The 259,623-nt window shown below is 44.1% G+C and overlaps 9 protein-coding genes and 1 long non-coding RNA gene across 22 annotated transcripts; 5 read left to right on the top strand and 5 right to left on the bottom strand.

Annotated features, from left to right (window-relative positions):
* Positions 1-40,389: 40,389 nt before the first annotated feature.
* Positions 40,390-42,373, top strand: id2b (inhibitor of DNA binding 2b). The gene is made up of 3 exons (XM_035420576.1): positions 40,390-40,863; positions 41,145-41,208; positions 41,809-42,373. Exons 1-2 carry the CDS (start codon positions 40,510-40,512, stop codon positions 41,202-41,204), a joined length of 414 nt encoding a protein of 137 aa, XP_035276467.1. The 5' UTR covers positions 40,390-40,509; the 3' UTR covers positions 41,205-41,208; positions 41,809-42,373.
* Positions 42,374-44,523: 2,150 nt separating this feature from the next.
* Positions 44,524-85,193, bottom strand: kidins220b (kinase D-interacting substrate 220b). Of its 11 annotated transcripts, none has more exons than XM_035421982.1 (30): positions 82,969-83,125; positions 80,783-80,939; positions 80,157-80,255; positions 79,801-79,899; positions 79,536-79,634; positions 79,256-79,354; positions 79,039-79,137; positions 78,019-78,216; positions 77,278-77,376; positions 76,692-76,790; positions 75,775-75,873; positions 75,185-75,362; positions 74,199-74,363; positions 73,009-73,188; positions 72,205-72,370; positions 71,504-71,655; positions 70,702-70,991; positions 70,034-70,174; positions 68,114-68,363; positions 67,524-67,612; positions 66,946-67,090; positions 66,395-66,557; positions 59,120-59,298; positions 58,150-58,376; positions 55,097-55,213; positions 52,886-52,918; positions 50,035-50,172; positions 49,172-49,270; positions 47,473-47,694; positions 44,524-46,779 (listed from the first exon to the last, which is right to left on the bottom strand). In XM_035421982.1, exons 2-30 carry the CDS (start codon positions 80,912-80,914, stop codon positions 45,544-45,546), a joined length of 5,292 nt encoding a protein of 1,763 aa, XP_035277873.1. In that variant the 5' UTR covers positions 80,915-80,939; positions 82,969-83,125; the 3' UTR covers positions 44,524-45,543. The 11 variants fall into 11 exon arrangements, with proteins under 11 accessions (XP_035277873.1, XP_035277872.1, XP_035277868.1 ...); XM_035421981.1 differs by having other exon boundaries at positions 52,886-52,915; positions 79,256-79,357; XM_035421977.1 differs by having other exon boundaries at positions 79,256-79,357.
* Positions 85,194-89,745: 4,552 nt separating this feature from the next.
* On the bottom strand, positions 89,746-148,450 carry mboat2b (membrane bound O-acyltransferase domain containing 2b). Its single transcript, XM_035423469.1, has 13 exons — positions 148,166-148,450; positions 116,785-116,930; positions 113,643-113,720; positions 107,540-107,635; positions 105,136-105,191; positions 100,072-100,126; positions 98,205-98,388; positions 96,422-96,614; positions 93,478-93,581; positions 92,916-92,980; positions 92,352-92,484; positions 90,402-90,553; positions 89,746-89,948 (listed from the first exon to the last, which is right to left on the bottom strand). Exons 1-13 carry the CDS (start codon positions 148,247-148,249, stop codon positions 89,777-89,779), a joined length of 1,518 nt encoding a protein of 505 aa, XP_035279360.1. The 5' UTR covers positions 148,250-148,450; the 3' UTR covers positions 89,746-89,776.
* Positions 148,451-151,525: 3,075 nt separating this feature from the next.
* si:ch211-195d17.2 (uncharacterized protein LOC560495 homolog) lies at positions 151,526-156,993 on the top strand. Its single transcript, XM_035420707.1, has 8 exons — positions 151,526-151,943; positions 152,486-152,556; positions 152,679-152,731; positions 153,404-153,626; positions 154,170-154,325; positions 154,802-154,916; positions 155,273-155,420; positions 155,980-156,993. The coding sequence occupies exons 1-8, from the start codon at positions 151,617-151,619 to the stop codon at positions 156,015-156,017; spliced, it is 1,131 nt and encodes a 376-aa protein (XP_035276598.1). The 5' UTR covers positions 151,526-151,616; the 3' UTR covers positions 156,018-156,993.
* A 2,888-nt stretch (positions 156,994-159,881) lies between these two features.
* Positions 159,882-188,668, top strand: asap2b (ArfGAP with SH3 domain, ankyrin repeat and PH domain 2b). Of its 2 annotated transcripts, none has more exons than XM_035421132.1 (28): positions 159,882-160,441; positions 168,873-168,945; positions 173,865-174,010; positions 174,780-174,854; positions 176,423-176,472; positions 177,653-177,782; positions 177,948-178,033; positions 178,335-178,410; positions 178,602-178,688; positions 179,144-179,247; positions 179,713-179,782; positions 180,348-180,435; positions 180,942-180,990; positions 181,256-181,422; positions 181,812-181,945; positions 182,415-182,509; positions 183,082-183,271; positions 183,591-183,676; positions 183,821-183,936; positions 184,903-184,970; positions 185,124-185,231; positions 185,487-185,724; positions 186,163-186,303; positions 186,404-186,638; positions 186,863-186,921; positions 187,198-187,277; positions 187,408-187,527; positions 188,176-188,668. In XM_035421132.1, the coding sequence occupies exons 1-28, from the start codon at positions 160,316-160,318 to the stop codon at positions 188,248-188,250; spliced, it is 3,072 nt and encodes a 1,023-aa protein (XP_035277023.1). In that variant the 5' UTR covers positions 159,882-160,315; the 3' UTR covers positions 188,251-188,668. The 2 variants fall into 2 exon arrangements, with proteins under 2 accessions (XP_035277023.1, XP_035277024.1); XM_035421133.1 differs by lacking the exon at positions 159,882-160,441 and adding an exon at positions 167,457-167,804.
* A 1,427-nt stretch (positions 188,669-190,095) lies between these two features.
* Positions 190,096-194,123, bottom strand: itgb1bp1 (integrin beta 1 binding protein 1). Its single transcript, XM_035421135.1, has 7 exons — positions 193,999-194,123; positions 192,666-192,785; positions 192,304-192,382; positions 191,918-192,048; positions 191,012-191,104; positions 190,397-190,546; positions 190,096-190,264 (listed from the first exon to the last, which is right to left on the bottom strand). The coding sequence occupies exons 2-7, from the start codon at positions 192,735-192,737 to the stop codon at positions 190,190-190,192; spliced, it is 600 nt and encodes a 199-aa protein (XP_035277026.1). The 5' UTR covers positions 192,738-192,785; positions 193,999-194,123; the 3' UTR covers positions 190,096-190,189.
* A 518-nt stretch (positions 194,124-194,641) lies between these two features.
* cpsf3 (cleavage and polyadenylation specific factor 3) lies at positions 194,642-204,811 on the top strand. The gene is made up of 18 exons (XM_035421134.1): positions 194,642-194,821; positions 195,249-195,312; positions 195,404-195,501; positions 195,619-195,747; positions 196,165-196,342; positions 196,801-196,890; positions 197,330-197,480; positions 197,872-198,047; positions 198,427-198,585; positions 199,141-199,287; positions 199,517-199,669; positions 200,200-200,308; positions 200,419-200,517; positions 201,984-202,078; positions 202,436-202,523; positions 203,020-203,086; positions 203,519-203,615; positions 204,275-204,811. Exons 1-18 carry the CDS (start codon positions 194,751-194,753, stop codon positions 204,374-204,376), a joined length of 2,073 nt encoding a protein of 690 aa, XP_035277025.1. The 5' UTR covers positions 194,642-194,750; the 3' UTR covers positions 204,377-204,811.
* Positions 204,812-208,930: 4,119 nt separating this feature from the next.
* adam17b (ADAM metallopeptidase domain 17b) lies at positions 208,931-220,893 on the bottom strand. Its single transcript, XM_035424272.1, has 19 exons — positions 220,429-220,893; positions 219,294-219,426; positions 218,432-218,565; positions 218,108-218,196; positions 217,731-217,905; positions 216,533-216,663; positions 215,287-215,373; positions 213,755-213,865; positions 213,111-213,255; positions 212,879-212,970; positions 212,580-212,732; positions 211,868-212,067; positions 211,530-211,633; positions 211,263-211,394; positions 210,952-211,079; positions 210,632-210,710; positions 210,369-210,457; positions 209,873-209,929; positions 208,931-209,352 (listed from the first exon to the last, which is right to left on the bottom strand). Exons 1-19 carry the CDS (start codon positions 220,535-220,537, stop codon positions 208,987-208,989), a joined length of 2,514 nt encoding a protein of 837 aa, XP_035280163.1. The 5' UTR covers positions 220,538-220,893; the 3' UTR covers positions 208,931-208,986.
* Positions 220,894-222,701: 1,808 nt separating this feature from the next.
* ywhaqa (tyrosine 3-monooxygenase/tryptophan 5-monooxygenase activation protein, theta polypeptide a) lies at positions 222,702-236,405 on the bottom strand. Of its 2 annotated transcripts, none has more exons than XM_035422677.1 (6): positions 236,264-236,405; positions 234,328-234,790; positions 228,244-228,364; positions 225,176-225,339; positions 224,495-224,590; positions 222,702-223,890 (listed from the first exon to the last, which is right to left on the bottom strand). In XM_035422677.1, the coding sequence occupies exons 2-6, from the start codon at positions 234,622-234,624 to the stop codon at positions 223,831-223,833; spliced, it is 738 nt and encodes a 245-aa protein (XP_035278568.1). In that variant the 5' UTR covers positions 234,625-234,790; positions 236,264-236,405; the 3' UTR covers positions 222,702-223,830. The 2 variants fall into 2 exon arrangements, with proteins under 2 accessions (XP_035278568.1, XP_035278569.1); XM_035422678.1 differs by lacking the exon at positions 236,264-236,405 and adding an exon at positions 235,801-235,821.
* Positions 236,406-236,514: 109 nt separating this feature from the next.
* On the top strand, positions 236,515-237,627 carry LOC118230013. Its single transcript, XR_004765777.1, has 2 exons — positions 236,515-236,683; positions 237,023-237,627. It is a non-coding gene; the product is annotated as an uncharacterized LOC118230013 (long non-coding RNA).
* Positions 237,628-259,623: the final 21,996 nt, after the last annotated feature.

Below are 259,623 nucleotides of genomic sequence, written 5' to 3' on the forward strand. Positions count from 1 at the left end.
TTAAACGCGATGTTATGGGAAGCTTCAAATATCTTTTTTTATGGTTGTCGCATACGGTATCTTTCCGTTTTTAATTAACTGAGCATAGTTTTTCAGCTTTGGCAACTGGTCATTTCAAGTTGAGTTTCCTGTAAAGATGGAGGAACAGGGATGGTTTGAATCAGTTTGTGAATGGTATGAAAGGAACTTTTGAAACTGTATCTTGTTTTGCATCTGGCAAGAGGAAAAGGTTGGAAAAAAAACTGTGAATGTGTCTCTTTAGCCAAAATCCTTAGTCAGCTGCATCTGATTCCAAATCCTAGGATATTAGAAGACCCCACAGTGGACACTACTAATACAAACCTGCTGCCCTGTTGCGGTTCTGTGGCTGTTTGTCATAGCTATAAAACTACAGCGTGATATAAAACTACAGCGTGATAAAACCCAGCATGCACCCGCAGAACTGACACTCAGCTGCAATGAATTATCTCAGCACAAGAGGACGATACAAAGGGGAGTCACATGCTACACCTCCGTTAATCAGGAAAATGTATCAGGGCAGGGAAAATTTGAAGAGCGTACACATTTGTAAATGGAAAGTTTGAGGCAGTTTGTTAATCTGTGAAGAGGAAGGCCTGAAATGCCTTGTGTTTTTTTTAAGGTAATCCAGACAGAGGTTGCAGTATAGTTGTAGCTGAACCACTAGGGACAATTGACCACAGAGTAATTACTTTGGGCGTATTTCGGCAAATAAAGAACACCTCTTCCAGCTCAAGAGTTTCTTTTTTTTTCATTTTAGATGAGCTAAATTTAAGAAGAGCATGCAGTTTGTGGTGAATAAATAAATCTTTATGGGACTTTTTACCACAGAAAACATAACAAATCCAAATGCAACACTCTGCAGGTGGAAAATAACAATTTATGATGGGATTGCTTAATAAAAAATGAAAATGTTAAGTTGGGAATGTAATTGTTGATCTGAGTTTATCAGGATATAGAAATTGTATTTAAGTAGCAAAAAGTTAAAAAAAAGTCAAACCTGCAACTACATACAGTATAGAGTATTGTATCTATATCTGAGCACAAGACTTAAAGAAGTATGTCAGAAGCTCTTGAGGAGGACAACTAATTTGGGTCCAGGTACAAAATTTTACAGTTAAGAAAGATATGTCACAGCTAAGAATGATATGTCACTTTAATTCTTCAGCCTTATAAAAAAAGAGATTCAGTGAGGATTTGACTGAATTGTGTGAAAGGGCATAGGAACTTTGTTGAAGGTACATTTAGCGATGATATCAGGAAGCGTTGTGAAAACATAGAATAGCTTGCCGATATAGCCATGTCTGGAAAAAAAAACATTGCCACGAACGTGGAACGGAATATAGAGGCACCAACAATTCTGCTCCAGGGCAGACCGTGTCTTGACTTGTGATCATGCTCGGCTCAGAATTGGGCATCTTACAAAAGCAGCCCTTGGGCATTTCTTTATTCTTCGCCTCGTATCGCATTCTGGGCGTATTTTTTCGAGCCCACTCGACCACCTGAAGTCCTCTGCCCAGCGGTGGCCTGTCTGTGACTCACTTCTGCTCAGCGCTTGCTTCTCTGTGACTCACTCCAGCCAGCCATTTTGAGTCTGTGACTCACGCAGCCACAGCAGGGCTGGGAAACAAGGTCCTGGAAATCTGGATTATTTTCAGCCACAGCTGAAAGAAGCAAAAAAGAAAAATGGTGTGTAAAACAATTAAGGGGAAAAAAATCCTTAAATTCCATCCTTTTTCAAATTTGTCAATCAAAATTATGGCCCAGCCGCTAAGTACAATTGAAATTTGTGTATGAGCGATCATGCAATCATGCAATTTATACCCCCTGGGCCTCTGTTCAAAAATGCATTTCGCTGATATACGGGGAGGAAAAATATTGTGATTCCAGCTGAGACCCACAATCAATGAAAGCTAAGGCACTAAAAATAATTTAAGCTCGGGAGGTTATAATTACTCCCAATTATAGTGCACCGATACTGCGTGTTTGAATGAATGCACTGAGAAAAGCAGTGCTTGGAGGCTTAAATGTGAGAGAAAACAAGAGGACAGCGTGAAGACTGTAACAGTAGACTTCTAAACCATAACCTATTCCTGATTCTTGGATACATCACTACAGTTAATGTACAACATTTTTAAAATACTGTTGTAGCAAATTTTTATATATCAAGTGCTTTTGTACAAAATTGAATGAAACAAAGGCATGAAAATCCATGTTAACAATTGTCACTGAATGGGTCTTGCCATAGAAAATAAGAAAACGCTATATCTAGCCTGTGATGTGGATAGTGAACAGCAGTGCTTTGTTAAACCACTTTATCTTTACATACCTTGTATGTACCAAGTACCAAGTGTAACTTCCACAACCTTGAGAAATTTCTGCTGCTAGCACTTATACATACAGTATATCTGCAGTGGCCACAGCAATTACCTGTGAATGAAGCCAAAGGAAATAATCATTATAAGCTGCCGAATGTCAAATAACAAACAATGCACGCTCCCCTTGGCCAACATACGGAGACTTTGATAAAGATGAACAACACCGAAAATTAGCTGTTTTGTATGCTTCCAACACGACCCCATAATATCATGTGCCAATCAAAGTTCAGCGCAGAAAGCTGAAGCTTCAGATGAATAGTGATTATTTTGAAAAGGGTGCCATAAATATAGTCTTTCAAAGTCTGCCCTCATCCTTGATGTTACGGGGGTTGTTCTGCAGCTACTGCAACTGCTTGCGCCTACAGTCTAGGTTAGAAGACGGATACTGCTGTTCTGACCACTTGGGGAAGTTCATCCCACCACTGTGGGACAAGTACAGGAAGGTTTTTTTGACAAGGACAGGAAACCACGCAGGGAGGGGATAGACTTCTGCTTTAAGGCTGCCAAATGAACAGAGCTGGCCAGGGTTCTGTGTTTGAAGACTGGAAATGGGTGTGAATAATTACAACATATATCTTTCTGAAAAAACGTCTTTTTCTCTGAGCATTTGTATCAGTGTAAAAGAATATAATTTTCCCATTTTTGAATATACAATATAGCTCATTGCCTGTATTGTTTATTTTATACCAGAGCTGCCCCTGTTCCTGGAGATCTACTGTCCAGTACATTTTCACTCCAACCCTAACAAAGCGCACCTCATTCAACAGCTAGAGATCTTTATCAAGAGGAATTATCGATGTGGCAAGGAAACAAGTGTAATGACTTGGTAAAAACCATATAATGTAATAAACTTGCAGTGCTGGAGTGTTCATTCCCTGCTTTGGCAGAGCCTTCACCCACAGACTTTGCCCACAGTCCACAAGATCTCAGCCAGAGCTGATTTTACTCCTCCTTCTGATATGCATCTGCGATGTCTGCAAACTGATGGCAAAAATCCCCACCATGGAACAATTCTCAAAGGCCACCACAGACCATGGCTGCAATTCAATCAACATTTGTCCTTACCATTGACTAGCAATTAAAAGCAAGATTATCTTTTGTTATCACATTCATAGTTTGGAGAGTTCAGCAATCGCAAACAAATTCACCAAATTGAGTTTGTGAAGAAAGTGTAATATTTGTGTTCACTAAAAGAAGAATCTTGATTGAATAGAAGCACTTTCCTCCTGACTGCCTACACTGAAAAAGTGTCCACTCATTATCAGCATCTTATGCCTCGTAGCTGAGCAAAAACAGGGCGACTCCCCCCATTTCAGGTCACATTCCTGTTATGAATTGATATCTGTATCACCAACATAAAGCAAAATAAACCTACAGATTTATTGTTTGTGGAACTTGTGGCTACATCACACAATCTTTGTTGCACAAATATTACTCACCATATAATGTGCAGTATAACAGCGGACAAGAAAAGTGCTTAGGATGATTACATTTTTAGCTGTTCAAGGTAATGTTGTCTCTGTGACTTTTATTTTCATACATTTCTAAATATATGAGGATGGTGGAAACTGCAACCACCTCAACAAACAGCTTGTATATATTCCAGTGTCACCTGGCATGTGGTGGGGAAATAATAACCTTGTACTATAATTTTCCAAATGGGAAATATGGAGCGCAGCTGTAGAAGCAACCAAATATTTTCCACATTCTTCCAGGTACTTCACTCCTACTGAGATACCTACGGGGTAGTGCAGGAAGACAGCTGCACTGTATAATGAAGCGGGATGTATTTTAAGAACCTGACAGTAAATACGCGGGTGATTTAGCTGGTGGGTGGTAGAAAATAATTTCATAACCCCCTCCGAGCAGCCAGGGCCTCCGAGTCAGCTCCAGGACTGAAAATGTGCAGGTGGTCACGCTGTGGGCACACCGTGGGCCTCTCGCTGTACCCACAATGCACCTCCCTGCGGCGCAGCTGACAGCATGCGATCCACGGAGCGGTCCGAGGCAACATGAACACGGCACGCTGTCTCTTTCTCCGCACAATGCCACACACGACGGCTAGCCGTCCGCACATTTTCCTCTCCGAAGTACGCTCTTGGTCACATGGTCACATGGTCATTTCACTATGCTATGTTCAGCTTGTGCCATTGCAGAAAGCACAGAATGGTTATTGTGCTTGCCTTTTGCTAGGCTGCTTTTTCAAACACGCATAATTCGCACGTCACACAACAGAAAGATTGCTCGACGGCATTTGAAGTTGACGATTCCGCCCTAGCGCATGAGGAGGAGCCGCTGAGTTTCCCAGTCCCCGAGCTCTGCGTTAAGTCAACGTTATGAGGGCTACCCGTAGGGCGGGGTCGTTTGTCAGATCGTCAGCGGATTCGGTAATTAATGGCCCGTGTCCCTTTCCCCCGACGCCCGGCTCCGCGGGCCTCGGCGTTTTAAGGGGACGCGTCTCCCCCGCTCGCCGAAGGGCCGCTCCGAGTTTTAATTCCTCATCGTTAGGAAGCCTTCAGCCACAGCAGGGCATTTGTTTGCTCGCAATGACAAACTGCCAGCCCGCTGACCCCAGACGTCCATTCCCATGTCCTGAACGCCATTTAAATGCTCCGTCTCAGAGAGAGAGAGAGGGGGGGCTTCTATAGGAAGGTGGGGGGGGGGGAAGTACCATTACCCACAAATAAGCTTTCAGTGCAATATTTCAGCACTCCCACCATGCATAAGGGGCACTGGAGTACAAATCCATAAAATTCACATTAGTCTTGTGCGCCTGTTTGTTCGTTCCAGAATTTTTTTTAAAAAGGACATATTTCCTAAGAGAAAAGAAAAAAAGATCAATTGTACTGTACGTCCAAAAACAACTCTTCATAAAGAATAACATTCCCATGCCATGTCTACGTCAGCACGTGATAGAAGATAGATAAGCTGCAGAGAGATAAGGCCATATATGTCATTTGAACAGCTGGACAGACATCGCTAAAGGAACAATTTCAGAGAGAAAGACACAGCTGGTGCTTACTGTACATTAACTGGGCAGCCTACTTTCCAGCACCATAGATATCCACAGCAGGGCTACTGGTTAAGTCCTGTGCTTCATTTGAACCAGGAAGTCCCTGACTACATAAGAAAGCATACACTGAATGAAAATGATGGTTTCTAATATGACTAATACAAACACTTTCTGCTTTCAGAATTGTGTCTGTGTTCATAGTACCTTTTTAATTATAATAGTTAAAAACCAGATTTATATTTACAGGAATATTTATAGCTATCCAGTATGTTCTCTTCATTTCCTGCTAAAATAAATCTCCTGTTTCAGCCATAAATAGTGAAGAAATCAGGCACCTGATTTAATCTGACAGGAAATGTCAGTCAGAGTTATTTGTTGCATGGAGGGACATGCTTAAAATGACAGAAGCTGAAATTTAAACAATCAATCTCGATTAATCTTGATTGACAGTCACTGACAGATGTTTAAATAAAACCACTATACAAAGAAAGGCAGAATGAACACAAATAATGAACACAACAGTAAAATGGTTCTGACAATGCATTTATTAGTATGGTTTCCCATACAAAAGGAGTGGAACAATTAAAATATTAAAACAATAATATTCATGCAATTATATCTGAATGGCAATACACTGCATTCTTTATTTTTAAATTACATGGTTCGTTTTGATGGCTGGCATTAATTTTCAGCGCTCATTACAAACCCTAGCAAAGGTAGCTTCAAAGATCTAATTCTCAGGAATATCATCTATAAAGATCTTTGAGAATAAGGTCAGGGTGAGGCCCAATTGCTTTTGTGTATATGCTTTAGAATTCATAAGTGGTTTATTCATCTTACAAACACCACAGATCAGCCATTCAGTGACACAATGTGTATGATTTCACCCACAATGTGGGAGATATCCACTGGGAGATATCAGAGATATGTTTTGTTTTGGTTTTTTTTTATCATTGCACATGCAGTGTGAAGCTATCATTCATTAAGTGAGATGGGGCAAGAAAGAAAGAAAGAAAGAAAGAAAGAAAGAAAGAATGAATAATGGACTTGTAGCCATTCTAGACAGACCCAAAAACAGAAAAAAACTGAGTGTAGTTTAGCACAGAAAAAAACAAAACAAAACAAACCTGAACAGGGAAACAATTTAAAAGATTCCACACAAAGGCAACTAAAGCCTATCCTTTCCTTATAGGCCCATTACCTCAGGGGCTTTGACTATTATTTCTAGAGCAATCCATCTCCTCTCTCTCTCAAAGCAGGGAATTCTGGGAGTAATTTTCTACCCAGAAACCCCTGGTGGTTGCAGATGGGCGGCTGTGATAAATGTCTTTTGTGTTTATGTGTAGATGATGTCTCCCGGCCCTGAGCCGTTACGTCTGTAGGATGAGTCTGAGGGTGAGGAAGAGGGGGTCTGTGAGAGATGGTGCTGAGCGCTGCACGAGACTGATCCCCAAAGATACCGGGTACGGAGTAAGCGGCTGGCTGTGTGACCATGATGGGACCTGCCATTCCTCTACCCCGCCGAAATTATTAATGAAGCACATTTAGGGTAGTCACTGGAGAGGGAGGGAGAGAGAGAGAGAGAGACAGAGCGGGGGGGGGAGAGAGAGAGAGAGAGAGAGAGAAGGACCACAGGTAAACCGATTTCATTTTTAAAACGTCTTTAGTAATGTCCTTTCGAATTCATTACTGTCCCTTCATATATTCCTGTGATTTATAATTCAATTAATTTGAAAGTGCAGAGGCATTTTGCACCGTACGATTCCTCAGAACACAGCACACTCACTGTAGGAATTTATCTATAGGAATATTAAGCAGTGTCCACAGTCCACACTCAAATCAGCAGTGTGAGATATGAAGCAGTTTGAGGCTGCTGAAATATTGAGGCCGTTTATATTAGAATGTGGGACAGTCCCGTTCAGAAATATAGGGGCTGAGTTAGCCCTTTCACAGGATTTAGTACAGTACTATCTGTGGCCCTTTTAGATCCAGTCCCCTAATTAAAATGTCTAGACGCTGTTCGGTGAGGTAAAGTAGGTGGCAATTAGAGGCAGCGGGCCTGGGAGAGCATGGTCATTAGGCCACTGCTGAGCTCCCCAAGTGTGCCATGAGATGGATATCGCACTTACCTGAGTGAAGGAGAAAGGGATCTTAAATGGACGTCACTCACCCTTGCACTGTAAAATGGGTATATTGTCCTTAGGACATCCTGTACAGGTTAAAATAAAAGGAAGCACAAACAGACAACCATCTAGAATAGGGAATTTTCAAGAATAAACTCACAGACTCTCACACATAAAGCCGAGTAGTCATCCACAGACCTTTAAGAAGGAGGTGCGACATGACTTGACTTTGCTTTTCTTTAAATTCTGACAATTATCAGACATGGTAGCAGACATTAGCCAGCCTTGGCAAAGGACAAATTCTGTTGTTTCTGCACAGCTAATGTTTTATTGTAAAGATCACTGAAGCCCTTGAACAATCCTCCATGAATGATATAAGAGCCCAGGATAAAAAGGAATTTCCCCTAAGCATGCAAATAATGCAATTGCAGGAAGGGACATTTCAGTAACCATACGCTGACCTGGCTGAATATGCATAAATAATAAATAATCAGAAATCACAATATTGCTAATTATATTATACATAATGATAATAAATATGTGTGCATGAATACCATTCCTGTTGGATATTAAAATACCAAAACATTTTTTTTAAGAAAAAATGGCTGAAATTCCTTTCTTTGTTTTATTTTATTGTTTTCCATGCTGAGAAACAGAATAACAGCAGAGGTTGAGAGACTTGACACAGAACAAAGATGGCTTGATTACACTTATATGGTAGGGAGTGGGCTGACTGAAAAAAGGATCTTAGCATAGCCCATCCATCCTCTTCTATCCTGGAATAATATGCAACCATCAACAGCAGGAACATAAATGTTCTTAAATGCTTGAAGCTATGCTAAGCTGTAACATGATTCAAACACCACAGGGTTGATATGTGTCGTGCAATCTGTCTGTAGACCTACTGACTGCAATTCTAAAGCAGGGCTCAAATCGAGAGGAAGGGTCTAACCCAGCTGATTCGAGTGTTGATGCACAGGACTAGCCCTGCTAGCGAAGGCTAGCGCGTACCCACACTCAGTGCTGCTCAGTAATTCTCGGTGTTTCCAATTGCACTTGCTCTCAAACCTCTGTTTGGTAGCCCGCTCGCGTCTTCAACGTAAAGTGCTTTCCGTGGACGCGGCTGAGGACAAGGGCTGTCGGGGCCACTGCCGATGGACGCGAAGGCGCTCTTTGATTTATAACTCGGTGTCCCACTCATAAATCAAGCCCGCGGCCCACCACTTTAAAGCCCTGCTCCCTGACAGCGTTTACCTTTTATAAATGATTGGAGTTTACCTCCCATCGCGATGCAACCCGCTGCAATTCCTTTTTCTTTCACCCCCTCCCCCTTTCTCTCTCTCTTTCTCTCTCTCTCTTTCTTTTTCTCATGAATACCTATCCCCCCTCCCCCACACCTGTCTCAGGCTGCCTCTCATGCAAGACCTTAGGGACGGGGACTATCTTCCCTGAGGTACTTCTCAGCAGGTCACGTGACTGCTGAACACCCCACAACATAACCACAGCCAGAAGCTGCCTACAACCACTTTGGGTGGAAAATGGACCTGTCAGTCTTATCTGCTGAAGTATATTTACCATTATGATGCATTGTACCAAATTCAATGCAGCGGGTTAGACGTACACATGAACATAAAGGATATACACACGCATACACACACACATACACACACGCACACACACACACAAACACACACACACACACACGCTCTTCTAGCATAACAACAAGGTTATCTAATATTATATCTATAATATTATATATTGCATTACAGTGGAACTGAATAGTGAATATATGAGACTACCTGACACATTAACTGATTGTAGAATTATAATACAATGGATGATTAATTGATATGACTTAATATGAAAAATTGATTATTGGGGCTCAAACCTATTCAATTTATTTGAATGTACAAACATTTTTCATAGGTTTTTTGGGACGTGAAATTTTCATGGACATGGAGAACAGCTATGTCCTTGAAAATTACACATGTCAAAAAATCTGTCTTAAAAATATGTGCTGGATGAAAACATGAAACTGAATGCTCATAAATTAATTAATATTTCTTTACTGCCCTTTGGCTGATGCTCTTTGCCACAGTGTCTTACATTGCAAACACAAGCCCAGTGATCAAAGTGCAATAATTCCCTGGAGAGGAAAAGTATAGACCAAGACTGCCAGCAAATGCAAGAAGTGCAGACTCAATCCATGTGTTGAACATGGTTCCCAGTGACAGGCATGTGCACAAGCACGTATGCGCACAGACATACATGTGCACATGCATGCATGATTCTGTCCGGTTTGGTTAATCTTTTCCAGTCGTTTATTTCCCTTTATAAAGAAAGCCTTTTTTACATTTGGCTTTCCCCCATACATCAGAACATACTATCTGTCAGTACCTAATGGATGGCCGGATGATGGGGACAGAAGCTAACATTAGCATGCACCCTGGCTTGGTATCATTCGTCAACTATCTGAGCTTTAACTTAAAACCAACAATGGATTAAGGATTTAGCCTTTTCACCCCCCCCGAAATGACTTTACAAATGAATGGAGCACTTGGTGCGGTATGACACTTGTTAAATGAAGTTGAAATAGCTCACAGCGCCCTAGGTTAATTGATTCTGCCGCTGCCAAGGGCGATATTTGTCTGGTGAGGCATTTCGTATCCCCCAACCGCTCACCGCGATAGCGTTATTCAGGTGGCCTTAATTACAGAGCGCGGCTACGAAGTAAGCATTTTACAAATTGATTGAAGGCCTCCCGCCGACGGAAATATGTCCTTTATAGCTGCCTGACTGCTACCCTCTTGTGCCATAACGTACTGGGTTAGGAGAGTGGCATCTGTTGAGAGGAATTTCGGTCAAAGGGACCGAAATTCTTGGACTTTTTAGTGCAATAAGTTGAAACTGAAGGATGACGTATACAATACTGTACCTATGTGGTACACGGCCAAAGAACATAACCATCCACAAGTCTAATGCCATTTTATTCACATGAAAACCTTACAGAACTGTATTGAACAACTGCCAAAAATGGCCAAAAAAGGTTCTGTAGTGAAGCACTAGTAATACTGTACTATAATAAATAGTTCAGTCGTTCCTGAATTTGCATTTAATAATGATGACAGATTAATTTATATAGCTCCTTTCAAAGTTTTACAGTGAAGGGGGAAGCACACCTCATCCAGTACCTGAATGTAGCACCAATCTGGGTGATGCCTGGCAGCCATTTTGTGTCAGAGCACTAATAACACATTAGCTAAGATGGACTGGGAGGGAATAAAGCAGCCAGATTTCAGAGATATCAGTCACTGAGTTTAAGGTTGTTTCACAACCTTGGCCCTTTATACACAGCCGGTAAACAGGTCTGTTTTTCAACTGAGTGCCCAGTTAAGGTTAATTGAATGCTGAGATGGATTTGAAGTCTGCCTATGACACCTGCTTTTGGCTGGTTATTACAGCTATGGGTTGTTGCAAGTGTGTTCTAATTAAGATGCAAGAAGAATGGTTTTGGTTGAAGAATTGCATTAGAGAGAGCCTATGCTTAAAACTTGCTGCTGTCTTTCCAAATGCATGCAAATTGTGGATAGTGTGGGCCTCTTTGTAAATTGACAGGCCGCTTTAAGATTGAGATTCCTTGTTGTTTTATCTCCCCGTAATACGATCATATTGTATAATAATAATTGCATTTACATTCCTCACATCGAATGCTATACCTTCTAAGAAGCACTTTGAATTTGCCATTGCATTTTGATTTCTATAAACAGTGGCACTTGGTCTTCACCTATGATCCGTGTGAATGTTAAAGCTAGAGTAACTTTGGATCACTTTTATGAGTTGATAGCAGCTTTATTGGAGCCATAAAGTGAGGCATAAAGGTTTACTGTACTGTGGTATAACTCTGGAATTTATTTATGTCAGAAGAGGAATATGGGATTATTAAACTATTAAACATATATATGTTCTAAAATACATGTCACGAAGTAATGAATACATCGCTGTATAACATGATGAAGTAAGTCACATGGGAAAAAATTGTATTAAGCCAAAGAAAGTGAGAAGCATCATATTTGTCATGAGAGGGTCATATTTGTTGCAGGACAGCTAAATTCAGGAATGACGACATTCACTACTATGCATACGCAGGGTCTGTGCCTGTGTATTTATCTGTGAAGTACCACTCATAAATGCAGACAGGAAATATAAAACATTTTTCATTTTGTACCATTCCAGGGAGGAAAAACTTCATCATCCATCTTTAAACTGCTTCTGACCTGAAATAAATCCGTAATACTTGATGTATATGAATTCTCACGGTTCTTGCAGTCCAATCTGTAAGTTAAGAGTCAGATTTAATTAACCGTTATTATTTGTACCTTTGGACAGTGAGAAGCAATCAGATCAATTGCAATGCTCATCTCCACTTCGATACATGGCGCTCCAGGCTAACTTAGGACTTACGACTTCATTCTTCTCTCTCAAGTTGGTACAGTATAGCTGATCCAGCATTCATCCCCGATCAAGGAAGCAGTTCCTTGCAGCTACTGCAAAGGCCAAAGACATCAGCAACTGCCTCATCAAGAATGGAATTCACACAACCTGATAGGAATTTGTCCTGGTTAATGCAGGTGAAGGCAGGCCTGAAAGAAGCCTGGCACTTTGCCTGAGGAGACTCAACCCTCTGCACTAGCTTTGAACTCCGCGAAAAGAGATTACTGAGGCTATCGACTCTCGGGCCCAGGCAACCTCCACCCACAATCCTTTGTCCTTTTGGGAAAACCCATCCTGTCTACGTGACAACGCTGTCCGCTCGCTAAAACGCCCTCGAATTATCACCAGAGGTGGCAGAGAGCCAAACTGTCTGGCCTTGTTCTAAAAGCCGACCGGCCTCCTCCCCATCAAATTCAAATTCACGGAGGGACATTTTCACCTACTCTTGAAACTCCATCAATGACTTGTCATTCCCAGAACAACAGGCTGTGGACTTTCAGGGAGCAGTTGAAGAATGGCAAAAGTGCAGGTGCTTAATGTATCTGGGGTTTATGATACTGAATTACACTGAAGCCCCTTAGCCTGAAACTGCCTCACAAAATCCACAACGAATTCCTTCTTACAAGAGGGCAAAAAAAATTCTCCATTTTGGTGACATAATCTTTTTGGCCTCTTTACATTGATCGCTCAAGGGTCTGGTCACAGAAATAGCTGCTTAATTTGAAGCTGGTTATAATTCATATCTAGGATAGAGTCCCACACTGTGCTCTCATACAACAGGACAGGGCCAAGAGAGTTTTGTTTAGCTGTTCAGGCAATGTGGGTCAAAATTGTCTTGTAATCTAAGCCAGAAGTCATTGGCAGATTATTAAAACCATGTGTTGGGGAGGGGAGAATGAATTATCTCATTCATGTCAAGCACTGAAATGCTGCTAATTGTCCAAATAATGTTGAGCATGAAAGATATAGTTAAACTGTGAGCTTTAGCTGTGGAGAACAAAGCACGGGTCAGGTGACTTTAATGTCTTTCTCCTCAGCAGAGGATGTTGAATAAAATCACTAACCATTACGAAGAAAACCACCATGCTATACTTCCACGTACCATAACTCTGAAAAGCTTAATGAGCACATGTTGTCGATAGTCACTTTAGAGCTATTATAGCCGTGGGAAACTTTAAGAGCTATATCACGTAAACGAAAACAATATCTTATCTCCACTGCAATTTATTGCAAAAGTTTACAAGTTTAGTGTTTCATCCAGGGAGCAGAAAATTGTATATGGCTTTTTGTTTACTATAGAGAGTCAACAGGTCATACAGCAGTTGTATCCAGCCCAGAAAATGTGCCATACATCAAACAAGCAATAAAAATATGCCAACATCAAATCACATGAAAAAGGAAATTGCATTTTAGAGTAAAGCTTTTAAACACACAAAAGCCCTGGCAGACCAACACCAACAAAAAAATGACAAGATATGATATACTTTTGTTTGTTTTGAGTATCTTTATGTACCAACTTTCTTAAAGTTCAGGTAGCAGTTGAAAACCCTGGCCAGTCTCTTTAAAGACAAATTGAGAACACAGGGAGAAAATCTTCCAGGAAAAGTTAAGCAACCATATTGTATGCTGTGTATATTAAAGACATATGTCTGCATCTGGGTGCACCTAATAGAAAATGATATTCTGCTTGACGCAAACATACAACTTTCCTCGCTTGATGACAGTGAAACCTCAATGCCAAATCCCCCCTCAGAGTTGGGCCCAGCAGCAGAAAAAGGGCTAATTGTCATAGTGCACTATCTGCATTCTGCTCAGTCCTTAAATAACACTCTCACATAGGGTATATAATTACACCCAGGGCAAGCTGAACAAAAAACACTGGCCTCTAACAGGGGAGCCGCTATCCCGCCCCAAACATGCTGGATAGGCCTTAATGGCCGAGCATTCCTCCGTTTTGGGTCTCTTTTATAGTTGTTTTTTTTTCATGGTTTACTGCTGCTGTCAGTTGCAGCCCAATTTCTCCTGGTAGATTAATAAAATGCTACGATATTATGGAGCAATGTGAAGCTCCATTAGAGAAATTCTGTCTCCTGTCATAAACGTGCTGCCATATAAAAGGGGCAGCCAAAGGCCACAAACAAGCGTTTATGTGATCAAGCCTTTACACCAACACAACAATGACTTCTGCGCTACTACATCTCATTCATAAGCCTGAATGAGACTTCTTGGTCAGCTGCCTATGTATGGTCAATATGTCAACAAAGGCAAGCAGCTGAAGGGAAAATAATGAGCAACACATTTTGAGAAGATTTTGAGGGCCCCTTAAAACTTTTCCACCACTGCTGTTTCAAACAACTGCCATGCTCTGCAGATTCAACAGGCCTCGGGCCTACTGGATTCAGGCCTCTGGTTGGTAACCCTGCCTTTTAGAGAGCATGCAGGGGAAACACCAACGTATCAAAGCATAGCCAGACCTAAAGTCTAGAGGGGTTTCTGGATTCTAATGAACTGATGCCGACAGGCTTTCCCACTCTCTCCTGGAGACAGTCAGCCACCTGCTGTCATTGTGGACCAGAAGCTTTGGCTGCAGGTACAGGTGTGGAGGTAACGTGTCTCAACATGTTTACTTGGAAAGTACTCCACAGCCCAGCTGTCCATAATTACAGTGTCCATAAAAAACACAATGTTCAGTCCTCACATTCAGCTGAGAAATGAATCCACTTTATCAAACTAACCTCAGGTGTCAAATGTTCCAGTTTCTGCCTCCAGGTGTCGAGTTAGACCTAGTTAGGCAGTGCAATGCTGGGTCAAACGTCACTCAAATTAACCATGGGAAAACAGCAGCTGTCCTACAACCTGTCATTGAAAATGTACATTGCTTGGAAATACTGTCATACGGTTTGTTGATTGTTTGTTTTTTGTTGCATCTTTTCTTTCTTTTTCATTATTGGCAATGTGAATTCAGCTTGTGTTTGTCATTTACAGCAAGATTACCTAATTTTGGAGTTAATGTAGCTGATATTACCTACTCAGGTGGCTATCCTCCTGTCCTCTTGTATAATTTCAAAGATCACGTATTATGACACCTTGAATTTAGGCTCTGATCTTCTGATTCTTTATCATAGGGAACCGTGTGTCTTGGCTTTTAGCCCATTTGCAGGAAAATGGAATGACGCTGGCCAATGGTAAGTATGAGGGGAAAGTCAAGACATAATTTAACTGGCTGAACAATTTAGCATGTTTATGACAATCATCAGAGACACCACTTGCTTGCAATTGTTATTCTGGCAGTAATACAGTAATACACATTTATAGTCACTACCCTGGGGTATACCAGTGTACTATCCAATGCTGGACAATGGATTAGAGGGCAACCACTGATATTTCTCAAATGAGTCTTTTCTTCTTTCTTATTTTGTTCTTTCTTTCATCTTCAGACTAGATGGTTGCAATAAATTGCAGTTTTTATCTCAACAATGTTCTTTTCAACAAAGTTCAGACTTTAAAATATTTCTGAGGCTTTCACGAAGGCCTGAGATTGAAAGCAATAGCAATCCACTTTACTTCGAAACCACTCACAGCAGAAGTAACCACATAATAATGCCCGAATCAATTTAACCCCACAGGCCATGTCTCTCTAGCTTTTCAGACTGTCTTGCAAAAAATGATCTCTGTACGTTCTGAGATACAGAGCTATTGCTTGAGCTTCAACAGACAAAGAGAGGGGTGCTCGTGTACACGCAGAAACACACACGCAAGCACGTGAATGCACTCGAGTGAAAGCGCACACATACACGTCCACGCGCAGATCACAAGGAACCCTGCTGTGATTCTCCACTTGCAAACCACGCAGTCACTCAGTACACAGCTGATAACACTCATGACCAAGACCTCCCTATGCTCACACTGCTCGGTTAGCGCCATGAAAAAAAGCCATCCAGATATGCACCACATCATACTGACAAAATTTGCCCACCCCACCCGGAAACAAGGAACCATGATAATGCTGTGCGTTAGCTGGCTATGTGCACACTCGAAGCTTGTTAAGTGTGGCAAATCTTATTTTGTCTTTCAATTATGAATATGGCAGCAGAAAGACTGGCTGGATTATTGCTTTTTTGAGGCATAGATAGAGCTGAGCCAGTGGCTGTAAAATATAGTTTTTTATTACTAGCAGCTGCCAAGATTATTACTGAATGTCAGAAAGATGCAGCGTATATTGTAGAAACAGGGCCAGTAATGGCTTCTCTCATCGTGTTCATCTTTGTTTCCTAAGCACGCTGCTGCAGAAAGCCCCTCGTGTTTCCAGCACTGCATCATTCATTCATTTTCCTTCTCTAATAACTCTCCCTCAAACAGTACCTCGGTAAACGCTTGCATGCTTTTTCTCATTTCGTGTCTAGCCATTAATGTGATGGCGTCTCAGTGAGTCTCAGACTTCCTGGTGAAGTGCACCCCGTGCTTCACAAGTCAGCCTCAGTATTGGGGAGCTGAATGGCATCGCTGTGCAGACTGGTCTGGGCGGCAGCGTAGCATAATGGGTAAGGAGCTGGTCTTGTAACCGGACGGTCACAAGTTCCATTCCTGGGTAGGACACTGGTGTTGTACCCTTGAGCAAGGTACTTAACCTGCATTGCTTCAGTATATATCCAGCTGTATAAATGGATGTAAATTGCTATGTAAAAAGTTGTGTATGTCGCTGTGGATAAGAGCGTTTGCTAAATGCCTATAATGTAATGGTCTCTGGTGGGAGGCTATATGGTGAACAGGAGTGTGCGGAGGTTTGCGGGGACCAGAGAGAAAGCAGGTACCACTTTATCCAGCCCATCCTGGGAACATTCTTTTGAAAGAGGGAAACAACTCAAAAAGCAGGTTCAATAATTCAAGGTTAAAGCACGCCTGCACTCTTCCCTCTACTGTAACCGCCAAAATAGAGAACAAAGGGATGTTGTGTCTGCCATGAAAGGCGTAGCACCTGCTAACTGAAAGACCAGATTTTTTTTTTTTTAAAAGAGTGGTGACATCGTATTGGTAAGGGCAAAGTGGGCAGGGTTTAGGGTAAGCTACATTCCTGTCAAGGGAAATTCACTGCCTGACCTTTCTGTCCATATATTACCATGACACATGCAAGGTCAACACCATAGTGATTTCTTAACCTTTTAACTGGCTGATGGTGATGCTGTAAATTCTGGTGTTTTGTTCTGATGATATATCATATCATATCATATAACTGACGTATAAATGAAATATACAAGAGATAAATAAGAATCTGGCAAGTCATCTTAAAGGTGTATGAAAGCAGTTATAATTATGCCTTATCAATAGCAAGTTTGTTTATCACTGATGCAAAAACGCAAACATTGAAGTGAAATGAGGGCCACTTTTGATTCACAATAAATACTATCAAAGAAAGGGGCATGTCCTATCGTACTACTGACACACAGGATGTGAAAATCAACAAGGATGAATAGAAAGTGAATCAGAGCAAAATCAAGGAACATACAAAGAGGCCAAAGGTCAATAAGTAGAAGACTTACCATTCATGATGCTGACATTTATTAGAAATATTGAGCGCTCTAATCCTGATTACTGCAGGTTTCATTGCTGACTAATTTAATGTCCATGGACACAAAATACGGGTAACCTACTTTCAAAGTTACAAACACAATCATATCTCAGAGGATCTACTGTACTGTAATGTAAATATAAAAACATGTAAATATTATGATGTGCCTGATATAACCTTGGAAAGAGGAGTCGTATGCCTGTCATTGATATAATACAGGAGATGTCCTGGTGCTAATACATAGGATGGTATGGTATGCTTATACATGGAGCTTTCACACACAGTATGGTTCCGGAGGGGAGTGATAATTATCTTAATTAGTCCTGTCTTTGCTTCTCAAGCAAAGACATGACTAATAGCAATAACAACAGCACACAATAGCAATGAGTATAATTAGTTACTATGGTTGTCAAGCCAAAAGATGTCCATTTTATCATAGCCTAAGCTTTTATAACTTTCCTTCTCACTTCACATTTTTGCTTCTGTATATAGTTCATATTACATTCATATTATTTGACTTCTGCTACATAAAATAGCTCCATAAAAAGACAGGGGAAGTGCTAGAACATCTTGGGCTCTTTGTGTTCTTCCAGCCAAAGCAGAAACTGAGAGTTCTGGAAAACGGATATGGCATGCAGAATGTGCTGATTGACAGGTATTGCGCTGCCTGCCAAAATGACCGCTTCTATCTCCCAGCATCCTCAAAACAGAACTCAATAATTCAGTGAGTTCACATTGACCTCATAGCCTCTCCACCCTGCTCCCCACCCTCCTTTCCATGAGAGGTACTGTACATGATGCCCCATTAGAATTACAGCAGACAAAATTAAATTTAGTAATTTTTCTAACTCGGAACACAAGTTCCTGTGACTCATGCTCTTGTCCCCATTCACAACGTCAACAGTCGATGCTATTTTACATTTCTGGGCCAAGGGTGTGGGAGTTTCGGTCAGAGGGATTTTTATGTCCTCGCTGAGCGGGAGCAACTCCTCAGGCCAATAGGGTGCTTGCAGTTTGCCTGCATTAACCGCACGTGAAATGATCTCCAAAGCAATGATGACCGTTAGACTGCTGAGCAAAACGAAACAGGGGTTGGCCACACACTCTTTGGAAGTTGAGTGTGTGCCTTTCCCAAATCAACCGAGGACTTTCACGGTGAGGCTTAAGGCCTGCAAATAGCATTTATTGTTCCAAGTCAGATAAATAAATAAATAAATAAATAAATAAATAAAACCCAATTTCATTTGGAGGCACTGAATGACAGCGTGTGAAAGAGGGGCATGTGTTGCAGGGAGAATTAGCAGCGAGGCACAAAAAGAAAGACGCTCTCGCTCCTCCCGGCAGCTCTCGCTCCTGTCCGGAAATAATCGCCACACTTCCTTTGAGCGGCAGTGCCGTGTGAAGCACACGGTACATTAAAAAGAACGAGGATCTTGCAGCCATTTCTGTGGAAACCTGGATAGCAGCGGCAGCGCTCACAAGGCCAACACTCTGACCATCACGAGCCACAAGGGGCAGAGCCGTGGGCCGCCAGAGAAACTTTCCTTTTTAAACGTACGTATTTCCTGCCGTCAGCGGGCGGCTGGCATGCGCCTCGCGTGTAAAGTTATTACAACCTGGGGAAGATAAAAAGCCGCAGACTGCGTGATTCACCGGCGATCGAATGATCGACGAGGTGACATCAAAATCTGGCCACGAAATCGTTGTGCCGGCAACACAGCTGGCGTGGCCCCCACGGCAACGTGGCCAAAGCTCTGCTTGCTTCGTTACTCTTTAAATGAACGTCCCGTTTCGACTGCGGTCAGAAGAGTGGACACCAGTGTCTGCTTTCATCATAGATATGGAATATGGAAAGATTTAGCAGAGATTTCAACATAAAATTCCTCACCCAACTTGGTGCTATGAGCAGGCGTGGACTCCAGTTAACCCAGTGTTTTTGTTGTTTTTATTTATTTATTGTTCTTTAAAGCCCTGATTAAACTGAAGCAGCTTAAATTACAGATTTACTTGCAGGCTCATTATAATATGGCTGCCCATCTTGCACACATTCTACTGTTGCCATCAATGGGGGACGTCCGGTCTAGTAATTCTGTATCCGCGATATTTATTACCTTGATGCCACCAGCTGCTAGTGCATAAACACTCATCTCGGCGTCGCTCGAATTGGAGAATTAAAGCCGTTATTCACCAAGTGTCTATTTGGCAGCAGTTTAAGCCGCTGATTTGACAACCAGTAGACATCTGGTGGGAAATCGGCTCTTTCTGGAAAAATATAAAAAAGAAAGTGTCTGTGCCAATCGGCAAGCCTCCAAGTCATTCTATTGTCCCTTAAAAGGGGACCCACCCCCAACCCCAAACAAACGAAACATAATTTGTTTAGACACCCATCTATGGTCTTGTATGTTTCTGAATGTTGACACTTTTACTTCACTATAGAGGTCATTACCATGATATTGTAACTATCCATAACGGATTATGGCAAATACACAGACATAGATTGAAAACAACGCTGGCTCTAACAGAAATTTTTACCCCCATTTGTAAAAAAACAATATTGCATCACTGCAAGTCAATGCTGAATGTAGATATTTGACATGGTTGCCTGAAAATTCTCTGTGAGGAGAGTAGGATAAATTAAAGGTTGGTTGCAGACATGCTCTGCTTTACCTTGCAGCTCAATTAATATGCTCTTACTGTATATTTGTTTTATAATACCAATGGGTTTTCTAAATATAGTGTTTTCATTGACTTCTGTGTGAGAAAAATAAAGATTTGAAAGGTTCTTGGGGATGCTGAACAAGCGTATAATCCAGGCTAAACAGTGGTGTGTCAGTGGACTGAGTTCACTTGAAAGCTGGCACTTGTGAAGTGTCAATATCGGGGAGATGTAGGAAACCAATGTGTGCACACACAAACACACACACACCTGCACGCATGCACACACGCACACACACGCACACACATATACACATGGTCACACACATACACTTCTGGGAGAAAAGTGATTCTCCAAATTGCTTTTTATGTTTTATTGAATTTTCTATTAAGAATTGAACATTCAAACAGTGGTGAGTAATTTCACCACACAAAATATCAATATAATGTTTTAGAATAAGCTAGCAATGTCTATGGAACACAGTGTCTGCAACACACTTACAGCATTGGGCTGCTATCTGCTACTGACTGCAACTCAGTGTTAGCATCTTTTTTAATTCTCCTATGACATAGACTGAGGTTCGAAAGACTTGGTCATCAAATGTAAAAATCCAGGTTCATCTAACTAGTGAGTCACTACTGTCACCCACACATTTGCAATATCCATACTTTTAATTTGAATTTGTGGGTGTGTTAGGTGTGTAGGCCTATTGTGTGTCACTTCAATATGGTGGTGGACAGTATTATTGACTCATATCACGGTTGGGAGCATATTTCTCTGACTGGCTTTCTTTATGACGATGTCATGATCCCACCGATGGTCAATGTGTACGTAGGCCTAAGGGTGACTGTGCCAGTACACAGGTGTGAGCTGCAGCTGGAGACTCATGAGGCCTTCATGTGAACTGTTCCTTCATCACCTCAGATTCCCTCTCACACATGCATGCGGGAAAGCTTCACCTCAGCCAAACATCCAGGTCCAAGTTCACAGGACTCCTGTACATTTTCTGTTTGCTTCCACTGGCTTTGATGTCTTCCCACTGTCCTGAGGTCCGGTGAGGAGCACCTGTCCCCTGACATCATGCCTGAAGCATCTTACACTCTATCTATGAAGGGAAAAAAAACACTCTACCAGCCAAATCAGTCCAGAGGCCCTCACCTCATACAACTGTTGTCTACCAGCAAAAGGTGCTGTGTTGCAACTGACACCAATTCCGAACCACTGTGTAGATATGGAAAACCATTAACAAATCCCAAAGTTAACAGACCCAATCCTACAGAAACAGAACCTGTCTTTGGGGAGGATTTTTTTGTGCATGCTCGTCATTGTTGAGCGGGCAACGACTAAAACATGACACATGGCATGAAGACCTCACAAAACATATAAATTACTTATATTATTATGCACTGGCAGGGGAGAAGAATATTGTAACCTATCATAGCTGCTCACAGTTCATGAGGTAAACTAAAAAATATTGGTATTGGTCCTTCTGCTGGTTAGACGCCAAAGCAAGACACAGTCTCTGGAATTTTTTCTTTCGTTATTTCATTTCTCGGAACCTAGAATGCGTAATGAGCTCTTAATCCATGCAACCTGTTAAACAGTGCACCACATGGTAGCAAATGATGTAGCATTTCTGTCCATTCCTTTTTCTATGTCATGTTTGTGCGTGGTGGTGGTGGTTACCCAAAAAAAGTCGACAGAAATATCTCATTTTGCCATCAATTCTAGTGTTTTCCATAGCCCTCAGAACATGTCCTAACTTTTCTGCCTGTCAGTCCCGAACTTACCCATTACCACACCTCTCATATGGCTCTGTGGGTGCACTGATGCACTTGTGTTTTCTGACCTAAAGCTCTCTGGTCCCAGAATCAAAGGAACAATGACACTATTTTCTGACACAAAGGCCATCAAGCAACCCAATCAATTTCCTGGATTTTGTCTTGATTACAGCTAAAATAATTTCCCTTCTGCTGTCTCACAGCCTGAAAATTGCGTTTGAATTTGCACATAGATTGTGATAACACCATCTGCAATTCAGCCTGACTTACAATTATTTCAACCATTCTGGTTATTTTAAATCACATGCCGTGAAAGGCCTCCCAAGGCCAGAACACTCCTGTGCAGTTTCAGAATTTGATGGTCCGTAACTAAATACGACCCAGCAGCTACAGTGATGATTAAAGATTTACCAATGAATCACAGACCTGATAAGTCACAGATTTTTCCTGAAGTTATTCAGTAAAAATTCTAATGAGGTTTTTCACAATCCAGGCATATGCTTTTGTTTTTTTCAGATCTCTTCAGATTCAACTGCATAAAAGCATAAAAGATGGACATAGCTTGTGCAAACTGTGGTGTGGGAAAAACTTATTGTTTATTTAAATCCCACCAGTGTTGATTTTTTGCTACAGTAATTTAGCTAGGACATCTCGGACATTTTTCCTGGGTGGTATCAAAGCTATGCACCTGGGACAATTAACCCAATCAGCTTTGGGCTGTTGCCCCAAAGGGAAGTTGTTATTAGCCCAGAGAACTGAAGCTGTTGATTACTGATTTGTTTTCACTTTTAATAACTGTGTCCAGCTACTACAAATGCCAGTCCAACTCATCAAAATGAAAATAATCTGAAACGAAAAAACAAGCTAAACAAAACCGTATCAAGAACAGTTGGAGAGATTTAATCAATCATTGTTTTTCAGCAAGCTCACAGCTCATCACATTCCACTTTGTTGTATCTTTTGTGTTGACAAAAACTGTTTATTCTCTCATTCAATACCTCTTTTATCTTCATCTTTGCTTTTGCCAAATTGGCCCCCAGCAGCCATGACCATGGCTCACAGTATTTTTCAGATAATTTCAGGAAATTGGTGACAAAACAAGTCATTTATCACAATCAAAATGTGTCTGGAACAACGTCAGACAATCACCCACACTGTCCAATTATGTTGCAGCGGGGAAATTGGGTTGACAAACAGTGGACTTAATAGCCACCTCTTCTGATGTGGTAACATGACAGACAGCCATGTGTGTGTTGAGTCTTTTAAATCTTTATCTTCACTTAAATGCTTGAGATGGTCTCTGCAATCAGTCTTTAGGAGGAGGACTCGCAGTGTACAAGTCCCAATACTGAAAGGATTCTAGGTGATGTCATTTTTGGTGTTTTTCCTTTTTCACTGGAATTTGTTTTATTAAATTGTAAATGAATAAACAATTACCTCAAGGCCTTCGCACAATGCCAAAATCCAGATTAAACATGCTCATAAAGAAAAATTGGTGAACAAATTTTGGGGGATTTTTCAATCAAAACAGACAGCAACAAGTTTAATTGTTTAAGCTTATCGGGATTAGAGTAGCAGATAAGGTCCCAGAGATGTCGTCCCACAGAATGGAAAGATTTGTGTAACTGGAGTCAACTGAGTCCATTTAATGAAGGCTGTGTCTCGTGGCTTCGCGATGCATGATACAAAATAAGGCTGCGGCCAAGTGGATTATGAAAGGCCACTGCATGTGTTGTCTCACCTGTGAATCAAAGGCCATTTTTATTTTCTGTTCCTAAAGATTAACTAGATAGCATGTGCACGCCCTTCACGTTCCAGGAAAAGCTCAGCAGCTGTGTTTTCAATATGCACATCTTCAGATGCAGTTGGTGTTCGGCTCTGGTCTTTTGTTTGTTCATCATAATTCATACAGTATAAATCAGTAGAATCATAACCCAGCGCTGAGTTCCAAGACATGACTGTGGCCAAAAAATAAATGCTTTACATACCATTTTGAGACAGCCAGAAAAAGTACACACACAGTAACTCCTGGGTCTTTCCACACTGGATCATTTGAAGATCCAGTATTATTCTTTTTGGAAAAAAGATGTAAAAATAGTGTTTATTGTCCTCAGTAAAAAAAAATTAAAAAACACAGGATAAATGTACGTGCAGATGAAGAAACAACTGTTTATTACAAAATTGAAAAACCTGAAAAAAAAACTCTGAAACAAAAACTCCCAACCTCACCCTTCTAAACTGACCCAGGAATAGAAACTCTGGTCCCACAATTTTCCTGCCTACATGACCATGCTCCAAAATACATGCTATGCCCACAGTTCATCAGCGCCAAACGCTGGACTGAAAATTACCTTTGTCTGAAAGGGGGTGTGTACTCTACTGACATGGTGTTCCCCCAAAAGCTCTTCTTCCTTGGAGACAAAGTATGTCTCTTCCCCTGCAGATGGTATGCCCCGTCTCCCCCCAGCCCCCTGGACTCTCCCTCTGTTCACCCCGGGCCTCCTGCTACCATTCACCAGCAAGCTCACTCACTCCCCTGCTGCATTCTACAAGGTCAGCACCCTGCCAATAGCTCAACACAGCTTCTGCTGTTTCCATGGGCCTTTCTGTCACAGACACCAGCCTATGAGGGTAAGACAGCAAATCGCTAGCCGCAGATGAGTACATGCATGACAGGGGTGTCGATGCACCTGAACAACCCCCAACCTCCCCCTCACTCCTCGATCACTACCTCACCAACCCCCTCACGATCTGCAATCTCGCAAGGGCAGCACAAATGTTTGAACCGTTCCTTGTTATTTCATTAGTCAGTAAAGAATGAAGGTGCTCAAGCAAATAGTAGCCTGTGATACTTCACATAGGAGGCATGTGTTGGAGCAAAGGTCACTATCACCTGAATACAGGTTAATTTGGACGTATTTTTAAAAATATCTAAATTGTGCTAGGGCTGTATGTCTTATGCCACAGCAGAAGATATCAGGCTGAGCTGTAAAAATAAAAATAAAAAATATAAGGTGAACTTTAAAAGCTTGGAAAATCTTCTTTTTTTTAGGGCAAATCATTTAACTTTTTTCTTTTGAGCTTGTTTTACTGGTTTTAACACACTAAACCACGTGAAGGTGAGCGCTGTGATTTTTTGTTATAAAATCAAAATTATAAATACATATAGATAATGAATAATGTTGGACCTAAAAAAGAGCCTTCATGAACACACAAACTATACAGTATTATCATTAATAAAAATACCTGGGGTTTTATTTAAAAAACAAACCGTATTTAAATATTCAAGCATTTTCTAATTGCTCCTCCTTACTCTAGTATCATTGTATAACCCTGCAATTCTATCCCTGAGGTCACTAGCAAGTAAAATATTAATTTGATAATGAATCAAAATATTGATTTATACATAAATTCAGTCCTGGAATTTTAAGGCAGTCAGGGTTAATGGTGAACCAAGGTTAATGGTTGTGAATTATCCCAGGGTAATTTGAATCAAAAAATCTAATGGGGCATAAGGGGTATTATCTTGCAAGAACACATTAATCAACAATGTGGAAAAGACCATAGGGACGGGGAGGATTCTCTTGACTAGTACAGAATAATAACTTTTGAAAGGTAGATAACAGAATGACAGGCCACCCCATTGATCCCATATGCCCCTTGTATTCACTTGCATAGTACATTGCGGTGCTCTGAATGATTTAGGGAGAAATTAATAATGCAGGTTTCTCCTCAGCTAATTCGATAAGCATGCTTGCTCGCTGGCTGTTAAACTGTTCTGAGACCTGTGCCTTATGAAGGATTTACTGGTGGCTATGCTGTAATAGATAAGTATATGCTCAGTTGTTCAGTGCTCTCTAAAGCACAGGCAGCCAAAACTTCATTTCAAATCAAAGATTCATTTTGCCCTGAATGAACACAGAGCTTTTCCCTCCAGCCAATTCATTTTAACTGGTTTCAATACAGTAATACTGTACTTTGTAAGAGTTCTGTGTCAATGTTTAATGAGATATATTAAGCTGCTTTTTTGTTGACAAAAGTCATGTTTCACAGATGGTCAGTGGGGAGACAAAAATGTCATGCACAGTTTGTTCATCTGTGAAATAATCTTTAAAACTTTCATTCAGCTGAGCATCTCATCTGGTGTATAGGGGGTCACTTCATATCCTTGCTGACAATCACTCTAAAATAATCGCCGTTAAAAAAAAATAGGAATGAGCGCAGATGGATCTGTGCTACAAACACAGTGAACATTCCGGAACTTGGAGACGCTAATCTCAGAAATTCTGAAATCCGTTGTCACGTGTTTCGGGAGTGTGAGCTCGCAGTGTCGCCAGGATGAGGGCCGACGTTGTGCAGATGTTGCTCAAACGCTTCCATTACCATAATCTTCTTCGGGGGGAAGACCCTTCTGTCGCTAAGCCCTTTCGCAGAGCCATTCGGGATTTACACATCAGCCTGATTTAACACTGCAGGACACACATGTAAGGCAGGCTGTGCTCAAGCTAATGGGCTTTGTGGCGTACCATGTGGGGCTCTGCTGTTGAGTCTATCAGAGATAACGTCGCCCCTGCCTGTGTCACCACCACCCCCCCCCACCCCCCCCCCCCCCCCCCCCCCCCCCCCTTCGGTCCACTGTAACTAAACGCTACCCTGTGACAGGACAGGATTCATTAATTACTAATGTGTCATGAAAAGCACATCCTGCTAAAATCTCACTTGATTGGCAAATTATTTACTGTCACTAAAAATTACGTGTTTGTCGTGAAAATTCAAAAAAAAAATCCAGGGGAGCACAGTTGAAAATAGCTTTCAGGCCCGTCCACCAGATGGAGTCCTCAGTTCCCTGAAAGTCTTTCTGCTAATTGATTCCTCCCAATTGAAACCATATGACCCGTTTAGAATTAACCCGACCAGAGGAAGACACCCCCCTATCAGATGAACAACATGGCAAAAACCCCATTACAAAGACGAGGGAAACATTTGCATACATGCAGAACACTTGAAGCCCGTCCGAAAAAAAAAAGATTTACCCTCTGAAATGCACTTGCCATCCCAAAGATTTGACCCAGGGGAAATTCACCATCAGGAAAACCATACAGGACATTTTGAATACAGTCAGCAGCTACTCAAGATGACCATGTGAAGACTTGCTTAGCTTAGTTGAAATGCGCACAAATCAAAATACACGCCCTTGAAAAATCTCTGAATATTTCTCTGTTCATCTTCTTCCACGCACAGGTGCACAGTTGTGGTGCCACACCGAAAACTAACAGCGTGTACATTTGCAGACCTCCAACTGCACATGAGATGTCCACTGAAATTTATGTGCTGTTGTCAGTGCTCTGACTGTTTAAATTGAGTGTTGGTGAAACTGAAAGCTGAGTTTCTGATTGGTCAGTCATTGAAGGCAACCCTGTGGACGAACCTGAAGGGATAGATTGTTTTTTAGTGAGGCCCATAGGGTGTCAGTATAAAACAACTATGCATTTAAACAGCTAATAATGGAACAATGTATTTTTCATAGATAGATATTGCAATTGTATGTACTCTACACTATCCATCATAGAACATATAATTAACAAGATTAATTTTCTCTGGTATGTGAAATGCCTGACTTGTTTGTTTGATGACAATTTCTAGTCTATCTTATGTGTTATGTATTAAATAAAGTTTGATCATTCAAATGGCAGAATACTGTTATTTTTCCATTTTCAGGCCCAGTAGCTTTTTTCAAACAGTGGAGTCACCAATCATGTGACATTGCAGGGAAAACGCTATCAAGTGTCCTACATGTCTTTTACACTGACGTTCATGTGTGACCGTTTCTTCTTGCTAATGGCAATTGTCACACAACAAATTCATCATGAATCTATAGCAGAATTAGGCAGGGCAAGAGATTTTTATGTGGGTTTTTCTGATTGGTCAACCAGGGTACTGATTAAATGTACTGGGTATGCTGGGTTGCTGCTCCAGTAAAAATTAAGGGAAACATATTGTACTATAGTCTTTTTTTTACTATAGCCTTGTGTTTTATAGCAAATAAATAATACTATGAATACTTATTTTTTTAAGTGCTTTGTGATGTGCGCTGCATATGTACATGTATATTTAAATATAGTTCAAAATAAAGGGGCTTTCCAGCATAGAATGACCTCTACCATACCCCAGATGGAATAATGATCTGGAGGGAGCAAGCATCACATGTCACAAGAGGTGTGAACACTCTTGCAAACTTCCCTAAAACAAAAATAGAGAGCAGCCAGTCAAGAGAGGCGTTTGAAAACTTCTCAGTTTTTGTTGAGGCCTTCTGAAGCCACAGTATTCTGTCTTCCTTTACGTTGTGTGCTTACTTTTATTTAAAATTAATTCCACAGTTGTTTAATGTTGTACCATTTTTATGTTGAATGTTTGCACATTTTCTTATTTCCTGTTTTACTTTTGTTCTCCATATTTGTAAGCGACCAATCAAATGTTCAGGAGACTCCCATCAGAAGATCATCCACTGAGAATTCTTTGCACTGTGAGATTCTTTCCACCCAGAGATTAGCACAGTGACAACACTTGAGGACTGTGCAACTGATGTCACTGGCACAGGCCCAGTAGACCAGAGAACTCACTATTGAATGATGACACCAGGAAAACCATGCCAACCAAAACACTCCTCCCATGGGTAGCCTTGGAGCCAAGTTAGAGTCTTCTCCAGGACTCATGGCTACAACTGGCATTGACAGAGAGAAGATCTGATTCTCACTGTGGAGCACATCACCGCATGAACAGCTTTATATCCATCGTGTAAATAGACTGCATCAAAAGTAAAGATGGTCCTTTTCTTGTTTAATAATTAAATGAAATATTTTGCTTCAGTAAGATTTTTGCAAAAAAATAAATATGACTATATCATGCAGTAGATAATATGCATGTGGGCTGTGTTTGTTATCTAAAATATAGATATACAGCTATGTTTTTCCAATTTCCTGTAGAGCAATCCCTGGTACACCAGTGTTGCCTTTAATGAGTGCCAAATCAGTGATTACTTTCATTACTCTGAGTGTGCATGCTAAATCGCAGCGGCCGCCACTCCCACCTCCATTTTCTGATTAAGGTATAGTGCTCCATATGGTTTTGAGGTCAAGCTCTGTCCCTGGGGTGGAAAGCCAGCTTAATGGCTAAGCTTGTTATTTTCATGAATAATATTGAAAGGCAGGAGGAGACATCTCTCTCATATGCAAGACCTGTCAATGTGCAGTAAATTATGAAATATATAGCGGAATATTTTTACACACACACACACGCGCATACACACACACACACGCAATCTGTATGTATGTGTATATATATATATATATATATATATATATATATATACATATGTATATTTATAAATGTAAATACATACTTAAAATGTATTATTTAATATATATTCCTTTCCTTTTGAAGGTAGTACTCCCCTCATTTAACCCAGCTGTAATTTACTAAATAGATCTCCCTCCATACACCAAGGCCTGCTGACGTTCATGAGTCTCCATGGGCTCCCACTGCTGCTGACAGAGCGGCTGCACCTGCGGTCCCCATGGCGATAAAACCTCGACTCCGCCCCTGGGAAGTCCAGCCTCTGTCCCCCGGAGCCCGGAGCCCCTCGTCTTCCCCTCTCCATATGCTGACCTTCGCGCCAGTTGGCTGAGGCGATCGGCTCTGAAATCCAGGATGATCACCTGTAGGAGCGGAGAGGCTGACCTCGTTCACCGGATGGTATTTTTTTTTTTATATCCGTCCCCGGGACTGGCTGTTCTGGCCGTCGGTCGGCACGCGGCCGAACCTGGTCCACGTGCGGAAGGTCGTCTGAAGAGAGGCACCCCCCCCCTGAGCGCTAGGAGTGCCGCCGCCTGGCGAACGTGCAGACGAGCGCCCAGGTGGCACTGCAGGGCTTACCGGCAGCCCGTGCTCTGGGGGGTGCCACGCCTTGGAGAGCCCGGAGGGGAACAGAAGGGCCTCATACGTGGGGGGGGTGGGGGGGGTGGAACCACTGCACCAGCTCCTCCCTGGCAACATGCCATCAGTGATCTCAAGTCACAAAACTTTATCACCATGTAAACCGAAGTTGCCAGGAATATGCTTTAGTGCTTGCTCAAACTTAACAAAAGATAAGGTATAAACACTTAAGCAAAATAATAAGCACTTAATATCTTAGCATTACATACACATTCACTTCATGAGTTCTGCAAAGCGATACTGTACGGTTTGTATAAAATGGAGGCGTTCGCCACTGGAAGCCGTCTCCTGCCACAATAGCAATTGCATCATCCTTCCATGTTGAAACAGACAAAGCCTTACAACCTCCATCTGCTCGACGCAGATCCCCCCGTAGAGTTAGACTGTTTATCAGCGATGCTTTTGGGGGAACTTTCACCGCCACATTTACAGGGCTTAGGCCTAATCTCAGTCGGGGTTGCGTCGCCACAGTCAGATGGATGCCAGCTAAGCCTTCACTCTTAGCGGCATTAAGGAGCTCGCTAACATCTGCTAATTCCCCTCTCCAGGGCGAAGAGAGACAGCCGGGACACTTCTTAAATACTCGCACATACTCGGCAAAGTCAGATAGCAAGGCCGTTTGTCTGAAGGGGGCATGTTCATAACCAGAGCCGTAAATATGTAAATAATGAAAACAGACAAAGGAGTTTACTCCTACAAAGCCATGCAAATCTAGACACACACACACACACACACAGAATACACACTGGTAGAATAAACAGAAATTTTCAAATACATTATTATTTATTTAAAACATATTATTCAATAAGGTATTAATCAGAACCAATGTAGTACACTCTCGTATAATGAAAGTGGGAAATCTTCAGTGGGACATATATCTTCCATTGGATCTCTCATATCAATTAGTCATCATCACACTTCCTCTGAGTGACCCCAGCAAGCCACACTGAAAGCATGAGGCTAAAGCTCTAGTGACATGGGAAGTAATGGAACTGGAGGCTTTGCAGGGGACTAGCTATGGTGTAAAAGCTGAGTGACAGCTGTTAGGATAGATACTGAAAGTCCAGAACTGAAACCATCTACATGGGGCTCACAAAGTGTTCGCTTGAACTGTCAATAATATAACACAACACACAATCATCTCCCAACAGGCCAATCCAGAAGCCTGAAGTCACATCAGATATGTTTTCTTGCATACATACGTTCATGAACATTTCGTCTATTGCACAAGACTGGGTCAGCATTATTGAGTCATGCCACAAAACACATATCACTGCCTCTAGGTAACCTCCATCATCATGAATCATACTGAGGAAGCCCAGACTAATGTACCATTCAGAAAATTCATTGCTGATGAACCACCTGTGTCATTGAGCAGTTGACATCAGCAAACCTGTGCATTGATGTTGTCAATGGGAAATTCCACTATCTGATTGTCTATACCGGATGTCAGCCTTGCTACGGTGGGACCAGAATGCGTCTTTGTAGTAATGTTGGTGTTGGTGTGACCTCTGCTACAGGATTCAAGCCCTCAAAAATGCTGTTGCAGACTCTGATGGGCAAATGTTTCTGCCTTTGTTGATATGATTCAGTCACTTAGTGGACATCTTTAGCTCAATGCTAAGGCCATACCTTGTGCATTGTGTTATCTGTGTACTTAGCAAGAGGTTGAAAGTTCCTTGATCAGGCACTTGAGTATGTGAGCGCATTGCAAAGTGATACTCAGGATAAACTTCAGGTTCAATGCTGAAAACCCAGAGCTGTTGCCATTATACCAGTTAGCTCTCACAGTCTGCAGATCCCACAGTTGGCAGTATATTGAGAAAGTGTTATGTTTGTGCTAAGCATCTCTGGCTTCGCATATCTTTTTCCCCAACAGCAATACTGCAGAAGCTGAAAGCACAGAGCTGCAAGTTCACATCAACAAGCCAATGGACAGGTTTTAATGTCTGGATGCAGTGAGAGAAATGTCCTCATACATCAAAACATGTATGAAACAAACTCGCTGAGGACACAGCCAAGTTCACTTCATGGAAGGCGGTGACAGAGAGTGCTGATAAGTGGTTTTACTAACTCAAACTGCTGAAGTCTGTCGAAGAGATCAACCACACAGGAAGCACCCAACACAACGTGGAAATCCCTCGACGTAAATAGGTTAGTCCTTGCGGTTTGGTCGCCATCTCAATCAGCAACGTGCACAGTAAAACAATGGAGCTAGAAAATCGCCAGACTTTCAAGACGGCAGGTTCAAAGGAATCGCTGTTTTGCTGCGGGTGTACGCTGGAAATATGTACTGTCGCACTCCATATGTGAACAGATGGTCTTGACTGTCGTTCACCAGTTATCAGCGCCCATAAGCCTACCTGCATCTGGCAAATCCCATCATACCTGTTTAATTTCATTTGAGAATGCACTATCACCCCCTATCTTCCCCAAAAAAACATCTTTTGATGATTTTGCTGTTTTAATCCCAATCATTAGGAAATGTACAATGGAATGAAGTGTGGCTGGTCTCCACAGAAAACAAAATGTATTCTAACCAGCTGACTGCTCATGCATAATTGCAGCACACATCTTTTCTGAAGATAGAGCAATGGCCTTTCTGTAACACTACTGTTGTTCAGACTTCATATCAAACCACACGACCACTCTAATTCTCGCTCTGAAGACTAAATTTAGCTCACTCTTTTACACAGTCTGGGCCTAGTGAATTTTCAGTCACTTTTTAAAGAGAAATAAATATATCCAACCGAATCCCAACTAAGGAGCAGTAAGTGGACCTAGGCTGGGTACCTCATGAGGCCTACATTCCAGTCTCTATGAGAGAAAGTTTGAGCTGGGAAAAATAACAAAAATTCACCAGACAATTACACCAGTTCAGCAGCCCAATAGAAAATTCACCTCTGAAGTTGTGGGTGTTCACAAACTAACCCAGTCATCCTAAGGGCTTTGTATTCCTTGACTTCCTAGCTTCTCTTTGGGCTTCAAACAAGTTCAGAAGACCCTTCCAGATAGTCTGTTACCAAATCTCTTTAAACTCTGTTTAAATATTTTAAAATAATGGCACCTACTAATCTAGTTGGCTGAACTCATAATGCAGCAGATACTCAAATTAAATAGTCTTTTTAAGGTGACTTATGTGAGCATTTTTTTAAAGTTGTAGATAAGGCAGTCTCTAAAATCACTTCACGAGTCCGCCCGCCAAAGGCTTGTAATCTACTGCGACAACCAGGTGGGGATCATTTCATTAGCCGTTCTATGACCTTGGCAGGTGATTATCTGAGCAGATGCTTCAGCCAGGTCACCTGTGGAGAGGGGCTTTTGTTTAAGCTCTGCTTCAAAAAGCTGTCACAGGTGTTGGTAGTGCCTGAGAGTTACCTGACCAGGAGCATCGTGTCTTCGGTATGACACGACTCAGTGGTGAAGTCATCTAGCAGTGTTGTATTACTTGCTGACCATCATATCAAAATATGTTGATGGTCCTTCAACACAGCTGGCTGGAATACAGTGCTCAGTAGTATAACAGCAGTACACGGTTTGGGGTTCAGATCTATACTTCTGAATTCCAGAGTCCAGTATTCTAACCTGAGCACAACAAGGTCAACAGGGAATACTAATGAAGACCCATTAGGAGGCAGATGACATGCACAAAACTCAACGTTGCTGCATTCTCAGCACAAAAGCATAGTTCACAAGTAGCGCTTCTCCAACTTTAGCCGTCAGTGCAGGAAAAAATATGAGTTTTCTGCTCAAACCCCTTGACAAGGACAAGATTTGAGAGGTATTCAGCCCACCTGGGTGAATGACTTCATTTGAAATATTTTCATCCTTTAGACATCGAAAACATTCCTGTAGGTTACAATCATTTTAAAAGAAAAAATTGATTTTCTCCAATACTGAGAACAATTTTTTTTTCATATGATTGTACCTTTTGGATAACGACACCTTCGATTGAACACCTTTCCCCTTTATCTCATTCATCCACATGTCATTGGCATCTAAAGAGTTAAAGTATTTCAAAAATGCATTTGACCCTGGTCTGGTATTCAGATGAAGTGTAACTGCCAGAGACATTTCTGTTCTCTCTCAATGTTCTCTCATCTGTGCGTGGGTACGCATGTGGGCGAACGTGCATTCCCATGCGTGTGCTTATGTGCCTCAGAGTCAGAGCACAGACGCACCGTTATCCACAAAACGCTATTTGAAAAAAAAAAATAACCTAAGAAAATAAATATGAAATATAAATTGTGCTGTTATTTTTTTAAATCGATGAACATAAATGAAGTATAAAAGAAGCATCTGAAAGTAGAGGTACTGCAAAAAAAAAATAAAAAGATATTCAACACAGTGGTAGAGAGCAGAGAGATGATGTAGGCCAGCAAGGAAGAGCAGAGTGGAGGTAGAGATAGACAGAAGAAGCAGGGCAAAAAAGGAGGGTAACAACAGAGGAGGAAGTAAGAAAGAAAGCCAGCAAGGCACATATCTTCTGTAAAAACACTTCATGTGGTGACCTAGCCCAGCCATAACCTTGTGAAGGTTCCTAAGATAACCAGCGGAGTGATAAATATAAACGCACCTGTGCTACAGGCTAATATAGGCGTGAACAGCTGTGAGGATGTGACGGAGAGAGGTGCGATGCAGCTGCACTTCGCATCGCATGACAGACGTCTCGAAGTGCTTTTCCTGTCTCTGCGCGCTGCGTACGCAAGGCAGCGCGTTTTCTGGAAATAAACTGTGAAACTGTGTAAAGCGGACAGATGGTCTAATCTGGCGGCCACGGCTAGAAATGTCAATCGCAGCCTTAGCATCGGTGACATGAGTTTGGCGCATTCGGACTGCCTGAGAGTTGAGGAGCACGTTCTCCTTTTCCTATGAAAAACCGACGAAAAATGTGCGGAGCAGTGCGCGTTCGTTTTTTTTGAGGCACCACAAATGTCTTAGAAGTGCAACCTCAGATCGCGCGTGAACAGGAATGAACCGCGTCAAGGACGATACCTGTGACAGTTTTAGACGACTCAATGCTCTGAGCGCCTCGGCGTGTCCGGCCTGCGTACAGATGGAGATAACGCGAAGGCGGCTCAGGGACACAAAGCCGTGCGTCTATCTGTCGAGGCTCTGACAACGAGAGGCGGGAGGGAGGGGGGGCGCGCTATACAGCTGGCGCTCCGATTCCGCACAGCCTGCGCATAGCCATCCAGAGCTCCTTAACAGCTTTCGCAGGCCCCGGAAAGGTGCTGTACAGCTTCCACATGGCACAGACGGCAAACCTGATTAGCAGCTCTGCCGCTCGCGCCCGGCCAGCTGCTGGGTGGGACCTACGCAAAGCGTGAGGCAGGTCCTCCTACCAGCCAGTTTCAGAACAGAGATTCTGAGGTTTTAATTTTCTCAGGTTTGTTGTGGTTCTGTGAACATGCTCGTGCTGATAAAAACGCCATTTTCTTCTGTCATGTTTTTTGCACCAGCTCACTCTCCAGAAATGTGCAGTCACGTTCCATTTAGGAAGGTATTAAAGTGCGAAAGGGGTTGGCCTGGTTGCATTGAGACATGCTTTTTTGAAAATCAGACACAAGCAATGCGACTGGGTGTGAATTCTTTCTAGCCGGTTTTCAATTCAGACAAGTATTAAACAACGGTCATTTGGGTTGCCAGGGTGGAGTCCTTAAACCCCTACCTTGTGGAGGTAAAACTGCTCTGGATAGATACTGACTCTCAGTATTCATTTTATTCTCAGCAATAATATGTTTTTGTTCGTTTGTGCACGTGCTGGCTATTTTTAAAAATGCATCTCAATTTCCAGTAAGGAAGGCTGAGGACAAGCTTCAGGCCGCAATGCAGCTGAACAGCCCAAGGACAGTGAAGGACCATTGAGTGCGAGGGTAAAAAACATTGTCTGCACTTACTATAGCAAGGTGAGAGATACTCAGAGCAGCATTTATCCTGCAGTCTTCTGCAACAAGTGAATCATATCGTAATTTTAAATACAGGAGTGTCTTCCTATCTTTCAAGGCTATTACTCATTTTATCCAAACTACTCATTTTCGCTCTACGCGCCTGTTTTTTTACTCGACCATTTAGCCTGTTAGCATCCACGTAAATGATTTCACATGTGTCGTGCATTTTTGACCATGGGTAAAGGGGTACAATACTAATGGAGACAACGGGGATGTTCCTGAAACATCTCTGACAAAATCTCTCCCATGGGCTACAAGGCCAAATAGAGAAGCTTAGACATGGTACACCTGGAAAACAGGAGGGAAGAAAGCAAAATACAAGGTCCCCTCTCTCCCAAACAAGAGCCACAGAGTGATAAAGAGAGAGCCCTGTGTAAATAAGTGAACCTCTAGCCTCACAGTAGATGCAGATGATACTAGAGAAATGCCGCAATGGTACAACCCTGTCTTCCACATTTCTTATTACTATTACAGTGGAGAGTTGGGCCTTTATTTCAGTCTAGTGGAGGTGCCAGGAGGAAGTTGCAGGCATAAGGGCGCACCAGGAAACAGGATATCAGCGCTTCACCAGGGGGCCTTCTCCCACACAAATCCTCCATGCAGTCAGCACACTTAAATTGTCCTGAGGCAGCACCCTCTACACATATGGGCCAAATCATATCAAGCCAAAACCTGCAGATGTGTCCATTCCCTATCAATTCTTAATAGTCTTCCTCTCCTCATAACAATTTCATGAATTATTCACCCAAGTTGCCTTGGGATGGTAATAATCATACCCCTCTGGAGCTAAATGCATACACATAAAACCTAACCTCATTGTAGGTATGCACAAACACACACTCACTGGCGTGCACACACACATGCACATGCGCACCCACTTCACCCAGCATGATGGTTGCACTTCTAAAACAAATTCACGTTTATACCAGGTGTTATTGGATCTACTAAGTTCAGTATGCAGACCCTTCAACAGTACTCAAAGTGTACACTCAATACTTCTACTGAAAACAGACTGACTGTAAGCATCAACTTTCATGAAATGCATTATATACATATTGCTTAATGAATTAAGATATGCTCCTTTGTTGCTTGTTATGCTTTATGTCAGCCAATTACAGACAACATTGGATAGAGGCTTATTTATTTACTTTATGGGTCTTTGGTGTAGCTTACTCCTCTGTGCGTTACTAAAATAAATAGGTAACTTCTCCATGATTTGCTCTGTGCCATTTAAAATACACATTCATAGTTCTTCATTTGTTTTCCTCGATAAACCTGTTTCACTGACGCTGCATCTTGATTCGACCTCAGTGCAGTTGCATTCAACTTCAGGCTTCTTCGTTGTGTGCATTCTAAACAGCAGTAGTAAACGCCTGTAGAGTGATTGCTGCTTACAAGTGTCGCAGCTAGGGCACTGTTCTTATGTGTGAACTGTGGCACACGACCGGCGCGTGGCAATCTCTCAAAGTTACTTATGCTACGAAGTTAAACTCTCCTGAAACATGACATGGACAGCCCGATTTTACTCATGAAATGAATTGGTACCCCCATTGTATTGTATGCAATCATAGCAATCAGGGTGAAACCGCAATGCGCACCTGCAGTTTGGGAAGCTATCTGCTTTTCTTTTGCCATGGAAATTTTTTCTGCATGGCAAAAGAAAAGTCGTAAGTCGTACAAATTCGCCTAAAATATGCACTTTTGACGCGTTTGGATATGGATTTTGAATTTAGCATACGAATAATCCGAATAATTCGTCCTTACAACGGTTTAGGCTTGAATGTTTATAGTTGTTTATATTTTAATAATAGGCTACAACTTGATTGGCAACCTAGTTTTTTCCTAAATTCAACTTTGTTTTTTTTTTTTTTACAAATAAATTTCCTTATTTGTCCTTCATCCTCGATTAAGTTTAAAAAAAAAAAAAAAAAGAACTTCGTAATTCTGGGTGCATGTAACTGCTTTGCACAAGTTGAATATTCACTTCAGAAAGAATCTGACAAAATTATTTCAGCGCGCCCTCATTTGGCACGGTAACTGCACAGATGTTGAACTGTTTCGGACTCTATCTTCCTCAGAAAAGCTCTTGCCTTTTTGTCAAAAAGCAGCTGGATTTCATCACGTTCAATTTTGTTTCTGACACGACTGCAAAAAAGGGAATTGTCCTTCTTTCCCAATAAAATGTAGGCCTAATGTTGCCAACTTAAGAAATACAAATCGATCCAGGTGTGCGGCTCCCGAACGGAGAAGGACAGAGGTGACGCTGGCCCAGCGGAGTCAGCTGAGAATTCTAGTTGACTGGCAGCCCCCGTCGTCATAGCAGCCGCCTGAGCGGCGCCATGCGGACTGGCTCTGAGGGCTACTGTGAATGGGTGACGTCACGATGCTGGCGCCGAAGAGTCGGCAGGATCAGGAGCTCGCGGCGCTGTTCAGTACCGCTGCTAGCTTGGTGCCAATTCATCACCCGTCAGGGATCACTCAGAGTGTCATGCGAAATGTACACAGCTGCTAGAACAAAAAGGAGGGGAAAGAAAATGGAAAAATCCAATTGCACCAGATGTGTACAGGATTGCATGGATCCCAGATCTCATTCCATTACATATAAATGCAGGGGTTTGTTGTAGGCAGGATAGTTTTGGCACTTACAAACCTTTTTATGACCGGAAAAATGTTACGGCATAAGCCCAGGCAAGTATTTACACATATAGCGCAACAATTCGGCAACGTATTACATAAAAGCCATTGATATGATTTTGAAGTACATGGCCCCATGACAAAGAAACTATCCCCGAAAAAAACTGTTTGGGTGGAAGAGTGCTGACCCCACGCTTCTGGGTGATACATAAAAATGTACCCTAAAACATGACGATTTAACTTCTGTCTGTAGGTTATATCAGTTCATATCGGTTTAGTGCACATGTAGATCTATTGGTTAACTTCGTCATTAGTAAAAACGTGCAGGCCTTGTACGTTATGAGGTATCAGGGTACAGTAATCGGCTAATTCAGCATATTGACTGGCCTTCCTATGGTATTCATTGCGGTAGGCTATCATCCAGCTGTTTATCCATGCGCGCGGTGTCATTCTCCTGGAAAGAAGCGCTTATGTGTGGGGTCTGGGGTCGGATCTAATTTATTGCTCGTTCCGTGTGCTGGTATGCTATAAAATACGCATAGACTGCATCACCAAATTAAAGGAGGACTGAACAGCAAGTTTGACATCCCAGTGCAGCGAGTGAGAGCCGTGGGACCCTTTGTGCCTTTGCGCGCATCAAATCTGGTGCAACACCAACTAAGAAAAGAATTGAAAATCACATTTATGCACATTTTTCACCACCAAAACACTCATTCATGCAGTCCATTACATTTAGCAAGTATTGGTTTAGTAAATGTTCTTCTCGTCATGCAAGCAAATCGCCCCTCCTTTAGGGTCTTGCTCAATGTCGACACCACTGCCACACACGAAAGCATTTCCCCTCACTGTATGCGCCTTTCACTTATGTATTTAAAAATATATATTTTTTCATTTATGCTATCGATAACTATCGAACATACATGCGTTTGTTCATTTGCAGGTCTTGTAATATATGTTTATATGGTACTGATTTAAAAATGATATAGACTATGTGCTATAGTAAAATGTGCAGTGATAAATCAGTCTTTACAGGGTACATGGTCCCAACATGTTTTCTGGTACTCTGAGTTTAATTCACGTTGGACATTTCACAGTGTAGGATTGTTGGACGGAGAGACGGCTGCCACTAAAACGGGAACATGTTTTCTCTTAGCACGACAAAAGCGTTTATTTGCATCATATCCAAACTGTCCGTTGCAGAGAACCAAACAGCTGTATAAACCTTTATTAGCCTATATAAACACAAGCCGGGTCCGTTAAGATTGCACATTAGCGCCTCATAAAAAAGGCCAACCTCTAAATAAATTGACCGGGATTTATCCACTACCAACCCATGTTTTCAGGGTAAAATCAATTATAATCAATTTAATAATATCACAGAAGCTTTCTATATTGATTTAATCACCCAGGTTACGCCAACCTGCATATAGTGCTCCTTTCGTGATCGAGGGAAATAGAGGGCGCATAAATGATAGGTGCGGAAATTCAAAATAGGCTACTTTAGTTGGGCTACAGACTTCAGTTGGTAGGCTACTCTCTCGACAGTTGCATCCACATTATCCAAGCCCTTTGTCAGAAACATGATAAACTGTATTTTCTCCAGAAATGCTGTGCCCATTTTGTACTTCATCCGGAGCTTCACTGGTTTGGTACATGACGTGGGAGGGATTTGCTACACTGCGACGGGCTAACCTATGTGGTGGCTTCAGAGCATTGATCGACGTGGCATTGTCAACCAATCTACATCAACTACAACCCCCAGATCAGCAGCTATATAGAAAGACACTGACAGCATGCAAATTCAGTTCCCTTTGGCTTCTTAGCAACTGTCTGTAAAACGCGGCGAGGACAAACACTACATTTCACTTTACAAGCAAGCACTGAGCGGCTCCTCCGTGGTGTCAAAATGAAAGCAATAAGTCCGGTGAGGTCTTTGAGGAAGAACAGCGCGAGCTTGTCGGAACATAGTCTCGGAATTTCTAGGAGCAAGACTCCCGTGGATGACCCGTTAAGTCTGCTCTACAACATGAACGACTGCTATTCCAAGCTCAAGGAACTCGTGCCCAGCCTCCCACAGAATAAGAACGTTAGCAAGATGGAAATTCTGCAGCATGTCATCGATTATATTCTGGACCTTCAAATTGCACTTGACTCTAATTCCGCTATTGTTGGCCTCCCACACCATCAGCGACCAGGGCAGGCTACATCCAGGACTCCCTTGACAACCCTCAACACAGACATAAGCATCCTCTCTTTACAGGTGACGGTAGCTATCTCCTGATCTTGCCAGTGTGCCTGGATTGCGTAGGAACTGTTGTTAGTTATTCACTAATCTGAGAAAAAATATATGGTAACAGATACCAAATTTTAGTTAAAATGAAATGCATGCGTTTCACACGGCTCTTTTAAAGGTATTTAATAGTAGTTTCGCCGTGATTATTTATTTGTCAGACACACGGTCTTGCTGACTAATTAGCTAATGATACTGCGTGTTGAGTGTGGATGATGAAATGAATAATGAGCTGGTTTGTTTACTTACAGTCTGCTGAGTTTCCAACAACAGCAGTAAACACAGATGACAGCAAGAGGCTATTTCGCTGAACTGGTAAGCATTTTACTCTAACCTATTGCAGCTCAGTTCCATACAATTAAATAAACCTTAGTCTAAGCGCCATTCTAATGAAATTTTAACATCTACTCCGAGGTTCACGTGAAATTAAATATGACTGGGAGTGGATGTTGATGGAAATATTTGGAAAGCGGACTGCCATGTATGAAATCAGTTAAATGGTGGTTAGTGTAGGCTACTGCATCAGAAATGGTTCTCTCGTGTAGCTGACTTAATGCGCAATGAAATGGTACATTTATTATCTTCATACTTATTTAAGGAATAGCCTAGTGGTTGTTTGGATAATGCATGCTATTGATCTAAAGACAGGCGCCCGACACAAAAATCGAACGCATACACCCATACCCACACATGTTCAGTTGTCAGAAATGTTTGGGATGTACTCCTTGGCTGCGTGAATGCGCGTACATCTGGCGCGAGTGCACGCAGACTACATCTGGAGGCCAGGGTTTGCCCAGTATTTGAGTGTTTGGTTAAATGTTAGAAACTGCGGCTTCCTCCCTGGCGCCAGTCTGTCCGGATCTCTGCCCTGGTCGCCCTTTTCTAAACACTCCTCTCTTTCTCAATCTTTTACAGGTGTTTGGTTTGGACAGAAACACGGGACCTGACATTTTTTCAGTTTTTGTTCTGGATCTGGATTTCATCTTTAATTGAAGTAAGAGACAATATTTTCCCCAAGAAATAAAATAAAAATAAAAATAGGAAGGCAGAAAGAAGAAGGACTGCGTCTATGTTATATTATTTCGGACAGTTATTTATCAAGCCAGACTGTTCTTTCTTCAGATGGAAGACTTATAATATTCCCGACAACGGGAGCAAAATAAAAATAAAAAAGTCGCATGGAATCCCCACACCTCATGAAAAGTCTTTGCCTTCTTGCAAAGGTGGAGCGTGAATCGAAGAGAACTTGGATGTTGTTCATATTTTAATTCTGTTGTTTTGTCGAACAAGGAACTGGACATACCTATAGTAAAAATGAATGCGTGAAACCTTGTGACCTCTCTTGTATAGTTGCAGATTCCATGTTTCTGCAGAAAATATGATTCTGTACTTGATGCTGAATTGTTTTATAAAATAATATTGTAAATTGTATCTTTTTTTCTACAAAAATAAATAAATCACATGGTTTATTTAAATATTCCAAGGATCACCCTAGTAAGTTAATAATTCTAGTTTGGACGCATATATACATTTTTCGAGTCCAGTTTACGGAATGTTAATCCATGTTGATTTCTATGCCTGCTGATGAAGGCTGATTGATCTGTCTGTACTCTGGTAGTTTACGTGTTTTCACTCTAATGCCAAAACAGAATCCAAAGGCGTTTTTTTTGTTTTTATTTTTTTGCGATATGTGAAGGCATTTCGTTCAGTAAATTCCACAAAACACTGTAAGAATCGTTTGAAGTTCCCCTTGTTTGGGTGTTCATGTATCGTAATGCTTTGTTGCGTTATTTTAGAGCAGCTAGTTGCTGTATGATTTGTTTAAATAATGCTAATTTTGGGGTTTTATTCAAGAGCATGAATCAAAAACATCGGCTATTTATGTCCAGTACTGGTGTCTGAGAGAGTCCTCTGAAGATTGCATCGTGGAGAGCATCGGCGTCTCACCTGTGCGCTGCATTGTCAAACTGGGTCACACAGGTGCTACGTTGGCGCCAGGCAGTCTGGAAGAACTGCCCAAAATGCCTCACGCAGACATACTCATCTTACCATGTAGCCGTTCGCCTGGTAATAATTAACAACACTGTGACTCAATTTAACTGAACACGGGGTTCCTAGCGGGTAGAGTGGTATCACAGAAGTTTAAGTTATTTAATGGAACATAGACAAGTGTCCCGGTGATTGTCTGCAGAGAAATTGCAATACTGTTGGGACCCACGACAAAACACCCCATATAATGATAACTATGGAGGGTAGCCAAAACATTTTCAGGATGAGTGAGATTTTGCTCATTTTAAATGTATTACACTGGAAGAACCATTTTAAAGTAATAGACCGAAGCTTTTAGTAATATCCTTTGCGCCGTTTATATTGGCCATTGTCAGGGCGGCTGTGTTGAATTATATTCCACAAACAAGAAATGTACGGTACTTAACTTAATAGAGATTTGAGTTACTACTAGTGCACAATTTATATGTAATGTAATCAGTGGAATTTTAAAGGCTAAACAATTTCCAGGGCTTTAATATCTCAAGCATTCGCTATGTCTAAGACTGTAGAAGACTATGGTCATTAAATGTGACACCACTGCCTCTTTCCCTCATTTCCCCATAAGTACAACATCACTGCACTCCAATTGTACAAAATAATATAAAGTCGTAGAAGGTGCGCCTCCTGCTGGTTGCAAGACATGAGGGTAAGGAAAAAATGGCCTTTGGAACAGACACGTGTACGAATATCAGGTGCTCATAACAAACTGAGGGTATGAAATTATTTATTTTACAAATGTTTATTATTGCACCACTCGTTAAATAATGGTTCGGGGGGCGGGGAGGGTCTCCGGGTGGGGCCTGTATTGCCCGAAGTGCCCCTTTTATTTGATAAAATAAATGTTTGTACTATTATTGTTGCTGTCATTAATTTCCATTCAATTTGGTAAAATATATCCTGCAGAATAACTGGGTGTCGTAAAAGTATTTCCCCACCCACTTCGAACACCTTCTCTCACGGTGTCTCTGCACGGCCCTGCATATTGGTATTATGATTACCCAGAATTAACTCATTTGACAAATTCCTTCCCTAAAATAGATCGTGTTAACTATGCATCAAACCTGCTATTTTGAACTTTAATAGACGTTATTTGATATGTACTAAAGGTAAGCTAAGTCTTGAAGAACCGTATTATTAACATCGTACACGTGACAGCTATGCGCCTTTTCCTGCAGCCAGAAACCGGACAACGATTTAATGTGAAATATTAAGCGGCGTTCTTACTGAATGAACTCGCCTGTGACGGTTCAAGGTTCTCTTGGCACCTATGTGTAAGGTCGCACGTCGTGGCCAGGATTTCAGGTAAATTACTGGCCACTAGGTGGTTAACGACACGCAGAGGGAATTATTACAAGACGGCATTTTTTTTTAGTAGTAGCCTAAAGTTATTTCGCTACTCCATGGTCAGGAAAACAATATGGCTTTGTGGGTTTGGATTATGGCACACAGAACCGTTTGTCATTGTAGCAAACTATCTCAGTCATTGACAGATCACCGTCTTTCCTCTGCAAGACATGACAGACGGACAACATCCTTAAAACGACTAAGGCTACTGTAAAGTGGTAAAAAGACGAGACACACTTATTATAGACGGACATTTATTTTTTCAATTATTTATTTTTTTGTCTTAACCACGACAACATCACAATGTCCTTCATAAATTCAAAAAAAAGTACATTCGTGTTAGAGGTATGCTCAACATAAAGGTACACCACAGGTAGCATGTTGCATTGGGGGAAAGAAAAAAAGGTCAGTTTACGCAATGCCACGATTCACACAGATTTTTATTACTACTTAAAATGCACAGCAACAGGCAGACCAAGTTACGCCTGGGGGTTTGGGTCTGGGGTCACAAACATATTATTAATAAATTAACGTTTAACCAACAATAAGTTCACAGCTAAGCTACACCTCACACTTTTGGCATGGGTGCCAAAGAGCTTGGGTTTTAAGAACCAGGGAGGTTTGACGGCATTTCATAGCGTCAAATCAAGCAAACTTTAAATACCGCTAAAACACTATATTTATTACAATTAATCTACACTCAATTCTAAATCCGTAAACATTGCAAAAACTATTTGAGTCACACTGGACATGCCATTTCAAGTATGTACTTACTCTAACACCACACTAAGCCATTTAACATTAGAAACGCCACAATCTTCTCTAACTACCACTTCGCAAGCTCAGTACAGAACTCGGCAGACGTAAGCAAACACGTCTCAGTGACATTAGCAACCATAAATAAATCAACGTGCTAAGTGCTTTTCAAAATATGCTTCTTTCATGCACAAGTTAATCAGCTTAGTTTAAGCATGAACATGCTTGGCATAGCCGTTGTTTTTTCAGCTACTTTTAGTTTTACAATCTACAAACATGCACTACGTCCTACTAAACAAAAAAAAAACGTTTTTAAACCTGCACTTACGAATTAACACTGCACCGTACTGCACTTTGACATACTACCTTACAAGTACAGACCATGAAACATGCAAGGTTTGTTTTTTTTAATGTCCAACTACCTATATTACTCTATATTACTACGCATGCACCATGGACGATGTCGATCATCTGGACCTACTCCAGGGGAGACCTGGGCCTTCACAGGATGCTCTCCCGCTCGTCCCCGAAGGTGACGGCGTCGGAGGTGGAGACGATGTGGATCTCGGGCGCCTCCCCCGGGTTCATGCTCCTCTTCAGGTGCACCACCCTCACGTTGTCGACGGCGGGCATGGCGGTGGTGGTGGTGGTGTTGGCGGTGGTGCCGGCGGAGGGGGCCACGATGACCTCGGGGGCGGAGGTGGGGCCCTGGCCGGGCGGCCCGCGCTGGGCGTTGGAGTTGTTGTTGAGCGTGGTGTTGCTGGGCGTCCGGTTGAGGTTGAAGGTCTTGGAGGACGGCCAGCTCTCCTCGGGGCTGCTGGCCAGCAGGCTGCACTGGTCCTCGGAGCAGATGGACATGCGGGCCACGGCCGGGTCCTGCAGGCCGCTCAGGCTGTGCGGGAGGCCCAGGCCCCGCTTGCGCCCCAGGCCCTCCTCGTCCAGCTCGATCAGGTTGGCCCGCTCCAGCTGGGACAGGTCGGCCTCCTCGTCCTGCAGCGAGTGGTTGGGCGAGCTCTCGCTGGACCTCACGCCGGAGTCCGACGAGTCCTTCTTGTCCAGCATGGCATCCGACAGGTACTCCTTGCCCTTGGCCGGGGGGCGGGCGCCGCCGCCGTCGCCGCCGTCGGGGCCCGGCTTCTTGCCGTCGCCGAGGAGCGGGGCGTTGTCCGACTCCTCCGACTCGTCGTCGTCGCTGGTCAGCTTCTGGTAGCGCAGGCCGGTGCCCTTCAGCTTCAGCTCCGCCCCCTGGAAGAGCCCCGCCCTCTCCGCCGAGGTCCGGCGGCCCGGCGCGGCCTTGTTGGAGGAGGCGTGGTCGGGCTTCTCGTCCTCCTCGGTGATGGGGTCCAGGGGCGCCGCGTCGGCTGCCGAGGCGGCAGGAGCGACGGCGGAGGAGAAGGAGGAGGTGGAGGAGGAGGAGGCGGAGGTGGAGGAGGCGTAGTCGGCCGGGTCGGGGGCCTTGACGCCCCCTCTCTTGCCGTAGGGCTTGCGCCCGTCCGGCTCCGCCCCCTCCTTGCCCTTGTCGTCGGAGGACGAGGAGGAGTGCATGAACTGGCCCGGGTGCGGCTGCACCGGCTTCTCCCCCACGTTGCCCGACCCCTCCAGCCCGGCCATCTGGGCGATGTACTCCTGGTAGGCGTTGCGGTACTCGGCCTGCTGCTTGTCCGTCAGCTTGCAGATGTCGTTGGACGACTCTTGGGAGTTCAGGCTGGACATGCTGGGCGTCCTGTGTGTAGTCACCTGAGCGAGGGGTACAAGACAAAAGACTGCACTTAGTCTCCAATGACAAACAACCCAAAGTCACTGATCCTCGGTCCTGGTTCTGGCGATCCAAGGGTCTGCGGGATTCTGTTTAACCTTAAAACAGCCATCAATTCAGACCCAGGGATTCAGATGAGCTGACTTAAGCCATCATAAATAAATCAGCTGCCTTAAATTAAGTTCTGATAAATACATTTAGAATATCCTGGGGTACTGCTGTTGCAGCCTTGCTTAGCCCAAATTGCTCCTGTAAATATCCAGCTAAATGAACTTAACACACAATACAAAATGTTACCTGTGGTGGACTGTTTAAGCAAATAAATAATGTAATGATTGATTGGTTCTAGATTTGTAGGTGTGCTTTGAGAAGCAGGAGAAAGTCATCACGTTCTGCTTCTCACCTCACTGGCCAGTTCCCTCGGCAACATATAAATTCACATACGCTTCCCGATTAACAAAGTACTGAATCAGTCAAACCGTAATGAATAATAATTTAACTTGGCACCGCCACGTCATTCAGTTGCTTAAGAAACTTAGCCTGTATAACTCAGAAGCTTTATCTACACTAGTCCATAAAGTAAATCAAGCCTGTGCCGACAGAAAACTCTGTCCCCGGGGAAACTGAGGCTGTAAAAGCGATGGTTCCGATTGCGCGGGCGGGCGAGCACGCACCGTCCACGGCGGGATGCTGTGCCTCGGCGGCTCCTCCAGGCCCACGTTGCTCAGCTCCTCGAAGCTGAGGTTGAAGTGGTACATGGGCGAGGCGTCTGCGTTCTCGTGGTGCGGGGGGCCCGCCCGGCGGGCCGGGTCCGCGTGCCCGGCCACGCTGCTGCCCTGCTCGCTGCCCGCCACCTCGTGCATCGCCTGGCTCTCCACGTGGCGCAGCTCCATCACCTGCGCGGGGCGAGAGAGAGAGCGAAGTGGGGGGGGGGGGGGTGAGGGACCGCAGTGGAACCCCACCGAAACCAACAACACGCTGGTGTCTAAGCTCTAAACCCAACCGCCATCATATTACTGCAGTCATATTGAATTACTTAAAAAGCACTCCGCTTCAAATGCTATTATTTTCAGTATGTCCCATTGTTTGACAATAGGAAAATATTATGAACTGGTATGCGTGCTTCATTTATTGTGAATACTGAGGTTAACCCGCATACTGTATGTCCGCAAAAGCTGTCGTGGCTGGCAAAACAGATGCAGCATTGCAGATGAAGTAATGCTAACAGTCACGTAGATCGGTGGTTCTCAAGTTCGGTCCTGGGGGAACACTGTGTACGCTGGTTTTCATTCCGACCGCAGTCGCAGCCCCAGAATTCCAACAAGCTGTTCATTTTTTCTTAATTACGCCGCTTCTTAATAGCCACGCATCCCACAAAGAATAAAAGTCCCATATTCACGTTGTGCAATATCGTAACCGATTACATAAAGAGAGGTAAAAAAAAAAATGTAGAAAGTGAAAATGTGGACACCTGGCCACTAAAACTAACCATTTGGAAGATAATGACGGATTCAAAGACAAAGCAAATGATTACGAGCCAAACCTGTATCGCGGTAAGAAGTTATGAAAGAGCTAAAACACCTGTGTTCGACAAACTTAACCGAGCGAGAGAAGACTGGTTGGAACAGAACCCAGAATGCACAGTGGTCCCCCAGGACCGAATTTGAGAACCACTAACGTAGATGATGCCCGCCAACTGCCGTGGCGGACTTTGAAAAAGCAGACGCACGGCTCAGACACATCTGCCTGGAGTCCAGATTGGCCGAAATGCACTGCTGCATTCCACACAAGAGTGGAAGCAACTACATCCATCTTATGGATGCTCATTGGCCAAGTGTATGGAGCGCTCTGGAATTCTGTCATGCCTAGTGCCATTTCATCTTGTTGTGGCATTTTGCTTCACCATATGCAGACTGATCTGGACCTTTTTAATTAAATAAATACTAAAAATAAATATACAAAATAAAAAGGAAAACGGTATTAGAAAAAAACGAAAGAAAAACTGAATCAGACAAGGGAAAATTAACGCAGCCAATGTTCCAAGCAGAATAAAAGTGAAAATATCAGACATGAGACAGCAGCTCTCCTCTGCTTCTCCTGTCAGAGTTAAGCCCCCTCAGACAGTGGAGTCTCACAGAAAAATCTCTTCAGCTTATTACTGATATTTTGGTATGGCTAGCTTGCTTTTCTTAGCAGCACAACATTCACTGAAGCAAAAATGAAATCCAGCCAATGGAGCTACCGTGTTGATCATTTTGACTTATCGTACAGTGGTTGGCTTTTTAAAGCTCTACTTCTGACAGTTCCATACCATTGGGGAACAACGAACTGTGGAGAGTGAAAGGCGTTGTGCGCGAGTCGTCCAGTCCTTACCGCTCCGCGGAACAGCTGCCAGTCTCCGAAATTCATGCTCATCTCCTTCTTGAGCTCATCCAGGTTGCACTGGGACAGGACTCTGCCATTCACGTTAGCCTGGGAGAGATGACAAGAGCGAGAGGTGGGATAATGGGGGGTGGGCTGAGCAGGCCTATCACAGGTACAGTCTGCTGAATATGTGCCACAAATCACTCATTGCTTTGAACCAGTCAGTGTTGTGCTGTGAGGAGAAACTCGTGTGAGCCAATCAGAAGAGTTAAGTCGGTGGCAGCGCGGTGCTGTCTTCCATAAAACGGGCTCGCAAATTTGTGTGATAATACTGTGGCAAACATTCAACTGCAGGGCTGACTCTCTCACTGAATCACTCCAAAGCGTTTGTCTTGAATTAGCATCCTGTTATGCAACAAACAGGCTGACCGTGTGACAGTATGGGCTGTAAGTATCTGCTACTTTTATGTAGCAGATGCTAAGAGCCCATGGATTTCAGCCCAAGACCACATTCTGAGCTAAGTGGGTTTGGCGTTCAGCAGTGCTGAAATTTAAGAAACCTTCACAGTTTATTAAAGTGCTTCACAAGGCAAATAAACATTTCATAACTGCACAAAAAGGGTAAAATCACACACATTCCGGAAAGTATCTGACCAACATCCAAATTTCACCAGCAGAGCAAACTTGCTTAGAGATGAAGTTGAAGTGATAAGACACGTATGTGCAAGCACGCACACACACGCACACACACATAAGCATGCACGCACACTCGCACACACACGCGAACCACCACGCAACACACACACATACATACACACACACACACACACAGGGTCTACAGTGAGACACAGGTGAGCAGAGTCGTCCCTCACCTTCTTGATGGTGGCGGTGTACTGGGCCAGCATGCTCTGGTCGATGCCCTCGATCTGCTTGACCCGCTCGCACACGGCGTCGGTGTTCATGGAGCTCAGCAGGGTCACGGTGGCGCCGGACGCTACGGAGGCGGAGCCCTGTCCAGCGCAGGGGACACAACCAAGAGCGAGACCAGACCGTCAGGAACGCGAGGGAACCCTCAGCCTCTCACACGCACGCAGACACACACACACACACACACCTTCACACACTGCATGGTGTTCTGAAGAGGTAAGATCTCCCCCTTCATTGAAACGACAGTCTCTGGTCACCGGTTTGCTGTTTATAACATCACTAAATGTAACATTATAAAAATGCATTTGCTTCAGTATGACTACCACTGACCACAGCAACATCTTCAAATGTGTTGTGGTAAAATGCATATGAACCTGAAAATAGATTCTCAGACCGCAGAACCAGTCATCTGCTTCTCAACACAAACTTCTCCATCCACAGCCCTTGTGCACTAAATCACACATACCTGTACTCTTTACTGGAAGCAAAGGCACAAGACATAAACCTGCGGTTGCTAAAATCAGACCAGAACCAGAGTGTGAGGCCTTTAATAATGCAGTGACTTCTTATCACTAAAGATCAAATGTACATGCTTTGTTGTAAAATCAGAACTGTTAACACAAAGATGGAACATCTTTGTCAAAAAGATTTCACTACTTGGGATTTAAGCTTGTAAAAAATGGAATAAACAAAGATGCCAGAGGACAGAGTACCTCCATCATTAAGCACATTCACTTCCTGTGGAAACAGGAAGTGAGGCGGTCCAACAGATGCAGAAGCAACGCGCTTTGAAAAATATTCAGCATCAAATATGAATTATCATACCTTTTCATTACTACATGGGAAAATCTTGAGGGAGGGCATAACATGAAGGTTTAGGGCAACATGCAAACCGCCTACAGTATGTATTCTTTCTTTATTGTAACCCCTTGTAATCATGTATTTTCCCCCCCGCAGACTCCATTGTAACTAGAGGGTTTTAGAACATGACAGTGAAGGGGAGGGGCGGGGAGTGGTTTAGGGGTGACGGAATCGACTCGGCTAACGCAGCACATGATGTCACGTTGCTACAAGCGCAGAGCTACGCCAGGCGTGAGCAGTGAGAGCAGGCAGTGCTGAGGGGCTCTACCACAACAGTGCTTCCCTGAGACAGAGGCGCTTTGTAATCAGGCCCCAGTGGCTCCAAGTCAAACTTACAGCACAGCTATAGTTTCTCTTTCTCTAAAAAGATGCTTAGAAAGGAGGATTAGGGAACAGAGAATAACATATACTAAGGAAAATATATGGAAAATGCCTTGTGCATGTAAACAATTGTAAAGGATGCATTTACATTAAAAGGAAGGAGTTTTATTATTTATAAGACTGAAGGACACTGCTTTGCCAGACTGCTCTTGCCTGAGGTAAATCACGAGGTATGCGTTGGCTGGTTAGCCTATTGTGCGCAGGGCTGGGCATTTGTACTTTCACAAACTTCAGAGGAACCTGGTGCGTATCCCATAATCCCGAGGGTATTAGTCTTTAGGGTGTCACATGGTGCACTAAGTTCAAACTGGCAGTGACTGAGGTGGGTTTAAGGGAGGAGAGATTACTGAACGTGCCTTGTGTTCTCCACACAAAAACAGCATTTCCCAACGTCTCTGGGACTACCATACTTATCAGGATCACTGTACACTGATGAAGAACATTCTAGTAGTCAAAGCAGGCAAAACATCTCATCAGTCCATAAGTTCCAGGCATTCAAAAATCCATATTCTAATGAACTTTAATGACAATGTTCAACCTGTGTTAATGGGTGCATGGAATTGTGGGATACGCTTCCATTCCTCTGCTACCAAATGATAAATCCTAGGATGGAATCAGAAAGGAAGGGAAACCAGGCATTAACATCATTGCTGGTCTCCCACCAGCATACACTGCAGCATGTTTTAGTGTTATAGGTACATGACACATCTATACACTATAAAGGTAATAAGTAATCAGTAACCAGTGGAAAAATATAGCAGGTGAGGTTTAAAATCCAGCTTCACAGTGAAGTGATCTTCTCATATCCTGCACAATTTGTAGTTGAGAGAGGTCGGGTGAGGTTATGGTAATGCCCCCATAAAGACCTCTCCTTTATGTCTACGAATGGTGCCAAAGCTCAGAACACTGCAAAAAGGTCTGTCTTAACAAGTGTTTTAGTCTTGTAATAAGACTTAAAATCTTATTTCTTTCTCTCAAGTAGAAAATATTAGCTTGTTTTTAGTTACTTTTTGCTTGACAAGTGAAATTGTCTAACTCCATTGGAAAGTATTAAAATGAATCAAAATGTTTCACCTCATTGGCAATTTTTTTATCTTATTTTAAAAAAGTTAGGAATAAATATAAGACTTGTTAAGATTTGACTTATTTTTTGGTTTTTGCAGTGAAATACCAGGCGATGAAGACCGGAAAACCTTTTCGGTAGGAGAGGAGAGAGTGTACAAGGGTAGAAAGAGCGACAAGGGTGTTAGCAAGAAGGCCTGGAGCAAGTCAAACGTTTGAGCCTTCCACTCCTACCCAAAACATGCTAGCGCTCTGCAGACACAAAGCTGGGGGCAGCTCTGATGGATCAAAGGTTTGACTTGGCGCCAGGCTGTAGCACAACTACAACTACGTGTCTTTGACCCAATTCCCCCCCAACGAGCTAAGTTTCCCGCGGAGCATGCTGGGAAGGTGTAAGACCACACCAGGAAGCATTAGTCTCAAACTAGGGAGGGCTAGCGAAAATGAGGTAGTAAGCCAGAGGTAGTTAGCGAGGTCCAAACATTTCTGTACCTGTTTCGGTTTGAGAGACTGTAACTTAAACTGCTTCAGGGGAAAAAAAAGAGAGGGAAGAGACAGAAGGAGGAGAAAACATTAGACAACATGCACACGTCTTCACAATGATGGGGTAGAAAAACCAACCGACCAAATAAGAAGTACATTCAACATTATTGTTGATAACAAGTGTACGTGTAACCTTTTTTCTCATTTAAATGACAAATTTCACATATACCCACAGAAAGAAACAATCAGTCTGTAAGAGTAGCATAGTATTACACACAACCCGCAACAGGTTCTACAAAGATTCTTCTGATGAACTGTTCATGAAATTATTCAATAACTCATCTTCAAGGCTGTGGTTCTAGCTGAATACAGCCATGCAGACGTCATATATATATATATATATATACACATACAACAGGCCAAGGTATCTGTCATAGTTCTGAGCCGATTCAGTCATGAGGGGACAGATTACAGAAGCCTGCACGACTGCCTGTCATTGGGAATGAGAAAAGCGACCGATTCCAAAAATGATCGACTGGAAACCACCTCGGCTTGTAAAACTCAACCCTTATGAGCGAAGCTTTTCTCGGTGAGATCGGAGCCAATCAAGCCGGCTCGCACACACACGCTCTCTCTCCCTCTCTCTCTCACACACACACACACACACACAAGTTTCTATAATTACATCCGCAAAACGGTGCGCAGAGAGAAGCCGCGCTCATCGTCCGCGCTTTCCGCGGAGCGCGCATCGAGCGCGGCTCGGCCTCTCCCTTCTCTGCAGGCCCCTCTCGTGACGGAGGTCAGAGCTCTGCGGGACTCTGTGGGCGGGTCCCATTTTCCTCCATTTTCTGGGGAATGAAAGAATCCGGCGGTCGGCACGCGGCGGCCGCGGCGCCGTGGTAGCTCTGCTGGGAGAGTTAAGGCCGCCGGGGCCTGAGCGCTGTGCGTGTCCCGACCGCGAGAGGAGCCGACGCCGGGGTGCCAGCGCTCCACATGAACACGCGGAGCTGTCATTATCTTTCGCTGCCATGGTTACCGGGAGGGGGGGGGGGGGATTTGCAGGGAAGAGGAGGCCCCTGATTGGCCATCTCCTTGACAATGGCAGGAGGAGTAAAAAAAAAACGCTGTGGCGAAGAAAAAAAAAAAAAGGCAAAATAATTTCCACTGGCTGAGAGCGATCCTAATGAGCAACCAAAGTATAAAGCAAAACAAAATAAAAATGAAACAAAACACCCGGCCAAAAGCCAGGGCTCCCAGGAAGTGACACGCGCACGTACACACACGCGCGCACGCACACGCATGACCTGACAGTGACAAAACCCGAGGCCAGTTCAAAAATGAAGTACCATAGAGTTGCTGCGTTTCAACTCAAGGCCACTTAACTCTGCAGAAGATCTCGTGGCATTCAAGAAGATCGAATTTTAAACATGCTGGACCCCTGTAATTGTTTTTCCCCTAATAAGAAAAGAACTACCAGGGTTTAAAGGCTGGGTTGAACCGTGTTTGCTTAGGAACAAATTACGCAAGTGATACATACTTTCATAATTGGTCGATGAAAATATGGTTTCATAGGCAAGGCACGGACCAGGAAATAACTAATCTTCCTAAAGAAATTGACGATAAAATTGTATGACCGAAGTACACAAAATGATCAACAGTCCTACATCAGTCCAGGGTAAAACTGTCTAGCATGGAGCTCAATTCTTTATCTGGTAAATGGTAAATGGACTGCATTTATATAGGGCTTTTATCCAAAGCGCTTTACAATTGATGCCTCTCATTCGCCAGAGCAGTTAGGGGTTAGGGGTTAGGTGTCTTGCTCAAGGACACTTCGACATGCCCAGGGCAAGGTTTGAACCGGCAACCCTCCGACTGCCAGACAATCGGTCTTACCTCCTGAGCTATGTCGCCCCATTATCTGTCCATTGAGAGAAACTGCCAATGAACACAGAATGTGGAAAAAATACAAACATACAAATTACTATCTTTTATAAGATGAAATTTTAAAAAATGGAAATGCCACTACAAATAATACTCTGGATAAAGCTTTCACAATATCGTCATAATGTCACTATGACCTCACTATAACGTCAATGCAACGTTATGAAAACTTTATGAAAACACTACCTATTATGCAACCATGACAACCATACATACAACCATGACTACCATGCTTAATCTAGTCAGACTACGTTTTAGCATTGAGAGTTCTGTACTTACGAGTCCATTGCTCGGATCCCTGGGAAACGCAGTTTTAATGGGTGGGCGTAGCAGGATATGATGGGTGTTGCCAAAGTACTGCCTTGGCAGCTGATAAACATGATGGGGGAAATATGGCTATGGAAGGGAATTCAGGAAAAAAGGAAACACATTTAAGAAATAAAAGTAACATGCACAAACTCGGGTCAAAAATTTAAAATATACGTAATGGCATGGCTAACATGACAGGGGCTGCACACACAAGTGAACACACACACACATAGGGGTGGGCGACATGACATCATCACTGGTACAATTTCAGCCAAGATGCACCTTTTCGTGCAAATCAAACTTCTCCGTAAAGATACTTGAGTATGAATGCTAACCAGCTAACCTGCTAGCCAGTGTTATTTTGTAAAGACTTCAAGCAATGGTGATGGATTTCATCACCATGTTGAAGTAGAACTGCATTAAATCTTTATTTACGGGAGTATAACTGTCCTGAAAAGTTCTGTGGTAACCAAAGTTCCTTCTTCCTTGGTAACAATAAGTAACAAATTCAGTGCTATAAATGAATAATATTTAAAAAATCACACTGAAATCACATGAAGAAGCAGATTCATAGTCGCTATTCAAGCAAAGAACTTAATTTATATAGACACTGAAGAACTGAGGTAAAAAAAAAAATTTTTAATCGTATATCAACCATCTGAAGTAGAACAGTGATTTAGTTTTTTTCTTTTTTTGCCATATTGCCCACCCCTACACAAACCATATCTGTGATCAAAGCTTGGGAAGCACTTGGTCAAAAAGTGAGAAAATATCATGGAAAAAGAAGCAGGAATACAAATTCATGAAAAGAACAGTCGTGGGGTGAACCTATGCCAGTGATGGCCAATCCTCTCTGTACCCTGAGCAAATCTCCCTGGTCTTCCAAAGAAAGGCAGTGAGGTCACAACCGTTTGGTCACTGGTTATGGATGCAACCATTATTTATTGAACCTAGCCTAACGAACAAGTAAAAGCTCATCCTGAGGAATCTTTTTCCTCTGATGAGTTTCAAAATATGAAATGCATAAAATCTGTTATTGACATGAACGCTAACTAGCGTGTTATTGACGTGAATGACACCGTAAACGGAAAGCCTTAGCTAAATTAATTCTGCACCCTACAGTGAAGACAGCACAGTAAGTTGCATCTTACTGTGGTATTGGCAAATAAGAGTAAATAAATCAACAGGAAATGGCAAAGCCAGGCTACCATCCTAGATGGCATGGAAGAGAAATACATACTCACCATATTATACAGGGACATACAGAAAGACTCACAATAGTACGGAAGAAGTGCAGAGGCACATACAGTAGAGAAACTCACCATGCTGTAGAAGAGGTGTAAAGGGCCATAGAGAGGCTCATGGTGTAGAAGAGGTACAGAGGGGCATTGAGACATGCTCATCATGGTATATAAGACGTATAATGTGGGTGTGTGGTTTAAGAGGTACATAAGAGTGAAACCATGTTGAATAGGTATAGAAGGACGTGGAGAGTAAGACAGAGAGTATAGCATTGTCCCTGTTGAGGTAGGGCAACAGAAGGTTGAAGCCAGAGACAAACCCTGTTGAGGTAGGGATACAGAGGGGTGAAGCGAGAAGGAAAAAAACAGAAAGAAACAGTCACCATTTTGAAGTAGGGAGAGACATGTGTAGACAGAGAGAGAAAGAGAAAGAGAAAGGAAGACTCCCCCTGTTGAGGTAGGGATACAGATGAGTGTAGATAGAGGAAGAGAAAGAGAAAGCAAGACTCCCCCTGTTCAGGTTGGGATACAGACAAGTGTAGATAGAGGGATAGAAAGAGAAAAAGAAAGGAAGACTCCCTCTGTTGAGGAAGGGATACAGAGGGGTGTAGAGAGAAGAACAGAAAGAGAAAGTTAGACTCCCCTCTGTTGAGGTAGGAATACAGACGAGTGTAGACAGAAGGAGAGAAAGAGAAAGGAAGACTCCCCCTGTTGAGGTAGGAATACAGACGAGTGTAGACAGAAGGAGAGAAAGAGAAAGGAAGACTCCCCCTGTTGAGGTAGGAATACAGACGAGTGTAGACAGAAGGAGAGAAAGAGAAAGGAAGACCCCCCCGTTGAGGTAGGAATACAGACGAGTGTAGACAGAGAAAGAGAAAGGAAGACTCCCTTGGTTGAGGGAGGCATACAGACAGGTGTAGATAGAGGGAGAGAAAGAGAAAGGAAGACTCCCCCTGTTGAGGTAGGGATACAGACAGGTGTAGACAGAGGGAAAGAAAGAGAAATGAAAACTCCCCCTATTGAGGTAGGGATACAGACAGGTGTGCATAGAGGGAGAGAAAGAGAAAAAGAAAGGAAGACTCCCCATGTTGAGGTAGGGACCAAGACGGGTGTGGACACAGACTTCCCCTGTTGAGGTAGGAATACAGATGGTGGAGATAGAGAAAAAGAAAGGAAGACTCCCCTGTTGAGGTAGGGATACAGAGGGGTGAAGCGAGAAGGAAAAAAACAGAAAGAAACAGTCACCATTTTGAGGTAGGGAGAGACACGTGTAAACAGAGGGAGAAAGAGAAAGAGAAAGAGAAAGGAAGACTCCCCCTGTTGAGGTAGGGATACAGATGGGTGTAGATAGAGAAAGAGAAAGGAAGACTCCCCTGTTGAGGTAGGAATACAGACGGGTGTAGATAGAGAAAGAGAAAGGAAGACTCCCCTGTTGAGGTAGGGACCCAGATGGGTGTGGACGCAGACTCCCCCTGTTGAGGTAGGAATACAGATGGGTGTAGATAGAGAAAGAGAAAGGAAGACTCCCCTGTTGAGGTAGGGACCCAGATGGGTGTGGACGCAGACTCCCCCTGTTGAGGTAGGAATACAGATGGGTGTAGATAGAGAAAGAGAAAGGAAGACCCCCCCTGTTGAGGTAGGGACCCAGGCGGGTGTAGATAGAGAAAGAGAAAGGAAGACTCCCCTGTTGAGGTAGGGCCCCAGGCGGGTGTAGATAGAGAAAGAGAAAGGAAGACTCCCCTGTTGAGGTAGGGCCCCAGGCGGGTGTGGAAGCAGACTCACCCTGTTGTAGAAGGGGTGCTGGGGGCCGGTCATGCCGCTGTAGTAGCTGCTGTGAGGCTGGGGGGACACCACGCCGGGGGGGTTGAAGGGGCCGTTGAACGAGGCGGTGGGGGAGCAGGCCGACGAGTGCTGGCTGAAGACCGAGGGGGCGCGGGGCGGGGCATCCTGCAGGGGCAGCGTGGGATAGGGTCCTCCGATGGTCACCTGTTCTCGAGCCGCACGCACGTCTGAGGACAATACCAGAAAGCAAACCCTCATTAACCTCATCCAGACTTGTTCACGACCATAGTCTTCATTCAAAAGACAAAGGCAATATAATAAAATCTAATAAAATGGCACTTATCTTGCTTCAACACAAATAGTTTCTGATGATTTCCATAGTTCGTAATAAGGACTTATTGTATGCATTTTGGTATGAAAAGGCAGCCCCAAAATCAGTTCTCATTAAATTCCAGTTGCAACACTGTCGCCATTTTGGAAACAATCAAAGTTCTCCTTTTAGTGAAACATCACAGCGGTTTGTGCAGTGCATTTTCCAGAGAATACATAAATTACATTTACAGTAGCAAAGAAGCAAAGTTCTGACTCGCAAAACTCCCCTAATGCTCCAAATAAAAAATAAACAATGGTATTTATTTCACCATGTGAACGGTCTTCATCGGCGCGGTCGAAACGTCAACCGTTCACATGGAAACGTCAACCGTTCACCAGTGTGGTCGAAACATAAACTGTTCACATGCTAAAGTAAACACCATTATTTGTTTTGTTTTTTTTTGGAGTATCGAGGGGGTGTGTGAATCTTTTCTTTTCTCGTCTTAATTTGTTCCTGTGGCCCAGCACCACGCGCAAGTTTTTTTGGAGTGTTTGTTTTCTCAGATACAAAGAAGAGAAGCTGCAATGAATTACAAGACTTCACCAGCGAGACTGAGAACCGCAGGACCGGCGACTGGGGAGGGGGGGGGGGACTCACCCGAGATGATCTCCCGAAGTTTGGGGTCCAGGTTGACGGTGCAGGGCAGGAAGGTCTTGATGTCGCGCGCGCCGAGGACGGGGGTGCGGGACGAGAGGAAGACCTCGAAGCTGCGCACGTCCCCGTCGATCTCCAGCAGGGGCTCCACGTCTTTGGTGGTGGGGATGTTCTTCGAGATCCTAACAGAGGGGTCGCGTGCAGACGGGGTTTCGGTTACGCGCGACGAACAGGCTAGCTAGAGTGCGTCGTCTCGTTTTCGACTTTTCGTTCAAATCAAGCGCTTTCCCTTTGAATCTCAAAATGCTACCAACAGCTGCGTAAATATTTTGATCGACAGACAAAGCAAACGTCAGATGCCAAAAGACTATTGGCTCTAAGAAACATGAGCAATTTTTTTTGTTGTGGTTAAAGTCTAGGTCGTTGCCCATTGAAATCTTTAAAAAAAAATTTTTTAAAAAGACCTGGGAATATCTGCGTTTATATGTATAAAAGTATTTTTCCCTGCATTTGACCATTTTTTGTGTGTAAAAAATGCACGACCACTGCCAAATACAATACTTAACACGCTAAACCTGAGCTGCGTCAGCTGCTATTTAGTTATTTAAATGTGTAAGAGATGGTGAAGAAGGGAAAGAATTTCTCACACGCAGTCCTTATTTATTGGTTTATAACACCGGCCAGCCAACAATGTCCATGTGCACACTGGTCCTATGCAGTTTGACTATGTGCTTATGCTGTATGCTTTCAATAGTCAGAGATTCCACAACTGAACCACTGACCCAGATACAGTGATTCAATGGACTATAATGAACTTCATCTTTTCAATAACAAGGGAATTAAGCATTACTTTTTTCACATGATGAACATGGGGGGCGGGGGGGGGGGGGGGGGGGGGGGGGGGGCTGCTGAAATGTTGTGTAAGACGCATTGTGCAAGAAACAAAGCTTCACTTTCCCACATTTAATACTCTTATGATATGAACAGAGCGTACTGGATCCGGGCCTGGAAAGCCAACCAAGTCAAAAACAATAACAAGACACGTCCAAATGTTTCTGCTGCCAGTGCACTGTCAGTGAACTGGTATGTACTGTTAATTCACAGTACCACACCGGAGCAAAGAGAGGCTAAATCAGGACTCAAATCACATCACCTCTTGCAAAACTGATTAAAAAAAACCCTTTTAAGGTGGACCGCGGAAATGCTGGCTTTATCCTGAAGTTATAATGAATTAAATAGTTACTCAAAAAAAATAATTACCGTTGTTACAGAAAAAAAGGCTTAAGCCGACTTGCGCCGATATTAAATCACTGAATTGTGCCGATATTAAATCATTTAAAAACTGTTCCAACTATCCAGTGCTAACGTGTTACATTGTTGTCTTTATTTTAAGCTCAGCTGCTGATCTTCAGAAATGCTAAAGATGTTAAGTTCAGACTCTTCGTACTCAGCCAGATTGTACTGCTCTAATGTCAACATAGCATCCATTATGCCATTTAAAATGGCCACAGATGGAAAAGAATAGAATTCTCCCACTATCGTTCCCATCAAAGCAACTGAATGCCTGTGCTTCAGTTTGTAATCTGATGCCTCCTCTGACCACCTTGTGTACAGTGACACTGTAGATGATTGGGAGTGCTGTGCCCATATACATTTCTACGGGAGCCGCGAGAGGACAAAATAACAGGGCGAAACTGATTTAATCAAGTGAAAGAAATTTTTCCTTCTTAATAAGAAAAAGCAAAGCGGGCCGAGCCAGACGTGAGGCTGGAAAGCCTTCCACTAAGACGAGTTGGCTCACGATGTTCCAACATCGACTCTGGGGGCTTCCAAATCGCAGCGTTACCAAAACCAAATAAACGTTTTCGGTTTAAAGCCATGTCCTCTTATCTACTTTACATCTTCAGATTTTAGAAACACATCTTACTGTAGTGATTCCTTAATACTAAATCGCATGCCATTTTTGGGCCTTCTCGATGGAGACAAACTCCTGAATTCAGGGCATTATGGCCAAAGCATAAAACCCATAATTGTCAGTCAGTTCAAGGAAGCCAGCTTTCCCCCGTTATTCTCCCAAGTAAACAGGGAAAATAAGCACAGAATAATCTAGAACAGACCACGGCTGATACAATCTGGGAGCCATAAAACGGTCCCTGATGAACGGATTCTGATTTGGGGGGGGGATTCAGACTTTCCCCGTTCGACCAAACTCATGCGTTTGAGCGAAACCACGACCCTCCAGCAGCCAAGATCCCGAACTGAACTCTCTGAACAAACTAGCGGCTATGGTATTCACGGAGTGAAATGCTATCTATGCTATCAATCTGATGTTATCTAAATGGGCCCAGTAGTACGAGGCCCTATTTGACTTTTTTTCCCACCATTGGATACAAAACTGACCACTAATACACACATTCTAACAATATCAACGTAGCATTGCAATGCATGGGAGAACATTTTGCATGGGGTTACGTTTCAGTTAGATTCTTTTTTCTTTTTTACATCATCCCTTCCTTGATATTACTTCTCCTCTCCTTGCCTACCGGTGTGTAAGGCAGAGATGTGATTGTCCCATTCTGAATGCTGGCTCCAGCTATGAGTCATTTCTCTCAGTTCTCCTTCCTATAAAAGAGGTTTCGGGTTGTCTGCGTTCGCACTTTCCTTTCTGATCGCTGTCTGAAACGCTACGGTCGATCCAGCAACATATTCCGTCGGTAAGAACGATGTCCATAGCTGCTCGTGTAGCTCGTTTGAGGAGCTTGCCGTCTGAAATAGTCAGTGGGCAGACAATTCACCTAATAGACGAGGCAAATTTTCTGTGGAAATATGATAGTTTCCTTAAGTTCGCTGCTGCCGTGTGCCAGGATTCAGAGCCAAACATGGGGGAAAACACGCAGATACATAGAGCTCCATCAATACATAGCGCTATGCTGTTCCCATTGACTTACAGTATAGCACAACTCCCTCATGCTGCCAGCGATTCGTCATGTGCAGACATCGCCCGTAGGAACTCTTTATATTTCTGTATCACCCCCTGCTGTCCGCCATCTGCCAGCTTTCCCAGCTCATTAAATGCATATAAATGAATTATTTAAAACCTTTTATATAACCAGCAAAAAAAAAAACAGAATAAGGAAACCTGGTACTGCAGGCTCTCCCTTCAGGAGAAGTTGTCCCTCCCTCACACAAGAGGCTCCTTGCACAAGTCCTTTTAATCTCTCATCTGGACTCCTGTAAAGCCTTGCCGGTTGGTTCAAATCAATTACACTGGCGAATAAGGCTGCGAATGGCACTGCCCCCTTTGTTTCTTCAGACAATGAGCCTAAGTCACAAAACTTCTTAAATTATTCTTACTGTTCTTAAAAATGTGCCGATGAAAAACCAATATGGGATTTATGACACGTGTGCAGACCTTTGTTTTTGAGCATACCCCAGGTGTAAGAGATGATTGCTGACTGTTTGTAAATTTCATCCTGTTCCTGTGATTAGCATAAGGACACAGCTATGAACAAATACAGATAAGGAAAAAATCATGGATGCCAAAAACTTCACGGAAACATTCTCACACAGTTTACGATCAAACACGATCGTACGCATGTTTCGTGAATGAGGCCCAACGATTACACCACGCAAGCCAATCAGATCTCTCCGTTCGGCACCTTCTCGCCAGCCGGCTGTGCCAGCTCCTCGCGCACCGGGGAGCCGCTCCTCGCGGCCCCCGCCTCGTCTCTGCCCCCCATCCCCCCCACGGCGGAGCGACCTTCCGCAATCGGGCAGGAAGTCTCGCCCGCTGGCTGCCTCCCACAAACGTCAAAGATCGTCTCAGACCTTTTCAGACTGCACCTCAATGTTTTTCGTTCATTTTGAGCGACTGAACCCTTCTCTCCCTTTACCTTGTTGATCTTGAGACGGCGCGTACGGCTTTGACGGTGGCACGTGACACAGAAGACGCTCTAAATAAGAATACGTGTGGTCAGCGTAAAAAGAAATAAATCAAACGTGTCAGTCGCACTCCGGAGTTCTGCTGGAGGAACACGGAGGCATTTCAGAGAAACAAAGAGACTCTTTCCCGCATTAGGCAACCACCCGTGAGCGCGCTAAAAATAGCAACGGGGAAAGATCAGTCAAGGAACCAGTGCAAAGGCTGGAAGGTTGAAGGGTCCTGAGAGGTTGCTTCAGAACGTTCTAGAAGAGAATCAAAACAGCATAAAGTGAGTGAGTCTGTAACCACTCCAGAAATACCAATACAAATGCGGACAAATTGATATCAGTCATTTGTGGTGTTAAATAGGCACTTTTACTGTAAGTGCCGGCACAGAGCACTGAAAACAGAAACCCGTAGGACTGCTCTTATGAGATAACAGTCAATTCGTCAATTCGTTTTCAATGCCAAGGCTCCATTGAGTTTGCAATTAAGAGTGCGGGACACATTTACAGCAAAGCTTAAGAGCCAGCATGTGCTTATGAAACACGGCACTTCAAACAAATCTTGAAATTCGGAAATGCGCCATCCCGCAAGCGGGCCTTCTGTCTCGTAGCTAGACTAGAACTGCTTTTTATAAAACAATCTGCAAAAATTTGCAGCTGGTTCCAGCCGGACCCTTGAGTTTCAAAACAAAAAATGAAACGATAATTCAAAAGACTGGTCTGGGGGGTAAAAATGCCTAAATACCAGGAAGGCGCCGTACAGGAGCGCTCGACGTTCGGGCTTCGCTACAAAGCGACGGGAGGCTCCGATCTGGCGACGCGCCGTTAAACGCCGTGGGCTTCGAGCCGGTCCTTCGTTCGGAACCCAGAACGGAGAAGCACACCGTTGACTAATCGCTCTGACGCGCGGCAGTTACAGTCAGCCATCGGGACGCCGGGGCTCGCAGCGGACGGGGGCGTCGAAGCCAACGCTTACTGTAAGCGGCGGAAAAACACGCCTGAGACCAGCCAAACAGCTGGAGCTCCTTCACCTCCTAAATGAGTTGTGCAACAGGTTCTCCCCCAGGTACGCAGAGCTGGTTTCTGGAAGTCAGAACGAAAACGAAAATGACACGACCAGCAATCTGTTTCTAAATTTATCGAGGAGGCAGTCAGGATATGCTGCTGGAGAGGATTTGTTAGTGTTGTCGTCTTAGCCTAGCTGTAGTTTGGCTAAAGACTGGCCATTGCAAACTGGGGTGGGAACTGTACATGCTCAACCCCATGTTGGATGCCAAATTTATTATCTAAATAAATAAATGTTAAAAAAAAAAAGGCAGAGGATTCCAAAGAATCTTCTAGAACTGAAACTAAGTTCAGGTCCGCATTTTTTTCTGCAAGCACTACAGAAACGGACTGGCTCAAGTTCACCACGGTAGCCACCAAACCAAACATAGGTCCAAGTGATCTAATATCTATGTCAGACTGAAGAAGTGTACACTGTAACAACTGCAGCATAGTAGTAAAATAACAAGCTAATTTTAATGATGACGCTGTCCCTCTGTACAGGTTAGAAGGTGATGCGTTTCATTTCGACAGCCAAAATCATCAGCCATAAAGAGCCCAGCAGAGTGGCAGTCTGCCCTGCAGTGTGTCTGTAATTACCAGCCCTGGAATACGACCGTTGTAGTCAGAGCTGGAGCACATTTGTAATAATCAGCCTTGGAGTGTGTCTATCGTGGTCAGGGCAGGAGTGGGTCTGTAATTATCTTCCCCTTGGCTGTTATGGTCAGTGCTGGAGTGCTGGCCGTCATGGTAACACTACCGAGCATGACCATTAATGTCAGACTTTGAGTGTGATGTTATTCTCAGCTCTGGGGAGTAGCTTCAGGTATTTGGGCCTAGCATTTTTTCCTCTGTGTGCACATTGATGGACATTCTTCCTTTAAGACAAATAAAACCTCCCTCTCTGGTCTACGGTGCCAGTAGCACACAACTCAGGAGACCAAACTGGGATTCAGGGTTCTGGCTACCTCAGAAAAAAACTGGGTTCCCCTGGGTTCTTAGTGAGCTTATCGACAAAAAGATCTTCAGGCTGCTGGGTAAGCACAGGTCACACAATTCTAGCACAGGCATGACTTTCCAAACACTTAATTCTTTCATTAAGTTGTAGTCTTGCTTCTGTTCAGGACAAACTGCATCCAAGTGAACAAATAGAATTTCCTTTCTTAGATGTACTATATGTTTATGTACTACCTCATGTTCAGAATACTGTACCTCATTTAGCTGCCTGTACGAACCAAGCAAAAGCTAGTCATTGAAGGAGGGGGGGGGGGGGGGGGGGGGGGGGGGGCGAAAGCTCAACAAAAGTATTTTGGCGAAAAGAGCAATCCCTTTCATGAAAGCAGTCTTTAGCAGCTTATTCGGATTTCACGTTTTAAAAAACCCCCACCGACAAGGCTTAAATCAAAAGCTTTCATCTCAACGTATAATTATGGCTAAATGACAATAATTGTACAAATTAAACTAATCCAAAATGAACAGTGTCATCTTAACGCTTCAGTGCTTCAGAGGAAAAGTCTCTCTCTTAATTTTCCGAAAATTGCTTTCACGTACCGATTTCAGATGTCATTAGTCAGAAAGTCTGAAGGCCGAGCGGCTGCTTTAAAAAGCCACTTTTGGAATAAACACCGAGAACCAATTGTTCCCGAATGTACAAAGCAGTTACCCAGATATGTACCAAAATTATTATTTTGTTTTTTTTTAAGAGGAGCAGACGGCGAGGCTGCACGTGTCTAGACGGCTGGAGTGGAAAGAAAATAAAAACCTGAGCTTGTCTGAATTTGTTTCTATTGTTTGGTTTTACCACGGCGTTCTGCTGGGAGGCCATGCATTCACCCACACAGTAAGGTGCTGCACGCCCACACACCATACACTCAGGGTGCAGCAGTGCGGCTTTTCTGCATGTGCACGCTTGGGTAAATTGACGCTTACTCCCTGCACCTCAATTTCCCCCTACCACTGAGTATTAAATTACTGAGGCACAGTAAGAAATATTATTACCATTGAACAGTAGGCTTTCTGGAATGTTCTTTCAGTGTTCTAGAACTCATTTGCTTTCCATTACGAGTAGTGATTGTTACATCAGCATTAGAATGTCCAGTGAAGAACATTCTGATAACGTATTTGCGATCGTGCACCATAAAGCCTTAATACTTGATGCAGCTTACTCAGTTAACTAAACTGGGTATTAATGCTGTAGTCAAAATGGGTGATGTAATATTGCTCGCTCCTGATTGGCTGCCGGTAATGCGCAGTGGAGATGGTGTATCTGCGCAGCCCTTGCGTGTCTTCGTTCGGGGGCGGACCCACCTCTCGTATATGCACTTGAGCGTGGCCTGGTCGGGGATCCCGTCGGTCTCCTCCAGGTACAGGATGAGCCAGGACGTCCTGTAGGGCCACTGCTCCGTCAGGTTGATCCAGGAGGCCAGGCGGTCCCAGTTAAAGGTGATCTGATTGGCTCTCAGAAGCCGGCCTGACAGGGAGGGCGGGACCAGTCTCAGGCTAACTAGAACAGCAGCTAAAATGGCCACCGCGTCCCTCTCAGCCAATTGTTTCTTATCTCGGTCCATCTGTGACCCCACCATGCTCAACAGCTCTGTCTCATCAATCCGCCTTCTAAGTTAATTACATCACTGCTACTAGTGATGCAATTAAGAGACATTCAGTGACATTAACCAATGAAGTCACATACAGCTACAAGTGACAGTGCACCAGTGTTAAACACCGATGGAAAACCACCACACATAAGATGGCTTTCTTAATGCTTATTTGCAGGCTTATTATGAACTCCTATTGGACCGATCGGCCGCGTGAGAACCAGAGGCCACGCCTCCGCAACCATGCATCCCCCAGGAGGTCACCTGTGACGGACACGATGTTGAGCAGCCTCCTCATGGTCTGGGGGCTGATGTCGCTGAACCAGTCTTCGGTGACCAGCAGCTTGGTCAGGTCGAAGGACATCTGGCGCGTGACCGTCCGCTGCATCTGCCTGCGGCGGTAGGTGTCCTGAGGGGGGGCGGGGAGGGGGGGGTGGGGGAACAGACGGCGCAGGTGCGGTCAATCAATCAGCGATCGTTCACGTTTAACTGCATAGCGCCCGTAGCGAGAGGGGCTCTAATGATGACTCTAATGATAATGCAGTTTACATGCTATCGGCTCTGACTGTGCTGGGCTTGCATGTGCTCTCCGTGTCTGCAGGGGCTTCCTGGGGGTAATCCCGTAGCCTCTCAGTTCAAAGACAAAGCTTCACTAATTTACCTGCCACGCAAATATGCTTTCTGTGATCGAGTGTGCGTGTGTGTTCATGCATGCGTGTGCGTGCGTGCGTGTGTGCGCGCGTGTGTACGTGCATGCGTGTGTGTGATGCACGCGTAGACTTGTTCTTGCGCCATTTTCTCCAACTCAGCATCAAGGAAAACAAGAGCAGAGAAGGCCTCACCCTTCGGTTGAGCGTGGTTTTGCTGCCGACCTTGGTCAGCTCGCCCAGGCTGTGCTGGGACAGCTTCCTGTCCAGGTCCTCATGCCACCCTGGAGAGGAGAGAAAGGGGGAACGTACCAAATAAAGAAAAGGAATCAAAAAGAGAGAGGAGAAGGAGAGAGAGAGAGAGAGACAGGCTACAAACAATAGAGTACTTCTGTCCAAAATGATGGGGGTGAAACATGTATTGTTCTGTTATGGTCAGTTCTGAGAGCAGACAAGATAAGTCTGAGCTTCCATTAAAAAATAAAAAATAAAAACTTTATAATGACTGTGTTAAAGACTAGGCAGCTCACACCAGAATTGCATGAAAATAAATAAAAAACAAAACGAGGGTCAGAAGTGATGAACAATTACAGCGAGAGAAGAATACAGAGTAAAGAGTGAGAAAGAGTGGAGAGAGGGAAAGAGGGAGAGGGAGAGAGGAGTAGAGAAAGAGGAAGAAGGGGCAGGAGGGGAGGAAGATAAAGAAGAAATAAAGGGAGAAGATGAGAGAGAGAGAAACCGGGAGTAAGAGAGTACGGTGATGAAAAAATCTGAGGGGGCGGTACCGTCCGCGTTGGCGACGTCGCCGTTGGCGGGCGCCTGCGCGGGGGCGGCGGCGCACATCTTCCGGGCGCTGCTCAGGCCCCGGCTGTTGAGGAAGACGGGCAGGTGGACGATGTTGCGCATGTAGTCGTGCCCGTTGATGTTGGAGTCGCGCAGCACGCTGTTCAGGTTCTGGTTGATGGCCTTGATGATGATGTGCGGGTCGCTGGCGAAGATGGAGATGAAGGGCCCCTTGGAGAACAGCACCCTCACCTGGCCGGAGGTCAGAGTGCGCGTGCGGACGTTAGACGCGAGCTAACGGCGCAAAGCCAGGTTTACCCAGGGTGCACTGGACACTTGCATCATAACACCTAATACTTAAACCTAATACTGTGCTTAGATGACCAAAGAGCCAATCAGAAAGGAATAAAAGGAGTACATTAACTGGCAATAATATGCTCGCATGAATTTTAAGGACAGAGCAAAAACTGGTTTGTAAATGATGCACGAATCACAGCGTGATATTTTATTCCTCTACCCATCTGAGCTCCTTTGAATGTTTTAGGAATCCGACTTCTGCTACTGTTTACTAACCCTAAGAGCTTCTTCAGGCACTTGCCAGAACATAATATTTTGTTTATTTTCCCAGTGTAATTCCTTTAGTTTCATTCCTCTGTCTTGGCACCGCGTCTCAAGGCGAGCCCCCCTTAGCATCGTGTGAAGGCTTCGCCCTTCGAAGCCGGAGGAATCTTCTAGAGAACTTGAATTCCGCGATCCCTTTCAACCGTCTAGACAAAAACGGCTTTAAACGCGAAGGAGTCGCTGGCAATTAAAAAACTGACAAAGGGCTCCATTCACTGGGTTTCAATAGACTCCCTCAGAAAGAACACTGCATTAGAGCCAGGAAGTTAGGACACCGATTCAAAGGGGGTCATTTTCCTCCGAGACGAACAGCTGGCTGGAGGAAATTCTATTAATCCCACTGGAAAAAATTCATTTAGAGTCGGAGAAGTAAACAAAAAGCGGTTTATGTACGATGCGAGTTTCGTAATTAAACCGAAAAACGCAAAGTTTGGCCAGCTTGCCGCGACCTACGAGCTTGTTTGCGCGCGGCTTCTATTCTTGCATTCTGAGAAGTTGCCCTTTTTTTGTTTTTCTTGTTGATGAGCAGCAGGTGGTACGGGGCCTGGACTCTGCGTGAACCCCGGTTCCGTTAAACCTCTGAATAAGAACACTCGGGAACACAGCCCAGGCTGAATTTCCACAGCCCTCAGTCTGCCTCAGAGTAGCTCCTCGCTGTTCTGCCCTCTCATGCTCCGTCTACAGCGTCGGTCTGTTTGAGCTGATGTCATCGCTTATTACCAATCATGTCACTTCATTATTTTTGTGTATTTGTTCATGTCAATGATCTCACCATACTCTAAAAACAATACTAACACCAGAACCTGCCTGGGTGTTAAATTTGGTATTATATTACCAAATATAAAACTTTTATTAACTATTAGACTTTCATTTAAATCAATTAATTTAAACATTAACATGTCTTACTAACATAGTGACTGCTTGACTAGTATGTTCTTTGAATTACTGAACAGAATTATTAGTCAAGTAATCACTTTATATTTCATTATATTTCATACAAATTGAAGACTTACAGAACTGCAAAATGTACACACTTTCGTAAAAAAATCAGTTATCTGAATGCTCTTTATCGTGTCTTTGCTACTCAGCACGTCAAATTACATTTAAATTATGTTTTAAATAAACAAATACAATGTAAAACAAAGGTAAAACAAACAATACAATGATATAGGCCTTATAAAACCTCTACCTGCTCTCTGCTGATGGGACCCAGTGCAGTGTAGCTCTTGAACAGTTAAAGGTGCAGCACTGCATCGTAATGACTGAGTGTGACAGATGGGACAGGGGCAGGAGGAGCTCACCGTGTCCAGCATCTGCAGGACCTTGTCCTGCTCGCAGGAGTCCAGCCCGTCGATGATGACGGCCAGCCGCGTCTGGTTCTGGGTGAAGCCGTCGATGGTCTTTGCCATCTTGGCCATCAGCTCCACCTCGCACTTGAGCACCTGGAGGAGGAAAGACAAAGCGTAGCGTCACTTTCATCAGATTTAATTAAGCATAAGCGCTTCTTATTAACAAATCGATTTCAAATGAGAATTAGCCCCAAAGAGGAGGTATGGCAACATTCACTGTGTATGTCATGAACAATGTATGTGCTTTGATGTGTGTGTGTCTGTGTGTTAAGGTGCGATTAAGTGTGTGTGTATGAGTTGAGGTGCGATGATGTGTTTGTGTTGAGAAGCAATTAAGTGTGCATGTTACTACGTGCATTATTGCGCGTGTGTATGTATGTGCGTACGCGTGCTGAGGTACGATTAATAAGTGTGCGTGTATGTGTGTGTGTGTGAGTGTTGAGGTGTCATTAAGTATGTGTGTTATAATGCGCCTGCGTTAGTTTGTGTGTGTTAGTGCGTGCGTGCCATGCATGCGTGCTGAGGTGTGATTAAGAGTGTGCGTGCTAGCGTGTATGAGCGTGTGCACGTGCGTACGGAGACACGCTAAGGCGCGTAATCGCACAGCCCCGCGCGCTGACCTTCATGAAGCCCTCGCTCTTGAGCTTGTGCATCTTGTTGGCGGCGCTGTGCAGCCTCTTCCTCTGGGAGTTGAGCACCGAGTCCAGCACCTGCCACCAGGTGCGGCAGTTGAGCACCAGCGCCAGGCCCACCACGCACGCCACGGCGATGAGCACCGCGTTCACCGTCCGGTTCCGCCCGTCCACCTTGAACACCGCCAGCAGCGTCATGCCCGTCACCAGGCAGCCCAGGATGAAGGCGAAGATGACGAAGGACGGGACGCAGCACGTCTTCTTCCACTTCTTCTTCCCTGGACGCAGCAGAGGGCGGGAGAACGAACGTCTGAGCTCAGCCGAGGTTATTGACAACTTACAAAAAGGAGAGGGGCTTGGTTCCGTTGGCCAACAACAGCCGTAATATCAAACTACGAACAAGATCATTTTGAATGGTCCCAGAAGGCTTGCACTGCCACACACGCACACACACACAGTCTCTATATCACTTCAGAATGATGCACAGCAACCCACGCACACACACACACACACACACACACACAATCTCTCACTATCTGTGGTCTCTGGGCTAAAGTAAGAATTAGGTAAAGTCCCACTCCCTTTCAAGGCTCAATGCTAACATTTTCTATAAAGAGCTCACATGCTCCTAAGTTTTAAAATTTAGGAGCAAAATAACGCATCCCAATCAGTAGACGTGCTCCTAAATTATTTTTTCCAGTTAGCACACCTCAATTTTCAGGAGCAAATCCGCCTAAAATGGGCGCACTGTAGAGCCCCGCCTCTCTGCACCCCGTGTCCTCTGCGCTACCTTGAGTGTCCTCCGTCTTGAAGACGCGGAAAAGCCGGGTTGCCATGAAGCCGAACTCGCGCTCGCAGGCGTCCGACAGCGTGGCGATCATCTCGGCCATGGAGGTCTCCCCCCCCACGCTGGAGAGCCGGTTATAATCCGTGAACAGGAACCTGGGGGAAGACCGGCGCAAAGGCGACGTTCACCAAGGAGAACGTGCGGGGCGTTCACTCTCTCATTTAATCACGCGTTAAGGACAGACCGCTCCCACTTTTTTATAAAACCCACACAAGGCCTGAGGGGAAACAAGCCCGAATCGGGATAGGCATGGGTTGCCAGGTTTTGGGGGACTGTGGTGGATTGAATGTGTGGTCAGGGTTTAGGATTCTCAGGCTGCCTGTTTTTGATTCTGAATTGACGTTTCCCCAAAGGTGACAGTGTAAGTGCAAGAAGTCAGCTTTTGCAGGGGTGGAATGTAGGTGAGAGACAATTGCTTGACAGACAGGGTCTGGTTCTATGGTGGGGGCAAGATGTGGGCGGGGCAGGATTACCTGACAGATAGGGTCTGGCTCTATGGTGGGGGCGGGATATGGGCGGGGCATGTTTGCCTGACAGACATGGTCTGGTTCTATGGTGGGTGCGAGATGTGGGCGGGGCATGGTTGACTGACAGACATGGTCTGGTTCTATGCTGGGAGCAGGATGTGGGCGGGGTGTAGTTACCTGACAGGCAGGGCGCGGGTGGTCTGCTCCGGGAGCTCCGGCGGGTTCACAAACATCAGCTTGAGCAGCAGCTCCAGGTAGCCAATGTGACGAGCCAGGCGGGTGCTGAGGACCCACGCCCAGTTCCAGCTCTCCCCCTCCCGACGCCCGCCAAAGTACACCACCACTGCAGAGGAACGCAGCACAAACACACACATCTGAGCCCGTTTTAAATCGTCTCATTCTGTCCCAGGATACGCCAGTTCCTTCTTAGGGAAAAGCTAGTTAATAATTCAGCGACACATAACATTTTAAATTCTTTAAACCTTTGAAGAGTAGGTTCTTTGGAATGTTTTTTTCTAAATTTTAAGTCAGTGTTCCAGAATTCCAGCAGTGATTGTTACATCGGCATTCAGTTAAGAACATTCTAATTACAAATTTGTGATTTTACGTATTAAAGATTTAAATCACAGTGAAATCAACAATAACTTAAATCAGTGCTTACATAACTTAAATCAAGACACAAGTTTTAACCAACTGTGACATTATTATTGCTTTCCATGCACATTTTTGTCTCACTGACAGTGCAACACTGCCCTCTAGTGTACAAAATGAATAACTTTCTTTCTACATTTGAGAGCTGCTATGAGAATAGCTTAGTCACAGGCAAATTGGCTTTTATAATAGAGAATTCCAGCTACACTGTATTGGGAATAGGTGAACTCAGAGGATATTCCCAGTCTGTGCTCGGACCCGCGGCAGCTATGGCAGCTCCGGTACGGTCCTGGGGCCCGGGGTTGGGGGCCGGGGGGCCGGGGGCCTTACCGAAGAAGACGTAGAGCAGGGCCAGCAGGCTGAGGGACACGGCGATGGCCAGGTTGGGGTCGACGGTGAAGCCCAGCACCAGGGCCAGCGAGCCGCACAGCAATAGGGACAGGAGCACCACCAGCCAGGAGAACTGGAAGAGCGGCTCCACCTGCTGCCCCGCAAACGTCTTCATTTCGTCTGCAAGTAAAGGGGAAGCGGGTCAAAGCGAGCTAGCATGTGCTAGCAGCTACACAGCGGACACGGTATAGATGTAGAAGTGATACAGTGACTACAGTACAGAGGGGAGAAGATAGAGGAGAGAAGCAGTGGACACAGTCAAGATGTAGAAGTGATACAGTGACTACAGTACAGAGGGGAGAGGTGTAGCAGCCCCAGTAAAGATGGAGGAGAGATGCAGTGGACACAGTAAAGATGTAGAAGTGATATAGTGACTACAGTACAGAGGGGAGAAGTGTAGCAGCCCCAGAAAAGATGGAGGAGAGAAGCAGAGGACACAGTACAGAGAGGGGAGAGGTGTAGCAGCCCCAGTAGAGATGGAGGAGCAGTGCAGTGGACACAGTAAAGATGTAGAAGTCATGCACTGTCTACAGTACAGCAGGGGGGAGGTGTAGCAGCCCCAGTAAAGATGGAGCAGAGATGCAGGGGACACAGTACACAGGGGAGTGGTGTAGCAGCCCCAGTAAAGATGGAGGAGAGATGCAGATGACACAGTACAGAGGGGAGAGGTGTAGCAGCCCCAGTGAAGATGGAGGAGAGAAGCAGAGGACACAGTAAAGATGTAGAACTGATACAGTGACTACAGTACAGAGGGGAGAGGTGTAGAAGCCCCAGTGAAGATGGAGGAGAGATGAAGATGACACAGTACAGAGAGGGGAGAGGTGTAGCAGCCCCAGTAGAGATGGAGGAGCAGTGCAGTAGACACAGTAAAGATGTAGAAGTCATGCACTGTCTACAGTACAGCAGGGGGGAGGTGTAGCAGCCCCAGTAAAGATGGAGGAGAGAAGCAGAGGACACAGTACAGAGAGGGGAGAGGTGTAGCAGCCCCAGTAAAGATGGAGGAGAGATGAAGATGACACAGTACAGAGGGGAGAGGTGTAGCAGCCCCAGTAAAGATGGAGGAGAGAAGCAGAGGACACAGTAAAGGTGTAGCAGAGGCGCAGGAGCAGAAGGAGCGTTCGGGCACTCACCCTCCAGCTTCTTGAGCAGGAAGGACTTGCCGCTGCCCCACTGGGCGTACAGGCCCACGCAGATGGGCGGCTGCATGGTGGGCTCGCTCAGGATGTCCGCCAGCGCGCTGCTGTACAGGTCGTACCCCAGCATGTCCCCGTCCGACTCCGTGGGGGACAGGTGTCCTGGGACAGACACGCGACGTGCACAGGGTGAGGTCACACGTACTCAATCGCACCCAGGAACTGATCCTATGTGAAGCTCTATGTCCAGGCACGCAACTGCACAGTGTTAACATACATACCTCCCAACTCATCACTGAAGTAAGATTTATGCCGTTAACGTGAAAGCGTTCACTTGCAGGGAATTGCTCAATTGCGTTGTTTGTCGCCATAGCAACGCAAACTCTACAAAACTCAAACCATAAACATAACTGGTTCTGCGGCCCTCAGAAACCGTAGTCACAAAACTAAAGTTTTCTGAAAAAAATATTTTAAGCTCTGAATTTTTATATTTGAACGGTACTTACACTATCCTTCAGCCAAAAGTTGTTTCCCCCACCCCCTCTCAACCCCCCATTGGTCAATGTCTTTAACAAAACCGAGCTTGTAACAGGCTGATTTCAGCTGAGATTACTAGGATGGGACTCTGCCAATGACCCCCTTAAGCTGTAGCAATTACTGAAGCAATTTACGCTACTTCCTGAAAACAGCTTCAGTAAACATCCAGCTGCATAAACGGACAAAGACACATGGAACCGGAGAACAGTGTCCCTGGATAAGGGCCTGAGCCAAGCATCTAATTAAAGAACTAAAAGAACAGGAGGGAAAAAGTTACAGCCCAGAATGTGGTCTGGGGGGGGGGGGGGGGCAGCAAGAGAGAGAGAGAGAGATTGAGAGAGAGAGAGAGAGAGAGAGAGAGAGAAAGAGACTGAGAGAGAGAGAGAGAGAGAAAGAGACTGAGAGAGAGAGACTGAGAGAAAGAGAGATAGGGGGAGAAGGCTCACTAGCTCCGAAGATCTGGGTGAGGATGCTCTTCTGGTGGCTGCAGTCGATGTTGTAGGGCGTCTCCCCGGCCTTGTTGGGGCGGTACAGCAGCCGCCCGTCCTTGGGGTTCCGCAGGAGGAGCTCGGCCAGCTTGCGGCTCCGCCCCCGGATGGCGATGTGGAGGGGCGTGTCCCCTTTCTGCCCAAAGAGCGAGAAATCAGACCACGGACAGACGTGCCGCCATTCTCATAGTCACACTCTTTCTTTATAACCAAACAACATGATTCTAAATGAAAGTGAGATCACTGGGATTATTACATACATTTAAGATTCACAAACCGTTATAAACCTATTAGAAGTTAAAAGTACCTTCCGTTACACTGGCAGGATGCTATGGTAAAGCTTCCGGAAGCAATGGATTCGTTTATTTAATAATGGATTCATTCAATTCAGTAAATAATGGATTCAGTTCCATCTGTACTGAGCTTAAACCTGTCTTCTCGGCAAAGTAAGAAAGGAGTTGAGGTTTAATGAATGCTGTCAAGTAAATGAAGTCAGTGCTCATTATCACACCTGATACAGACAGTAAGGAGCCGTAAGGAGACGGTACCTTGTCTACGGCAGACACCTTGGCCCCTTTGTCCAGGAGCAGCTCCACTATGTCGATGTTCCTCATCTTGGTTGCCTTGATGAGGGGAGACTCGCTGTCCTGGAAGAGGAGGAGGCAGACAAAAACAGAGACCAGACGGGGGTTACCCGGGGTCAGGCAGGGGTCAGACAGGGGTCAGACAGAGGTCAGACAGGGGTCAGACAGGGGTCAGACGAGGGTCAGGCAGGGGTCGGCTAGAGCCCGCACACTCTGTGTTCAATAACAGCTGCAGTGCTGGCGGTTGCCAGACTCGGGGGAATGCACCATGAGAAGTCAGCCGATACACAAGTATTGCATATCATCATTTTATTCTGTTGGATGTTTTGCGAGTGCAATTGGGTATATACTGTATGAACCTCGGGACTTGGAATCCCAGCCCCTGAACTGCTATACTACACTGTTTCAGCGTGCTTACCTCCTTCTTCATAGCCAGTAGAGCATGTCATTAAATCAGCTGTCAGGTAGCTACATCCAATACACTGTAGCGACCTTCACTGTTTGGCTGATCATAGATCAGGTAAATTCCATGAGGTAAATGGATGAAACCTGTACTGTGCTGTATGTAAGGCAAGACCTTATGTATCTCAGCTTGGTGCAGGTGCCTGTATAGTCAGGTACCACATTATGTGCATGAGCAAAGATCAAGGTTTGGTGCCTGTCTCACCGTGCTGGTCTGGTTCCAGTGTGTGTGTGTGTGTGTGTAAGTGTCCCACCTTGGTTCAGGTCATTGTGTCAGTTCTGTGAATGTGTGAATAGGTGTGTGTGCGCACATTTATCAAGTCTCTCTCTCTTGCCTTGGTGTTTTGGTTTCAGGTTTGTGGGGTGTTTGTGTGTGTGTGTGCGCGCGCGTGTGTGTGTATATCAAAAACATCTCTCACCTTGGTGCAGGTCTCCGTGTCTGGGTTACACTGCAGAATGTCCCTCACCATGGTGGCATTGCCCTTCTCCACAGCCCAGTACAGCGCAGTCTTATTGTCCTACAGAACACAGCGTGCTTTAGCTAAAAGGAACAGCGCAACACGAAATAAAACCACATCACCTTTACCACTGCTTTTTGGCTACAACTCATTTCTGACTGCTTGTATACACACACAATTAAAATCTGATAAAGACTGAAAATTCCGGCAAACCGAATTTCCAGACTAAATCCAGCGCTGTTGTGAAAACAGTGTATGAAATACGATCCACCGCTAAGCCTGCTGTGGGCGTCACTGCTGAACACCACTGAGGGCCAGTAATGAAGAGAAGGTTTGAACAGTGCATGCGTAACTATAACAACCAATACAAAAGCAATGAAGTCTCCCTGCAGATCAGCCCAGGTGATGTAACCCGAGATGTGATTGGGCGTCTGGGCCCGTGGTTCTCCTGGCAGGGCCTAGGCTGCTGACAGCAGGCTGGGTCACACACCGGTGCCCCTCTGGAGGAGGGCAGATGGGGCACGGGTTCGGGGGCACGGGGTCCTACCTGGCCTCTGATGTCGATGTCGGCGTACTTATGAAGCAGGGCCCGCACGATCTCCACGTGTCCCCCTCGCACCGCCCCGATGAGCACCGTGTCCCCGCTCTGGCACCCGCACACGCCAAACACACGCATACACACACATACACACACACACACATATACACAGAGACACACACACACGCCAGACACAAACACACATACACACACATACACACACACACACACACACACACACATAAACGCAGAAGATCAGATTAGAGACCTTGATCAAATTAACCTTAAAACACTACAAGCATCATGGTGAAAATCTAACGAAGCAATTATTACTTTTTCATTACTCTGCGACAATCATCTGCACCACCTCACATTCATTATATCAGGCAGCAGCCAACATTTACACTTTCAAGAATTCTGATGTCTGTAGCTAAAATAATGAAAAATCTAATCAAAACAGTATCACAAATGCAGGTCTACACATATATTACAACTGCAGTGGCATTAACTTTGGCAGATTCCGGTTGTGTTTTAAATTAAGCCAGAGTAGCACACACACAATGTCACAACTATAAAGGTGCTAGGCCAATGAAAAGCCTGCACACTAATTTAGCTCCCCATGCCCTATATTTATCAGAGGGACCAAGCAATAACCTGCATGGGTATTGGTCAGGTCACTCTCCCCGTATTAAATATTTGAACATTAAACGCGAAGGCCCTCCTCCTCGGGCGCGGCCTGGCGCTACCCACCCGGTCGGGGATGTTGACGTAGGTGCCGGCGTCCAGCAGGTCCTGCACGATCTCGGTGTGGCCCTCCTTGGCGGCGATCATGAGGGCCGTGTTGCCGTCCTTGTCGGTCATGTTGACGTTGGGGTTCCGCTTGAGCAGCTCCTTCACCACCTCGGTGAAGCCGCCCTTCACCGCCACGATCAGCGCCGTCATGGAGTTCTGCGGGAAACGGCAGCGTGCAAAACTCACCAAGCGTTCACTACAGTATGGGGGCGACCATTTCAATGGGCTAAAGGCTAACTAAAAGCTAACTGCTAAATTATACATCATAGATTCCTAGTGTTCATGGTCCACACTCAGTATACTGTATGAGCAATGTTTCAAAATGACCAAAGCAGAAATGTTGCCAATACCAGTCTTGCTTTCATTCTAAAATAGCCATGCTAGGAATGGATAACTAAAGTATGCTTAGTGAAGTTAGCAGCCTATGGTAACCCAGGGAAGGGACAAGTTAAGATTCTCTATTGCAGACAGACTGACAAGCTACACTGCCCTTCATTGAGACAGAAGGCAGGATCATCCCCTTAAAATGTGAAAATGACAGCAGTTTTTGCCTCAGTATTATCTTAGTGTCACTTTAGTTTATCTTCTTTCTAGACTCTACCAAAAGGTAAGGCTAATTTTCTCAGCTTTGTTTGCCATTGGGGGTCCAAGAGGGAAATTTTCACTTTTTCCCCCCTCAGGAATAAAATATACTTTGGGAAGTCAATCAGGGACATGTTGAGGACCATGGACTAGGAGTCAGGGAAGAATTCCAAAGTGTGTTTGTGAATGGAGACGAAACTGGAACAATGGTGTGCTGGCTACTGTTTGTTGATAGAGATGTCATTTTACATATTCCTACTCTTGATTGGTCACCCAGTTGATGGCAGGAAACAATAGGTGATCCTACTGTATCACTCGCGATTGGACAGCAATGTTTAACGGGGAGAAATCGGGATAAGTGTCGACGCGCATCCTAGCTCGACGAGCGCCACGTACCGCCCCCTCCTGGTCGACGTCTGCGCCGTTCTCCAGCAGGTGCATCACGCAGTCGAAGTGGCCCTTCCTGGCCGCCCAGATCAAGGGGGTGGTGCCATACTGAGAGACAGCAAGAAGAGTCGCACGGTCACCAAGCCAAATTTACCTTCAAACGCTCACGTAAATATAACCCCCAGCTGTATGAAGCGTTCGCTGATACTGTGCTGGGAAGTCTCACCTTGTCAGAGCAGTTGACTTTGGCCCCGTGCTCAAGCAAGAGGTGAACGATCTCCGCGTGGCCCCGCCCAGCTGCCCAAATGATGGGGTACACGCTATACTGCTGGAGGAGGAGGGGGAAGGGGGGAATTCACAAAAGCTGTTATCCCAAAAGCGAGGGTTGACTACCAGTCATGCACGCTCCTGACCCACCTCATGCTTTTTCACCCATCCACCCAGCATTACAGTATGTCCAAATAAGCCCCGCCTCCTAGAAAGGTCTCCTCCCCCGAGCAGCTCACCTGTCCAGTGGTGTTGGGATTGGCCCCGTTCTTTAGGAGAACTGTGGCCACCTCCACACGGCCCTTGTACGCTGCCCACATGAGGGCTGTCCAGCCGCCCTGGAACACACACACACACACACACACACACCAGTGTTTAATCTGATTCCCTACAGAAATTAATAAATGGCCAAAGATATAATTAGGTGATTCCTGGTCAGTATAGCAGCCCTATTCTCATTTATCCACCTCGTGCTTTAAAAGGACGTGTGAATCCATCTCTCACCATGTCTCTGTGCTCTATGTAGGCACTGCTTTCCAGCAGTTCCTTCACAACCTCCACATGGCCCTCTTTGGCAGCCGAGATAAGAGCCGTCCAGCAATCCTGAGCACGGAATAGAAAACAGCAGGCCCGGGTTACCATGGAGACTCCAACGGAAAGAACACCGTTACCATGGAAACTCCAACCATTTCCTGGCCTTATCACGGCCCATACATTGTGAAGAGTGGCAATATCCTTCCTGGTCTTGGTATACATTTCAACATACTGCAGTACACTCCATGTTCTGTGTACTAGGTAACTTCATGTGCAATTCATATTCGGGACGTTGTATTCCAGTTGCAGCGGAAGAGCATGCTCACCACATCGTCCAGATTAACGTTAGCACCCCTCCGGATGAGCTCCTGTACAATCTCCAGACTGCCCTGCTCTGAGGCCAGCATCAGGGGCGTCTGTCCGTTCTGAGGAAGAGGAAGAGGAAGAGGAAGAGGAGTTAACTTTACACACGTGCGTGCACCTGTTATAAATGGTCATGCAGTTATTATAACACCAGTGGCTTTTAATTCAATATGAATCAGCTGGCTTAAGAAATCCTTCATGTTTTCCCTCAAGATCCACATTTTTTTTCTTGAACGCCTCATTATTTGTATGACGTTCAAACATGTAGCCAGACGTTCAAAGACTACATCAGAAGGTACTCCACTGCAGCTCTACCCAACTCCTGGTCCTGAGGGCTGCAGCATGTGCAGGTACTTGCTCCAACCTTGCACTACACCACCTGATTTCACTAGATATTTTACCTGGTTTAGTGTCCCCTGGTTTAGGAAGTAAGCTCGTTAGTGAAATCTGGTGGTGTAGCGTATGGTTGGAGCAAAAACCTGACCTGGAGTTGACCAGCCTTGCTCTACTGGAACAAACAAGCCACCTCAGATTGACTGAGAGGACCCCATACATACTGGTCCTCACAGGCCTTACGGAAGCCACTCACATCGCTCCTCCCATCCACCTCCTTGAACTTCTCCAAATGGGCTTTGACCGCGGCCAGGTTTTCCTCTTCCACGTAGCTGAAGAGGTTCTGGATGGCCAGAGTGGTCATCTTTATGGACGTAGTGGTGTCCATGGCTGCCTCTTACACACCACTGCTCCTGGGGGGAGGGGCACAGAACCACAAAAAAGAAACATATGCATGATATTCATCTCTTGCACACCGATACCCAAGCAAAGCAGGTACCTTACACAAATAAAAATTAATCACTGTTGACTGTCAGAATACTTTTTGTATTTATTTCCGACAAAAACGAACAAATGCAATATGACTGCATTCAAAGATAGGATGACTTGAATGTCACTGTTCAGAAATCTGCAAATGGCAATACACACAGCAGGCATGATGTCACTAGGAACCAGTGCTAAATGCAACCCTGATAACGAGCAAAACTTGAATGACTTGAATCTCTCTAAGCCGCTGAAAAACCAGCAGGCCGAGATGAAAAGGGCTCCTGTGAAGCGGGCAGGGTGGGCGACGGCCGCAATCCCGCCGCTCAGTCGTCTTCCCGCGGCTTATCTGCTCCTAAAATGCCAGGAGCCTCACTGGTGAAGGCAGATACAGCCGCCGTCTCCACAGACATACCATTCCGAGGGCGACTTCCTCCGAACCACAGATCGGAGAGCTTCACAAACATTCTGTTCTTCACAGATTCCCTTTTTTTTTTTTTTTTTTAAACGCCACAAGATAAAGGTGTGCAATATATGTGGCAAAACATTAAGCTGGGTGGGTAAAGGGGGGGGGGGGCCTTAAACATAGCAGGTCTTGGAATTACTCTAGGAGGAATGATGGTTCTCCTCTGGAAGACTTCTGATTGTACTTTCATGATTAACGCCCAGCACAATTTCACCATATTTGCCTTTCAAACCCACACCAGTGAGCTCAGATATGGGATATGCATGAGATACAGTGAAGGGCTCTGAACTTTTGAGCTAGAGGGCATTTGTCTGAATAGGGTACAATCTGTAAAAGGTGTAAAAACTACAGGAAAATCATGCAAAAATTATTAGTTTTAATTACTTGCAGATTGAATCACTACAGGCCCAGGATATAGATGTATTAATATTCTGTGATGAAAGTTCCCCCCTCTTTGATACAGTAAAGTACTTGAACAATATTTAGCCTACAGTGAGCTGGTTTTAGACCCAATGTCAGAAAAACACCATCAAGACAAGGCAAATGGACTGTTATATGCTAAATAATCCAACAACCCAGCCCCCATCAATGCCAAAAAGAGGTAGCCTAACTGAAGAAATTGGCCATAAGCCACATTTCCCTGCTCTACATAAAACAAAAAGATCTCTAACATTCTGTCAAATAAATTTTCTCAATCCTCGCTGAATCAACGATGAACTGATATTTTTCATCAGTCCATTTTGTAACTAGACAATAACAACAGCCCCAAAACGGATGCTGGGAATGTGGATGTGTCAAAATTCCGCAAGAGACACGGTCGTCGCAGCAATATCTCACATCTAAACGCAGGCTGTTAAACATAACTTAAACCGATGATTTCACGGAGAGTAGCATCTCTTTTGGGTAAAATTCTGTTTATGGTCTAAAATAAAAGCAAGAACTGGAGCGACCAGATATTCCACTGGTGTAGGGAACACAATGCAATGACAACAGCGGGCAATGTTTCAAAAAGGCCTGGCATGAATCTGAACCCTTGTGACTCACTCACACATCGAAACCTCTAACCATACGATTTTCCTGTGAATACGAATATACAGAAATTCAAAACAAAATTACGATTAGCCAATATATTTCATTGATTAATGCAGCAACATGCATTTCCGAGTCTTGGGTCAGAGTGAAACAATGGGCTGTATGAATTCCTTTACCTCCGACAAACCCTTTGTTGAGACAGACTACAAATCTGTACACAGACCACGGAATTTGGAAAGAAAAGATGCGGTAAGAGGCGAAAAAACCGTGAACCTTTTCTTCTGTGAACTGTGATCATGCGGAAGGGGTCTTTTGAAAAGACAGCATCGCAAGAAAAGAAAAACGGCTATCAACGATAAACAACAGCAGCTAGACTGACCACAAAGCTACAGCTTCCTCTCGCAAAAATTACATTTAAATCGTACGTCCTAAACACTGAACATCGGAGTCCTGTGCCTTACCTCTTTATGCGACTCTGTATATAAATCGTCGTTCCGATGCTTGTATTTTGGGTACTGTACGACGTCGCCTGATCTAAATATCAACACGCTAGCTTTTACTGCACATCTCCTGGCCACTATGAATTATGCATAAGGAGACGCCCACAGCAGCCCCATACGCACGCACGCACACAAGCAATTCAAAATCTGAAACACATTAGGAGCACCAGCTCTAATGCAGACTGCCTGACAGGGATTCGGATAACAGCACGACGATATTTTAAAGTACTTTATATAATTCAGAGAACGCCGAATATAATTTAAATCATATTTTTCATGCCATATAACTAGACTAGCTGCCATACTTTCATAATCACATGAAAGGTTCAACTACAGCGGATGTGTTAAAAACAACAATTAACCTGTCATTTTTTAACACCTCCACGTCTAGTTAAGGACAACACATTTTGTTACTTTCAGCACAGTACGTGTTATAAAAAAGTATTCATTTGTGACACATAAATTGTACAAAGTAGTAACTTTGACATAAAATATGTTGAATGTAACACAAAAGTAGTAACACAAAAAGTATGGATATTAACACATCCTTTTTCAGACTGCAGCATTTTTCTTTGTTTACTTGACCGTTCATCCGTTCCACTAAAAGCTCAATGCTTATAAAATATCTAGTATTATTCTAGTATTGTGCTACAAAAACATTTTGTTGAAATTCTGCACTGGCCTGCAATACTTTTAAAATAAACAGCAGGTAGACCTAAGTTAAATATGAAACATTTGGAATAAGCTAGCGTTGCATACAATTAGGGAGGTTTTAATACAGACCCATGAAAACAATAGAGCAGTATGACTGATTTGACTGTGTGATACATAAACCAGATGTAGTAATGGTAATCTATCCCGTTAAACCAAATTGCTATTTTCAATGTGGAGATTTGTGTCCTACAAACCTGAACTTGGTTCACTATGGAAAGCCAGCAGCTAACCTTCTGAGATGTTGTACCAACATTCATTCAAGACCAATGTAACTTTTGATCTTCTGAACAAGATAAACACATTCTTGATATCATATTTCCTGGATGTTGTGGCTTGTGCTGGCGTTTGTGTGTATAGGCTACAGCAGCACTGCTGCTAGCTGAAAGTAAAGAAATGTGAATATGATTTTGCATATAACAAATGTCCAATCTTAAAAATGGGTCAGCCGATTAGCTAGCAAGATAACGAACGACTCGTGTGACAGTCACGAACAAGGTTATGAAATATAAACTTGAAGTAGACAGGGGCATTGCTTCAGTCATATAATTGACAGAAAAATCCAGCTATCATACATTATAATAATTGTATGAAATGTTACACAAATAGTCTAATAACGTTTCGTACGTTGATTGGCTAGGTCTAGTCTAGATATCACCACACAAAATATCCCGAGAATGCTCATAACGTTAAACGGCTGCAATGATACTAGTCTAACATTAGATATCGTTATATTATCGTCTTTGTCAGTTTATCACTTGTGATCTTCCAATATTTTCATGAAGCATCGATTACCAACTATCTAGCTATCGTTAAAGTACGATAACTGACGTTACATGCAGTAGCTCCTTTATTTAGGTCTAGTGGTTATACGATAACGTTCGGTAGTTAACATTGAGTAACCAAGCCTATTCTTTTAAGTTAATTTGATATCGTATTAGTTAGCTTGCCAGCTAGACTAATGATGTCTAGATGACATAATATCCACCGTCAGCAAGCCGTATGATTTTTCCAATAGCGATATACAAAATATACAAAACCAACAGACAGCAAAGTGACCATCAAGAAGAAACAGTCTACAGTCAGATAGCTCTCGTATGATAGGCTTTGCTTGACTGAAGTTAGCCAGCTAACGTTATCATATTAGATCAATTGGCTAGCGATCTTGCTAGCATAGCTAGCTGTCACGACACCGGCAAGATGAGTCGGGGACTCGACTCAAACGACACTGCTCGTGGATCCCAGTTCAGCCCACAAAGAAACGTTAGTGAGCACCTTACCTTGTATTTATATGAGAAACAATACCACTGCGTCGCTTTACCGGCGTCCTACCGGGGTGAATTCTTCTCCGTTCTTACTTGGTTAATTTTACAACTGTAATCTGAACGACAGCCATTTTACAGTGGCAACAGATAACAATGGCCTACAGGACAACACTGTCCTCTCCGCCTACCAAAGTATGACGTAGTCGTCAGAGCATCCACGAACGATGCGGGAGGTAGCCTACTGACGCACCCTCATGGGTGATTGTTTTATTGTAGGCTAGCATATTTCGGAAAATTAACTTATAATTGTACACAGTAGGCCTACATTTTTTTCACACAATGTAATATTTGGAAGTTAAACGCGTTGCATTAACATATGTTGCTGCTGCCAGAAGCACATAGCCTACTTTCCAAATGGTCATAAGAATATAGGTGCAATAATGTGACTTCATTTGAAAGTAGTCCGCTTTTCAGACTGAGCGAATTGCTTAGAACTCATTCCAAAGTAATTTCGCAATTTCGAACAGGCTAACTGCTATAAACTCCCGTTGTTTTTGTACATTGATGCTAGCAGTTTGTGGGTTTTTTGTTGGATTTATTTATTTATGTATTTATTAATACTGATACATCGCAAATGCCATCATATATAGGGTGCAGGTGAACTGACATTTAATCATTATATGAAACCGGTTTAATGAATAAGGAGCCGTAAATACGTTTTCGCGATTCATGCACATAGCTTGCATGACGGTCCAAAGAACAGCATACAGTGTAAAGGGCAAACTTGTTGAGGCATTGCTATGGACTGATGGCATGCTGAAAGCACACGTGCTGCTAATAAATGAAATTCCAGAGTCTAGAGCACGTGCAGCAACAAACGTGAAGCAGCGAGTCAGATTAGAGGTTGGTGAGCCCCCAGCATAACCGAGTGCCAGAAATAACCTTGTGTTTTAAAAGGGCACTTTATCCGGCGCTTGAGCCCATAAACAACTTGGACGGTATCCAGCACAAAAATAGTAGACATAGCCTATATGTGTTTTGCATTTTCGAAAAGTCAAATCTGTAGGTACTTTCCAAAAATATGTTTTAAGATACTTGTGTATTAATGTAATAAACAGTATATGTCAAAGCTGAAGCTGGAACTGTTAAATGTGGATTGCAACTTGCTGAGCCACTGCAAATATTAAATTGACACCGCATTGCTGACAGACAGACCGACAGACAGACAGACAGACACACACACAAAACCTTTCTTTTCCTCAAAAGGTCACTCCACTGAACATAAAAAAATATTTGTCTAGAATGGAGAACCCATGCGAGAACAGGGTTCATATGGTATGTTTTCTTCTATTACACAACACTGACATTTATGGATTAAACAGCCAAGCAATCAAGAGACCAGAGTTCACAGACTATGATAAGAGAGGGAACTTAAAAAAAGAAAAAGAAACACAGGTTTATACCAGATGGGAGCACATTGACAAAGAATTAGTCTTAAGATTGTTGTAGGTCACAAATCACTTCATAGAAAAGCACAAACAAAGTGAGTCACCACATCAATAGCCCATGGAAACAAGACCAGGTTAAAACCTAGAATATGGCTGGACCTAACACACGTGACCAATGGTGTAATCATTGTGTTCATCACTCAGTCAGTCATTCGCGTTTGTAGGGCTGGCCCCGCTGTTGCAGTCCAGCCAAAAAAATACTGATGAACTTGAGTCTGTAGGCTGCAAAACAGCACATTGAATACATCCTTATTTCTCTATGCTTGTGATTCCTGTCCAGAATGCACACCACAGCCCATCGATCGACCACGGCACATTTTATTAATTGTATTACATTGTCCTTTTCAAGGCTGTGACGTACCCGATCATTTTGAATGCAGACAAAAATGCATGTGAATCTCATTCATATTGTATGGCCTTTAAGTTTGAGACCAATTATTAGCCCTGGCATTCTGTAAAATGCTTCATGAAATTCACAGTTCATGAAGATCACAAAGAAACATATTTTCTTCCTAGTTTATTTTTATTTATTTTTTTTACCAGTATCATGGATAGCCAAGCAGTTAGAATTCTATTGTAGTCCCATTATATTCATCTTCAGCAGATTAAAGAAACCTAAATGATGAAGGTTAAGCAGAATTGTTGGTGAATTATCATTCCCTGTGTGGTTCAAGATTTCAGAAAGCTCTTGCTACCAGTGTAAAGAAAATAGTTCAGTTATTCAAATCTCTTGTCAAATCTCTTCTTAAAAGAACTTTTATTATGTGTTTGAATAAATAATTCAACAATTTCCAAGGACAAATTTACATTACATCCCACAAGGCCCCGACACAGTAATCCTCTCCGTTCCACCAGGGGGGGCCGATAAACTCCATCCCATAGATTAGCACTCCGTGCTGTGAAGTTGTTTGCATTGATCTGTTGATTTATTTTGCTGTAACATCGTCCAGTCATGTTTAAAAAAAGCCTCACAGCAACACTGCACTCTTTGAACTGTCAGACAACAGCCACACTTTTGTTCACATGTAACCTTGTACACATACATACGTACATCAGTAAACCACAATAATGGCCAGAGGTTCGATGAAAATATGCAAGCTTCAGTCTTTCTCTTCTGTTAAGCAAAAGTGCTTTTCATCTCCTGCTAGAAATGTTTACCTCAGCAGTTTCTATTTGCATTTAATTGATGAGATTATATGCCGTGTGCTTACTGGCTAGGAATATCTCGCAATTGATCAGAAGTGTTGGAAATAAAATCATGTAGGTCATGTACAAGCATTTCCGATGATTTTACCCAACCGGGAATAATTGAGAACCACTAAACATTAAAACTCAACACCATAATTTCCAATACATGCTTTGAAGCCTTCAGGTGCTAATGCCAGTAACCTTTCTCTCCATCCCACCATACATATTATGCAAATATACCATATTCTCCTTGTAAAATTTCAGCCCGTTAAAATTTTCCATACCCTGCTGTGTTCTGTATTTTAGCTGATGGTGATGAATCGACACAAAATGGCTGCCACACATCTCGAGCAAAGGCAACACTGATGCTGCACAAAGCGAGTGAGCCGCTTTCAGAGTGAGGAGCACCGAGATCCAGGGAGGAAGATTGCTTTTGATAACGTGTGCGCGTCATATCCTGGAAGCACACGGCAGCACTGTCCCTTTCTCTTGTGATTCAATCCCCACGTGAGGGGCAGGGTGAGTGCGATAAACCAGATCTCCAGGGCCCCCAGTTCAAATTCATCCATCTTTTTAATCACATATTTCACAAAAGGAAGAAAAAAAATGCAAACACAAAAAAAAAGTGACATACAAGAGATTTTCCAGTCATCGTGGCATAATATCTTTCACTGTAAAAACCTGACAAAATGCCCTTCCCTTAATCCTGTTACAATCTTTACCCCAGCACCCAGCTCTATCGCACTCCTCCAGTCCAATGTCACTTGGAACAGAAAGGAAAATACATTTTAAAAGAAATCCCGTCTCGTCTTCAATCGACTCTTGATTTGGACTGGCCTCCAATACGTTCTAATTCACACTCAACAACTGGAATAACATAAATACAAATTATTGGAAAATACCTTTCTCAAAATCAGTGACTATTGTTTACCTTCACAGTGGACAGTGTTGGCGAATGAAGATGATTACGGGTGAATGATGAGACCTGACAGACTGGATTACTGACGGATCTGGCAATTCTGACACACTGACATTACTTCTAGAAATGTGAATGAGGCAATTCTCCTTTCCTGGAAAACATGTTAAAATGTGAGACATGAAAAAAAAATAAAAGCAAGAAAAGGTCCTCCAACACATTCCTTCAAACTTGTCAACTGTGAATTCTCATGATTTGCCGAATGCCAGTTTTGAGGTTAATGACATTGAACACTGACACTGATTAATAAGGAACAGCACGGCTATTGGCTGAGGAGGCCTGCGGGGTGTGACTTGTAGAGAGAGAGCTGGAGGGACCACAGACTTAAACGATGGCAACAAAGACACTTAAAATTCAAACCATATCACAGAGATCAACACGCATCCCTTCAGCAACTGCCTCAGGCCCTGGACAGATGTACTTTGCCTGAGGAAAGCATCATACAACAGGTCCACAAGGTCAGCGAGTAAGAGAACAATTCCTCAGAGGACTCAGAAGCTCCTCTGAAGAGGTTGGCATCCAACATACATGTGGTGTTACAACTTTGTTTTTCTTTAACATGTTGTTTTTCTTCAAGATTTATTTTTCCAAAAGGAGGGGGGATACGTTTTCACATAGACTAAAACCCTCTAAATACCACAACCAGCCATAAGAAGAAGCACCCCCTACTGGCCGACACTGGTGCCTGAAGACCACTGCTGACGTGTGCAAGTGTGACACCCTGGGGGTCAGTCCTCTAGGCCTTCAAACCAACACTCACCAAAGTCTGCGAACCTGCTGAGTAAATAGAGGGTTTTTAAAAGCCTTTCTGCATAATTCCATTTTCAATTTGACCACGTCAGCTGATCCTCCGATTGGCCTTCGTCGTTAAGAGTCCTCATTAAAACTGGAAAACTCGTCCTGCAGCAGCAGTCCGTTCTGCCTCCAGCTGAAACACAAATTCCCTCTCCGTAATGTGGCCAAGAGGACTTATGTGTGTTCGTCCGTCTCTGCGTAAAACACGATCTGTGCAGTGGTCTCAGTGCTGGGCAGTTCTCGTTAGCCCGTCTCTGCACGTGCTTCCCCCCTGACCCCGCCCTCCCCCCCTGCCCCGCCCCTGCTCCGCCCCACCACGCCGTCCCTCATGTGGCCTTCCCCCTCTGGTTGCTGTTGCTGTCTGTGACGGACAGGCCGTCCTGGGGGAGGCTTTGTGGCAGGCTGTACTGGTGCTCCTTGGCCCGCAGGTGTCTGGTCTTCACCGGCAGGGCCGCCACCAGCAGCACGCAGCCGACGTGGATGCAGAAATACCATGACCTGGAGGAAGAGGAGGGAGAGGAAGAGGGGGCGACAGCGTGGTCATTACTGGACATTTAGACTTGAGCCACACTGGCAAAGACAGGAATAAAGAGTCAAAGAGACCAAAATGCCAAAGAGCAAACAGTAAGGTAAAGTATGTAACAAATGAATATAAATAGCAAATAAATATTCTACTTAGATCCTGGTAATATATTTGTATCGTTTATGTAGTCAAAAAGAGCCATGACCAGCACTGACATGCATTGGTATTTAGTGCTGAAAGATCCATCTCTCTCAATCATAGCCTCATTAGTTCTATTACAGTTTTCTGGCATGAAGCTGTCATGTCGATGACTCTTGATAAACAGGAGTATGTGTATGAGCATAGGGAATATAATGTGTACAGTTATAAAGTGTGTGTATGCATCTACACACCAGTGTGTGAGCGTGTATATACTGTGCATCAGTTACCTGTAGAACTTCATAGATGGACCCACTGACAGTAGCACAAAGGGTACCACTGTGTAGCATATGGCAATCTGAGTCCCCGCCCACGTGATGATGTCATAGAACTGCTTGTGTGTTGCTGAACCCAGGAAATATGGCCTCACATTGTGTCTTATCTGAAATGGAGACAGGCAAAAATTCAATTGTGTTGCAGACCATTCCCCACACAGCATTATCAACAACAGTGATTTGACTGGTAGATGTCCATACAAAGAAACAATAATATAATATAAAAACACAACATACAGTACTGTGTAACTCAGAGACCACAATTGTTCAATTTCCAGTCACTGAAAAATGAATAACTTGCACTTAATGGGAATTTTCCCTTGAAAGTAAATAGAAGAAAGGATGGGCTCTGACTTTTGCACAGTACTGTAAAGTACAATAGGATTTGTAAAGGGTCCTAGTTTATATTAAAATCCATGATGCACACACATAAAGACAATGTGTAAAATGTGCCCCACGTTCAGTGGTTTTACTTTCATACAACCAATCAGGAGTTAGAATTTGCTTTCCGTCACTGGATGACCAAAACATTTATGTCAAGGTAGTGAAAGAAAACAATGAATGTGATAAAATGTGAGGATGAAATCCCCCATCTCCTTGTAATCATGGCAAAACCTCCAAGAGACGGGCCACACTACACTAAGGAACTGTAAAGCAGGCCAAAGATAAGGTGTGGGAGATGCTGCTAAGTAGAGATGCTTAGAGGTTCACAATTTTAAAAATCAGGCTCTCTCACTAACCCACTTTGTGTCAGGCATAAAGCACAGCCAAAAAAAAACAACAACAACAAAAAAAAACACGTCATTACATCCTTCTTTTAAATGTATCCACAAGAGGGCAGTTTTAGCTTGAAGAACTTGCACTGAGATAACAGGATAATTAATTATCTATCCCCTTTTCAATTTGATGAACAAGGTGCACTGTCACCAAGCATTGCTTTTGAAGAAAACTGGCAATAAATCCACAAATTCCACAAATCTACACAGTGGACAAGACAGCCACATTTCCCCATTGCTCAAATAACACCTCTTCTGTCTGTCTCTCTCTCTCTGTCTCACAACATGTGCACCAGCATTGGAGTTTAAACCAAGACAATGTAGCACTTCATTACCCAGAATCCCTCATGCTCCTGGGTGACATGACTGGGCATGCTCACCGCCCCTCTGAGTTTATAAATAACTTCTACTTCACACAGGCCTTCAGTCCTCTCTCAAGTCCCTTTCATCAGTTCAAAGGATTAACTGCGGTTGATCTCATGCTAGGTACACACAAATAAAACCGCTTCAGGACCCTGGTGGTGTAGGGTTTTATAGATATACATATAAACAGTCAGTACGCTGAAGGCTCGAAAAGACATAGCAGCTCACTGAATGGTGATGGATGAGTTGTCACTGGAATACATTCCCTCCCACTCAGCACAGTTTTCTCAGGGTTCAGATCTGTCACTCTGACAGAGTGCGCCTTTCGCACAAACACCAAATAAATGGCAGCGACCAGGGTTATGGAATACATGCAGATTTATTATGCGCTCTAGCCATTTCAGGGAATCTCAGGGAGCAGACTAGAGGTCTTTTTAGAGACAGTTGAAGTTCATTCCATCTACCATCTGTTAAATAGTGTGAAAAGTGTCAGTACAACACTGCGCGGTTTATACACTGTACCCGAGAAAGCAGAGACAGAGACGGAGGGAGAGAATGAGGGAAAGAGAGAGAGAGAGAGAGAGAGAGAATGAGGGAAAGAGAGAGAGAGAGAGAAGGAGAGAGAGAGAATGATGGAGAGTGAGAGAGAGAGAGAGAGAGAGAGAGAGAGAGAACGAGGGAAAGAGAGAGACAGAGAGAGAGAGAGAGAAGCAGAGGGCTCAGGCTTTGAGACCGCTAGAGAGAGACGGGGAGGTGTGTCGCTCACCGCTCGCGCCGCTAACGTCATCAGGATGCCGGTGAAGAAGGTGAGGTAGTACCCGGGGTAAGCACCGTGCCACATGGCCGACAGCAGGAAGGTGGCAGCCGTGGGGTTGTAGGGACAGCGCTCATAGCACACTCTGCACAGAGCCAAACAGCACAACCAAGTCTGCACACAGCGCAGCGTAACCATACTATACACAGTCTATCTGGGCACAGCGATGTGTAGTTACAGTACACACAGTTTGGTCTACCTGCACAGCCCTGTAAATACATAATACTTTGGACACTATACAAAAGCTATTGCAGAACAGAAGCGTTATGACTTTATATGCAGTGCAGTGTAGTTGCTCCTTCAACTGGTTTGAATCCAAAATGGAGTTGTATTGTATGATATTTCCCCATAACAATTGACTGTGTTATATTATTGTCTAAAGTTCTTCTAAATCTAGATTTAAACAAAGAAATGTTATCAATGTTATCAAATTCACGGATGTTATTTTAAAAAATGTTTGTTTTTGCATTCTTCAAAATCATTTGATGCATGCAGCAATCAGATATCATTCCTTACCTTTTGAGCCAAAGTGCTGTTTGAATATTCCAATTATCAAGGAACATCTTAAAGCTGGTAGCAAACTGAAAGAGAACATAAAAATGCAGGTTTTTAAAATTTGTTCGTCCTAATTTGGAAATGCAAAGTGCAGCTCTCTCAATGCTGTGCCACCCCCACTTCACAAAAGGAGCACTGCGGCTAAAGCACACACGCTCCTCCAACATGCTTACCCCTTGAGCCAGTGACAATTTTCCACCTCCACAAGGTACTACAGGAGAGCTAACACATGTATATCGCTCACTGATGACCAGTAAATAGTGGGCGCTCATCATTAGCAGTCACTGACTTACACCCACCCTACCCCCAGCTGAATGAGGGCAACTGTCCCCCTGATGCTGCAAACTCCTGCTCATTTTCAGCTAATGACATAACCTTGACTGGAGCCCCTCTATAGGCTATAGGGCCCAGCCTGCGCTCGTGGCGAGCGCCTTTCCTGACTGAGCTAGCGCGTACGCTACCAGCCTTGTGTTATCAAAGTGAAATGAAGAAGTGTGAAGGATAAGGCAGTTCTGTGTCCAACCTCTATATCCAGTATCCTCAGGTTTGATATCAGGTCCCACCGGGGCAAGCCGTCCGCGCCGTAGCCGTTGAAGCCGAATCCCGCTGCGTTGTTGATGGCGTCGGCTGGCAGGGATACAGACGTCAGAGAGGCAGCTCTGGCTACACTGAACTTTATTAATCTTCGCTACATGCAATCTCATCCAGGCTGACTTCCAAAACACTAAATTTAATCATTTACACAGCATTTCAACTTGTCACATAATTACACCCTTTTTAGAAAAATACACAGAAGAATAGTGCCTAGCAGGGGGAGGAAGAAGTAGTTCTACCAAAACCAACATCCCTCAGGTATAGTATTTTAAGTGCTCTCCTACTCCACAGTCAGAAATGCTTAAATTATTGTCTCTCTTCGTTGGTAATCAAGCACGTTTCCTCTGGCAGAATGTTAATACGGAAGATGAGGGTGCTCAAAAAATCTCCCAGCAAAGAGGAAAAACTCAAAGGAGCTCACCAAGTAAGAAAAAAGACGACTTATTAGAGCACTCAGCAATTCAGCGCTTTTGAGCAGGTTAAGGATTAGCGGAATGAGTTCTCGGGAAGAGCTTATCACCGAGTCCACAGTCGCAGTCAATAATTACTCGGTTTTCAAACTAATAACATTTCTGCAGCTACACATTCGCCCTTACATTTCTTCAGATAAACTATTGCATCAATCACCACGCCACTGCAGGCACCTTAAACTAATATGTTGTTCTTGTTGTTCACATCTAGAGAAGTTCACTTTTCTTTTAGTGCCAAATACCAACATAGTCTGATAGCTATGGAGTGAAAGAAGACCGATCATCGGTCAATTTAGGCTGATGATTCCCACCCATGTTATATGGCCGCATTCCAAAATTGTATATAAAAACATTGCAAACAAAAACAAAATCAATGCTTCAATAAATTATTATCATTCGACTGAACCTTGTTTAAACCCACAAGCTCTCTCAATTCTTATGCACGATCATCGATGTTGACTCGGAGATAACATTTTCAGGCGAAATTCCCCGTTCCGCCTGACGGGGGCAGCATCGAGCAGACGACGACCTTCCCCGCCAGCTGCACCTTTACCTGAGCGAGCGCGTCACGAGCACAAAGCCCCAGAGACGCACTGCTGCAGGAGCGCGGCTGGTTCGGTAATGCCGCAGCTGCTGTACCGCGCCGGGCGACGGCGGACCGTAAAACGACCGCCGGTTGCGAGGTCGGGCCTCCGAGTCTCAGGGCACTTAACACGGCGGAGAGCCGCGCGGGGAGAGCCAAGCGGGGCTCCTAACTCCGTCTAAGTGCTTATTAATAATGCCCGTGCGTTCGACTGAATGAATTCGATTTCTGCATGGGAGATTAAGAGGAGGGCCCGGTCTCAGGACTCACTCTGCTCCCATGGCGCTGCTCGCACAGTAACGGGAGCAGGAACCCGGCGCCCCAGCCAAAATTCTCCCACCCGCCCGCCCCATCTCTCTCTCTCACTGCCATCCTGCCCACTTAATCGTCCCCTGAAGTTCATGAGCTGTGTAATTCCCTCCCCTTCTCCCTTCCCCTTAGCCATCACTGTAAATGAGAAACTCTGGCTCGCCAACATTTCTGGTTAAAATACGGTCCTTCATGTGTTTGTGGTTTTATAGCATTAGGCGGCTCAAAGCTGCCCGACCAAAAATGGACCATTAAAGCATTGCCACAGACCTTGAAGTTTACAGCGAGTGTTCATTTTCATGAAAGGAACACAGCATCTCTGTGTCCAAACAAGAGACGCTCGCACTGAAATCACAAACACATCAGGGCATCTCTCCTTATATAGCTAAAATGTACCTGTCCTGTGCACTGAACCCATTAAACCTACTCTCTTCTCTCAAATGTACTTCCATTTTCTTATTTGAAAAGCTGAAAATACTGTTCAGAACAAATGTCCAGTACAAGTTTTATAAAAGGGGGTAACCTAGAGTGTATATGTGTCTGCAAATGAAAGGTAGGTATACAATTTCTGAAAGCTACTTTCCTGAGAAACACATCCAACTTCCTCTTAAAATGGCTGCTGGTAGAGGGAACCATAACCTGCATCAATTTAGCCCAATAACTGAACAAACAACACAGGCTAATTGCTTGCAATGAACAAACAAACAGATTCATATCCAGGGATCCAGGACCAGGAACAACAGGCTCTGCCCTGGACATTAATTCTGCAGGTCATTTAAGTTCCCATGCATGTCAACAGCACTTTTAAATGGAACATGCCATGGCTGTATCAGCGGAAGCCACTTCAAAGCCATTACCCGTGTTCTATTTCCGTTCCATTCCAGTGAGCTTCAGTTAGAGACTAGAATCGACTACAATTCTCAAGTTGACTACCAATGTAGAATCTGTGTGTGACCATGAATATGATTGGCACACTCTGACTGACCTGCTTTGCGCACTGCATTGCAGTGTACTGTGCCGAGTGTCACAGCCTTCTGCTTGTTTATCCATGGCTGTCTTTTAATTGTTTCTTACCCTGTATTCTTACAATTACAATTTGTTATTTAGCAGACACTCTTATCTAGACTTACATAGTAGTACTGTATCAGGAGTGAACATTCAACGCTGGCAGGGTCAATGATTAACCTCTAAGTGCCATGAATATCACGAAATACATTGAAAATAAGGCGTAGACTACAGAACATGCATGTACACTTAGTACAGAGCAAAAGGTGAAGTATACATCCGACCTGATACAAATCAAGCAAGAAGAGAGCATCAAGTAGGGTCCAACTAAGTGCACAGTGTGCAAGGATGTTCTCCAGAAGAAAAAAAGATATTCTGAATGCCACTGAGAGAAAGAGCAGGTGCCTTTTTCCTTCGTGGCCTGAAACCACAGCCATGCCTGTCACTAAGAATAAAGCCAGGTGTAGGCCTAACCAGAAAATCCAGCGAGCGAACACAAAACTCACCGAGGGTCCACACAAAGTAGTACTTGGGCCGCGTGGTGAGCATGGACAGGTACAGGTACACCACCTGGCCGTAGAACGGCGTGGTGGCTATGAAGTCGTCGTCAATGTTGCGCTCCACGGGGAACACTTTGCAGACGGACAGGAAGACGAGGAGCGACACGGCACAGGTGAACAGCTTGTGGATGACGTCCACCTGAGGAGGGAGAGAGTCAAGGGAGACAGCCCGGTTTGTCAGCGCGCTACAACGCACGATATTTAGCAGGCACGGCATGCAGTACTGAAAAACGTCCATGTTCACAGACCAAACGAGTTCGCTGACTTACTAGCTGACGGAACTTTAAAAAAAATAAAAAAATCCATTCAACTGACCTCAGCAGACCCTATTGAGCCATGATTCATTCTCCTGCATAAAGAACGGAGCCAAGATTTGCTTGGCTGTGCTCCTTTTTGTTTTTTCTCGAGGAAAAATGCGCACGGTTCCCGACACATCTGACAATGGGGTTCATTTGAATTGCGCCCAGCGCCGCAGCTCGACTTTATTCGGCTGCCACGGGCGGATCAGTCGATCGGGGTTCTGTGAAGGGAACCTCTCTGTATGCTGCGGGCCGCCCCGGCGCAGAGCCCTGCGCCTGTTGTTCGACAGCCAAAGGAGCGAACGCGCTCAAGCAGATTTGTCCTGAGCAACACAACGGATTCCCGGCACTTTGTCCTGAAGTAGCCCCTGCGCATAAAATTGCCACGCTGCAGCTGGGTTTTCGGAGTCGCTCGCCAGAAAACGCACTTTCGCCGCAAACGCTTAAATGGAGCAAAGACGAAAAAACAGCTAGCGGTTCCCCAGGTAAGGGTTTTGGTTAGCTGACCGTGAGATTGACTGCAAATGAAAACCTGGCAGACATTGGGACACAGATAGCTACTCCCTGCTTCGAAACCCCTGCAATACAGGAGGAGAAATGCGCAGGAGAGGAAAGGTAATTCTTCATAAGACGACAATATGATTAATGGGGAAAAAAACAGAGAGTTCTCCGGCGCGGGTTGGCTAGCTGAAGATTAGGATATGAGGACAGGGAGGAAAAGCATTAGCTGACACCAGAGAAACCCAGGTGCCTGGCCTGCTTAAAATCCTCCATCATGAAACGGAGAGAGCTTTGGCAACGACTCCTACCAGGACCGGCCTCTGTATTTAACCATCTACAGCTTGTGGCTGAAACACATTTTAGTACAAAAATACATATGACAAATATCTGTCACATATTTGCAACTGACAGTGCAAGTGTTAAGCCAAACATCAACTTGCTTCAACCCCGTGCTATGAGAAGTGAAGTCCAAAGTTTTCGTAAATGCACCACACAACTTTTAACTAAGGTGTCAAGGGCTACATTTCCCATCAATACCGCTCCAATATTTAGCCCTTTGAATGCATTCCAGGCACAGCCGATGACAGGTAATAGCATCCCACCTACAGTAACTATCACACGTAGAATGTGTGCCAAGTGGACATTTTGTTAAACATGGCAGTTGCATCTCCCATCAGCTTCTCTGTGAAACACAGTAAAATCTTGCCTCCAAGGCATTCATATCTATCAATTGTCCTTTGAAGCGCCACAAACCTGGGCACGAAAACCCCTCCCCTGACTGCACGCAGTTTCCTGTCATTGGTTTTCTATGCCTGTCAATCACCCGACTGTTACTGGATATAAGGGATCTCAGCAGAACAGGAAATAAATGGAGAGCTGTGCATTTACACGGGGGGTCTATTTTCAGTCTGCGATGCGGAGGGGCTTACCCTGGGCGAGGGATCGCTCTGCTTGAGCTTCCCGTTGACCTTCCCGTTGGGCTCCAGGTGCTTCTGGCAGTAGGCTGTGCCTTCGATGAAGGTGATATAGTCCTTGTACGAGCATGTGGGCCCTGCCAGGATTCCCATGAAGTTACAGTTGTAGCTCAGATACTCCAGCAAACTAGGCATCCTCCTAAAGCAAAGCCAGACAAAGAGGGGCCACCATTACACACAAGGTCAACAGCACCCGGACAATTGCATAGATGTGGAATACAAAAGTTCCTTGTGAACCTTCACAATTCCACATTTTTCCACTTTCCTTCCAGTATAAAAAATATGTATAGAACTAAACTGCAATGTGAAAAATATGTCTGAGTAGATAGCCAAGATAGGTTGGTTCAGGCTCATAACTTTCAGTATTCTTAATTTAAAATGCATTACCACGTAGAAGAGAGGACAGCGTTGCGTGTGCCAACAAAAGAATTTCACTGGCTCGGTTGCATCAATCGCACCTGAAGTAGCAATAACCCGTTTATTGGCATTGGGGGAGAAATTCCGCTGTCAGTCTCGGTTCATCATATTGTGATGCAGCAAAACCTTTGGCAGTCACCTGCCATTTTTATAAGAACCGGGTCCTCTGGGGTGAAAGGTATTGCTGCCTGCTGGCATTTCAGAGCGAGTGGGTTCTTCATTAATTATTTTTTACAATTTACCATGAAAATTAAACGGTCACAGTGCATTTCAACGATAAACCATAAACAATAAAATCCAGTGAAAGTTAACAGCAATAAAATGGAGCGTCCTGAACAGCTGAAACAGTCTGCAGCCTTTGTGAATTCCATTATTTTTACTTTATTAAATACAGTTTTCATGAGTATTTACAACAGATAAATATGCATGTCCTTTAACAAGACTGCCATCGTTTGTGTCAAAATTCATGCCACAGTTAGGTCCACTTTCACTGACATCCCTCTCATTGCAACTGATCTTTCAACTAATCTCTTGTAAATATCTGCCCTCCCTTGAAAAACTTCCTTCACAAAAGTCACACGACACCGGGTGAACGTGCGGTTGCTTTGGCAACCAGATAGCGCGCTTTGATGATGAGAATTCTATTGTGGCTCTTTTTGATCAAACTCCCTGAACAGTCACTGTGGGAAAATCTCATTCTCCTGTCAGCATGCGGACCCTGTTCTGGTTTTTGAGTCAAATATTACAGTAGAATTCAACGGCACCTCCCTCAAATAAGAAGCATACAAGCAATTTTTAAACCAAGCCCTGGGGGTAAGATCATACTGAAAAGACATCACAGCAGGTCTTTAAAAGTGCTGTACAGCAGGAGCTGCCTGCTCTTTTCCTGGGCAGCCACAGGATTTGTTGCCTTTGTTTGTGAGGTTAAAAATCAGCGGGTCAAAAACCATTTTAGGACTCAGGAAACCAGGCGAGGCGAGTTAACCGTGCAATCAACTGCTTGAACTGATCGGTTAAGCGCCGAGTAACCAATGAAAAACCAGCAGACCCTGCGGTTCTCTGGGACCAGGGCTGTGGACCCGTGCTACTGTAACATTCATGAATTTAGAAGAAACGTATGGCAAAGGGACTCCGAGCCATGAGGTACTGGTCCTGTTCGAGGTCACGGCATTCATGTCATCACAGACAGAAAATGCAAGCAGAGCATGGGGGAGTTAGGTGTTGACACCTCGGAAGGGATTTCCATAGGATGAATCTGCCACATACACACGCACGTACGCACGCACATCCATAAACCGCATAAACCAATGTACGCATGTACATACAAACACACACGTGAGGCTAACGTAGCCATGGCTAGCTCTCCATCCACACTAGCATAATAAAGCATACCTTTAAAACATACCTTACAGCTAGATATCTCTGACTGGCAGTCAGCTGCTCATCCTTACGAGCCATTCCTGGGGGGAGGGAGGGAGGGAGGGAGGGAGGGAGAGAGAGAGGGAAAGAAGAGTTATAAAATAGGGGGATGGGAAACAGACAAAGCAGGGAGTGGTAGAGAGAGGGAGGTAGACTGACTTTTGACATTCTCTACTTGCGCATTATAATCAGTTTTATTTTAACATTCAATCACAGACTGAAAAGATAAAACCATGAAATGAGATACAGAGAGAATGATAAAGAGTGGTCAGATCATGATCATGACAATCTGCATTGCAGCAGTGCTTCTCATAAATTCACTCAAATGGACTGTCCATATTAAAAATATGCAGCATATTATTTTTCATAATCCTAATGGGAATACTTAAGAGTTGACAGATCCCCATTAAACACTGATCCTGGGTCAAGTTTTCACAATGGATTCAGGGTGGAGTCAGAAAAACCTAGACTGGTTTCTGGGATGAGAGAGCAAGGTCATCGAGACAAGTAAGATTGCTATCAACTGACCAAATGTAAACTCTGAATTCCCACATGAATCTCACTGAAAAAGAATCTCACATCTCACTGAAAAAGTAATGTATGAAAGCCCAAGAGCTATACACTATTTTGTTGACAGGACTGTATTTTAAAGCTTTTGTGCCCTACTTCAATAAGATTATTTTATCTGTTTTCATTCACCATTCAATCTTATTAACAGCAGGGATATATAGTACAGACTTAAGATGGGAGCACATTTTTATGGCACACGTAAAATAAAGCTCAAAACCTTATATAATCTCCAATTTATTCAAAAGGAGTGTCAACATTTAATAGAATCTCAGGCTCTGGAATATATAAACATACATTTTGCATTTTACAATAATCCAACACAGAGGAAACAACCCTTGTTTACGATCCAAAGAAATGTTCAAATGCCATTGATCAAACTGTACATCGCTCCGGTTCCCCTGGATCTTATACAGCATCTTCTCTCACAGCTCAACTACATCCAAACACAAATGCAGTCTCCCCTTGGATACTTTGCTTATATTCGCCCTGCTAGGTGGCTGGTTCAATCATTTTTATACTGCGTCTTAGGCGATATTTTAATCTGGATGTAATGTGTTCGTCTTGAAGTGTTGAGCTGAATTTCCTCCTCAATGGATAATAAATGTACATGGTTTTGTATTGGGCATTTGCAGGTGCACTTCAGTTTCGGAGTCAGGAGCCAGCTAAGGGTGCTAAGGCTCCACAGCCATTTTCTTCCCTGTAGATCAGCGGGTCGGTGAAAAGTCCACACCCGCTACAATTCAACCGCACGAGGGGGGGGGGGGGCGGGGGCAAATGCCCCTGCACAAGCTGACATATGAAGACGTGCACTTCACTTAACCCCGGCCAAATCTCTTTTGGCAAGGACCCTTGCCTTTCTGGAATGGGGATATATTTTAACACCCTGACAGCATTCTGGCACGCCGCATGTTCCTATATGGTTTTTCCCCTTCCCCACCAGCGGCAAAGTGGACCGTGAACTGGGAGAGGTTTGAAGGGGGGAGGAAGGTTCCACTTTAATGGAACGTGAAAGGGTCACTGCAGGAAGAGCGGGTCTTATTAGATCAGTTGGCGGTGAACTGATGCGCTTCACTTTATGGGTTTCGGATAATCAGCGTTTCAGAGCGCAGTGGAACCTGCATCACACTTACATCGCGCTGCCTTTGTGAAACTGAACAGAGTATCCCAGTCACATCTTATTGTAGTAAAGCCCTGGCCAGATCTGGATGAACTGTAGCATGTGCTTAAGGAAAACCTACGGAAGGGTCACTACCCATTATTCTCACTTAAGGCCAGGTGCCACATAAAGTACCCTCAACTTGGCTGGGTTGCTAGTGCTAGATTATCAATACTCACACAAGATCATAAAGTTATAATGGCAATATGTAGCTCTCCTTGAATTAAATAAACTCAAGAAGCACTCGCCCTCAATCTTCAAGGTTTTGCGCAATCCAATAAACCCACCTCTCAACAAGGCCAACAGATATATCATTCTTACAGTAGGTGAGAAACAATAAACAGAATTTGAATACTTTCTGCAATGTATGTTTTTAGTCACACCTACTGTACAAACACAAAAAAAACAAAACAAACGTACCATTGTATCTTTATTGAGGGGGTTAGTGTTCGGGCCCAACACGCAGGAGCCACAGCGGTAACCTCACCCACTGCAGTGCCTCCCCATGGGGAGTCTCGGGAGTAGGAATGGGGATTGTTTTGATTTTGTTGACACTAGTGTTAAGACAATACTTTTAAAACGGCGCCGGTGCCTAAGGGGTGCCTGACCCAATACCTTCTTTAAAATAAAGCTCAAATGACGACATTCAAGAACGTCTTTTCATTGCAGAGACAAAGACACTGAAAGATTTAATTGTTTAAAGTATATTATATCTACTTCGCATTTTGACTGAGTTTAACATTAGCTAGCTTGCCAACAGTACGTACTGTCACTGACTGAATCAATAGAGCATGTGTAACATTAGCTAATGAAGGCGTGGCACCAAAATGAGGCACTGAAATCAGCACTACGAATCAGGCTGGCAGGTACCGGTCGTATAGGAACCAGTTCCATAGTGGTACCGGGTTACAGTACCCTACCCTACTCAGGAAATGCAGATGGTTTGGGAAGAGCTCCTGGGCTTTTGATTAATGAATCAAGACAAAAGGCTCTCCGAGGGTCCATGCTGATGAATTGGGGTGATTAAGTGGAAGTAACTGGATTTCCACAAGTCCGTGCCCGGTCAACCGACGGGTCACTTCCTGCGGCCGTGGATCGTCCGGCGCGCAACCGGGCGAGGCGGGGTTAGCGGAGGAACTGGTGCGTATAACTCCTCGTTGTTTACTGCGGCCATTATTCTGATAACGGGATTAGCCTCACAATCGGCTCGCATTACGGTTAATGCCCGATGGTAAATGGTGCTCAGTGAAGTGCTCTCCCGCCACGAAGCTTCGTCAGGCCCACCGAAGGCCTCTCCCCGGCCACAGTGGCTGGAATAGGCGGGGTTTACTAGCATTAGACACCGAAGCAGTACAGCTTCAAGAGCATCCTCCATAACACAGAGACACTTATTCTCCTTGTGGCCATCACAAGGCAACTCCTGAATTTAATATTTCCATTGTGGGAAAGACACGTTACTGCAGACCCATTTTTTAAATAATATTCCTTATGCATATACTCAGTTATTTATTATTTTTGTTCCTGGAATTGAGAATGGACGGTTACATTTGTATTCTTTGTCGTATGCAACCACTGCCCATGATATCTCCACAAAGCAGCCGTTTGGCCATGACAGAACTTGTGCCTCACCGGTTTCAAGATAACAGATTAATCACGATAATTGCCTCCTTTGATAAATCTGTTACGGCGTATTCATTTACATAAACCCTTCTTGGATTTTTGCTGTACCACATAGCAATGCCCAGACTGCGATAGCACAGGTCTAAAATGATTAGTAGCTAGTCAGTAATCAGCCTAAACACCCCAATTATCTACAGCAATAACAGTAATAAATAAGCTGCCCCCAAATCATAAATCAGAATTTATAAGTCAGAACATTCTATTTAATTTTTTCTTTTCCTTAGTATGGTCTGTGCTCAACAACTAAATCTATACTGCACAACTACACAAGATAATACACACAATAACTGTCCTATAGGTAATGCTGGTATGGTATTAGAGGTTTTATACCCGATATTTGCAATACATAATTACCTTATTTTCTTTTTTGTATTTGTATTTTAGCTACAAAGGAGAAATCTGGTGTTACCAACCAAGACATAACATATATAATAGTGTAGGCAGTGTCCTACCTGTGAATGGAAAGGTCAGAGGTTCAATTCCCACTACTACTGTTGTACCCTTGAGCAAGGTACTTAACCTGCTTCAGTATATATCAAGCTGTATAAATGGATGCAATGTAAATGCTATGTAAAAAAAATAGCTGTGTAAGTCAGTCTGGATAAGAGCATCTGCTAATGTAATGTAATGTAAAAATTACATATATAGCCACAGCAATGAAAAACTATCCATATGAATTTATTTAAATGCTGAAAACATATTAATAGTAAATTGTATACTATAATTTTGGAAGTTGAATGGGTGCAAGCACACAGATCTTAAATCAAACTGTAGATGAGTGGAAGGGCAGTTCAGATAACTGAGTGTGGTCCAGTAATTCCCCCTTCAGAAAATCTCTGCACACTGCACTTTCTTTATTACACTGCATGCAAGAGGACGTGTGCTTTACAAACAGAAGTGAAACAGTAGCCTGCAAGCTGTTGAATCTGTCCACACTCAGGGAAATATAAATGTAAATCGAAAGTTTGTGGTATAGACTTCCATATCTTGTTTGTCCGAGTCAAATAGAACCTGAAACATAAATAACTGCCACAGCAGAAGGAAAGGTGTAGCAGTCCTACTTGTTAGTACTCTTGTTAGTACATCCCGTTGTTAGAATTAAAGCAGAAGGCCAACTGTGGAACTGGAAGAGTGTTATTGTCTGATCTGGATTATGAAAGGATGGAGAACTGGGATTCTCACCTCTGTGCATGGGCAGAATGAGCTGATCAACACTCCTGCTAATCCCAATTGAGATGGGACACTAAAAACTGCAGAGCCACACAAACACTTCAAAACACTAAAGCTCAAGTTTTTAAAAGAATTTTCACAGATAATTTGCTCATTTACCCAAGTGGCAAAAGCCATTCCTTTTGGGATCAACACCATGAGTGTGTCAAGGAAAGTGTTTCTGCCGGAAAAGGATTAATTTATCACAAGCAGCACCTATATGACGCACCTTCACAATAATGGCAATGACACAGTCTTAATATACAGTGAAAAAATATTTGGCCCCTTCCTGATATCTATTTATGATTTCTGAGAACATCTAGCTTGTTTGCTAATCCAAGACAAATAAGGCGCTGTCTGGCAGGGACTTCTCTGCTTCAAAAACAAGCTTTAACTGTTCCAATAAGCTTTAACTGTTAACTGAGTCCTGCTTACCGTCATGGATTTCAAATGCTAGGCTGGTGATCTTCTGAGTGATTACCATCATGGGCCTGCAAGAGAACACATGACATATCAGTGACCAATCAAGGGCTAGGTGTTTTCGACACCCAGTGCCACAGCCCAAGCCTCAGTGCCCAGTGTAGGTTCAGTTTTCCCCAAAGGAACATTCCAGCACAGGCACTACCTATGTTCTGCAGGGATGATGTGGCCCCATTTAGTGCAGGCTACTTAAGTTAATGATTACAGCCTCAACTAAACTGCTGACAATTACTCTACAAGTTGGTCAACAAGTACTTTTCCATAACACTCACACTTTGTGTGACACTCCCTGAAGCAGTTCGGGCAAGCAATGTTCAGTAAATAAAGAATCTGTCTCTACACAATTACACAGTCGTATCAATTTACAGCAAACTAGTGTGAACTGAGCTAGTCTCTATGAACAATTTGTCCCTAAGGATGAGGCTGAATTCAGTAATGTATACGTCATGATACAGTAATAAAAGCAATGTTTTAGGGCCTACTGATAAAATGATTCATGGTACATCCACCTTCAGGCTCTTTTATATTAACCCTTTAGCCTTTGTTGAACTAATTCATTCTCCAGACATTTCCTACAAAGTAAGACGGTTTATTACATTATATCAGACGTAATCTCTAATTCTGTGAACTACTTATAAGACTCTTTTATAAACCTCTTTAGAACACACAGGAATTAACCATTGCCTTCTCACATTCTCATCTCACTCACCTTTCAGTCAGTTCAAAGCTGCAACTAACTTTCAAATGTCTTAAGAGCCACAGTTATGGCTCTAATTGATTTATATATATTTATTTTTACAAATCTGAATAGTTCTGCTAATTAGTTTCACATTAATACAGAAATACAACCATATTTTATCAGTGGCAAACAGACTTTCAGGTGTGCATCCAGTGATAAAGAAACAGTGGCTACAGGAAACATCTAGCGGATTTAACTCTGGGTGATTCCTGACACTGGACAAACTGTCGACCAAACCTCTTCTAACCCTGCTTTATATTTACGTCCAGCATGAATCAGATCGTTACCTTCAGAGCACCACCAGGTCAGCTGAAAACAAGAAGCAAATTTGAGAAAGTGTTCCCATGAGAAAAATTACTTCTGAATTGCTTCATCCTCTTCTGTACTGAAGTCTAGCAAGGAACACATTCTAAACGATCAATCAATAAACAAACAACCAATATCAGCAACAACAATAACAATGTTCTGTAGCCAGAAATGAGCTTTTAATTAATGAGTGGACAACTAAAACAGAGGCTAACCTTGGGAGACCTTCTGACCCCTAGTACAGGTATCTCTCCAACTCCACCACCATGTCCTCATCCCTCCTCCCAACAGAACTGCGATGCCACTGTCACCTACAAAACTTCCAGCTTGCATTATTCATTTACCCACGCTGTACCACTAAAGTGTACGCTAATGCAATTGCAGACTTACTGGAGTGCAAATCCTCGTACAAACAAGACTAGAATCACCTCACTGGGCAGCCTTAGAGCTGGGAGTTAATGTATCTCAAGATGATCTGTGTTTTACAGTAAGTTCTGTTTCTTTGATGTTTTTCCTTCAGGAAACAACTACACCACATGAAGACACCTGGATGGATCCAATTTCCTTCAAAAGGTATGCAAACCACTGTGCCAGATATGTTGGACTATGAAAACTATCAAATTTGGTAATTGGTGAGTTGGTAGAAAAACAAGTAGCAAACAAAGATTCAGAATGAGTTTTTTTAAACAGAAAGCAAAGAGTGTGTCAATTAAACTGTACTCTTAGACAACATCAGACATCCTAGACTGAGAACCAGGAATGTCAACCGATCGATGTAAAGCTATCGCTGTTAATTTTTCTGCAATTTCATAAGCATCTTGTTTCTGTCTCATAAGCTTTCCTGTCTCACAAGTCTCCTGGTATGTGGTCACACCTCTCACTTCATAAACCACGACACTCAGTCAAGCTGTGTGTCAGACCGAGCATCTCAGACACCACAGTAGCCCCCCAGGGGAGAACAGAGCTTTCAGGCATGTGCACCACATCTACGCATCCACGTATTGCACTACAGCCTCACTCTGTCCATACGAGCGCTCGTATAGAAACAGCAGCAGGGCTGGGTCCAATGGGTCACTAACGGTGAAACACAACGGGAAAATGTGTTGCTGCTGGAGGTGGTGGCGTAGGGCCAGCGTGGGGGTGCTCTTCTCCCCTCGGTCAAATAAATCCAATGTCCCGGCCCTGTAATGAGGGCTCGCAGATTGTGAAGATTGTGCTGACTTCAGATTACGCGTTGGCGTTGGCTCTGCTACAAGTCGTAGCAGAGGTGCGCAGGTCACTGGAAATGAAAAATTGAGGAAATCCCAGCCTCACCCGGTGAAGTCTGCGGAGTACATCCCGTAGTCGAAGACGTACACCCGGGTGATCTGGCAAAAGCTGAGGTACCCCAGAGCCACCACAAAACAGTACCTGGAGGGACGACAAAGACAAAAAGTAAGGTCACATGGTTTCATTTTGCCACAAGCAATCAGAGATACGTTTCTCCTCCCCCATTTTCCTTGTTGAAAGAGGCTTTCCGGAAACTTTCGCCAAATGATTGAGATTTTCCATTACTCGACTGAATGCTAGTGCTACTTTAGCAGAATTTGTGGTGTGCGGTGGGGAAAATAGCCACCGACAGCCTAAATTACTGGCTGGTAACTGGCTTAATTAATTCAAACACCGAAGACAAGTGGACCTGAGCAGCACATACTCAAAACTTTGATCTTTTCTTTGAGTGCATCTCACTCCATCCAAGTACAAGACTTGAACTTTGTGCATACAATTCAAGGGAAGAAATTCAACCCACTAAGAATAAATGAACGAAATTTTGAATCATACGATATGAGTCAGGCTCCTTCACGCTGTGCCATGGTCTGATGTCCCATTGTGCCAGTGAATTCAAAGACGAGGAATAGTCATTTTAAAGTGTATTTTAGATTAGGAGTTAGCACAGAAGCATAACATACAGCAATTTTTTTTAAATATAGGTATTTTCATGTTGTACACAATGGTGAGTGATGCGAAACTCATTGCCATGTTTATTAATGACTGACTTCACTTGCAATCTCAATGTAAAATATGATTAATAAAACAGCAGAAGAACATGGTCAAAATAATTTGAGGTGAGACTGCAATAATAAATCACTGTAGTGTGGAAAGGGAGGACGAAGACAGAGAGAAAAACTGCTGTCAAAGAGACAAACAATTAGCAAGCAGATAGTATTTCTGTCACAGACAACAGAGTATCTGCACAAAGCTGCAAATAACCAATTACAGGCTTTTCCCTTTTATTTGTCTCATAAATAACTGCTTTATGGGAAGATCGTTGGATGAGTCTGCTCTATACTACGCAGAGCGACTGAAATATTAAATATGGTACAAACAGCATCTGTACACAAGGGTAACACTAGTGACCCCTGATACTATGTCACTAAAAACATCAGTACTTACACAACAGCGCACCCGCAAGGGAATGCAGTTCTACAGAATGTAAAAGAAGATTCAGTACTGCATGCTGTATCAGAACTCAGACTCAAAGAGAAAAGCAAAGTTTTGTTTCACCAAATGCTTCCAAATTAACTTCAGCATAACTGCCTAATTAAACCATTCAAGTTCTGGAAATAGCAATGTTTTTATTACACATTTTTGACAGGCAAGGATTCAAAGGAAAGGAGCTGTGTGAGTGAGAGAGTGTTTGTGTGTGTGTGTGTGTGTACATGCACACACACACACACACACACACACACACAGCAGCTACAGCTGGAGACGCAGTCAGTTTTACGCAGGCGTTTCATTAATCTGAAGGCTGTTGACTGGCGGGACAGGCGCGTCCTCGCTCTTCATTTACAGCGTAGCGTCCCGGGCAGTCCCAGAACGCCCAAAACCTCCCCCCTCAGAAACGGCCACCTCTACCAAGCACTGGCCACCATTAGCCAGAGCCCACCCCGGTGTGAGCACACAAGCCGCAATAACACAGGCGAGAATCTCCCCCAGCAGACGAAAGCGGGACGACGCGAGCCTCGCAGAGCAGGATTTCGCCTCTCCCGCCGTGATCCCCGATCCCCGCCGGCGATGACGCACGCGCGAACCGCGCCGCAAGGCACGCTGGGTACGCAGCAGTCGGGAAACGGGAGACAAAGCGGCTGAAGGAGTTTTCAAGGTGCCAGCTTCCCCCCGTGGCTGTGAATCTCCACTGACAGGTGATCTTCATTTACAGCACATTTTGCGGCAGGCTTTCCTCCCGTCCTTTTCAATTACCCGGCCGTCGCACGGTTTGCCAAAGCGCAGGAGTGTAGCTGTAAATTATTTTGATAATGAAGATGATTTTCAAAAAAGACACGGCTATTTCAGGCTCCGGAGCCTTTGGATTGAACAGAAATTAATTTGTCTAAGTACCGTCCCTGTTAAGTTAGCCCCTTACAAATTTTGCTAAAAACGGTGGGGGGGAAAAAATTGAAGTTCGGTCCATTCCTTTCGGAGTTGGCGGTTACACCCGCTCGAGCGGAAAAATGATTGAGGACATAAAAAATGTCTTAATACAAGGAACGCAGAGCACTGCGGAAGAGCACAAACATCAATTTTGCTCAAGTACAGGCAAAAGGGACAAAGGGCAATTTAGTCATAATTGGAACATTAGACTACCACAGTAATCAAGAGAAGGGAGACGAACGGCCACCAGGCTGGCCGCGGAACTGATTGATCCTCTCCGCGCCGTCGTTGCTAAGGGTCGAGTTTCTGTCCGTCGCCGCCACGTCGCTGGAGTGGCTCTCCTGGGCCGAGCGCACCTCATCATTTCATTTGCGAAACGAGCTCGCGGCGAAATCGCTCCGCTTAGTATTCAGGAGGCCGCGGGAAAGGAAACCATGACAAATAACGATGGCGACAAGCTGCCCTTAGCGTCAGACCGAGCCCTTGAAAAGTGAAGAGTGGATTCGGGATTCATTTTTATTTTCCCCACCTCTTTCGCGGCTTCTATTATTTTATTACAACAGGAGAAGACCGGAGGCAAGTTGTACTAATGGTCCAATTGCATAAATATGAAAAGGAATTAACTGAAAACACACGTTCGATGGTCGCTTTGCCGTGTGAGAGCGGAGTAGTTGTGGGCAGGATCGTATTGAATGTTTGCTCAAAACAGCACACAATCTTATATGCGCACCACAGAAACGCTCCTTATCACAACATCCTGCACATTACAAATTTGCTGTGTAATCCACCATGTAAACCAATACGACGCAAGAACCTGACTGCACTGTTGAAGATGAACCCAAGTATTTGCGTAGACCGATGTATAAATGTTACATGAATCCGTTGTGCTCGGTTTCATTTCTGTGGAGATTCACAGTTTATCTTCGCCTGGGGCCTTTAAATGTCCGTAGCATTAGCCTCTGGGGTCCATTAGCCACACGCAACGGTGGACAGGAGCTTCCATTAAAGTCCTATGTTTAGCAGGCCGGACAAAGTTAGGCAAATAAACAGAGAGTGGAGGCGGGGGGGGGGGGGGGGGGGGGGGGCTGCAAGGGGAGAAGGGAGGGAAAGGGCAGTAAAGGGCAGCGGTGAAATACGAAGAGGACGCGAGACACCGAAAGAAAGCCACGGCGATCGCTTCCTCGATCGGCCGCTTCTGGGCGCGATGGCCGCTCCCCCGAGAGCCTGACGCAGGGCTATCGGGTCCCCTCGCCACACCGAAGCGGGCACTCGAAGCGTGCCTGTGATCTTCGGCCGCTCAAAAGGACACCGCCTCTCTCGCTGCCTGGAGCAGCGCGGCGATCTCCCAGTGACGGGACTCACTACCGCGTTGGGTCACTGGATACCGTGCTCCGTTCGTCACGTGTGTGCTGTGACAGTGCCTTCAAGCTTACCCAACTACGACCCAAGATGTTAATCATTTACAGTTTAATGGTCATAAATTCAAAATGTTTCAAAAATCGTTTAGACTTTACCAACGAAATTAGACAATATTACTAACCGTGACTACACAAACATTCACCTTTAAGAAGCAATGTAGCAGGGATAAAACCTTTCATAACTCTTCATAATTTCATAAATGTACCAAATATTTTTGGCATTTTTGATCTATTGTAAAGTATGAGGTTGTAATGTGCTGGCATTTCTCAGAATTTAAAGTGTGTGTGTGTGGGTGTGTTTTAATCAGTCTATTAAATTGGGCCAAATTATTTCTTGAATTAACTGCATGCATTTCTGAGGGCTTTACTGTATAACAGGCTGTAGCATCACACAGCGAGTGTTTTCATCAAGCTCGTTCAGTCTGCCAGCATGGAGTGCATACCTCTGACATCACTAGTGTAATTGCGGGCCATTTTGCAGTAGGACGGACAGTAATGTAGGAACCAGGGCAGGCCCAATCCAGAACCGGCAGGCCCCCGCAGCAAGAGGTCACAGCTCAGCGGAGGCCCACGTTCGCCCCGCGGGGGGGGGGCGGCTTCTCCTCAAGTGCGCGTGTGATCTTTTTGCGGCCGCATACCGGGGCGAGAGAAACGGGCGTTTTCTCTGGACTGCGTGGAGGCTCTGCGGCAGACATTTTGAAGTCATGTGTACGCAATCTTGGAAATTACTACCCACTGATGCAAAACCCCGGGAAGGGCTTTTATGTAAATGACTGCCGTGGAAGTGGAAACGCCACAGCAGATAGATCAAAGAAGGCAATTACAGCCGGGAGTGTCACCGAAACGGTCTTGTGAGTTCGGAAATTCAGAGACCCGGGGAGGCGCAAGCTCCGTCGCGCTCAAATGGCCGCCATCACGGCAGCTGGGAGGAAGCGTACCGAGCAACGCTGACAGACAGACCATAATATGAATGGAAGGGATTTTTTCCTTTAATTAAAGGCAGAATGCACGCAAGTCACAATGTGCACTTAGATGGAACAGAAAAGTAAAAATATCCTTATATATATTTTTTTTTCCCCCAAAATGTGCCGCCCAATGTAACATAAGGTAAGATTAGATTGTACTTTATCATTCGTTAATACGGGAATTTGTTTTATCTCCACTTCCTAAAAACAAAAAACTTACAACCACAGAATTAAAAAGAAAAATGAAGAAAAAACAATGGGTGCAATGTGGTGCTGAATATGTACAATTCCCACCCTAATTTGGAATGTCCGATTAACTATGTCGCTGCGTTCATGTGCAATCGCCTCTGCTAATTCGGGAGAGTGAAGATATCGCGGTTCTCCCCCCGAAACATGAGGTGTCACCAGCCTGCTTCTTTTCACACCACAGCCCCCAGCCAAGCTCACACAGACGCGAGTCAGAGGAAAACATTTCATACGCAGCTTTGGCAAGCAGTCCAATGGCGCCCAATCAACCAGTGGAGGTTTCCAGAAGGTGCAGGATCGCGAACCCCTAACAGACTGAACCCTACCATACCCTGGGTGGCGTAATCGGCAAATGCACATCGTTCTGTGGTGATACCAGCCACAGACGGCACAGTCGACAGTCCGGATTTGGCCCGGTCCGGATTCGACCCGAGGCCGTGGGGATCGTCCATGCACCACAGCGTGGCGCCTTAACCAAATGAGCCAACAGCCAAAGGCATGTTTTCTATTACATAAGGGGCACTAAGAGAAGTTAAAGAGAACTGCTCCTTCTCTCCCAAACCCTACCCCCACGCGGAGTTCGATTCCTCTCTTCAGCACTGCTCTGCAGTTTGTGACCCTCAGCAGGGTTGCCAGAGCTGCGGGGGCTCTTCGGGACAGCGGCAATCCCTTCCACGTCCGCATTAGCATTGGCTGTAGGCCATGGCAACGGAAATGCTGCCAAACCCTGCCACGCCCCTCAGAGGTTTCCCTATGTGCCGCTGGTAGAGTTTACTTAATTGTTGCCGCTCGCTGTTAACCCTTTCATTACAAAACAGAGCAAAAAAATAACTTTTTTCTTAATTCTGAGGACATGTGAAAGGATGCTGAAAATGTGTTGGCTCCCTGAAAAGCCATACATGCAGATTAAAACTCTTAATGTACGATATGCACTCGATGGACGGAAGGCTGTGGAGGTCTGGGTGATGCTAGTGCCAGTTGTGCTTTGCCCTGTTCATTTACATGCACGCTGTCTCCTCTTAAAACCGGCTGTTTTATGCAAATCTTCTTTCATCTCCTTATACAAAACGCATTGGTGATTGGGAGATTTGCGGTGAGGGGCGTTTAAATGGGATGCCTGTGGGTAGTGCCATAAACGTAATTATTACTGATAAATACGCCTCATTTGTGACAATGTGGCAGCCATAAAGGCACTCTTCCATAAATCAACCCCCATTTTTCCAGCCAGACATGAATATGTCACCAACGCCTTTTCTTTGAGCAGTCAGCAGATACATGTTGACCAACTACTCCTAAACTCCACCCCCATCTGTAAAAGCCCCACCAACAGTATCCTTGCCACAGCCGAGTGAAGGAAACCCCTGAAGCTGGACTCACTTGTGCATGTGCTCCACTCCCGCCAGAATCATGATGCTGTAGGTGATCCCACTCTGAACCAGGAAGTGTAAGGCATACCTGCAACAAAGGCACAGAGACACGGGTCAGTATCACAAACAGATGGGGGGGGTTCACCGCTCAAAGACAACAACACTGGCTGGTGAGTCACAACGAACACCTCATTTATAGTACCCATCACAGCGGGCCATCTGTTTCAAGGAACATCACAGTGGGGTCACCTCACACAAAATAAGACTGGGAGTGTAATCCCTCAGCAAATATCAAGGGGGTTCTCTCACAGGGGATACCATAAGGTAAGAGTCAACTAACAGTTATATCTTAACTGTTAATATCTCTAGAATTATAATACTAAATATTACTCAGAAGGTAATAGGTAATTGCCTTCTTCTGTCATAACGAGTAAAGATAATAACAGTGACTAAGATAACTGATCCTACTAATTTCCTGAAAAACATCAGGTCCTGTAACCCTGAGAGAGAAGTCGACATGTAGCGTACACCACAGAAAATGGGCCAGTCATCTGGACTTGTGACAAAACCCACTCGGCCCGAATGCAATGTGCATTCCTTCACCGCAGAGTAGGGCTCGTATCGCCGCAGTGCCAGGCCTCCCGTACCGGTGACCGGAGTCGCGGAGGGGAGGCGGTCAGGCGCCGCTCTCCACAAACAGCCCACAGACCGTGACCTTTGAGTCAAGTCAGATTACCCAGCGTGCATCAGGAGCAAAAATGCCACCTCATGTTTCCAGTACAAACAGAAATAGCAGGAAGTGAGCAGGGGGGGTGGTGTGCCGGGGCTCTGGGTAGAGTACGATTCCCTATTCCAACCCCCCCCCCCCCCCCAAGGCTAAGACCTGTCAGATCTCATTCAGATTACTGGACAACTCGTACTTTACAGCACCGCATCCTGTCCAGGAAATGCAAGTAACCAATGAGAGAGCTGAGCTGAGCGTCTGCACTACAGTACAGAGCGTGCACTCCGAAATACTTAAAGCTGGTTATTAAACACCAGAGGAGCGAGGGATCAAAGAAACTCTCTGAGGAACGGAAGTTTCTCCTGATCACACACTGACTGAGCCAGCAGACAAAACAAGATCAGAAAGGTCCTGGATGATCAAAAACCCATTCAAGTTCTGGAAATGGCAATGTATTCCACAGAAGTTTTTGATAGGGAAGAGAGGATTCAAAAGGAAAGGAGCTGTGTGTGCATCTGTGTTTGTGCATGTGCTTCAGTTTACATCTCACCCATAAGAGAGAGAGTGTGCATCGTGTATGTTCATGTGTATGTGTCTGTCTGTGTGTGTGTGTCTGTGTATATACGCCTCAGTGTGTCCACATGAGTGATAGTGCATCATTTCTGTGTGGGCGTGTCTTGTATCTGTGTGCGTCTGTCTAGAGGGGCTTGTGGAAATTCTGTTCAGCAGGCTATTTATACCTCCATGGACAGGCGTGATTACATTCACCTATGGTTCAGAAAATTCCAGTCATTTTCTGAAACATGTGAGCATGCAGCACTGCAGTTCAGAAGTGTGCACTCCTCCACCGCAGTTGCCCACGACCCAGAGGCCATTTTCTTCCATAAGCCACAGCACACTGAGTGAGTGCTCACTGGAGGGGAGGTGTATCTGTCGTTGATAGCGTGCACCTGCAGGTTACCAGCTGCCGAGTGGCCAGAGGGCATGTACATACGAGTAACCTGAGAAACCGACTAACTTAAGCCCGTGGCATGACAAAAATCAATTGTTTAATACTACTGTTGACTCCAGGTCTTCAAATTTTACGGCACACAAAAGTTTTACTCTTCGCATGAAGGCTCGCAGTTGGCCAGTTCCCTTGTCCCACAGCCACTTAACGGAAAAAAAAGCACCGTTTAGCATGTGTATGATACACGACTAGGTCCTGGGCCGACTGAGCACTGTAGACAAACAGCACAGAGCATGCCAGTAATTAAAGGGTGCTCACATGCAGCTCAAACAGGTGTGCAAGTATGGTTCAGTAGAGCAGGACGCACATAAACATGTTTATGCAAATCTCGGGTCTCATCCATTTCAATAGAATGAAATAAGTACATGAGCAGTTTATTTTTAAAGCAGTATAATTCTTCTTTTGTTCGGCTTATTGAAACAACAGCAGTTAATATGCAAATATTTTTTGTTGAAGTAATTTAATATTGAGTTGCAGCATATTGATAAAGCCCAAAATAAAGGACTGAGCTCTGAGACTTCTGAACATAAATATTGCAATAACCTGTCAGCACACACATAAATCCAGAAACATTTCCAGCAATTCAATGAATCAAAAATGTACTGTAGTATTCAGTCACTTCTCTGATGTCACTAAATAAACAGCTACAGATGATACATTTGACACATGATACATATTATAACAGATGCTGATGGAACATGATACGGATCTCAGCAGACACATATGCAAATGGCTCTCACAATAAAAAATAGAAATTAAAAAATGGAATATAACCCATGTTGGCCTTCTGCTATATGATTGCATCAAAACAATGAAAAGAGATAGCTCTGGAAGAGAAAACGCAGGACTGTGTCCCTTCTGATCAGGTCCAAAATGAGAATTACTGTCCAGCTAAAAGGTCTCTCACTGTACTGCATTTCAACATAATTTCATCATAGTCTTTTCAGAATCTGGTAGTACAGAATTCACATAATTTTTCATATTGATAAGGCACATAAATTATGGCCCGGGGGGGATTTAGATTCAGTGAATTCAGCTGGGGGGGAGGACCTGTAATGATATCCCTTTCTCTATAATAAAGAGGGTCAACAGTAAACAACACACCTCGCAGCATCGAATAAAGTTACAGACCAAGCCTCGGTCCTGCGCGCTCTCTCTCTCACCCATTCATATGCAGGGTTGCAAACGCACACAAAAGTGTCTCAATTACACTGAGGCGAACCGATCTGACAATCACAGCAGCGTGTTTAAGGACAACACCACGGCTCGCCGACAGGATATCGGTTACCCCGCCGGATCGACCCGCTTGCCCCTCGGAACGGGGGCGGGGCCGCGGGGGGGGGGGGGGGGGGGGGGGGGGGGGGGGGGGGGCGGGGGGGGGGCCAGGGAGGGGGAACCCGAGACGCCGCGGGCACTCACCAGCCGAAACAGAACAGCGCAAAGTGGAACCCCAGCAGCGTGGCCACCATGTGCCGGACGAAGGGGCTGGTTTTACTGGGGTGGAGGTACAGGCGGAACCAGAACGCCGTGAGCAGAGCGAACAGCTGGCAGACCACGAAGTTCACCTGGGGGGGCAGACGGACAGACAGACAGACAGACAAACAGACAGAGACAGACAGACGGACACACAAAGACAGAGGGACACTTCAGTGCACAGTCAAAATGTACGCCAAGTCTTTGAGCACTGCTAAGCGTGGTTGGAAGGTCACATTAGAAACACAGACTGAGTATTGTAATTACTGCTTCTCAGTAGTAGTATACTGCAGTACTGACATAATATTAACCAGTTCTTGGAGGTAGTGACCATCAACAAACTAGCCATAAAAACATTTTTTAAAACAGCTGTCCTTTACATTTCCCACAGTTCCAAAGTATGCCCTTTCTCAGGTTAACAAAAATCCACCGTCCTCGTCCTTTCCTAGTGTGTGACTGGACCCCATGCTATGGTATGAAATCCAAACTGAGCCAGTGCTGACAATGGCCATCAGCAAACCGTAAAGTGCTGTAGCATTGGCCAGGGAGGGAGGCTGGGATTCATTTAGATGACTGTCTGTGCATCAGCGACCCCCTGTGGTCAGTCAGGCACCTGCAGTCCGCCTGTACAAGCTGCACATTAAGTGTTCCCCTCAGACGCAATGACTGTACGAGCCCAACTGGTGGACTGTGGGACAAAATGAAACGGTGAGCAACAGAAGCACGTGCTCCAGAAACAGGATATGATGTGATACGGGATAGGGAAGGTTGTAAATTAGAATAAGTATAAGATTGAATATAAACTGAAGAAAAGCGAAAGCACTTTTTATAAATCTACATAGAAAACATTAGAATGAGAGAGAGAGAGAAAGAGAGAGAGAGAGAGAAAGAGAGAGAGAGAGAAAGAAAGAAAGAGGCTTAAGTCCCACCCTGATGTTAAACATTGAATATTCTATCCCTAGCATTGCAAAGTACCAGCAGGTGCTCTTTAACATTCATAAACTCCTAAACAACTTCAATATAGACTCACTAGACTAAGCCAAATCAGGAGGGGCAGCAGTGCCCTCTAGATAAATCACAGAGCACCTCGCACACAATGAATAAGCTGCCACCATTGACGTGTAATATACAGCTTTAAATCTTCGCTGGGGGCTATTGTCACAGGCAGCGCGGAGTGACAGGTCCGTCCTGAAGCTCCCGGACTCTGCGGGCTGAATGACAATGGCACCGAGGTGACGGGACGCCCGTCTTTGATCGCGCCGATCGTTATCCTCTCAGATCACATGCTCACGCGATCGCCGAATGCGCTGTGCTGAAGCACATTCTGAGATGAAATCTCAGGTCCGCCGTCGTCTACCTTCCGCCCCCTCTTCAGTGCTTATAGAAACAAAGCATTCTGGGAGACCGACAATGGCCGTTGGCATCCCCCGTTGCCAGTGGTGTAGCCCTAGCGCAGGCCTTGCCAGTGGTGTAGCCCTAGCGCAGGCCTTGCCAGTGGTGTAGCCCTAGCGCAGGCCTTGCCAGTGGTGTAGCCCTAGCGCAGGCCTTGCCAGTGGTGTAGCCCTAGCGCAGGCCGTTTGAGGGGAAAATTCAAGGCAAGAGGACCATAAGGGAGAGTCGACCAGGACAATCCAATTACAGAGGAGAAATATAGCAGAGAAATTCAGTTAGGGCACACCGCACCCTCCAGCAATGCTAAGCGTTCCTTTCTAGGAAGTTGACAACACTCACTGCTCACAACTTCCTGTACAACACAGTACAGGCTTCAGAATCTCTCTCACAGCATAGATAAAGGAGGTTTTAGCCTCCATTTCCCTGTTCCTCAGCCCTGACATAGTGCAGGACACGAGAACCTATCATTCTTCTGCGTATAATTCATTCAAGCGTGAGCGGAGGGTGTCAGTTTTCAATGACACCTTGCAGGGTGAGCGGACCGTGCTCTCAGACAACCGAGCGCATCCGAAACCCAGCCGGTTTCCCTTTTTTTGTGTGATGAAACCTGCGATTAGCGACGGAGGGCTGACCGGTCGGAGCTCGGCGTGCAGCCGTCTCTCAGCGCTGTTAAAACGCGTCAGCCGGTGTTCTGTTCGGAGAGATAAGTCAACATCCAGCACTGTGGATCAGCGAGCCAGAGCCCAGACAAAATCTGCCTGCCACGCACGCGGCACCCCGCGCGCATCCCAAAACATCTTCCCACCTGCCAACAACCACCTTAACAAGGTTCCTCCCAGGAGCCCAAACATTATAAGAGCAGGGGCGTGTCGTCCCACACCTAGGGCACAAGGCCAGGAGGAACGGCTTCATACGAAAAATGCATTCAGTTTGGATTGGGACAGAGTCCCTAAAATGTGACTTTTAATTTCCGAATGAGATCCATAGGCTATTAACAGATACTGACAACAGCTAAAGTCACTTGCAAGGCTGCATTCCAAAGCAGCAACGTGTTCAGCATTCCAAAGGTGCCTTTTGTTACATCACCCTTTTGGTTACATCACCCGCAATGACACACACTGTACTCCAGCTGACCTTGAACTGCATCCTTTTTTTTTTTTTTCCTCGGCACAAGATGGAGTAACATCCAGACTGGCTAAAGCCTAAAATTAGCCATTTTAAAAGCAGCAGGTTAGCTCTGAAAGCCTAGCACGCCAACCAGCCAGTTCAGATGGAGGATCATATTTCGTCACCACTACTTAATGTGGCTATTCAAATCGATTCAAAATACTGGATTGGTACCCACTGCCCTTTATATCTGGGGTGGAATAGTCCTCACAAGCATGCAGCAAAGAAGCAAACATCACACAACGCATCAGAAGACAAAAAGATGAACACACTCTCTGGAGAGTCTCTCCAGCCCCTCCTGAAACCACATTTTGAAACCTGTCACTCACTGGGTGACACTGATACAGAATTATTGATTGCTAGTCTGAGAACACATCCACACAGAGAGAGCCTACTGCTAATGGGTCAAATGCTGGAATGGTGGAGCATTCACTTTCTATTGTTATGTACTTACAACCCTAATGGCTGTTAACCCAACTTACTCAGAAATATATTATTGCGTTGGATTGAGGTCAAAGGGGTAGCCACACACAGATTCTGCATCCCTCAAAAATGGACAGAGCTCAAGCACTTTCTATGGAACTCCTACACTGACAGAAGACGGAGAGAGCAAAGGGCAAACCATAATTGCGTCCACACATTTACGTACACTTTGCGCATGCCACAAGATGAAAGGAGCTGGACTTTTTGACGGACTGTAGTATATGCAATCATCCATTAACGGTTTGACAGCTAATGGTGACTTCCTCATTCCGTTCCTCTCCCAATATCAAACCTGCCTGTTTCCAGAAGCGCCACCCTTCCACTCGGCATTCTGGACAGATAAAAAGCGGACAGTGATAACACATGAGATTTGGATGCAGTTAATTTGTCTCTGTGGGTAAGCCCTAAAGATACTAAAAGGTAACAATGATAGGCAGGATTAATGGCTACAAACAAGAGAGCAAGAGAAAGAGACAGACAAGACAAGAGAGAAAAAAAAGAGAGAAAGGGGGAGGGCACGGAAAGGAAGAGAAAGACAGTGAGACAGAGACCAACTGAAAGCCTGGTCTGGCTCGAAGCATTTAGTAGCCGTGGTGCATCCCTTCCCTGTGGTTCTTAAACGAGGTTCAGAAGGGGGACGACAGCCAATCAGGCGCCTGCTCGCACAACCGCCCCGGCGCATTCATAATGGAGCCGATGCAGCCCCTAATGCAATTCCTACACGAGACGGCCGCACGTGCCACAGTGTCTGCTCAGCTGCCCGCGTCTTGACAGATGTTCCGCCCCAGCGAAAGTCACCTTGAATGAACGCACAGGCCAGACGACCTGCTAATCAAGAGGAGGAGGAAGCAGGGCGGCGTTAAAGCTTGAGCCGAGCAGACTGCGGCTTTCTTTGGACCAGCCTTCTGAAGAGCACAATGCCATTTGCTTTCTTGCCAGTGTTTTGACTATCTATAAAAGCGCTACATAAATACAATACATTATCGTTACTTTTATTATTTTTTATCATTGGGATAATAAAAAGCATATTTATTATTACTTTCTTCTGCCCTCTTTTTAACACAAGCCTGAAAATGACATACCCAAAATAAAATGACTACTGAACCCTTTCCACTACAGGCATAATACTGATCTCTTCTGAAAGGTGAACGTTGGGAGTTTGTTTTCCAAGAAGCATTGTAGCATGTTGTCTTTGTTTCTCCAAGTTAGCACGTTTTTGGGACTAAAAACTTTTAGTGAGTTTTGTTCGCTGGATCCTTGGCATGATAAGGACCCTGTCTTTACCTTGATTCGTGTCATCTGTGGATTTCCAAAACACATGGAAGGTGAGGACCCGCAAGCAAGGTTTTGTGTCCACATGTAACAACTTAAGGAACCACTGACATTATAACATTGGTCAAACAGTTTATAGAGATAGAACTGGGAGTTTAACATCTTCAAATGGTATGTTGTGCGACATGGCATACTAAATGATATATGGTGATAAAAAATTTCACCATAAAAAAAAAAACAATGAATACAAATAAACCCAATCCAGCCAGAATACGGGCTGGTGGCAGTGAAGGGGTTAAGCTCTCCCAAAAATAGCACTCATGCAAAACAGGATTCCTGTTTCTTTTGATGATGCAAAACTAAGTTAAAAGATTCCCTGTGTATTCCTGGTTTAGCATGTACCCTGAGACTCAAACTTAACCGTCCAATCAGGCTCATGCATCACTGAGCTTCAGTGGCGCTGCACATGTGGTAATTGCACCCTATTAAACAGAGGCAGCGCACAGAGGAGATCTTTGCAGAGAGGATGAGTTCTGATGACAGTAAGAAAAGCCTGGTGAAAACCGGGAAGCGAAGGGCCTATATTATTAAAGTGAGTCAGAGCAGGAGCACTGATCTGGGATCAGGTTTCCCCTGTCCGTATCTTAACCTATCCACTATGAGCCTACAGGCAAAGCTGACCCTAGTTCACTCTACTCTGGAGATACTTTGAGAAAACTGCTTTGTGAATACTGGAAATTTTTGTGCCAGTAATACATTTTGTACATGTTGTCAGTTCTGTAAAATGTGTATCTGCAACTTTAATATATTCCAGCCTCAGAGCTTGTGCTGTTCCACACAAGGTTCTGATCTCCCTTTCACCCATGGCTCTACACACTGATCCTATAATCCTTTTCTGACACCCAACAGAGCATTTCACACAGACCCCAATACCATCAGGCTCCATCCACGATTTCACACATAACCCAAACACCCACACACACCATTCATAATTTCACAAACCCCATGTTCACCATGCTCCAAATGCAATTAATTCAGTGTTTGACACTGAGGAGAAAGGTTCCACTTCACATGCTATGCTACCAGGGAAAGCCAAAGTGAGAAAAAAAAAACCTTTTCCCAGTCCAAATAGGGCATCTGAGTGGAAACCAGGACACTGCATGTTAAACATACATTTTTGTATGCAACCTGAATTGCTTCAACAAATATCATGGAGACACTCTTATCCAGAGGGACTCTGTGATATTTATTGAAGCAATTCAGGTTAAGTACTTCGCCCAAGGGTACAATGGGAGCAGCCTGGCTAGGAACTGAACCCACAATGCCTTGCATTACAAGCCCACTTCCCACACCACTATACTACATGTCCAAATGAAATAGGGCTTGCCTGTCAGGTGGTTCACTTTTTTTTTGAACCAAAACGGATTAAACGGATCACCACCTTACAAGATTTCGATTGCTTCGCTGACATGATTCATTAAGTGGCTTGTAACATGATACAGACCTACATGGAAAAACCATGTCACTAAAGTGATCTTCAATAGTAAGTGATCAGTTACAGTCAGCATTTTGCAGTAGATGTTTGCCAAGCCTGATTTTATGAATATTTTATTCCCAGATTTGATAGTGGTTCTGGTTCTGAATTGATTTGTAATGTGTGAATCATGTAATAAACAAGTGTTGTAATTATACAATTCAGCAAAGGCATTAGCATGTTGGGGCCCAGTATTTTCCCAGCACCTTTAAAACCAAAAACAAAAAAAGCCTAAAGTGGACCCGAGCCCTTTGGCAGAGGGAACGCAAGCCAGTTCCTGAGAGAGAGAATCAATTTGAGATAAAAGAGGAGTTTGTGATTTCAGGAAGCAACCGAGCCAAAATCCCAGGTTGGCAGAGGGAGCCCAATTAATTTCTTTAATTGGTCATGCACTCCCAAAACAATAGACATTGATTTTCAATGTTATACTTCACTGAGGTCAGCAATGCTACATTCATGACCGTACCAAGTCTTTGTCTTCATATTTCCAATTCAAGATAATCTTTATTTTCCCAGGTAAGGGGGGTACAGTCAGTTTCAGAACTACTGGTCCCCTTGGTAAGTATGACCATAAAGGCTGTATAAAAACTGGATACAGCCTGGACAGGAAAGCCAAGGAGAAGCAACCCACAAGTGCAGCACATCTGTGTGAACCATGCTGGTATGAACTTTCAGAACCATATGACTGCCCTTGTAGAAAAAAATCCATGAATATGCTCAGTAGTTATTACTGCAAATGGGTTCTATTCTGATGTATCTAAGACTTAGATATTGTTTTTGCTGTAAAATAAAATGTTCACTTCTTTATCTCTGATTGCTTGAAAATTGCACGTGTACTAAAACTTTCTGACCAGTAGTGCATTTTCTTCATGTTTCACTTCTTTTATTGATGAGGATGGAGGTGGCGAAGGAGCTCTACTTAGGATTAGGTGCCACTGGGGCAGTGGGTAGGGTGTCATCAGTGCCTTGTCACCCTCCACTGTTTGAGCACCACAGGTAACGGAGAGCCAAGCAGAGTCCACAACACCCGCATAACCCAAAACCTCCCTCAGCCGGAAAAGAGCTAATACTCTAAGGTGTTCTTCGAATTCTGAAGAGAACGCCTAGGCGAGGCGATTTTTGCACTGCGCAACTGTCACTCTGGTCAAATGCTCTCGCAGCATTCCAGCGCCCCGTTACGTCACAACGGGCAGAGGGCTGCAGCTGCTGCTGACTGCAGGAGACTGGGGGGGGGTGGGGTGGGGAGAACTTTCCAGAGCTTCCAGGCCGTTAGACTAACACAAACACAAACAGGGCATATAATGAGAGCACTGTGTGCAGAACATGTTATGTACTGAAGCCACCCGACGCCCGAGGTGTTTTACGCGGCCGCCCATCTGCCACTTTAGAACTGCCTCGAACAACACGATAATGACGGCGATTACACCGCAACCTTGAAAAAACAGACTGGGGCAAACAGCATTGTATTGCTTTCCACTGTAATCTCAGGCGCGGAAACCCAAAACAAGAGCCGGCGTTCGCACTGCACGTGCTGAGGGTCCATAAATTATTCTGTCAACTGTACGGTCCGCTCTTCACCAGCTTCACAAGAGAAATAATTACACGAGAAGAGGGGAGCAGAGGGGGAACCGCAGGTATTTTGAGTTCACACAAATGTTTTTTTAAAGCCGTACCACAGGGCAAAGCCGGTGAATTCAGATTTGAATGTGCATCATTAATGCGCCATTCGATCGGCATGGTAACCCCTCCGTAACCAGGTAAACAATGCCTGCAGAGTCATTAGACTCCTCTTTTCCTTGGGGGCTGGGTATGCAGGGTCTGAAACTGACTTTTTGCTGAACCAGCCACTGTCTCTGGTGGATGAAAGAATTTACCAGACACTATTTTTTACCCCCGAAACTATACGAAAATGAAAATCGCAGAACCGCATGATCATGCTTTGTGAAACATTTCTTTACAGTGCTGTGAAAAAGTATCCTCCTGTTCCTGATTTCCTCTATTATTGCATATTTGTCATATTGAATGGTTTCAGATCTTTAGACAAAATGTAATATTACACAAAGTTAACCTGAGCAAGCACAAAACACACTTTTTAAATTATTATATCATTTATTTAATGAAAAAAGTCAAACATCCATATCACCCATGTGAAAATTTGGAATGGGGAAAGTGCTTTCCTGGCCCTGTGAATTTTTAAAATATATTTCACAATGTGACTGAATGAACAAACAATAGTAATTACAATATTTAGTCTTTTTCTTTAACAAAGGCAAGGCTACCAAAGTTAGAGCTACATCTCTAATAAAACGATGTACGTCACTCAGGAGTGTTATATTGACTTTTCTTTATCAAAGTAGCCCATGGAAAAACAGGGATTTGTGGGAGTTGAAGTCTCGCATTCTGAAGCTAATGCTTGTGACTGCTGTAAACGCACGAAATTCCATGCATGTTTCAGGAACTTTCAGCAACTTTTGATTTCTACACGACAGTACGCCTGGTAAATTGGTCCCGTTTAATAGACACTGACATGGGGAGCTAGTTTCTGACCCTGGGTATAATAAAATGGAAGAGAAAGCCAGCAAGGCCTAACCGCCCCCCCCCCCCCCCCCCCCCCCCCCCCCGCCCCCCCAGTGGAAAAAGGGGGGTTCGGGAATTCATTTATTGAACTGCCATCATTGCTCACCAGCAGAGAGAAATTGGCGCTAGAAAATAATGGAAACCCATTCCGTTGGAAGAAGGGTTGCTCACGCAGAACATCATGCATAAGTGAGAATTGAAAGGTGACATTGTCGTGCAAAAAACTTGGACCGAGCCCCCCAATCCGATGTGCTCCAAACACTGATAGACAAAACTGTAGCATATCAACAGAATTGGAAATTATCCAGGAGTGCAGGCAATTAAACAAAGAAATGTGAACAACATCAAAAAAAATGCAGCACAGGATCAAACACTGGCTTTAGAGATCAGAGGACAGAGGAGACACAAGAGCCACACTAAATTGTTTTCATCAAAAATGCTACTCCATTTTGCCATTTTGGACAAAGAAAAATGGCTACCAACATCACCCTGCCATTTTCACTCTCAGACACGGGTTCCTGCAAGAGGGCAGGGTGTCAGCTGGTTTTGTTCTTGGCACATCTTGCTCAACGGGTGTTGGTGTGAGGGTCGGCATGTTCCCAAAGTTCTGCCTACAGCAGATCTGCTCAACCCAAATCACTCAACACTCACAGTGCCCGAACACTGAACAACCCTTAAACTACAAATACCAGAAGTAAAATGGGGTTGGTGAAATGAGAAATCAGAAAATTAGGATTCTGAGTTTTTTTTTTTAAACTGCACTTAAGTGTGCCTATTGTCAAATCAGTACAGTATTCACACACGATAGACTGCAATTTCGTTGAACATAAACATTAACATTTCAGCCTAGTTTACAGGAAGTTCCACGACAAAACCTAAGGACAAAAAGTTCACTTCTGATTTCAAATCCGATTCCAAATTTGCTTTTAATGCTTTTTAAAGCCAGGTAGCTAAATTATCCAAATTAGGCTGATAAAGATTGCTGTGAGCACTTTAACATTATAATGCTCAAGGAAAAATCCCACAGACAGCAACATTACCATGTGAACAGTGGCACAGTTTTCTAATGTCAGATCTCCACGGTAACCAGCTTTATTCAGTCATTCTGTCACAATGTCATATGCCCTGTAAAACTGCTAGCTCCCCTTACACGCTACTGATTGCCACGTTTGTGCCTGGTTGCTGTCAGTGCAAATATGTTCACAACATCATGGCAAATGTACAAATATTTACGTTATAAGGTCGGGTGAGAGATGAGAGAGCTTAAAACAAATACATAATTTAACATTTAAACCAATGAAAAATAAGCAATGGCAACTTTCTTTGCGCAGTTCCATAACCCTTACTCTTAACAGTAACGAAGGATATATTATATCTCTTGATACTTTATTGTAACTAGGAGAGGTCAAAGTTCAAAGTTCAAAAATTCAAAGTAGTAAGGAGAGGATGTGGAGAGAAAAATATTAAAAACAGCAGTTTCTGGCACCTATGTGGATACTGCGTCATTATTCCTCACATTAGGCTACGGTTCTTCATTTGTTCTGGAGGTTTCCAGAGGCTGTGACAGCGAGGGAGGCTGAGAACATGGGGCGCAATGTTCTCTGGTCCCCTTCCAAAATGGAGCCCCTTCCTCCGCTGAGCCCGTCCCGCTCGGCTCGGTGTAACGAACTGTGCCCGCCACCTCGTTTTGCGACGGGGGGAAGAAGAGCTCATAAATTAAGGATGAGTTTACTCTGGAATCTGCTCACACTCTGCCGCCAGATAGCATCGCTCCTCACATTACGGAGCCATAAACGGCTAGCGCGCGCGGGTTTTTACATTCCGTTTATTCTGTTCTTACATTTCCCTTGCATTATTTATACCAGGGTACACAATCCTCCCTGACTGTCTGTTATGTTATAAGAAACACCATCACAAATGTAGATGTTTTTTTTGTGGCCTGAATGGGATATATGAAAGTTATATTCAGACTGTACATCATCAGCTCTTACTTTTGATATTGCAATGACAGATATGTTTTTTTACGTCAAAGTAATTTCGTCAACTGCTGCATTTTTTTTTTTTTTTTTTGCAATGTGAATCACTTGAAAGAAGAGTCTAAACAAATAAAAGCCAGTGACACAGACGATCTAAAGAGATGAGTAACGAGCATCTGTATGAAGTCAGAATGTCAAATCGTAAGCTGTGATGAAACTTGCAGAAGTTCCCGTAATATGCACAGCCAACACCCAAAGAAAAACTTTGAATTCCCACTGCAAATACATAGCCAGTAAAAATTTAACTGAGAGCTGATTGGGGGCTACAGTTATCGTAGCTGATAGAGCATTTTCATTCAAGGGAGCACTCCACCCACAAAGAACAAAAGACAGTCACACATCACATTCGGGCACATTAACGCTGCAAGCAAGCTGAGATGATGTCGTGGCCAATAAATCATTCTTACACAAGCAAATAAAGCAGCACAGAAATACGTGCATTAGCTATACAGCTGTTAAGCAGCATTCCTTACCAAGGAAACAATATATACAAGTGTGGAAGGGCAAGAATGAGAAAGAGGGAGCGAGAAAGAGAGATACATAATTGCTTACAACAGATATGCAAAGCAACAGAGCACTGAACAAACAAGAGAACAGTAAAATGTAGTGTTAATTCAAGTCTAACAGAATACAAATCAAACAAGGACTCCATGGACTCTGCAAGGGTTGATGTTACACTGGGCATGTGTCTGCGCATGTTACTGTAGCTGCACAATCTGCCTATTACTTTTATGGGCTAGAGACCAGCGTTGCGCAGAACGAACCACTAGTTTTTAACTGCATAAACAGCTGACGCAAACAGATTTTTACTGTCTAGTCACAGAGCGCAACTTCCCCTGAAAACACGCGCCCACAACCAAGATGTACATCTGCAGACTATGTCAACGGTGTATTTTGAATTTTAATTACGCGCACTTGCGCGCATTCCGGTGAGGTCGCTTTCGCTTTCACCGTTTGCTACTCGGCTTTTCAGATGAGAACCTTTCACGGTACTGTTCGACGGGCTATCGATCAGGCCATGTCTGACACCTCGGGCTCCGACACACGCACGTGCGCAGCACACACTTACGTCCCGAACGCACACTGTCTGTTCTTTAATTCATGCCCGCTGACGTTTCTAGTTACCGTCTAGACTGCCTGGCCACCCGGTATCACGTGAAGTGAACTTTCATCTTTTGAAAGCCATACCTCGAGGGAGGTTTGGATGTTCTTGGGAAGGTCAAATTAAGGCCAGAAACAAACGCGCTACATCTTGGAAAGCGTCACAAGTGGCAAGGATAAACTGGCTTGTATACCCTCGGGCAAAGAATCAGGGCATCTTCTAAAGACATAGGCTACTGAACTAAAAATGCCTGATAAATGTTCACAAGGCCTTAAAACGGTCCGCACAAAGCCACTCAAAAGAAACATAAGTGTATGCTAAACCTGGAAAACATTATTCATGAAAATAGATTAGACTTTTAAAAAACATTCATTTCACTTAAATATGTTTAAGTGAAATGAATGTCATTCACAAATCAATTGCACTGATATTAATAGCTGCAGGCGATTGTGAAGGTGATGGAAGGAGGAAGCTATATCAAAGCCTTGAGGACCAACAGTGAGCTTATGCTACATAATGCAGACAGAACAACCTTGATGTTCCTAATACTGGGGTCAGCTATGAGGTAGGCCTTACAGGATAAGGTCCTCCTGAACGCTGATCATTTTAATAAGTTCACACAAAGAATGTGCTGATGGTGGAAAATCCCCCTTATTATTTGAAACGAAGAAAAATATACTTGCCGGCTGCAATAATTAATAAGAAGGTGAACATAAATAATGCAATCATAAAACCTACTCTGTTCTGGACATATTCCAATACAATTAAAATGATATACAAAGTACATCAAACCTCTGTTTATCCTAATGCAATGGTCTTCAGCATTAAGTAGACTTGAACAGGCAGGATTGCAGTCAACTTGTTCAGTTTAACTGCCTAAATCACAGAACCGTGCTACTGCAACAACAACAAGTCTTTATACTAAGAGAGGAGTTTAAGCATATAAAGAAAGCATGATGAAAAGGTCAGTCTGTAAAATTGAACATGTTTTATGGGGAGAAATAGAAAGGGATGGGTTGGCTAAAATAATAATAATAATAACAATAATTAGTGCTCCAATTATATGTCATTCAGCCAGAATGGGATTTGTTCTGGCACTTCACAAAGAATAAAATTTTCGCTCTAAAACTGAGCTGGCATCCTAAAGAAAAGGCTTGAAACATTCTAACTGCCATGGAAAAGGATTATAATCATGCATAATGGATTTTTTCTTTTTGGACCTGAACATTTGCAGCAAACGTTGCCCTCATTATTCCTGTCACATTTGTCCATTGCCCAAGTAAGCTGTAAATGGGTAGTTTTAGACCTTTAATCAGGATTCCCACTGGCTGTCTGCTTTCATAAAGACCAAGCCAGTGCTCGTCTGTGGCTTCCTGTGAGAACTAGCAGTTCCTCAGTAAACCTCCAAAACTAAAAAAAGGTTTATTAACAAAGGGGCCCAGTCTCACACATTTGCCCAGATTCAGTCAATTTTCCTTACCTTTGACTAACAATTAAATGTGATAACTAGTTTTCTCTTTAAAAATGCAGCGTAGCAATAACTGTTTTCTCCAAGGAGTAAAGGCATTTACAAAATATTTACACTAAAACTTAATATCTAAATCGTGTTATATGTCTAACACGTTTTATAAATTAAAGTTTCGCATTCTTATCACTGATAAATTCATTGGATATGCAATGCACACCAATTTTCAGATGGAGACAATGTATTCTATATACTTAATATATATCTATATTACTCTTACAGATGCACCTATAAAGCAACAATACTACCAACAGCGTAAAGCAAGCTTGCTGCACTGACAATGTTGCCCATTTGACCACAAGGGAAATCAGTCAATGTATGTACAGTCCACGCATAACCCACGATATTCTTGAGAAGCATCACCCTTTGAAAAAAAGAAAAAGATTAAAGCAAAGCACACATCAGCCAGCCAGCCAGCGACTAAAAACAGAGAATACAGTCATGTAGAATACAGATATGTAGGTCAGAAAAAAATCTGAAGTGAACCGTTTATGACCGAGACTATTCTAGTGATAAAACCTTCAAGGAAAAAATAACTCTGCATACAAAAGTGTTTTTATAATAAAAGCGTAGCCTTATGTGAAAAATATCTTAATTGAATATCATTAAACACTTCAGATACGATTGAGAATATTCTGTGGTGTGCATAGTTAAATGCATTAGTACTGCGAGCAGCGATTCACCTCGTGGCCGAACATCTATCTATCTATCTATCTATCCATCAACATGATTGAAGCCGTTCTGCCCCTCCTCTTCACACACAAGCAACTGCTGTTATCAAGTGCCACCAGCGTGACCGCGGTGGCTGCAGAGCCAGTGCAGTTCTCCAGCACAATGACTATGCAGCTGAACCGGCAGATTAGAGAGGAAAGGAATGAACGGCCGTAAGCTGCAGGCACTTCAGAAGACAGGCATGCTATTCCGCGCCCTCCCAAATTGATGGCGCGCGTGGCAGGAAAACGCAAAAAAAAAAAACCATCTGCATATATTAAAATAATGCTTTGATTGCTAGCAGCTGCGCTATTTATGCGCAGCTGTGATACATGGAACCCTTTGATTTTCCGTCTCAAAGTGGTCAGAAATTTAAAAAAAGGATGTCGAACGGGGAAATGCGCTCTCTCTACAAAGCAGCCAGCTGATGGGTCTAATCCGCCTCCGTGCCACAAGGCATCCTGAAGAAGCTTGTTGCTAGGAGACCTCAGCCTACAGCAAACTAAGGGTTGAGGTACAGAAGAGTAGCAGACCAGTTTTCATTACGGCCCTCTCTACTGTGCACACAAACACAGACACAGACAGAGACAGAGGGCTGTAGGGGCCGCCTTTGAATCACAGACACTGAGTACCTGAAACACACTTCAGTGCTAACAGAATGTATGAGGAACAAATGTCTTGAATGGATGATAGGAACCATTATGGGTTATGTGTGTGTGCATTAGGGAGAGAGACAGTGAGATACAAACATAATATTTTACATGCAATGTGCCGTAGCATCCCAAGACCTCGTTCTGAAGAGAGGTTCATATAAGGTGCCAGGGTTTGTGGCGATATAGAAATTCTGAATCAGATGCATGGTTTTTATAGGGCTGGGAATAGGGATTGAATGCTGTTCAATCACAGTTCACAGCATTGCTACCACAACAGTTACAGGCCATCTTTCTGTTATCTACTCCTGCCGACATCAGTCCACGCAATTTCTACAGTGACTGTGCCAAAATGAATATATAAATCTTGAGCCAAACAAACACCGCGAACAAAGCTGTAAACATTTTACCAAATATTAAGCCGTCTGAATAGTCAGCATTTCTTATATAGTTCCTCTAATGCATTTTCATTATGGGTCGTTCAAGGGCCCCATCAATTTCATTTAAATGCATTTCCCCGGATTCATACTTGAAATTTACTTTTCATGTGCATTGTTCAGATCAGCATTTTAGTGCACACCTCTGAAATATCTTATAATTACACTTCAGCAGCAAGGCAAGCAAGAGCTCTTGTAATCCACAGATTCTGGCACAGCTTGCCAGTGTATTTTATAGATACAGGGTGCAGCCAAATAAGCTTTATTAGGGCTTTTATGTAGTCAAAACTGGAACCATTTGGCTGGTCATGGATTGTAGAACTAGGTGACCTGAAATTGCATACATAAAAATAAATATAATAATAATTGAATATAATGCACCCTGAAACCAAGACAGATCAATGGTGAATAGTTCACAGAGTTTGAAAATAAAGAGAATTGTAAAAGAATAAACATCCACATTTCTACTTTCTGTGCTGGCAGACTGTTCACCGTTCTCTTAAAGAAATTTGATAGCTCTTAATCCCACTCTAATAGGCCAGAAGTGGGGGGAGAACAGCCAGGAGAGGGCTTGTGAAAGGCTAAAGCGACTGAAACAAGAACAGTAGCTGTTCCTTTCTTTCTGGCAAGCTCGTGGCACTTGCTCCCGGGTTTCTAAAAGCGGAAAAGCCCCCACCGTGCAAAAAACAGCACAGCAACCTACTTAGTAGCAACAATTAATCTGAATGCTGGGAGAGGAAAAGAAAACCTAGCCACGCAACGCACCTCCATTTCAGTCAGCTAATCTATGAATGGCCCCATTTAGATGTATTATCACATTGGTCATGCAGCTCAGGATAGCTGTTCAGACTTTATTATAAGGACTTCTTCCCTGAAAAGTACATTGGAACATCATCAGAGAGATAAAGCCATATAAATTTTAGTTGTGCCACAAGTGTGGACGCAAGGTGAACCAATCACCTCCGAGAATAGCACAGCTTGCACATCAGCCTGGATAGAATGATCACTTACATCAGCTTTTGTTTTGAATCAACCTGCGTCAATGCTGACGAGCAGATTATCTTCATGGCACACCCAAACCCCCAAATATCTCAATCCATCACACTCATTAGCATTTATACATTGCCCTTTCCTTTAACCAGGAAGGTCATCTGAGAATGAATCCGTCATTAACAGGGGCAACCTGGGGAAACAATACGGCCATAGAAAATGCAATGGACTGTGTAGCCAATAAACTGCAGGTGAGATAATTAGGTGGCCAGATGGAGAGAGATAGTTTGGGAATCTGACCAGGACATCGGGGTTAACATCCCAGCTCTTTCAATAGGTGCCGTTGGACATTTAACGAGTACTCAGGGGTTTTTGCCTGCGTAGAGAATTCAAATATGGCCGCCGTGATCATGTTTCCATGCCGCCTTGACAAAAATGTGACCAGTGTCGCCGGTAATAAATCAAATTTCAAACGCGCTGCGCACAGTGGATTGCTAGCATTTGAACATGGAACAGCAGCGCTGCTCCAGGAGCGGCATTGTAGAGTAAGCAACAGTAACACCCCACAGGGACAAGGCAATGACAACAAAGATGGCTACGGCGCTGCTGTAGAGTTCTGTGAAGCTAAATCAGCCACGCTAAGACTTTCAGTTTTAGGCTGCCGGTTTGTATTTGCAGTCTCAGCCTAAGCAGCATTTCTTTGAGTGCAGTGGCAAATCGCTGGGCTGCACCCCTTCCCCAGGGAAGGGGTACTAATTAATGGCCCGCCGACACCATTTCCAACAGCAGCCTGGTTTTCTCAGGTCTCCCGTCCAAATATTGACCGTGCCAAGCCCCGCGTGGTTTAAGCCATGTGGCCGCAGAGCTAGGCTACCACACAGCCTGGCCGTCGGTCAATGAACACGTAGCTACTGAATGGCAGGCTAATTAATACATTTATATTATTATTATTCAATTTCTCAAGTGCTGTTCTCAAAAAGTCCATGTTCCACATTCCCTCAAAAGAGATGTCCTCTGCATGAGGAACGTTAATGAATGTATGGATGTTTAACAACAGCTGCCTGTGGCAACACGGTCATTAACAACAAGGGTTCAATCATCACATTAACACTTTAATGCAATCAGGGAATGAAATGGTTGGTATTTTGTGTGGAATGGCTACTCTCAGATGACTAAACACTTCCTGATTACATGGCCTTCTCTTTAAACACTAGCTATGTTAGACGCTGTTAGGCACCTCTAGAACTTGCATGTCCATCACAAGCCAAGTCAATGGCATAGAAAACAACCATTACACATTTAATACAGAGTAATGGCTAAATATCACTTGCTTACCAAAGTACTTACTTCAATGATTTATTAACGGTAAACACAACCATCATTCTTGGATACTTATTACTGGTAAACACCACCATAATTCTTTAATGATTAAAACAGATTTTACATTAGCATGTGCAACACTGTAAAGCTAAGTATAATCAGTAAATAAATAAGCTGAGAGAGATAACAACCTACAGCATATTGACAAAGGATGTGTATATATCACACTAAATCCTGGACTCGCAGAAAGGACACAGGTGCAGTGCAGTTTATAATGGTCCATCAAACATTAACAATTAAGTAAACTGACAACAATATAAATACCATCTTTAAACTGAGAAAATTTGATCTAAATTTTTTTACGTATCTCTCTTCATTCATCCCTTGTTCATCTGAAATCAAAGAACCAATTTCAAATGGAGATCAGCCACCAAGCAGCTTCAGCTTCCCAGGCTTGATCACTGCCAGAAACATTGAGCAAACCAGTCACGGGTGGCAAACCAGTCACAGGCACCCTCTGCATGCCAAAGATAAACTGGCATCAGAAAGCCAGATAGCCCCGGAGCAGGAAATAATAATAATTAATTTTATTTATATAGCGCTTTTCATGGAACTCAAAGACACTTCACAAAAATATGAAGATAAAATATAATACGCGCAGACAAAATAAGCAGATATTAAAAGCCATTTTAAAAAGGTTACATTTTTAAAAGAAAGCAATGGGTCCACAAATCGAAGGTTACAACAAAAATCTAAGGTTTTCAGCCCCTACTAATCTGGCAACAGCAGTCTTTCACTGTAAGTCCCTTAAAGGATGGCGACGCCCGATAATGCTTCATTTCAGCGACTCGCAACGGCCCAGTGCTTCTCTGAAGATCCCATCCCTAACCCTTGACCCCATCTCCATGGCCACTCATGCAGTGAATGATGATCCTATTCCCACTGGACACAGCATCGCATGCCATGAATACAAATCGAAGGCATACTGAATGCAAGACACACAAGGGAAAAAAGCTGTTAGCCTTCCAACTGGACCAGCTCTTTTTTCTGTGAATGCTTGGCATTTTTAATAGATCTTCAGATGTGCCTAATTTGCACTGACCTAGAATTAAACCACCCTATCAAACTCAATAGAAAACTGTTATTTAGGGGGTGATTCAATAGGCTGCATCCTGGATGCAGATTTGCAGGTTGCATTTTAACGCAAGGAGACCCAGCACTTAAGATATAATGCAATAGCAGCCATGATTTAATAAAAACTTCCTTTCCTGCAGTTGAGCAAGACTTGCAAGGATATGAGGAAGGGATATGAGAAGGGCTGTGTGAGAGAGAGCGTGCACGTGTGAGCGCAGGCGTGCATGCAAGTGACAGATGCAATTTTGAACAAACAGGACATGAACATGTTCTTGGTGACAAAGCAGGAGTTGCTGAGATACTCAGTAATGGCTTTATTGGATGACAGACTACGGTGGCTAGGTTTACAGTGCTATGGATTTTTACACTGAGCCGTATTTTAAGAAGACAAACTTCTATTTGACGCAATATTTAAAGGGCAGGAAAACTATTTTGAATATTAATTTGAATTACTGAGACAGCAGCAGTGAAATGACATGAGTTATGAAATTTTGATTATGTAAAAGAGCGCATACTTAGTGCAACACCACAACATGCAAAGGGCAGAGATGTCCTGTCTGGCAGGTGCCATGAAAACATGAAGCCACAGGGACAGAAGAGCTCTGAGACCATTTCGCCGATGCTTGATGGAGAAGGTCGAGTAACGGGGTCAGCGAGGTCAGCGAGAGTCTCTGGAATATATTCTGCATTAGAGGTATTCCAAATCCTGACAGACCTTTCAAATTACTCTGCTGCTCTGTTGTTTAAAAAAAAGCTTTTTCTTTCCCTGAAAACAAAGCTTAGTTTAAATGTCAGTTCCATATACAGTGAGCTCCATAACGTTTGGTACGAAGACATTTTTTTCTTGATTCAGCTCTGCACTCCACAATTTTATATTTGTAATCGAACAATTCACATGTGGTGAAGGTGCAGTTTCTCGGCTTCTATTAAAGAGTATTTTTAGTTTCACTATGTAGAACTTACAGCACATAATTGATCACAAAATAGTCTTAAAAGGTCACCAAGTCTTCTTAAATGAAATCAACACATTATTATTATGCACTTGGTCAGAACCCCCAGACCAATAGATGGACAGAAATTAGTTTAGTGTGTGGACTTCCAAAACCAAAGCCAAGTGATAGTAACTGTGATACGGGGGGGGGGGGGGGGGGGGGTTGTTGTGGTGACGAAAGACACAGAGAACAACACTGGGACATTTGGGGGGACCTTCTGTAAAAGACATAGTCTTGTCTCCACTTTGTGTATTACAATCTGTCCTTATGGGTCACTTCACCCCAGCATCAACTGTATGCTTTCAATAAATCCATTACTGTGTGGTTGCTCACTTGCTCTGAACAAACACGGCTGGCTACTTCACAATCCCTGAAGATCACAGAGGAAAACCAAGCTCTGAAGTGAGAGAAAAGCCCCACAGTAAATATTGAGCCAACAATGTTAAAAGGTCAACAATGGTGCACAGCAGGAGTCTGCTGTATACTTTCAAATTTCAATAACCATGCTTAAGCCTGGACTTCTGAGAAAGTGCGATGAGAACCAAAACAAAGGAGTCTACAAAATTAGCAGGCGGAATTAAAGGGGCAGTTCACCCAAAAATAAGCAAAAGCTATATTTCTACTTACCCAGAGTGCTAGTATCTATCCATCCAGGCTTTGCTGAGATTTGACTAGTTTTCTGGATGTCCACTGAAGCTCATGCCGACACAGCAGACTTCAACGGGGCTCAATTTACAAAAAAATAAATAAATAAAAATCAACAGCAAAGCCACCTTCCAAACATAATGACACGGTTTAATCGAAAACTACTCTCTGCCAAAGTATGCCAACTGTGTATATCCACGCAAAGTCTCAACTGAAGCACGCCAGTCTTTTGGGATGCATTGTCAGCACTGTTGAAACAGGGTTAAAACAATGCTTCAAAACGGCATTGACTCTGCTGGTGTGCTTTGGTTGATATTTGCACAGATATACGCAGTTGACGTAATTCAGAAGAGAAAGTAGTTCTCGATGAAACAATGAAAAATTAACCTTAGTGGATTTTCATGAGTAACTGTGGCATTATATTTGGAAAGAGATGTTGCTGTTGACTTCTTAAAATGTCAAGTTTTTTGCACTTTGAGCACCACAAAAGTCGACTCCGTTGAGGTCCACTGTATCAGAGCTGCAGCGGACACCTAGAAAACTCGTCAAATCTCAGCAAAACTCTGGATGGATAGACAGCACTAAAGGGAAGTGGAAATATACAGTAGCTTTATTTTATTTTTGGGTGAACTGCTCCTTTAAGCTTACTTTGATTGCATGCATCTCTGTACTCTTATATTCTGACTGCAATAATTCTCCCAGCCATATTCCAACTTTGCCTCTACAGCAGGGCAGGCAAATGGGACAGTCACATAATACAGAGATGAAGGCTATGAGTTTGGCCTGGCTTTCTCGGACCACGATGTTTGTATCTGGAGGATAGAATCCATTTAGTCCTTTCTAGCCAATGAATGGACTAGCTTAAAAAACAAACATGAATTCTCCTCAAGAGCAATGCTTCCCAATCATGGCTCAGGAAACCCAGTATGTACGTAGGTTTGGTTGTAGCTGAGTTCTGAAGTAAATGGGGTTAATTGAGCTGTTAACTGACTACTTGAATATCCGGATTTTCTATTATTTAAGTACATCAGTTGCCCATTCTTTTGGCAAGTAATGGATGTTAGAGATACAGACAACAGTTTGGCTGTTAGCAAGTATAATTACATGAGCCTTTTAACCACATTAGTTAATAAAGGTATGGATTTCACTTCAGCTATTCAGGCTACCTAGCTATTCAATGGTGCCTTGAACAGTTCATCGAACAATGAATGAAGCTTAATTGAAGCCATTCCAAATTCATTCAAGGGAAGACGAACAAAAATATGTCGAGTCAACATCTTGAGTTGAAGATTAGCGCAGAAACCTCCAACAGCTCTCAAAAGAACGCACAGCAAATTAAATGTTGAGATATTTAACTATTCAATTAACAAGTCAATCAAACCCGATTAAGTGTTCTTGGCTGGACAACGGCCACTGGCAAGGTTTCCATTACAAGCTCTTCGCTCGACTCTCAGGCAGTGTGGAAAAACAGGGCAACAACCTCAAGGGAAAAACGGGTGTGATTTGCATTCAGAGAGCCTCAGCTTGCAGAGATTATTCAGAGAGTTGTTGTGCTGAATGTGTATGCATTTGAATACCTTCATATTCAGTCAGTGTAATGGAAACAGACACAGAGCTCATGGTGGGGGGGGAGACAGTCAAATTATAATTCAAATATGCTTTATTGGCATGATCGCACTTCTGACGATGTATTGCTAAGGCAATTGTGACCATCAAATTTAAATAAAAGCAATAACAGTATTGACACTAAAACTGCCACCAAGGAAAACACCAACAGCGCACTCCTTCCCAGGCTGTACTGTGAAGCACACTGAACAGATCATCATAGACAAAGGTAGGACTAAAATTGTGCATTTTTCAAGAAAAGAATGAACTTTATACCTTTACCTGCTTTCTAAATTATTAAAGGTGTCATTAGTGCAGAAATATCTGAACACATTTCCCCCATGCTAGTCAAATCCATGTATTTTAACAAGAGGACTAGTGCAGTCATGTTCTAGCTGGATAACAGTTCAGATAACCTACATAAGCGGACCTGGATAAGGCTGTTCGTATCCAGTAATACTTCATAATTAATGTCCTCTCAGTAAGAGAAATATGCCCCATCCTCCAGCCTCTTCAGTTAACAACATTAAGGTTACAAACTGCTGACACATGCGTGTGCTAATCACACTGGCGTGGTAAATAAAAATGGCAAGAAAACGGTCACATGTTCAAGGTCACCTTGGAACAAGTGGCTCGTGCGGCTCCAGCCATAAAGCAGTAGATTCCTCCTCCTCCTCACTGAGCAGCTGTTGTGTTTGCACAGAGAGCTAACCTGGCCCTTACCACATTGAGACGACTGCTTTGAGAGTATTAATTGCCACAATTAGCCTCTACCTAACGACTGATTCAATCTAGCGCTGTCGAAGGTCAACTGGCCCTCAATCCATGTTCATAAGCTAACTGTACGGCTAAACACTGAAGGCCAATGTACATTTAACATTAGCAATGTCTGTGTGGAAGCCAGTTTATAATCTAGGAAAGAAAAGGAAACTGAAGTATCATTTTGTGTGCTCTTCCGAAAGGGGTTTCATAGACATTGATATGCCCAGGGACTGCAGTTGAAAGCTAGCCAACTGGATAATACTGGCACATTTACAATGATGTTGTAATGTGCATTGAGCCTGTAAAATAAGTTTGTAAAATAAAAATAAAAACAATAATTACAGCTGCCAGATTGAGATTTTAATTCATTCTTCCAAAGCAGCTAAACTGGATGGAATTAGTATGGAGTTCAAAAACACATTTATTTTTAAAGGTGTTTAAAAATGTGTAAATCCACTAATTTGACCAAATAAAGTGCTTTTATTACTGGTATACATCAACACTTTAATAAATGAACAGTAGGCTGACACTGGCCTTGCTCAGCATTAAACCACAGCTGTATTTCTAGCTCAGTTCTGTAATGGAAGCGTGTGCAATGACATCCAGGTGAAAATGGTCCTCCAGTCAATTATGTCACAAAGAGGGGAACAAAAAAAAAAAGCTCGGCTCAGTTTTGGTAATAACACACCAAATAAGTGAGCGAAGAGACACGGACATATAACCAAAAAAAGTTATAAATCTGGCTTAGTGTCTTCTCGCAGTACTGAGCAGTACTGGTTGACATCTCCAAATTCTACAGCGAGTCTGGCTCACATTTTTGAACAGTGGCAGGTATTCCAGGTGTTTGTGTTGAAAGCCTTCACTTCAAGTCTACACTGGTATAAGAGCCCAATGATTTCACAGAGGCTTGTGAATGAAACAAAGACAAACAGTGCACAAGCCATTGAGGCCCAGAAAGAAAAGCCTATACATCAGTCCTTTCTGTATGAAGTCGTCTCAGGTGAACAGTAGCCTACTGAATTTAGGCCAGTTAGCCTGTACCCCTTTCTGAGCGACAGAACTTAAAGTCCCTAATGTCCTTTTGCACAATGAAAAACAAAAAAGGATTCCCCAAGAAACAGACCCTAACCTATAAATAACAAAACCTGGAACAATATTATCAAGATTTTGTCCTCTAAATAAAAGCATACAGTCCTCTGTTTCTGGCTGAACAAATGCCAGCTCTTTCTGGGTTGTTTTACATTGAAATGGGCCTCAAGTAAAACTGCAGCTGCCTGAGAGAAAACCACCTGATGCAAATTCCGAGTTTTATGGGCGTGGTTACAGGGAAGGGGGAGGAGCTAAGCAAAACCCCACTCCAATCCACTTTATTTTTATTAAATAAATCTCAGCAGTGCTGATCAATAGTGACATCACTGTGACAAGCTCTTACACTAGCTCTTTTACACTGGGGTGCATAAGAGACAGACACACCCATAAAAGTTTCACGTTCCTAGAGATGGCCAATCAGTGCAATTCACACGCAGACCTTGGCCCAGGCAATCAATTTACACAACATACAGTATATGCCAGAGAACAGAATTTTTGGCAGATTTTTGGGATGCTGACCTTATGAAGAATTTGACTTATCGGCTTCAGAAACAAATTTGCAATGCCCTGCGATTTCTTAGAAACATAACGAACAAACAAGATAGAGAGTCAGTTATGAACCGCAGAATGCATTATGCATTACAATGCAGGGTGTTAGACTGATGCATCATTCACAAGTCGGGGAGCAAGAGTAATTAGGACCATTTGAAGCTGCTATGTGCAAGTTATTCTTGGAGCTGTCAGATTCCATACCAGGCTTCCTACATGATGCTATAAGCGATCTAATCTCCCATTACCCTCCAGCTGAGTCACACCACAGCAGGACTCCTCCATTCACACTCAGCTGAAAAGAGACCACAAAACACTCCACAAAAAAAGTCACAAAATATAAAAATATTACCAAGCTGCAGTAACTGAAATTTTGTTCAGTGTTCACCACTGAATGGTTTCACAGAGTGACCTCATGAAGACAATATCGAACAAAAGTCAACCTTGAATGACAAATGTGTAGCAAATTTTTGAAATAACAGTGTAACAAAACAAAAAAGCATACCAAAAATGTCCATCTTAGGATAGAATAACAATTAATCTAAGATCACAAGGAATATTTGGAACTAAGACAGGAAAAAAAAAATACAAAACGAGGCTTGCTCATGCACCCTGAAGCACAGATCATAAAAACCAAGCTATCCTACGGAGACAAAGCCGATGACACAGAGTGACTCTTCAGAGTGAAATTCAGGCGAAGGAAACCAGGTGAGGGAAGTCAAGTGCGTAATCCACCGGTTTCATTGATCAAGTAAGTGCTGAGTCATGGCAAATAGCAGCCAAGCCTGTAGGCCTGGGGGCCCAGTGTTAGGGCCCCGGGCCCCCTAGAGAGAATGGGGGGGGGGGGGGGGGGGGGGGGTAGTGGAAAAAGAGCATGCCCCCTCCACAAAACCGCAGGTCCCAACCAGAGACGGAGAGCGAACAAGAGAAGTTAAAAGGGCAGACGAGAAAATAAAAAAAGGAATGTCAAACACAAGGAGCTCTCACAGGACTGTGCGGCAGACACTGCCCTCTTTGTTTGCACTGAATTCTGGGCCATGAGGCGTCACCAGTAAAACATGCATATTTTTAAGCGACTGAATGGTCAACATCGTCTACCTTCTAACCATTCATTTTTTTAAATTGGAGTTTGCACACAGGAGTGACAGCGGCACACAAAACAAAGAACAACACAAGCTTATCTCACAGCTCCCTACCCGTCGTCGACCTTTTACGACACCCTGGCCGCGCCGAACACCTGGCGCTCCGTCATCACGTCACGATATTTCATCTTCGAACGCGGAGATCGCCGCTCTGCAGTGCCATCCACAGCACCCGGGGAACCTCAACTGCACCATTCAAGCCGGCCAAGAAAATCTGACTAACAAATGAGCTGCATTATTTCCCTCCTCTGTGGTTTCTATGCATTGCAGCCCTCCAGGATCGCAAAAGTGCAACTTATTTTGAGCCCCTAGCGCTTCGCCAGCTCATTAAAGCCCAATGGCAAATTAAATGCGCGAGGTAAACAAAAAGAGCCGGCCTGCTGAGGGAAGCACCCAAGGGAGTACACAATATGCAAATGGCGACACAGACACTATGATGCACTCGGGATCCACTGCCCCCATCTGCATGGAAGAAAACAAGAAACTGGGGGGGGGCAATGGATTCCGAGGCCAAAGCAGGAAGGGATTAAAACCGAACGCAAGCTCATGAAACAGGTGATGTTGCTTTTTTTCTTGTTTCATAAATACTGTAGAAGGTGCTAAGAGAGCATTCAAGTCCACAGGGTTCAGTCAAAAGAATTGGTGCTAATGTCATTCATTATTTATTTGCTTAACAGGTGCACTTATTGCAGCTGACAAGCAACGTAGGTGAACGTGTCCACTTGTCTCTGGCACCATCGCTGCAGAGAAGTTAAGGTTGCTTTGCTCAGGGGTACGATGATAGCACCTCACTTAAGGGGCTTCAAGCAGCCATGTTTCCCTGTGCCACATTGCTGAAAATACATCCTACTGTTGTATCCAGCTTTTAATCGGTCACACACCATTTTAATGCAGAAAATGTACGCACCCCCCCACCCACCCGCGCCGCCAAAAGGATAATCAAGGTGATACCATTGTTTAGTTAAGATGGGCTGCCTTGATTATAGATTGTTGTAGGAAGCCCTGTGTGTAGTTTTATGCTGCATATAGTTAGTTCATAATTAGGATATGATATAGTTATTGACGTGCATATACTGCAGCTCATCATTGACAATAAATCACCAAATGGGAGGAGGTGGTGGGGAAACAGAAATGGGTATAAAATTAAAGGGAACAGACTGAGTTTATACTCAGTTTATCATTAAGACAAATAAACTTGTACTCAGGTACAAGTACTTTTTGCTCTGTACTGGATTTGAAATTAAACAATGCACATCAGGTTAAAGTGCAGACTGTCAGCTTTAATTTGAGGACATTTACATCTGTACCATGTGAACAGTGTAGGAATAACATCCCTTTTTATACGCAGTCTACCCATTCTAGGGGACCAAAAGAAATTGGAGTTTTGCTCAGCTGTTTCTTGGCAAACTGCGAGTTGTTGCATCGTTATTTCATGCACAAGAAATCTAATAAAAGGGCTACAGTTGATTCAAGGTGTGACATATACACTGGCATAACCACTGGAAAGCCTCAAGAACAAAATAGCCAGGTTAGAGTTTGCTTAAAAAAAAGTACATTAAAAAACTAGATTTTTGTAACAAATTCTTATGGACAGATGAGTATTAACCTGTGCCAAAGTGATGGAAAGAGAACAGTGTGGAGAAAAAAAGGAACTGGTCATGATCCAAAGCACCCCCAGGAACTGGTTCACTTGTCTTTACTGATGATGTGACTGCTGATGGCAGCAGCAGGATAAATTCTGAAGTGTATCTAAATATCAGCCCAAATCCAACCAAATGCCTCAAAACTCAATGGACAGCACTTCACCTTGCAGCAGGGCAATGAGCCCAAACATATTGCTAAACCAAGTAGTTTTTCAGGGTCAAAAAGGTTCATTTCAGGGTCATTTTCCTTGACTGGCTACGTCAATCACCCAACCTAAATCCAACTGAAGATGTGTTTGCCTTGCTGAAAAAAAGACTAATGGCAAAATCCCCTAAAACAAACAGGAACTGAACATACTGCATTACAGGCCTGGCAGAGCATCACCAGGGAACAAGCCCGGCAGCTGGTGATGTCTATGGGTCACAGAACACAGAACCCCCCCTCCATAATATGAAAATACTCCCATTAGAGTCATAATGAATCCAGTGTGTGCTAGGATTTGCCATCACTCACTGGAAGAGACATACATACTTCATACGTTACACAGGAAGAGACATGTATTACATCAACATGAATGGCAAAATGTAAATCATTGTTGCTGCTTGTGAATAAATAATAAATGATTACTAAGAAATACAATAGCCCAATTCAATATTAAATACAAACTCATGAGCAACCGAAGAAATAGGCCCAATGGATCAAACATATAATAATAATGCCTTTTAAAGATAGACCATGTAGGATTTTGCAGCCCTTGTAGACTCTGTGTTTGAACAAAAAATCTGCTCCTTCGTCCTCAACCCCACCCACACCTCCGTTGAGGACACACTTTCGAGCACTACAAGCAAAATATCAAGCGAAGAGGTGAGGTGGTCAGAGTTGAAAATGGCATTTTCGCAACATGAATGATTCTATATAGACAATAAAAGTAATTTAGTAAGTAATTTAGTAACCCTTAGTGTGTGGGAACATCTTACGGTAGCTACTCCGTATAGTGCTGCTGCAGCTACTTTGTGTTTTTCCTCATTTGGCATTTAGCTATTCTGGGCCCTGTTTCACGAAGCAGGATTACTGAGTTAGCTGGACAACTGCACTGAGTAAAACTCAAAACCCACCCAAATGGAGCATGGATTGAAGTAAAACAAGCTGCTCTGTTTTACACCGCGCAGTTATCCAGCTAAATCACCAATCCTGCTTCATGGAATAACCTCCTGGACATTTAGTTAGAATTGGGATGTAAACATGGAATCGCGTGCGGAATAAATAGCATTAGCAGGCCATATGTCTATAATAGCTAATATACTTGTAAAGTGAAAAAGTTATCCATTGCCTTTTAGTCCAAAGTTAGCAACTTTGTTAGCTTTGTTATTAAGTTCCCCTGATTGAAATAAATGCAGGTGAATTACCAAGCTAGCTACATTGCAACTATCAACAGTACCAGCATTTCCCACGGGGGGGGCATCTTGATGGAAGAACAGACTTTGAAACAAATGCTACCCAAACAGGCCAATGCCGCATTGCTTTTCATCTCCTTGGCGAATTCCAGCTGACACCACCAAAACCAAGTAATTTCAAGGTTGAAACGGTTTCAACAGTTTCAGTTTCTGAATGAGCCCTGTTGGCTGGTCTTTCTGTTTTACTGTATCTAGACTTCTTAGCATCATCTACCATTGCAGCAGCTAACTAGCAACAAAAACTTTGCTCTCCCAAACCACAGGCTCTGTAGCCACACACACCCCTTCCCACACAAAAAAGTGCCACACCCAGAAACATCCTGAACACATTTTAGAATAACAAATACAGGTAAATGTGCATGAATTTGGTGAAATAGTGTAAAGACTGAGATTTCCAGTGCAGCATAGATATGCCTTAGCATAGTCATTTTATTATATTTTCAAATAAAAAAGCATGCATATGTCTTTAAGAGGCAAAAAAGTGTGGATTCCAAATCTATGATGGGGTGAAAAAAGTCAACAGAGGAAATATGCATCTTGAACAGGAACATGACACTTCATGGTCCAATTACTGTTAATACTTCAAGGTTGGGGGGGGGGGGGGGAGGTTGGTTCCCTACAACCATGCGTCTTCAGAACATTGTGGTGTGAATGCAAGAAGGCAAAAAAATAAATCGATGAAAAGCCAAATATAAGTTTTCAAGGTGGCTTGGTTTTTGGGTGGATAATCAATTTGGGCTCCGACATCCACGTGTCCTAAAGGCCTCTCTGCTGGGAGTGGAGGGGGTGGAGGGGCAGCGCACAAACTAAGACCAGTACGCTTCTATGTCCAGGACCATCTACTCTGACTGCACATAAGGCACGTCACCTCTCTTAAAATGGTCCAGAATGGGCTATGCTCACCTAAGGGTTATCAGGTTAAAAACAACGGGGTGACATTAAATAGTTTCAGACATTAAAAAGAGGTGCTGGACAGCAAATATCAAGATCAATCCTTGTTTAAGAAAAAAGATGGAATGGAGGCACTGTAGAAGGCTTATTTGAATCATCTCTTTCTGTCTTTTTGCAACAATAACAAAAAAGACATAACTAACAATGATAGTACAACAATTTCCACATATGAGATTACTGGTGGCAATTTAAAACAAACTACAACAGTACAAAAAATAGCAACTTTCAGATCCTCTTTTTATCATAAAAAAAACAAAAGTTTATGCAAATATTTTTCTGCTGACTATTAGGAAAGAGCCAAAAGACTGCATATTGACCACCAATGTAGCTAATAATAGTGGATGCTTAAATAAATTAAGCCAAAGACTTTCCAGTGCAAATGAGCATTTCTCTCAGCTGGCTTACCACCAAGAGAGTACAGAATTAACCAGTAGTTCCCATGGTAACCAATCTTCATTGAGAAAACAGGGGTTATGAACAATAACTCCTGTCTATTGGAGGCTGTGCATGTTACTGCTGCAGTCAACTGTTACAATCAAAAATGTCAAGCTATTCATCTGCACATTGCTAAAACATTTTGTCAACACAAGATCATATTTGCTCAATATTATGGAAAGGAAAGGTTTTGCGAAGGGAAAAATGTGGACCACTAGTGTAATATAAAGAAGGGCATGCAGCTCATCCAGCTTTTGGGAAGAGGTTCAAATGTTCATCATCAATGCATGCTGAATGCTAAAAGATTTACAAAGAAGCAATTCTCACCTAGGTTCGATGCTCCTTATACATAAATTTTAATTTCTACAATGTAAAGTGAATTTGTGCTGGAACAAAATAATCATTTGTCAATTAGTACATTAAAACATTAATGCTAAGGCATCTAATGCTATATAATGATGAGCCACACAATGGCTGTGATGGAGAGAACTCAGTGTAGTAATAAAGAGTACAGTACCAGTATATTTAATGACACACTCTTATATCTTCCATAGAATGGATATTCCTACAACTACAAAATCATATTCAACACACGTTATCAAGTGGGGTTGTACCAGTTATCCAACTGTCTGTTAAATGTGCTGGTTTAAATTCATGATACATGATGTAAGGTTAGCTTGTTTACATATTAACTGTATATCCTTGTTTTTGTTTTTTTAAGTGTTACACAGTAACCACAAGCAAAAGGTGAGTTGCTCCATTTCCTCTGAATTTTCTGAAAAAAGGAAAATTCAGACCACAGAAACCACAGAAAAATATTTATGTAAAAATATCAGTGATTACATTCTAGCTGCGAACTATAGCCTATGCACATTGGCTTTATCTTTCAACTGAGCATGGTTGCTTTAACAAGCATAAGCCTGCACAAAAGTCATGCCAATATGATTATAATTAATACTGTAACAAGAATGGTAAACTCGAAGATTTGACGGAAAAAAATTTACACGTTGCTCAACGTCTCAAACTACATAGCGTAACGAAGTGCATAAAAAACGTCAGTGTCCCAGACAGGAACAGAAATGAGAGGAAGGCGTATACGCCCCGAAAATAACGCCCGGAGAGACAATTACACAGGATCCAACTTCAGTTTTTGTAAACAGTTGGAAGCCATAAGCCTCCATATAAATCTCGAAACAATACGACACGAACAATTTCAGAATGACCCAAGTTTTGGACTGAAAAATGCAGACAGGCGGGAGGGGAACAATTCACGTCCTCGTCTCCATCTGCACAAAAGCAGCTGGGAAATTCGCATTTTTTTTAGGAGGGGGGAAATTTCAAAGCCTCGCGATGTTCATCTTTCCTGTCCATTTTCCAAGAAAAAATGTATAGAATATGATAGAAAATTCGGAACGTTGCAACATGTCTGGAATTTCATTTGGTCGCTATGGTCGTTCGTTCCCACTTAATGAATGAAAATAAAGGGAATAAGCAGCTTGTGATGTGGTAACAATAGGTTAACAATCGGATGAACCATACTTAAAACCAGCACAGTGAAAATCTTTCGTGTGACCAACAGCATCAATACTTACATTGCGTGCTACTCTGTAGTACGGAATTCATTGTTTTCCATTAAAAGCGTCTGGTAGCCTATGCAATCAGCCCTATGCAACAGTTCAGAAAGACAATTCATAGAAAATGCTCGATTTTAATGAAGATCAAACATTACCTGATCCAATGGGAGATTGACGATTTCGCTTATCGGCTGCAGTAAACTGGAGCCTGTGCACGAGGATATTGTTTCAGTAGCCATGATTCAGTCAGTGCTAATTGAATTCTTGCTCCTCTCACCCTGAGACCGTGAAATCCCGATACACCCCGAGTCGTTTCTGCAGCTGCAACTGTAACTGCTGGTGTTGCTGCCGCAGCTGCTACGGCTACTGCTACACTGTACCGCTTACGTCTATAAGCAGCGCTACAGCACCGCCGAGAGACACACAGCCCTTAAAACAACGAATCAGGAGTAGGCGGTGAGAAACGGACACCAATTCTCCCATCAGCCAATCAAACATGGAAATATGACAAGTTCACCCAATCACAAACGTGACGTTGCCACTTCAATGTTGATCTACAGATTCTGGGGCAAATCACTGCGGAACCCTCTTTCCACCCATTAATCGCGTCACCACCATTCATTTCTTAAAATATTCCACTGACACACAACCTCCTGAAACTGAAAAATCTAATTAAAACAATTGCACTTGTTTAGGTGCTTACATCCCAGAGCAGCTGTTTACCAAAAAGGAGTAGGTTGAAACTGGTGTAATTTTAATGAATATGTGAGGTCCTATATATAAAAATCACATGAGACCTGAAGAATAAACTAGTGTTTTTTATTTGACTTCCCAACACACTGCATTGAAACGTGAATAGCCAAATGCATTGATAAACAGATTAGTATTCTACTGACATTGTTACGTTTTCAAAAAATAAAAATAAAAAAGCTGGCTTCTATACTATTCTTATTCATGGTGAATAAATGCAAGTCTTCTTCAGACATACACACACTCGGTGGTTGATTCAGTGTGGTTTATTTCCATTGTTCAAAATATTTTATACTGTACTTTAAAAAAATAAACAGTTTGCTTTCATGAATAAAGGCTAAACTGAAAAACTGAATGGTCTGCTGTTCAAAACAAAGACACACTGGTCAAAACAAACAACATAGGCTTTACAATGTTAGGTGTTTTTTCACCAGACTTTCCATCAGCATGTCCTACTATTGATCCCTCACACCCTCTATACATCATGTCTTTATATCTACCTTATGGTTGCTGTTACCCAAAGCCCAGACCTCAAAACAAACCTTCCCCAAATGTATTCAGCTCCTTAACAACCAACAATGGCACAATGTAGCACAATCTTTGGAAGTACAGTATTGTTTTTGACTGTGTATCAACTGTAATTGGGCTTTATCTGCTTTGTGTGAGCCACTTGTGCCAAGCAATTTCCCTTCAAGGACAATAAAGGATTCATGTGTCTATCCAACCTACTACTAAACTGTTATCACAACGGAACTCAGCAGTCTCTCACTGCACAGCTTCTATCTGCAAAGACAGTTTCCCTTTCCTCTGCTCTGGGCCTCTTTGACCTCCCTGCAGCACTTGACACCACTCAACAGTTGTTCCTTCCCAGTTTCATGGGGAGGTAGAGTTTTCAGACTTGATAACCTCACTACAGGTGTCCCCCAGAGTTCGATGCTTAGTTTTCTGCTCTCTATATATTCAGTCTCTTGGTCTTGATGACACTCATATCTTTATGAATTCTGTCCTTCCAATATTCCGGTCTCAGAACACATCTCAGCTTGCCTACAAGAAATTTGAGCTGATGGCAAGCTGTCACCTGAAGCTCACCATGGCTATAACTGAGATGTTATACTTTCCAAGCAAGTCCTCCCTCCTGTTTGACCTTTCACTCATCATGGAATATACTACACTGTGGATCTCTTCATCTGCTTGGAAACTCAAGAGTGTTACTGAAGAACATATTGTCCTCTCTGATAACACCATGGTGGTATGTTTGGCATGCGGGTACTTGCTGTACGACATGCTGAGAACGTGCCCTTTCCTTACCACCTACACAACAAAGCTCTTAGTCCAGGGCCTAGTCATTTCCCATCTTGGCTACTGCAACTCCCTCTTCGCCCTCTCTCCACAATCAGATCTCTATAGCATTTCCAGAATGCTGCTGCTTGCCTGATGTACAACCTCCAAAGGCACAGCCATTTCCCACCCCTTCTCATTTCCCTCCACTGGCTACCAATATCAGTTTGCATCAAATTAAAAACCCTGGTGCTATTCCACTGGGCAGCTAAAGGGACCACTCTATTATATCTTCAAAATATTAGCAGACCTGACACACCAGCCAGACCTCTTCACTCAGCAAACTGGGCGCCTCGACGTTCCCCCCAGCATTCTTGCACTTCCTGCCAACGTCTCCTGCCCTTTCGGCCCCCCCGGTGGTGGAATGAGCTTTCACTGTGGTCAGAACAGTTGAAACAGTGCCCGTCTTCTGACGCAAACTTAAGACTCGCCTCTTCAGACTTCACCAATCACAATGGCTCCACAGGCTCTATTTAGCCCTTTAAGATCCTGAGATGAAAGGTACAATATAAAAGCCCTTATTATTATTATTATTATTATTATTATCATCATCATCATCATCATCATTATTATTATCATCATCATTATTATTATTATTACAAATGAGGTTGAGGGGGGCAAACTGGATCGTGCTACATGGTCAAACTTATGTTACCTTTACTCTGAGAACACTGGAACATCTGTACAAGATCAGTTACAATCTCTCAGTGTGAAAAAATTAAAAGGATTTTTAAAAGACCATAACAGACCTCTGTTGCTTTTAATGTAATTTATTTAATGCACATGAACTAATATCCTTTTTTTATTTTTCATGTGGGTTGCATAGGTTTTGGAAAAATCATCTATTGTAAATTGATGATTGATCGTCATTTGAGTTTGTAATTTTGTTGAGTTGAATTTGACTCCTTTATGGTTGTATGAAGGGATTATTTAACTAATGATGGTCAAATGAGATGGGCAGAAAAGACACAAAAAAGTGCATGAAAAGGTAAAAATGCTGGTCACTGAGGTAGTACTCTAAAGGTACATAAAATATTCCCCTAGCCAGCAGTACATAATTCATTTGCACCTTTTGCATGTAAAAGGTACTTATTAGTACCCAAATAGGACATTATTCAAACTTCAGGGTACATTTGGGGAATTTGTTCCTTAAGGAACAAAAATGTATCTCCACTGTACCTTTATTTCTGAGAGTGCATTAACATGGCAACGGCTAGAAACCCACTTTGCGTTTTACTTATTGGCAGGCGCTTTTATTACATTTCTATTATGGGTAAAAATAGTGACAAAAGTCTTAAGAATTAAAAAAAAAAAAAAAAAAGCTGCATTGCTGAAACATATGCCGAATGCACACTCCAACACATTAGATGGTGATAACATGCGAAGAACAACCAAAGAAGAAGACATGTCGAAATAAATATCCGGTTGCATGGCGTCATATCCGTTCCGGGAGCGAAGCGTTGCTGCAGAAGACGATAAACCGTGCAGCCTTAAGGGCTTCTGAAAGCAGCTTTGACCATGGTTAAATGCGTGGTCCAAGGCTGCCCTAACAGAAGTTACGCAAAGACTGAGCCCACAAATCGACCTCGCAAAAGGTTTTTCAGTTTTCCTAAAGACCCAGCCAGAGTTAAAGTTTGGCTAGCCGCACTGAGAGAGACCGACAAAGTGCCTTCAGATGAGCATCGAATATGTGAAGACCACTTTCTGAAAGACCACATAACGCAACGCGGAATAAGTGAAGATGCGATACCTATTATGCCACCGTATTTGGATGGACCGCTAGCCATGAGTGCTGGAACCGCCTCTGATGAACAAGACGACCTCTCAGATGCTGCCGATTTGCAGGTTTGGAAAGTTTGACAACTTGTCTGCAAACTAGCCTGCTTTTCAACTTGGCTACATTTTCAGCTGTTAAAAGTTACTGTTACGAGCTTGTATCTGTTCAATTGTTGCATTCAGAGCAGGCAGTGATCAGCCGCGTAAACTGGCTTGTTATGGACCCGCAGCATTTTTTGACTTTTCGCTCGTGAACGGTTCAATTTACTCGTCTGTGGGAGTTTTGCAATACGCTTAGGGGCATCACAGTTTTGTTTTGGGGGCGTATCAGCATGGCGAAGGTCTTGGTCGGTTTTCGCGGGACAACTTGGTGGCGGGAATTGGTGGTAGGCAATTAAGTACAGGCTTTGGATGATCAAAGCACATTCATTGGAATTTAATATCGGGGGATTCCGTTTGCTTTTAATTAGGCGCACTCCATTCCACACACGACTGTTAATTGTAATTTGCCGATGGTGTGGGTGTATTATGCCTTAGGGATGCAAGTTTGTCAAAGTAAATTCTGAAGCATGTCATCAGCATACCATCAACTCCTCCATTGTTTGTTTCAGGATGAAGGTGGGGAGGGTCAGTCGTGGGAGGCAGAGGCCCCTGAAAGACCGGACTCCGTGGATGAAACGGAGTAAGTGTGCATCATAGCTTAGATGCTGACCTGTACTGAGAAATTAAAGGTTTTTCTGCGTTGGGGACGAGGTCAGGTAAGATGGAACAGTGCTGACGAACAGTTTTGTTTTTCATTTGTAGCACCTTCACTGCACAGGCATCGGCTATGACATACGGTCCCCATAAGTGCAAAGGTATGAAGTTTATTTGTCATGAACTTTGGGCCCCCAATATTTTACTTTGTTTTCCTACATATCCATTAATACATCTCTAATTCACCAAAGCTCAAAAGCATCTTTTTCTGTTAAGCTTTTCAGTCTTCTGGCAAGCCCATAATCTGCAATATTTTTGCTGTCCTGCTTTTGATAAAGTAATCTATTCTTGATAAGTTGATGAGCAATTATGTTTGTGATATTTTTATAGTTGCAAACATAACTCATTGTTATCTATGAGACAGTTACCTTAATGAGCAGATCTTGGACAAACGCGTCTGAGCAGGAGCTTTTCCTGATCCCTGACTTCATTTGGACCTGAGACTTGTGTCGATGTATACATTACATTTTACTCTTATCCAGAGCGACTTACACAATTTTTTACATACATGGTATTATATAGCATTTCCATTGTATCCAATTATACAGCTGGATATATACTGAAGCTATGCAGGTTAAGGGTACGACAGTGTCCTAGTCCTAGAATTGAACCTGCGACCCTTAGGTTACAAGACCCACTCCTTACCCATTATACTACGCTGCCGCCCGACACAGTGTTTTTGGTTCTGTTTCATTGGCCATAACCTAAGCCTTACAGACAGACTGTTCGTAAGTGGGGTTTGCCCCTGACAAACGGACCGTCTCTCTACCCAGTTGAAAACGATTTCTCCTTGCCGCGGTACCGCTGCGACGTGTCGTTGGGCCGGCTCACCAAGCGCTTCATGGAGCTGCTGAGCACGGCCCCCAACGGCATCGTGGACCTCAACGAGGCGGCCCGCGTCCTGGGGACCCGCAAGAGGCGCGTCTACGACGTCACCAACGTGCTGGACGGCATCCAGCTCATCAAGAAGCGCAGCACCAGCCAGATCCAGTGGGTGTAAGTTAGAGTGGATTTCCCCTCGCGTTCAGCCAGATCCAGTGGACTTTCCTCCACATTCAGCTAGATCCAGTGGGGGTACTGTAAGTTGCATTGGCCTTCCTCTCCTATCGGATGCACCTTATGCAAGGAAGGCCAGAAAACCTGGAACAAGAGCCAGAAATTCTACATGTTTCCTGTGTTTTTAAAATCTCTTGAGCTGGCTGTGAAAGCAAAGCATAGTCTCCCAGTGCTCCATCAGCGGTTTCATTCGGCAGTCTCCAGCTGTCACCTGAAAGTACTACAGTTTTGACCATTTTAAGTTGAGTTCGAGTGAAATAAACGTAATGAAACTTAGCCAGGGCAACGTCAGTTCTGTTGGAATCAAGTGGTTTGGGTTGAACATCTTTTCATCACTCTCATAACTTGATGCAAATGCTTTCTGAAGCAGATTAACTGTACTGCCTCTTTGTGGAGTAGCACATAGTCAGAGCTGGGGTTTTTTGGAAACGCGAGTGAGGCTCTGACCGCTCTCGCGATCCCCTCTGGGTTTTTTTTCCACAGGGGTTCGATTCCGGCCGGCGAGCTGGGCGTGCAGTGGAAGGACAAGCTTCGGGAGGAGCTGCTGGACCTGTCGGCCATGGAGGAGGCCCTGGACGAGCTCATCAGAGACTGCGCCCAGCAGCTCTTCTTCCTTACCGACCACAAGGAGAACGCCGAATATCCTTCCCGATCGCCTCCGCCTCGCTGAGTCTATCCAGCGCCTTCCCAAGAAAAATAATAAGGCGGCAATTTTGGATGAAAACCTACACAAATGTGTGCATATGAGGATTGCACAATAGATTAGTTTCCCTCCAATGAAGACTGAGGTTGTAGCGATTTCACTTTGCCAACGTTAAGATTCAGCAGAACAAATTGTAAATGCCCGACTCCATCAGGATAACCATCACTGATCTTTATTATGTTTGTCAAATAGGTGATTATTTATCATAATTTGTAATGTTTAATATTAATCATTAGATAACCATGAAGACCACTAAGAAGCCACTCAATTACATGGATCAAAATTGCTTTAATTTTTTCTGGTTAAAACAGGTTTTGGATGCATGACAAAAATCTGTGTATTTCTGACCTTTAAAAGCCAGGCTTATTTCAGGTTTTTCTTGTGTGTATATTCCTCTTTAACCCTTTCGCACCTCGGCCTATGTGACTCATGAGGACATCTGCAGGATCGAGGCCTTCCGGGAGCAGGTGGTCATTGCCATCAAGGCTCCTGAGGAGACCAGGCTGGAAGTCCCCACGCCCAAGGAGGTGGGCTCCAGACTCCAGAGTCGGGCACTGTTAGGACACTGAACTTGGAGCACAAGCTACTAAATAGTGGCAACTGGACATTGACTTACCGCAAGTGCAATGTAAAGCTTGCTTCTGGCCAACAGCATTATTGAAATTAGCTTAGTTAGGTATTTGGTCACAGAAAGTACATTTTCTGTGTTCAGCCATCTTGGACTGAATGCTTTGGACCTGTCTGTACTTGAGGGCTAACCAAAGTTTAGTGTCTGTACATTCCCTTCTGTGTATCTTCAGGAAAGAGAAAATGGCACGATAGCGTCCGATAGCACGGTTGAATTTATGGGCGTGAGCCGGTTTCCTTACCTTTTGATTCTCAGGATGGTATCCAGATCCACCTGAAGGGCTCCAGAGGCCCCATCAGTGTGCTGATGTGTGAGACGGGGGGGCAGGATTCGGAGAGGGCGGCGGGGGGCTCCTTCTCAACACTGGAGGAGAGCAGGATACACACTACACCTCTGCTTAAGGGTAAGGCCGGCCTCCCACCCTGTGGCGTTTACTGAGTACCAGGGGGAACCGCAGGAATCCAGGTTTGCCTGGATCAGGTTGTTCCTGTCGGAGCCTGGTAACCTGGATGGCGTCAATCTCAAAAGTGATTCTGAGCAGAATGGCCCAAAAATGAATGGACAACAGGTGGCACTGTTCACCTTTTTTTCTTATCAAAAACACAGTCAAGTTGCAACTAAAATTTGGTATTTAGCAGATGCTCTTATCCAACAGAGATGTGCAGCATCAAGTCTCACTCATTGTTTTCAGGATAAGAGAATATGGTGAGGTGGGCAGTTGTGGTTCACAGCATGATCTTTCCCTTAATGACCCCATTGTTTGACATCCATTAACATCAGGGTTTTTTGGGATGCTAATGATTATGCGTTCATGTGTTCAATATGCTATGTCGTAAGCTCTACTCATATCTTTTGGGTTTTTATATGTATGGCTTAATATGCAGAACGTTTGTGAAGGCTGAATTGCATTTGGTGCAGGTGTGAACCAAAATGACTTCTGTATTTTTATTTTGTTTTTTCAGACAAATCAACTCTTCCTCCCTCTGTGAAGACCCCTTAAAGACCGAATTTACCTCTGCTCACCACTTTACTCAACACTACTCTTTGCCCTGCGAGAGACTTTCATCATAGACATTACAAATTGCAGTACAATGAGCCATTTGCTCTGGCTGAGTTTTTTTCTGGGACACTAAGTTAATTTGTATTTCTTAGCTGATATTTTGAGGAGTAGGTTTTATTTTATTTTTTTGTACAAGAGACAAACAGGGCCTTTCATGTAAGGAGAAGTGCATGGAGCTCAAATTGTATCAAAATGATTATGATAGTAGATTTATTTTTATACATATAATTTTAAGATGAGAACACGAAAGAAAAATGATCATGTGTCATGAGTCCCTTGGTGACTGAGCGAATGACATGCAGATTAAAGTGTTGATTTATCCTGTCTCTATTGCACTGCAGTGTAAACATGTAGGCATTTTAATTTTGCTGCAAAGAAAATAATGTAAGGCTGCAAATTATGTACTCCTGAAATGTGTGCCTAGACAATGTGAATATTAAACAAATGTATACCTATAAAAGTTTTTTTTTTTTTGTAACATCGTGATACTGGTTTGGTCATTTGGGTAATATCCCTCGGTGTTCCAAATCACCATAACCTTTTGTGTTAATAATTCTGTGGCGTTCTGCTAAATTAATCCAGCTAGTACCTTTTTCTGTTACAATTCAATTTGCAACTCAGCCTGTCTTTGTTTCTCTGGAATTGCAGATTTAAATAATGTCATCTAGAGCAATATAGTTTTTGGGCTTGTAGTTATTAGGTAAGCCAAAGCTTTGACTGGTGTTCTTCTACTGAGTTGTTTCCCCGCTGCCACATGTGTACTGGGTGACTAACTGGATGTCCCAAAGAGTTGGCATAATTTTGGCCGGCTCTGCTCCCTGTAAGCCTGTCTCTAGGTTCTGCAACATTTAAGGAGATTATATATAACCTCTCTTATGCCCTGTGATGTGGATTAAGTAAAGGTAATGCTCTTGAATTAATGATACTAAAAGCCTCTTGTCTATTAACCCTGCTACTGTTGTAAATCAAGGCACTTCAATCAGTTGGTGTTCTTTGCGCTTGCTGCATTAAGCTAATGTTCATTATGCTCATTGTTTTTGAAGATGTCTTTAACAAAGCTTATATTTTACAGCTAGAAATTTGCTGTACCTTTCTCAGAAGGACAGCAACCAATCTATACACAGTGATTTGATTCAGAAAATCAATGTTGAAACTTCTCTTAGTGTAGATTTACTAGCACATCATTTTTTAAGGTGATATTTTACAGAAGCATTGCGAATGTTTCACATTTAGTAAAAGTAGTACTCCTGCTGGGTTTTAAGATGTAGTTTCTCATTTAGAGCAATACTGTAAATGGCATAAGTGCCATGAAAGGATACGTATTGAGTTAAAATTCAGAGAAATTTTTTTTGTAAAAATAGACATTTGTCAGACATTTGCAGTCTTCTCAAATATGGGTTTTCGTAGCACATTAATCTCACTGCATTAATAAACATCTGTGTCACGGCTGCTGGGTATTAGGTATTTAAATCTAACAGAGACCAATTAAATCTTGATGGCTTAGCATGGGTCCGGTCAGCTGTTGCCCTTGTCTCCATGGTAACCTCTCCGGCTGCCAATTGGATTCCATCTGTGGGTTGTTGTGACATTCCAAGTTTCACCCGGTGCCAGACAGGAGAGAGACGCACAGACCTCGGTCCGCATGAGACCGACACCGCACCACATATTCGCCCACTGGAGAAAAAAGCAAAACTGATGAAAGTTTCCTGAATGCTGTTCCTCTCAAAATGAGGACCCTACTTCCGAGAACTCTGAAGGCTAACAGCTCTTACTTTTGTTTCTAAGTGTGTGATGTGTATGTTTGGATATGGGGCAGGGCAGTTTCCCTCCCCTGTAGGTTCAGATGACAGGAGTTTGCTTCTCTTTTTTTAAAAGATGGCGAACATCCTTAAAAATATATTTAAAACATATCTAAATATCTCATTGGTAGTTTGGGGCTATGTTAGTTCCCCTGTTACCTGTGTGTTACACCTGTGTCTGACTCCACCAGCGCGTTCAGTGTCTCCCGCCTCCCATGTTAACCGACAGAGGCACTGCTCACACGTTAACAGTTTCTTTCAGGCACTGTCATATGACACAAACTCAGGCAGAAATTTACAGCAAGCCAATTTGACGTGCAAGAACTGAATACTCTGTACCAAGAAATGTATTCCTATTGATGTAAAAATCAACATTGAGGGTAGTGTGACTAAGGGTGCCCAAAGTCCTTGTGAGGAACTTTCTGGTTACCATGGTGATGAGAAGACCTGACTGGTGCTGTGGGTGAGCAGGCAGAAATGACAGACCGGCTCAAAATCAGAAAAAAGCGTTTGTTGCTAACAGGACAGCAACTAGCTAAATGACAAGGCATATTATTACTTAGTATTAATTTTCCAACTGTTCTATTCTTGCCCACTTTTGTAGCAATTTAAGTGCTGGTTAGTGAAGTATGATTCATTAATCCTCTAGTTTGGGATTAGCCTAATATATTAGTTGCCCAACTTCCAGTTTCGTTGGCCAGCAGCCATATTGTACTGTGGCTTTCTCCTGCCTGATAGCTGACGCTCTGCAGTGCTGGAGACCAGTGAAACTACATTGCTGCTGACGTGTTGTTGGAGAGCCAGTAGGTGGCGCTCTTCACTCTGAACCCACCAGAAAAAGCAATGCCCCAACGCTTCCTTTCAGATGAGACATTAAAAACACACTCCTGACTCACTGCAGGAATTAAAGATCACATTAATTATTACAAAGGGTAGGATGTTCTCCCAGTGTTCTGGTTAAATTTCCAACCCTACTCACTGAATATAATACTGATATCCCCCTGTGTAACTGCCTTAGTAATCCCCCTTTTTACTTTGAGCTGACATCTATTGTAAATGGTTTACTGATAGACAAACTAAAGGGAAAACTTATTTTTGAGTAAAGAATCCAAAGATATAATCAAATAAAACCAAAAAAAATCAAAAAAAATTAATTGAGCATATTCTGCACTGAAATGAGACAAAGACTTGTAATCCACATTCAAAAAATAATATAATGTAACACAGTACAGAGATGCAATTTAAAAGCAACATTTCTTTCTGTAGAGGGTGAGAGGGAACTGGTTTACTTCTCAAGTCAGCAGATCAACTTTAGTTTTTATCAGTGTTAGTTCACATCCTCCTTTCTGTGGTGGGCCTTGGGAGCTCTGTTTTCACATTGAAATCCATACAATTTAATGTGTCAATAATAGGTACTAACAGTTGTCAATCAGTTATTGCAAAAGTCATTTTCACATCAGAAAGAACAAAGTCTTGCATTGTAGTTTTTTAATTTTTTTTTATTAATCGCCAGAAAAGTGTGGCTTTCTCGAATACAGTTCACTAACCACCTGGTTAGCACTTGGACGTCGGTGATATGCCTCGTCAGTGTTGTGTATGAATGAATGTATGAAATTAATTAGATGTTTATGTCCCGCGGAGAGACTGCTTACTGGACTTGTTGTTTTATCCAGTATATATTGTTTTGAAAATAGGTTCCACTAACATGTTGTGTTTATGATGTGCAAATAAAAACATTTAATTTCCTGAGGCTATAATCTTACGTTAAGAACAGAAACGCGCCATAGCCTACTTAGTTCTCCACTTTTGCAGAACGAGAAGTGCACCACAGAGACGTGCGCAACCGGTTGGTTCTACACCTGAGATTACTGCTATCTCGCTCCCCGTCAACCCTGTCAACCTGCCACCGTAATCTGAAAGGTGACTACGCCTTTTCTTAACCGTGATTGGACCGATTCTAACCACTGATGATCTTGATTGGTTGCCCTCTCCTACATTGACTCTGTCAATTTCTGCGCTTTATTGCTGGTGAAATTCCTTGCTTCTCTGCTGTGAAATTTCCAGCCTGTAGTCTACTGATTGCTGGGGCGTGCATGAACAAGGAAGAGACTCGACAGTGCGGGGAGAAAGTTTGGAAGCAAAGCAAGTCTTTATTAGTTTGCGCATTTCGATTAGGTGGGTGCGTGGGATCCCCGAATTAAAACAGAAGGACACATTATTGAAAAACAACTGCTTTAGTAGCGATTCATATGAACAGTAGGCTAACCTGTAATTTTGATTTGGACATCCCAGTGGGAACTATGCGTAGACGGCAATGACTGACTGGCTATAGTTTAACCCGACTTTTTCCAACTTGGTTGTTACAGCGGGGAAAAGAATCAAAAACTATATTATTAACAATTCTTTGGGAATAGTCCAACGATATTAAAGGGATTAAAAATGCCGGACCTAATCTCAGTGTTGGAATTCATGGCCGAGACAACCGAAGATTATAAAGCTCCCACGACCTCCAACTTCACCACTCGAATGTCTCATTGTAGGAATGCCGTGGCAGCACTGGAAGAGGTGAGTGCTGTTCAATAAAAAAAACATACTGTAGCCCGCTATTATTGTTTTTATTATTAAAGTAGGCCTATGATCACTGAACTGGGCTTGTTGCAATTTACTGCAACTTCACGGCAACTTTATGTGTGGCTTATAGCACGCGTGTTAACTGCTTTTATATTTTTATTATTATTTCCCGTGTTCAGCTCCAATTATTCCCCACTGTGCGAAAGAAAGTCATTTGTTGTCACCAAAAACGTTTCTTGTTCTGTCACTTAAGTTCAGCGAAGATGCTGCACATATTCAGTGCACTGATGTGATCACTTGAATACTCGAAGTAAACAAGGAATTGAATATAATGTAAAATTGAGATCATTTTCGTGTATGTTAATGAATGAGGGGCCGTTTACTCTTGTACCACAAGAAGTCAAAAGTTACTTTAAATCGAGTTGTTTGTGATTTGACGAATGTAAAGCAAACGATCGGTGCAACTGCTGTAAACTCGCATAGGCATACATGCCTCGATTGGTTGGTAATTTTATCGGCTACAATCCAACAAATCGATTTTTTTAATAAAATAAAATGCGCATTTCGCATGGATAGATAATTTCAACATTCGCAAGTTAAACTGTTTCCTAGCGTGTTCAAAAAGTGGCTTCGAAAAGCTAATCACCTTATAAAAGCATCGAGAAAGTTTATTTAGGATTTATGCAAATTTCTAAATTACAAAAACATGAAAGAAGAAGTGTGCTTCCGGGGTTGTGAAGTGTAATAGGCTTGGTCTCAGTAATGTTTTGCGGGTTTAACCGCTCCCTTCTAGACAAATTGCCTTCCTCTGTAGATTTTGAGTTTAAGTTAACCGTGCAAGTATTTCATTTCATTCATACAATGTTAAGTTTCTTACCAGTTTCCGGTTAGCAGTTTCTTTTTAAATAAAATGTATTTCAAGTAACTTCCCACCGCTCGCTCACTCTCCATATGCAGATTAGGGATGAGGGTCGTTATTATTAATAACAATATTTGATATAAGAACATTTTTACTTTACTCATTGTTATGTGTTGGAGTAGGCCTACTATATCTATACTAATAGTTTTGCCTGTTCCGTCATGTCTAATTCTATAAAGTTGCACTCTGAGTGTATTATAAGTAGGCCTAATGTCTTCTGTGCACTGCGCGCATTCGAGTTCGCAGTACCTAGAGCCAGTCTATGGTAAACGATAATACGAAAAGTATTAAATTGCCAGGTTTCAACTAAGCGTAGCCTAGATTTTTAAAAATTGAATCCTATGTTTAACTGAGATGAATGCTCCATTACTCGACATTGAAACACGGAGCAGCTATGAAGCATTAGTTACTATGATATTGCATTATCGTGCTCCCACAAGGGCGCGCGAGTGACTTGGGCAAGCCCGTTCTTGTGTTGTTCCAACGAGTAAACGCAATGATGTTAACAAATATCAACTGTGCGATGCCAAGCAGAAGCCCTTTAAAATATTTCTCATATATTTTCTTAAACGAGAGAAGTGCTTTGCTTGATTTGGCAGTGAAGACATGTGTTTCCAGGTATACTAAATCTTCCTGAGTACAGTTTTTGACCAAATTAATGAACATTCATGGAGCACTTACTGGTTCAGAATGTCTTATGAACTGCTTATGAAGTCAATGATGTATTTCAGTACATGTTGTGCAATGGAGAAGAAATCTTCTTTGTCACTGTGTCTGAATAAATCTCCCAGTACCATTATGTGCGCGTTTGAACAGGCCCCTTGCAATAATTTCATAATTCATGCGAATGGTAATCTGACCAGTAAGTGTAGGATTTTTTTTATATTGTTAATGACAGGCATGCGACAAAATTTCATTGTTCTGTGGCACAGTGTGTGATTTAGCAAATACTACAGTAATCAGTGTGAGTGCGTCAGGTTATATTTTAATTTAGTTCCCTTTCTTCTGCTAGGCATACAACATGGTTCTAGCCAGTTACTGCCAGTGATGGCTCAATTGCCATGCTGGGTGATTTGTGTGTGTGTGTGTGTGTGTGTGTGTGTGTGTCTATTTGTGCTGTGCCAAAGTAGGCAGGTGTAGATCTCTGAATTTTATGTCACTTATGAGCTCATTGTGCACTCAGCTATTTTTTTTCATGGGACACATTCCTGGTTTCCCTCAACTGGAGGGACCCGAACCGAATCCACATCTACACGGCCGTTTGACAGGTTATCTCAGGGTTGTTCATTTTTGCTTTCTATGCCATAGGGATGTTTCTCATTTTGAGTTGTATTGTAGGTACAATATTTTTAGATTTGCCAAGGCCCACACAAGGTCCAAATATTTGCTTTGAATGGTAGTATATTTTGATTGACCCTGAGCTTCGATCTGAGTGTGTACAAATTCCCTTGTGCTGGCATTTCTGTAACATGTTGAGGACTCTTGGAAGAACCTACTTGGCTTCTTGAGAAAAAGGTCTTTTGCCTTCAGGGCACTCTGCTCTTGAGTTAATGAGAAAGAAGCGCCTTCAGACAAATCAAGTGGCTGTACATTCACAGACTGTGTGAATCACTTAACTGTTTGTCACGCAGCACCAGACATTACCTATGCGTTTGTGTGTACCTTTGTATGTCTCTGCGTGTGTGCATACATGTATCCATTTGTTAGGAATGTTTGTTCCTCCTCCTCTGGATCATAAGAGAAAGCAGATTAACCTGTGACACTGGCCACAGATCACAACAATATTGGAGGTGACTGTACAGGGGCTGAAAATAGTTCAAATAGACAAATTATCACAGAGGGATGTGTCCACTACACTTCCACCCAATATATATTCAAAGTAGTGCCAATAATTATAATAACAAACGTTTCAAGTCAGTCATGAAACCTGCATTGAAAAGACCTGAGGATTGAATGGGCGTGGTCAGTACTGCCCTGTCGCTTCACCTCCTGCCTCAACTCTTCCCAAAACATACCACCCACATGTAAACAAACACACGTGGCTAGCATGGCTACACCTGACTATCGAGAATGGCAGAGGGCTTTGCGAATGTGAGTGCAATCAAGCAAATATGACAGTATATGTATGAGCCAGAAGAGGAACCTCACCCGGGAACAGCCCCAGCAACTAGTTTGGGGAATATGACCAAGCCAAGAGGTCTCAGGTTATAATTTTGAAGGCTGTCCAGTTTTGTGAAATGGTCACTGCACAAGCAGGTGTTTGCACTGATCATGCCAGTGTAGCCATAGCTTCGAAAACGCTACCCATTTCTTTGGAATTTCAAAATTCTTAGGAAACTGAAAAAATGACACCTGAACATTCCCCTTGAGCATATCCTCTGTGTTAATGCATCCAGGGAGAGTGGATACATGGGGTAAATTCAGGTTGCTTGCAATGCAAACAGGCTTGATAACGAAATGAAATACCAATAATGAAATGAAAACCATAGCTCTAGCTCTAGGGGTAATACAACTAGCCTAGCTAACCATCCAGCTTGGTAGCACCACCACAAAGGGATGGAGAAGAGTTGAGAAAGCGGGTTAGAGAAGGAGGGAGACAGGGAGAGGGCTCAGGTCAGTAGAGTGATTAAGAGCGATAAAATAGCTAAATAACTACAGCTAACTATTACAAATCTCTATTTAAAACACAGGCAGTGATTCTCTATGGCAAAGTAGTGCTTTACTCTGAATCGAAGATGCTGTTTTAGTGGGACAGAATGCTTTTATTTGCTTCTAACCATGGGAGGAGAAATGCAACGAGACTAAAACATTTATTGGCTATTACATCACATCCTTCATGATGTCATGAAGGACCTGGACGTAATGGCTCAGAGCCCGGTAATAAATTGAACTCCACTCGTTTAATCTCCACATTGGAATATAAATGTTTATACTGATCTAAGTTAATATTGCAATGCAGTTGATTTCTCATACTGTTGATAATGCTTAATGCATACCATAATAACCCCATACAATATAGTCTGAAGCTATTCACGGATTTGCCTTTTCAATCACTTTAAGAAACAGATCCCAAGCTCCAAGTAATGCCTTAATGAATCTGTAACAGTAGCTGTCCTCAGGGATGCAATACATGCATTTGGCAGCACTATTAACTTTTTAATACACTAGAGGAACGAAAAGAGGAAGCACAAGGAGAAACACTTATTGTTTACAGTGCCAATTAAGACAGAATTGTACTGGAATGGCCATGTGAGGAGCAGTATTAATGTATGTATATGTATAATCAAGTACAGTATGTATACAGCTTCCCGTGTCCGCATGGGTTTTTCTGGGTACACCGATTTCCTCCCACAGTCCAAAGACATGCAGGTAGGCCGATTGGAGACCCTAAATTGGATGGTGTGTGTGCCCTGCGATAGATTGGCAGCCTGTCCAGGGTTTATTCCTGCCTCTCGCCCAATGCACGCGGGGATAGGCTCCAGCACCCCCAGAAACCCTGCTCAGGATAAACGGATATAGATAATGGATGGCTGGATGGATGTATACAGCTATGACTCTGTGGTTCTTTCAAGGTAAGGGAATGTATCAGAGGAGCAAATAGTATGAGCTCTTCTTTGATTGGGCTGGTATGTTGTATAATCTCTGGAGGAATCTGAGGATGGGGTGGCAGCGACTATCTTTTTCTGTGTGCTGGCGGTGGGCAGCGGTCCAGCCATCGAACGAGGAGTTATGTGACTGAACAGGTAGGTATCATTCTGGGCATCAATAAAAATGTGGACAAACAAGATCTTTGTGCAACCCTGCTCCCACATCTCCCTTCAAATTATCAGGGGGTCATGTGATTTGCAACTGTACAGACTCGAGGTTTCCACCCATTAATGCAGTAATTATAACCCCTTACCATCAGGTTTTCCCTGAGTGTCAAGCTAGCAGTTGTGCTATATTTGTAGATTTGATGCAGTTGTACTGCATGGTGTGTAAACAGCAGTTGGCTCAGCCAATCACAGAGCGCTTAAAAGTTTTTCCTTACTTCCTCCTTCTTTATTACTAATACTTCCTGTTTGTGGCATGCTTATAAATCTTCCCCGGGCCTTTCAGAACAGCTTAGTCTGCACACAAAGGCACTTGTCAGAGTGACTAAACCTAAAGATGCACATACACACTGAGTTTCTATAGACTGAGCAGTACCAGTGAGGTCACACATACACATTAGTTCTAGTGAGTAAATGTACACACGGACACTAGTCAGAGAAATAACATTGAGCAATCACACAGACTTCTCTCATTCAGGGTAATCCTGGAGGGCTGTAGGAAGTCCCCTCACCTGGTGTTCCCGGTGTAAATTTGTAGCTAACAGAAACGTAACACTATAGCTACCTGGACTCTGACCCTAGGGCTAGAGTTGATCCTCCCTGTAGTAGTTAGATGAGTAACAGGGAACACGTGCAATTCATATAGCCCTGTGGATCAAGTAAATAACAGTGAATACATACATACCTGCAGTACTGGGGATTATATTAGGAACGGTGCATAAATGCATACAGCATTAGGGATATTAGTAATAGGAAAAAAGTACATAAAAGCTTTTTGCATTGTGTAAGTAGGTAACAGGGTTCCATAGAGGGAAATTTAAAAATGTATAGTTGTTATTGTTGGATCTTTTTGTCTTAATACATAGATTTTACCAAGTTCTATGAAAAATGACTCCTACAGGTTTTCCCTCTTCCTGTGGAGTACTGAAGTACTCCCATAAAGCCAAGGAGCCCCAGATCACACCTTCCTTCCCTAAGCAGAGGAGAGGAGAGGTGGGGAGGGGAGGTAGGGAGAAGGGAAGAGAGGAGGGCAGGGGAGAGGAGAGGAAGGCAGGGGAGGGGAGGCGAAAGGAGTGGAGTTCTGTACACTGGGAATATCCCCAGGCTCTGGGCTGTGGGTACACTGCTCCTGTCTCAGCGTGTCTGTGTCTCTGTCTGCCTGCTTTCTTACCTGTATCATCATTCACCTCACTGCCTGTATATCTCTCTGAGCTGTGTATGTGCCTGTGTGTGTGTGCGCATGCATGTGCATATGCATGTTTTTCACATGCGTGTATATTCTTCTGTTAAACCTGAACACTGCCTTCTGTCTTCTACGTCCTTTATGACTTTCAGGCGCTTCAACTCACTTTATTTGATCCATTTTAAACATAAATACCCCAACTACACTCAGAGACTCTCGCATGCTGCATTGAAAAGTGGCAGTGCTGTGATGGCAGACTTACCTTAAAGCATGTTAGGAGTTTATTTGAGTTTAACTGAGATATTATGCTCTCCAAACACCTAGAGACAAATTTGCTGGGCATCAAAACAACTGTACCTGAGCGTAATGTCCCCACCCACACGCACACCCGGACCCCTTTGTGGAATTGTTCATTTTTACTTGCTTTAAGGGGCCAGACATATAGTCCTCAATCAGCTGGTGCTCAGGAGGCATAGATACAGCGTGCAGGAAGCTTCTGGTTACCTGTTGCCATGACGATGGCTGAACACATGGAGGGGTCTTTGGAGTCATTATAGCCTGCGGAAGTGAGACTGTGGGCAAACCAAACATTTGGTCTGCGGTCTGGGAACTTTCGCTTTTCTATTTCGGTTTTCATGCTTTAAGCTGTTTCTTAATTGGCCCGGGCGAACGCACACTTGCACAAACTATACTTCTTGACTGGTGTTTTTTAGTGAAGTGGTAATGCTTGCCGTTGGAAAATCTCGACTAAACATTTATAGTTGAGTTTTTTTTTGCCTCAAGTAATGGCTTTCAAAATATGGTCAAGTGGAAATCCGATTGCAGAACCAACAGTTGTACTTGTTGGTCATGTTAAGGCCAGGGTTGCTCAGCTATAGTCGCGCCTTCATTAAAACCACCTGGTTCCTCCAGCTGGCCCCCAGCCAATGAGGAAGCGTGACCCAGTATGCAAACAACTGATGGTTTGAGCCAAGGTTAGCCTCAGGAAACCACATATAATGGCTGTTATACTGTAAGCAGTGTGACAAGAAGGTCGACAAACTGAAACTCATTCACACAGATCTGTGCTTTGTGTAGTCTGTGCTTTTTGTCTTTCACAACGTTCTTTTTCTCCCAGCCACAGTAGGATTTAATTGTGGGCTGAAAGTGAGGAAAGAAGTCTGCGTTGAGCTGCTTTTCCTCGTAAATCCTCTCTCGTGTGGCACCACTGCAGCTATGGGAGTGGTTTTGTGGAAAGCTCTCCATTTTGAAGCTCGATAATATGACTCCGCTCTGGGTTTCAGCGAAGTTCTATGGTGTTTTACCTAGTGCCACGGAATCTTGGTCTCTGAAAGGTTTTAAACTGCATTTAAAATACCCAGTATCAGTGTCGGCGTGTTTGGTTTCCTGGCCGTCTCGCCTGTCCCTGTGTACCTGAGGAACGACAGCCCTGTGGCTGTGACGGTGAGTGCAGCTGGCCGCGTGCTGTCTGGTATGTGATTGTGTAAACGGCAAGGTGGGGCAGCGTCACGGCTCCACTCCGCAGTGCCAGGCAGTTACGGTGCGTGGGCAGAGCCAAGCAAGGATTTCATCAAACCTCCACGGTGTTATAGTGAAGATAAGCGATGTATTTTTTTAAGCAAAGGAGAAGCAAAGGCCATTTAAATGCGGTAGCCATGATGATGATGAATGGATTTCTTTTCCCTCCAAACACAGCGTAAAGTAACATGACGCTCATTTCCTATGCTGTAGTCCTGAGATGAACCTTTGCAAACGCTGCAAAAGCTGTGATTTGGCAGTATTTTAAGTTACTTTCAGGCTAAATCTTACCCAACTATCTGTTCCCCATGCAGCAACTAAGGGCATGAATGTCTGCCAAGCTAGAAGTTTATTAACCGGCATGGGGGTTAGTGACCAACGTGGTTTAGTGTCTGTAGTCCTCTCTGTGTGGCTAAGCCTCTTGTGGCTTGTGCATGGCCTATGGAAAGATACTATATAAAAGACATGCTTTTTCACAGCTTTAATGTGTCGTGTGACACATATATCATTCTGACTGTGTGTGTGTGTGTGTGTGTGCCAGTATGTGCGCAATCGTGTATGTGTGTGTGTGTGTTTGGTAAAAAAGCAAAAACATTTCAAGTTCTATTGGTATTCTAGAATGGCTTGTGACATTTATTCATTGTGGCTGGAGGCAGAGTTTTTTTTTTTTTTAATGAAACTTTGAAAAAGAAAAGGAGGAAGGTCACATCTGTCACCTTGGTGACTGGAATCTGGTGGTGAGAATGAGGTCACAGAATTAACCCTCGACACTCACTGAAACGTCAAGAGGGAAAGAGTAATAGTCTGTTAAAATTCCAGTTAAATACCTACTCGCAAAATTCACAAGACAAAGCGTTAGAGTTTGTTTTATAAGAGTCTTAATATATGTTAATTTCATTGACATATATGTGAGTGAAAGTAATGTTTAATTGACATCCCTAATCACAGATTCCATGGTGATTATTGACCCCCATGCCTCTCTCTTTTCTGCAGGCTCTGGATGGTGACCGCAGTGTGCTGCAGAAAATGAAGAAGTCAGTCAAGGCCATCAATAGCTCTGGTCTTGGTGAGTGAGACGCCCACCACTGAGTGTGTGTGTATGTGTGTGCGTGTGCGTGTGTGTGTGTGGGCGTGTATGTGTGTGTGCGTGTGCGTGTGCAGGTGTGCGTGTCCGTGTGTGTGTTGGTGTCTGTGTCCCTATTTGTGCTGTGCTAGAGTAGGTAGGTGTAGATAGTCTAAATTTTAAATAACTTGTGAGCTCATTGTGCAGATTCAGCTGTTTGTTTCCTGGGATGCATTGCTGGCTTCTCTGAACTGGAGGGACCCAAGCTGAATCCAATCCAGACTAGGCAGCCGTCTGGCAGGCTAACTCCGGGTTGTTTCCTTTTTGTTTTCTGTGCCACGCGGGGACATTTCTCCTCTGAGCAGGGCCGTAGGTATGACATTTTTAGACTACCTGGGGCCTTACAGGGTACAGATATTTGATTTGAATGGCAGTATATTTTGCCTGACCCTGAGCTCAAGGTTAATTTAAATATGCACTGCTCTCAGGACCGTTACCTGGTTACACTGGGTCATGTGATAAAGAGCGGCGAAGGGGGAGGATCAGAGTGCGGGGGAAGGTAGCATGAGCACACGGAGGGGAGGGGCTTACCTGCAGCATTCCTGCCATTCCTCGCTCCTGTAGAGGTATCTGTCCCAGCAGGCCTGCTGATCACAGGAGATGGGGCTGGAGATTCATGGCTCTTTTTCTGATAAATGCTGCATATAGATTTTGCGCAGTCACACATCTTTTAATCAAGGTATATTGATTGGTATATGTAAATAATAATAATAATAATAATAAAACTTTAATAAAGTGTCTGCAATTATCTCAAAACATTTTACAGTGAAGGGGGGAGGGGAGGTTACCTTAACTAACTTGACTATCGCACTCACCTCTGTGGTAGCCATTTTGTGCCAGAACATATTAACACATGTTAATGTGCAGTGGGCCTTTTTTTGCTTCTTAGGTCTGATCGTCATGCAAATACTTGCCATTTTAAGGCTTCCGTTAGTGTGCAAGTGCATAAAAAATTTGATTTGAGTGCTTTTTTATGAATGAGTGTAAAACTACAATGACTATCGGGTCATGTTATGACTACAAAAAAGTTGAAGCAGCGGTAGCGGCACATCCATATGAAATGTTTGCATTGAACCGTCAGCTTTTCCCTTCATCCATTTTCATTTGTCTCTTTAGCAGGAGAGATGGCGAAAGCTCTGTCTACTGTCATCAACATATGATTAGTTTTAGAATAAGTCATTGTAATTAGTGCCAGCAAAAGAAACCTCATCACACCTGATGTAGTTTTATTGGCATACAGGATGTGTCGCTGACTCATTTTTGTCATCTTCAGTTATTCAGTAATCTTCAGTTGAGTCAATTACCTTTCATCAGAAATTACTAGTAATTGCAGATTCCTTGTTTTTATGCTTCAAGGGGAAACAAAGAGGACCGCTTGAAATGTGAACGGCAGCCTTGCTAGCTGACTGTTCTTCGATCACAGATGTGTAAATTAAATAAAACTCACATCACCGCAGTGAAAGAGTGCTTAAACAGCAAGGAAAAAATCAAGAAAGGGAAACCTTATATTTCAAAAGTGCTTACTTTATTAGAATATTTATAAACTTCAGCTTCTGCCTTTTCTGCTGCCTTGATGAGAATCTGTGGACCGAAGATGTTACTTGTATCACCATTTCTGTTTTTTTCTTCTTCTTTTTTTGGCTTGTAGTTTTTACCATCAGCACAAAAGTTATACTATATTAAAGGAACAAATGCAAGGTTTTCAGTCTTTCCCTTTTTTTGGTGTTGTTTTTACATTGATATAATGCCACAGTAGAACTTCGGGTTTCTTAATTTCCTAATCTTTGTGAACCAGCGATGAGAGCTCTGCGCGATTTTATCCAGTTCAAGTTTATTTGCACAGTGCCTTTCACAGTGACACATTCAACGTCAGTTTACTATGGGAATACAAAAGAAATCTGTGCAAAAAACCAGGCCTGAACACTCAAAAATTGAGCAAATGAGATACAAATAGCACACCAGTGTGAAGAAAAACACTCAAATGGTGGCAAGGAAAAGTTCCCCGAGGGGCAGAAATCTTGAGAGGAGCCCTACAGAGGGGAGCCCATCTTCCTCTGGATCACCCGACCCCTGCTCTTAAATTAGTTTAAAAGAAATGTCTGTTTCAGATGCAGACCATGCTCTGAAATCCATTTTCGTCCCTGAGTATGAAGAGTTGTAGGACAAGTTGTCGAGCTGTAGGAGGTGCAAGCTGCGGATTTCGGCAGCGCTTTCACACGGGTGAATTTTGCCCTGTGTCCGGTCTCGCGCATTTCTGGAATTTTCCCTGTAACCACAAAACCGCAGACATGAATTCCTTTGGCTTGCTCATATTCAAGGGGTGTTCTAAGTTAAGATCGAAGACATGCAATTATGGTTTTATCCACCTGCCCTTTAAAAAACACCATAAATTCCGGGGCGGCACATTCATAGCACCCACTGTAAAGTTGCTATGAAAAGTCACACGCCCTTAGTTTTTTTTTTGGTCACAGCGAGTGCTCGGTTCTCACTGGCAGTTCGCCCACGTCATAGAGCCGCTGACATCACCGGCTTCCGTGCGTACTGCAATGCAGCTGGCCGTGCGCTGTGTCCTGTCCCCCGAAGGTGCGAGCTGCCCAAAGTAGGACACCCGATGTCGCATCTACTGCGTTAATGAGAAGGGGGGAGGGGCTTTAGGGCTCTGTCTGTTTCAGTGGCTGAGAAAAAAAATGGAGGGAGAATAAACGAGAAGGGGGAGGGAATGGGTGTGAGGAAAAAAAGGCAATGGAGGGAGGGAGAGGGGAGGGGATTGTATACACACCCTGCTTCTGCATCCACTGTTCTAACAAGGTTACTGGCACTGCATCAGAATGCAGCCCAGTTTCCTGCTTTTCATATAGTGCCGCCATATTGTTTCCTGACCAGTAATGTACGACGAGAGGGCTTGTTTGTGTCAGTTCTCAATGGAAAAGGCCATACAGTAGGAATGGGGTTTTATTAAACAAAAAGAAGGCTTCACTCAGTTTAAATTTTACAGGTTAGTTCTGCAGCAGTTTCTTAGAGTAACTGTGTACCGCCATGACTATGTACTGCCATGACCTCTAAAAACCATAATACGTCCAGCTTTGTACTGTGAGCTACTTTTTGGACTTATTACACCAATCAATCTTGGTTGATATTGCTTAACTACTTTTTTGTGTGTTCTTTGCATTCCTGGCCCTCATCAAAGTGCTTTGTTAATGCATTAATGGCATTATTAGGCAATGATACAGAACAGAAACATTGAGTCAGACTCCCGGACATTATATTCAGTAGATAGTCTGAATGTAATGCATGTAATTAATCATCAGGGCTGTTTCTTTGCTGCAATATTCTCCTATCGGTTCAGGATTGTGAATACCTGCATGTGTCATGTGATCAAGTGCAGCTGATGCATGCATGCATAGATACCTGTGATTGGGTGTGTCGGAACATTCCCAAGACACAAAGCAACCTAGAAAGCATATCCCTGGACAGTGAAAGGAAGCCAGAGAACTTGGGGAAACACACACGGACATGTGGAGAGCATTCAAACTCCAAACAGGCAGAGCCAGGATTGACTTTTGACCCTGGAAGTACAAGGTGACATGACAAACTACTGCAGTGCAAGCATGTCGCACAGACCTGGGTCAAATACATATTTGTTTTGGATTCAAATAATTTTCTATGGTTTACTGATCTTGTCTGGTGTAGTGGAACCAATGAAATACTCTCAAAAAGTGCAAACCCTGCCTTCTGGTCATATTGGCAGGCTCAATTACACCAGGCAAGATCAATAGAGCACTGAAAAGTATTTGAATCCAAAACAAATATGTATTTGACCCAGGTCTGACATCGCAGTTTATTGCAGTCATCCCCAAAAAGAAATAAGCTCCACACAATGTGCTGTACTGTGAAACAAAGGCAGTTCATGTCTTGATCTTTTTATTATTGTTATTGTTTTGACTGTGGAAATTGTACAGTTGCCAGAAAGACTACTAAGTGCAAAGATGTAAGATAATAAAAAATGATCAGCTTTTTATAGTTTGTATAGTGTGTATAATATAGAGTGGAAACAACTCCTTTGTTCTAGATTTTCTGAAGTAAACCCCAGAGATGAAATACTGTTGTGTTCTTTCTGTCTTTATGGCAGTGTCCCCCTGGTGTTCTCATTGAGCTAAATGGTGTGTTGCTTATTGGTAGTGACAGAACTCCTTCACCTAGGTACACTCTAAATCTTACAATCTACTTTGATCAGTTATGATAGCGTACTTCCTGGAATTGTGGGAGTTTGGCTCACTGTGTTAAAACTACACTTATCTAACTGTCATATCAACTGAAGCTGAGTTATGGTCCAGTTCATTTGGGGTTTATGCTTTTACTTTAAATAAATATTAGATGTTTGATATGTTGGCTCTTACTATCAGTTTTATTCCTACTCCTATTGTTATAATTTGTGAATGTAGATCATCCCCACCTGTTTGCAAGTGATTGTCTCTCCATATGAATATGGTTGGTATGTGACTGATGTGTAAACCTGGTGCTGCACTATATCTTTTTGTAACTTTTCTGAGCTGGTGTGGTGCTTATTCATATAGCTTGCATTTTTGCATTTTGGCCATCTCGACATTTATTGACACAAAGTAATTACTATGTGATTACTTATAGCATACTAGCAAGTGACCATCCTGGATTTCCATCCATTAACCTCATCATCATCATTCATCGAGGTACTAGGAAGATGTTAGGGGCGGTGCCTGTCCCTGTGTGAGTGACGCCATATTCCTGATACTGCCCCTCTGCCCGTGTCATTGGCTGTGTGCGAACTGTGGCATCTCTTATTGGTTGGATGATTGATGCATAACCCAGCTGCTTTGTCATTTCAGCCCATGTGGAGAACGAGGAGCAGTATATCCAGGCCCTGGAGAAGTTTGGGGACAACTGTGTCTGCAGGGATGATCCAGCCCTGGGATCAGGCTTCCTCAAATTTTCCGTGTTCACCAAAGAGCTCACTGCTCTGTTCAAGAACCTGGTTAGAACCTACGGAGATGGCGTAGATACACACTGTCACCCTGTCTTCTGGAAATGTCTCTCTAGCTCAGTAATCACACCTTTCTCTCCCTCGATCTTTTTCTCCTGCAATCTTACCGTCTGTTCAGTTAGAAAATATAGAGAAGTGATCCCATAGAATGTTTGCTTTATTTTTTACAAGGATGTTCAGCACTGTCATTTATCAGGGGAAATGCAATATCCTGATTACCGAAAAATCCTCTTTTCTCTCTTTATTTTTTTAAAAGGGAGACTGTTCACTGAGCTGTACTAATACAAATTGGTGAAAAGGTATAAGGGATTTTGGAGATTTGGGGCATAGGATTTGGGATGTAGTTTAGGTTCAGCAAGTGGAGAGGGGGAGCTGGAAGAGTGCGTGAATAGATGATGTTTTCTGCAACGATTTTTTATTTATTTCCTTGCTTATTTTCTATTCTGCAATTGTCAATTTATGCTTAATGGTGTTTTATTTCATTTTCAGTTTACCTTTTACTCATAACTTGTGTATGTATGGGTGAGTGGGTACTACATTTATGCATGGTTGAATCGTAGTGTTTGGACATATAGGTTTGGTTTTTAAAGCAGGATTTTAAAGGGGATTTCAGTTTTGAAAATTCTCTCACACTTTCTCAGTTTCTCATGAACTATCTCTCTTCCTTTCTCCTTTCCATGCATATTCCCAAAACATCATAAACAACGATAAAAACAAAAAGAATCTGACATCATGTCCCTCGCTCCTTCCCTCCTTCTAGTGTCAAAACATGAACAACATTATCACTTTTCCGCTGGACAGTCTGCTGAAAGGTGATCTGAAAGGTGTGAAAGGGGTAAGTTTACACTTTCTACCGACCAAACTGCACACAATGTGACCAGAACGTGACCACAACCGTATTCTGGCCGGGTGCAGGGCCTAGCGTCCTGCTGGCCCAGTCGTGGTGTTTTTAGAGCGGTGTAAGAAGTCAGGCCTGGGTACACAGCCTGGCCCTAGCTTGCCTGGCTTGGCTATTAGATTGGCCTCCTGTTGGGGCCTGTAAGTGTTAGAAGGCTGGCAGAGCATTTTAATACCGGCTACTGGACCCCGCTACCCGCCTACTGACTCCAGACCTGCCAAAAACTATGGACTACATTAGCTCTGCGCAACACAAGCTCTAATCTGAGGCTGAGGACTTCCCCCTCCTCCCACTCGTTAAATGTTTTGTTAATGTCTGTTGTTATGCTACTGGTTTCGGTAGGGCTTTATGTAGGGATGTTGTCACTCAAGCGATGAGGTAAAAGTGGAAATGGCAGAATCCCACACACCCTCACGGCTCATTTTCTTCACAGATGGTGCAAAAAAAAAGTTTTAGTTATATCTGTGGGCGTGGGGAAGCACTGTGTACGTCAAAATTGTTCCCTGTACATTAGGTATGAGGCTCCAAGAGCTCTCCTCTTACAGTCCCACATAAGTATGAAATAGGGTGTGGGTTAGCAGAGATGAGTTCAGGCGGATGGTCTGTGGGGTACAACTTATGCGGTGGGGTACACTGCAATATCGAAATGCTCAATCTCGTAACTGGGATAGTATACACATCAGTACCCCCTTCCCTTCTCTTTTTGTCCCTCCCATCCCTTTCAGTCTATCGCCCATACTCTCTTTCTTCCTCCTCATCTCTCTCTCCCTGCTCCTGTCCTACCTTCCTGCACTTCTCTCTCCCATAGTCCTCCTCACCCCACCCATTCTATTCTTTCCCCCTTGCTCTATCCCTCCCTCCCTCCCTCCCTCTCTCTCCCTCCCTGTTCCTGTTGTTTGAGCCCGGAGGCAGAGCACCCGTGGAGAGGAGGAATGAGTCCAGGCCTGTTCGTAAAGCTTAACGATCAAGTGAAACAGAGGCAGCGGCAGCGGCATCAGCCCCCGCTGTGACATCACGTCACCATGGAGAAAACCCTCTGCCCCTGAAAACACAAGCAGCCATTTAAACAAATGAAAGGATAATCCCATTGTGTCAAAGCCCGAGTGGGTTCCAGACTGATTCTCTCAGAATATTGAATGACCTCACTTTCCCGTAAACCAATCAGGTGGCAGAGAGACAGGGTGTGCATCAAATCAGCTGCGGTTTACAAGAGGTGACTTGTCTCTCCATTCCCTGCGTTCTCTGAGCAGTACTATGGCCTCACAGCATGATACCAGGGCACAGACAAACACATTTTGTTATTTTCATGGTGCTTTCTTGGGAAATAACTGTCTCTTTTTGCAGACAAATAGCAATGCTGCACCATGCCATACCTAGATGTGTTCCTGCTTCATTTTAACAGCTGTTTTCTTTCTATCTCTCTTACTTACTCTCTTTTACTAAGTTTGCAGTCTTCATTCCAATGTTCTTTGCAGTAATCTTCACAATCTGTTCTGTCCCTACAGGATCTGAAAAAGCCTTTTGATAAGGCCTGGAAAGACTATGAAACAAAAGTGTAAGATCCAATTTATATTTCTGTCATTCTTTCATTTCTACACTGTGCCATTGGAAAGGTGAACCACAAGTTTTCTGAGTGGTTGTGTGTGTGTGTATGTGTGTGTGTGCATATGCGTGTTTTTGAGTGGGGGTGTGTTCAGTATGTGCGCAATCTTGTAGTGAGTGTGTGTATACATGCCCATCTGCCTTTGAGTCCAAAATGCAAGATTTTGAGAGAAACTTTCTAAAGAAGCATTTTTCTAAATGTTATGGGTCAAAAGGCCTCAAATTCAATCTTTTAATGTAACAGCTTACTGTGGAGGAAATACAATACAGAAATAAAAATGTAAATGCATCAACATCTAAAAGCAATTTTTTAAATATATCATGAAGTACTGATAAATACAAGGGAAGTAGGGAAGTGCTCACTGTCACATATTACACTGATGCTGAAGCTTTTGGTTCACAGTCTTGAAAGCACACTTTGTGCTCATCTCTATGCAGAACAAAATGAGCCATGTTAACTTCTGTTAATAGCAATTTGGCTGAGAGAGCACTAAAACTGTGAAGATTCTGCATCATGATTAAGAGGTGATGGTGATCGTGCTAAATTACATTTGTAAGATGAAGGCACAAGTATATATTGCTGTATCTACAATCCCATTCCTTACTACAACATCAATATAACATTTACTAAAACATTAGAAAAGTTGCTAGCCACACTTAATGGACAACGTCTCAATATTGAATCCTGTCGAACTTAAACATGGTTTCTTGTTGTTTGTGTTGTTTGAGTTTGTGTTGACCTAAAAAAAATCTAATACTTCTACCCCTGATGAAAGTTGAGCAATTCTATTGAATCCTTCAATGAAATTCTGTTTTAGATGTGTATATGAAGACAACCTATTAATCTGCCACATATATTCTGTCATTACCATTGGTAAACATATTTATCCTTGTACAATAAAATACTGGATTGCATTCACCTATCGCTATGTTTCGAAGTTGGATGGTGAGTTGTAGATTCATTGAAAATATATAAATAAAATGAAGATGTATATTAAGGGAGCAAGCTGAGTTCTTCCCTGTGAAGATTGTTCACATTTGCATCCCTTACTTGCATATTTGTGAGTGCATTGAAGTAGCCAGCTGTTGCATTTGTTGGCGTGACGTTGCTAACGGCGACCTCGTCCCTGCAGCACGAAGATCGAGAAGGAGAAGAAGGAGCACGCGAAGCAGCACGGGATGATCCGCACCGAAATCAGCGGTGGCGAGATCGCCGAGGAGATGGAGAAAGAGAGGCGTCTCTTCCAGCTGCAGATGTGCGAGGTGCGTGTGTTCGTGGTCATTGATGTGTGAACTCTAACCTCCTGCCTTTAGGGGGCGCAGTCCGGGCTTTGTTGGAGTCACAAATTTTCCTTTTTTTCCCAGAATATGAATGATTGGTTAGTTGTTCCTTTTTTGTTCCCTTTTTTGAAATATTTCTTTTTGCAGTATCTCCTCAAAGTGAACGAAATTAAAGTCAAGAAGGGCGTCGACTTACTCCAGAACCTCATCAAATATTTTCATGCGCAGTGCAAGTATGTCATACATTTCTCACATTTCTTACTTAGTGTGTTTGCATAATTACCGGAATGTCCTGTGTCAGAAGATCCATGCATTTCTTCCCTTCTGTGAAACATCACATGTTCTGCTTACCTCATCTTTGTGAAACACCACATGTTCTGCTTACCTCATCTTTGTGAAACACCCCATGTTCTGCTTACCTCACCTCTGTGAAGACCACACGTTCTGCTTTCCTTATCTTTGTGAAACGCCACATGTTCTGCTCACCTCACCTCTGTGAAAGACCACATGTTCTTCTTTCCTGTCTGTCCTCAGCTTCTTCCAAGATGGGCTGAAGGCAGTGGAAAACCTCAAACCCTCAATTGAGAAACTGGCCACAGACTTGGTAGCGGTAAGACTGGTTTTTTCTGTCATTGTTAAACACTTCCCATTGGTTCTCACAGGTGTGTTTTGCTGCCAGTTCAGAAATCCATTACTTTAAATGCCCGGTGCTCTATGGCGAACAACAAAGCACTTGCGCAATACAGTCACTCCCTGATGCTGAATTAGGTGCTTGTCTCCCACCTCCACCCGTATTATCAGATCAAACAGACTCAGGATGGAGAGCGGAAGCAGCTCGCCCAGCTACGGGACCTTCTGAAGGCCTCCTTGCAGGCGGAGCCAAAAGAGGTGAGTCCTGCTTCACCTGAAGAAACAGGGAAAGGTAATGCCCTGGGCCTGTGTGTGTGTGTGTGTGTGTGTGTGAGTGAGTGAGTGAGTGAGTGTGTCTGTGTGTGTGTGTATGCGTGTCTGTCTGTGTGTGTGTGTATGTCTGCATGCGTTTGTCTGTCTGTCTGTGTGTAAGTGTTTGTATATGTGTGTGTCTGTCTGTCTGTCTGTGGCGTGCATGTGTGTGTCTGAGCCTATGTGAGTGTGAATGACTGTATGTGTCTCTATTGCTTTTGTCTGCTTGCTTTTGGTATCACTATCACAAGGTGTTTGATGTGGGCTATGTGATGGAGGGAGGACATCGAAGCAGCTTACGTACTGTATGTTTTTTTTTGTATCTCAATCACTGTAAATGTATAAACAAAGTTGTCTTCTGATTTCATTACTAATGTGTGTTTTTTTTACTGCTGTGTAAGGACTCCCAGGCACGGCAGAACGCCTCTTACAGTTTGCACCAACTCCAGGGAAACAAGGAACATGGCACAGAGCGCAACGGCTTCCTGTTCAAGAAGAGTGACGGGTAAGCGAGCAGAGCCTCCCCAGTGTCTCGCTATGACTGCTTACCCATAATGCACCATGGCCGTAAAACCTCAGCTTCATGCAAATTTGTAGAACTGAGGATACATTTCTGATGCACCGAGGCTACGATAACTGTGGTAATGGCCTGTAAGGTGATATATTCCATATGTGCATGCACAAAACCAAAGGAGAGTCCACACAAAAGATAAATGTTCAGTGTGCGGGGGAAAATATATCAATCATATAATCATATTTTCATTAGAGATGAACCAGCATTGTGCTTAATGTTATGATAAATGCATGAATAAGTATCCATTCAGTATTGTAATAAGAACGTTTTGATTTATTATGTGTGCATGATATTCATATTGTGAGATTGCATTATATTGTGAGCATTGCTGTGAGCACAGGCACAGTTAATTGTGGGAATGTGACTGTTGACTCCCTGACTGCCTTCCTCCTCCAGGCTCAGGAAAGTGTGGCAGAAGAGAAGGTGTTCTGTGAGGAACGGGTACCTGAGCATCTGCCATGGAACGGTGAGACGCATCGCCATCTACTTTGCTTGGGACTCAATGTTGCATGAATCTTATCTGGAGAATCTCAATGAATCAGTGAATCTTAAGCAACGAATCAGCTTTCCACAAAGAACCAATCAAAAGCTGAGGAGAACAGGGGTGGGTTAGGCATGGTTTGACTGTCAATTTTGTTTGGTTTTATTTGGTTTGAGTCAATCAATTGACTCTAGTTAGTGTCATTAGTGGACCATTTAATCCTGTATGTTCTGCCATTATTACAGATGTCGCTTTTACAAAAAGCATTTTTCAAATGACTAAACAGTAAACTATAATTGAAAATTACATTTGTGGTTTAACAAACTAATTTTCCTCAATTATTGTTCTTATTTCTGCCACACCTGTTACTGTTTCCCCGTCAATGCACCTAAACAGAAAGAGTGGAGCTTTTTTAATAAATTGCTGGGATGGAAATATCGGAGATGCGGATATACCACCCCCATCCCCCCGAATCGAAAATAACATGGAAAACGAGAGTGCCTTGTTTGCTTCCGTTTCCTGAGTTTTCTTGGGTTTTTTTTTTGGCTAGGGGACCAGACCTCCCGCTAAGCTGAACCTTTTAACCTGCCAAGTGAAATGCAACCCAGATGAGAAGAAAAGCTTCGATCTTATATCACGTAGGTGGACTCAACATTCACCACGCTCTGTCCCCCCCCTAAATGCCAAGACTACATTTTACACCCTTCATGCACCTCAGGTTTTCTACAGAAGCATTGAGATAAAATAATATAATGATATTACATGGTAAACACTGACAATATCATGTAGGCTCACATGTATTTCTAGGTAATTAAAGAAATGATAGCCATCATGTGTTTGTTAGCATTGTCAACTTTTCAGAAGCAGAAACAAATTCCTCAGGATTTAGTAGTAAATAATGATGTCAGTGCTATCAGTTATAGAGCTGAGAAGTCAGCACAGCTGAGACTTTTTAACTGCTTCAAAATGGCTGCAGTTTATTATGTAATGATTGAAAGTTTTACTGGGGCTGCAGGTGATGTTCCGTAAGTCCTGCCTCATTTCTTTGTCTCCGCCTCCCACTTCCACTGCCCCGCCTCCTGTGTGCCTGATGTGCGATTCACACCTCTCTGCCTACTTCTGATCACCTTTCCCTCTCCTGCAGATGACCGGACGTATCACTTCCAGACGGAGGACGAGCGGGAATGTCAGATGTGAGATCCGTCTGGTCTTTTATACGGATGTAGAGTGCGTGTGCTCACTGGCGTGTTGTGTTTGCGTGTGCGAGCGCGTGTTCGCGCACCCATGAATGGCATGCGCCTGTTGTTGCAACGTGTGTGTGAGACTGCCCTCTAGTGATCACTCTTTGCCTGTTCCCACACACCCTCCGCATTCATTACCGGGCCTTCTGCAGATGCCGTTGTCCCGGCAACCCTGCCCTGACCCCGCGTTAACCCTGTGGCTGCCCTGTCCTTTCAGATGGATATCTGTGCTGCAGAACAGCAAGGAGGAAGCCCTGAGCGACGCCTTCAAGGGCGATCAGAATGAGGGGGAGAACAACATCGTGCAGGAGCTGACCAAGGCCATCCTGGGGGAGGTGAAGAGGATGTCAGGGAACGACGTGTGCGGCGACTGCGGAGCGCCGAGTGAGTAACAGAGGAGGCTGCTGGGACGTGCAAAGAGCAAAGCATTGTGGGTTTCTGCTGAGTTTAATTCTCAACCCTTTCGGATCGATTCAAAAGCAGCAGCCAGTGCTGGTCCTGGAGAACCGCAGATTCTGCAGCCCTTAATTGATCAATTAAAGTAGTTCATTTAGGTTATTTTTTATGGCAAAAAGCAAAACCAGCTGACCCTTTGACTCTCCAGGACCAGTGCTGGCAAATTCTGATCGAAACAAATACTGGTTCAGATATACAGTATGTACGTTGGTGGTTGTCCGGCTCTTGCATATGTTTGCATATGCATGATTCATGTTGCTCTTAATTGGAGAAAGCACTGTAAATCATTTCATTAAGTGTCTCTGATCCGCAACCAGATCCTACCTGGCTCTCCACTAACCTGGGAATCCTGATATGCATCGAATGTTCTGGGATTCATCGGGAAATGGGCGTTCACTACTCTCGGATACAATCTCTGACGCTGGATGATCTCGGAACGTCTGAACTCTTGGTAAATATTGGGATGTGAATTAACCTCACGCAGTGCTGAGGAAACGTACTCTGTTTTTACCCCACTTCCTCCCCAGTCTGGAATGCCCGGTCACATGTCCAATCAGCAATTGTTTTGGATTCCATTAGAAAACACAACATATAATGCAGGCTTTCCCTCATATTGTTTACATTCTTATCTCCATGTGATTGATATCAAGAACCACATTTGATTGGATATTTTTTATACTTAATTGCTATTACGGGGGTGGGGGGGGGTGGTATGTGTTTTGGTTTAGTAGTCAGCACTTAATACTGCCACAGTAAATACATTTGGAAAAAGAAATGAATGATATGGGAAGAGAAATGAAACTTAGTGCTGGTTAAAAATACACAGGCCCTCCCTGATTCTGGTAGCTGGGCTGTTCAAAGTATCATAATTAGAGAGGGTTTCCTTGGTTAGTCATGCTTCTTTATCCACACGTGTGCAGCTGGCCAAGAACGTGGGGAATGCAGGCTTTAACGAGATCATGGAGGCGCGTCTGTCAGAAGAAGGAGTGGCCAAACCTGAACCTACCAGTGACATGTGAGTCAGGATGACAGACTCCGCCCCCGCATGCTCCTCTGTGCATGAATATATCAACGCTCAACACATTCTAAAATCCTGAATGCCGAACAAATGGCTAATTATTACAATTAGCCTACAGGTGCTCGCTAGGTTTAGGCCAAACAGAGAAAACCTCCACACAGTGGCAGAGTGACAGATAGCTTTGGCTATACCTGCACACAATGCATGCAATGGGTTCATATTCAGGCAGTACAGAATGAAAGTGGCTGGGTCCTCCCTCAGTAGACATGGAAGCATGCTGCATGCTTTGGTTGTGCATATAGAGGCATAGCTATACATTGGCTTCTCTGTCACTGCACTGTTCTGTGTTGGTGTACATTAACCCTCACTTGTGTTACAGAATCTTTATTGCCCCTTTGAATACATTTTTACTGTGTTTTTCCTTGTCAGCACTGATTTTCAAACTGACATTGTTCCTAAATGCTGTTTATTTTAAGAAAGAGAGCACCTATTAGCATTGCTGCATGGTATGGTTTTCTGCAGTGTTGAAGCCTCCGTCTGACTCCTCCTCCTCCTCCTGTCCGCTACAGGCAGGTGCGTAAGGACTACATCATGGCCAAGTACACGGAGAAGCGCTTCGCCCAGAGGAAGTGTGCCGACAACTCGTCCAAACTGCGCGCCCTGCGCGATGCGGTGAAGAGCCGGGACATCTTCGCCCTGATCCAGGTGTACACCGAAGGGGTGGACCTGATGGAGCCCATTCCGATGGCCAATGAGCACGTGAGTATGGACGAGGGGCGGAGAAGGGCTTCCCTCCTTCTTTGAAGCTTCTTATGAAGAGATACTTAAAGCCCAATGACCTGGATCTCATTTATTGATTATGATGATCAGTAATGTATTACATATCATATGTCATCATTCATAACATGTCAGCAGTTCACATGAAGCAAGCCTTGTGTTGCAGATTTACCCTGATTGACTTTTAACCATACGTTTATTCCTGCGTCTTTAAAGCTGAACAGAGCTTCACGTGAGCTTCACCTCTGCTTCCTCAGTGTTCCACAGATCTCATCTGTGTCTCTTCTCCTCTCTTGTTCAGGAGCCAGGGGAGACAGCGCTTCATCTGGCTGTGCGGCTAGTGGACCGGACCTCGCTCCACATCGTGGACTTCCTGACCCAGAACAGGCGAGTAGGCTGCAGAACAGACCAATGAGGGGTGGGGGGTAGGGCAAAGCCTGTGTGATCAAGGCATTTGACTGGATGCCAGTGTGTTTCTCTCTACTGTTCTGCCTGTCTCAATCTCACCTCTATCTCACCTGTGTCTCCCAGTGGGAACCTGAATAAGCAGACAGCCAAAGGCAGCACCGCCTTGCACTACTGCTGCCTGACGGACAACAGCGAGTGCCTGAAACTGCTGCTGCGAGGCAAAGCATCCATAGACATTGGTAAGTGTCTGCATGGTGGGGGGGGGGGGGGGGGGGGAGGGGGGGGAGAGAGAGAGGAGGAGCATTCAGCAGCATCTTTTCTTGTGTTCTGTAACATCTTCAAACACAATAAGAACAGATTGGGCTTGTCCAAGCTGCAGGGGGAATGGAGAACATAACACAACCATGTATGAAACCACTTAAAATCAAAGGGGAGAGTATACAGTGGGCTCCAAAATGTTTGGGACAAAGACATTTTTATTGATTTGGCTCTGTACTCTTTTAGATTAATTTTACATTTGCAATTAAACAATACACCAGTGGTTAAAGTTCAGATTCCCTGCTTTACTTAAAGGGTATTTTTATACATTTTGGTTTCATTTAGAAATGACAGCAGTTTTTATACACAGTCCCCCTTTTTCAGGGCACCATAATGTTTGGGACAAATGGCTTCACAGGTGTTTCTGATTAGTCAGGTGTGTGCAGTTGCTTCCTTAGTGCAATTATACGAGTTTACAGGATGTAGACTTTTCTAGGCTTTTCATTGCCTTTGAAGTCAACATGTTGTCTTCAAATTGCCGGTTGTCAACATGAAAACCAAGGTTGCGCACATGAAAGTCAAGGAAGCCATAAGAAATAAGGGAAAACATAGCCCAAACCTTATGCTTAACAAAATCAGCTGTTCGGAAGATCGCTAAGAAGAAAGAGAGCACCGGTGAGTTCAGTAATCGCAAAGCTGAGAATGTGCACTTTATTGACATCTGCCTCATTCAGTGACAAATCTAAAATTGTGCACAGCCAAACCACGATTTAAAAAAAGAAAGTCTTTGTCTCAAAGAGCTCACTGTCATAATATTTATCCATCTAGCAGAGCAGGACCAGCAGCTGTGCTTAAGCAGGTTGGGGCCTCAGCTGAGTGACAGCTCAGTGTCACCCCTGCATGTTCGCCTATCCACCAGGGTAACACTATTTGATTTGCGTGCGCAGTTAACGAGGCCGGGGAGACCGCGCTGGACCTCGCCAAGCGACTGAGACACACACAGTGTGAGGAGCTGGTGAGTGCGTCTGCTTCCCACTCATACAGCGAGCTCAGAAGCTAGGATAATTTAAGGAACACATTTAAGAATGTTCTGGAAAGACTCGATGACCCACATAAAAGTTGATTTACTCAACATTGGTCTTTGTTTTGCCGCTGTTGTGATTGACAGCTGACCCAAGCTCTGGGGGGGAAGTTCAATGCCCGCGTGCACGTGGAGTACGAGTGGCGACTGCATCACGAGGACCTGGATGAGAGTGACGATGACATGGAGGACAAGGTGGGCTGCCTCATTGCCTGCCTGTTGAGAATTCTCCTAATTCCAGTTAGGAACATAGACAATAAATCATCTACTCTGGTTTTTGACTGCAAAAATGTATTTGCATGATAAAAAATAGTAATGAGTGTATATTAGGTCCGTAGGGTTGGTTGATTATCAAAATAATTTCAGTAAATGACCTTCCAGTCAAATTCATTGCAACATCATGATGATGATGACAATGATGATAATGAAGATGATGATGTCTGTGCTTAGCCTATCCCCAACCGTCGCGAAGAGCGTCCGGTCAGCTGCTTCGTGCCGGGCACGCACCCCCTGCAGCCGAACATGACCTCCCTGGCGCGGGACGCGGCAAACTTAGCCAGAGACCGACAGAGGAGCTTCATCCCCAGCATGATCAGCAACGAGACCTACGGAACCTTCCTGAACCTCTCCCCCCCCGGACTGCCCGGCATCCCAGGCCCCCAGCTGCCGCCCCGGACCGTGAGCAAAGGTGAGCCAGGGAGCAGCTGGCAATGCTCTGCAGGGTTCAGCATGTCTTTAACAAGAATCTGCTTTTAAATGGAAATTCACAACGCTAATGTGTGGGGACCATTTCAGACAGTAAACTTGAAGTGGTCTGTGCTGGAACTCATGGGGTTTATTAGTCTGGCTTAGTCCACAGTTGGGGTGTCAGACTCTTTAAAAGGCACAGACACTTGTAAAATGTAATAAAACTGGTAGTTCACAGAAGAAACTGGTAGTTTAAAGTCTCATCAATTTAGGCATGCAAGAATGGCCATCAAGTATGACCCCTTTAATAGCTCCTTCGCATGCCTGGGAGTTTATGAATTAATGGCATGTACACATTGACTTATGCATGTACATGTGTGTTTGAGGTTGTAGATCGTTGAGGATCTTAATCTCTGGAGATTTTTCTTTGTTCCTTTAGGACCGCCCCCAGTACCGAGCCATGGAATTCAATCTGGCTTGGCGTCGTGGAAGAACGACACCGTGGAGGTTGTGGGCCGACAGAGATCCTCCTCAGACCCACAAAATCTCTACCCCCAGGAATCCCCCACGGCTACATATGGTAGGTTCCAGTGCCTCCATCTCTGCACTCCCATAATGCATTTGTTTCTGCATCTTCAGTGTTGTTTTAGTAATATTATGTGTCTGCCTTTCCTGTACAGTTCTCCCACCAGTTCCACCACCACCTCCATTACCAAAATCAATGAGCAGGCCGGTGCCACCAGCACCCCCAATGCCCCCCATGACTACTCTGCCCCCTGTGCCCACGGTCAAGTTCATCCCACCCCCGCCCCCGCTGCCTGGCCCACCTCCACCCCCCCTGGCTGGCCCGCCTCCACCCCCACTGCCAGGCCCACCCCCCAGCAGACCACCAAATATTCCCAAATCTCCCAGCAGGTGAGCCCCTCCCGCCCACCCACTGTATCCACACACTGCACCACACACTGCACCATACACTGCCCCCACACTCTGCACCAACCACTATATAATACGGTGTAGCACACACTGAACCCTACACTGCACCACACACTGCATCACGACTACGGTTTCGCCTGACTGTAAAACATTAAAAGACACAGAGGGTTCCTGCTAAGTGTAATGGGCCTTTGTGTTGGTTTCAGAAGAGAGAAATCCGTCAATATGGGAGCTCCTTTCATGTCCAGACCAGCCGACAGACCAGGTGAATACAAACTGTCATATCCACCGGTGTGGATCGGATAAATCCTGTCTGTGGAAGTGTGCAATGTGAAAGCACCTGAGATTACATTAGTCAGAGAAAGTCTTCATTCTAGCATATCTCTCCTCCTCCTCTTCTTGTGTGGTCCTACTTGCACTTTCTTTCAACTTAAATCAAGCACACGTTTTTAATGTAGTGAGAAATTGGCACTCATTTTTTCACCAGAACAGATAAAGATTTTTTTTTCACTGTGATGTCATATCCTGTTTTTGTGGGCAGGAAAGGAAGCCCCTGGATCCTCTAAGAGCTCGTCGGGCAGGACTCAACCTCCTGCAACGATGCCTCGGACCACCCAGCAGGTGAGACCCCGCCCCTGTTCCTGGAGTTCACAAGACTTTCAGCTCCTCCCTCCTTTGCGCAGGTCTACTGTGGTAAACTTTCATCTGGCATAGAATGAAATATTTGCTTGGTTTGTTTTTTGTGTTTCAGAAACAGAAGGTTCAGAGGGTGAAAGCCATCTATAACTGTGATGCTGATAACCCTGATGAGCTCACATTCAAAGAGGGAGAGGTGATTGTGGTGGATGGGGAAGAGGACCATGAGTGGTGGGTGAGTACATGAGTGTCAGTAACTAACCTCCCTGTATGGGTGCCCGTGTCAGTTTAATAATCACACTGTCAGTGCTGATTTGTGTATTTGCCTACAGTGACTGACATCACTTCCAGTGAGTATCCACAGTAACTATGTGTGATATAAATCAATATAATATACAGACATTTTTGGAGGAAGTCCTTTGCCTGAGGGTCACACACATGGATGTACATATGAATTTCAATGACAGTGAGATACTTCTCCATGCAGCCCTTCTGCATGAAGCTCTTCTCACTGATGCCGTCTTGTGAAGCTCTGATACCATGTCCTCTGAAGCTCATTCACTGAAACATTGCTCTGTGAAGCTCTTCTCTCTGATACCCTGTCCTGTAAAGTTCTTCTCTCTGATACCCTGCTCTGTGAAGCTCTTCTCTCTGATGCCCTGTCCTCTGAACCTCATTCACTGAAGCACTGCTCTGTGAAGCTCTTCTCTCTGATACCCTGTCCTCTTAACCTCATTCTCTGAAGCACTGCTCTGTGAAGCTCTTCTCTCTTGATGCCCTGTCCTCTGAACCTCATTCACTGAAGCACTGCTCTGTGAAGCTCTTCTCTCTGATGCCAGCTGTGCTGCCCTACCCTGATGCCCTGCGCCGTGTTGTATTGCAGTACGGCCACGTGGAGGGCGATCCGGTGAGGAGGGGCGTTTTCCCTGTGACGTTTGTGCACTTCATCACAGACTGACGGAGGAGAGTTCTCCACCCGTGTGCTGAGGGAGGCCTGCTTGTACCAGCTCCACCACCCCTGGATGATCTTCCATACCCACAGTTACTCCTCCATCAGCAACAGGACATTCGACCGCTGGAGTCAGGGCTCGCAGGAACATTTTTACTCGTGAACTGTATATATTTTTAAAACATCATGGACAATGTCTTTCTGCAGGATATGCACTTTTACATATGTTTTCGTTTTTGTTGGTCTTAAAACTGAAAAGAAAAAGGAACTGAATGTTTCGTCAAAGTTTAACGAACACCACTCCGTTCAAGCAGATGTGAACTGGAGGATTGATCAGTAACCACCGTGCAGGGAACGACATGGGAACAGAAAGAATGTGTGTACTTTTGGGATTTTTTTGTACGCAAATACAGAATTTTACTACTGACGTTCTCGACGTGGTTTGCTTATAGGACATCTTTAAAATACAGAAAGTCACCATTGGACACCCCACTGGAATCGAGTAAGATTTTACTATGGTCCTGATAACCTAAGAATTTGTGTGCTGTTGGGGACACTCTCCCATATCTGATAGACTGTGGCATTTGGGCAGCAGCATTCCTAGTCTGTAGAAGGGTTCATTATGCAGATCTGACAAAAAGGGAACTCCACAAACATACCATCCTGAAAGTGTAGTATAAGTAAGGGGTAAGTGGTAAGTGAACACAGTGGTGAATAATTTACCCTGCACATGGGATTCTGTGCAGCATCACTGTTCCCAATTCTAGCCATTACCCTGCGGAATTTTATGAGCTGGGTGCAGCTTCGTACTCACCACTGAGACCAGAGGACAGCACTGGAGAGCAAAGGTTAGCAACAGGTCAGATAAACTGACCGCAAGACCAAGAGGTCAAAGAACCGCTAGGCTAATGTTTTGTGCCATTCTGGGAATAAGGTGTTCAGGGTTTCGTCGCAGTGCACTTGTTCAGAGAGCCGCAACTATGAATGTACTGGACTCCTGTCTGATTCCAGCCCCCGCTGTCTTTGTTTCAGTCTCCATTAAATCTGCTTCATTATAAATGGCATGTCACAGATAAACAGAACAATGAAGATTCACTTTATGTGATGCAATTGCAGAGGTCACAGTAAAACGGGGAGGATTCAGGAAAAATAAAATGAAACATAGCAATGTAAAGCACAAATAGCACAAAAGACCCACTCCCTACAGAAAAACAAGAACTACAACTGCCATTTAAATTAAACACCGTACTTTATTGTACCGCATATGTGGTCCATCCCATCTGGACCAATGAGTTGGGCATGTAAGAAAAGAGGTAATAGGGCACTGGGCTGTCAAAGTATTTCTGTTTCCCATAATGCACTGAGTATGAAATAGGAAAGGGGGTTCCAGCATGAGTGTTTAAGAACCCCTCAGAAACAGTCTTGTCATCACATGACCCAACGTTAACACTGAAGTTAATGTTTAACAATGCTTATTGCGATCCTCCTGTTTCCATCTGTTGTGATTGGCAAGAGGGACGATGACACACATGAAGACTGATTGCTTCCCGTCTGAACTCTGAAGTTGGGTCATGTGGTTGAGCGACTGCTCCTCTTTGACAGCATCTTTGTGCTCTGTGGTGTACCACTGTTTTGTCCTTCCATTGAGAGTTAATGGGAGTCTGCTGCAGGTCCAAGGCAGCCAATAAGCAGCCAACTGTTCCTCCAGAAACCTTACAAATACCAGGTAGCACTCATACATACATACACAAACCATGCACTGTTCACAAACAGAACATTAAATTAGATGCAATTAGATTAAAAACAGTACAAAAGTCCTTGTACGTGGTGATGGTGATCCCCCCTCCTCCCCCCCCCCCCCCCCCCCCACATGGCTCAGCTGATGGCAGTGGTGCATTGCATGCTGGGTACCGGCCTGGCTCACAGCAGAATCTCCGCCAAGCTGGCCTCAGGACTTGGCGTCTGTCGCCAGCACAGAGTCGAAGGCTGCAGACAGCACCTTGCAGATGGCTTGTGCTTGCTCCTGAGACAGAAACACACGCATTAGCCTGGATTCCTGTGTGCCAGGCACCTTCCATTTACAAAGTCTGTGTGTGTGTGTGTGTGTGTGTGTGTGTGTGTGTGTCGGTTTGCTACTGTGTTGTGACACACTCACGGAGTTGCTGCACTGGTACACCCAGATACTGCAGTCCTGCTGCTCGGGGTTGGTGGTCTTCAACGCCAGCAGGTTCCTGCCGGCTCCCAGCCCGTCTTCATAGCACAGCATGCGGACCACTAGGTAGAGAGGGTGCCTATGCAGCACCTCCTGCGGGCCGAAAGAAATTAGCAACGTGGTGATGTCTGTCGTTCTTTCTCCATTTTTACCCCTAATCTGGAATACCCAAAGCAGGAGCCGTGGCCATCACTGCAATGTCCTCTGTGAATTTGAGAGGACGAGGACTAGCGTGCAAAACCGTGTGTGACGTCAGCTGGAAACTTCTTTCCCACTCTGCAATCCGCTATCTGCGCCACCCAGCTATGGCCAGAGATCATGTCTTCTCCTTAAAAAGGACTGCTATTATTTATACACTCAGTTATTTCTATTATATCTTCAGTTATTTAAAAATGAGAATACCGATCTTAATTTTCCTCTATATAAGACCAGCATGTGACCGTGAAAAGACTGTAGCTCTGTGCCTTCAAGGTTAAGCCACATTCAGAAGAACCTTCATAGAGAGAGTTGGCCCTCTCTCTATGAAGCTGTGGCGATGGTGTAGGTGGAGGGACTCACACACTGGTCGGAGGAAGCCACTCTGATTCCATACTTGGACACCGCGAGGACCAGCTCCTGATCTGCAGCCACGAACGGCAGCTTTCCTTCTTGCTTTGAGGAGGAGCAGAAATTTCAAAAAAATAATTCAATGGGAGGCAACACTGACAATTACACAATCACAGAATTACACAAAAAACATGGAATATGCAACAGAATATGCATTTGTGTAAAGTGAAAACTAACAGTGCACAGATTAGTCAATTATTAAATGTTGCTTCAAAACGGTATACTTTCTCATTTAAGTTATGGGCTATGAAAATCTACAAAATCAAGGGTGCACATTGATGGCATAATCATTTCAGGATTATGTGCCAACTTGGCTCTTAACCATTTAGTTAGGTCAACTGTATCTTGTACATTTTTTAAGTAAACGTTTCTGTTAACATTGAATCAGTACTGCCATATAGCCTTCAGCTGTTTATAAAACTAATCCAGGGTAACTGGTTAGAGCAAAAACCAACATATACAGAAGCCCTCCATGACTAGAGTTATACAGCCCTTTACTAAATGAATAAACAATCATTATTAGCAGCTCACTGTCAATGACAATTACTGTTACTTCAATTAACTCAGTGGCATTTTCCCCCATTACTTGTCTCAGTGTCATCACAGAAAAGCACTCAATTCTAATGTCTCGATTTATTACAGAATAAACAGTCAAATTTTTGCATCATCAAAATTTTAATTATGAAGCATGAATTCAAATTAAGCTGCTTTGCTTGTGTTAAGCACTATAATTTGGACAACTTTGCCTTTCATATTCGATGGAAAACAGACCTGTTGAAAGTTGTGTTGTCGATTGCTTAGGATAAAAGCATCTGCCAAATAAACGTAATGCAATGTAATGTAAGTCTTGGCGCTCACCTGTGCAGTGTCTATATAGCTAATCAAGTCTGGGGGCTCCAGCAGTGACTTGCACATCTCGAACGGCAGCTTCTCTATGGACCCCAAATACTTCACCTTGAACTCGGCACATGTGTCCAAGGTGCTGTTGCCTGTGGTTAAGGTGAGAAGCAACAAGTGGTTATTACTTGACCGACTAAATTCTTCACCACAGAAGTTCTACTTCACAGAGACAACCTGACTTGTCACCATCACATCCCATAATTTTACTCTTTTATAGGTCATGAAAATACAACTACTGTAAAATTATTGGGAACCAAGACCATAAACTACGTTAACACACTTTGAACGAACAAGCAGAACTGAGCCTCACTGTGATTTGCAGTCCTTGGGCCTACAGTACTGACCTGAGCTCTTCGTTGAGTCTGTGTCAAGACTGGCAACCGTGCTGGACCTGGACAGGCCACCCAAACTGGAGTCTACAGACTAAAACAGCGGTGAGACAAACCATGAGTTACACACAGCCAGGAACCTGATTCCTTGTGCTTTTATATTTATGACATGGACAGTGACCAATTTTGGATTTATTTAGCCTATATCAATCTACACTGTAATCAATTATATAAAATGTTGGGAAAGTTTTTGTGCCTGTGTCCTGAATCCTTTGGCCTGGTGGACTGTAAAGTCTGATATATCTGAAACCAGTCTAAATGTGTTAACTGCTGTGGCTTAAAACCCTTCGGGTAAAGGTCACTCTGAAAGCTCCCACCTTGCTCTTGGTGCTGATCTCACTGCTCTGTGAGCTGCTGCTGCTGTGACGCTTCTTCACCTTCCGGAACATTCTTCACCATGACGACGGACACTTCAGCTCTCCAGTAAGGAAAAGAATCTTGCAGACAGTCAAGAAACATTAAATGTCATCCCAAGCAGGAGTTAGAAACATTAATCTCTGAACTAGTACAAGTGCAGGTAGGGAGCAGGTTTTGAAAGTATAAACAGGAAATTGCTCTATTACAGTGGTTCTCAACCGTTCTACCCACAAGGCCCTCCTTGGAAATATTCTAGCCCTCCCACAAGAGACATGATAACCTGTCTGTTATGAATAGGCATCTCAAGTTGCCTGATAATAATGACACATCCTGTGATCGCTCTCACACACCACCAGTTCCAGTGGTACCAAATCTAGAGGTATTTAGATGCCAAGTGATATTAAAATGTAAAGTTTATATTCTCAACCAAATGGTTACAATGCAGTATGATACATGTGTCACCAAATGTGCAAAAAGTTCTGATAACTTGCCAAAAAAAAAAATATATAGGGTAATCTAGTGACTGCTCTGGTAGCTACAGAGCATGTATTTCAAAGTCTGTTCACCTTGTTTCAGTGTAGTTCAAAGCTTATTTTCAAAAAGTCTATGATTACATATGTATGCATTTACATAAGAACAAGAATCCTTGGATCTCTTTAATCATGACACTTCTATCCAGGATCTTCATCTGCGCAAAAACATGCAAAACAAACGGCAGTGCAGGTGATTATGTTGGTGGTCCCTGACTGTAATGAGGAGTCAGCTATTCTACGTGCCCAGCCACCCCCACTTTCAGTTTTGGACTCCACTGCCTTTTGTCAGAAAGTAACTGGCAAGCAAATATATATATTTTAAACACGAGACTCATGCATACGTAAGGTTTAACAGTTCCTTTAACTTGAAGATGTCTAAACATATAGCAAGCTTGCTGTAGTGTCACAAGTTTACGTAGCTTTCGAAATACCCACAAAGCATACTAGCACTTCCAACCGTAGCACGCACAATGACTTGCGCTTGCCACAAAGGGTCCCGTACTGAGACTCGTGTGTTCACTGATCCCCATTGTCGCGAACTTGTTAATTAGCTAAACATCCGAAGCGCGAGTAACGGAAACCCGTTGCTAGGCTAAACATTGCACCCCACCCACTCCTAGTTTCATTCCTTAAAAAAAATCCACACATCCCCTTGATTCATTGACATAAAAATAATCCGCATTCCGGACGCTTCACTTCATAAAATGGCAGCTACACAGGGACAGTTTGACAATCTCACTCGCATCTTTACGGGGCATACCTCTTTATGTTTTCGCTTTGTGTCAGTTTAATGGCTGTAACTGAGGTGTAACTTCTGCCAAGCGACAGTATCCGGTTCTTTCTGTTTTGGCGAGACTCGATTTCAGGCACTTCACTTCCTTTGCAGCTCCACCTCAACAGTTTAAAGGAGACGTAGCCAAACCAGAAGTTACTTGAAGTTGTTCTAAATGTATTACAAGTTGTTCAAATAACGTGTGCTGACAATAATATATCATATAAGCCTATAATATCATCCTAAAGCCAGGCATATTTGTCTCCTGTAGGGGACATGAGTCTCTGGTAGGCTAATTAATCTCGCGTATTCTGCTATGCTGAAACCAGCACTACAGGGGACATTTAATAAAAATGAAATAAATTATTATTATATTATTATTAATAATATTGTGCAAACCTTTTATTTTTTTTCTTAGGACGATATCGACACATGCAGGCTACCATAATACATAAAGACAGAATATATACATAATATGTGAACATATTTCTTAAAGTATTATGTTTTTTTTTTTAAATACAGTAAAATAAAACATGTCAAATAAATAAATAAATAAGATCGTATCATCTCAGAACTACTTACTGCAGCTCTGTGTTTTGTTTCCTCGTCGGCCGTATGTATTTTGAGGGACCGGAAGTTCGTCCTTTGAACTTCGCTCAATGGAGTTTAGTTTTGAGTTAAGCAATGTGTGATTTTGTGCACCGTTAAGTTATAAAATACATTTGTTATAGCTATCCATTATGGCTGCAAAGCGTAAAGCGGATATATCAGTCCCTGCAGAGGAAAGTGACCAATTACTTATCAGACCTCTGTAAGTCTTCCCTCCGTGTTCCCGTTGAAGAGAAGATGAATAAGTGAATGACTAGTGTAACGGTAGCTAACACAGCTAGCTACGTATGTTGCAATTGATGACTGGCTTGTGGAGAATGATTCATTTGAGTGGATTTTAAAAGTTGAACTGAGCGTCTGTACTAGCTAACTACTTCACTGTATGGGAGGCTGGCTTAGGCTGGCTTTTTTTCTGAAAGCTAGGTGACATTAGCCAGTGAGCTCCTCTGAGTTTATGAAGTTTCGATTGCCATGGGAATTAATGCGCACTTTTGTTAACGTTGTTAGTACATGCCATTAGAGATGACAGGGCAGTTTGTACGTCAGTTAGTTATATTTACTGTGAACATTTCTAGCGCTGGTCATTACTAAAATTGGGTGGCGCTATTCTGTGCTTCGTTTACTGACAGTGGAGCCGGACAGGAGGTGGGAAGGTCATGCATCATCTTGGAATTCAAGGGACGGAAAATAATGGTAGGCACTGTGCTCTAATAATTATTCTCGCCCACACGCACTGTCTTTGTATTTTCAGTTTTGTGAAAGCCCCTTTCGTTAATCTCTGCAGCTGGACTGTGGCATCCACCCGGGTCTGGAGGGCATGGATGCTCTTCCCTACATAGACTTGATCGATCCAGCCGAGATCGATCTGCTTCTAATCAGCCAGTGAGTGTCCTTTGCGCTTGTCGTCATCCGTTACCTGTCATATGTTTTTGAAGCATGGATTGTGAACATGCACCAAAACCATGGACACAAGGAGTGACCTTATCGGTTCTTTTGCAGTTTCCATTTGGATCATTGTGGTGCTCTACCTTGGTTTCTTCAGAAGACAAGCTTCAAAGGAAGAACCTTTATGACACATGCTACCAAAGCTATCTATCGTTGGCTGTTATCAGATTATGTCAAAGTCAGGTGGGTGCATGCTTTTTTTTGTAGTATGTTGATATTGAAACATATTCTACTTCTTTCAGGTGCTTATTTAAATGGCAACATAGAAATGTGTAGCCTTATGAAAAATGTATAATCTAAGCACTGAACCAGATATGCCAATATGCCAAATGAAAAAAATGGCATAGGAGGGTGCATTCGATTGGCAGATTGTTTGAACTACATAATTTTTCATGCACATGTGTTTCAATTGTAAGTTCGGTTTTAATTGGATTTTTATGAATGTAAAGATTGTTAATTTATTAATTGGACATTAAGTACACATTAATTGTTACATACTATCAAAACAGGGGCTATATTGTGTAATTAGCATTCAGTAATTTTCATTGTCATGGTTTCACTGTTTATGCTGACCCTGATGTTTGTCCTCTCCGTTTGCAGTAACATTTCAGCAGATGACATGCTCTACACCGAGACCGATCTGGAGGAAAGCATGGACAAGATCGAGACCATCAACTTCCACGAGGTGAAGGAGGTGGCCGGCATCAAGTTCTGGTGTTACCACGCCGGTCATGTGCTGGGGGCCGCCATGTTCATGATCGAGATCGCCGGAGTGAAAGTGAGTGCGCAGAATTCCCTGCTTAACCCATGCACTGCTCTACGAGCGTCCAGTTTGATTAATGCGCGGGTGCGCTTCCGCTTGAGTTTTGCTGGTCAATATCTATGGTGCTGCATGTTCTCCAGGCTCTTGGTAGGAAGAACGTTGATAACACTGTTTATATTCTGTGTTGTTGTGTGTCGCTGATAAGAAAACCACTTCAATAAATAAAATTCTCCTTCGAAATTTTCTAACAAGTGGTTGCTGTTCTTTCTAATCGAAGAATTAGGCCAGCTTTTGCACAAGCAGCCTAGTGGCATGCAGCTGTATTTTACAGTGAACCCAAGACATTATGTCATAGGTAGGGTTGGAAAAATCAATTATTCATACAGGAATCTAGTGCGTTGGAATAAGCATGATCTCTGTGTTCTCCTTGTCTGTTTCCCCTTCCTTCTTCCTGTTTATCTCCTGCCCCACAGCTGCTCTACACTGGGGACTTCTCCCGCCAGGAGGACAGGCACTTGATGGCAGCCGAGATCCCCAGTGTCAAACCTGACATCCTCATCATTGTGAGTGATGTGCGGCTCTGATGCATCTCAACAGTACTGCCAGACGCGGATCGTTTTGGAGGGAAAGAGTCCTGCATACAAAAGCACAATGCGGGGTTGAGATAGAGGAGCGATGTGTTGTTGTCCTTGCTGTTGGCATTTGTGCAAGCTCAGCGTGTACAACCTTGTAGATGCGATAAATTTTAAATATGTCACAGGCATATTGCTTGGAAATTTTAAGAAAGTTTTAAACTTTGTCATAGGAAACTGCTGTCTTGTTGGGTTCTGCATTTAGGTATGGTTGTCAAATTGGTTGTCATGTCCGTCTTATAGTAATACCATGTCAAGATTTGCAGTGGGCAGATGAAATGGTCTTGTTTATCTATGGTTTGAGGGGTTATCATTCTTATTGGTATGCAGAGGTTAGCATTAAGCCTGGTCGTGTGTCCTCTTTTCCCAGGAGTCTACATACGGCACACACATCCACGAGAAGAGAGAGGAGAGGGAGGCTCGCTTCTGCAACACGGTGCACGACATAGTGAACCGGGAAGGCCGCTGCCTGATCCCTGTGTTCGCCTTGGGGAGAGCCCAGGAGCTGCTGCTCATTCTGGGTAAAGAAATCCACACCGCCTCCCTGTGTCTCAGCCAGTCTGATCCAATTTTTGAACCAACATTCATAAAGTAGCTTTGAAACTATCCTGACACTTAGCAGAGGGGATTAAGTGAAAATGGTCATAAGGGGTAATATCAGCTAAAGTATGGCTCATTTATTTTGGGAGCAAAGATGCAAAATGCATTTTGAGGAAATAATCATTTTTGTTGCTTATTTTGCACAATCAATGTCTGAGATGGATTATAAAGGACTTTTTTTCTGACTCTGGCATTTGTTTTAATCATCCTTGGTTGCAAATGCATGAGTTCAAATGCCTGGGTGAGATGTTTTACCGTATATTATATAGAACTGGAGTCAGGTTGGAATCCCCATGTTTGTTCCTGTCACAGACGAGTACTGGCAGAACCACCCCGAGCTCCACGACATTCCCATCTACTACGCCTCCTCCCTGGCGAAGAAGTGCATGGCGGTGTACCAGACCTACGTCAACGCCATGAACGACAAAATCCGCAAGGCCATCAACATCAACAACCCCTTCGTCTTCAAGCACATCAGCAACCTCAAGGTGGGAGAAAACCGCCGCGAGCAACCATGTCCTTCCTTCATACGCGTGTCTCAGAGAAGGTACTCAGAAAAATGTCCAGGGTTAATTCAACTCGTAACAGGTTAATTCAGTTCTTAACAGTGTTCATTCAACTGTAACATTGTTAATTGAACTCTAACATTGTTAATTTAACTCTAATATTGTTAATTCAACTCTTTACAGTGTTAATTTAAATCTTAATAGCGTTAATTCAATTCTTAACAGTGTTAATTCAGCTCTTAACAGATAACATTTGGTCCCACATTCCAGAGTTAACACAGGTAGAGTTGAATTAGCACTGGACGTTTTACCGCGTAGCGGCAGATCTGGTGACTCTGTATCTGCGTCTTGCCCTGCCCAGAGCATGGACCACTTCGACGACATCGGCCCCAGCGTGGTGATGGCGTCCCCGGGGATGATGCAGAGCGGCCTGTCCCGGGAGCTCTTTGAGAGCTGGTGCACCGATAAGAGGAACGGCGTCATCATTGCCGGGTACTGCGTGGAGGGGACCCTCGCCAAGGTGAGCTAGAGCATGCCTCTGCAGGTTAGCAGGACAACAATACTGATCTAGGGCACTTTTGGAGTACATTGCATAGATAATACATTAGTTAATTACATAACTGGGTCTGAGGTCACACCTGCGGTAACCCATGAAACTGAGTTACGCAAGAGGTGAGAACAGTGTGTCATTTGGGTTTTGTGCACTATTGTTGAATGGAGAGTGAAGTTGCCAGCGGATGTTGCCACTCATGCCTATGGACAGGCCACGCCCTCCTGGTTTTTGATTGGATATTTTGTAATAATTTCCTCCATAGGTGCTTCAGGCTATGCCGACTTAACAAGGCAATCAATTTTCACCATGTAATTCATTCATGGTAATCCTACTAAAGACTTTACGACAGTCTGCAATGGCTGAAAAATGTCTATGGCTGTTCTACTCCACCCCAGTACCCCCACCCCGTCTTCCAGTACGTCTGACACATTTCAGTTGCGTGTGGGTCTTCACATTGGTTGTGACAGCATCATGTGACCGTGCGCGACGATGCCGTTGGGTTGGCTTGTGTGTTCCGCGCAGCACATCATGTCCGAGCCGGAGGAGATCACCACCATGTCGGGCCAGAAGCTGCAGCTGAAGATGTCCGTGGACTACATCTCCTTCTCAGCCCACACGGACTACCAGCAGACCAGCGAGTTCATCCGCGCGCTCAAGCCGCCGCACGTGGTAACTGCCCCCCTGTGGGCCTCTCTTCCCCTGAAATAAGAAAAGCAATTCTCGCACATTTACGGCTAGTTGGTTTTAAGTCTGGACAGAACCCATCCCACAGTCTGTGACCTTGGGCATATTTTTTTTTAAACGTCCTTTGTTCGATAAACGATAAACTTGTTCCGATAGACGGTGTAAGTAGCGCGCGGGTGTTTCGCGTTGTTCCTGACGCCCTTATTTTGGGCAGATCCTGGTGCACGGGGAGCAGAACGAGATGGCCCGCCTGAAGGCGGCGCTGATCCGGGAGTACGAGGACAACGACGAGGTGCACATCGAGGTGCACAACCCCCGCAACACGGAGGCCGTCACCCTCAACTTCAGAGGGGAGAAGCTGGCCAAGGTGAGCGCCCCGCGCTGGCGTCGCTGCCTTGGAAACGCGTGTGAGCTGATCCAGGATCAGTATCCAGGATCAGGGGAGAGCGGTACGCCCTCGGCTAGAACTGATCCAGGATTTGGGTCGTGGTAGAATTGGAGCAGGAATGGTTTGTTTGACATTTCATAGAACCTGCGTCTGCCTCCACTGAGAACATGAGGTGGTTGTCTGTACTTGGCCTTTGTTTTCAATGACAGATGAAAGGCTATTTTAAAAATGAAGGTGTTTGAATTGTTACGCCAACGAAAGAGCCAGTAGACCGAGTGATTATTTTTTTTGATATGCAAATGAGGTGCTTTAAATGAGGATTATTATGCTATATTTGCAGTGTTACTACATTTCTGATATGATGTGAGACACGTGAATGCAGATTGGATATCAGCCCGTGCAGTTGTGTCTGTATGTTCTTAATTGTGTGTGTGTGTGCGTGTGTGGCTGCATATGTGTGTGTGTGTGTGCGTGTGTGTGCTTGCTGTGTCTCCTGGTTTCCTCTGTAGGTGATGGGCTCCCTGGCCGATAAGAAGTGCGCGCAGGGCCAGAGAGTGTCCGGCATTCTGGTGAAGCGGAACTTCAGCTACCACATCCTCACCCCCTCCGATCTGTCCAGTAAGCCCCTGTTCACGAGACCCGGGTCTTCGCTGACGTCGTGTGGATTTCGGCCCTCACTGAAATGAGCCCTGACCTCTCGCCTCTCCCCCTCCCTCCCTGTCTCTCAGATTACACAGACCTGGCCATGAGCACCGTCAAGCAGACCCAGGCCATCCCCTTCACCGGCCCCTTCTCCCTGCTGGTCAACCAGCTGCGCAGTCTGGCTGGTGGGTGAGCGCCACAAGAACTGTATCACAAAATGTTAATGTGGAGACACTATCAACAGTATCACCATGTTAATATAGAGTCACTATCACAGTATCACCATGTTAATATAGAGTCATTATCAACAGTATCACCATGTTAATATAGAGTCACTATCAACTATATCAACATGTTAATATAGAGTCACTATCAACTGTATCACCATGTTAATATAGAGTCACTATCAACAGTATCACCATGTTAATATAGAGTCACTATCAACAGTATCACCATGTTAATACAGAGTCATTAACAACAGTATTACCATGTTAATATGGAGTCAATTTCAACAGCATCACCATGTTAATATGGAGTCACTAACAACAATATCACCATGTTAATATAGAGTCATTATCAACAGTATCACCATGTTAATATAATATGGAGTCACTATCACAGTTTCACCATGTTAATATAGCGTCACTAACAACAGCATCACCATGTTAATATGGAGTCACTAACAACAATATCATGTTAATATGGAGTCACTATCAACAGTATCACCATGTTAATATAGAGTCATTATCAACAGTATCACCATGTTAATATAGAGTCACTGTCAACAGTATCACCATGTTAATATGGAGTCACTATCAACAGTGTCACCATGTTAATATGGAGTCACTATCACAATATCACCATGTTAATGTGGAGTCACTAACAACAGTATCACCATGTTAATATGGAGTCATTAACAACAGTATTGCCATGTTAATATAGAGTCATTATCAACAGTATCACCATGTTAATATGGAGTCACTATCAACAGTATCACCATGTTAATATAGCGTCACTAACAACAGTGTCGCCATGTTAATATGGAGTCACTATCAACAGTATCACCATGTTAATATAGAGTCATTATCAACAGTATCACCATGTTAATATGGAGTCACTATCACAGTATCACCATGTTAATATGGAGTCACTATCAACAGTATCACCATGTTAATATAGAGTCATTATCAACAGTATCACCATGTTAATATAGAGTCACTGTCAACAGTATCACCATGTTAATATGGAGTCACTATCAACAGTGTCACCATGTTAATGTGGAGTCACTAACAACAGTATCACCATGTTAATATGGAGTCATTAACAACAGTATTGCCATGTTAATATGGAGTCAGTATCAACAGTATCACTATGTTAATATGGAGTCACTAACAACAATATCACAATGTTAATATAGAGTCATTATCAACAGTATCACCATGTTAATATAGCGTCACTAACAACAGTATCACCATGTTAACATGGAGATACTATCAATGTGCATGTCACTTGCATGCCAGAGTGAGTTTGTGATGTTTAACAGAGACTGCATCCCCCTTGGCATTCAGTTTGACATCCCCGGTCTAGATGGAGATAAGCGGCCCTGCTTGCTGTGCGCTTTAGCATGACATTTCTGCATGCTCTTCCACAGGAGACGTGGAGGAGTTGGAAAATACGGACAAGACCACCCTGAAGATCTTCAAGAACATCACACTGGTTCATGAAGTGGGGATGGTCATGCTGGAGGTGAGAGCAGTCTGTGGTTTATGTGTTTGTACGTTTCTTTCTGTCTGTCTGTCTCTCACCTGTTTAAACCTTTAAGTTGAGATCACATTCAATTAGAATGATCATAACTGAACATTCCAATGCTGATGTAACAATCACTGCAGTCACTACTGGTAATTGAAAGTTCTAGAAAACTGATTTTTGAAAAACATTCTAAAAAAACACTCTTCAAAGGCTTAAGATGTAGGCAATGTACATGCCATTTTTTATGGTCAAGGTGTTTGCCTAAGCATTTTGGGTAGCCCCAAATGTGGCAGTAGTTTAAACTGCCTAGCGATGAAAAGGCGTATTGATTCATTTATTTGTTTCTTCTTGCAGTGGATCGCCAACCCTCTAAACGACATGTATGCTGACGCTGTCACCACTGTGGTCCTGGAAGTCCAGTCCAACCCAAAAGCCCAGAAAGGTCAGGACTGCGATCCATTTTAAACTATCAAATACAGTAGCCTATATAAGTTGGTACAGAATACAAAGATGACCGTATAGCAATGTTTCACCTTAAAAATTATACAGATGAAAACTTTTAAAGGCCATTCACCCAAAAATGAAATTGGAGCACTCTGATAATAAAGGGGACTACCAGGCATAAAGAAATTTCTTCTGTAACTTGAAGCTCGGGATCCTGCTAATGTTTGGATGCCACTGGCATTAGCTACTGTCCTGCAGTTACAGGACAGCAGGGAACTTTTGTAGTACCCATAATTGTCCACTCCTGTTTTTTCTAGAGAAGGTTAGGGAGGCAAATCTATTTTGAGAATCATTTCATGGTTAGTTTATCAATTCGTTTTTCAGAGAGCATCTAAATGCAGCCTTACAAAAATATATACAGGTGCAGTGTTGGTTCAGAGAGTATTCCTAGCGCTCGCATGGTCTAGGCTAAGCTGTTTCTTCCCTTCCTACAGTCATGAGCTCCAGTGAAGAGGCGATGGACATGGATGTTTACCGGAAGAGGCTAGAACTTATGCTGCAGTAAGTACAACTCCCCGTGCAAGTGTTTTTTTTTTTATTAGCCTAAATATTGATTGATCAACATATGTGTGTGGATATGGCGATAAAGGCTGCCAAAGGATAAATGGACTGGATATATGGATCAGACCTGCTTTGGTGCTTTTAACTGTACCACCTTAATTAATCACATATAGTGATAGGATTTTCAATCTCAATTGATAGAACATGGTGATACTCCAGATTTTTCTAGAAGTAGGACTCTGTACTAAGTTAACCCCATTGGTGAATGCCACAGTTTTTGCTTCCAGTAATGCTTGGAATGGCTAAAACTGCTAAGCATTGGGAGTGCTGGTTCCATCTCTGAAATATCAGAGGAGATAACTCTTTAAGTGAAGGTGTACTTTCCACCTCTAGGAAGTGCATAATTTTATTAACAATCTCATTTCACCCCAGGGACATGTTTGGAGAAGACTGCGTGGATTTCAAAGATGAGAAGAACATTTCAGTGACGGTGGACGGGAAGACTGCCTACATCTGCCTGGAAACTCGGGTGAGCTGCCAGTCCCGACACACCTGGCCTCCCCTCTCCATCTTTACCCATGACTCTGTTCTTCATGTACCAAAGATGCCATCCGTTTATTATTGTATGGCTTTAGACATAACAGAATTCACGAGTACCCCTCCAAACAAGACAGCCTATTAACAATTGGTTCTGAACCGACTTGCGCTCTGTGCAGTACAAAGCAAAGATGTTTTGACTTATGTGGTGTTTTTTAGGCAACAGTTGCAATTATAGTGAAGGGGGAGTTACCTCTAATGTATAGCACCCATCTGGGTGATGCACGGCAGCCATTTTGCACCAGAATGCTCTGCACTCATCAGATGAGGTGGAGGGAGATGGTCGTATATCAAAGCAGTATAAAACAAGGTTGTGTTCAAAGTAACAAATTTGTCACATAATATTGATAACTGACACTGTTCAGTTGCTTAGCACTAGGATTCATCTGAGCTATCCTAAAACACATTATTTATTATTCACTTCTATAACTGTATTTTAACTACTAAAGTGCTTAAGATTCCAGCTGTGGTCCACATAGCACAGCTTTCAGTCCTGAGTTTCAGAGGTTCACTGTGTGTGTGTGTGTGTGTGTGTGTGAGCTTATGCCACTGTGAGCATCTCCACTGATGAGCACCATTACTCCGTCACAGAACGTGGACTACGAGGAGGGCAGCGCTGACGACGAGTCTCTGAAGGAGATGGTGGAGCTGGCCGTCCAGCGGCTCTATGACGCCCTCAACCCTACACTCTGAGGAACTACATGTCCCAGAGTACCTAGCTCCTGACCCCCAATGGCACCGCCCCCCAGCCATGTGAAGTGCAGGTTAGACAGAGCTGCACAGGAAAGGAGGCAGTGTCAACATTTACCCTAGTCAGTGGCTCTTTCTGATGTTGAAAGTCCACAAAGAAGTTAATTTTGTATTGCAATTTTTTTTTTCTACTAGAACCTGCTCAATAGTCTTTTCAAATGCAATGAATTGAAATTGTCCTTTGCTATCTGTCTGATGTAAGTAAACAATAATTCCGGAGCTGGAAATGAATGTTCTGGAACATTCTCATGTTGTGAAGGGGTGTGGAGTGTGAAGTGATCAAGGAGAAGTTTGCTTTTGTACGGTATTTGTGTAAATTTTGACATTGTATTTCAAGTATGTGAATGTAATAAATGAGCATTCATAAAGTCTTAAGTACTTTTGAGGTTACATTTATTCTTTACTTGCCCATTAACTGTAATTGTGATTTTAGTGATTTAGTTTGACTCTTTTGTGGCATTTTGAACAGATTTTTCCAAGCAGTTTCAAGTAATGTAATTTACATTAACTTTTTGAAATATATATTTTTATTGTTCAGATAGCTATGTTTTCATTAGCCGAACATTTGTTTTTTCCAGTAGGATGAGAAAAAACTTTCATGGTCAAAACCCCCAAAAATATGGTCTTACATACTCATACATTTTGTTGTTCAGAGATTGGTAATTTGTACATTGTAGGCATTTTAAAATTGTATAGGACCCATCTAATTAAAATAAAATGTTTTATATGTAGATGTGGCTGAACCCTGAGGCCTTGAGTTTCTATAGATAAAATTTTAGGAAATAAAAGCACAGAAGCAACACTGAGGGTATATAAAAAATTTAATAACAGAGAGACATTTTGAGTTAATACAAGTCATAAACAATTATAAACATAGATGACACATAAGAGGTAACAGGTCATCTGAGAGTGGTTTTGATAACTTGGTTTTTGACCTCACATTGACAACAGGTTTCTGAAAGCTCTCTGATCAGAACCTGAGGACGTTCCAACACTATGGCGCACCATCACAAAACACTCGAAACAAAGTCCAGAAGCCTATTCACCTTCAGACTCCTCAAACTTACACTCGAACGAACCTGGTGAATATCCCTTTGTAACATCGCAACCAGTTTTATCACATTTTACCAAAATGTATGATGTTTGCTCAAAGAACTCTGTATTATACCTCCCTTAAAGTGCCCACAGTCAACAACAAAATGGTGGACATTACCACCATTCAATTGCACAACCACATAACTACACACGTCTGAAATGGACAGTAATTTTTGCGGGGTCAACGGTGATGGCAAAAGGTGTTAGTCGCTATCGTGAAGCTTTGTAGCGCCCAAGTGTCATGTGACTGAGAGCACTCCCAAGTGCAAGGCAGAAGAGCATTAATAACGAGTCAGTGTAAGAGGAGATATACATTTGTGCTGGACGGCATTTTCAGTTTATGAGCCCAGATCTATAAGGGCACAGCTCTAGCACCATCTGGCTCTGTTGGTTTCTCAAAAACAAGAAGACACATTTCATCCAATCCCCAAGAGCTAGGAGGCACATTTCAATTGATCCTCAACAACTACAAGACAGCTTAGTCCAGCAAGACCAGGGCTGTTTACACCTAATGTATTTCTTGAGTAAAAAAATTTTTTTTTAAAGGTGAGTAAAAGAGGACATATGCTAGCATACACCCAACAGCAGTGGTGTGTGTGTGTGTGTGTGTATACAGCGTGCCTTAGATATGGTATCTACATCATTACTGTACACATTGACAAACAGCAACACAACAAGATACAACATGGAGAAACAGGCAGCTGTTTTGTTTTTTTCCCCCCAAAAGGCAACATCTGGTGACATTATCTTATAGGCTAAAGACAGCCCTTCAGCAGCCTCACAGCTCATGAAATTCACTGGGGAGTGGAACTTGTTTTTCTGCATACAGTACATGTTCTTTGCTAACAAAGCATAAAAATCTAGTTCAGCTGACAGCAGTTGTGATTCATGACTAGGCTGTTATAAAAAGGCTTCACAGAAGTACAAGATCAATGGCTCATTTTAAACGTAAAAAAAGGACAGAAGGCCTGTTGGCTTCAAGACTAAATGTTCAGGAGATTTTTATAAAGCTTCTTTACTTTCTAAGCCTGTATCCTTATCAACGGCAAGTACAATGGCATCTATTAATAAAATCATTTCATAAAAATATTTTTAAAACCTGCATTTTAACTGAGGGTACAGACAAGTGCCTCAGTGGCACTGAAGAACATAATGTGTTTTCACTGTAGCAATGAGATTCCAGGCAGAACCCCTCAGATGACCACCTCCAGGAAATCAATGATTAGGTCACAGTCTAAAAAGGGTCATTCAGTCAGTTTTGCTCCAGCCTATTGATGACAACTTCATAATTACAACACCGGTCGGTTTAACTTCTCTGAAAAAAAGCTGATGCATTACAAAAAACCTACGGGATATAAATGCACAGACATAGCAACAGCTCTGTATAAAGTAGCGTGTGCCTGAAGGCACAAGAGATGGGGAGACCGCTTTGAGGAGCAGGCAGGAAAATGGCGTAAAAAGACCATGTGCAGGCGCCGTAAAAAGCGTCTCCCAGGTGGCCCATCCAGGTAAACCGCCGTCTTTGAGAGCGATTTAACTTCGAGATGCGCTCCGTGGTCATGAATTGACTGCGCTGGTGCCAACTGGGGCCAATACTTCCACAAACTGAAGTCGGATGGTCCGAATGTTCCCCAGCTCCAAAACGGAGGTGCCTGCGTCACATTTTATGAGCGGTGGCTGGCTCAGCGGACATGCGTGAAGTCCCATAATCCCCCTGGAAGACGTTGCACCGAAAGGGATGGGCTTACAAAATACAACCGGGCATTCAAAATTGGGAGTAAAGGTAAAAACAGAGGTTAAAAAAGCAAGTTAAGTGCCCCTATGCTGGTGAAGGCTTCACACGGGGAACTGTACATCGATACAGTTCTGCTGATTCTTCTGAAGGCTCTTCTTGGTAAAATGGCAGCGAAATTGGGAAATACAATACCAAAGACAATTTTTCGAGACAGAAGACATGCAAAGCTCCTCATTTTGCTCCTCATTTCCAAGAAGACATACTCCACTTCAAAATATGGACAAGAACCCAATGAACTTAAGTGGTTTTGGCTTCTTTTTAAAAGGGGGGCAGTATTGCAGTTGCTGGTATATATAAACAATAACTGACAACAAAAATCTGACCCATAAATAATTCCATCTGAGCAGTAGCTTAGAAAAAAATGAGCAAGGACACGAGAGCTTCCGGCAATATAAAACAGAGCGCCATCTCCACTTTAAGAGAAGACATACGGATGTGTCCTCAGCAGCCAATCAGTCAATTGCTTCTTCCCAGGTGAGCTGCTATTGCTAGAGGACAGTACTGCGAGCCTGTGGAACGTTGGCAACTGCCTGTTGCCATGACTACAGAGTGAGCTCCAATGAGGACACCGAATGCTGCCGGGCACCCGCTAAAATGCGATACACTAAATCTACTGACATGACACATCTCGTAGCTGCAGTCGCCCGCGTAACATTGCAAATCAAGCACCATGATTCGTTTAATTTGGCATCTGTTATCTGATATCGTGAGTTTCTAAAATCTCTCTACTCCTGTACATAAACATCTGCAGGTACATTAAAACCAGCAGCCCGTGTGCCGTACTCCAGCGGAAGTCCGGCCCTTTCTATTGTGTGGACTTTACCTCAGTGCTGTCAGCCCTCTCTCTGATCCTTTGTGTGTCTGTATGAGTGTGTGGAGACTGTGTATTTATGCATGCGTGTGTATATATGAGGACCTAATAGATGTGAGTGTGTGTGTGTGTGTGTGTGACTTTGTTTATGTTTGAGTATGTGTATATACAAGGAAGTAATAGGTCTGTATACGTATGTTTTTGTGTGCATGTGCACGTGTGTGTGTATGTGTGTGGGCATGACTGTGTCTATGTATGAATGCGTGTATATACATGGATATAATACATGTCTGTATATATGTTTTTGTCTGGAAGTGCAGGTGTGCGTATGAGAATATGTGTGCGTGCGTGTGAGTGAGAGAAAGAGTGTGTGTGTGTGTGTGTGTGTGTGTGCGTACATGTGTGTATGTGGGCTCAGCACTTGGTCTCCGTGCTGTTGATGTGCGTGTATGTGTGAGTGTGTGTGTGTGTGTGTCAGAGAGAGTGTGTGTGTGTGAGAGAGAGAATGTGTGAGTGTGTGTGTGTGTGTGAGAGAAAGTATGTGAGTGTGTGTATATGGGCTCTCAGCACTCGGTCTCCTTGCTGTTGATCCGCGCGTATGTGTGAGTGTGAGTGTGTGTGTGTGTGTGAGAGAGAGTGTGTGTGTGTGTGTGTGTGAGAGAGAGTGTGTGTGTGTGTGTGTGTGAGAGAGAGTGTGTGTGTGTGTGTGTGAGAGAGAGTGTGTGTGTGTGTGTGTGAGAGAGAGTGTGTGTGTGTGTGTGTGTGTGTGTGTGTGTGAGAGAGAGAGTGTGTGTGTGTGTGTGTGTGTGTGTGTGTGAGAGAGAGAGTGTGTGTGTGTGTGTGTATGCGGGCTCAGCACTCGGTCTCCTTGCTGTTGATGCGCGCCTGTCTCTGCAGCCTGAAGGCCAGGGCCTTGTCGCTGCGCTGGTGGTGAGCCGGCTGTTCCGTCAGGTCCTCGAAGGACTTGGCGGCGTGGCCCCCGGGGGAGAAGTCCTCCTCCAGCACCTCCTCATCCAGGTGGTCGGAGCTGGGGTCCTCCTGGATGGTGGCCAGGGGGCCGGCGGAGGCCGAGGAGGGGGCGGCGGCGGCGGCGGCTGCGCTCGGCTCTGCCTGGGGGTGCTGCGGCTGCGGGCGGGGGGCCATCGCCATGGAGGAGGGAGGCGGGGCCTTGACGATGCGCATGGACGCAGACTCCAGGCTGCTCAGCATCTCCACGTTCTGCGGACGCGGACGAACAGATGAGCTCCAGGTAAACAAAAAAAAAGATCCCACCCAAGGTCCTAATAAGATCTCACACCATCTCCCATCTGGTAAAACCTCAACAGTTTTTGAGATCCACGATATATATCTAGGTCAAGGACATCCAGCCTTATCAAACCATCAGGAACTCAATTACAGGCCAAAGGTGAAAGTTTCTCCTCCTTTCACAGGGTTTCCCCGACGTAAACCGCCACAATATCAGTACGACCACCACGTTAAAAAGGTTCATGATGGGATTCATTTACGAGGTGTGTTTGGAGACACGGGATCATGACAGATGAACGACAGCAGAAATCCATGACATCAACAAGGTAACGAAAGCGAAAGCCAACTTGGAAAAGCGAAGGCAATCCACCCTAGGGGAAACACTACTTCACGTACAACTTACCAAGTGTTCTTAATGCTGGAGTATACTGAATCTCCCATGTATTTTGTGTATCTACAAGCACAGAGCTTGTGTGGGGTGAGGCGTACTTACACTGGGGTAAAACAGAGATTTGGTGGTCTCTTCATACTGCTGGTCCAGCCTTTTGTCCTAATTAACAACAGAGAGAAGGAACAGAGGTTTGAGCCGTAGAGAAATTAAATCACGATGACCTGCAGAAGGACCTGCTCTTTCACCTCCCTCCCAAATCAGATGACCCCCCCCTGCAGAATATCAACATGATGCAGTTTAATGCCCCCCCCCCCTTTTTTTTTAATCCAGTTTGGTATACCCAAACCGGGGAACCTTGGATGTTTTCCTCGCCCTTTGGCTTGCTTTTGAGGCGGTTTTGATTCAATTCGATATGGAGACATAACCAAAGTCGAGAATATGCTCGACCAAATCGAACGGTCAATTCCAGGGAGATTCAAAAGGGGTCAGCATGATTGTTTTGTACACTTTGGATATCTGGAGTAGATGGCTACTTCACCACATTCACTTATGTTTGCAAATAGCTTGGACAGACTAATGGGAAAGAGTTTGGACTCACCACACAATGGACCAGGATGCTGAGGGGAATCCAGAATAACAAGGAGAAGACCACCACAGAGCCCACGATGTTGTCAGCCAAGAACTTCCCTGTAGAAACAGCAGGCGGGGTCAATATTCTCAATATCCTCCAACAACATGATCCAACACAATGTAAAAAATGTCAGAAAAAGTACAGAGAACAGTTCTAATTCACGGATTCGAAGCGCCTATACAAAACGAAGACGAAAGACGAAGAGTCTTTTCCCATGGAACGTTACCCACCAAATGTGTTGATATCCAGCTTGTCAATGAAATCCCACAGTCTCTCCACGACATCCTGCACTTGTTTCATGCATTTCCCCTACGGATGAACAAACATACTGAACTCAGACTCCTCCACATTAACACTCATACACGGTCATGAGCTTCAAGCCTCTACGCACTTTCAATGGTGTTTCAGGAATGGAGCAGTTCCTATAGTTGCATCAAGGGATTCAAAACTGATTGGTGAGAAAAATGGGGAGGGACACTGAAATGGGCGTGACCCCTTTCGGCTGCCTCGTCTCTAAACGCCCCGCCCCCTCGGGGGCGTGGCCACTCACCCCCTCGTCGCAGAAGCCCACGGTGCAGGGCTTGCCCTTGCGCAGGAAGAGGGGCGCCCCGTTGTCCTTGTACGGGCTGCAGGTCCCGTCCTTGTTCCGGCAGCACACCTTGCACGAGTCGTCCGTCTCTGGGCGCGCAAGGCCGAGGGAGAGAGAGAGAGAGGGAGAGAGGAGGTCAGAGTGAGAAAGGGAGGTTCCCCACGACCTGGACCTGACCATTCGACAGCCGGTCCGTCTGGCGCTTTCGCCCGCCCCGTACGCCCCGCCCGCCCCGCCCCCGCCCCCCCCCCGTGCGTGCGTACGCCCCTCACCGTTGCAGGCGCAGGACTTGAGGCCGACGGTCTCGCAGAAGGGGACGCACTGTCCGTTCTGGCACCGGCCCAGGTCCACGCACACCGTGTCATTGGGAGCGCTGAACGGAGCCGGGCAATCGCTGCTGTCACCTGTGGGGGGGGGGGGGGGGGGGGGGGGGGCGGGGTTTAGAGAAACTGTGAGGGGCGGGACAAGGAGGCCCGGGCTCACAGCGTTCCGACTGCCGCGGCCGCCAGCGCGCACCCAACGCGCATGCACGCGCTCACCTGTGCAGTAAGACATCCCCATGCAGGTGGCGTTGATGGACTCCTGACACTTCTTGCCTTTCGCCTCAAACCCGCAGTCCTTGCAGCAGGCACTGTTCCTGTCGCTGTGGTAACCGGGGAGCGAAACACACTCAGCGCACAGCGCACCAAACACCAAGTGGTAAAACGCTTTACAAAACGAGACACCGATAATTGCCTAATACGAGCAACCGCTGCCCGTAATTTTAAGCAAATCCAACTACTCATTTATTTGCACCGGCGTTCCACTGACGCTTAAAAAGGTTTGAGTATTTCACGCGGTCGTTTGAGTCGGGTGTGGCGGGGCGGGTGGGCCTCACCTGCACTTCGAGCGGCGCTTGAACTTGCAGTCGGAGGTGCAGCAGGGGTCGTCGTTGATGTGGAGCAGCCCGGGGTCGCAGTCCTCTCCCTCCTCCACCCGGGAGTTCCCGCACACCTTGCTGTTCCTCTCCTTGAAGCACATGGGCGCCTTGCTCCGCAGCGTCTTGGCCACGGACCTCTTGCTGCAGTCCGAGAAATGCTGAAGTGGAACGGACAGACGGACGGACAGACAGGCAGGCAGGCAGACAGACAGACAAAACATCAAAAAATGCTTCACTAAAATGAGATCTTCGGTCATTTATAAAAGCACCAAAGAAATAAAAACTATCCACTATCCGGTGTGCCATATAGCCTTGTAGCCATATGCTAAGGATACAGCTATTTTGAAATCTGTAAATCTGCCTTTACGGGTCTTGCCAAACACACGCAGATTTTGCTCGTACGAAAGAACAAATTCAGATTTTTTATAAAAACGACGAATGCCGAAATGTTTGTGAAAACATCAACAAGCAAAGTTTGTGATCGACTCTGATCGTACGCACGTTTCATGAACGAGGCCCATTATGTCCGGCAGTCAGCGCTCCACAAACTGAATTGAGCGTGACGGCAGTGAGAACACATCTAACTCGCGCTCCTATCCAAAAAACGCACGGCTCGCCATTCATTTCGGGTGTCCCTGCAATTTTGCGTACGGACAGCAGGGGGCAGTACCTTGTTGTTTTGGTGGTCTCCGCTTACGGCGATGGGGTACATGACGAACTTCCCGCCTTGGTCGTCGCTGGGGGCGCAGTCGCGAACGTTGTCCGGGTCGTGCTCGGCTCCAAAGTTGTGGCCCAGCTCATGAGTGGTCACCAGGTCCGCCTCCTGAAGGTGTGAAAGACGACGTGAACGCTTTCGAGTGCATTTGACTCCGGAAGATGCCGTCCAAATTCTGGCGCACGTCAGAAAGCGAAAAAACTATTACACATTGTGCTAGTCTATGAATGTTCCACAGAGATTCAAAGGCTGACCTTGGTTAAAATGGTCTTCCCATAATTCTTAGTGCTGGTTAAGCCAGTGTTCAGGTAACTGGGCTTCCTCGAGGATGCTGAAGGATAGTAGGCTTTAAAAGACACAAAAAAGACACATGAGAATAACTTCAAGGAGACGAGGCTTTGAGGCATCTTCCTGTCCATTTTATACGGTAGTCACAGAAACGGTAATGTCAGATTTTGTTGAATACGACCCAACGGCAACAGTTACGTTTTGCGCAGAGGCCCCCGAGGGCTCCCGGTCTGGAGGGGGCCACGTAGGCCAGGCCGAGCGTGCCCTCGTCGAAGTCCTGGTACGTGAAGAGGTGGGCCAGGCACACCTTGGACGCGTTGCCCGCCATGTCGGAGCTGAATTGCTGCAAACGGACAGGGAGCCAGTCAATCCGTCATCCGTCGCTGGCGACCATTTAAAAATCATTTACAGGGTTCCTTAAAGGTCTATGGGTTTTACGCTTTCACAAGATTTGCCGACTTGCAGAAGTGCCCCACGGTAAAAACTACAGCTCAAACTTGCAAATAATCTGAAAAACTAATAATAATAATAATAATAATAATAATAATAATTTTATTTATAATATTATTTATATAGCACCTCCCATACAAAAAATGCAGCTCAGAGTGCTTTACAGAAAGAATAAAGTGCAATATATACATGTACACAAACATGCATACATACATGCATGCATGCATACATACATACATCCAAACAAGATCCAATATAACACTGGACTGACATTTACAGTAACAAGACTGAGTCAATCAGATGTACCCTTGAAAAGTACAACAAAAAGGTCAAACCGAGCTATGAAAACACAACTGCTGTTGCAGTCTTGCTAGCATAGCGTTCTCTCACACCTCCAACAGCTTCTTCACATCCCAGACTTCCTTGTTCGGGATCGGACTGTTCTTCATGTTGAAATGGATGCCATTTGGACCGACGTGGGTGGGCTCCTTCTTAATGATGATCTGAAAACGTTGCGGGGATTTTGTTAATCCGCAAAGAGCAGTCCGCCGGAATAACATAAACCAGTGAAAACAAAAGTTCTAAAATTCTGGGATTAGCACCCAACCGGGACTGTACACACACACTGAGCCTATGCTTCTGTGTGAGGGAGCAAACGCAAATCAGACAACCGTTTACACAACAGACTACCTTCACTGCCTATACAGAAATTCCTTTTGAAAAATTCCATTTCTCCTGCCTTCGTTCTGCTCTCCCTCACCATTGGTTGCACAGCAACAGATTGGCCTCTGTTGGCCATGTCATTCAAACTAGGCCTCACTCCCACTGAAGAACAGGCATGTGACTGCTGTGGGGTTTTCTAAAAACAACAGTTTAAAAGTGAAGAAAATTTCCACACACAAAAGAGAGTATGAATTTATCAATCTTCCCAACCTCTAGCTGTTAATTAACCAATATTAAAATCTGTCCACATACCTAAACACACACATGCACAAAATGACTTATTCAAGTATTTTAAGTGCAAGACAATCAGATTTAAAATGTTTTCTTTTTAACATCTTCACCTCAACCTATTCTGAATGTCAAATGGTCATCTTAGGCACATGCAATGTGATGTAATGCCCTCCACTGATCCAGGAGGAGGCACATTAGTACATATTCTCCACACTTTTTCCACTACAATGCATCTGCTGAGCTACAGTTACTGGACTGGACTGAGGAACTGGAGCAGAGGATGAAAAGCAGTGCAGGAAAATCAAAGATCGCTATTGGGTGATTCGGCAGGCATTATCCTTCCAACTGAAGCTTTCCACCCTGGGGTACAGAATGACCAATTATGCTTCCTCTCGCTTGACTCACAACCAGAAATAGCACTCAAGTGGTCAGGACCTGACCGTTGTGTCACCCGAGTATGAAAAAAATATTATTTTTAAAATCACAGATTAAAAAATGCACATCCATATAGCTAAATCAGGTTTTGTATTAAAATGATATAACAGTAATTCCATGTACTTTAACCCCTTCTGCATCACTCCTTTGTTAAACACACGCCTGAAATTGACAAACCCAAAATAAAATGGTTACTATTCTTGACTGCTTTTGACTACAGGCATAATCCTGGTCTCTTCTGAAAGGTAACCCTTGGAAGTTTGTTTTCCATAAGTCAGTGCACACTAAATGTTTTTGAAAAAAGTAACAGAAGCTCCAACACAGTGGAAGTTTATTTCTCACCTAAAAAACCTGAATAGAGATAGGACCATGAGTTTTAACACTTTCACACGGTATATTGTGTGACCATACTGACTGAGAATGTCACCATAAAAAAATATTTGAATGAATGCAAATATACCCAGTCACAACTTAAGGGGTTAAAATGGGTCGGCCACCTGCTCTCTCATAAACAGGGGCGGCTCTGCCTGCTCACCTGCTGGATCTGCACGCCGTAACCCTTAAAATCATCGTCCCAGGAGGTGTTCCTGTAGATGTCATCCACGCGATCGATCAGCTCAATCTGGAAACACAGGCAGAGAGACAAAAACCAGCTTCACTTCACAAACTGACAGGAAGAAGTCACTAGATCAGGGGCGGAGACAGAGGAGTGCAGGGTTGGGCATTGCCCACCCTAGCCTCAGTCTTGCCCTGCCAATCAATCAGAAAATTTGAAAAATAACATTTTAACTAACAGTATTTCACGACTGATGACGTAATGTAATTTGAAAACTGAACTGTCTGGAATGACCGTGTACCAATTTTCACTCACTACACTCACACAAAAGCAACGTCATACGAGGACACTGTTGAAGACATCTGCATAAATGTAAAACATGTAAGAGTTTATGATTTAGGGTGACATCGCTCTTTGTTAAAGTTACAGCCTCTTAGAAACAAGCCATTGGTAGCATTACACTGCGTATAACACAAACAATTCACCGACTGATATAGAGCACACAGGCCTCCAGAGGACATGCTCCCAGCAGCCATACCACCACACACTCTGCTCCTGCCGACTGGCTGAAGCTAAGGAGGTGTGGGCTTGGTTAGTACTTGGATGGGAGACCACCAGGGAATACTGAGTTGCTGCTGGAAGTGGTGTTGGTGGGCCAGCAGGGGGAAATCTTCCCTCTGGTCAAATAAACCCCACTGCCCCAGTGCATGGACGGGGACACTGTGCTGTAGGAGATGCCGTCTTTCGGATGAGACGTTAAACCGAGGTCCTGACTCACTGTGGTCATTAAAGATCCCGTGACACTATTCGCAAAGAGTAGGGGGTTCCCCGGTGTCCTGGCTAAAATCCCAGATCTGGTTCTCACAAAAACTTTAATTGGCTAAAAAATGTCCTCTCCCTCCAGTGGAGCTGCTCAGTGGCCAACAATAAAGGATTGTGGTTGTACTGGGCAGCTCCCAGGTGTGAATGCGTATGAGTGTGAAGCAGGGCGTTCCTGCAAAAGAGCATCCGTGCTCAGTGAACCTACCCTGGGTAAATAAAGGTTAAATAAAAGAAATAAATAAATAAAGGAATGCCCACTCTGTTATAGCCAAGGGAAATTACCCATCATATTCCAAGAGTACTTTGCATCTCAGTGCAGCACCCATTATATCCAGACTGAAATCTACATCCTGTCTGGCGCTCGGCGCCCCCTATCACCTCATTGGTGAACAGCGGGCCTCACCAGGTAGTTGAGGGTGATGCTCTCCTCGCTGCGGCCCATGTGCTCAAAGAAGCGGTAGTCGGCGACCAGCAGCAGGGGGCACGTGTTCCTCTTGTGGTCGTGGGCCTGGCGCCTATTTCTGTGGAGGCTCTCTGCGACAGACAACCCGAAACAAGCTCAGCAGGGTCGGCTGGATCGGGGCGAACAAAACCGGATTACTTTGGACTGCGACGCATCCGAAGCACTGGTGTCGAACCGCAACCCAAGTAGCTCCGCACGTTTACAGGGCCGGTTTACTGCCAGTGTGGCACCAACGTACATCAAAGTTCAACTTCATACTAATTTAACAGCCCGGAAAATTCTCAGGATTGGAATTACTGAGGAACTGACAAGCTCATCCCCTTTTCCGCCCCGATACACTACGCCCTTTCGATCACCTCCTTCTTCAAGGACAGCAGGTGCTCCTGTTTGCTTTGCTCTCGTTTTTGTTGCTGCTGTTGTGGTTTCCTTCCCATAATTCCTCTTTAATGAGACAGAAATCAATATTCACTCTCCAATCGCCCTCGCTGTATAAACGGCCCCTGCAGTCAGGCATTAGCTACCCCACTCGGCTATGGCCGGCTCATAATTAACCCTTCATGAATAATTCATGATTTCAATGAGATAATGACAAATTAAACTAATGAACAGGAAAGGGACAGACCTTGGACTGAAAGCAGCCCAAGCGGTCTTTAGTTCAATCTGTCCTTTAAATAAGCAGAATAAATTGGCCTCATTCCAAGCTCTGCTTTGGAAAAAGGGAAACCTGTTGTTCGTCCTTGCCAGAGAATGAGGACCTCTTAGGGCAAAGAGCTTTTTTTTTTAAATAATACCAGTTCATTTTTATATTTCAACTTTATTAATTGGATATGGTGAATGTTCAATCAAGAGCGAAACACTGAGCCTTATAAGCCACCCTAACCATCTTGACACAGAACTGTCTTTCTGAAACATTTTCTTTAAAAAAATAAATAAATCAGTCAGAAAGTCAAAAATGGGAATATGTTCATCTAGCCAATAAGCAACGCTAAGATGAGCAACACCAAAATTAGTCATTATAAATCGGCATTTCAAATCAGATTTTCCTCAATTCTGTTTGGCTCTTGACCGCCACCACCCACCCACCCACCCAGCACACGGACCAGCCTCCGTTCCTTCAGTCTTCTCCCCGCTCACTCACCCTGCTCCCCCTCTCCTCTTAGCATCCACACCCCCTCAGGCAGCAAGTCCTCGGCCTCCGCGTCGATGTAGTTGCACACCTTGGACGAGGCCAGTCGGCTGATGTTCCGGATGTCCTCCGAGCGGTAGGCGAGCAGGCGACCGTCGGGGGGCGAGTCTGTGAACCTCCACAGGGGCTAAAGAAGTACAAAAACCAGAGACTTCAAACAGCCCCGTGCGTATCTCATCAACCTACCTGGACATCCTGATAACATTTCAAACTTCAAACCAAGGAAATCTGGAAGTTAACTCCCAATGAAAGTGGCTACTACATCCTGTGCAAGAAAAGCACGGGAAGATTATTGTGAAGTTCCCTCCTTATCAAAGGCTTTGACGTACCTCGATGTTGTACTCTGCCTCTTCAGTCAGAATGTGGGCAGAGAAGTCGTTGGCATCAATGTGTGCCTTCACTCGTGAGTGCTCCTCCCCTGTAAGAACAAGGCATTCCATGACCAGGGTTCAGAAAAGCCAAAGAAAACACGACTGCTTGGAAACACTCCCTGGGTCAGTTCCTCCAGCCTCCCCATTCCAGCATTACATAAATTCCACAACAAATACGCATAGCCAGCCAACAAGATAGCAACAGACCGACTAAAGTAGGTTAACGGGCAAACGTCCAGACAAGGCCCTACTGTCACTCCATGCCATTGCGCAGTCTCTCACCCACAACATGGCCGGTGAAGAAGTTCTGCCTCTGGACCTCATAGCTGTCCTCGCTGCCATTCCCATCCACAAACACAGCCGAAAAGTCCTGGGTGAACAGCTCTGTGTTGGTTGTCAGGTAGAGCTTGAAATGCCTAGAAACAAAGGAGGTTTTTTGTTTTAAAGGAACAATACCAGGAAAGTGGTAATTTACACAACAATCAGGCTCTAGACATAACACTGTAGCAGTAAAAATATTTTTTAAAGACCAAGAGGATGCTGGGATATTAGCTAAACATACTGAGCATAAATGAGAGGAGGTTGTTTTCCTATTGTATGATGTCTTGATTAGCCCATATTAATATTACTGTTCCGAGCTCGGTGCACTACACTATGAGTCACATGCATAAAGGCTGCTACATACATAAGTGCAAAAAGGGGCAATAAAAATGGTTCAGGACATGAAATTACAGTGGTCTCCAAAATTATTCATACCCTTGATAAAGGAAAACAGAATAAACAGTACAGGTAATGAGCTATATTTTATGCTTAAAAAAAATGCAATAATTTTACACTAATACAATTGCTCTGAGGAAAAGATTTTGTTTAACAATATTTTTTGCAACAAAAATGTGTAAAAATTATTCACACCCCTGTTTTCAGTAGTTTGTATAGCTTCCCTTTGCAGGGATAACACTACATGTCATTTTGTCATGTCATTTTCCATATTCGTTTACAAGATTGGTGAACATTTTGGGGGGATCTTTGACCATTCCACCATATAGAATATTTCAAGATCCTTCAGATCCTTGACTCTGCTCCCTTCAATTCAAACCTCCATCTTTAACCGGGTTCAAGAGCTGAGACCGAGATGTGACCGTACCTCCTGAGGGCAGTGAAACTGAGCAGGCGCTCCACGTGAGACTCCGCCTGGACCTCCCTCTTCCTGACCGAGTGCTGATGGAGGTTGGAGATCGACAGCACCTCAAAATCTGACAGCATGGAGTTGAGGGTGTCTGTGAAAGGGTAGAGATTCACACTGCGGTCATACTGGGCAGAGAAGAGTACAGCGATACAGTTTACAACACAAAGCCCCATGACCAAATTGTGTTTGTACCAATAAATGTATAAGTTACCCTAATTAAATAAACAAAATGTTTTAAAATAAACATTTATAAAAATTCTGGATTCTTTTTTTTTAATCAAAGTTGCATGTAAAAGTTAGTGTGCAAAAACTTATTAGGAATTCGGGGACCCCAGTAAAAGTAAAAAATGATCATGCACCTTTAAACTGCAATAATGGCCGTTAATTGGAACGGCACAAAAGCCTTGCGGTTCCATACTAGTAGCCTTTGCAAAGTCCTCATCTTAACGAATCAGTTACAGATTAATAATCACTGAAACAGAGATTGAAGAGGTTAATTAATTTATTAAGATTGTGAGGAAGCGTTTAGAGTTTTCTCAGCATACATATTTTCACGCGGTTACCAGTAACTTCTCCCTAAGTCAAGCACCATTGGAAAACCTGCTCCGAAATGCTGAACTATGAACCATACTTTCTCAGTTTCTGTCATCGTTTTCTCGGTAAGTTATTGGGTACATGACATCAGGAATTGTTGGACCCCGAGTTTGTCAGACAACTTAACCATTTGACAGAACCCAAGAAAACCTCACAGTTTTCTCTGCGTGATTCGATCACTGGTGTCTGACTAAATTTTTTACATCGTTTGTGGATGAAACAGTAAAAGCATTTTAACGAGGGTGTGCACCGATCTGTTCCCATGATTGGTGTTGTTAGAATGAAACTAGCCAGATACCGTAAGATAACGTTTTCATTTACGCTATTATTCTAAATAGTTTGCTAGGGTACATTGTCAAAATGGGTGAAACTGATGATAATGGTGATATGGATAAAAATATACAACATCCAAAACAACACACTACAGATATGGCATGGGCCACGCTATTTGAAGAAGCGAACGTGTTATGGGAATGGGATTCAACCAACATCCACTCACCATACTCATCGTCATTTTTCAGTCCTTCCAATTCTTCAACAGGTTTCCTACCACCATCTACAAAACAAATGAAACCTAAGACCCAAAAGAGAGTCTGAAGAGGCCTCATGGTTAAAGTGACCCAAAATATTTAACTAGCTCTATCGGCTACCTTGCTAGCAATAAGCTAGCTTCCCCTTTATTTCTACTTTGTCAACATGAAGGCTGACTTTGAATAAGTTACCGCAGCGAAATGAGTAAGCAAGATCAACAGATCGTGGCCTATACAGTACAACTTTACAACATACAATGTGTATAAACTGCAGTCTATTCTTTTAAAAAAGTCATACTCGAAATACGATTATGACAATATGAAACTGTTAGCTCGCTAGCGAAACCACAATATTGAAAACGCAACCGCCCTCACACCCGGAAGCAGTTTTGTCGCTATTCAGAAAACACAGAAGCTAGTTGACATCCCATTAATAATGAAGAACATCGATGATGTAGTAGTGAGTCTGTAGCTATGTGTTCAGAAACAAATATCATGTCTCACTTGTTGTCGTAAATGCCAAGATAGCTATAACTAGTTACCCTGATGTCAGATCCGATTTCTTATCTCAAGCCATGTTGCCTTTATTTCAAAAAGAGGACAAAACAGGAAACTTGTTCGCTTATAAGAGAAGGCGAAGCCAACTACCCGGCGAAACAGGAGAATGTAACCTAATAATAAAACAAGCCTAAAAGAGCATGCCAAGTGAGATAAAACAGAATAAATAAAATTACTCAAGTGCATGCATACGCCTTAATTTTCAGTGCTATAGCTGGATATCCCAAAATAGAAGGGAAAAAAACATATACACATCATATGTACGTTTGTAGCCTAGTTGTTTTTGAGACCACAATGGAAAGAAATATAGTATTTGTCTAGCCAACACAACATTTGACCCAGATTCTGTTCCCCGCCAATAAGAAGAAAACAGCCAGGTCAATAGAATTTTGAGCACGACTTTATAGGACCGTAGCCCCTGTTCAAACTCCCCATCACACTAGCACATACACAATTCTGAACAGCTGCACAGGGTGCGTTTCACTGTTTGGGGAAAAAGGGGTAAAATGGGTAATTCAGACTAAATGAGAGGAAGAATAAATCAAAGCATTAATGATACTTTAAAAGCTATATCTGTATGCGTCTGTTTTGAACCTCGGAAGTATTTTGTACTCGAAAGGCCTAAATGTGACACTGAAAAATTGGATGGATTACACTGGATTGTACACTGCTTGTGTATAGAGCTGTGTAGGTGGTGGTGTCATGTCCATGGATTCATGCCCAGGAAGAGAATGAGAGGGAATGGGATCAGGAAGGGTGTGTTGAAATTGTGTAAATTCATATACTCACATGCTTTATGTCAACAAATCAGGAAAACAAAACAAGAAATCACAGTTGCTTAAATCAGAAACTGTTTTCATTAGTGAACATTTAACTGGACCTGAGAAGCACAATTTGAAGCTAGTAGTACAGTACACGATTTATCCTAGTTTCTTCTCTTCTGCTTACATCTCTAAAATCATAACGTCCTAACGTGACCTAATTTCCCTGTGCTTAGCTGCACATTCAAGAAATTCTAAGAACTTTCTTACTGTGCAATGGAGGCATATTCCCAAAATTTAAATAATCAATTTAGAAATAGCAATATGATAATGTGTAAATGTGATAAATCTTCATGATTGTTTTGTTATACAGGCACAAGTTAAACTGGATATTTACTGTTCGAAAGCACAGCTCTTCAGAACCAGGGATGCAAGACCTGACTCCAGGCTATCAGATATTGCATAAGACTCACAGAATTCATCTCATTAAACTATATAACTTCATTATTAGTTCAAAACATCATAGATATACCCAAAAAGTTGGCAAATAGCTAGTAACCCCCCACCCCCCCATTACTATACAAGCATGCATTAAGGTGAGCTTGATCTAGAAGAGGATGAGGTCAAATTCAGAACAAAGCCAGACATTTCTTTGGCTAAGGTACTCAATTTAAAAACTGATGGCAATGCAGTGAATGATTTTCAGCCATGAGAGCGTTTTGGATGAGGTCATAATTTAAGAAATAAACTGAACTGGATGAAGTGTGCAATGCCTTTCTCATTAAGGTCTGAGGACCTTAGCCAAAGGGATACCGTAATGCAAATTCACACTTAAAACTGAACTTTTAAAATATTCAGCACATCTCTTTGGAAGCTGTACCTGGGACCTCAATGTGGACGGACAGATCGACACAGGATGCATATTTCTGGTTTATAAAATGTCATTTTTATTCATGTTACATAGCTGTTACATAGGGCATTAAACATTTTCACAAGGCTTTTGGGGACTACAATCAATGATTAGCAAAACACAATAGTGGTCCAAATCTCTAAATGACAATCACTGGACAAACCAAACACCCTCTCACATGTGCACAAACCTGCGATGAAAAGTACTAAACCAAACACTGGGACTTGGTGTATACAGCATTGGTTCTCATTCCAGTGTACTTTTAAAAGGACATGCATGTACTTTTTTATTTTTTATTCTTTTTTTTTTTGTCATTTTATTCATCTTTTCGGTCGTTGTTAAGCGCCACTGTTTTTAGTCAGACATGCTACAAAGTAACACATTGAAGTGAATATAACTAGGAAGGAGTGTTTTGTGACCTCCGAAAAGGAAAGACCTCAAAGTTATCGATGAAAAAGCACTTGCTTTGCTGTGAACAGCTTGCTGCCTTGCCTGTCAATGGAGGCACCGGCCGCCATGACAGCATTGAGGGCAGGTTGCCTTAGTCTTATAGCCAGCATATGCAGGGTCATTCGGCCTTCTAAATCATTCAGCTGCTGTAACTCTACCAGACAACCTGATGGAGAGAAACCAGGATGGGGGGGTCGGGGTGGGGCGGGGGGGGGGGGGGACAGTGGACGTGACGAGGAGCACTTCAACATTTACGAATTAAGCCGCCCTCCACACCACCGTTCTCTAATCGCTTGCGTTTGAAATTCACTGGACAGATTTTCTGGAGATACACGCAAGTCCTGTAATGCAATTTTCTCATCTGAAATTGGAAGTAAATGTCAATATAAAGTGAAGCTATTAATACTTTTCTACAGCAGAGACTGCACATCAGGAAGGCCAGGACAAACACAAACCAAGGAATGGAGATATTTTAAATTCTTTTTTTTTTTTTTCTTTCCAAAAGCAGCAGTGTGAAAACAGAAAATGATTTGAGTTTCCACACGGCTCCTTCAGTAATGATGGGCTTTCAATGCTAGAATTTTAAGTGGAACAATAAGGAATGAAGATGTGTAAAAAGGTTTTTTTTTTTTTTTTTTTATTTTTTCAAAGTTTTAGTTTTTTTCTTTTTGGAGATGACCCCTTGTGCGGTTTTAGTTCTCGCCTCCTTCCCCGGCCTCGCCTTCGTCTGCTGCGTTGTCCGATGTCCATAACTGGAAAGAGAGAAGACCGGTCAATATGACTCTCCCCAAGAATAAACACATTGTTCGTCTGTTGCACTGTGCATGTCAAAATTGCACATCTCCAACAAAGACACTGACAAACAGTTGGTAGCTATACCATAAACCTACGGTATAGCTTACCTGTACTTTAATGCAATGAATAAAGTGTTCTATTGCTTTGCATTCTATCGTTATGTTCTTTCACATTGTAGACGTGCTATTTTGGGATATTTTGGTCCAACCTATTTTGAATGAGGGTTTACAAAACCTGGAGTTCCTGGAAAAGTACCGCCTCTTGCGTCACTTGCATTTTTAATAGCAAGCTATATAGCTATATAGTTAACAGAATTTACCTCAACAACTATCGATTATTAATTTGTTAAAAGTAATCATTGATTGAAGGACTTCAAATTGTGCATCCCTAAAATGGGTACATATTAGTTTCCCATCAAGAGGTCCAGTAAATAATGAAATTCTTTCCCATTGAATGACATAAACGTTAACAGAACCTGACAGCATTTGGTCAGGTTGCCTCTACCTGTAAGAGGAGTGAAACGCGCCCGTGACGTGTTCTTGGTGTGTACGGGACACTCACTGTGAGGTTGTCTCTTAGCAGCTGCATGATGAGGGTGCTGTCTTTGTACGAGTCTTCGTTCAGTGTATCGAGCTCGGCGATGGCTTCATCGAAGGCCTGCGGGCACAAACGGTGCACAGGTAAGTGCGCAGTCCGCCCGTCATCCAAATTCAGCATCGACACCCTCCTCCCCCAAAACAGACTTCACTCTGTCCTAGCAGCTCTGACAAAGGCACGCGAATTGAGTGTCTCCTTGGCAGCACTGTGTGGCTCGTAGCGTGTAAAATATTCCCTGACTCAAAGGCTTGCGCGTTGGTGGGGTGAACGCCACACAACTTACAGTGCCCATGGTGACTTGGGACACAACAACAAATTTGATATAAAAAGCAACGTGTGCAATTGAAGAAAATATGTCTCTTCAACGCAGTGCCATGCACATAGTTAATAGCAGTTTATCGATCAAACGATTTGGAAACGTCGCACTGTTCATGCCCCACTTCTGCACCACAGAAGGCCCGCTCGCATTTCCTTAGCTTCAAGCTGCTCCCCTGCGTGATGGGCACTGGACACAAGTGCGGCGAACCATGTGACCTCACAGGGGCCAATCACGGAACACTGACTGCCATCGCACCCCCCGCAGGCAGCGTGAACATTCCGGCGCGTTCCGGAACTTCGCCCTCGTTCGCCCGCACGCAGGCCCACCTGTTTGGCCAGGGCGCAGGCCTGGTCCGGGGAGTTGAGGATCTCGTAGAAGAAGACGGAGAAGTTGAGGGCCAGGCCCAGGCGGATGGGGTGCGTGGGCTGCATCTCCTTCTTGCTGATGTCGAACGCCTCCTGGTAGGCGGTCTGAGAGGAGGCTATCGTGTCTGCGAGAGAGGAGAGCTCGTTAACGGACACAACTGGGAAACAGACTCAAGAGGCCAGCCTGCTTTGACCGGGTGAAAAGGCGAACCCAAGCACACAAGCAGTTCTGCCTTGGTTCAAGCTATAGCATAACCATCCTGCGGGACTCAGAAATCCCCCCCCCCCATGTGAACCCCCCATTAAGTCTTTATATTCCTCTCAGGTTGAAAATGACCAATCGTAATGCGCAAAGACCACATAACACAAAACAGACTCTGTTCTGAATCGCGCTTCCCTTACGCCAAACAAGCGCAGACTTCCATTTTCATTTCAGGCGCATGCAGTCTCAAACAAGCTGCCCGCATAAACCGGTTGCCCTTTGCCGAACGTGTGGAATCTCTCCTCCCTTTGGCAGCGAAACCCTGTAATTAATGACTGCGCAGTGGCTGGAGCTTGAGGCTAGCCTGGGGACAAGGAAGCGGCGGTAACTGGCAGGGCCGGAATGGAGGCCGGGCTGACATGGGGAAGGGGCAGGGGGCGGGGTATGAGTCACCGAGAGAGAGAGAGAAAGGGAGAGAGAGGGGCAGAGGGGCCCCGCGGGGCGGCTCACGAGACGTGGAGAGGGACCGACTGCGCGGGCCAATCGAAAAAAAGCGCTCCGCGGTAATCGAATCAACAAGCCTGCTCTCCCCCCCCCCCGGAGCAAAAAAAACGCACGGAAGAGCACACGTACGCAAACGCCCGCATGGCACACAGGCACGCACACGGCGGACATGTACGCGCATGCACACAGGCGCAGAGTCCAGCACGAACCGTACAAAAACCCGAGATCAGGTTTCACTACGAGACGGAACAAAGAAAACAACTCCGGCCTACTTCCGGGTGCCAGTCAGAATGAACTGGGAACATGAGTTCATCCAGAAGAACCAGATTGGCGAAAAAGGTCCAGGATGGGAAAGGTTCACTGGCTTAGCCGTTTTAAGCTTTTTTTTTTCCCCTCCCTCCTCCCAGATCAAATTCTTGCTTTGTGCAGAGGAGCTATAACCATAACCGCAATAAGACACACTCCTCTCTAAAGCAGCATCAAACTCGGTTTGGCCCAGATTTCACATTGCAAATCAAGTGTTAATGCACAGTTCACCGACTTACCAAGTGCATGCAGCATCATTAAGAACAAAAAAACCAACAAGAAAACAGCCATTTTACAGGCTGAAACATGCACAATCCTGTATTCAGGTGAAACATGAGTGTCCTGCTATGACCAAATTTGGAAAAACACTTTGCAGGAAGATTTTTAGTGCATGTACTCCATGCAGATATGGTATTGTCCTCCAGTCATGCGTGCTTTTGCCAGTCCAGGCACCCTTAGATGGTATCAGCGTTTTATCCGCATCATACCAATCTGTGTGCACTGATAGCCAAGACCACTAAGCCAATCTACCCAATGCCTCTGATGTCACGTCTAGTTGAACACAACGAAATGCCTCGCATATCCCTGAAAAATGTGACACGTGACTAAAGGCCTCAACGGAGTGGACAACAAGCGAACAGCTTCGAAGGCCCTGATAGACAGCAGTGCATTGCACACCTTTGCTTCTGTGAATAAGACCCCGCACCCCTCTACAGACAGACAGACAGACAGACACCCTGAGAAACACAGACACACGCACACACACACACGTCAGACAATCAGTCAGTCAGTCAGTCAGCCCCTGACACAAGGTCCCCTTTGTAAAAACTGTAATGTGAAGTTGTTGCATTCAAATTCTCATTGATATTCATGGCCACCGCTAAGAGATCACGCCGTGCCTCGCCCAGGTGGTCCAGCGCCGGGGACTGAGGAGGGAGTCAGAACCGCAGCTGAGTGGACAGGCCGGGGACAGGGGAGTCAGAACAGCAGCTGAGTGGACAGGACAGGGGAGTCAGAACAGCAGCTGAGTGTACAGGCCGGGGACAGGGGAGTCAGAACAGCAGATGAGTGGACAGGACAGGGGAGTCAGAACAGCAGCTGAGTGTACAGGCCGGGGACAGGGGAGTCAGAACAGCAGCTGAGTGGACAGGACAGGGGAGTCAGAACAGCAGCTGAGTGGACAGGCCGGGGACAGGGGAGTCAGAACAGCAGCTGAGTGGACAGGACAGGGGAGTCAGAACAGCAGCTGAGTGTACAGGCCGGGGACAGGGGAGTCAGAACAGCAGCTGAGTGGACAGGACAGGGGAGTCAGAACCGCAGCTGAGTGGACAGGACAGGGGAGTCAGAACAGCAGCTGAGTGGACAGGCCGGGGACAGGGGAGTCAGAACAGCAGCTGAGTGGACAGGCCGGGGACAGGGGAGTCAGAACAGCAGCTGAGTGGACAGGCCGGGGACAGGGGAGTCAGAACCGCAGCTGAGTGGACAGGCCGGGGACAGGGGAGTCAGAACAGCAGCTGAGTGGACAGGCCGGGGACAGGGGAGTCAGAACAGCAGCTGAGTGGACAGGACAGGGGACAGGGGAGTCAGAACAGCAGCTGAGTGGACAGGCCGGGGACAGGGGAGGGTGTCCATCAGAACAGTGTCTGCGTGGACAGGCCGGGGACAGAGGAGGGAGGAGGGGGTCTGTCAGAACAGTGTCTGTGTGGACAGGGCGGGGACAGAGGAGGGGGGAGGGGGTGTCAGAACAGTGTCTGTGTGGACAGGGCGGGGACAGAGGAGGGGGGAGGGAGTGTCAGAACAGCGTCTGCGTGGACAGGGCGGGGACAGAGGAGGGGGGAGGGGGTCTGTCAGAATGACGGCTGTGCGGAGGGGCTGGAGACAGGGGAGGGGGCCAATCAAAATGGCGGTTGTGTGGAGGGGCCGGGGACAGGGTAGGGGGCCCATCAAAACGGCGGTTGTGTGGAGGGGCCGGGGACAGGGGCGGAGGGGGCCCCATCAGACGTGTGGAGGCTCTCACCCTGCTTCTCTCCTGTGGCCACTTCCGCCAGGTATCTGTAGTAGTCTCCCTTCATCTTTAGGTAGAAGACTTTGCTCTCGGGGTTTGTGGAGTTGGCGATCAAATATTTGTTTAGCAGCTCCTAGGGAGAGAGGAGTGGAAAGGAAATTTGTTTTCAATTGCGCAAACAAACTTCTGGTCTCCTTCCAGCATAAAGATTTTTCCAGCAAAATTAGATTAAGAAAAAAACTCTTCGACATAGAAGGTGTTGCAGACTGCAAAACAGCAAAAAAAAAAAAAAAAACACTAAAAGACACCTCTTTGAAAGTGAGCAGAGAGACAGAGAGACAGAGAGAGAGAGTGCACATATTGGAAATTATGAGCAAGCAGCAAGCTGCAGGGATCACTGATATCACCTAAATAGCACTCATCAAGGACGCACCCTCTCATTTAAGTGACCTTGCAGTCACCCCTCCCCAGCTACGATGACAACACGGTTTCTGAGCGCCATCTTGATGAAAGGCGGCGGTGCTTTACTCAGACGCATTCGCAAAAATCGCAGTCACGCGCTACGCGCGCAGAGCACGTCGCCTCGGTGCAGAACATCAGTTCTGCGAGGTTCTACGCGCTCGCTGCGCGCCCCGACACAATCCTCCTCCGTTGGGATACGAGAGGGCGGAGCTCGGCGAGGACGCGAGACGGAGAACGGGGTTCGGCTGGCCGTCTGCGCGGGAGCGGGCCGTCTAGACGCGAGCGGGCCGGGGGCGGTGCGGTCGCCTCACTTTTCTGGGCCAAGGAGACGAAAGCCCAGAGCGCGCGGTGCGGTTTTAGCAGCGACTGGAGCTTCTTTTTATTTAAAGTCTGATCAACCAAGTCTCATTCCACGCGCAGAGGAATGGCTCGATTTGGCGGAGTCTGGCAGCATCCTGAGCTCGCGACGCCATGAATCGAATCTGAAAACTGCAGCGGTCTGACCCCCCCCCCCCCCCCCCCCCCCCCCGCGCGATTCCTAAGACCCCTAAGACCCTGCAGAAAGAACTGCCAATCTGTACAGTGTGAGAGGTACTCTCACCCTGCTACCCTGAGTGAAACAAAGGGGGATGCACATTGACAACAGCTTACTGAGTCATCTAAGACACACACACACACACACACACACACACACACACACACAGAGACACAACCATGAAACTGCAACCCACACACACACACACCACCGAGACACAACCATGAAACTGCAACCCACACACACACACACACACACACACACACACACACCACCGAGACACAACCATGAAACTGCAACCCACACACACACACACACACACACACCACCGAGACACAACCATGAAACTGCAACCCACACACACACACACACACAACCATGAAACTGCAACCCCCACACACACACACACACACACACACACACACCACCGAGACACAACCATGAAACTGCAACCCGCACACACACACACACACACACACCACCGAGACACAACCATGAAACTGCAACCCCCACACACACACACACACACACACACACACACACCACCGAGACACAACCATGAAACTGCAACCCCCACACACACACTAAAACACATACATACACACACACACACACACCCACCCCCTCGCACGACAGATTCTCACAGGCAGAGGCGACTGTGCGAGGGGCCTGCTAAGGGAGCGTGTGCAAACGGGCCTCCCCCCCCGGATCTCCTGGACGTGTGAACGCACCCCGCTTCTGCACCGCACTCTGCCGCAGAAAGGAAGAGGCAGCCGCTCCCTTTCCTGGGCGAGGTGCTCGAAACAAAAAAAACGCAGCCCTGTCAGCGTTAAGCGTAGCTCGGGGTGCTGCCTTCTGAGCGCAGCGAGGCGCTCAAACCTGGACATCCAGCTGCGAGCGGACTTTTCTGCAAAAAATTTCATCCGTGCAAGGCGGGCTGGATAACAGCGTCTGCCAAACGCCTGAAATGTAAACGTCCTCATCGATGAAACTCCACAAAATGGTGCTTAAATATCAGATATGGACAACTGCACCGGAATTATTATAGCAATTATTAGAACAATTCTGCCATCATAAGAAATAATAACATATTAATTCCATTCCACTTGATAAGATACCCAAATATGCAAGAATATTTCCCAAAAAGAAAATCTTCCAAATACGGTGTGAACGGTTCGTTAGCGCTTAGCTCTGGAAGTCGTATTACAGCAGCGGTGGAAACCGGATTTCGTAACGCCTGGACCGACGGGCAAGGCCTGCGCACAGAGACGGCGTTCGATGAAGGAGGGCCGCTGTGCGCCAGAGCCCAGCAGGAGCAGCAGGGGCTCGTTCCTGAGGAGGGGCTCGGGGTGACCTGCGCAGCTGGGGGCCCTGACGACGCGCCCCACGTGGCCGTTCGGCGGCGGGCCCGCTTCCTTTAGCTTAGCCGCGCGCAAGTGACTCCGCCCCCCCACCCACCCACCCACCCATTCGACAGCAAGCCTGAAAGCCCACGAATCGGACGGCACGCGTGGTCTCGCTCATCGAGTCACCGTTCTGCAAACTCCGCACGTCAGACCGTTTCTCTGTAAAGCTTCATTTTCACTGCAAAAGGGGGACGGGGGGGTTAAAGAAAAATGTGCGTCCCTTTAAGACCAAAGGGCAGCGTACGACGGTTTTACTGACGCGCAGCGGCTTCCTGCCCCTGCCCCCCCCCCCCGCCCCCCCCGTCAGAGCCTGCCCCGTCTTGTCGCAGTCCGCTGTCATGGAAACGTCTTATTGGCGGCCGCCGTTTTTACCCCCCCCCCGCCGTCAAACGGCCTCAGCGGACTGCGGAGCGAGGAAACGGCTCACGGGCCCGTCGGGCAGGAAGCGCGCCGCGGCTAACTGCCGCCGCGCCGCTGCCTCCGGATCAGAGCCGCGTCAGCGCTTCCCAGAAGCCCCGGGGGTCCGGCTAACAGAGCGCGCACACGCACAGGCGCTGCTTCAAACGTCCTTAGCAACCTGACGACAGCGCCGCGGCCTCGCGGTAACGCCGCAGGGGCGGGCACGGATCATTTGACCGCCCTTCGCACACAGCCAGGGCAACGGACAACAAGGCTTCCTGGATCAACCCCTTAAGGTGTGAGATCACAGATGCGTGACCGGAATGTTCTTAACTGAACATTCTAATGGTGATGTAACAATACCGGTCACTGAAAGCAACGGTGTTCTAGAACACAGAGTTAGAAAAAAAAAAATCTACTCTTCAAAGGGTTAAGTGTCGCTCAGCCAGCCCAGGGGACATCTGAGGAGGCGTTGTCGCTGCCACGGGAGACGTGTGGGACCGCCGCTTTGACGACAGGTCCTGTAACCGGCGGCAGGGCGGAGCGCAGCGGAGGTCTGAAGACCAGCGACCGCCCTGGCGAACGGGAATCGGAACGGCGGCGCGAGATCCCGGCCGCCGCTCGATGGAACCGGAGCCGCGGCGTCCCGGATCGATGGGCGGTTGCAGGCGGCCACGCCCTCGGCCGAGATCAGGAAGCGGAGCGGCGGACCGGAACAGACATGTCAGCACAGAGCGCGCCCCCCCCCCGCACCTGGCACTCGTGCCGACGCACGCACCATCCCAAAGGCCACACATTAAAAGCATGCAAAAACCAGTGCCTCTGCCCTTTTTTTCCACCCCCATGACGTAAAATGCATTTCAACCAGTATCCCCCTGGGATTCAGAGTATATTATCACAGGCAGAAAAAACAGACATGGACAAAATGCACCTAAATTATGTAAGTGGTATCCAGAAGGTTCGGGGTTTGTGCTCAAAAGTTGCTTAAATCTCCAAGCCAGCGTGTCAGGAGAAAGTCACTAGACCAGAGAGGTATGCGCCAAAATGAGCAAGCAGCTCAAAAGGTAGGTTCAGCAAATATCTCCACTCAACTTGTTTCTGGACCCACTGGTCCCGGCACCACGACCGCAGCCCCGTATACTGCAGCTCAGTGCCCGAGCCTCCACGCGCACTGGAGACGCAAGGGTGAACGCCAGCTCCCTCCAGCCCCGCGAAAAGGGGCTTCCGGCGGTGTGGCTTTCTCCACAATTATCAGCCTCCCTCCATCTGCGCCCACGCACGCTTGGATCGGCAGCGCGTATCCAACGTGTCCGCTCCCCCCCCCCGCGCACACGCCCGCCGAGCTTCCCCGTGTCAAGAAGGGCACTGGGTTCAGAGGGATTATTTCGTGCAGCAGGGCTGAGCCTCGCGCAAAAAAAAAAAAAAAAAAATCAGCCCCCGCTAATCCCGCCGCGAGCGCTGTGCGTGAAGGAGGCTTCGCCCCAACCCCGCCGCGCGGACTGCTTCCGTGGCGACGCTCGCTGGGGGGGGGGGGGGGCGGAAACGTTCCAGTGCGCGGTGCTCATTTTTAAAGCACGCCTGCCAAACGCAAGATGGGTGTGTGGCGAATACTCACGCTGGAATACCTGCCTTGCGCATCATACCAAAAAACATGCACACACGTCCATGTCACCAATATATTTAAAATGGAGTTTCGTTTAAACAAGGACACTCGAGAGGCACATGGGGAAACACCCTGGAGACTGAGAGGCGGTTGCCCCTCCCACTCAAGCACACCTTAGCTAATCTGGCGAGGCCGCTGCCCAGTCACGTGACGCGGCCATTGTTCCCGACATAAAAAAAAACTGTACGAGAGCACAATGTTTCAGTCGTTACGGCTGTTGGGGGGGAGGGGCACGAAAATTTGATCCGTTTACAGGAAGCATAAAACTTGCCCTTTGACCCCAGTTTCCTTGTCACGGTGAAATGTTTGCGAGTTACAACTGTCAACAACAAAAACAAAACAAAAAAAAAGTCAGGCCGACTCCCTGAAAGGGAGGCCTTGCTGTAACAGTTGGTAAATTTGATCAGCATTCATTCAGAAATTTGATTGGCCATTCCTTCTTCCCACCACGTTTCTACAAATGCCTAGCACTGGGCTTCATTTAGCCTGTTACATCATCATAAACATAATCAGCCAACCAAGTTCCAGCATCAGAAATCATACTGCTTAGCAACTGGGCTAATCCAAATATGTCCCTTTGGTTGCCATTATGATAAAGAAGTTCATATGCGATATAAAATGACACCTTACAAGACTACGGACTTAATTTGGACACCGATTTGATGCGAGACGACAGTACGTAGTTGTCAAATTACATTTTCAGGTTGGGCTAATTTTCTACTGCTTCACAGTCCTGAAATGTAATTTTGTTAATGATAAACTAGCAATAAAATCACCTTTTTTGCATATTAGCCAGTGTACATGTTCCAGTCAACTGTTTTAAGTCTTTGCAAGTAAGAACGGGTCATTTGGGTCACAGTGCATACTATAGTGCAGCTGTGTAATAGCTCGGCTTCTTTGGATATTTTCTAGCCGCACTTTAGCTTTAAAGGATGAATTTATGCACTAAACTCTAGCACAGATCGCAGACGTAACTTCCGCGATAAAGAAAAATATGTGCGCAGTAGAACTGTTGCAACATCCGTTGGTCCCTGAGAGGGTACCCCGCTGCAGCACTGCTGCGTGGATCGGCGCAGTGCTTCCTCGTGGTTACAGATAAACATCAGCCCGACAGAACTGAAATGTCAAAGTCCACAAACGGAGCATGTCGGCCGTACTTCTTATTACCTAGGTGCGCTCGTCCAAATGAGTTCTACTGGGAGCAGAATTGACAGCCTATAGAACCGATTACCTCTACCAACGATAAGGACAATTAGAAACATTCTTGCCATGCTCCTCGTCCGCCTATTTCTGTATTTCTGGTTTATATACTAATATACACATTTTGATCACTTTTCGTTTCCTCCACATAATTTTTCCCTTTGACTCAAAGCCACTGAGGGTAAAAGCTTCTGCTAAATGAATGCAATGTAATTAAAGGAGAACAAATAATGATGCAGTTTAGAAACCTGCGGTTGGGTCACATTGCTATGAACACTGTAACATGACCTCTTTTGTAAGGGGAGCGTCAGTGTAGCCCCGTGGTCAAACAAATGAGTGAAAATCACAGTTCCATATACGCGTTTTCCTAAGATGCAAAACAAAAAGCAGCCTTCGTTTAGCAAAGTCTCACTGAGTACTTTCGAACGTACCAGCACGTCGTTGCAGATGTCTCGCAATTCGGATTCCACCTTCTCCCGGTACTCCTTGACCATCTGAAGCTTCTTGTCGCTGCCTTCGGTCTTCTGCTCGATGCTGGAGATGACTCTCCAGGCGGACCTCCGGGCTCCGACCACGTTCTTGTAGGCGACTGACAGCAGGTTCCGCTCTTCGTTGGACAGCTCAGCACCCTGCTCCGTTACCTCCTTCATGCAAGTGGCCATGTCGTCGTAGCGTTCGGCCTGCTCGGCCAGTTTAGCCTTCTGAATAAGCTCCGTCGTTTTATCCATGTTTAATGATTCAAAACCGTGTTTATAGCTTTTACTAAAGCAATTTTCTAAAGAGTCCAGTGAGGGAACGGGGGAGAGAACTTGTGGGGAGGGAAAACGCAGGCAGACGTAACAAGCTAACTAGCAAAATGGTGGAGTGAATAGGGAATCGAATCCTTTCGAAGACCTAGAAAGACAAAAAAGAGCAATAATTAGTTAACGTTAGCTAACCGTCGTTAACCTCGTAACCGTTGGTACAGCACACATCTGGATCAGCTGACGCTAGAAAGCTAACATCTGGCCAGAAAGCAAACCCTCAATCGGTTGACGCTAGACTAACGGTGTTTCAGACAGCGCCAATAATCGTCAAATAACGTAGACTTGCCCGGTAACACCAAAAGATAGCCAAGTTGGTATTGCCAAACTAGCCATAATCGTTAGCAAACCTATAGTTTATGAAACAAATCACTATTGCTCTAATGACGAACGTTAGGCTACTCAACCATTAATTTAGTACATAGCTAGGTAACAAACAGGTAGATTAGACTAGTTAACATGACCAAGTAGCAGTATCGCTCGGGGAAACCGATAACTTTGACGTAACGGAAGATAGCTAATCTAGCTAACGTTTAACGGCAATCTTCGACCAACGCCAGAAAAGCAAGACTTAACGAGTCAAGCATCAATGATTTCACAAATCTGAGAATTAATATGCAGCCTAGATAACATGTTCAAAATCGCGTTCGAGCTAGCCTAATATAGGTCTAGCTACATCGCGGTACGCTAGCAATAGGCTCAGCCTAGCTAAATGGGTAGCTAGCTACCTGCTATTTTAAAATACAGTACTACTAGACAAGTGTGGTCAGCTAACGTTAGCTGGAAGCCTGATACGTATCAATAGTCACAGTCAGCTTTCTAGACAATCTAACGTCCGATAACTTGACATTAAATTGCTAAAATTAACTAACGTTAAGTTACTACGGGACTCGGAACAAACTAGCCAGCTAGCTAAATAACGTTAATCGTCTTCAAAGCCAAGGGCTATCTAGACAGTTAGCTTGATCGCTAGCTAGCTAACTTTAATCTGCCTAAACCCATGTCCAAATGAAAAATGTGGGAACACGAGCTAACGTTAGCCAGCTAGCTAATTAATCTGGCAGCATCGGTTATTTATTTTAATAAATAAGTATCGTTTACCGACTAGCTAGACACCACACTGCCTGGTACTAAATATTGAAGCTTCTCGAGCAAGATAGCCAGCACTAACGTTGGTCCATTGTCAAATGGCTGAAAAAAGGACAGTGACGTTTTTTAGACCGGTACCATGTTCCCAACTAGCAAAATGAAATATGCGTCAATGGCGAAACGACAGTAATAATTAACTTGTATAAAAAATTAGCCATACATACTCCTCCACAGAACAAATATTTTAAATGACTTAGCCGAAAAGAGCCAGCTAGAAATATGTCAAAATGGATGCGGCAAAACCGAGCCGCGATGCATCGGTTTCGTAGCTCGCGCTCACAAGTAAGTAGTAATTTAGCGAATTTGATCATTTCGTACAAAACCCCTAATAATGATAGTCTAAGTATGGGGTTATATTTAATATTATATTAAATTTATAAAATCAAAAGCGACCAAAAACAAAATACTTTCCAACCTTCAAGCACTCCGTTCAGCTCCTCCAAATTGATCCGCTTTGAGGTTGAAGAGGAAAAAAATTACATCCCACTCAACCGAACCTGAGGAACAGGGCGTTGTTAGACTTAGGTGAACCCCAATGAAACCGTGTTTTTTTCAACCGGTCAACGCTTCTCGTTCAAATTATTGACCAGTGGGAGTTAAGCGCGGGGGAAGAAGGCGGGCTTTACGGGGCATGTTCGACAGGCCTGTAGGCTGCGGCTGAGGCCACGGGGTTTCCTCCAATTAGAGCAAGGGGGATACGTCACCATTGCCATGGTTATCCTGGCCCCCTTTCTTTCACCACACACCGACTACGAACAGCATCAGCGGGGCCCGAGGCGGGCGTGGCACGGAGAGATTGAATAGTGTGAAGCAGACTGACATCTCCTTGAATATGGTATGGCTCCCCTCAAACTAACTTAAATGCTTCTCCAGTAATGCCAGTTTGACCTTGATATATTGCCCTTTTATGTCTATTGTGTTTGGAATGTGCAAGTGTAGTACCAAGTTTAAGGGATGTGGAAGTTTGTCATTCGAAAAAGCATTCTCTAAAGCTTATTATTCCTCCAGGCCAAAACATTTACCGCATTTTCAAAAAATTGCTAGGTATTAGAATGTTCTGTAGTAAATGTAACAATTATTGCAGTTGCATTGCTAAAAGTACGTACATTTTTTTGAAGGATTCTCTGAAGTGTAGCAGGCCTATTAGTGAGTCTCAAATGTCTATGTCTCACAGATTTCCAAGCATCTGAACTTTCCCAAGGAACAGTGGAAGAGGTGTAAAGACAAAAAAGAGTAATTCCATGAAATACTCCTCAGTGTTGTTGGGAACATGAGGAGATGTTCCTGACACATCACCTTTTCTCAGTTAAGTTCCTGCTACCTCCACTGTGATGATGAGCTGCGTTGATACGTTCACCTGGTGGGTTTTAACCAAGAGTCAAATACAAGATCTTGGCAGCAACCTGTAAATCTGCTGGGAAAGTTATGAACACCTCTCCCTCTCGTATGGCAAAATACCTTGTCTTATACCCTAATGATACACGGTTATGTGTAAAAAGGAACCAGTTGCTGATATGAAAGCTAAACTTGAATAGGCAAGCCTGAGACAGTTTCAGGATTAAAAACAGATTGTCAGCAAAACTGTGATTTTAAAATGAATTTTATGTTTCTTGGTCATGGACCACGACTGAGTGCATGAAAATTCATTTATGTGCCTGTCAAATCCAATCTCATCTTCGTGGAATTGGAGTTGAATAGTGTTGGTTTTCTCTTTACCTGATCTGTTAATCACATGATTGATTTCATAAGGCCAATAAAAGCAGTGTCTCATAAATCGTATGTCTGCCGTGGTCTTTGCTTTTTCTGTTGCAGTAAATTGAGATGTTTCCAGGAGGTTACTTTGCATTTATAAAATATAAAACTCTGTTTGGTGCCTCTCACCATAAGCACACTCAAAAAGGCCATCTTGTTGGCCAGGCGTCCATGGTGATATACTGCACTGCAAAAGAAAAGATAGTCAGGCGCTTGTGTATTTCGACTGCTGCCATGCAGGCATGTCTTTTATTGGTTCTGCTCAAATCATACTTTTACTAATATAACACAGCCTGAGCATACCTAGTACAAGCAAGGTTCAACACCAGCTATATTAACGAAAGACGTCTTACTTGAAATATTGGAAATGACTCATGTCATGAATATTTTTTTTGCATTCAGACCAATGTCTCAGAACATTTATCATCACACATGCAGTTTCTCATCACATCACATCTGTTTGAAATCTCTCGAGATCTCATGACTCAGCGCTGAATCTGTAGTCCATGTTCTTTACACTCACAGATTGTGAGTAACAAAAATGGCACACCCACTGGATAGCAGTGATTTGCATCATACAGATCTGTTCAGTCTTGGCCCTGAATTCCAGTTCCACACAGCAAAATAAGATAAGATTGTGAGAACACCAATCCCACGTACATCATCTGGACAAATATATTGAGTTACGAGCCACCCAGGCTATGGATACATGATCATTAGAAGTGGGCTGAAATCCCACACAACTGAAAGCCCTTCTGCAGCAGTGTAAATCCTGGTATTGGATCATGCACAGGACAGACACTTCCGAGGCTGCTGCTCGTGACAGATTGCTTCCAACTGGCCTCCATGGGTGAAGTCCCTTGGGATCCTGATGTGATGGAGAGGGTCTATTTTCAGGTTCCCCTCCAGATCCAAAAGCTACGCTGGGGTAACATGAAAAATAAAAGGTATTGAAGCATTGGAAAGCAGATGAGGTGCTCCTGAATGAAAGAAATCCTAATGTCCATATGAAACATGTGAGAGGGATAGAGCTTTATCAGAAGCTCGCTGTAGCCAGGTTTGAATGGCTGACTATGGCGTCACTGCCTTTCACCTCAGAACGGGTGTGAGAGAAGACTAATCACAGGGCCCTTTATCTACTGTTTTTATTATCCATACCGTGCCCTCCAAAATTATTCACACCTTTGATAAAGATGAGCAAAGAAGGCTGGCTAAAATAAAGAATAGCGGTAATGAGTTATATTGTATGCTCACATAATTGAGAAAATGATATTCTCTATTATATAACCCAGTTCCAATCAAGTTCATCATTGCCACTTTGATTGGAATTACGCAGTATTGAGCTTTTTGGTCATGCACACCAGCAATGGGTTTGGCATTGGAAGAAGAATGCTCATGTTAAAAAGAGCATCATTCATACACAGAATATGTTGTTGGGCCTTTTGATGTTATGGGTTGTTTTGCACCTACGGCTCGTATCCATTGCATAACAGAATTAACATTGCAATGACCCTCTCAGTTTCCAGACTTGGACCTGATCAACCAGAATCATCTACTCCAATTCTACATTTGTCCAATTTAATTCAACATATTTATATTCAACACTTAACATATGCCACATGGCCAAAAGTATGTGGACACCCCTTCTAATTAGTGGGCTTGGCTTCAGCCTCACCCATTGCTAAAAGGTGCATACAATCAAGCATACATCCTCGCAATCTCTATAGACAAACATTTGCAGTATTATGGGTCATACTGAAGAGCTCAATGACTTTCAACATGGCACTGTCATGGGAGGCCAACTTTCCAACAAGTCAGTTTGTCAAATTTCTGCCCTGCTAGAGCTGCCCCAGTCAACTGTAAGTGCTGTTATTGTGAACTGGAAACATCTACGAACAACAACAGCTCAGCTGCAAAATGGTTTGCTGAGTTTGGTGTGGAAGAACTTGACTGGCATGCATAAGAGCCTTGACCTCAACCCCATCGAACACTTTTGACATGAATTGGAACGTCGACTGCTCTTGTGGCTGAGTGGAAGAAAATCCCCGCAACCATGTTCCAAAATCTAGAGTAAAATCTTCTCAGAAGAGTGGAGGCTGTTATAGCAGAAAGGGGTGACCAACTCCATATTACTGCCCATGGTTTTGGGATGCGATGTTCAACAAGCACATATGGGTGTGGTGTTCGGGTGTCCACATACTTATGGCTATGCAGTGTATGATAATGTTCATAGAGCTTAAATATGTAAATATGTAGAATGATATATTAATCCTTAAAGGATTAATATATCATTCTAATTGGTTAGGCCCATCCGTTTTAAAAGAAACCCCAGTGTGACTCTGCATTATGAGAGAAGTGCCAACAGGCCCCCTCACCCTCTTCTTTCTATCCCGCCCCAGGCAAGTCACGACTCTCCCTTTATAAGGTTCAAAAGCCAAAAGCTACATTTCACAGTGCAGGAAGTCAGTGGTTCCCCATCCCCCTCCACCACCACACACACACACACACACACACAGAAACCTGGGTATTTACCCTGCATAGATGCAGTGCACAGTTGGGGAGAGGGGGGTTAAAGGTTCTGTTAACAGGTGAAAGCAGATTCCCCCCCCAGTGTCCTCATTAAGACTGGATCTAATCATTATTCCTCAAGAGAGTGTTTGGCGTCATCACCAACTGTGCACTCACACTGAACAGCAATCAATGTTGTAGATTAAGTGGAACCTAGCTTATTGATGACACTATTGCCACAATTAGCTGATGAGATTAGTAAAATGGCCTTTAGAAGTTGTCATTTACATTTTCTCTCTAATATGCTCATGGTTGGTTCATTTGTGGTAGGTTCACACTAGCAAACGATGTAGCTGCAATGCTAATTCCTTGGTTTTCTCTACAAAACCCAAAGCTCTGCTGATGGTTTTTGCTCTGCCGTGCAGGTTGGGTTAGCCCATGGCAGGAAGGCTGGATGGAGGCCATAGAATCCACAGTCAATCTGACGAAGACTGTGATCTCAGCTCGTTCAGGATCTGCTTCTCTAAGCACAACTCTGATGTGTGTGTGTATGTGCATGTGCATATGTGTATGTGTGTGTGTGTGTATGTGCATGTGCATATGTGTATGTGTGTGTGTGTGTGCGTGTGCGTATGTACACGTGTGTATATGGGTCAAGATCTGTGTGGTAGTTATACATGCATGTTTCACAACTGAGAGACGGGGAGAGTTTTGAACCCAGAAGCTGCACGCTATACACATATGTCTGCCAGTAAAATAAAATAAAGACATGACGATATTTCTGCTGTTGGCTTTGGTTATGAAACAGCACTGCAATGGCTGTTATATGAGAGCAGTCTATTTCTATTTTGTTGATTTATATCACGCATGCGTTTATCTCTTTCTCATTATTAGGGCTGACCATGAATTTCTTCGAGGGAGGGGAAAATAATTTGATGAACACTGCCCTGTGGCTAGGATGCAGTCATTCTGGCTGGCAGCCCGTGAACCCAGTTGTCAACATTCCCCCATCAGCAGAGACAGTCATGCAGGGAGAGAGGGAAGAATGGTTATTTGTCTTCCAGAGGAAGAGTGTCACATGACAACAGGAAGCAAGAATAGGATACAGGAAGGACTGCCATGCAGCAACTCCATAAAAAAAAACAAAAACAAGATGGCACACTTTGCACATGTGTGGTAGTGGGGGGTAGGGGGAGGTGGGGGTTGGTTTGGGGTCCTTTATGTTTTTTTGTATCATAGGGAGTAAATGGGGCTTGTTTTTCTTGTAACATTTACAGAAGTTAACTGCATATTAATGACTTTTGAAACTGGCTTTATGCAAGAGCCCTCAGAAAACTTGCCATGGTAATACATCTCTCCCAATAAATTATCTCTGGCTGCGATTTACCAGATTCTGCAGTTCCTGTTCAATTCCCTCAGCTCTATATAGAACCTGTTTCCAGACAGCCACAGCTGAGAGTACACCGATGATCAATTTCAAATCAATATCTGAGAAAGGTAAGCATGAGACAAGACCTGTTCCAGGAAACCAAATTCCATTTGTCAAGCATTATATATATTTTTTGTTTTTCTCTGCCAGGAACATTTTTCCCATGCCTGGAATCAGTTAAAATGGCTTTCTTTTCTCTAGGTAGTATTCTATACTACTGCAGAGCTATGGTCTGACTAATTTAATCACTTATTGTATATACAGAAGTAATTGCTGTCACTCTGATCCAATTATCATTTTCTGTGCTTCTTGCCCCAAAGCAAAATATAGTGTGATTATCCCGGAGCTAAATTCTCTCCCTTGCTAATGGCTTAAAGGGATAAAGTGTACTCCACAGACCAGATAACCCCTCTATGAAGCATTGTACGCATTAATACCCTCTTGTTCTTCGTTTAAAATCTCCTGCATAGCCTGTCTATATATTTTCCCTTGTGTAATTGTTCAATTCTTTGCTCAGTGAACTTAATATGATGGTGTGAAGTGTGTCAGTGGTTTGCTTGTCTACATCCAAACAGAGATGCCCGTCTGTCTTTGACCCATGGTGGAGTAGTGTGGCACCCTTCTTTTAATTAACAGGCTTCTGACATTGTGGTGATGATGTGCCAGTGTTGGCACAGTTAATGTTACATGACTATTGAGGAAATGTTATCATTATACTGTAGCTGGGGAACGGAAAGATCCCTGTTACCACATTTCCCAAGGTGCAACACACCTTTCCTCCAACTTCTGCAGGTTAATGCCCATGATTTAGGCAGGAAGGGGGCAGGTCAGCAGACAGTGCAGAAATGGCTTATGTGGAGGGGCAAGGCTCTATTGTTATAATGCAGCATCTTAGCCAAATTCAGAAGGCGAGGTACAAATATGTCATTTTTTTAACTGTCTTGTTTTGTCCTCTCTGCCAAACAGTGCCATAAAACAGTACACAGAGTTAGAAGATTGTGACTGCAGACGTTAGCGTAGTCAAAACAGCAGAGCTCTCTCGCTCTGTCCTTATCAAGATGTTATTTTGGTCACGTGCAGATCTTCTCCACTGCTTCCTCAACTTTCTTATCTACTTTTCAGTCACTGTTTCGGAGCGCTCAGGCAACTCTCAGCAGAAAGTCAAGAAGACGGTTTAAATTGTTTGAAGTTTTACCCGCATCCTCCCCGGTGGATTTTCACAGTCAAAGCGACGCTAGCTTAACCGTGTTCGTTAGGTGATGAAAACGTTGCGCTCACCTCAGCGGAAGGCATGTAATGACGGAACAATTGTGAAGGCTCCGATGCTATGCTACAGGAAGAGAAAAAGAAAGAGGCGGGAAAGAGAAGAATGCCGCAGGGAGGAGGGATGGCACCATCACATGAGAGTGGCTGACGGGGGGAAAAAAGCCTTTAAGCACCACCTGGGCCATTTTTCCTCTCTTCACATTTGGCTCCGGTAGCACCGCTGAAATGTGAATGTGGGTGTCTGTGCATTTCCTCGGCTCCGTTGGGGAAGAAACAATGGGTCATGCACCTCGGGGTGCCTCTGCGTAGCAGATTAGCTGGTGGATCAGTTACAGCTTCGGAATGTTCACCTGAGGTCCTGTAATGCGAAACCGCGTTAGCGCGGGGTGGGTTTGCGATGACATAAATGGCTTCTCCCGCTATTGTGTTGGAGTGTCAGCTTCTTTATTTTCATTTCCTTCTCCTCTTTCCTGCGCTTCACCGACGTGTCTTTCTAAGAGGCAGTAGACATCTACCTGGAAATATTTGCCTCGTGACGATCCGCTCTCCTCTCTTCCTCATCTGTTTTTGTTTTGAAGGCCTGGTAGCAAAACTAGGTGTGTGAGATACTCTTTGCTTGTGACCCAGGGTAACCGCAGCATTCGTCTCAGAGAGGTCTAAAGTTTAGCGGGAGCCCTCAGCGCATGCGCGGTGGGCAGGCCTTGCGAGAATGCTTGCGGTTGGCATCGAGGGGGCCCCGGTTAGGGAGAGAGAGAGAGAGAGAGAGAGGGAGGGGCGAGTCCCAGCCGCAGATAAGAGCGACGGCCTGTTAGCGAGGCGGTGTTTGCGTGGGCGTGTGAAGGGCCTCGGACAGGAGCACAAAAGCTGCTTTGTCAGAGGCGCCGCCGCGCGCAACGCGAGGCGGGGAGGAAGCGGCCCTCTCCTCGCAAGACCGTGCAGCCTCTCCCTCCCTTCCCCCCACCGTCCCCTCCCAACAGGAAGAAGAAAAAAAAAATCCCCTCCCATCGCTGCCTGTGAACTAGATCACACAGGCCGCTGTGTAACAGTTTCTGAACTGGCGGGTGAGTGGGATTATGTAACACACTCATCCAGGGCATTAAAAAAAGAGAAAAGAAGGCCTTGGGGTGTTGTCTCGTCTCCCGAAACCTGCCTGGCAACAGAGCCTACTGCTCGGTCAGAGCCCCGCACACACCCCCACACCTCCCCACACGCCACCAGCTCTGCCCTGCAGTGTGTGAGGCAGGGATGGAGAGGAGGGGGTGTGTGAGGCCGGGGAGGCAGTGTGTGGTAGGATGAGTGGGGGGGGGGCGGGGGTGCCGTCTAAGGCCAGGGATGTGTTCGGAAAGAGAGGGGGAGCCTAGGAAAGAAAGCTTTTTCTTTTTACAGGCATAAATCTCAGAAAAATGATATAAAATATAAAAGTTTTAGACACTTTACCCTGGAAACATTGTCCTCTGTTATCCCCAGATGATGAGTTTTCCTATGTGACGTCCTCTGTCATAAAATCAGTTTAATGGAATCAGAAAGAGGGTATTCATTAAAACGTACCCACAAGACAGACCGCTCCCTTAAAGCATTGGGCTAACCATTTTGTCCAACCCTAGAGTAACTGGCTAGTATAGCGCCACATCATTTTAAGGGCTGGACTTGGATTCTGCTTTAGATATTTAAAAAAAAGACTGGAGCCATGAAATGTAATGATTGTCCGGTTTTATAGTTTTGTGTCTGTTTGCACGACTGGTTTAAATAAACTGCGGTATCAGGGGAGTAATTAAAAAACGGGGCAGAAACAAGATAAAAATCAATGGGAGAAACAGTAATTTCTGCGTATTATAAAATTATAAATCCATTTGATTCAATTAGGGTCCATTAATTACGTAAACTTTGTGCACACAGTGGAGTGCGTCCATGTGCGTTTATGAAATTATCTTCAATATACTTTATTATTTCATTGTTAAGTATTTAATCAGATTAGTATGCAATTCAATTTCAACTTTATTAGTACGAAGTAGTTGAACTAACTGCCAACTCACTGTATCTGTTATTTTCTTTTGTGCTGGGGTCTGAATGCTATTTTATGTTATTCAATACAAATGTAATTTTTTTTTCTTCTGCTGGGCAATATCCAGTGATCATCAAAATGAACTCTCCATGAAGAAAGAATTACATTTGAATTTAGAGAAAGACAAATGTTGCACGAAGCATTTCTATCAGAGCACGGGCAAAGCTGACATGAATAAAAATAGTAAGGGAATGAAAAAGGGAAAAACAAAGCAGATTGTAACATATGTTTCAGGGCACTCATTGTAATTGCTTCTGCTGTAACCTCTCCCCAAGGCAAACACAAACTGGACTTTTAATAAAATGGTGGCTAATTTGATATCAAGTGCTGAAGCTTAGTTGCCAACAGGCATGTATACTTTAATGGCAGGTTTCAGCAGCTGAGGTAATCATTTAAAGAGGGTGTTGACAGGGAACGAGAGAGTGTTGACATGAGTTCAGCGTCACATAAAGTATATGAGCAAAGTGTGTGTGGATAGACAGCACCGCCTGTATGAGGTCAGCGCACACTCCGGTCAGAGGAATCCCCCATGACCTCACTCTGTCCATTTTGTGTCAACGTCTGTCACCCCCCGTGGATATGGCATGACACTAATGTGTGGTCCTGAAACATGAAAATGAGTTTTATCATTTTAAATACTTTTCTTCTTGTCTTTAATTTTAAATACATCTATAAAATGAGAAATATATTTTTAAATGAGTCTGGTGAACATCTCCAACAGTTTCGTCAAATAAAATGTGCATATTTCAATTTATCCCAAAATATCCAATAAAAAAATGTATGGTAGGCTATTTCATTAAAAATATTATTTATTTTTCTTTAATGCTTTCAGTTTTTATTAAAACTTTCATAAAGTTCAATATGTTTTATGACTGACTAAGTACAATACGTTTGCATTATATGTGCATATTTTATATGAAACATATAAAAATATAAATACGATTATTGTATATTTGCGCTTCATCGTCACTATGGGTTACATTAATTGCCCGTGGCATTTGGTTTGTGTGACGGCTATTTGATATCACTGTTTGTATTTCGTCTGATCCAATGGGAGCTGGGTAAAAGCAATGACCTTAATTTGTCTTCCAGGGCGGAGGTGCGAATACAAACAATACAAACTCCTTGTGGAGACTGTGTTTTGAGACCCATCCCTAAAGACTAGCAACAGCTGGGAGGACTATTACTGCACAAACCAGCTTTGGCTCTTTGAGTAGTGCTATGGCCTTCCTACATAGTGCGGCTTGGTATTGAATAATTCTTAATTAATTTTTATTAAGCAAATCTTACCTTGAACACACTTAAGGCTTCACAACAGAGACACCTACATTACATTACATTACAGGCATTTGGCAGACGCTCTTATCCAGAGCGGCGTACCTAAGAGAAGATTATTATTTAACAGTGGTGGGTTGGAGTATGTATTGTGTTACACCAGTCAAATGGCATGCTTATTGTATACAACAGAACAATCAGAGGTTCAGTTACATACATTTTTTTAGCTTCAAAGTAATTATATGACAGAAGCACCTTGCAAGCATGCTACGGCTTAAGTTGTTAGGGTGTTGATTAGTAAGCAGTGATTAACTGGAGGCTCAAAGTAGAACTAATTCCTGGTTACATGTAGTATAACAATAGAATGCGATGATTGCATTCAAACATGTACTCTTTCCACCTGGCAAAATTATAAACAGCACTCCTACGAATGAAAATTACATGGTACACTTCAATGATTTTGACTAGTTTATTTATTTCTTCATTTTGCTCGTGTGAGTACGTCTGAGCAGAGAGTGTCTTCATTTTGTGGTATAATGAAACATCAGGGGGGAATCACACTGACAAAGATGCAGGGCAGCTGTTCAGTGTGGGTTGGGGCTGCGCCGTTAAGTGGAAGAACGTTAAATCACGACGCAATTCGCCGAGGAGGAGAACAAAGCAGAGAGAGCGCTGATTAGCTCTTATCAAACTAATCAAAATATGACTGCAGCCGGGGTAATAAGGAGAGCGACGATAAAATGACAGGAAGGAAATTTTGTTTGTGACGAGAGGAACCATGAGTAAAGACTGAAGGGGGCTGGGAGGATGTGTGTGTGTGTGTGTGTGTGTGTGTATGTGTGTGTGTGTGTGTGGGGGGGGGGGGGGGGGGGGGGGGCTCAGGCAGAGAGTAGATTCAAAAGCCTTCCTGTATGAAAGTATATATTATATGTCCACTTGATTACTGCTTTCTACGACAACCCAAAAATGGAGCAGTCAGTTTTTAAAATATGGTAATATATTCCAGTCGGTAATATCTGCTGTGAACTCTCCCTGTAGTGGAACATTTCACTTTCTGTCCAGAGAAAAAGATGTTGCCTTTATAAGTCCTCCATTAAACTCATTAAAACATGGCACGTAATTTATCGATGATGGCACTGACACATACTTATCATATTGAGGCATAATTCGTACTGTTGGAAAAAGGTAACCAGGAATGCTAAATGCATCATGCCTGAAAGATCTTCATATGAATGTTGACTGAATTCCAGGGACTGCACTGATGATTTAAATGAGAGCGCTGAAGATGAATCCTTCTCGTGCCATTTCTTAGTGACAGACCTGTTTTATGTCAATCACTCAGAATGGGTGTGTCTCTTGTCCTTGAGCAAGCACTGGAGTATTGTGTCTTGAGTTAATTGTTTTACAGGAAACCCTGCAGGTGAAATGTACTTCTCTTTTTCTGAACCTCAAAGGGAGCACAACTGGAACTCGAAGACACATTTGAAATTTTGTAGGCTAATATTTTGCACAGTTATATGTTTATTTATGGGAGGTGTGATCTGTTACATAACCACTGAAGTCCTTGGAAGACAGGTATCAAAAATAAAATAGTTTTTTTTTTTTGTTTTTTTTTTTTTTTGCAAAGTTAAATTTGACTGACTGCTTTGTCAGCATGTTTGTTTGTTGGTTTGTTCTCAAGGCTACAAGTCCCAGCATCGAGAAATGTGGGCTGGCAGTAAAAAGCAGGAAGCATATGCATTACAGAAGCGAAGGGCTCAGTGCATAATATGAGGCAGCAGTGAAAAGCCTTTGCGTGGTATCTCACAGGTGTGCTTTTTCCCAGGTGTTCTTACATTACTGGTGGGACAGTAGCCTGTGTGGTCTCTGGAGGATGCTCAGCACAAACACACCTGGGGCCTTCACTGGCTAGAGTATGTATTTGTGTGTGTGTGTGTGTGTGCGCGCATGCATGTGTGTGTGTGTGTCGCATGCATGTCCGTGTGTGGTGTGTGTGTGCATGCACGCGCATGCATGTGTGTGTGTTTGTGTGAAGGGAGGGGTTCTCATGGGATCTAGAGCACATCTGCAGGGAGGCTTTCAGGGAGAGTTATGATCGGTGCTTGTGTAGGATGGGGAATTACGCCTCCAACATCGGCCAGATGAAAATCTGAGCTGAGGGACTAAAAGTGTCGATATGAGAATGCATGAGGCCACAAAAATAAAGAGAACACACACAAAATATGAAATGAAATCAGAGGCAGTAGGTAGAGAAGGAAGGAGGGCCCCATCAATAATCTGAAGGCATTTTGGCAAGCACTTAAAGCAATTACTGCAGCAGCCTTGGTCCTGCAGTATAACTTTCTACTCACTGCTGATTTGCTCCATTTGCTGGGTCTTGTTTGTTCATCATTATGCAGAGCCACTACAAATGTTTACTGCAGTAGAAACTGGTGGCAGTTTGGTTGAATTCCCTGTGGTTCTTCCCACAGTGGAACTCCACACATCTTGTACTTGGCAGAAGGCCCGATCCTCCTTAGGGTTTACAGTATAACACCTCCTCACGTCTCCCCAAGATTTCTCCAGAGCCTCAGAAAATCTGCTGTTTCACTGTGGTGTTTACTGCACTGGGCAACAAGATCACATTACTGTATAGAAGTAGAAGAAACTAGACTTGTGTAGCAATCACCATGCACATTTTATTTCTTATGGCTGATAGGTGGAATCTACGTTGTAATGAAAATCCTGTGGTTTTGGGAGATTCTGAAGTGTTCCGTGTTTTTAGCTGAACTCAGAAACTCAGCTGTGGCATAAAGCTGAGGACGCCACCAGTTTTGATCTTAGAAAGTCCCACTGCACAAAATATATTAATTTGGGGAGACCATTTGAGACTCATGGTCCAGTTGGGCCTCTGGAGAAGGCCCTACAGCACACTTGATCAAACATAGTCCTGGAGAGCCACAGGGTCCACTGGTTTTGCTTTGACCTGAAAATCCACAGCAAATTTATAAGAAATCTGCTGAGGTCAGTAACTGTGTAATTGGTTGCTTTCATTGATTTGTTTAGAGCTGAGTCATGACAAATATTTGCTCATTCTATTTCTTTCCAGGACCAGGATGGGCGACCCTTGCCTGAAAGGTAAAATATTTAGAGATGGGCAGTCCCCAGAATACCTGAAGACAATGCATTGTTCAGTTTCACCATCTCCATTACTCTCTCACATGATCCCTGTTTGCAGCAGCTTTGCATCTGGGTTCACTCAAATATAGCTAAAATTCTTAAAACATTTATTGGAGTGTGAGATACAATTTTATATCAGCCATTTTGTGGCCTCGTGGGAAAGGGGGTGCATCGTCAGATATGAATGATTCACTGCTCATTTGCAACTCTTCTCCTATGAGGCAGTATGCGATATTACAGTGAAAGTGGTCCAAAGCCTGACCTCAGGAAACATCTCATATCGCTCTCTTGCATAACACACATCATAAACAACAGTGGGTTATCATATATTTCATCTGCAGATTAGCTTTGGGAGGCCTCCAGCAACAGTGCGCTATTCAATTCAATTTATTCCCCGCTGCTAATGAGCTGAAAACCGTTAACTTTCCTTTTTTTCTTGCGCTAATCTCATTTAGTCCTATGAGTGTGTCCTACACCCCGCAAGCCTGTCTCAGCTCACTTGCATCTGCCTTGGCCTCAGCCCAGCAGCCTCTTCAGAGGAGAGAGAGAGAGAGAGAGAGAGAGACTGTGGCTTGTCCCTACATGCACATGTTCATGTTTAGCCACTGTAGTCTCAGAACAGGTGTAGGGCCTAGCAATAACAGTGTAGAAAACTCTAGAAATATCCAAAAAGGTCAGGAATTTAGGTGCAGGCCAGCATCAGACGAGGATTTGGGTTATCAGAAAGTGTCTGCTCTGCGGACTGAAGGAAACACTTCATCCTTCCTTTTCTCTTTTCTCTTTTCCTTTTTTTGCTTTTGTGTTCCCCCTCCTGTTTTCTTCCATCTTGTTCTGAATGCCTGAGGTAGCTTTAATTAAATCACATGCTGTTGTGTGGTTAGCACCGGGGAAAAAACAGCAGCCACAAGCAAATTCTAATCAGCTGTCAGACCCGTAAATAGCAGCCCTCTACTGCAGCTGAGAAGAATTGATGAAATGCCACGGACTTGCAGTTTAAAAAAAAAAAGATTTTTGTAGTTTTTTGTGCTCTGTTCCAGGGTTTATTTTCAGCTCTGTGCCTTTGACGTCATGTGGAAGCCGTCCTGTAGGGCTGCAGTTCGGGTGGTGTTTTAAAACGAGTTGTGCTTTACAGCCTGTGTTTTAAAGGGCTGCAGTATGGAAAATGAAGCACTGTTCAGCCAGAATCTCAGGAGGTTTTATCTGACTCGAACGTTAGAGGGGCAAACCCATTTGAACATGCTTTTTTTTTAGCCAATGACATGACTTTGTAAGAGACATTTTATGCAAACCATGCCGGAGTCCCTCTGCTTCCTAAGCAATGATTGCAGCCCTGCGGTGAGAATGCTAGCTGCTGCTAAGATAATAATGATGATAAAGATAATTGCCTGTATTTGTGTCATCCTTATTTTAATCAGCGACAGATATTGCACAGCTCACAGCGAACTGAGCCCTTTCCTGGGGGAAGAATCAGCTAAGGACCTATCAGTCAAACAAACTGACATATGAGACAGAAGACAGTAGCAGCGAGGGAATGACAGTGCCACATTTTCAGTAGCGCTCTCTTATCACACTTTCTCTGTGAAACAAGCCTTCAGGAGTGCGATGGCTTTTTATATGAGGGTTTCCTCTACCGAGATTTTTGAAGCCAGAATATTTTTCAGCAGTACTGCAGAGACAGAACCACTGTGTAACAGTATTCATGACATTTTGCTCGTTCTTGTGGCTTGATCTAGTGGTTGAAATCTCTTCTCCAGTGTCTGCTTAATATGTAATATAATGTTACATATTGCTCTGGAACCATGCTATGTATATCCATTGGTATTAAACGTGTGTATTTGCTGGACAGCATATTTTCTTCATTTTTAACTTCATTTTTAAAAGGAAATGCTTTTTGCCTAAACATTCCACAAATACAGATGTTAAATCCATTGCATGGAGATTCAAAGACAACATGGACAGAAAATCTCTTTCTTATAAAGCAGAGGGAAAAAAACCTTCAAATGTCCATTTCACGTGCTGAAGTGTCAGCAAATTGGCGCCCAAAATCAGCGTGCTCTGACAGCGAAGGCGTGGGTTGATTTCTCCGCATGCTCACACTACACACGCCCAATGACTGACACGCAGACTGAAACTGACACCCGAGATTCTTATCCGGAGCGCATCCTGCCAGTCTCGCCCACACTCCTGAATTATTCATTTTAATTGGTCAGCAGCTTTCAGGTTCAGCGCCGGTAGGCATTGAGTTCCTGTCAATCAAGAAGGTAGCAGGCTACTCTGCCACTCATATAGGACCAGTGTGAAGGAAATGAACACGCACCCTGCACAAACACAACTGCACATACGTGCACAGACAAAGTGCAAACACATACACGCATGCACTGGCCGACACAAACAAACATGAGCGGTGAGTGGTACAAATACCTGAGCATTCGCAAGCATGTACATGTAAAGATGCACACAAACACATACACATCAGATGTTCTCCCATACTTGCAGGTCTGCAGTGTTCACCCTCTTTATTTTGTAGTGGTTTCTTAATTATGCGTAAAACACAGTGGACCAAGACCAACTAGCCAGCTGTTTACCATGCATTGGTACTCTTGCAGAATTTCCTCCAGCCTGGAATTCAGTTGTGAAGATTTTTCATTCTGGGAAGGATTTGTAAATTCGTTGTTTGCATCATTTGCTGAATCCTGTAGCTCGATTTCCTCCTTCTTTTATATCAGACTTTGGTCTTCTCTGCTCCGCCCTATGTCGATTGTATTCTTGGGCATTGTGGTGACTCACCTGTCCACAGACAGAGGAAGTGGGGTTTTTTTTTTTTTTTTTTGGTTCACTTCCTAGTGCCACATCCTGTGTTACCACTCGCATGCTTATTAGCAGAGGCCAACCAAGGCTAACCAAGGCTAGCCCTGCAAGCAGTAACAGCAACCGAGTGATTTCACCTCATCGTTTATGAACAGTGTTCATAAACGCTTCTCTGATGGGGCTGCCAGGCGGCTCATCTGCTTAAAGCATTGGGATTCAGCGTGTGATATGCCCCACAATCTGATGTCACTTCCTGAACATCCAAGTGGCAACTGTGGCCAGGAGCCCTGTAAAGTGGTGCATAGTTGGCCCTCGTGTCACCCAGCACCCAGCGAGAGAGGGGCTGCAGCAGCTCCTTGGGCTGTTTGGGCTGTCCTGCAGTCTAGGTGCCCCGTCTGCGCATGTGTAATGCCAGGATTGAGCAGTTCAACTGGGGTACTGCAAAAAAGCAAACACCTGGCAGCTGGAGGTCGTATTTTGGATAAAACCCGCTTATCGGCACTCTTCCAAATAAACTGGAGGACACTGAGGCAGCAACAGGGGCTCTACAAATGCAATTTAGAATCGGGATAAAAATGGGTTCTGTAAATGTCAAAAAAATTCGAAGACCTAAGTATAGACACTGCGAGGAAAGTCCTTTTCTCAATTGTGATAACATCTTCTACCCTTTTGTCCATCCTGTTCTGATGTCACGAGTAGTAGTTCACAGTCTACATAGTCTCGTCTTCATTGATATGCATATGTATACTGAAAGCTTCATTTCTCTACTGCCATTTAATACATAGCCCTTACATACATACATACGCACATCCTCTCACAAACACACACACACACACACACACACACACATTATACCGCCATGTTTCCTATTCTTCTATTTCTATTCTTAATAGAAACTTCTATTCTTTTCCTACATGCTTTGAGCGTAGAATTTAGGTCTCTTTGTAACTTGAGTATAAACCTGCCAAAATGCCTCATTTCAATCATTTTACATGAGTTAGTTAGGCATTTTTCCTAGGATCAAGCCAGAAACACTCAACAATACATCTTTACAGGATGATTCAGATGGAACAATGGTCCCTCATCCAGCACTGTGAAGGATGCTTGGAAAACAAGGCCCAGAGAAACATACGGTGATATTTTCGTTCGGTTGCTCATTGTTGATGTCGATGAAAATAGTAGCTACGAAGTTCAGAGACTCAAAAGGATCTACAGTACAATAACCATGGATGATTGCACCTTTACGAAGACTACTGCATGTCAAAAATGCTTTTGAATGCTGAAGTTACAAGGCTAACTATAATACATAGCGGATGTGCATGTACAGAGTTATTCTTTACACAATCAACTGCGTTTACAGCCAATGATAGAAATGAACACATTTGCACTATCATGGTCATTTGAATGCAAATGTACAAATTGCACTGAAAATAATGATAAATTGGTTCTGCGATGTCCCTATTTCCCACTTGATTCCTGACAACTCCCTTCTGTTTTTTAGTGGTGACAACATTTTTTCTCAAGCCACAATTTACAACAGGCACGAATATAGCACTGACATCATTTCCTCTGGGATAGATGAAGTCCATGAGAGATGACTCAAGAGATCCACCTCTCAAGGATAAATTTCACAGGGAAAAATCCGAGGCACCTCCCAAAATATTGTTTGGTACCTCATGAAAACAATTCCCTATCTTAAAATATCATTTCCTTAGTTTTGGACAGGCAGCATTGTAACAGAGCCGTCATGGTGGCCACTGTCTCTCTTAACCACTCAAACCCTCTACACAGAGTCTTTATAATATTTTGAATGACTGAAATAACTATATGTTAAAATGTCCAAAAAATATCAAGGACAGCATGTTTGTTTTCATTGTGTCCTCATGGCTTCCTTTCATCCATTAAATGAGAAGGGGACCGCAGATACAGGGGGACAACTGGGACATGTTGTCCCAGGCCGATGCTGTGGGGTGTAACTGTTTCTAATTTGTTGATATATTGATGAGATATCAACATCAGAAATGTGAGTGAGAGGGGGGGAGGAAGTAAACTGTTGCTTTTACGGATGCATAATCTTTCCGGGGACCTAATTTGTGATAAAAATGATCAAGCATGCAGGCAAGATAAATGACAGTCAGTTTGATCGTTCATGCTCATTTAAGTAAGTAAGTGTTTATAACTTTATTTCCTTATGCAATATTGGTATTCAAATTATATCAGAATGTTCATCAGTTTTCTTAAAGTGACAACAGTCAAATTTCTAGTGTTACATGTAGAGTGGGACATCACCTCTGGTTCTCTCTGCTTCCTATCAAACCTGTCATGAAGAACCAGAAGTTTCAACAATACTCAACGAGTCAAGGAAACACAGAGGACGTCGCTGCTCAGAGCAGACAAGCTGTACAGCTGTGCGATCTGTGTGCAAGTGTGTGCAGGTCACCTCTAACTTCCCTCACAGCACAGGTAGTGCCACTTCAGTTTATATTCGGCTGCATTGGGCACACATTACATTTCCTCTCCACATTAATCTCTGTCTGTTGTGCGTCTCTTCATTATGAAGTGCAGCAAGTGAAGGATTCATTGTGGCAGCTAATGAGACCGCTCCACACAACATTTATTGCATCGCAGGGGTCCTATAATTCTTTCACCAAACAGTCAGTTGTGTTCTCGAGCTAGAGGATAACATTAATTGCTGGAAACCACCCTGTGGTTTATAGGCTTTCTTTTCACCAGCTAACTGACCACGGTGGTGTGCCAAATTGGACACAGAAATGACAATGAGGGGTGATGATAATGATAAGATTTACGACTTGAGGATTAGCCAAACAGCAGTTTCATCAGCCAGAAAGCCATATAGCTACTTTGCTAGCTACTCTACCAATGGACATATAACTACTTTACTTGCTAGCTCACAAACGTCGACGATGTGACAACCAACATAAGAAACCACATTTTTACATTACTGGTGTTGTTGAATTGTTTTACAGTCCTTGTGCTGGACTGGTCAGAAAATGTACATGGGTCAGATATTCCCCCAGCCCATAGTTTGGGGACCTCTGCTCCATAGCAACAGTGGTAGGTGGTGAACACAAAGGCAATGACAGGTCTGTACATTCTCATTCAGGGCCAAAGCTTCAAATTCTCAGACCCAGGACAAAATATATTGGGAGGGCCCTCACCTATATATCTTGCAACAAATTAAAAATAGTTGCACCCCATAGCGTCGACCCCCCCTTGGGCCCAAGCCTGGGACAATGTGTCCCAGCCACCCCCCTGCTTTGGTGGCCCTGTTCTCATTTAATGGATCAAAGGAAGTCACAATGAGGACACAATGAAAACAAACATGCTGTCCTCGATATATTTATGGTTTAAAACTCTCTACTGTAGTTTCATCGGGATGAGGCTGCCATCTTTTATCTCATCTTTTGACGTTTACCGTCCCTGTCTATTGTGCTTTTACTCTGCTCCTTTTAATGGGAAAATGTCCTCCCACCCATTCTGCAAACCCACTGGGCTGGAGTGGGCTGATGTGGGTTCTCGGAAATGTGTGAAACAGAGCCATGTAGTCAGAGGAACCCTGATTGTACCCACAAATGTGTATGATAATGTGTGCGGTCCTGCTGGTTGAAGGGGTTGCCTATAGGCCATTGCTACTCTCAGATTTTAAAAGGAAATGAGGATGATTATCATTAGTTGAATCAGAGGGTCAAGTGTCTGGCCAGAACCAGAGTCTGCCGCCACCCAGGCTGAATAGTTCTGCTTTATAAAGGTTCAGCATAGTGGCTATTGAATAGTGTATGTATGTGTGTGTGTGGGGGGGTGTGTTTGTGTGTGTGTGTGTGTGTGTGTGTGTGTGTGTACACACAGACATCTATCTATTGATCATCAGAACTCAGGGGCCATGTATACTTCGAAATTGAGCTATACTACTGAATATCAGATTTTCATATTTCCTTATTGGACTGTATTTTCAAACTTTTCCCCTTTTATGAAACACCTTTTGCATTTTTTTTTTGAATGCCAGTACAAACGGTTCTGGGTCAGTCTACCCAGCCCTTACCCCAAACCTAACTATCACCCGCTAAAATCTGTAACTGACCTGGTGTCAGTGCTTTTTAGAAGAACCTGGCTGTATCATTTCCTTCTTATCTTAAGAAAAACCACAAGAGAGGAAGACTGAAAGCCAGGTGTGGCCCCACCCGTGTGGACAAACAGGCTGGCCCTTTATCCCTCCCCGTGTGAGTCACCGCCACGCCTGCGGGTTCGAGGCGGCTCCGCTGCTGCATCACGTCACCTGTTAAAACAGGTAGGAAAGGAGGGGGGGGTCACAGGCTGCGGAGCGAGAGGGGGGATTCCTATGGGATTTCAGCCGTTCGGTACACGGCGAACAAAACCAGCTCTGTCTGCGCGACAGACTTCCGCTGCGGCGTTCGGTCGAGGCGCGGCCCTCCGCCTCGTTGTGATTCGAGTAGGCTCGGGCACGGCGGCCATGTTCATATTACAGCCTTATTGATTCTGTTGACTCAAGCCCCGCTTATCTTGAGTGCAGATGAGAGGCGGGAGTTTCCATACTGGGAAGCGCAATAAAACCGTCGGTTTTTCCTGCCTGTAAATCTCTCACCGCGAATTCACACAGGGAACGCGTGACACACGCCGGATGGAGTGCGAAAATTAATTTCCTTTTTTTAATTTTCGAAGCGGAACGGAGCAAAAATAGACACGGAATGGCTTTCCACATCTCGAAACGGCGAAGAGCAGGAAATAGTTTCTCCGCAGGAAGTCGTCACACTGGTCGACTGACCCCTTCTCGACACAAAAAATGTATAATTTATTGAGGAAGATAGTAAAAGGAATAATAAGAGGAAATGCTCTGTGATGCTTGGTGATGCAAATTAAAAGGGACGGTGTTTGTACATGGTGTGTGAATTATTCCATTATGCCTGTGGCATCAAGCCAGCATACATATCCTTTTGCTTTTGCTGGTTGGATCTTTGGGGATCTGTGAGTTTGTCTTTGCGATGCACAGAACAAGCTGTGTCTCGGTAAAGGAAGGTAGAAAAAGCCTTGGTCTCCCAGAATTTCAGGAAAAATTGTCCAGCTAACGATCTGTGAAATTCCATTAAGTCACAGAAATGTTTGTGCGTGTGCATGCTTGTGTATATGAGTCTGAGCATGTACTGTATGCATGCATTCAATTGTGTGTGTGTGTGTGTGTGTGTGTGCCTGTACACAAGTGTTTGTGTTTTTGTTTGTGTGTGCATGTGTGTGTGTGCGTGTCACTGTCTGCAGGGAGGACGTCCAGCAGGAAAGAGGGAGTCATTGATTATGCAGATTTGCTGGCTGACAGAGATGCTGCAGAAAGCCCTTGAAAGGATGCTATCAATAATGCATGCCATTACATCGCTCCCAGTGCAGGGGCTGCATTCAGCATCTGGAAAATCCATCGATGCAACCCCCTTCCCCACTTCCTTTTCACCAGAAAGGGGACGTCCGCACACCTGTCTCCTTTCCCATCAACCTGCTGTCAGCATGAGAACATCACTGCCGACCAATCACACAGCCAGTGCAACAACGTTGTAGACCAATCATAGCCAGTGCAACATCATTACGGACCAATCATAGCCAGTGCATCTTTTTCTCCGAGTCTGCAAGTAGTCACCCCTCCTTGAGAAATATGCATTGGACTTTTGAGTGGATTGCAGTGTTTCAGCATGAGTGCAGAGGTACTGCTGAGATTAGAGACCCACAGGCATGGTGGGAATGGCTCAAGCACACTTGCCCATGCGCATGCACGTAGATCACACGTTTGCAGTACCGTGCGGTGTGATTTCAGAAAGCTGTTAGCTAGCAGAGCTCAGATCCTCCTCTCATAGGCGCCCGGGCGGCTAACGGGCTTCGTACGGGGTGCTGTGGCGCTCTGTCTCCCGAGAGTTGCGGCTGAGAAGGCAGGCGAAACGGTGCTGGAGCGGGGGAACCGCCCCCACCTTCCATCCACCCACCCACCCACCCACCCCCACTGCAGTCTGCCTGGCCCTGCGCAGTCAGAGCCAGCGAGCGTGTGTGTGTGTGTATGTTTGTGCACATGTGTGTGTGAGTGTGTGCGTGTGAATGTGTGTGTGTGTGAGAGAGAGAGAGAGAGAGAGAGAGTGTGTGTGTGTATGTGTGCACATGTGTGTGTGAGTGTGCATGTGAATGTGTGTGTGTGAGAGAGAGAGACAGAGTGTGTGTGTGTGTGTGTGTGTGTGTGTGTCTGTGTGTCTGTGTGTGATGAGTGGTTATGTGGGTGGGCTTGTGCGTGTATGTGTTTGAAAGAGAGAGAGAGGGAAGAGAGAGAAAGGCAGAGAAAAAAGAGGTGGGAGGGAGAGAAGGAGGTGGGAGAGAGAGAGTAGGAGTCAGGGAAGAGGCGCTGCAATTATGCCTCTATGCTCCAGCTCTGTGCTCTTACACTACTCTAATTACAGCCAATTAAAACTCTCGATTCTCCCCCCTGCTAAAGAAAATACATAACGGTGACAGAATTAACAATTTGCATGTACAAGGTTTGGAATAGGATCTCTTTTTCTCTGTGTGCACAGTCCCTCTTTCCTCAGCCCCTGTCTCTCTCTCCCTTCCTCTGTCTCTCTGGCCTGTATGAATAATGCAGTCTCCTCTCTCTCTCCTTCTCCCTCTCTCCCTCTCTCCCTCTCTCCCTCTCTCTCTCTCTCTCTCTCTCTCTCTCTCTCTCTCTTTCTCTCTCTCTCTCAGACTGGAGTGCAGCTCTGCATCACACGCTGAGTCCTCTCAGGTTGGGGAGGGATGTGTGACCTTGACCAAGGTGAGCTGTTTCACTCTGCTGCAGGGGTCCCTGTTTCCATCCTGCCTGTCTCCTCCTCCGCCTCCTCCTCCTCCTCCACCTCCTCCTCGTTCCCTTTCTCATGCACTGCCTCACCTTGCTCTCTCCATCCCAACACTTGCCCAAGGGGACAAATGAGTTCACGTAAGAACAAACAAAACATAAGCCCTCCCTTTCCAGTGATGAGAAACGGCCATTTTGTCCGCAGTAAATGCCTTTTTGGAGTCAGGCATGAAGCATTTTCACAGGAGTTTATGAGCACCGACCGACTCTCCTCTTCCAGCAGACTACGATGCAGATAACGTTACAGAGGCCTGAACTACAGACATGTTGTGTGTTCTATGTATAATTGACAATTAACGTGACAGTTAACTGAAGCACAGACAATTTATTCAGACTGTCATTTTTGAAAGAGAAGAGGAGAGAAGAGAAGAGAAGAGAAGAGAAGAGAAGAGAAGAGAAGAGAAGACACGACACTGAGACAAGGGAACGTTTGTAAAAGAGTAGCCGACCCTAGTCCCTGATTGGCTGTAGAATGCATCGATTGCCTCAAGCATTTATTTTGCTGTTGTCAGTCCATTGGCTTTCTCGTTTGGGTGATTTTGGCAAGCGAAGCATTATTTCCAACCCTCGGTAGTGTTATTTAATCTTCCAGAGAGTCAAACCTCACTCTTCTTGCCGATT

This window comes from Anguilla anguilla, chromosome 6 (genome assembly GCF_013347855.1).
Source record: "Anguilla anguilla isolate fAngAng1 chromosome 6, fAngAng1.pri, whole genome shotgun sequence".
Lineage (NCBI taxonomy): Eukaryota > Metazoa > Chordata > Actinopteri > Anguilliformes > Anguillidae > Anguilla > Anguilla anguilla.

Excerpts from the sequence above, each read along its gene's own strand:
- id2b (XM_035420576.1), top strand. The coding sequence starts at position 40,510 with ATGAAAGCAATAAGTCCGGTGAGGTCTTTGAGGAAGAACAGCGCGAGC. Across the intron at positions 40,864-41,144 it reads TAAGCATCCTCTCTTTACAG|TCTGCTGAGTTTCCAACAAC; the intron begins GTGACGGTAGCT and ends GTTTACTTACAG.
- kidins220b (XM_035421977.1), bottom strand. The coding sequence starts at position 80,914 with ATGGACACCACTACGTCCATAAAGATGACCACTCTGGCCATCCAGAAC. Across the intron at positions 79,900-80,156 it reads ACGTTAATCTGGACGATGTG|GATTGCTGGACGGCTCTTAT; the intron begins GTGAGCATGCTC and ends TTCCGTGCTCAG. Across the intron at positions 79,138-79,255 it reads AAGTCAACTGCTCTGACAAG|TATGGCACCACCCCCTTGAT; the intron begins GTGAGACTTCCC and ends GCTGTCTCTCAG.
- mboat2b (XM_035423469.1), bottom strand. The coding sequence starts at position 148,249 with ATGGCTACTGAAACAATATCCTCGTGCACAGGCTCCAGTTTACTGCAG. Across the intron at positions 93,582-96,421 it reads CTACTTTGTGTGGACCCTCG|CCGACGCCATCAACAACGCA; the intron begins GTGAGTTTTGTG and ends TATCCCTGCCAG. Across the intron at positions 92,981-93,477 it reads TGAGGATACTGGATATAGAG|TTTGCTACCAGCTTTAAGAT; the intron begins GTTGGACACAGA and ends GTTCTCTTTCAG.
- si:ch211-195d17.2 (XM_035420707.1), top strand. The coding sequence starts at position 151,617 with ATGGTTAAATGCGTGGTCCAAGGCTGCCCTAACAGAAGTTACGCAAAG. Across the intron at positions 151,944-152,485 it reads CAGATGCTGCCGATTTGCAG|GATGAAGGTGGGGAGGGTCA; the intron begins GTTTGGAAAGTT and ends TGTTTGTTTCAG. Across the intron at positions 155,421-155,979 it reads CACTACACCTCTGCTTAAGG|ACAAATCAACTCTTCCTCCC; the intron begins GTAAGGCCGGCC and ends TTGTTTTTTCAG.
- asap2b (XM_035421132.1), top strand. The coding sequence starts at position 160,316 with ATGCCGGACCTAATCTCAGTGTTGGAATTCATGGCCGAGACAACCGAA. Across the intron at positions 160,442-168,872 it reads CCGTGGCAGCACTGGAAGAG|GCTCTGGATGGTGACCGCAG; the intron begins GTGAGTGCTGTT and ends TCTTTTCTGCAG. Across the intron at positions 182,510-183,081 it reads CCTGAACCTACCAGTGACAT|GCAGGTGCGTAAGGACTACA; the intron begins GTGAGTCAGGAT and ends TGTCCGCTACAG.
- itgb1bp1 (XM_035421135.1), bottom strand. The coding sequence starts at position 192,737 with ATGTTCCGGAAGGTGAAGAAGCGTCACAGCAGCAGCAGCTCACAGAGC. Across the intron at positions 192,049-192,303 it reads AGACTCAACGAAGAGCTCAG|GCAACAGCACCTTGGACACA; the intron begins GTCAGTACTGTA and ends CCTTAACCACAG. Across the intron at positions 190,547-191,011 it reads TGGCTTCCTCCGACCAGTGT|GAGGTGCTGCATAGGCACCC; the intron begins GTGAGTCCCTCC and ends TTCGGCCCGCAG.
- cpsf3 (XM_035421134.1), top strand. The coding sequence starts at position 194,751 with ATGGCTGCAAAGCGTAAAGCGGATATATCAGTCCCTGCAGAGGAAAGT. Across the intron at positions 196,891-197,329 it reads AACCTGACATCCTCATCATT|GAGTCTACATACGGCACACA; the intron begins GTGAGTGATGTG and ends CTCTTTTCCCAG. Across the intron at positions 200,309-200,418 it reads CACCCCCTCCGATCTGTCCA|ATTACACAGACCTGGCCATG; the intron begins GTAAGCCCCTGT and ends CCTGTCTCTCAG.
- adam17b (XM_035424272.1), bottom strand. The coding sequence starts at position 220,537 with ATGAGGCCTCTTCAGACTCTCTTTTGGGTCTTAGGTTTCATTTGTTTT. Across the intron at positions 219,427-220,428 it reads GAAAAATGACGATGAGTATG|ACACCCTCAACTCCATGCTG; the intron begins GTGAGTGGATGT and ends ACCCTTTCACAG. Across the intron at positions 212,068-212,579 it reads GAGACCACCAAAACAACAAG|CATTTCTCGGACTGCAGCAA; the intron begins GTACTGCCCCCT and ends GTTCCACTTCAG.
- ywhaqa (XM_035422677.1), bottom strand. The coding sequence starts at position 234,624 with ATGGATAAAACGACGGAGCTTATTCAGAAGGCTAAACTGGCCGAGCAG. Across the intron at positions 225,340-228,243 it reads GGCCACAGGAGAGAAGCAGG|ACACGATAGCCTCCTCTCAG; the intron begins GTGAGAGCCTCC and ends CCTCTCTCGCAG. Across the intron at positions 224,591-225,175 it reads CCTGCGCCCTGGCCAAACAG|GCCTTCGATGAAGCCATCGC; the intron begins GTGGGCCTGCGT and ends TTGTGCCCGCAG.